Genomic DNA, 207166 nt, shown 5'->3' on the forward strand with positions numbered 1-207166 from the left:
GGTAGTTAGAGGATATTTACTGTATTCTATATTAGTAGTTATTTTCTTTTGTCCTTTAACTGTCATTCTGTTATGTCCTGGTTTCTTTTGTTTCTGTTGAGAAATTTGCTGTCAGTCTTACTGTTTCTTTGAAGGTCAACTAAATTTTTTCTTGAATTTCTATGAATTTTTCTTTTCCTTCACTCCTTCCTTTCATAGTTTAATTATGATATTGTAGCATGGTTTTCCTTGAATATATTCTGCTTGAAGTTGGCAGAGTATATTGAATCTCTGAATTGATTTCTTTCATCAGTTTTGTAAAATTCTGTTATTACCTTTTTGAATATTGGTTATATCTCCTCTCTTGTCTGGGACCTCGGTTGTATGTATATTAGACATTTTGATCATGTCTTCCATTTCTCTTAAACCTCTCCTCTAACTTTTCCCCTAACTTCTACTCTTCTTTCTGTCTTCTTTCCTACTTTCTTTCTCTTACTATAGTTCATATTTCTTACCGACTTAGTCTAATAATTGTATGGTCTGCTGTGTCCAGTTTGCTATAAATCTAGTATATTGAGTTCTTAATTACATATATTCTGTTTTTCAGTTCTACAGTATACATTTAATTATTTCCATATATCCTAATTCATTGGTGAAATTTTTCATTTCATCAGTTTTGTCCATTTTCTCCTCTATTTTCTTTAGTATGTTATTCAGAATTATTTACAGTTGTTGTCCTTGTGTGTTAAATCTTACTCGATCATCTGTGGATCTGACTCTATGTAGTTTTCTCTTAATTATTGGTCATATATTTATCACTTAGCATATTTAGTAATTTTTTATTGTATGCCAGACCTTATGTATGAAAGAACATTGAATATGAAAGAACATATTTAGTAATTTTTTGAAAGTAATTCACAAGAATATGAAAGAACATATTTAGTAATTTTTTATTGTATCCCAGACCTTATGTATGAAAGAACAGAAGAGGCTTCAGATAATGTTACCTTCCTGATATGTTTTTTTCTGTTGTTCAAATGACTGAGGGACTTATTTTTTTCCAGTTTATCAGGAGTTGAGCTGTGTTAAAGTATAATAAAACTCCATTTCCTATACTTTTTTTTTCTTAAATTGAGAACCTAGTGAATAGCTGTTTCATTAACCCTGAAAGATTGTTGGAGACCCATCTCTACAGAGATTCACAGTATAGCTTTCAAGACTGCCAGCTTACACTGCTTCAAAATCTGACAATTGTCTTGGTGGCTCAGAATTCCCAAGGTACAAAAAGAGTTTCCTTGGGGTTCCTGGCTGGCTCAGTTGGTAAAGTATGCGACTCTTGATCCTCAGAGTTGTGTTCAAGCCCCATGTTGGGTGTAGAGATTACTTAAAAATAAAATATTAAGAAAAGGGAAACAGTGAGTTTCCTTGAAATCAAATATACCTTCTCAAAGTATGACCAGCTCCTGGTGTGTCTTTCCAGAGATATTATATTAGTCCTTTTCAAGTTTTTTAACCCACAGAAATCAGGAAATGAAAATCATATATGACAGTCAGTAGGTAAGAGCTAACAAATCAGCTGCTATCATTCTATTAGGAGGCCCTAATGCATCTTTAGTTTGAAAAACATCAGAGACTTTGCAGATGATAATGTAACTTAACTCCAAGAGAATTTTATTGCATTATTTGTATTTTTTAAAATCACATTTTGTTAATGAACATTTTCGGGTATTTTAGAATGTAAAGTTCTGAATCAAAATGGTAGAGCATAATGTCAGCAACTACTTGAAAATAGTTTTTACTTTATGAGGAAACTATACTTTTAGCAATTTGAAAAGGATTCCTCTGATCAAAAAGCTTTTATATGTTTTGTACTCAAATTTCAAGTAATAGCATTTTCTGTGTTCTTTTAAAAAAATGATAAAATTTCAGTTCTGTTAATCTTACCCAAAATGATTTTGTAGCCATTGATACTTCTTTAAGTTTGATGTTATACTGCATATTGAAATTTTAATGAGTGTTTGTACATGTATGTATGAGAGTGATATCACTGTAACATGTTTCAAAAGTTGGATTCATAGAATTTTTGACTGAAAAGGACTTAATTTTATAGATAATTCAAGTGAAGCTCCAGAATATTTAGGTTACCTACTAAAGATCTTATGGTTAATTAATGGGAAATTTGAAACTAAAAGTGAGACTCCTTTTCCCCAAATCTAGTATTTTTAAAATTAGGTTTGATGATGGTACATAAGTATATGCTGGTTATTATAGAAAGTTTTTTAATCCTTCATTATTTCTAAAAATAGATAATTGTGTTATAAATGTTTTTTATTAAAGTTGTTTTTGTTACATTTCTAAGAATACCATCTCAGTATTTCATAGTTTTCAATTTTTTTTTTATAGCGCTGGAAAATATTTAAGTCTCAACAAATGAATTCCACACTTGAATTCTGCCGCATTCCTGTGCCACCTCCTCCTTTAGAAAACTGATCTTAGAAAAGAGGTAAAATTATGGAATTTAACTTTTTAAAGGGTAAAAAATGAGTTTTCCACACAATTAGACGTGTTAGAATTTTTGGTTATCTTTCGTGCGTAGCTTCTACTTATTTAGCAGTTTTACCTAAGAGACTTGAAATAATCGCATCTTAATTATTGCCCTGAGTTTTACTTTTGAAAGTGTTTCCTTTTTAATAGTTGTGCCTTTTAACCTTGTTGCCAGGTATTTATAGTTATTGAATAATTGAATATATTCTGCAAAATCATATTATGTAGCTACACTAAGTGCTGTCCAATAGAATTTCTGTGATGATGTCCATGTTCTATGTCTGTGCTCTCCAGTATGGGAGACAGTCGCCACATATAGCTCCTGAGCACTTGAAATGTAGCTAGTGCAACGAAGGAATTGAATCTTTAAATATTATTTTATTTAAATTCATTTAAATTTAAATAGCCACATGTAGCTATTGATATATATATCAATATATCATATCATCAATATGAATATCAATATATTCATATTGAATGGTGCACTGTAGGTTTTTTCTTAAAGAAGTTGTTATTTATAATAATCGTGTGTCTTTGAATGCTTAAATTTCAGAATTATACCTTGAAATATTTTCATAGTTGTTGGCCTAGTTTGTAAAACCACTTTTTACTATTTCATATGTTTTGCTGATAATTGTATAGCTTTGTTTATCCAATAACGTTGGTCTACTAGAAATGCTTGAGAGCAGTTTTCATAATTAGTTTTTCTCACTGATGTATTATTTAATCTTTAAAAAAAAAACCTTTGAGAAAAATAAAATATGATGAAAACAGGGAGGAAGGCAAACCATAAGAGACACTGAAGTCTAGGAAATGCACTGAGGTTTGTTGGAGGGGAGGTAGGTGGGGGAGAAGACGTAATTGGATGATGCACATTAAGGAGGGCACTTTATAATGAACACTGGGCGTTATATGCACTGATGAATCACTAAATTCTACCCTGGTAACTAGTAATAGACTATATGTTAACTAAATTGCATTTAAGGAAAGAAAAAAAAAAAACCTTTGATGTAGGTACTTCTGTTATTCCCTCTTTATTATTTATTTATTTTTGTTGTTGTTAAAATTTTATTTATTTTTTTGACAGAGAGAGACATGGCGAGAGAGGGAACACAAGCAGGGGGAGTGGGAGAGGGAGAAGCAGTCTCCCCACTGAGCAGGGAGCCCAGTCCAGGGCTTGATCCCAGGGCCCTGGGTCATCACCTGAGCCAAAGGCAGATGCTTAATGACTAAGCCACCCAGATGCCCTATTATCCCCTTTTTATAAATGAGGAATCTGAGGCCATAAATCAGTAAAATTAATAAGTTACTTTTCCTCTGATACATAGTTTGTAGGTCATAGAATTGAAATTCAAACTCAGGCAATCTAGTGCCCATACTGTAACCATTAGGCTCTACTGCCTCTTATAATCTCATTTTCTGTAAATTGATAGTTTGTTGGGGAGAAAAAAAAAATACATGCTTACTGTCAGCTAAGACATAGTCTCTACACATGTAGGCAATGGAAAGCTTATTATTCTTGGATGAGTTCTGTGATTTTGCTTTCTGGCAAATAGTTATTGACTTCTTTCAGATCATGTTCCAGCAGTTTATTATTTTGGTCATTATGTTGTCTTCAGGGCTTGCTAATAAAAGTTGTCATTAGTGTGGTCACCAAAAGGATAACTATTTTCTGTGATATCTTTTTGCTTTTAAGATTTTATTATTTTTTTAAGTAGTCTCTAGGCCCAACATGGAACTCAAATTTGTGACCCTGAGATTGAGTTGCATGCTTTACTGACTGCACCAGTCAGGCAGCCCTTAATGTTTGCTTTTAAATGTAATTTTTATATCCCAGGTAAGGGGATGGATATAATATGTAACAGAAAAAAACTTCAGAATTATGTATTGTATGGATAAGTAAAGAGAAAACCTGAAGTACATCTGTAACTGTATTCACAGCTACCTCTAGATACTGAGATACTGGGAATAGTTCAGAAATCCATATTTACAAATTTCTCTGTAACTATACAATTCTGTTTTCAAATAAAGGTACTATTTTTAGGATTTTAAATGTAGTAAGTAACTTACCCTTGTAGAAAACTGAAGCCCAGAGGATTTAAGTGATTTGTCCAAAGTCATATAAGCCATGTGGTTCATTGATTGAATGAACACACATAATTATCTGCTGTAAGTCCAGATACCTTACTGTGCATGTTAGCTTTGAGTACATAGTGAACATTCAGATGTGAGCGAAACCAACAGATCCTGTTTTCATGTAACTTGTTATCTATCTTGTTGGGGAAGACAGATAATAACTAATAAGTAGTAAGATCTAAGAAGCAAGGTATAAAATCCAAAGCACTAGGAAATGAACATATTTGTTGGAATGGAAAATACTAGAAAAGGGAGAAAGGAATGCTGTTTAGATAAAGTTGTTAAGACTGGCTGGCTGAGACTGACAGGACTGGAAGAAACCAGCTATGCAAATAACAGTAGTAGGACAGCATTCAAGGCTGGCACAGTCTATACAGAATCCCTGTGGTAAAGGGTTGCACAAAGCTATGGAAAAAATGGAAAGGTGAGTATGGCCAGGATATAGAAGGCTGTGTGGGGAATAGTATGAGTTATAAGAAAGGACCAAGGTACATTTTTCAACTGTTGGTTTTAGAGTAGACATTAAATTAAAATCTGAGTTCTGCCAGTTAAACCGTGTTACCTTGTGTAGGTCATTTGACCTCTTTACACTTTAATTTTCTTGTCTATTATTTGGAAATAACAAAGGCCATATTAATAGTAGCATATAGTTTCAGGAAAATTAAGTATATAATACTTGTAGCAAACATTTATAGTGGTTATTTTGTGATAAGAACTGTTCTAAGTATATAATAATTGTATGAAATTAGTACTGTGCTGCTGTTTTCCTTTTCAAACTGAGAGAAAGGAGGCCAGAGGAATTAAGTATAGCTAGGAAGGGGGTAAGAGGGCTTACACATAGCTGTACTAAGTGACCTTAAACTTAGACAGTCGGTTTCCAGAGTCCATGCTCAAAGTGTGTTCTAGAGATCCCTTAAGTAGGTTGGTAGGGTCAAACAGTATTTGTTGCTTTCATTGTCATTCTCTGATAAATATAGAGTGAAGGTTTTCATCAGCCAGTTAAATGCAGAAGTAATTATGAGATTTGCAAAATATGTAAAACAATAAACACTACTTTCCTTACCAAATTTGTTTTTTTTGGTTTTTTTTAAGATTTTATTTATTTGTCAGAGAGAGAGCACAAGCAGGCAGAGTGGCAGGCAGAGGCAGAGAGAGAAGCAGGCTCCCCTCCGAGGAAAGAACCCGATACAGGATTTGATTATAGGACCCTGGGATCATGACCTGAACTGAAGGCAGCAGCTTAACCCACTGAGCCACCCAGACATCCCACCAAATTTATTTTTGCTATGGAAAAATAAAATTTTGATTTAAAACATTTTGTAAAAAAAAAATATGGGGCACCTGGATGGCTCAGCGGGTTAAGCCTCTGCCATTGGCTCAGGTCATGATCTCAGGGATTGAGCCCTGAGCCCTGCATCGGACTCTGCTCGGTGGGAAGCCTGCTTCCCCTCCTCTCTCTCTTCCTGCCTTTCTGCCTACTTGTGATCTCTGTCTGTCAAATAAAATCTTTAAAAAAATAAAAAAGAGAAATCCAGTAATAGAGATACAAGAGTTTATTTTTCAGTTCCATTTTGTCTATTGGAAATAAGTCCTTTTTGTCACCACTAAAATGAAATTATGCTTTTCTTCCTTACATGTTAATAAATTTATCATTAAGTATTTACCTCCTTTTCTGGAGCACTCTTCAGAGAATGTGTAAAGTTCTGTTTTTCCCCTTAATCTTGTGGTCCACTGAGTTTGTTGGAAATAATGTAGTGATAAAGAGACGTTACAAGTTATGTTAGCAAAACAACCCCTTTTGTTTATACCTTCATAAGAGACTTGAGAGGAATGGAGATGTTAGCAGGAGAAACTAACATAGGTTTTGCTTTACTATACTTCATTTGAAGCTTAATAAAAATGTAACCCAGATTACTTATCTTCCAGGTGCTTTGTAAGTAAAAAACATTTTTATTGTCAGTTGCTGTTGAGGTGTTTAATTTCCAGAGACTTGGTAGGAACTCTCAGAGCAAATACTGTAGCAAGCCTGGAATTTTTAGTTTTCATACTATTGGGAAATGTGTATCTAGCTTTGAAAAGGGATACCAGTCCTTTCTCTGCATTGTAGCCAGATGAGCTTTTCTTTTCTTACTTACTTTCTTTCTTTCTTTCTTTTTTTTTTTTTTAAAGATTTTATTTATTTATTTGACAGAGAGAGAGAGAGAAAAAACAGGCAGGCAGAGTGGCAGGCAGAGGGAAGGAAAGAAGCAGGCTCCCTGCTAAGCAAGGAGCCCGATGCAGGACTTGATCCCAGGACCCTGGGATTATGAACTGAGCCACAGACAGCTGCTTAAGCGAGTGAGCCACCCAGGCGTCCCAGATGAGTTTTTCAAGCCTTGAATCTTATTATTCATCTGCTTAATAATGCTTAATAATTATCTGCTTAGCCCTTTCCACACTTAATGCAGACTGCAAATTCCCATTTATACCAATTTCCCACCTTCAACTCTTGTCCCTTGCTTTCTGTGTTCCTGATCTTCTTTTAGATTCTATAACTTCTAGGTTTCTTCTTGTGACAGGGCCTGTATATAGGTCATTGCCTTTTTCTAGAATGTTCTTTTCCAAATTCCTTAACTCTATTGATCTTTGTTACCTCAACTTACCTTAGAGAAGTCTTTTTTGATTCCTTCATCAATATTAGGTTCCTTTTATTATGCTTTTGTGTGTCTTGTCTTCTTACTCTTCATCCCGTTCCAAAATTTGTGTTTAGTCTCCTACACTAGATAAATGATCTGTTATATAGTAAAACTATGTCTGGTTTTGTTTATAATTGTATTACCAACTATTAGCATAATGGCTGCTATAGTTGGTGTTTAAGAAATATTTATGTTTTGGATCAATAAATTTCTGAATGACTCTTGCCTTTGCTTTTTAGTGAGTTGCTTCCTTGAGTTCTGAGAAACTATCAGAGGCAGCTACCTTAGGATATTTAGACAGTTCATAAAAATTTTTTTATTGAGGTATAATTTGCATAGAGTAAGAAGCACATTAATCATAGTCATATAATGGAATACATTTTTAGGTGAAGAACTAGGTTTCAGAAAGTATTTACTACCACTTAGTTGGTATAAAAGAAAAAAAGGAGTTCTGACATTGATTTGAATAATCATTGTAATAAATGTATGAAACTTAGAAAATGACTTTTTTGAAGGGCATTATCTTTTGGATGTATGGTTGTGCTCTATTTTGCAAAGTTATTTTTTTATTATAATTTTTTATTTTTTTATTAATGCATAATGTATTATTAGCCCCAGGGGTGCAGGTCAGTGAATCGCCAGGTCTACATATTTCACAGCACTCACCATAGCGCCTACCCTTCCCAGTGTCCATAACTGCCTCCCCCCACCCCACCCCTGCAACCCTCTGTTTAGGTTTTGTGAGATTGAGAGTCTCTTTTGGTTTGTCTCCCTCCAGATCCCATCTTCTTTCATTTATTCTTTTCCTTCCCCCCCAAATCTCCCATGTTGCCTCTCAACTTCCTCATATCAGGGAGATCATATGATCATTGTTTCTCTCTGATTGACTTATTTTGCTAAGCATAATACCCTCTAGTTCCATCCACGTCGTTGCAAAGTTATTTTTAAGAGTCTCATTTCTTCAGCAAGAGTCTGTAATTTGGGTGTCCATGTCTATTAATAATGGGCTTTAGTTGATCTGAACTCCCAGAAATTGCTTGCAAAATTGAGTATGTGTAGGTATGGCATTTTAATTTTTATGTATTGTTCATTAATCCTTTTTGTCTTAAAGCTTGTTGTGGAACATTTCAAACTTATAACAAAGTGATGATAATAGTGCAGTGAAATTTGTGTACCAGTTATTCAGCTTGAGTGGGTATTAATTCATGGCCAGTCATATTTCATCTATACCTAAGACACTTTCCTTACTTGGTTCCCTCTGCCCCTGCCCTGATTATTTTAAGGCAAATCCCAGACATTATTTCACCAGTAAATAGGTTAGTATGTAACTCTAAGAGACAAGCACTATTTAAAAAAAAAAGTAACTATAATACCATTATCAAATATAAAATAGCCTATAATATTTCCTTAATATAATCAAATAACCAGTCATGTTCAGCTTTTTCCAGTCGTGTCATGTTCTTTGTAATTGTTTGAATCAGAGTCCAAAAGAGAGTCATTCTTTGGCTATTGATTTTTTTTAATCTCTTTTAATCTATAGGTTTCCCTACTGTCTCTTTTTTCTCCGGCAATTTATTTTGACTAAATTCATCAGTCTATCTTTACAACATTTGCTACTTGAAAATAAGGGACATGTTTTACTCTTTGTATTCCTCCCTTATACTTGATATAGTGCATTATATAGAGACATTGAAGAATCCTTTTGGAATTGAAGGGTAGAATAAATCTGATTCCTTTTTTTTAGGTAGAAATTCAGTGTGAAATTTGACACAGTCTTAGGAAATATTATCTTTTTAATAAAGAAACTTTTATTTCAGCTGCTTTGAAGATGTTTCCTTCCCCCTCAAAGAAGTTCTTTATTTCATCTAGTTCTTTTGAGCCTTTAAATTTAATTAAAAATGAAGACCTTTTAATTGTCTTCCTCACTTTAAAAATAATACGTGTTATTTTTTTTCTATAATTCAAGGTTACCTGATTAGAATATCCTCAATATTCCTTCTCTCAGAGGTAGACAGTTTAATTTAGTATATATGTGCCAGGCTTTTTTCACATTTTATATGTATTTTTAATGGAATTATAGTTTACATAATTGTACAACTTGCTTTTTGTACTTGGACATCTTTCCGTTATAGAAAACATATAAATCCATTTTCTTCAAAGGCCTTATTCGCATAGTACATATACATTTATAATCAGTTTGTGACCCTTAATTTCTAGCTTTTCTGTCTTTGTCATTCATAATCTGTCACATGGTTTGTTCTGTGATATGTAACTAATTCCAGTTGTATATTTGGTAGAGGCTCTCTAAAGGTAGACTTTTCATTCGTCTTAGGTAACGTGTAGTTTGATTTCACTAAACTTATTTTAGCCACTTTGAAATATGATTGTCGAGGAGAATATAAACTTATTAGGGACAGGGTGCCTGGGTGACTCAGTTGTTAGGTGTCTGCCTTCAGCTCAGGTCATGATCTCCGTGTCCTGGGATTGAGCCTCGCATAGGGCTCCCTGCTTAGTGGAGAGTCTGCTTCCCCGTCTCTGCCTGCTTGTGATCTTTCTCTCTGTGTCAAATAAATAAATAAAATCTTAAAAGTATTAGGGAAATAGGTTTCAAATGTACCACTAAAAATAGAATTTATGGGACGCCTGGGTGGCTCAGTTGGTTAAGCAGCTGCCTTCGGCTCAGGTCATGATCCCAGCGTCCTGGGATCGAGTCCCACATCTGGCTCCTTGCTCCGCAGGGAGCCTGCTTCTCCCTCTGACTCTGCCTTCCACTCTGTCTGCCTGTGCTCCCTCTCGCTCGCTCTCTCTCTGACAAATAAATAAATAAAATCTTTAAAAAAAAAATAAAAAAATAAAATAAAATAAATAAAAATAGAATTTATTTCTTAAATACAAATTTGTTTTAATTGAGCTCCAGTCTGAAGTATGTGGTAGGTTAGTTTCTTTGTTTAAGAAAGGTGCATATCGTTTACCTTTGGTAGTTTAAGTACCCAATGCTATACTCAAGTTCAGTGCTTTTTTCTTTCAGAAATAAAAGAGAAATAGAGGGTAGAAGATGCTGGGATCTGAACGTGGTGTTGTGGAAGAATGGTTATCAGAATTCAAGGTAAGTTGGATTGAGGATAAGAATGTGTCCTAGGACTCTGTATGTCCGTCATTCAAGCAATGAATACAGGTGTTCTGTGGAGAAACAGAAATAAATGCTATGATATGAAGTAGAAATGGCACAATATGAAATTATGTGTTTCTATATTTGTAATTCTTTAAAAAGGCACTAAGGTGAATAATGACTAGAAGGTAATATATAAAAATGAAAATGGGATTGCTGAGAGGTTAGATGAATTTTTAAATACATTCAATAAAAGGGGAAGCTTCCAAACTTCAATAAGGCACAGATGTAGGATTTGTGCCTTACATTTTTATTTCCTGTAATTAAAAATCACCCACTGATTTGATTTAAAACAGTAATTTCTGAATACTACAGAAATAAGTGTTTTGTAAACATAAAATCCAAGAATTAAAATATATCCTATACTTATTTTTTTTAGAGTAGATTATTTAGGGTGACTTAATTCAGCAAATCTTGATATAATGTGTGATTTCTAATCATTTTTCTTGGTTGAGTAGTTTGAAGAACTATATACTATAGCATTCTAAGTTATAGAATGTGGTTATTTCTTGTGTTTTTTTTTTACTTTTCTTAGTTGACTCTATCTAAATCTTTTCAAGAGGAACTGAGGATAAACAGATTTCCTCATTTTCCAAATACTAAGTTTGCTTTTGATTTCCTTGGATGTTTCTTTTAGGCATTACCTGACACTCAGATCACCAATTATGCAGCAACTTTACACCGGAAAAAAACACTGGTACCAGCCCTCTATAAAGTTATTCAAGATTCAAATAATGAGGTAGGAAAGTTTGTAAGAAAAACAGTTTTAACATAGTAAGATGAAATATGTGTACTAAAATGCATATGTAAGTTTTGTAGTTCTCCTTTCTCTTTTTAAAAACCCTTCTTATGGGACTGGAAAACCTTCTGCTGTGTTTCATTCTGATAGTTGCTTTGGCTTCCCTTTGCCCTCCCTCCCTCTTACTATTTTAAATGTTTTGATCAGGTTTGTTTCTGTTCAGGACTGTATGTTTTGATTCTTGATTTGAATGACCATCATCTCATTGGGTTACTTATTTAATTTGAAACTTCTCTGTTTCCTGTTTGGAATACTTCCTTTTCTGGAATTCGAATTTTAGCCATACACTGATTCAAAGTTTTTTATTTTAAGTATTGTTTGCAGTTGTTCTATTGATGATACAGAACTGTGTATATTTCTCCTATCTGTGAACTCAAGCTGGTGACATGAAATGATGCTGCTAGTAAATTAGCTTGAAATGATTGGAGAAGCACTATTTAGCGTAAGTAGTAAAGATCAGTAAACTTAGAAAAAGAGTTTCCTATTACTCAACTTTGCTATTGAAGGGGGAAGTGCAGCTATTTTATCTATATGATAATTTATGCAAAATACACACATTGTCTTTCCATTAACACAATAGTATGACACAGTTTTATCACCACTGGATTCGTGTATGCTTTAAAATGAAAATGAAAGGAACACACAGGAAAGTAGCTTCTTATCTTCCCAGATACAGCCTCCAAGAGTGCCTCTGCTGTGTACTGGAATGAGTTTGAAGAAGTTCAGGTAATCATTTCCTAACCAGCAGCTTCATTTAAAGTGCATCTTAATTTTTGTCCTACCACTAAAAGCTTGCTTATTGACCTCCTTCTCTCCTGTCTCCTAAACTTGGATTGGCTCTCAGTTAGGCTTGCATCTGTTGCTATTTGTAGCAGCAACTGCAGGATTCATTTGCTTCTTTTTCTCTTGCTGTGTATTTATGAATGTTTTATAACTTTAGGTGTGGTAATATGTATTATATATATATTCATATCCTTTTTGGTTAGGAGTTTTCAAAATTCTGTTTGAATAATGAATGTGTGTATTTCCTGCCCCTTGTTTTGCACTGTCTTAACATTTAAGCTTTGCTTGTTAAAATTTGTTTTATGCTTTCTCTTTAGATTGTAAGCTCTTCACGGGCAGTGGTCTCATATTCTATATTTATTACTTTCCTAGAATATATTTTGTCATGTACATGATAAACGCTTAAATATTAATTAGAAGAATAGTAAAACACAAAATGACTTTCTGAAATGCTATCATATTCGTTAGGACTCATAAGTATATAAAAAGGATTGGTTTCCTTTTGTCCTTTATACTTTAGAAGATATGACATTAAAGTTATCACATTTCTTTATAATGTAATACTTTGCAATACTTGTATTGGAGACCTCGTCATGGCTAGAACTGGGAAAAATTACAGCTTGAGCAGTTCAGGCTCAAAACAGCAGTCACTGTAATCATCCAGTTACCAGAGCAGATCTGTTTTTCCATGTCTTCTCTTGTCAGTTCATTAAGTTCTAACCATGTCATCCTATTTCAGAAAAGCAGAATGTTTAGCTCTATAGCATCACGAACCAATTCTGGACCTTAGTCCTAAAAGGAAGCCCTGTTAGTCCTGATTTTGTTATATTCTGAAACACAGTCAACTGTTTTATTTAGTTAACAGGAAATTATTTCACAAAATTATCACATGCCATATATAATATTAATTGAAACATGACAGTCTTATGAACAGTTTTGCTTTAAAGACCTTTAAAGTTCTTTAGAGGGGCGCCAGGGTGGCTCAGTGGGCTAAAGCCTCTGCCTTCGGCTCAGGTCATGATGCCGCACATTGGGCTCTCTGCTCAGCGGGGAGCCTGCTTCCTCCTCTCTGCCTGTCTTTCTGCCTATTTGTGATCTCTGTCTGTCAAATAAATAAATAAAATCTTTAAAAAAAAAAGTTCTTTAGAAAGTGAATTTCCTAGTTCGGTATTATATATCATATCCAACCTGTACTATAGCTGAAGTTTTGATCTCTAGACTAATGTAATACATAGTTTTTCTTCTTTCCCTTGTTCCAGATCCTTCGGACACTCTAGCAGTTACTCTAGCAGTTAGTTCTTCCATTTCAAGAAGCTCTCCATCCAGTCTGTTAATCCTATCACCTTTTCCTGATTTGATTGCCTTTCCTTCTTCCCTCACATATTTCACTTCTCTCTTCACCCAGCTAAATTTTCATGGTACATCATAGTCTGTTTCCTTGCAAACATTCTTATCTCCTTTGCTTCTCATTCCATTAATTTTTCTTCTTTGGGAAAATCTCAACACTGGATAAAACCCAGCTGTTCATCTTCATGCTTGTACCTGAGCAGCTGAACATACTTGGAGAAATCCCCTGCAACAACAACTTTGTTGACTTTCTCCACTTTTATCTTTTATTTATTTAGTTTTTGAGAGAGAGAGAGAGAGATTGAGGAACAGAAGCAGACTCTGGCTCAGCAGGGAGCCTGCCACAGAGTAGATACGGGTCTCAAAACCTGAGCTGAAATCAAGAGTCAGATGCTTAACCAACTGAGCTACCCGGGCGCTCCTGGTCCTGCATTTGAAGTGCATAAAGTTGGGGTGCCCGGGTGGCTCAGTTGGTTAAGTGTCCTAACTCTTGATTTGGGTTGAAGTTATGATCTCAGGGTGCTGGGATTGAGGCTCCCCATTGGACCCCGTGCTCAGCGGGGAGTTTGCTTGAGGATTCTCTCTTTCCATTTCCCTCTCTCTAAAATAAATCTTTTTTTTTTTTTTTTTTAAATGTAGGACTAAAAATCTCAGTCACATAATACTGTCCTGCAGTCTTGCTTTACCTTCTTGGTACACTGTCCCCACTGTGGATTTTACACATTTCCTTTTTTCATTAGTCTTACCCTCCTTTCCATCATCTTCAGCCTGCTTTCTGTAGCATTAAAAAAGAAGGAGGTAATTGGGAACTCTCTTTTCATATCTACCACTTTACCAGCTTCTCCACCTACATTCTCCTGCCTTTTCTGCTGCGATGGATGAAGTGTCCCAGTTTGCATCGAAGACTGTCTTCCACTTAGGCCTGGATCACAGCTTCTCTGGCCGCCTCAAAGATTGTTCCTGCAATTACACCTTTTCTTTCCCTCATCATTGATTTCTCACCAAAAGTTATTGGATTGCCAGCTACTCCTCCTCCCCCTTTAAAAAAAAAAAAAAAAGGCAGAGTAAAAATTTTGGTTTTGCTATGCCTAATTAAAATGTGGTTTCTTACATGCCACTGTGTTTCTTGCTACTGAGGAAGGGAACTTAAGGTCTTTATAACAGAAGCAAATTGTAATTGGGGTGACTGGCTGACTCATTCGGTCAAGTGTGTGACTCTTGATCTCAAGGTCATGAGTTTGAGCCCCACGTGTGGTGTAGAGTTTACTTAAAATAAAAAGGAAAAAAATTGTAGTTGTACCATGGCTAATAAAATTTAGAGACAGTGATTTTAGAGTCTCTACTGAAGAGAAAAATATTTTGAAACACGGATATATATTTTTAATAAATAAATTTATGAGAACAGTGATCTTTAATTCCCCAAAAGAGCTGATTGTTTTTGTCAGTACTTTAAAAAGATGTCAGCAGTTGACTATTTTCAAAAATTACTTCATCACTGACACTATGTGGAAATATGCTATCTGTAATTAAACAATCTTCCACCTTCTACCCTCCACCTTTATTCTAGTATAAGAAATGTGGTGTAGTGGGAGTCAGCTTGGGTGTTGGAAGACCTGAATTTTAAGTGTCTTCTTCTACCACTACTTCTGTGACTTTGGGCAAATTGTCTGACTGGTCGAGATTTCTGTGTAAAGGGAAAATTGGAATTTTTAAAAGAGTTTAAATATTACTGGGGTGCCTGGCTGGCTCAGTTGGAAGATTATGTGACTCTTGAAGTTGGGGCTGTAAGTTCAAGCCCATGTTGGATGTAGACATTACTTAAAAATAAAAAAATCTTTAAAAATATACTATAGTAGTGATTTCAAATAAAGAGCCTTAGTAGTTACTAGATACTAGGGTATGTGTATTTGTAAATTTTTTTTAGCTTTCCTTAAGAGCTAAGCTTATTTCCTCTAAATACATTAACTGTATGATTAACATTGGATTTGTTTACTTTTAATTTACAGTTGTGAAAATACTGACTTATTCTAGAGTGTTAGATTATTACAGACATATATAACTACCTTTAAGCAGATTTCCAAATGTGTATGCATTATTTAATCATTCAGAGTTAAGCATATAAATAGTTAAGCATATAAATACTGAATGATACATTTTTTAAATTAAAATTTAAACATAATTTTATAGTTTCCTGTCAGTGTTTTGTTTGCACTGTAAAATCCTACCCAGTTTTGTATAGACTAGTTATTTCAACAAAACCATCTAGATTGGTAGTAGGAAAAAGGGAGAGGTTTATTTAAACGACTTGTTTTCTTTAGTTTTCAAGGTGATGAAGATCCTCATAAGTCATAAAGAAACTATGAAAAATTAAACACTGGAAAAGCTGTTTCTCTATACTTGCCTTCTTTTCAAAAATCTTTTCAAATACATGTAATTAAAATTTAAGTCAGTCTTAAAACATAAAATTAATTTGTTTGTTTTACTTGTATTTAAAAATATTAGCTAGCATTTTGGATATCTAAATATTATATTTTGCAAAATCCTTTTCTTGATTTTATTTAAATCATAGTCTATGTTGAGATTTAAAGATTATTTCCAACAAGAGCATTTGAAGTTATATTCTTCCAATATGGAATATCCTCCAAATGGAGGATAGGAAGGGCTAGTAATAATAGAAAAGGAAACTTACTAAATACAAATGTAGTACATTGGTGCAATAATAATAAATTTAATGATACAGTGTATTGAAAAATATGTTGATAAGGGCACAAAATTCTTATAGCTAGTAGATTGGTCAGTTTAATATGTAGTCTGTACATAGAGATTAAGGTTTGGGTCCCATTGATTCAACAATGCAAAAATTAATACTGAGAATTTATTTTTAAAATATACATGTATATATGCATCAAAAACAAAAACACAGTGACAGCCAAAAGAATGGAAATACCTAATGCACTTTATTTTTCTTTTAGCTTCTGGAGCCTGTCTGCCACCAGCTGTTTGAGCTCTATCGTAGCTCTGAAGTTCGACTTAAGAGGTTCACACTGCAATTCTTGCCAGAATTGATGTGGGTTTATTTACGGCTCACGGTTAGCCGAGACAGACAGAGTAATGGTTGCATTGAAGCACTTCTGTTAGGAATTTATAATTTGGTAAGTTGAAAATGATAGTTTGGGAAATTTTAAGTATATTTTATTTAAAGTCTTCTGAGGTAATACTTTAATACTTATAGGCACCTGGGAGGCTCAGTGGGTTGAACATCTGACTCTTGATTTTGGCTCAGGTGATGATCTCAGGGTCATGACATCAAGCCCCACATCTACAATTCTCTCCCTCTCCTGTTGTCCCTCATCTCCTCACTTATGTACATGCACTCTCTGTCTCTCTCAAAAAAAAAACAGACACCAAAAGAATATTTAACAATAAATATGAATTGAGAGGTTTACTGAATAATTTATTTAAGTTAATATAATTGAGTCTAGAGAGACTTAATAAGTATTTGCTGATAATGGTATTTTATAAAGTAGGTGAAATTATAGAATTGATAGTGTTAACATTTTGTGACTTTAAGTTTCTTTATTTGACCAATGTTTCTGAATGTGCTGTGTTTAAAATTTTTGAAATTATTTCTAATAATCATTTGATAATATATGTTTTTGATACTTTACTCTTTGAAACTCTTTTTCCTAAGAGAGTCTTAATTACCATAAACCTTATTCTTCAAGTGTCCAGTTAGAATATTGGTATTGAAATTCCTGCTCTTTTTCTCTGTATTCAGCACTCATGGTAAATAAGCACTCCACATAATAAAATTAAGTTTACTAGTGGAGAGGTAATAAAGAACCTCACTAAACATTGAGTCTCCCAGTAAATAAATATTCTTCTATACCACTGCTTAGTCTTCAAAGTATTATCCCTTAAAAAGTCATTAGAAAACATTTCTCTCACTGTAACATATATCTGGAGGAAGCAGTATGGCCTTTGGAATCACTTGTATTCTGTTTAAAACCAGACCTAGCCATTTATTGGCTGCATTAAATTTGGGCATGCTACTTAATATCTTTACTTAAGTTGCCTCATCTGTAAAACAGAAATAAAACATTGTTAGTTGAATTAAAAGCAAATAGAATCTGCATGTTGCCTGAGGAATTTAATAAATGTCATTAGCAGCAGTAGTAGTAGTAGCATGAAAATTAAGGGTAAGTTTTTTTAACATGTAAAACTAGTCTAGGTATAAAAGTCTGTTTCTAACTTGCCTGATTATTTTTTTCTTTTAAAGCAGGAAGTTTAGGGGTACCTGGGTGGCTCAGTTGTTAAGAGTATGCCTTTGGCTTGGGTCATGATCCCAGGGTCCTGGGATTGATCTCCGCTTAGGGCTCCCTGCTTGGTGGGAGGTTACTTTATCCTCTCCCACTCCCCCTGCTTCTGTTCTGTTTGTCTCTCTTTCCCTCTGTCAAATAAATAAATAAAATATTTAAAATAAATAAATAAAGCAGGAAATTTGTTTCATATATTACGCACTCCTTTAGTGTTTAGCACAGGCACTTAATAGATGTTTATTGATTTAATAATTAAATTTAGTTTAGTGTTTTAGATTATGCTGAAAATTAAGTTATCCTTTAATTTGTTAGTGTACTAAAATCACTATTGGGACAAATGAAGCAAATATTTTTATAGCAGATTACTAACAAGTTCTTGACAGTACTTGTTGGTGCTATGGTTTAATTATCTTTTAGCATCTTAGAAATAGGTACTATACTATAAAGTAAATGCTCAGTTATATCTCAGAAGTGTAACCAGGCTTCCTTCTTCTGTTTTCCTTTCTGTCTGTGTTCTCTCTCCGCTGTGGCCCACTGGGTTTCTTTCATATATTTCTTTCTCCTCCTGCCCTCCCCAGAACTTCTCCCTTGCTTCACATAGCCCCAGGGAAGTTTTATATTGCCCTCAGCTTAAACAAATTTCAGAACATCCTTCTTCAGAGATATATGTAAATATAAATTAAAATTATTTGGTTTAATTTGAAATTTAGGAATAAAAATTAAAGTTTTATTGCCTAACTTAAATTAGGTCCATTCACCTTACTGTAGACTTCCTCTGAGTCGTAATGGCCCAAATGTGGTAGTAACTAGTTTGACTATACAGTCGTAAAATTACCTCCCTAAGGAATTTTTAAACCCATTTTCCTGCCAAAATTGGAGGTATGGCCATTGTTCACATATAATTGGTACTCTTCCTGTGACATATTAAACTCAGAAATGAGTCCTACAGGGACTCATGGGTTTGTGTTTTGTTGACTAGTTTTTATTGTTGTTTCTTCCTTTTGTGCTGTGTAACTGCTCAGGCTCTCTCTAACTTCTAGGTACACTGTGGGGGGCAGCCTTCTCTCTCTGGGTTTTATGTTAATTATGTATACTAATAAAAGTTGTCAAAAAAAACAGACTAATATGAGGCAGTGGAGAAAAGGAGTGATGCCAGAGGATTTCAGCCCTCTATTTGCTAGCATCTGTAGGCAGATCTTTATTGATACCTGTAGAAAGCTGGAAGTGCCAGAGACTGTAGAAATGAAGGACACCATTGTCCTTTTCATTGAATGATAAAATGCTTTTTTTTTTTTTTTAAGATTTTATTTATTTGTCAGAGAGAGTGAGCACAAGCAGGGGTAGCATCAGTTAGAGAGAGAAGCAGGCTCCCTGCTGAGCAGGGAACCCGATACAGGACTTGATCCCAGGACCCAGGGGTCATGACCTGAGCCAAAGGCAAACACTTAAATGACTGAGCCACCTAGTTGTCCCAGATAAAATGCTTTTAAAAGAAAGCACAAGAAATTTTTTGCAGTTCAGTAGAAATTACCTAATTATGAACTTAATCTCAGGGATTAATATTTATTAATTATTTATTAATTATGTTAATATTTAACATAATTCAGATCATTAGTCTTTTGCTAAATAATTGTGACAGTTTCTTTTAGTTGGGATTCATCCTGTGTTAAAATATTAATGTTTTTCTCATTTATAAGTGTATTTCCTGGCTAAAACATATAATCTGTTTTGACTCAGATCTAATCACTTAATCTCCCTGTCCTGTCTGTATATTTAACATGAAAATTGATTTGTGTACCTGCTTCATGTCTTTGTTGTCACATTGCATTTGATTTAGCTATAGTATTGTGCTCCATATCTCTCAAAGGGTAACTCAACTACTAAACTGTGTAAATTTGATTAGAAAAGATACACTAGGGTAGTAATAGTCTTTTTTTTTTTTTTTTTTTTTTAAGATTTTGTTTATTTGTCAGAGAGAGGGTGTAAACACAAGCAGGGGGAGTGTCAGGCAAGGGGGGAGAAGCAGACTCCCCCCTGAGCAAGGAGCTCAATGTGGGACTTGATCCCAGGATCCTGGGATCATAACCTGAGCCAAAGGCAGATGCTTAATCGACTGAGCCACCCAGACACCCCAAGCCTGAGTATTTTTATACTAGGTTTGATGAAGAGTGGAAAGTTGTGGGAAAATATGATGGGACATAAAGGGAATGATTAAGGGTAAACTTGGGAGAAACTTAGTAAGGCCTATTTGTTTGGATTCCTCTTAAAAGTTTTTTGTTCTTCAGAGAAAAGGATGCATCTTTCTTCTTGGGGGGCACCTCTCAAATGAGGGTCTTTTTTTTTTTTTAAGATTTTATTTATTTATATGAGAGAAGATGGGAGTGGGAGGTAGGGCAATGGGAGAGGAAGAAGTGGGCTCCTTGCTGACCAAGGAGCACCTCCCCCTCCCATGCAGGCTCGATGCAGGCTCCATCCTGGGGCTCCATCCTAGCACCCTGGGATCCGGACCTGAGCCGAAGGCAGATGCTTAACCAACTGAGCCACCCAGGTGTCCCTATTCTTTATATACTGCTGTTTCTAAAAATTTTCCTTAGTTGCCAATGACATATTAGGTAAATTAAGAAAGAAGTTATTATTTTTTACAATATAGTCCTGTGATTATTTATCTTTATATATTATTTTTTAACTATAGGAAATTGCTGATAAAGATGGAAACAATAAAGTTCTATCTTTTACTATCCCTTCTTTATCCAAGCCTTCAATATACCATGAGGTAAGTAATATTAGAAAGGTAGAATTATTTAAAATTATATTGAGTAAGAGAGGAAAGTCAATTTTTTACCAGAGATAAATGCTCCTAACACATCTTTATGAATTTGCTTTTTTTAAAGTAGTTGTTTATAACTAGTGATCTAAAGCCAAGTTCTTATCAAGAGAGGTAGAAAGTAATTGTTGGAAAAATTTTCCTCTAGTTCTTGTTTCTTTCTTATTCTTCCACTGCTGTCATTTTCACTTTTTTATTAGTCTTTTATGAATTCTTAAAAGTATTCTCTCAGTTTTTAAAGCCTCCCATAATTGGAAGTTTGTTTTAGATTAATTTTTTTATTATTTTTTAGGAAAATGTCTACTTAGAAGGATATTAACACTATAACTATTTATATATATATAATTGTAGCTATTCATTAACATTATACATTATACTTCTGAGTTTTGCTTATATTTATTTGGTTGAAGAAAGAGAGAATACTAATAATCACATAGGTAGGAGACTCCTGTTGAACTGAAATCCCAGATCTAAGGGTGTATGTTTATATTTAAGGATATATGTTATGAATCAAGTTTCTGGTCTATAGTGACCTTTAGTGTATAAAGTATAAGGAAAGCATTTAAAGAAACTTTACCAGTAATTCAAAAATTATATTCCATTTTCTTACTAACAGTACCAGACAGTGTCCAGTTGTCTTACAGCTCCATGCAGCTATTTATTTTCTTAATTAATTCTCCTGGAACTTCATTTTGTATTAGAAATAGAATGCCTCCAATAGAATGGGCTTGTTTTAGCATAGAATATTTCTGAGTCATAGATTTTAATTAAGTTCTGTGTATCATGTTATGTAATAAAATGGAGGATAGTGAAATAGTTATGAATGGATGCTTCTGACCTCAGAAACATGAAATCAGTTATGTCACTATTAAACATTTGATTATAGTCTTCATTATTGTTTGTGTTAAATAACTCTGTGCTTTTCTTTTTTCTTTCAAGTTTTGATTTTAACTCCAGTTAGTTAACATACAGTGTTACTAGTTTGAGGTGTAACAATATAATGACTCAGCAGTTCCGTACTGCCCCCAGTGCTCGTCATGAGTGTATTCCTTAATCCCCTTCACCCATTTAACCCATGCGCTTTTCTTTTTCATTATTGAATGGGATTAATAAGAATATCCACCTACCTGAAGTTAGACAAACTACAGAATTTAAATGCACAGTCTCAGAACTGCTGTGTGCTCTGGTGTACAGACAAAATTGATCTATTTGAAAAAAATAAAAAATAACGAAAGTGGTATATTTGTAACCTTCAGTCTTTCCAGCAACTTTTCTTATTCTTTGTCCTAAATATAGATTGATCCTGTAATCTTTCAAAAAATAAAGCAGTATATTTTTAGATTATATATATTAAATATAATTTCCAAAAAGAACCATAGAATGTATGCAATTGAAAAATGGAAAGGTTTTGAACAAGAAATGGGCTCCATGTTAAAGCAAAATTAAATATCCTTACATGATAGAGATTTTTACTTCATTTTAGAGATACTGTGTCTCTTAAAGATACTTTATCTTTTTTTTGTAGCCCTCAACAATTGGATCCATGGCTTTGACAGAAGGGGCTTTGTGTCAGCATGATCTCATCAGGGTTGTTTATAGTGATCTTCATCCTCAAAGGGAAACATTCACTGCACAAAACCGGTAATGGTCAAAACTATAGACCGTAATAATTAATTAATCTGCGCTTAATAGTTAACTCTAATTATTTTGGTTCAGGTTTGATGAGATAAGAGGCAAGGGGTTTAAGATGTCATACTAGATAAAATCTTTAAAAAAATAAGATGTCCTAATAGTGAAATACTTTATAGTGGTTAAGTACCTGTCCATCTAATGCATGGTACTGTGTATGATCATCTTGCATAAGGTAATGTAAAAACTGAAACTGGGCATAAAGTCAGCTAAGCCAAGGTTTGTTTTCTAGCACTACAGCTTAGAAGCTTGTCCTCTCAGGCAGTGTACCTACTTTCTACACTTTGCTTTCTTCATTGCAGAATGGGTGAATGAGAGTACCTACCTTCCTGAAGTTAGATAAACTGCAAAGTTTGAATGCATGGGCCCCAACTGCAGGTTTGGGGAGTTCCCATAACCACTCCTAGGTTTGATAACTTGCTAGGACTCGAAACTCACTGAATGAAAGCTGTTATATTCAGAGTTAAGGTTTATTACAAGGAAAGGATATGGATTAAAATAAGCCAAAGGGAGAGATGCATAGGACAGAATCTGGAGGGTTCCAAATGCAGAGCTTCTGTTGTCCTCACCCATGGAGTCAGGATGCACTGCCCTCCCAGCATCAGCATGTGACAGTATGGCTAGAGTTAGGTTCAGTGTCCAGAGTTCTCACTGTGCTCCATTATTGTAGGTACGACTGATTAGACTGATTGCTTGCAAGGTTGATCTCAGCCTCCCTGTTGGTGGTTGATCTCAGCCTCCCCTTGGTTGAAGCTGTATGACCCATGACCCACCCTAAATCACATGGTGGTTTGTTGGTTGTTAGTTTGTTTCAAAGATTTGTTTACTTGAGAGAAAGAGAGAGCACACCCACGGGGTTGGGGGCGGTGTAGAAGGAGAGAGAGAGAGAAAATCCTAAGCAGACACGCTTCCCTGAGCACTGGGCTCAATCCCAGGACCCTGAGATCATGACCTGAGCGGAAATCAGGAGCTGTCCACTTAACCAGTCAACTGACTGAGCCACCCAGGCACTCCATGGTGGTGGTTTTTAGCATGGCTAGTCCTTACCCTAAACAAAGACACTTCTGTCAGGTATGACATAGGTTTCTTCCTAGCAAGGGGGCAAAGGCCAGACTTCTTTGGGCAAAGCCAAATTCTTTACTATACAAATAATGCCTTGGCTTTTGACCTGGGCTCTTTTAAACAAAAACAATTATGTTTACCTGGGCATCTACTTTTAGTATAGCATTTCTGTGACAGATAACAGACATCAGAATGATCCTTATGAATGTGCCCAACATTTGAAGAGCCAGTGTATGTTAGGAATAGATCTGAAGAAGCAATTAATTTGTTTTATAAAGACACTATGTACATTTTCATATTTTTGTATCATTTTGATTCTTTACCACCCCATCCTATCCCTCATCTACTACTATTTGTACCTTACGATCAACTTGAGCAGAAATACTGATCATAGAAATTAGCTGATGATAAAACTAGGTCCAGTCCCTCAAGCCGGTCATTTTCTTAGCATTCATCCTAAGGAGGCTTTAACTCAATTTTCTAGTACATTAATATGAGCATTAAAGCTTACCAACTATGCTAGTGTTACAGTGTATCACAGAATGGCAGTAGGTGTGACCTGAAGAATGAGTCAGAGACACTGGCACATAACTGAAGTCACAGTCATTAACTCTTGTTGCAGTTTGTTCTTATCTCAGGTTACCACAATGTCTCGTAGAACAGTGCCACTCAGATTTGCAGGCTTCTGTTCAACTTCATCAGGTTTAAAAGCAGGAGTGGTCTCGCCAACAAATGGTTTCATCCTTTTAAGAATCTGACATGGTGGGGCGCCTGGGTGGCTCAGTGGGTTAAAGCCTCTGCCTTCAGCTCAGGTCATGATCCCAGGTTCCTGGGATCAAGCCCCACATCGGGCTCTCTGCTCAGCGGGGAGCCTGCTTCCCCCTCTCTCTCTGCCTGCCCTTGCCTACTTGTCATCTCTGTCTGTCAAATAAATAAATAAAAAATCTTTGGGGTGCCTGGGTTAAGCTGCTGCCTTCGGCTCAGGTCATGATCTCAGGGTCCTGGGATCGAGTCCCACATCTCTGCTTAACAGGGAGCCTGCTTCTCTCTCTCTCTCTCTCTGCTTGCCTCTCTGTCTACTGTGATCTCTCTCTGTCAAATAAATAAATAAAATCTTAAAAAAAAAAATCTTAAAAAAAAAAAAAAAGAATCTGACATAGGGGCGCCTGGGTAGCTCAGTGGGTTAAGCCTTTGGCTCAGATCATGATCCTAGAGTCCTGGGATCACCCCTGTATCAGGCTCCCTACTCAGCAGAGAGCCTTCTCCCTTCCCTTGTTCTGTGCTCTTGCTTGCTCTCTCTCTCCCCTCTCTCAAATAAATAAAAATAAAATCTTTTAAAAAATTTTTTTATTTATTTAAGAGATAGCATGAATGGGGGGAAGGGGAAATGGGACGAGCAGATTCCCCACTGAGCAGGGAGCCTGACTCGGGCTTGATCCCAGGACTCTGAGATCATGACCTGAGCCAAAGGCAGAGGCTTAACCTGCTGAGCCACCCAGGCGCCCCTCTAGGTAGACCCATTTTTTTTCTTTCTTTTCAGCAGAACAGTATTCATTGTTTTTGCACCACACCCAGTGCTCCATACAATTCATGCCCTCCTTAATACCCACCACCTCCCACCCCCTGAGGTAGACCCATTTTTGATTTAGAAACTCATGTCTTTTAGATGGGAAAATTTTCTTGAATTGTTTTGTTAATTAGTTCAGCCTCTCCGTTTTATCTGATCTATTATTTGTCTCTTTTTATTTCTTTGGTCTTACACTATCTGTCTTCTGGTGGTTTTATTATTTGGATGTTAGAACTCTTGGAGTGGTCCTCTTTTCTCTCCGGTCTGCTGTATTTTTTTCCACTTGCTTTATTTTCTGTATTTCCTCAACTTCATCCACCAATCTTCTTGAGTTCTTAATTTTTGACATTATATTTTGTATATCTAGCTTTTTTGGTTTTCTAAGTGTTCTTTTAAAATAGATCCTGGTTGTTGTTTTCCCCCAAAACAACGTCTCTTATATTTTTGAGACTATTAATGATAATTTACTTTGTTTAAAGTTTTTTTGTTTTTTTGTTTTTTTTTAATTTACATACCTGACAGAGAGCAAGAGAACACAGCAGGGGGAGCAGGAAGCAGTAGGAGAGAGAGAAGCAGGCTCACTCTAAGCAGGAAGCCCAACACAGGGCAATCCCAGGATCCTGGGATCATGACTTGAGCTGAAGGCAGATGCTTAACTGACTGAGCCACCCAAGCACCCTGTTGAAAGTTTTTCCCCCTTTTTGTATTTCTTTATTTTGATCTCATTTTCATGTTAGTGGGGTTCCTCAGATGTCTGATAATCTTCCCCAGACATCCCCGGAAGATGAAGGAAAGGAAATAAAATATGCACAGCTCTGACCTTGTGAGTAGGGACAGTCGACCGTAAACTTCACTGAGCCATTCTGTTGGAGAACTTCCCAAATCACTGCCTCTTAAGGTGGTCAAATTCCCGAGAGAAAACTCTTTCTGGTCTCTCAGAGGGCTTGCCTAGCATTCTGGTGGTCAAGAAGGGAAGAAGAGCTTCAGGTTTTTGGGCTTTTTGTTGTTGTTGTTCTTGTTTAAAGATTTTATTTATTTATTTGACAGACCACAAGCAGGCAGAGAGGCAGGCAGAGAGACGAGAAAGCAGGCTCCCCTCGGAGCAGAGAGCCCGATGTGGGGCTCATTCCTGAGCTGAAGGTAGAGGCTTTAACCTACTGAGCCACCTAGGCACCCGAGGTTTCAATATCCAGTAAGAAATATTTAACTTTACTATTTTCAGTATGGTATATCTTCCCCCAACCTTCACTCCAAACCATAATTGTGCTTGATGGTTCTCAAGTAGAAACTTCTTTTATCCTTTAAAAAAATAAATCTTCAGTAAATTTTACAGCATAGAGGAGAAGAGATCTGAAGATATGACTACTTCCAAGTCGGGCTTTCAACTCAGTTTTTAACTTTTGATTTTGAAATAATTTCAGACTTACAAAAAATGTTTCAAAAATAGTACAAAGAGTTTCCTTTTACTCTTTACCACCTATGGGAGGCTTTTTAGAAGAACAACTTTCCTGGTTCATGCCCTCAAGATTCTAATTGGGTCAATCTGGGTTGAGGCACAGGAATATATCATTCCAGAATACCCTTAAGTAAGTAACAGTAGTGTGCATCCAGGTTAAGGAATCACTTCCTTAGAGACTGTATAGATTAAGAAATCTTTACTGGGGACACCTGGGTGGCTCAGTCAGTTAAGCATCTAACTTCAGCTCAGTTCATGGTCTGGGGTTCCCTGCTCAGGCCTAGGCTCCCTGCTAAGCAGGGAATCGGCTTCTTCCTCTCCCCTCTGCTCCTTCCCCCTGCTAATGTGTGCACGTGCGCTCTCTCTTTCTGTGTCTCAAATAAGAAAAAATATCCCTGGTTAAAAAAAAAAAGGAGAGGGTGCCTGGGTGGCTCAGTGGGTTCAGCCTCTGCCTTTAGCTCAGGTCATGATCCCAGGGTCCTGGGATCGAGCCCCACATCGGGCTCTCCACTCAGCAGGGAGCCTGCTTCCTCCTCCCTCTCTGCCTGCCTCTCTGCCTACTTACGATCTCTGTCACATAAATAAATAAAATCTTTCCCAAAAAAGTAATAAAAATAAATAAAAAAGAAATCTTTACTCATTAAATAAAATCATTTATTCATTTAATAAAAGTTTATAGAGCAGTTATAATGTATTAGACACTGTGCGCGACACTAGAGATAGAGGCGATAAATTAGTAAAGTTGCTTGTTATTAAATAGGTAAAACAGCAGTTAAGACAAAGATAATGATTCCCTGCCATAAATGCTGTATCTAATACACATTAGATACACAACAAAGGGATCTCTTCCCTTTAGTCAGGAAAATTAAGAATGATATTGTGTCTAAGTTAAGAATTTGAGCCAACACTTGAAACCTAAGCCAGAATGTCCTAAGTGAAAAATTAAGTTCTAGTAAGAAAGGGCAGCCTCCATAAAAGCAAGGAGTTATGAAAAGTTATGATGTATTCAAGGAGTGGTAAGAAGATTGAGGTAGTATGGTGTATGTGGTAGGCAGTGGAGGGAAGTAAGGTTGGAGAGGTAGGTTGAGGGTGGATTTTATATATATATATTTTTTTAAAGATTTTATTTATTTATTTGACAGACAGAGATCACAAGTAGGCAGAGAGGCAGGCAGAGAGAGAGGAAGGGAAGCAGGCTCCCTGCTGAGCAGAGAGCCCGATGCGGGACTCGATCCCAGGACCCTGAGATCATGACCTGAGCCGAAGGCAGAGGCCTTAACCCTCTGAGCCACCCAGGCGCCCCTGGATTTTATATTTTTAAAAGATTTATTTACCTATTTTTTGAGAGTACAAGGAAGAGGGCAGGGGAGAGAGAACCTCAAGCAGACTGCGTGCTGAACACGGAACCTGATATAGGGCAAGCAGACTGCGTGCTGAACACGGAACCTGATATAGGGCTTAAGCTTACTACCCCAAGGCCGTGACCCAAGCCAAAATCAAAGAGTTGGACGCCCAACCAGCTGAGTTGGCACAACTCAGTCCAGGCACTCACAACCAGTCCAGGCACCCCAAGGGTGGATTTTAAAGGCCTTCTATGCCATGATGAATTTGGATTTTATCATGTAGTCAATGGGAACAGTGAATTAATGTAATAAGGAGTCATCTGTTCAAGCACAATGGTTTATTTTTGGTTGAAGAAAATCTAGATGGTAGCAAGGAATGTGATCTTTAATACGGAAAATGAAAACAGAGAAATCATTGAGGAGGATATCACAGCAATCTGATTGAGAACTCAGGAAGGTCACTATTATGTACATTCTTGTTATAACTACCCAACAAAAAAATCAGTTTCCAGTAGAAATAAAATTTTCCTTTGTTTTATTTTTTTCTAGGTTTGAAGTCTTGAGTTTCCTCATGTTGTGTTACAATTCTGCTATTGTGTATATGCCTGCTTCATCTTACCAGTCTCTTTGTCGGATGGGCTCCAGGTGAGAAGAATAATTATCATCAGCTTTCATATTAATTTATTTGACAAATAGTTATTGAGCACATATTCTGTGGTTAAGTGTTGTTCTAATTTGTTGTGATATAACAGTAAACAAAACTCTGGAAGCTTACATTCCTGTAGGAAGCCTTATCATCCCTCATGTATCATGACTTTTGAAAATATTTCAGCATTAAAAAAGTATTTTCTCTAGCTGAACATCAATCCAAGATGTTGTAAGTTTAGGGTGGTTGAGTGATACACCTAATCACTGCCTGTATGCCAAGTTTTATAAATCACTTTGAGTGTTTTGAATAAATAGTCCTATATATGGAGAAAGTCTAAAGGAATGTGAATTTTTTCATTTATGTATTTCACAAATAACAATGCTTTGGATAAGATTAGCAATAGCATCAATTATCTTTATGTCTCATTTGTATTTGTGTGTTCTAGTCATTCCTAAATCAGAATTTCTAATAATTTGGACAGAGCTAAGCTGAGCTGAAAAGTAAACATCCACTATAGAAAAAAAAAGTTAAGTAATATAAATTAGTTTGGAGTCAGTAGCATTTGAGTTAGAGAATTTCAATTATTGAAGGAACCTTTAGTTCATTCCGTCCAGTTGTTTTTTTTAATTAACATATAATGTATTATTTGTCGCAGGGGTACGGGTCTGTGAATCATCAGGCGTACACATTTCACAGCACTCACTGCAGCATATGCCCTCCCCAGTGTCTATAACCCAGCCACCCTATCCCTACCCCACCACCCGCCAGCAACCCTCAGTTTGTTTTGTGAGTTTAAGTGTTTATTATGGTTTGTCTCCCTCTGGATCCTGTTTCATTTTATCCTTCCCTACCCCCCAGAACCTCCTGCCCTGCCTCTCAAATTCCTCATATCAGAGAGGTCATGTGATAATTGTCTCTCTCTGATTGACTGATTTCGCTTAGGATAATACCCTCTAGTCACTTCCATGTCGTTGCAAATGGCAAGATTTCATTTCTTTGGATGGCTGCATAGTATTCCATTGTGTATATATGTACCACATCTTCTTTATCCATTCATCTGTTGATCATCCCTTTGATTTTTACTTGAGGAAACTGAGCCCCTCAAAAAAGGTCAAATGCTGTATTAGTTTCCTATTGCCTCCTAACAGGTTGCCACATACCATGAACTTAGCAGCTCACATAGTTTGTATTTATTATTTGCACAATTTCTGTGGGTGAGGAGTATAGGCATGCATTAGCTGGGTCCTCTGCTTGGGGTGTTAGAAAGCTGTGGTTAAGGTGTCAGTGAGAAGTGCAGTTTTGTCCGAGGCTCAGTTGAGGTGTTTATATGCTTTTGTTAACAGAACTCAGTTCTTTTAGCTGTAGGTTGGCTGTCTGCTGAAGGCCAGCCTCAGTTCTTTGTCTTCCCAGCATAGGCAACCTACAATGACTCCAGCTTTTAAGACCTGGCAGTACAATCTTGTTATATATAACATAATCATATAATCATGTACATGTAGTCATGGAAATCCCATTATGTTTGCCATATTCTGGCTGGAAGCAAGTCACAGTTCCCACGCATACTCAATACTAGGGGATATACAGAGTATGAATACCAGGACAGAGGGGTCATAGGGATTCATGGCCACCCTAGGAGATTGTCCACCCATAAATGCTTTGTTCAAGTTCATGCTGTTGTGTTAACTGGGAAGAGAATATGGTCCTATTTATAATAAAACTGTTTTTGCTAATTGGGGAAAAGCCAATTTAATTAGCTAAAAGTTTGGTTTTATTGATTCTCTTAAAATAGCTGTATTATTTTCACTTGCCTATGATAACATGATGAATGACTAACAGAATTTTTGTCTCTAACCTGGTTACTGTTATCAAGAGAGTACACTATTTAAGCACTATCTACAGTTAGGTCTATAAGGGACTCTTGTTGATTCAGTAAAACAAAACCTGCCAAATCTATAATTTTTGTGGCACTTAATAGACTTTTAAAAAATAGATTTTCTTAATAGGAAAAATGATGATAGAGTTTAGTGATCCTCCCACTTTTGTTCATATATCCCATAAAGAATTTTAAAAATCTGTATAGCTCTCACACATTTTAAGTTAACATTTAAATTTTTCATTTTATCTTAACTAGTTGCAAATGGTATGATTGCTAGTATGTAAATATTGACATAATAAAATAATTGCTAGGTTAGTATTTTAAATGTGTATAATGTAAATACCAACCATCATCCATATGAAGAATAGGTGAACAGGCTTTGAATAGTCTGACATTATATTATTTCTTTTTCTCCTTGAAATTGAATTCCCTACCACTTTACTCATATTTTATCTTAATGCTACATTATGCTTTACAAGTCTTTTTTTTTCTTCTTCAATTTAACCATTGTTGTAGGTTTTATTTGTACCTTTGGGGTTTTTTGTGGGTTTTTTGGTTGGTTTGGTTTGGTTCGGTTCGGTTCGTGTTTTTTTAAGTAGATTCCACATCCAACATGGAGTTTGAACTCACAACCCTAGGATCAAGAGTCACATGGTCTACTGACTGTGCCAGCCAGATGCCCCTATGCTTCCAAGTCTTTTATTGATCTTTTCATTGTATATTTCTGCTACAAAAATATATATGTAAATTGAGATTTTAATCTTATTTATTTATTTATTTATTTGACAGATAGAGATCACAAGTAGGCAGAGAGGCAGGCAGAGAGAGAGGGGGAAAGCAGGCTCCCCGCTGAGCAGAGAGCCTGATGTGGGGCTCAGTCTCAGGACACCAGGATCATGACCTGAACTGAGGGCAGAGGGAGCCATCCAGGTGCCCTATAAATTGTGATTTTAAAAAAATTTCCAGAGGGGCACATGGGTGGCTCAGTGGGTTAAAGCCTCTGCCTTCGGCTCAGGTCATGATCCCAGGGTCCTGGGATTGAGCCCCACATCAGGCTCTCTGATCATCGGGGAGCCTGCTTCCCCCATCCCCGCCTGCCGCTGTGCCTACTTGGGATCTCTCTCTCTCTCTCTCTCTCTCTCTCTGTCAAATAAATAAATAATTAATTTAAAAAATTTGAGATCATAGTGCACTAAACATTGAAAAATTTCTTTGGACTCACCATTATAATTTTTCAAACAAATAAATTGATTAAAATAATATAGATACATTAAACTTTTGATAATTACTCAACATAACTTTTTTAGAAGCATCTCTTAATGAGATGAAGACAAAGAATTGTTGTGGCACTTTAATTTAAAAATGGCCTCACTGGGCTCCTGGCTGGCTCAGTTGGTATAGCGTGCAACTCTTGATCTTCGGGTTTTGAATTCAAGCCCTATGTTAGGTATAGAATTACTTAAAAATAAAATCTTTTAAAAAATGGCCTCATAGACATCAGGTATTTTGAAATGTCCCTTTATTTGTTTTGAGATTTCTGTATCTCCCACTCATTCATCCTGATGAAATTTGGGATGTATAAAAGTTATACATTTTTAAGAGGGAGAAAGATGACAGACACAGCTATTTGAGAAAAATTATTGCTTTTATTGATGCAGTTGTTTAGAGTGGCACAGATTTTACTTTTATCTTTTTGCCTTTGATAACTATCTGCCTAGGCCCAGGACAGTGACTGGTACATAAGTGGGTAGTCAATAAATATGAGGAATGAATAACTGAATGAATGAATTTATGAAAGGAAAAATGTTTAATGAATCAGGAAGTCACACATGGCAAATGCCGTATTTTCCTAGGGTTTGTGTGAGTGGGTTTCCACGGCAACACGAAAAGCACTGGAAAGAACTCTGTGGTCGAATAGTATTGGATCCTGAATTCATGGTGCAACTTCTCACAGGGGTTTATTATGCCATGTAAGTAGATAGACTATGAAACTGAGTGAATTCTTGTAATGTTTGGAAACTTACTGTTTCTCTTTTTCCTTATCAGCTGCACAACACTGAATCTTGTTCCATGGTGGACCAGTTATCTTCTATTTCCAATATGTATTCCTTTTAGTATTTTTTTAACGAATATATACTTGTTAGTTGAAAGCAGTATGATGATGATTAAAAACAGTTTTTGAATTGAGATATAATTGACATATAAGACTGTTAATTTTGGGTGTGCAATATAATGATTAGATAATTTTATGTTGTGAAATGATCACCACAATAAGTTTAATTAGGATCCATCACTACGTATAGTTAAAAATTTTTTTCTTGTGATGAGAGCTTTTTAAGATTTTTTTAAAAAATTCATTTGTCAGAGAGAGAGCACAAGCAGGGGAGAAGCAGGCTCCCCGTTGAGCAAGGAGCTTGATGCAGGACTTGATCCCAGGACTTTGGGACCATCACCTGAGCTGAAGGCAGATGCTTAACCTACTGAGCCACCCAGACATCCTGAGAACTTTTTAAAATCTACTCTTAGCAACTTCAAATACACAGTACAGTATGGTTAACTCTAGTTACCTACATACCGTATATTACATCCCCAGACTGATTTATTTTACAACTAGAAGTTTGTACCTTTTCACCACTTTCACTCTTTATACCACCCCCACCCCCACCTCTGGCAGCCACCAGTCTGTTTTCTGTATCTGTGATTTTGGGGTTTTTTTCTTTCTGATTTCACACATAAGTGAGCTCTGATAGTATTTGTCTTTCTGTTTGACCTACTATACTTAGCATAATGCCCTCGAAATCTGTCTGTGTTGTTGCAAATGGCAGGATTTCTTTCTTTTTTATGGCTGAATAATACTCATGTGTGTTTGTACACAATTTATTTTCTTTATCCATTCATCTGTCAGTGAACACTTGTTGTTTCCATGTCTTGGTTACTGTAAATAATGCTGCAGTGAATGGACTGCAGATCTTTTAGAGTTAGTGATTTTGTTTCCTTTGGATGTATACCAGAAGTGGAATTGCTAGATCATATGGTAATTTAATTTTTAATTTTTTGAGGGACCTGTATACTGTTCGCCATACTGTCTATACCAATTTACATTTTCACCAGTAGTGCACAGGATTTCCTCTTTCCACATCTTCGGCATCACTTGTTTCTTGTCTTTTTGATAAAAGCCATTCTTACAGGTATGAGATAATATCTCGTTGTGGTTTTGCTTTGCATTTTCCTGATGATTAGTAATGTCAATTACACTTTCATGTACTTGTTAGTCATCTGTATGTGCTCTTTGGAAAATGTCTATTTTGGTCCTCTGCCCATTTTTTAATCAGACTATTTTTTTAAGTGTTAAGTACTATAAGTTCTTTATATATTTTGGATATTGACCCATTATTGGATATATCATTACAAATACTTCTCCATTAGTAGATTGCCTTTTTTGTTTTGTTGGTGTTTTCCTTTTCTGTACAAAAGCTTTTTTATTTTGGTGTAGTCCCAGTAGTTTATTTTTGCTTTTGTTTCTCTTGCCTGAGGAGAGTCACAGGAGAGTGTTGCTAAGGCTGGTATCTGAGAAATGACTACCTTTGTTTCTTCTTAGAGTTTTATGGTTTCAGGTCTCACATTTAGGTTTTTAATCCATGTTAGGTTGATTTTTGTGTGTGATACAAAATAGGGGTCCAGTTTCATTCTTTTGTATGTAGCTGTTCAGTTTCCCAATACCATTTATTGAAGAGACTCTCCTTTCCTGCTTGTATAATCTTGGCTCGTTTGTTGTAAATTCACTGACCATGTATGTGTGGGTTTATTTCTTGGCTTCTGTTCCATCTGATCTACCTGTGTTTTATATGTCAGCCCTATACTATTTTGATACTATAGCTTTGTAATATAGTTTGAGATCAGGAAACGTGATGCCTCCAACTGTGTTCTTTTTTCTCAAGTTTATTTTCGTTATTCAGGGTCTTATGTGGTTCCATACAAATTTTAAGATTATTTCTATTTCTGGGAAAAATACCATTGGAATTTTGATGGGGATTATTGTGAATCTGTATATTGCTTTGGGTAGTATGGACATTTTAACATTATTATTTCTTCCCGTCCATGAGTACACAGTCTCTTTCCATTTATTTGTGTGTTTTTCTATTTCTTTCATCAGTGTCTTTATGAAAACTTCAGTTGTACAGTACATGATCTTTCATCTTCATGTTGAAATTTATTCCTAGGTGTTATTTTAATGCAATTGTGAATGGAATTTTTTTCTTAATTTCTCTTTCTAATAGTTTACTGTTAGTGTATAGAAATGCCACAGATTTTTTGTGTATTGATTTTTCTGTTCTGCAACTTTACTGTATGTATTAGTTCTAATCGTTTTTTCGTGACATTGTTAAGGTCCTGTAAATATCATATTATCTGCAAATAGAGACAGTTTTACTCTTTTCTATTCTGATTTTGGTGCCTTTCCCCTCGCCCCTTTGGCCTAATTTGCTCTGGCTAGAATTTCTAGTACTATGTTGAATTTTTAGAAGTGGGAGAGTAGGCATCCTTGTCTTGTTCCTGATCTTAGAGAACCTTTCAGGTTTTCACCACTGAGTATGATATTAGCTGTGGGCTTGTCATATATGACTTTTGTTATGTCAGGATATGTCCCCTCTACACCCACTTTACTGAGTTTTTATCATGAATAGATGTTGAATTTTGTCAAAAATGGTTTTTTCATCTGTTGAGATATATGCCTTTTATCCTTCATTTTAAAATTTTATTTTATTTTATTTTATTTTTAAAGATTGTATTTATTTATTTGACAGACAGAGATCACAAGTAGGCAGAGAGGCAGGCAGAGAGAGAGAGGGAAGCAGGCTTCCTGCAGAGCAGAGAGCCCGATGCGGGGCTCGATTCCAGGACCCTGAGATCATGACCCGAGCCGAAGGCAGCAGCCCAAACCACTGAGCAACCCAGGCGCCCCTGAATTTTAAAATGGTATATCATATTGATTGAATTGCAGATTTTGAACCATACTTGCCACCCAAGGGTAAATCCCACTTGATCATCGTGTATAATCTTTTTAAAGTATTGTGGAATTTGATTTGCTTATATTTTGTTGAGGATTTTGCATCTGTGTTCACCAGGGATATTGGCCTATATTTATTTTCTTGAAGTGTTCTTGTCTGGTTTGGTATCAGGATAATGCTGACCTTGAAAAATGAATGTGGAAGTGTTCCCTCCTCTTCTATTGTTTGGAAAAGTTTGAGAAGAATTGGTACCGATTCTTCTTTAAATGTTGATAGAATTCACCTGTAAAGCCTTCTAGTCTTCTGGACTTGTGTTTGTTGGTAGGTTTTTGGTCAGTGCTTCAGTTTCCTTACCAGTAATTGGTCCATTCAGATATTCTGTTTCTTCATGATTCAATCCTGCTAGGTGGTATGTTTCTAGGAATTTATCCTTCTTCTACGTTGTCCCGTCTGTTGGTGTATAATTGTTCATATTCCTTTTAGTACTTTTAAAAGTAGCCAAAATACAACTAGTCAATAAATTGGAGTCTGGAAATTGGTCGGGCTTTCTTTTTGGAAAACTGTCTTTCTACATAGTTCATAACATTTCTACATAGTTCATCTACATAGTTTATAACAAGTTTCCATGAATGCATTTAAGTAGATTACCCTAAATATCAACACATGATAAAAACTAGTTTGTGAAGAGACATTTGTAAACAATTTTAAACATTTGAAATCTTCCCTCTGTTGTTTTTGTGTGTGCCTTTTTTTGTTTGTTTGTTTGTTGTTTTTAAGTATGCTCCACACTCAATGTGGAGCCCAGCTGGGGCTTGAACTCATGACCCTGAGATCAAGAGTTGAGCTCTTACCCGACAGAGCCACCCAGGGTGCCCTTCTTCATTTGTTCTTGTAACCAAAAGTGGGATAGTTTAGAAATGAAATGATGCAAAACTTAATGTGAAAATCTCATTTTAGAACCAAAATAGTAGGACTTGAAACAATGAAAACGTTATTGTTAAATATTAGAATTTGCTAAAGATAATAAACAGTTGGCTTCTCCACAGGTATAATGGGCAGTGGGACCTTGGCCAAGAAGTCCTTGATGACATCATTTATAGAGCTCAGCTAGAACTCTTTTCTCAACCACTGTTGGTAAGTTATTGTATTTATTCTTTATTAAACATACCTGTGCCTGAAAGCGGCACTAGTGAGTGAAAATATTCAGTATATAACATATGAGGCAATCTAAATCATTGAGGGAGAAAGGTTTATTCCATAACAATTGGTTAACTGTTGGAGATAAAACAAAATTGACTTAGATCCTCTACTACCACATATAAAAATAAAAATAAAATTCAGATAAATTAAAGTATTAAATGTTTTAAAATCCTTTAAGAAAAGAAGGAGGAAAAGGTTAGAAGCATTTACTCAAATTTCTAAAGATGGAAGGATTTTCTAAGCTTAAGTGATAGGACAAGTCACCAAAAAAGGGTTGGACTCTTTTTTTTTTTATCAAATCAGCATCTAAATTCAAAACCTCCAGTTTGGTTTTTTTTTTTTTAGACCTCCAGGTTTTAATTTATTTTGTTCTTTTTTTTAAAAAGATTATTTATTTATTTATTTATTTATTTATTTATTTGACAGAGAGATCACAAGTAGGCAGAGGCAGGGAGAGAGGGAAGGAGGCTCCCTGCTGAGCAGAGAGCTCCATGCGGGGCTGGATCCCAGGACCCTGAAATGACCTGAACAAAAGGCAGAAGCCTAATCCACTGAGCCACCCAGGTGCCCTAAACCTCCAGATTTTTTAAAAACAAAATTAATATGAATTGCAAAAACTGAGAAAAAGATTCTCAATAGGCATGACAAGAAAGCCAATTAATATTTTGTTCTAAATAAAAAGATTTTGTACTCTTTCACAAAATAAATATATTTCTAAAAAAATCTGTCTATTACCAGTAGCAGTATAACACAACTCTGAACATTCCTTTGCAGAAGCATTTCAGTAATGTGTTTTTTTTTTTCTTTAATCTGCCACCTCATGTCTAGCAACACATCCCAGAAAACTACTTTGAATTTTTAAAAATGTATTATAAGCACAACATTAGTGCTATTTCTAATTGCAGAGGAATCGAAACAAAAGGTGTTTCACAGCAGAGAATGATTATGTTTACTTGATGAAATTCTATATTCAAAAATTTTGTGCTAAAGAGAAATGCTAGCTTATGTTAAGTGGTCAAGCAGTTTACAACTATTTTTTAATCTGGACAAGACAGAAGCAACATATAAAGGCTTACGGTTATCTTGGTGGTTCAACTCTGGATGGTTTTTCTTTGTAAGTTTTTTATTTTCTAAGCTTTTTATAGTAGTACAATGGTATTTTAAGAATATTTATGTTTTTTCATTTGTAAACTTTTAAGAGTACAATTTTTTAATCAAGTTTATTTCTAGATTTTAATTGCAATTATATTAGTTTACACTTTTTTAAAAGATTTATTCACTTATTTCAGAGGGAGCACAAGCAGGAGGGTCAGAGGGAGAGGGTGATGGATTTTCAGGCACACTCTGTGCTGAGCGCAGAGCCATGAGATTGTGACCTGAGCTGAAACCAAGAGTTGGGCACCCAACCAAGTATGTCACCGAGGTGCCCCAAGAGTACAAGGGTTTTTTTTGTTTTGTTTTAAAGATTTTATTTATTTATTTGTCAGAAAGAGAGAGAGCACAAGCAGGCAGAGTGGCAGGCAGAGGCAGAGAGAGAAGCAGGCTCCCCAGTGAGCAAGGAGCCTGATGGCAAGACTCAATTCCAGGACCCTGGGATCATGACCTGAGCCAAAGGCAGTGGCTTAACTGACTGTGCCACCCAGGTGTCCCCAGGAGTACAAGTTTTAAAGCCATTTTCTTTTTATTGTTTTTTATACTTTAACTATTAATTTATTGAGGTAGCATTTATAATAATTTGTTAACAAACAACACTCCTTTCTTAAAATCTAGTGCAGGTGATAACAGCTAAAATAGTTGGCAGGTAGAGAAACAGGCTTCATCTTTATTCCTGATGAAAGCTAAATTGAAAGACTTACCTCCCCACCTCTTGGTCTGTATGTTGGAGCAGCCCTCTGGAGAAGTTTGAGTTGGCAGAGCTGGCACACTTGTCCAGGTTGCTGCATTTTACTTGTCCTTTCCAAGTGGAGAGGAAAGGAGAAAGTTCTAAAGCTCAAGATCTTTACTAGATTAATACTACCCAATTAAGAAACATGCATCAGTCAATGATAGTTACTCTCCAGCCAGATATTTTCCCTTTTTTGTGGAGGGAGCAGAAAGCAAAATCCCAGACATGTTCAGGGAAAATTTCTCCTTTTGGAAACAAAGGAGTGGAAAGAAGGCTAATTTTGTTTTAAGATTAATAAAATTTTGCATGTTATTTTTCATTTGAAGAATCAGAAATGGCTAAATTTTCTTTAGCAGGGTTCAGATGTTAGATAATTTTTCTTTCTTTGGAATGCCTTTTCTCTTTGAAGATTTTGTTTATTTACTTGACAGACAGAAATCACAAGTAGGCAGAGAGGCAGGCAGGAGAGAGGAGGAAGCAGGCTCCCTGCTGAGCAGAAAGCCCAGTGTGGGGCTCGATCCCAGGACCCTGGGATCATGACCTGAGCCAGAGGCAGAGGCTTTAACCCATAAGCCACCCAGGCACCCCAGAATGCCTTCTGTCTTTGAAAGTGAACAAGTTTAAGGAATCTGTGGGGTATGTGACTCCAAATTTTAAAAGTAAATTCTCATCTTAAAAGCCTGCCTGAAGGAATACAGAACAGGGTGTGTGGGTGGCTCACTTGATTAAGCTGTCTCTCTTTTTTTACTTTTTTTTAAAGATTTTATCTATTTATTTGGCATACAGAGATCACAAGTAGGCAGAGAGGCAGGCAGAGAGAGGAGGAAGCAGGCTCCCTGCAGAGCAGAGAGCCCGATGCGGGGGCTCGATCCCAGGACCCTGGGATCATGACCTGAGCCGAAGGCAGAGGCTTTAACCCACTGAGCCACCCAGGTGCCCCTTGATTAAGCTCTCTTGATTAAATGTCCAATTCCTGATTTTGGCTCAGGACATCAGGGTTGAGATTGAGCCCTGTGTCTGGCTCACGTGCTGGGCATGGAACCTGCTTAAGATTCTCTCTCTCCCTGCCCATCTCCCCCCAGTAAAAAACAAAAACAAAGGAACAATGGAGGTACCTACTTTTCTAACATATTGTGTACTTTTATATTTTACAGTACCATTTTATATACATACTCAAAAAAATAAGCATAAATTATGTATTTGGTGTAAATATGTATAGACTTTATATTATATTTTAGGTTGCCAATGCCATGAAGAACTCATTACCATTTGATGCTCCTGATTCTTCACAAGAAGGCCAGAAGGTACTTAAAGTGGAAGTCACTCCAACAGTGCCGAGGATTTCTCGGACTGCGATTACGACAGCTTCAATCCGTCGTCATAGATGGAGGAGAGAAGGTGAGTAGACAATTCCTATGGCCCGTTCATGGATTCTAGCAAATTTATCACTGTTTTTATAAACCAAGTTAACACATGATTTTTAGTACTCTGTATAATTAAAGTAAAATTTAATTTTTAAATATAGTGCTAGAAATGTGTTTAAATGCCTGCATTTATTTTGATACAGATATTTTTTTTTTATAACGTAGAAAGATGTTATTTATTCTGCTCTGAGAATGTTAAAACAAAAAATAAGATCAATTTAATTTTTGTCTTTTTTTGAACTAGGAATAAGAATAGGGAAGAAATTTCTTTAAGCCTTTATCGTAATGGGAAAAAAAGGTGCATGTATGAGCACTGTGGGAAAAAATCATATAACTGACCAAACCAATAGTGAAATACAAGCTATCTATAAAAGAGTTGATTATTGTATTTTCGATCTTTATCTTTGCTTTTCCTTTTTTTGGAGGTGCTGAATCCAGCAGTATTTCATAGGCATATGGTACTTGAATAGTCAAGCTGTCTTGCCTAAGATCTATTAATTGCCACTTTAATGATCCCTATTTTCCTGTGCTATTCATTTGCGAACCTCACATTGTTCATCTGCCGCCTTATGTGTGTGCATGCTGGGCACACACATGTAACTATATAAATAGTGTTTGTGTTTTTATCATATCCATATATACATTCTCTTATCTGCCTGGGTCAAAATGCTCAGAAAAGAATAGAGCAGCACAAAAGCACTAAAATTTTATATGTTGAATCCCAGATGGCTTTGACTTCTCAAACGAGGCTGACTCGAGTATTCCTGGCTCCCCGATCCAACACGGCTCCACTGACCTAGGGATCAAACGTGTTCAAGAGGGGGAGGTGCTGGTGCGCAGGACCCCTGAGCACGGCTCACCGGAGCCCAACTCAGCAGCAGCCACAACAGAGGGTAGGACAGAGATGAGGAGGCAGAAGTCAGTGAGGCAGTTGCTGGAGAAGGATCCTGGCTCTCTATCCCCAAGCAGAACATCTTTTCATTCTAGTGTGTGTTTCCACTATCCTAGGGTGTATTAGCTCCTCCTTGCAAAGCACACCTCCCCATATGCCTAGCGCCAGGTCAAGTACGATCTTTAGTTACCATTTGTGCTGGCCTAGAGTCTGCATTCTGTGTAATCAAAGAGCAGCTTGGCATGGCTACTAACAAGGCAGAGGCCTGTCTCCAAAAGGTCTGCAAATGCTTGGGATTTTTTCATTACTGAGCATGTTTATTCTAACATTAGGAAAGGAAAAATGCACCCAATGGACATGAGCCTTTAGTCAATATAAATTGATTTCAATTATATAATAATTTATTCCTTAAAAATACACGAAGAAAGTTTTAAAACATAAATACATTATCTTTGAGAAATTGGATTAAAGTGGAGCTGGCCGATTTATCTCTAATTCCAAGTTGGTCAGTTAACAAGAAGTTACTTCTTTGACAGAGTAAACCAATATTTATCACTTTTTATAATCTGTAGGTCAAGTTACTTGGGTCTGACTAACGAACTACTAGCTTCTTCCCTCTATAAATATACTATACTGGTCCACACTACATTTTGTCATTTATTGTAAATAATGATTGTTTTCTATAGCTCTCAAACAGAGTTGAAATATATTAGAGTTCAGGTATCCTACTAGATCCTTGTTTCTACAATGTAGGTATCTCAAAATGAGAATTTTTTTTTTATCCCCAAATCACTACCACTACCACCACCACCATCACCACCACTATCTGTAAAAGAATACTTCTCTCCAATAGAAAACTATTTATTTGCTGTTTTACATGTGATGCCCATAGGAGTTGACTTTGTGAAAGAGCGAACTGTGGCCTAATGGTTTTTCATTATTTAATGTATTGCTACTATAGAAACTTCATACTAATTAATAAAATATAGCCAATAGTTTAAAAATAGGTTATATATTTTTACATAAGACCAAACATACATGAAGCAGTTACCTTCCACCTTAAGGAAGTATCTTACTCTTTGGTGCATTGGAAATTTGAGCATGCTCAGTAAGAATCTAAATCTACCTTCTGTTCCCTTGCCCATTTGCCCACATTGACCTTAACTTCATTTAACAGTGTTGCATGTGCATGATCTAGGGACGCAAAGGAGTTGATGCTGTTTTACAAGATCCTGTGAAAGATGTAACCTTCCCTTTTCATTTTCTGTCTTTCTCTGAGGTAGTCAGAAGGCATAAAAATAAGTATATGAATAAATGCCAAACCCAGAGTTGGCCTAAATTGAACAAAAGCCTGTTTCTCAACATTCCTGGTGATTAAATGAGCCTCTTGCTATATCCACTACCATTATTAGAATGTTGGATTATTTGTGCTAAATGTAGTACTATGTTATGATAATTAAGACTTGATAAAATTCTAGAGTGTGGGATTAGGTTGAAACATTTCTTCCAATTCATCAAAAGTTAAATAGTTTGAAAAAGGAACCAAAATAATAGATCTTTTAAAATATCCTATTAAGGGGCACCTGGGTGGCTCAGTGGGTTAAAGCCTCTGCCTTCAGCTCAGGTCATGATCCCAGGGTCCTGGGATCAAGCCCCTTATCGGGCTCTTTGCTCAGCAGGGAGCCTGCTTCCTCCTCTCTCTCTGCCTGTCTCTCTGCCTACTTGTGATCTCTCTCTGTTAAATAAATAAAATCTTTTAAAAATAAATAAATAAATAAATAAATAAAATATCCTATTAAGGGGTGCCCGACTGACTCATTGGTAGAGCCATGCAACTCTTGATCTTGGGGTTGTGAGTTCAAGCCCCACATTGGGTGTAGAGATCACTTAATAAAATCCTTAAAAAAATAAAAAGTAAAATATCAAATTTAATATTAAAATACCATATTTTAATATCTCCTATCACTCATAAAAATTTCAGTTTGTGAGGGTGGGGTATCACCACAAGGAAGAAGGAGTAGTTTCTTTCAGTGTGTTTAAAATTTCTCAAAAATACTTTTACTTTTTTTTTTTTTTAAGATTTTATTTATTTATTTGACAGAGAGAGATCACAAACAGGCAGAGAGGCAGGCAGAGAGAGAGGAGGAAGCAGGCTCCCTGCTGAGCAGAGAGCCCGATGCGGGGCTCGATCCCAGGACCCTGGGATCATGACCTGAGCCGAAGGCAGTGGCCCAACCCACTGAGCCACCCAGGTGCTCCAAAAATACTTTTACTTTTAATCTGGATTAATTGTATCATTAAATCAATATTAATAGGAGTTAAATTTATAAGGAAAGGCTAACTGAAAGAAAAGTTCACTACAGGGGTGCACGGTGGCTCAATTGGTTGAGCACCTGGCTCTTAATTTTGGCTCAGGTCATGATCTCAAGGTCTTGAGAACGAGCTCTATATCAGGCTTCCCATTTCGTGGGGAGTCTGCTTATCTCTCTCTCTCTCCTTTTGCCTCTCCCTCCACTCACACACTTTCTCTTTCAAATAAATAAATCTTTAAAAAGAAAGAATGAAACTAAGTTCATTAAAGATCCTTTTTTGTTATCTTCCCTATAGATCATGAGTAGTAGTATCACCCAGGGAGAAAATTAGAAAGGAAAAAAAAGTTGTAAGACATAATTGCCTTTTTATTCCTTGAGGTTTTTTAAATGGAAGGAAATTACTAAAATCTATGAAAAGTTTTAGTGATTCTGAAGTCAGCTGGAGCTTTTGTATTGACATTAATATTTGGCCTTTTAAAAGAATTTTCTAGTATGATAGTTTTAAATCAGTTTACAATTAAAATTTATTTGTAAATGTTGAAATTGAAGGGGAAGCTATAAGCCTATCACCTACCCTTATCCTGATGGTCGAGTAACGTTTTATTTGTGACTTTTAGGATTTTAAAATTATTGCTAAACTGAGGACAATGCCTGTGATTAAAGTATAGTCAGTATTCCGCTGTATTGAAACAACATTACTGAGTGTATAAATATCAGTAGGTTCTTTTGCATGTTGGCTTTTATGTTACTATCATCTCTTCTATGGCCATACTGCTTGGGCATCAGACCTGCATGAGGCAAGATTTAGACGCTAGCACTAAGTCTCTCAGTCGCCTTTCCTCAGTATGTGGAGATAATATATCTGATGATACATTTCTGTTCACTCCAGTTTTCTATTACTCATGCCAGTTGTGAACCAGTAAATATCTTTTCTTGGGCATTTCGGAGTTCTTTATAGTAACTGTAAGTAAATTGCTAAGATGATAACATGTAAATATAATTTAGAGTTTCATTTTGAGTTACATTATATACTGTTTCGAAGAAGGGGTTGAGAGAAGTGGTGTCCGCTGCATTTTCATATGGCTTTGCATGATGGTTGAAGATTTTAAACTGCTGGATATAATAACATGCCTTTTGCTTTAAAGATAGCCTATTTTGTTCTTTTGAAGGAAGGAAATAACTAATCCATATAAGAAAATATTTTTATTTTTCCAGGTACTGTGTTAAATAAAGATTGTGTTTAAATATTTTATGTATATATTACTTAGATAACTTGTATCTCAAAGTAGTATTTGTTTAGAATTCTTTCCTAATATTTTACCTTAACTGTAATATTGATATTTGTATGTGGATTCAGATTAAACTTTCTTGCTGTCTGGCAAACATACATGATAATATAGTGAACTGCTATCCATTTTGAAAGAAGCAAGTGTATTACTTTCCAAGAGAGTGTTGATCATACTTTCGATAAGAGAATTAGGCTTTCTGAAAAACCCAAATTGAATGTATTAGATATGCTTCTCCCCTTCTAACAAAAATCCCAAGATAAGGATTATTTCATTGACTGTAGTTTCTGCATAAAATGTAATGGGGCACCATTGTATTTTGTGATCGTGACAATAATGCATCTCAAGGTGAAAAACCCAAATTATTACAGCTGCATAATATAGAAAGTAAAAACTCTTCTTAACTATCCCTGCTAGTTACTCTCTGATAATCAGATATTTTCTTCACATTAATTGGTCGAGAAAAAATAGAAACAAGTTGAATAGATACCTCCAAAAGAGAAAATATAAGTATGAAATTACTAGAAGTGATGTACAGTTTTTTGAGTTAGAAAATCTAGTAATTCCATGTTAAAGGTTTTTAAGCCATGTAGAAGCACTTGGTGGTTGAGTAAATGTAAAATTGTACTATCCTTAAAAAGGGTTTGGCATTATTCTGACTGCAGTCAGAAGGGGGTCTCTTTTGTATGGTCTTTTTTATGGTAGGCAAAGGAAAATATGAGGAAAATTTTTGATTTTTTTTTTTTAAATAGATATGGTCACCTCAGACAAGGGTATATTATAAAGATTTTGTAACGAATTGTACTTCACCTAAAGTTGTCTTATATGCCTAAATATTGCGATACTAAGTTCGTTTGTGGATAGTCTTACAAATGCTGGACTAATTAAAGCTGAACGAACCCAGTGAATAACATACTAGGATTCTGCGTAGATGAAGCTTTCTTCCCCTAAGTTATTTAGGAGAAGCGTTGACAACAGGGCCCTTGCCAAACTATAGCGAAGATTACCCAAGAGATAAGGTCAGTTGAGTTTTTATTCACAGTTCCTTCTCTTTTAATTTAGCTATTGCTGAGTCTGTCTGATTTGTTTTTTAGGTGCTGAGGGTGTAAATGGAGAAGAGTCGGTAAACCTAAATGATGCAGATGAAGGATTTTCATCAGGGGCTTCCCTCAGCAGTCAGCCATTTGGGACCAAACCATCCTCCTCTTCTCAGAGGGGAAGCTTAAGGAAAGTAGCAACGGGGCGTTCAGCTAAGGATAAAGAAACAGCTTCTGTCATCAAATCCAGTGAGAGCCCTCGAGATGCAGTCATTCGCAGGCAGTATGTACAGCAACCAACTGATCTTAGTGTAGATTCAATCGAGCTGACACCGATGAAGAAACACCTGAGCTTGCCTGCTGGCCAGGTGGTGCCAAAAACCAATAGTATAAGTCTAATCCGGACAGCCAGTGCTTCCTCAAGCAAATCATTTGACTATGTAAATGGCAGTCAAGCAAGTACCAGCATTGGGGTTGGCACTGAGGGAGTTACTAATTTAGCAGCTAACAAGGTTAATCGATACTCAACTATCAGTCTACAGGAAGACCGGCTAGGTCAAGCTGGAGAAGGTAAAGAGCTCCTCAGCCCAGGAGCCCCCTTAACCAAGCAGTCTCGATCCCCAAGTTTCAATATGCAGCTAATATCCCAGGTGTAGTTCTGACCTCCTCTCTCATCTTTCTGCTTACCCTTTAAACTGAACATTTCATTGTATAAGAAGACACTTCATCCCACATTGTGAAAATATTGGTCATCGTGATCAGATCTGATTTAGTTTAGGTATCTTCATACTGTATTTTGTATGGAAACAGCAATAAGGTTTTCTTTTTCCTCCTTCCTATATCTCCTCTTCACCTTATTCCTTGTAAATGCGTTTGTGAAGCAGTATAAAATGTATGCATTTTCCATGCCTTCCTTTCTTCTTGGGTGATGTGCAATCCATCGTAGGCTGATCGGTCCCATTTCAACACTGTGAGACTGAGGATATGTTAGAGGAAATGGTGTATATGATCCCTATGAAATGATTCTTTGACTTTCGTTTTAAAAAAAAAAAAAACGGGTTTGTTCTCATAATCTATAGAATTATGGAGATTACTGGATCATATTTTTTTCTCTTTTAACCAGGAGTGCCTCAGAGATTCTGCTATGACTTTGGACTTCTCTGAGTCTGTGCAATCATTTTCTTGAGAAGCATGGGGAAAGGTGGTAGACTGCTGCACTTTTTCATTAAAATGTGGGTGGTTCTTTTTCCCCCCCATCTCCTTTATTTCGAGGACACAAATGTTCAGTTACTGAGGCATTTAAATCAAGTTGTAGCCCCCTCCTTTGGAGGACAGGGCTCAAAGTTGTTTGTGTAATTGATAATGCACTTTCTCAATGGCTCTACAGTCATTATTAACATGTCTTCCCTCCTCCCCTCAAGGACATAGGTCATTTCTGTCCTTAAAGTTTGAACAACTAACAAATCAGAGAATCCAAGGGGCATGTTCTATTTCCCAGGAATGATTGACACTTTGGTGCTGGGGTTTTGTGGCAGGGGGGAGGGGGTGGTTTTTGTTTAGCTTGTGTGGGACTGTGTGTGTGAGGGGAAGTTTTGATAGGTTTTTTTTCTTTTCCTTTGTGAGCTGATGATGACTGAAGTAGTACAAGTACGTCTTCAGGTAAAGAGAGGGATTTCTCAACCCACTTTCTGTGATGTCAGACTATTGGAGAAACCCTTTCAGCTGCTTTCTAGATGTACCTAAATTCAGTCAGATATTTTGGATTAAGAAACCTGAAGTCCTGATAGATCATATACTCCAAGGAAACACATCAGGGACAGATAATTGGCTGAAAACACTGATGCTTCAACGTGACACAATTTTTTAGAACATTTCTACCAGGGGGTACTGACTTGATTTCTCCTACAAGGACCACACTGCCTTTGTGTTTAATGTAATGCAATTTGTGTACCTTCTAATCATATATCTGCAGAAGTTTCTCATTTTTATAAAACTTTGAAATCATGCCAGTAAGCTAGATGTTGAATGTATGTAAGTAGCATTTGGTAACTGTGCTAAGAGGCTACAAAAATGCATTACTAGTAAAAAAAAAAATTTTTTTTTAGTTCTGATTTGGTTAGGTAAGATTTCATTATAAGTTCTTTTGGGTCTCAGGCTCTAATGCTTGATTGAAAAAAAGAAAATATATCGGTTTTTGAAAATCATTTTATGACTTGAACTGCTATACGTTATCCTTCCACAAAATAGATCAGAGGTGTTAGCGCTTTGTACATTTAGACATTTTTATTTTATTATTGTGAAAGAAAAATATACTGAATTTATAGAAAGCAAGTATTCTCCTAATGAACAAAGTTTAAAATATTATCTCTATCAATTAAAATTACAATAGATTTTGATAAATAAAATAACCAGAAAAATGCCTCTTGTTTTTTTCCACATTGAGAACCTTCCCTCTCCTCCTCTTATTTTATTGTAAGAGGGTTTGTTTTGTTGTTTTGTTTTGTTTTGTTTTGTTTTGGAGGGGATTTTCAGTAGAATCTTTTTAGGAACAATGAGATGCTTATTTGAATTTGGTGGTCTATAACACTTTTCAGCTCTTAGAAAATGGAAAACTAGAACCTGAGCTAGTACAACTAGTACTACTGCTACAACATTGCCAAAGTCTTGGATAAAGTAAAAAGTTTATAAACAGAAATGTATTGGAGTGTGTGTGTGTGTGCGCGCGCGCGTGCGTGTGTGTGTGTGCATGGCCATGCGCACACACACGTGTGCAGGGTGTGTATATGTATATATCACAAAAACATATATTAGATGTCCCTTTTAATTTAAGGGATGTCAGATAAATGAGTTTGAAAGCAGCCAAAATAAATGAGGTCTGGAGATCTCTAACATAGTGAGAAAAGGAAAGTTTCAGGTAGGAAAAGAAAAGAGCATTGTTCTTACCAAGGGGTAAGAGCTTGGCCATGGCTGGAGGTCATTCATTTTATGGCAGAAATGCCTGGTTCATTTAGGAGGCTGGCAGGTTGTTTTGAATTCAAGTTGTGTGTTTATTGGCATCTAAATCTAACATGATTTAGTTAAAGCACACCCAAAAACCACCTAAAATAGTACCAAATTCAGCAAAAGCTGTAATAAATAAAATCTCTCTTGTTTTGTTAAAAATCTTAAACTTGAAAAGTTGGTTTTGGAGAACTTTCAACTTAGAGGATATCATTTATCTGTGTATGTATGTACATACATATTTTGTATGTATGCATACCTATTAATGTTTCATAACCCTGTAACATTTTGTTCTTTTAAGTTATGTGATTTGGCCTTAATGAAGTAACATTTCATTTAGCTCAAACTGTGCATTCAGGGTCTTAGAACAGGTTTCCTATATAAGATATGTTAAAATTTAGTTCAGAATCATAAGTCAAATTTTTAAAGAATTTTTTAATATTCATTTGCGTTATTTATTGTTATTCAAAATAGTTTTCAGATCTATAACAGCTATTACAAAGATATATCAGTAATATTCATACTTTATTCTGTAACAACCTGTTCTATACCTATAAGAAAAGGTCTTTTCCTCTATGGAAAAGCTTATTACAGAGAAAATACTTGTTTTCTATAATAAATCAATTTGATTGATGCCATCTATGCCAGGTTGAATTAAGAAATACAAAGAAATACCTGAAGCTTTTGGTAACTCTTCTCTATTACATTAATTTTAAATTATGTTACTAGAAATCAACCTAAAGGGTAAAGTGTACAAAGCTAACCTAAAAGTAAGATTTTTAAATATAAAAATATTTTAAGAAGCTGAAGGGGGAAGTGGCTATAATTTAAAACCCTTACCCTTGCCCCCACTCTTACTCTCCCAATTACTCTTCTGTGCCTGTTTATTATAGAGTCAGAGTTTTTGTGCTAGATGAGACCCTATAAATAATCTAGCTAGTTGCCCAGTGCTCCCTCCCCAAATAGCTGTCCTCAGGAAACTGAGGCTCAAAATGTTGTGACATGATCAAAATCACATAACTAAGAAGCAGAGCCAGAATAGAACTCCTGTCTCCCGTCAAATGCATATTAACACCCCACTGCCTCCCTGTACTCGTACTATGGTACATGTGGTATGTAACACTCTCCATTTCTGCAGTTTCTTTACAATTCTGGTCTAGTAGTTGGTGAATACAGCACATTAAGAAAAGTACTTAATCCAGAAAAAATGTAGAGTAATGAACAGATGGGGAAGTGTTAGAAATGTAGGTATCTATACCACAGATGTAAGGATAGATACATTTTTCTTATTCTAATTTATGCCTTACTATTTTCTGCCACATAACAGTTGTATGCTGCCATTTTGTAGTTGATTATATTTCTGGGGATTTACTTAAATGCGAAAATAAACCCAAAGAAATGGCTTTGTTCAGTGTTTCTAGCTATTTTAAAAGTAATTGAGTCAGCCAGCTTTCACAGTCACCTGGGTAGCAAGTTAATTGTGTTGCACAGTGGAGTATTGCAAAGTAAAGATTAAATAAATTTTACTCCATTAATTTCTAATGTTGAAAAAATTGAACATTACTTGTTCTTTAGAATAGATAGATACAAGCAATATTTCCTTATGTGGTTGATAAAGGTTTATAGTGTGAAGCTTATGATTCCAAAATGGAATGCTGACCATTATGTCATTTAAAGTGTATATACCATATAAAATGTCTTAAATGGGGTAGTCTCAGCTATATAAGCTCAATATTTTCGATGTATATTCTCAAATTCCACTTAATAGCTTTAAATTAATTGTAACTATTTATTAGACACTGGAATACTGAAAATAACTTTCAGATTTTTTTTTTTTGCACTATTTTTGTGACTATTTTAATGAAGTGAGGTGTTTTCTGCTACCTCACTTTGTGAGGTTCATATGGGTCCATTTTTGAGTACTTCAGTTGACAATCAGTTGTCTCATTTAATTCTCTGCATGTTCATTTGTAAATTTAAAAAATTAGTATCTGTCATTAGGTGTAGTTATACTATTTATATAAACACTGGCAAGGAGGAGCTCTCCATTTCTGATCTTGGATTACAAAGTAAGTTTTTATTTTAATCAGTATTCTAGTTATATATTTGTTTTTCAGGTTAAAAATGTTTAATAGGTCATACCAGTGGTCAGAACATCTGTAAGAATTTTAGAGCAACTTTTCTATAATATGGCTGTGTTAAAGTCTGAATATGAAACTTTCTATCTTTCAAGTTGAATGATTATTGTCATGTTTCAAACCACTAAGTTGGTTGAGACACTTATTTCTAATGCTTTAATTTTTTTTAAAGTGCTTTCTAGAAACAAGTTATTTGAAAACCTACTAGAAGTTACCGATAACTTAAACTCTCAAAAATTAGAATATTTGCCAGATTATAAGATGGGATGCAGTGTAAAATTGTTGACAGTGCTCATAAAATCATGATTCACCATATTGGTACAATTTTCCATTTCTAGTTGGTCATGTTGTTGATACTACAAGGTATAAATTTTAGTATTACCTGCATTGTGTACCTAACGGGTAGGTTGTATTGGCACTGAATATACATAGGAAATAAATTCATCAAATCAACCAATGTGCACTTAAACTATATTAGATTTTTGGTGGTGCCAGAAATCTGTATGATGATCCTGCCATTAGAATTAGAGTTGCCCTAATTATCCAAGCCTTCCCTACCCGTATAGGCACATTCTTTCCCAACCTGTCCACACAACCACAGACTTTTGGAAACTTCAGTCACTTCAGTATTTCTTAACCACTAGTCACATGAGAAATACACACAAGAGCAAACAATTCAGAATAGAAGTTAGCAGATAGCTGGGAATGATGTGAAATAACTGGCAGCATAGTACAGAAATGTAGGTTCTATGTTTTGTTTTGGATTTGAGAAAATGTTTACAAATTAAGGCACATACAGATGTCTGCTATTATGCTATTAGGCTTATAAGTTTTTACAAAAAAACAAAGTTAAGTGTCACAGTATATAGGAGTCTTTTTTTTTTTTTAAATAATTGTGTATCTGGAGGTAGGTTCAATAAGGAAATTCTTTTATTTTCAAAGAGAAATGAACTTTGGACAATCCATCCCCAACTACAGAATTGATATCAAACTGGTTTGCTGTATTTGAGTGTCAACAGCTCAGTGTTAATTGTATCAGAGAAAATTCTTTACAACTTTGTTGATTATAAAGTTTACCAAAGAAAATGTCTCAACCAAATATAATTTTTAAAGTATCTAACTGCGAAAGAGTGAGGTCCCTTTAACATAAGATTGCTTTCTAGTCCTAGGGGAAATAAATACTGTAAGATTCTTTGCTCTGCAACATAGGTATACAGTTCCTACAAGATTCCATTTGAGGTTTTCTTATGTCAACATTTTGCACCTCCAGCTAAAGTACCAGTTTAGAAGGCCAAATATTCCTTATGGCACATTTTCCAGGTCTCCTTAACTCAAATTAAGGGTTCTACTCGTCAGTATTGAATTAAAAAGAGGGGGAAACTCCTAAAATTGGTATAATGTATGTATGAGATCATGGATTTTTAAAAATAAAATTGAGGGGGAAGTTATGGAACTGTACCTTTTTAAGTAATGGCAGTTATTTCCAGTAAGTATGATATTGGCTAAAATGGTATGTTTTTACATAACTTATGTACATGATCACTCTGGGTGTTTTTTTTTCTTTGCAGAAAACAGCTAAAATACTCATTTTTTAGATGTATAGACCAATAAGAACAGTGGATTTGCTTAAACTATTAAGTAATGATTTTGGGGGGGGAACAAAATGCAACCAATGTTGCAAACATTTTTGTGTGTGTGTGATTTTTGTGTTTTATGATTTTTTTCTTTCATATCAGGTGGTAGTTAAAAAGTAATGAATGTATTGATCAGCTATCTTGGAAAGAGAAGATTGGCAGATTGGCTAACAATTACTAATGTAGGTTTTGGATTTTTTTTTTTTTAAAGTTTTATCATCCAGATTGAATTGAGAAATAAGCTCAGTGCTCCATATGTTGTTTAAAAATATTTGTGGGGTGCCTGGCTGGCTCAGTTCTTAGAGCATGTGATTCTTGTATGTTGTAAGTCCAAGCCCCACTTTGGGTGTAGAGATTACTTTAAAACTATTTTAAAATGAATAAATACTTCTAATAAATTCAACTACTTTCAATGAATCTTTTTGATTCTCATTCTAAAAATTATGCTGACTCTGCATTCATTGTAACTGGGTAAGAGAAATCATTTTTATGATGCAAGGATTATTTTCCCACTATTTTTTCATAATTTGGCTCTTCTTAGCTACAATTTCTGAAGGGTTTTTATTATAGCATTATATAGTCTGATCTCTGTCACAGTGGACAAGTAAACAGGAGATATCCCACTTTCACATATTTGCCTATGAAAGGATATGGAATGTATAGATCAGCTCTTGTTTTGTTTTGTTGTTTTTAAAGACCAGCATCAGCCTGCAGCTTGGTATAAATGTCCCAAGCACTCAGAGAATTGTGCTGGTGAATATTTAAACAGGATAGGCATGAGAAAAATATGATTCCTATTGACTGACGTCCTTTCAACCTAGGACTAGTGAAAACTTTCATTTTTTCAGAGCTGAAGAAAAAAAACGCACATTTAAGATCATATTTATTGGTGCATGTAAGCCATTATCTTAACTGTCTTACTGAATTGGTTAATGCTGTTGATTGTTGAAATGTGAAATGTAGTCCTTGTTGACCTTGTAAATATCTGCCAGAGATAAAAACTATTTTAATTTATTGTAAATAAAGATGTACAAAATTCATTATCAGTCTGCAATGCAGAAACATATCTAAGATGTTAAATACTGTGTTTCTTGAGAGATGTGTAATTTTCCCCTAGATGTATCTAGTTACATTGAGAATGTAAATTTTCTTTTGTACAGTATAAAAATACAGCTTTATTTGGCTTTTGACCGGATTCCCCTGAGTTAATTTTATATCTTACCTGAATTTTATACCTTAAAATGGTCCTTTGTTGTATTTTTTTCAAAGCATGCCGTTTTATTTATGTATGTCTGAACTTTTTGTTTATAGGACACCCTATTAAGGCAATTTATAGAACTAATTAAAGCAATATATAAAATTACATATACTCCCGTAAAATAATAAATAACATGAAGGCAGAAGTGAAATTAATACATAAAATATGTGCCATATGTTTCTGTATGTTATTGTTGAGATACGAATTTATCTCTGAACTTTAAAGCAGCCAAATGTATAGAGAGATTAATTACATGCCCTTCAGAATCCTTACTATAAAACAAATCAGTTTCTCAGGTGAAGCACAACTGTTTCTAAAACTGAAATGCTAGAAAATTTTCTCTCCTAAGGTCCTTCTAAAGAGGAGCCAGCATTACTGCTGTCATTTATACTCTTCAGCAATGTGTGAAAGTGCCTGTTTCCCCTGTCATCCTACCAGTAGTTAGTTCTCTAGTCAGTGAACTTTTTGGTCCTTCCCACAGTGTGTTTTCTAAAGACAGACTTTAGCCTTGTCCTAGAATAGGGGTTGAATGAAGAGCTCAGCCCCAGGCCTTCTCTTCCTTTCTTTACATGTACTTTCTAGAAAAGTCTCAGGCCTCCCCCGTCCCCATAGCTATTATTCTTTGTTTATGGACCAAAGGCTTTATTCTCCCTTCTATTTCCGATCTAAGCAATAGAAAATGCATTTTGAAAATTCTTATTATGCCTTAATCCAAAATTGCTGATAAAAAATAGCAGTTCCAGAAGAGAATGGGTTAAGGCAACGTATGAAGCCTCGATTAATTTGGTTTTGCCTTTACTCTGGATCTGCATTAGTTAGGGAGGATCAAATTCACCAGTTTGACAGTTTCCATTTTTTCCTTTTACTAAAAACGTAGTATTTGCTCATTTTGAAAACCTTAGAAAATACAGGGCAAATACAAAAGGAAAAACCACTTTAAGGTACTATAATAAAATAGTGAATATTAAGATAGTAGAGACACTGTCCTGCTAACACATACACAACTGTGGTCCAGGTCACAGTTTATGGTCCAGAGATTCTTCTCATGGGAGTTAAACAATAACATTTACCAGGTTCTAGGACATCCCAAGCACCATTCTAGCCACTTTAAAGGAAATGCAATAATTCAATAATATAATGGTGTCTGATAAGTACTATTATTCTCCTTTTATAAGAAAAGGAAGGTTCATCTGTCTAAGGTTACAGAGGTAGTAAGTGATACAGCTAGGATTGAACCAGACACTCAGGCTTATGGACTTGTGCACTTAACTACCACGGGATGCTGCTTCATACAGTATTGCTTATTCTCAACTACTGGTATACTTGTCCTATCCCCACAAGGCCAAGGTCCCTATAGGGGATAGGAAGGAAGGGGAGATGGGATCTCAGCAGAGCTAGATTACTAATAGACAAAGTAAACCCACGAAAGATTCAAGCCCTAATAACGTAGGAATGCAAGATTATAAATTATCTCCTATGTATAGTTCCAGTTGTGTACTATCCTTGAGTACCATTCTTAAGAGGAAAATAAAAAAAATAGTCTTTCTCTGGTTTATATGAGGAACCTAAGTTGAGAAAACCTGGTTTATAGTATAATAACGCAGAGAAAGCTCTCAAAGAACTTAAAAATATTTTACAGGTTCTTACCTGCATCCCTCTTCCGCAAAAAATGTTGCCAGGTGGCTTGGGAGGAAATCAGAATTTTGTTGGACTTCCTTATAATTATTTTATGATTTAATACTGTTTTGTACAACACAGGAGAGGGTACAAATACGGTCATTTATGTTGAGGGTTTCTAAAGGTCTAAGTCTGGCCCTGGGTCCTAATCCAAGTAAAATGGATAATGGTCCGTAGTTACACCCCTACTTTTCCTCACATGTTACATCAGAAAGGGGTGGGGCTCTCTTCTAAAACTCACTTGAGGGGCACCTGGGTGGCTCAGTGGGTTAAGCCTCTGTCTTCAGCTCACGTCACGATCTCAGGGTTCTGGGATCAAGCCCTGCATCGGGCTCTCTGCTCAGCAGGGAGCCTGCTCCCCCCCGCCACCTGCCTCTCTGCCCACTTGTGATCTCTCTCTCTGTCAAATAAATAAATAAAAATATTAAAAAAAAACTCACTTGAAGGACCAATCACTTTTAGCACTTTAACAATATTTTACACATTAGGAATGAAAACTTTTATGGCCAGATCATGCTACCCAGTAAAAACTTAAATTCTGAATCATTGTGTAATTTAACTAAAAACAATTCAAAAATATTTTTATTGTCTCCAGTATTCAGTAGGAAATATCATTTCCTCAAAGAAAATCAGAATTTCAAGAAATCTAAGTACTATAAATAATGGCTTTATGAACATGGTAAAAACTTTCTGTATTGAAGATTAGATTCTAAGACTCATTTCCCAGAGTTTGAATTATTATGTGTATTTTTTAAAGGAGTAATCTGCCAAATCTTATATTACTAATTTGTGCCTTAGAAGGGCCTCCTCATCATCCCTGGCATGAGAAAATCCTGGAGATGAAATAGGATTTTACTACTATTCTCGTTTATTCCTAAATGTTTGGAGAGAAGTAATCGCTTTCTCCTGAGCAGGATTGAAATCAAATTTGTATCTTAAAAACTCTGGGTAGATATTATTTGCTGAGGCATTTGCCACTGCCCTTTTAGACCTATCACATCCTTAGCAAGTATGTGTTTAATGCATGGCATCTAGGTGATTTCACATTTGACAAAAATTTTCATTCTTCCTGGCTGAGTGGTTCTCAACCCTAGCTTGCATGTTAAAATCATCTGGGAAATTTCTGATGACCACATTTAAGGCCAAATTCACACTCCGTGGGATTGGGATCTAGCAGTAGCAATTTTATCACCTCCCCAGGTAATTTTCATGTGAAATCAGCACTGAAAACTCTCTTTAGTCCTGTAACAATCTTTTGCCTTCATAGGTAAGCTTTCCTCTTCCACATGGAACCACTGACTCAAGAATTTTTTTTTTCCCAGAGAAATATATAAAATAGTAAATGCCAGTATAGGAGATTAATGCAGTGTGTGTTTGTGTGTATGTGTATAACTCGTCCATCTCAGTGCTACACACCACCTTTTCTATTCCCTTAACTCAGTTCACTGAATGCTATAGGCATCAGTCAACTTCACTAGCCCCAACCTTAAGCTCCCAACACTTTGAGGCCTTCTACTTCTTGGCCTGCTTACTTTTCTCATTCCCTTCAGTTCCTGTTCCAAGGCTCCATCACTTGAAGTACCACTTTCCCAGGAGCCTCAGTTTTTTTTCATTAAATGGAGGCCATAATGCTAGAAGGTTTTAATTTCCTGTTTTCTCCCACCACCTCAAAAAACAACTATATCCACAACTATGCGCATCTACTTGCTGCGTGTCTCAGAAGATGAGGTACCTCACTTCATTTCTTCTTTTATTCATCATCCTAAGGCAATTCTTTTTTTCTTCCTTTGGCTTTAATCTATACACTGGTGACCCCTAGATCTCTATAGATCTCTTGGATGAATTTCAAACTCTTAAAACCACTGTTTGCAGGATAATTTGGTCTCTCAAAGGGATTTCAAAGTCAAGATGCCTCAAGCTAAACTCTTTCCATCTATCTGTAATCTTTCGCAGAACACTGGGGAGCTGATATCCAGATAACCATGCCAGAAACCTGAGACTTATATTTTCCTTCTTCCTTACTTCTATATCCAGTTTCCAATCCTTTGCCTATTTTTCCCCCCCAAAGTCATCCTTTCCTTTCCGGTTCTATCACTACATCTCAAGCTCCTATCTTCATCTTCATATCCAGAATTCTTTGATAGCTTCCTAACTAGACCCCTACCCCTCTCAAACTTACTTTCATTAGTGATTAATATAAAACACCCATTAGTCCCTGGCTACAATTATTCAATAGTTCCATTCTAGAGGATAAATTCTATTCTTTAGCCCCAGACTTCTCCCATTCCATCTCCTACCATTCTTAACTTTTACTTAAGGTTAAATTAACACCGAACTTCTTTGTACTATCACACCCAGTTTGTAATACGATAATCTTCCTGAAATCCCTTTTCCACCCCCTATTCTCTGTCATCTGTAGTTGGATAGGCTTTTCCTCTGCTGCCTTTTCTCTGCTTAGCTAAGCTGAACTAAGTGATCATTGTCCAAGTAAATCTCTGCACATTTTATCCTTGCACTTAAACCTTATTGTAATGAAATTACCTGATTCTTTCTACCAAACAAGAATTTAAGTTCCCTAATGGTAAGGAACATATCTGGGCACTATGTTCACAATACAGGTAGGTGCTCAAAGTTAACCAAGTAAATTGAACTATCCAAAGAAAAAGACTGAGGGGCACCTGGGTGGCTCCATCGCTTAAGCGTCTGCCTTCAGCTCAGGTCATGATCCTAGAGTCCTGGGATGGAGCCCTGCATCAGGCTCCCTGCTCAGTGGGGAGCCTGCTTCTCCCTCTCCCTCTACCTGACACTTCCCCTGCTTGTTCTCTCTTGCTCTCTTTCTCTGTCAAATAGATAATCTTAAAAAAAGAAGAAGAAAAAGAGACATGGACACCTATCCCCTTCCCTCTATTTCCCACAAATATACCATAAAAACATACTCAAAACCCACCACTCAAACAAGGCCACTGAGTCTATAGACTTTGGTGTAGATCTGAAGAGGAGACGAAACAGTTTACATCGTAGAAACAAAGAATATATTAGTTAAAGAATATATTAAATACTCAGTATTCCTAGATCTTCACATTTTTAAAAAACTTATCAAGTACCTTATTGTTAACTGTTGACTATGTTCTTTACTCTTTTTTTCTGCTCACGCTTCCCCAGATTCTTTTATTTCCAATGTAGAGAATATTACCTTTATCCTTTGTTTTCTTAAATTCTGGCAACCAAAATGGTATATTGAGGTATCCAGGTTGTCATTTCTCTTTCTTAAGTGGATTTCCTAAACATCTTCCAAAATGGTGATTCCAGGGGCACCGGGGTGGCTCAGTGGGTTAAAGCCTCTGCCTTTGGCTCCGGTCATGATCCCAAGGTTCTGGGATCGAGCCCCACATCGGGCTGTCTGCTCAGCAGGGAGCCTGCTTCCTCCTCTCTCTCTCTGCCTGCCTCTCAGCCTACTTGTGATCTCTGTCTGTCAAATAAATAAATAAAATCTTTAAAGAAAAAAATGGTGATTCCATCTCTTCCTTCCTTATGCTTCCACTCTTACCTGATTTATCCAGAGTGATCTTTCAGTAGCCCTGACTAGTGTACCAGGCCAAACTAGCCCTCAAAACAACAGACCCAACTTTCGCACTTGCCTCTTGGCCCTTTATGCACATGCTATTTGATTTGGGCTTTCTACCTGGAAAATTTTACGCTTCCTCTTTGCCAGGCTTAAATCTACTCAACTCTCAGTTTAAACATCTCTTCCTCCAAGAAAATTGTTCCTGGCTTCTTCTGTCCTTTGGTTAGATACTTCTGCCATGTGGTCCAATAAACACTGAACTTCTGATATGGTAGCATTTTTCTCAGTCTTGTCCCTTCAGTATCTTCCTCTAATAGAGGAAGCTGTCTGGTGACAGAAGAGATGGTGTTTGTCTCACTCAATGGTGTATCATTATGTGGTACACAGGGGATTCTGTAGTGTTGTTGAATCCAAATGAAATAGTATTCTGTGAGTGGGTAAGACTGCATCCTGATAGGTTCTATCTTTTCTTCTTCATTAGCTCTTTGTACATCTACTCCTTCTTAGTCTTCCCATCCCCTTAGCGGTCTGATCCCATTTCCATATTCTCTTGTTTCCAGAGAATAGTATCTCCCTTCTTCCCTACTCCAAACCCTTTAGATGTATGGAATCCTACCTTTCACCCCAAAGAAATAAATTAACAAAACCAAACCAAACACGGGATGCTTGGGTGTCTCAGTCAGTGGTTCCGTGGGTTAAGCGACTGCCTCCGGCTCAGGTCATGATCTGGGGTCCTGGGATCAAATCCCGCATAGGGCTCCCTGCTCAGCCGGGGGCCTGCTTCTCCCTCTTCCATTCCCTCTGCCTGTGCTCTATGTCAAATTAAAAAAAAAAAAAAAAGACCAAAACGAAAACAAGCCACAAAGGCAGATTCATTCGCATTATCTTCTTCCTCAAAAGAAGATGTGTAGAGAAACTAAGGAAGACTTCTAAGATTGCCTAAAGACACACCACCTACACCTCTGCAAACTTCCCCAGGTGTAACCAACCCTTCCTTCCCCGTTCCCCGGAAACGAAAACAGGACAGGAAAGGCCCAGAACTCGGGGTTTAGGGATTCGTTTTCCTCAGGTTTCTTGGTGGGCGGGGCGGACAGGCGGAGACCGACTGGCGGGCAGCGACGTCGCTCTCGGCTGACTCCGCTTTTCATTGGTTTCCCTGGACTCCGCCCCCTGGGCAGGGCGGGAGATTCGGTGTGCGGCCGGCAGGCCTCCCATCCCCCGGCTTCCGGGCTTCCCTACTGGCTCTTGAGGCTCCACGACCCTCTCCGGCTGTGCTTAAGCCGGAATTTGGCCTTTCTTGCCGGGGCCCAAGCCACCCTGCCTGCGGCGCCCAGTCACCCGAGTACCGTCCGGCAGGCGCGGGGAGGCCGCAGCGGCTCCTGGCGGAGACCTAGAGGTGCATGGTGGGACAACGCGGCAGCCGGCTTCCCTCTCCCGCTTAGCTCGGGGTTTGTGAGGTGAGTCCGGGGGCGCCCAGCCCCGCAGCCGAGCTGGGGCCCGCGTCTCGGAGAGGGCTGCCTCCCGGCGCTCCGGGCTGGGTCGCTGCGCCTGCCTCTTTGCCCTCCCCGGGCTGCCCGCGCGGCCCCCGCGGGCCCGAGGACCCTCGGCTGGCCGAGCGCGGCCAACTGGTCAGCGGCGCGAGGCACCCGCCAAAGTCCGTAAGTCCTCGTCGGGGTTAGAGGCTCTTCTGGTCGCACCGTGGGGGGCTTCGCCAGCCCTGCGAGGCCTTCCGTGCGACGGACGTGCTACCGGCCTGTCCGTTTCTCGGCTCGAAGAGCGCCGTGCTTGAAGGAGAAAACGGAACCTGTGCGGCCGAAGTGCCGGACTGACCCGAGGGGAGCGGGCACAGGGAGGCTGCGGAGGACGACTCCGTCCCCAAACTACCGCAGGAGAGAGAACCTTCCGTGTCATCCCCGCCCGAAGGCCCCAAACGGAGCAGCCTCCCCGAGCAGTCCCCCTGCGCCCAGGCCCTTCAGGGAGAGCCTTTTCAATTAAAAGGATGTGGACGCGTTACTTCCCGTCTTACAGCTGAAATCCTGACAAAACCGCTGCGCCTCCCCACCGGAGCTGCAAAATCCGAAGAAGAGGAGCGTGGCTCCACACCTTCGTGGGGGGCGCTGCACACGTTCATCATTTCCTGGGCACCTTTCGTGTTAGACGTAGAGAAAATGCAAGAGCTCTAGGTGGTTAAAGTGGAAGGTTGAAGAAGTTGATGATAGGAAACATTTAATTAGCATTTCCTTTTGCCATGCATATGATCTCGTGCAGTCGCCACAGTTTTGTCCAAAATCACACAGGTATGAGGGTGGCGTTAAGATCAGAACCCAGCTCTATCTGATATTAAAATTGGGATTTAGCTTTTTTTAAAAATAAGGATTATGTTTTTAAAAATTGTAGTCATCTGTTTGCACTCACAGGTTGCTTTAATACTTTCATAGGTGTGTTGCTGTTAATACTCCTTTGGTGCTGCTGTTTTATTACCTGTCTTGTTAACTCCTTGGAAGGAGCCCCACTTAAAAGGAAGCACCCAAAGACAGTGCCTTGAAAAGTAGATGATCACTAAAAATTTGCATTTTATTGTGTGGTTGTCAAGTTGGGTTTTTTGTGTGTGTTTTGTTTTCCAGAAATTGTTGAAGAAGGAGGGAAAGGTTTCTTTCAAAGTCTTCATAGAAGTTTCTTCAGTTTGCTGGTTCTGTACTGTAATACGATGCCTTAAAATCTACAAAAAGAAATTATGTATAAATGTATTCAATTACAAACAAGATTAAGTTATGGTGCCTCTGTCCAGGCAGTTCTTATGTAAAATACCATAGGGAAATTGGACGATATTCAGTTGTCTGGAATTTCTGTTTTTAAATTTTTCTTGAAAATCTTTCCCCAAAGGAACCACTGAACTTTTGCTCATGAGAATCACGTAACTGAGCTTTGCTCCTTTCTCACTTTGTCAGTTAGCTCAGAGCCCACATTCTTTGTATGGTGTATTTTCTGCTTTCTTTATATAATTTCCTGGATCCAGACTGCCTATTAGTATTATAGTTTGTTATTTGTTTTATTGCATTTGCTGATTGTCACTACTTCATATCCTTGTAGAACATAGCTATTTATATTTTAAAACAAAGTAGATTAGATGGAATCTGGCCGTGCTTTTAAAAGTATGCTTGATAGAACTAGGCATGTTTAACTTAAATCAACTGGAAACACAGAAGAACTATAGAAATCTTTGGATGTGTAAACTGCCAGGTGGGAAAATGATTAGGTATATTATGAATGATATCCAGAGGTCAGAACAAGCATTTAGGATAATGGATTTGGGGGTGCCTGGGTGGCTCATAGGTTAAGTGTCCCAACTCTTGGTTTTGGCTCAGGTTCTGGTCTCAAGATCTTGGGATCTAGCCCTGAGTCCAGTTGTGTGCTCATCTAGGAGTCTGCTGGAGATTCTTTCTTTCTCCCTCTCCTTTCCCCCACTCTTTCTTTCTCTCGCACTCTCTAAAATAAATAAGTAAATCTTTAAAGAAAAAAAAAGGGAGGGCGCCTGGGTGGCTCAGTGGGTTAAAGCCTCTGCCTTTGGCTCACGTCATGATCCCAGGGTCCTGGGATCGAGCCCCACATCAGACTCTCTGCTCGGCAGGGAGCCTGCTTCCGTCTCTCTCTCTGCCTGCCTCTCTGCCTACCTGTGACTTCTGTCAAATAAACAAAATCTTAAAAAAAAAAAAAAAGGTAACAAATTTGTATTTAATGGCAGGAGAAGTGTGTAGTAGAATGATTAGGGACTTTGAAATCAGTCAGACTTGGGTTTTAGCCCTAACACACTTTCTAGTTGTATAAATTTGGATGAGTAATTTCATAGTTAACCTAAGTTTACTCATCTGTATACTGGAGAATCTCAAAGAATCTGAGGATTTAATGATCTACTATACATAAAAGTACGTAATAGGGTGCCTGACAAATAGCCCCTCAGAAAACAAATGTAAAGAAATCATAAGTTCCTTTATTATATACAAATATCATGTATATGCATCAAACGTTTTCTCCAATACATCCAAATTCCCTGTAATAGAAAGTAGTATCATGACTAGAAAGATGGCCCAAAAGGTTATGTTCTGCTGGCAGTGGTCATATAAATTATAGATGAAGTATTATCTGTATACACAAAACATAAGCCTTAATAGAGTTGTTATGAGGGTTAAATGAAAATAACATATAGAATATTCAAAATTGTGTCCAGCATATAGTAAGTGCTCAAATGTTGGCTTCCTCTTTCCAGCCACTTGCCCCCAATGTCCAGATCCTCTCAGTCTCTAGTACTTCCTGGCCAAAATACTGAGGGTTGTTTTGTCCTTTACTATGCCTTCGTGATAACTTTGTAAGAACTGCATTTATCTATTCATCTTGTTTATTAAATTAGTGAACTTCTTTGGTTGCTTTCATTTCCTATTAACCGACCTTGACCAAGTTCTTTTTACAATTGCAGGTGACTCTACCTGAATTTTCCAGCTGCAGAATGTGTAGTGCTTTTAAAGGTAAGTGAAAATAATGACCAGCCATTTAAGTGTGCTAGTTCTAGGGGCATCTGGCTGGCTCAGTTGGAAGAATATATGACTCTTAATCTTAAGGTTGTGTTTGAGCCCTATTTCGATGTAGAGATAACTTAAATAAAACTTTAAAAATGTAAAGATGTCATTTTTTTTTAAAAAGTGTGGCGGAGGGAAGGTGTGTGGCTCAGTTGGTAGAGCATACAACTCCTGGTTGTGAGTTTGACCCCACGTTGGGTATAGAGATTATAAATAAATAAACTTTAAAAAAGAAAAAAGTGTGCTAGTTACAAAAGTAAACTTGACAACATTTAGTAAGTTACATGCATGCAAAATAACTGACTCACAAGTAACATAGTCCATAGTTCCTATTAGTAGATAAAAGGAAAATAGGATTTATAGGAGAGAGAGGAGAGAAAAAACTCATTTTTTGGGTAACAGATCAGCTGGGAGCCAGTTGGGATCATCCTTATTTCGTTTCAAGCCATTAGTGGTATATAATTCTGAAACAAAATTTTTTCAGAGTAGGAAGAGTTGATCAAGTTTTTGTTTGCCAAATTCTGAAGTCTGTTCAGTGAAGAACTGACTGTAAAAGTATTGGGAAGATGCATGTTTACTGTTTCGTTCCCAGGACACCCAGAAAGCCTTATTCTAATTAAAGTTGTTTGGTAAGCATGCGATAATAGTAAAGGGGGTTGCTTGAGGATTATTTGATCTAGGTTTGGTATACCAGTGAAATGCATGGATTTCCCCCAATTGACTATTTATTTCTAGTGAATAAATACTAAAATCTGCCAAATTATTATTCTTTGCTTGTCTGCCCCTTCTCTAAACACTCATGTATTAAACACCTCCTTTCTGGTAATGTTATCATACTGTAGAATGGTTAGGGCTTTCTTTCTTTTTTTTTTTTAAGATTTTTAAAATTTATTTGACAGAGATCACAAGTCGGCAGAGAGGCAGGCGGTGGGGGGGGGGGAGCAGGCTCCCTGCTGAGCAGACAGCCCAATGCGGGGCTCGATCCCAGGACCCTGGGATCATGACCTGAGCCCAAGGCAGATGCTTAACCCACTCAGCCACCCAGCCGTCCCAGATAGGGCTTTCTTTACAGGAAGAATTGCTTTTGTAATTTTATATTTTAGTTGCCTTGATTGAATTTGGCTTTTTCCAGCTCTCAGACACCACTTCCTATCTTCCATTTTTCAGATAAAGAGTTGGTCTACTTGTTATCAAAAGCATAATATTAATTAATGCAATAATGCATAATATATTTTTCATACTTGAGAGACTTTTTAAAATGTCATATAAATACATGTATGTATTATGTGAATGTTTATTTCAATCTTGTTGAAATGAATTTTTCATCATGTTTGTGTTCTTTATTGCTTTTGTTTAGGTTGGCAATGATGAGTAAACTGGAATTAAAGGAAGACAAGATCATGGAGGTTCAGTTTGTGGGAGATGATGATGTCCTTAATCACATTCTTGATAGAGAAGGAGGTACCGATTATGCAATTATCAAATTGAAGAGATGTTTATGTGATGGTTATGGATTATCTCACTTTTTAAAATATTTTAACCTACTTAAAAAATATAGCACAAAGTATCTGATCTAGTAAGACTAAATAAAAACTACTTTTTTAGTTCACTCCATTCAAACTTTTGAAAATTAAAAATAATAAAACCTTATCTGAAATAAAATAGTATTAGGAGTAAGTGATAACTATCCATTGTAATTAAAATGTGACCCCGCCCCCCAGTAACAAACTTTCAAGGTTTTTCTTTATATAAACTGTGAAGAGTAGTACATACATTCATTAAAGAGAAAACACTGAATTTTTTTCCTGATTTTAAATAATGACAATATAAGTATTACAGTTTATTTATTTATTTAAATGTAATATTTGGAAAGAATTTATACTTGTCGTGTTCTCATTCTTTGGATGTTCTTATAGGAGCTAAATTAAAAAAGGAGCGAGCTCAGCTTTTGGTCAACCCAAAAAAAATAATAAAAAAGCCAGAATATGATTTGGAAGAAGATGACCAGGAAGTCTTAAAAGATCAGAACTATGTGGAAGTTTTAGGACGAGATATTCAAGGTATTTTGGTGTCGGGGTGGGGAGAGTATACTCAGATTTCTGCTAGTAGCCGAAATTGCTTTGCTGGATACGTAGCAGTAGTCTGGTAGGTTAGGCAGTGGCAAACTATATTATTTTTTTTACTGTAAACGACATATAAACTTTACCATATTTAACATTATTAAGTGTATACTTTAGTTGTGTTGAATATATTCGTGATGCTGTGCTGTCGTCATCCATCTCCAGAACTCTTCATCAGGCGTGCTATGTTACTATATTTCTTATCAGAAAAGCATGCGCTTACGGTTTTTGTGTATAGTTGGAAAGGTTGAAAGCACTGGTTTCAACTACAGTTTTTTTTTTTTAATTTTAAAGCTTTTATTTATTATTATTATTTTTTAAGATTTTATTTATTTATTTGACAGACAGAAATCACAAGTAGGCAGAGAGGCAGGCAGAGAGAGAGAAGGAAGCAGACTCCCTGTGGAGCAGAGAGCCTGATTCGGGGCTCCATCCCAGGACCCTGGGATCATGACCCGAGCCGAAGGCAGAGGCTTTAACCAGCTGAGCCACCCTGGCGCCTCTTTTATTTATTACTTTGACAGAGAGAGATCACAAGTAGGCAGAGAGGCAGGCAGAGGGAGAAGGGGAAGCGGGCTCCCCACTGAGCAGAGATCCTGATGTGGGGCTCGATCCCAGGACCCTGAGACCATGACCTGAGCCGAAGGCAGAGGCTTAACCTACTGAGCCACCCAGGCGCCCCTCAACTACAGTTTTTTTCTTTCTTTCTTTCTTTTTTTTTTTTTTTTAATAAGCAACCAATCCTGCACTTAATTATTTTTAGAGTCTACAGCCCAATCTAAAGTTATTTGTTAAGATATTTACACTTTGAACTAATTTGAAATAATTTCATAAAGCAAATCACTTCATTATTACTTTGGTTTTTACAGAAATATTTAGAAAGGGAGCACCTGGGTGGCTCTGTCAGTGGGGCATCTGACTCTTTATTTCAGCTTGGGTCATGATTTCAGGGCTGTGGGATTGGCCCCATGTTGGGCCCCATGCTGGGTGTGGAGCCTGCTTGAGATTCTCTCACTCCCTCTCTGTCTGCCCCTCTCCCCTCCTTGCCTCAAGCTCACACTCTCTCTGTCTCTTCCGGAAGGAAGGAAGCAAGGAGTGAGGGAGGGAAGAAGAGAGGGAGATAGAAAGAACATTCCAAGAAGTAATACTGCTTCAACCTAGGCATGCTGGTGTTGTTTTTCTTCTTTTTACACCTAAGCCAGATTCTTGCCAGGTTATATTTAACATTTTTTAGATTTATTATGTTTTAGCTAGGGCTCAAGGAACACAGATTTACTTAAGTTGGCTTAAAAAAATAAAGACCAAGGAACAAAATCAGTATTGTTGGGCACTAGGGACATTGGAACAGAGATCACATTAAAAACATAGGGACTTTGCTTGTACGGATCTCCTAGTCTTCCTTAGGTTACCTCTGGGCACCCATTCTCTTTCTCTGTTACCTATTTCTGTCATGGACCTGCTTTTTTACTCATATTTGACCTATAAATGGCCATCATCGCTACTCCTGACCTTTTTGTCACTTGAATCATAATGCTTCTGGTTTAGTTCGTGGTGTTAAGTGGCATGATATTTAAAAAAAAAAAAATTATCCCTTAATAGACTAAGTGGGCAGAATGGATTTTTTAAAAGTGTCCCCAGTTAGATAGTTGACATTTTTTAGGGCATGTTCTGAGTAGAATTTTGGATTCTTCTTCTTTTTTTTTTTTCTAAGATTTTTATTTATTTGAGAGAGAGCAAGAGCAAGCATGAGCCAGGGGGAAGGGTAGAGGGACAAGCAGACTTGTCAGATGCTTAACCGGCTGAGCCATCCAGGCGCCCCAGAACTTTGAATTCTTCATTCCTGTTATGGGAGACCAAAGAAGAGATTGAAAACAATATATTTGTCTTTAAACTGTTTTTTGGCGTCCCTGGGTGGCTTCGTCAGTTAAATATCTGCCTTTGTCTCAGGTCTTGATTGCAAGGACCTGGGATCCAGTCCCATATCGGGCTCCCTGCTCCGTTGGGAGCCTGCTTCTCCCTCTCCCTCTGCTGCTTCCCTTGCTTGTGGGCTTATGCTCTCTTTCTCTTCATTGAAGAAATAAATAAAATCTTTAAAAAAATTTTTTTTAAGGTTTATTTTTTATTTGAGAGAGAGCATGAACAGAAGGGGCAGAGGGAGAGAGAATCTCAAGCAGACCCCCCCACTGAGCTCAGAAACTGACATGGGTGTCAAGTCCATGATCTTGAGTTCATATTCTGAACCAAAACCAAGAGTAACACGTTCAACTGATTGTGCTACCTGGGCACCCCTAGAGTGTTTTTATTTTTATTTTTTTTAATTGTTTCTTTTTGTAAAAGAGACTCCTGGCTGGCTTGGTTGATAGAGCATGTGACTCTTGATCTTGGGGGTTGTAAGTTCAAGTCCCATGTTGGATGTAGAGATTACTTTTAAAAAAATAATAAACCTTAAGAAAAATGTAATATATATTTGGGGGCACCTGGGTGGCTCAGTGAGTTAAGCCTCTGCTTTCGGCTCAGGTCATGATCTCAGGGTCCTGGGATCGAGCCCTGCATGAGGCTGTCTGCTCAGCAGGGAGTCTGCTTCCTCCTCTCTCTCTGCCTTCCTCTTTACCTACTTGTGATCTCTGTCTGTCAAATAAATAAAATCTTTAATTAAAAAAAAAGGTAATACATATTTGTAGTAGAAGTTCATTGCTTCTTACATAATAGCATTCACAGCAAATGATATTTGGGAGCATACTGGAATAAACGGAAGAGAATGCTTCAGACCGATAATGCCCTCGGGCTTCTGACCCCTATTCCTACCCCTTCTGCAAGCCCTGACTGGCATGCTCAAAGGCCTAAGAGGATCGTTAGTCAGCACATCTGTAACCTATGCCTTTAGTTTTGCACACCTTTTGGGAAACTGCGTCAGACCAGTGTTCCTCAACCTGTTTTTTTACGGTCATCCCCTCAAGAGCCTTCTTTTATACATTTTCTCCTAATTGCCCCCACCCACAAAATTTTAATACTACATATATGATACATATCTGTTTATATATCAGTGTACATGTCTGTGGCCATTGGGAAGACCACAGATCGTTTGTAATATCTAAGATGTTTTTCATATTCTCCCTCCTCCCACCAGAAGCTGTTTTTTAATCCATTAAGAGCAATATAGTCCTGTTGAGAATGCATGCTTTTAGAGAACATGGAACTATTAACAGTTGGGTGTGTATTTTCTGTCTGAGTGTGCATGTACATACATAACCTTGTGTTGACAGTCTCTCAGTCCAGGAAATGGAGCTGTTCATTTGGCTATGGGCAAGTACGACAGATGAGCTCATAACTTACAGTTGTCTCAAAGACATGACTCTTACTATTTTGATTTGTTTTTTCTTGTTTGCCAATATGTGGAGAGGATGAAAAACAGTGTTTCAGTTAAGGTGTAGGAAGAAGAGTTTTCTTTTAAGGTTCTTTTTTTAGAGAAGAAATGGTGACATCTATTGCAATCTTTTTTAGCGTCATTTGAAATAATGAACAAAAGCTTCTTCCTGATCTTTTATTATAATAGAAAACAAATGTGCATTATTTTTAAGACACAGAAGGACATTTGGCAAAGAATCTTTGGAATACTTAGAAAACAACCTTTTAACAAGGACCTCTAAATACTTTATTGATTAACCCCTTTACTTGTGAAATTATTATACGATATTTTTTATTATAAGCTACTGCTTATAAGCAGCACACATCTTGACATACCTGGTTTAATTCTTATGGTCTGTTAATCCATCTAGTCTGGAGAACAGTCATTGCATGGAAGTGCTAGTTGATCTCGGCCTTGAAAAGAAGATTTTTCCCGAGGCAATTAGATAGGTATTCTCAAGAATGATTTGTCTTATTGATGTTTCTCTTGAACAGTTGGTTTGTTTTTTAGTCTTTTATGAACAGTGTAATTCTATACTTGATTCTTTGTAAGTTAGTTGCTAGAAAATTCTGTGACAAATATGTGGTTTGTTTGTTCTTTCTTTCTAAGATTTTATTTGTTTATTTGAGAGAGAGAGCGTGTGCATGCACGAGTGGGAGAAGGGAGAAGGAGGAGTAGATTCTCTGCCGAGTACAGTCTGAGGCGATGCTCCAACCCAGGACCTGAGATCATGACCTGAGCTGAAGTCAGCCGCTTAACTGACAGCCGCCCAGGCACCCTGTTCATATTATATTTAATTTTGCCTTATTCACAGTTCCATTTTTGAACTTAAGGATTATAACAGATTTTTAATTATGTTTAGATAAAATCTCTTTAAAAATTATGAGAGGGGCACCTGGGTAGCTCAGTCATCTAAGCATCCAACTCTTGATTTTGGCTTAGTCATGGTCTCAGGATTGTGGGATCGAGAACATGCATTGGGCTCAGTGTGGAGTTTGCTTGAGGTTCTCTCTCTCCCTCTCCTTTTGTCCCTACCCCCACTCTCACTGGCTCTCTCTCTAAAATAAATAAACCTTTTTAAAAAAAATTATGAGAAGGGTGCCTGGGTGGCTCAGTGGGTTAAGCCACTGCCTTTGGCTCAGCTCATGATCGCAGGGTCCTGGGATCGAGCCCCGCATCGGGCTCTCTGCTCAGCAGGGAGCCTGCTTCCCTTCCTTTCTCTCTGCCTACTTGTGATCTCTCTCTGTCAAATAAATAAAATCTTAAAAAAAAAAAAAATTATGAGAAAATAAATAAATAAATAAAACTTGGGGTAAAATATATGTGATATAAAATTTCCCATCTTAAAGTGTATAATTCAGTATTAAATACATTCACATTGTTTAGCAGTCTCCAGAACTCTTTTCATTTTACAAAACTGAAATTCTACCCATTAAAAACTCCCCAGTCCCTTTTCCCCACAGCCCAACAAGCACATTTTACTTTCTCTCTGAATTGGACTATTTTAGGTACTTCATGTAAGTGGAATCATAAAGTATTTTTGTGTGTGACTGGCTTATTTCACTTAGCATAGGTTCTCAAGTTTCATCCATGTTGTGGCATGTGTCAGAATTTCCCTTTTGAGGCTGAATACTACTGCATTGTATGTATATACACTTGTTTATCCATTCATCTGTCAATGGACATTTGGGTGGCTTCAGCCTTTTGGCTACTGTGAATAATGCTGCTATTAGCATGGGTATACAAGTATCTTTTTGACACCCTGATTTGAATTCTTTTGGGTATATTCCCAGAAGTGGAATTGCTGGATCATATGGTAATTCTATTTTTAATTTTTTGAAGAGCTGCCATAATGTTTTCCACAGCAGCCACACCAAATTAGATTTCCACCAACAGTGCATAAGCATTTCAGTTTCTCTGTATGCTTACCAACACTTTTTTTTTTTAGTAGCCTTCCTAAGGGGTGTGAAATATTAGTGTTATTTCTGTAATACTGATTCAAATTTATAAATAATATAGTTGGCCTCTATTAGGCTTTTGGATTATTTCTAAATTTTCATTGTAACTAATGCAGTAGTGATTATCCTTGGGCATAAATATTTGTTTAGATCTTTTATTTCTTCAGAAGAGACTCCTAGTTATAGAATTATTGGTGAAGGTGTACGTACATATTCCCAAATTTCTAGAAAGATTATATCAACCAGTATTAAGCTCCCTCATTGGCATTAAACATTTTTTCTTATATTTATTACCCACTTCAATTTCTTCCATGGTTTTTTTTTTTTAAGCATTTTGTTTTTAAAGATTTTACTTATTTATTTGAGAGAGAGATCACAAGTAGGCAGAGAGGCAGGTAGAGAGAGAGGAAGGGAAGCAGGCTTCCCGCTGAGCAAAGACCTGATGTGGGGCTTGTTCCCAGGACCCTGGGATCATGACCTGAGCCAAAGGCAAAGGCTTTAACCCACTGAGCCACCCAGGCACCCCTCTTGCATGGTTTTTATATACATAACATTTTGGTTTTGTGCATTTTGAGTAATTTAAAACCTATTAAAAAGTTTTATATGTATTATAGTAAACTCCTGCCCATTGTGATAAGAACCATTGTTAATTAGTAAATCAAAATGTCAGAACCAGAAAATCATAACTACTGTACTTTAAACATCTTTATATATAAGCATATGTATATATGTGTGTATATATAAGCAAACACACACACATCCTCTTAATTAGAAGTTCGCTAGAGGTTAGCTGGTTGAAGAACCGCACTACCTTTTGATTTTGGTGTTGGATTTTTTTTTAGACAGTATATCCATAATGCATGCAGCATTTGGGATTCCATTAGATTGTACATTTAAAGACACTTGATGCAGTCTTGGTGTAGTATGCTTTTATATTTTTTCTTAAATCTTTTTTTTCTTTTTTTTTTTTTTTAGGATTTTATTTGTTTGACAGAGATCACAAGTAGGCAGAGCGCCGGCAGAGAGAAAGGCTCCCTGCCGAGCAGAGAGCCCGATGCAGGGCTTGATCCCAGGACCCTGGGATCATGACCTGAGCCGAAGGCAGAGGCTTTAACCCACTGAGCCACCCAGGTGCCCCTTTTCTTAAATCTTTTATGGTATCTCATTCATACCTAATTTGAAACCATTTGTTTTAGTTAATAACTTTTATCAAATATTTCTCAAGCATTTAATTTAGTTTACATAGAAACCACACAGTACCTTTAAATATTTCGTTTCTGTGCCATTTAAGTTACATAAGTATAGGTTTGCCATAAACAGACTCATGCATACATGAAAATCAGATATATGACAGAGGTAGTGCTGGAGACCACTCAGCTAAGGATCACCTGGTCAGTAAACAGCATTGGGCCAATTGGGTATCCTTATGAAAAGAACTGGATCTCTTCCTTCCTTCATAAACAAGTTAATTACCCTAATTTAAGATATTCATAAAGCAAATATAAATGCATTTATAAGAAAATATAAGAGAATATGGTTTTGACTTGATTATAGAGGAATTTCTTTTTAGTTTAATGTAATCAAAAGAAAAGACTGACATATTCAACTAATTAAAATTCAATGCTTCTCAAGAAGATTAAACAACAGATTAGGAGAAAATATTTGCAAAACACATCTGTTAAAGAAATGTTACTCAGTGGGGCACCTGGGTGACTCAGTGGGTTAAAGCCTCTGTCTTTGGCTCAGGTCATGATCCCAGGGTCCTGGGATCGAGCCCTGCATCGGGCTCTCTGCTTGGCAGGGAGCCGGCTCCCCACCCCCACCCCACCTGCCTCTTTGCCTGCTTGTGATCTCTGTCTGTCAAATAAATAAATAAAATCTTTTAAAAAACTAAAAGAAATTTTACCCAAAGTATACAAAGACCTCTTAAAACTCAACATTCAGAAAATGAATAACCTGACTTAAAAATGAGCAGAGGACTCAACGAGGAGCCTGCTCTTCCCTCTGCCTGCCGCTGCCCTGCTTGTATGCTCTCTGGCAAATGAATAAGTTAAATCTTTTATTCATTTATTTAATAAATTTTATTTATTAATTAAATAATTTATAATTAATATTTATATTATATCAATTGTTTAGAGTATACTGTACATTATAATTATGTATTTATAATATGGTATTAATATGTAATATTAATAATAATTATAAATGAATGAATAATCCATTGACTACATAAATAATAAAAGTGAGCAGAGGAACCGGACATCTCACCAGGAAGATATGCAGATGGCAAATAAACATATGAAAATATACTAAAAGCATTGTATATCATTAGGAAATTGAAAATGAAAACAACAAGATACCACTTACACACCTATTAGAATGGCCCAAGTGCAAAATCTTGACATCACCAAATGCTGGCAAATCTGTGGAACAGCAGGAGCTCTCATTGCTGGCGGGAGTGCAAAACGGAACAGCTCTTTGAATGACAGTTTGCCAGTTTCTTGCAAACTAAACATATTCGTACCATATGATCTAGCAATTGTGCTTCTTCGTATTTACTTATATGAGTTGAAAACTCGTGTTCACTCAAAAAATACCTGCACGCGGATGTTTATAGAAGCTTTGTTCATAATTGCTGTGGTTTGGAAGCAACCAAAAAGTTAACAATGAATAAGTAAACTGAGAGGGGCCTGCATGGCTCAGTGGGTTAAGCCTCTGCCTGTGGCTCCAGTCACAATCTCGGGGTCCCGGGATCGAGCCCTATGCCAGCCTCTCTGCTCAGTGAGGAGCCTATTTCCCTCTCTCTCTCTGCCTACTTGTGATCTCTGTCTCTGTCAAATCTTAAAAAAAAAGAATAGACTGATACATCCATACTGTGGGATATTATTCAGCACTTAAAAAAGGTATCAAGACATGAAAAGATATGGAAGAACCTTAAATACTATTATTAATTGAAAGAAACCAATCTGAAAAGCGGCTACTGGCTATGATTCCAACTATATGACATTCTAGGGAAGGCAAAACCTCAGAGACAGTGAGGAGATCAGTAGTTGTCAGGTGTCAGGGAATGGAAGCTATAACTAGGTAGAGTACAGAGAATTTTTAGGGCACTGAAATTATTCCATATTATACTACAGAGGTGGATACAGGTCATTATACTTTTGTCAAAGCCTATAGGAAGCCATCAAAAAGAATGAAATCTTGCCGCCGGTAACCCCATGGATGGAGCTAGAATCTATTATGCTAAGTGAAGTAAGTCAGAAAGACAAATACCATATGATTTCAGTCATGAGTTCACAAAACATGAACATGGGCGGGGGATAAAAAAAAAGGGGGGGGCAAACCATAAGAGACTCTCAACTATTGAGAACAAACCGAGGGTTGCTGGAGGGAAGTGGGTGCAGAGTGAGCTAAAGGGTTAGTGGGTGTCAAGGAAGCCACTTGTTGTGATGAGCGCTGGGTGTTATGTGTAAGCCTGTATCACAAAGTTCTACCTCTGAAACCAGTATTAACTATATTGGGTAACTGTATGTTAACGAACTAGAATTTAAATAAAAACTTAAAAAAAAAAAAAACCTCTAGAATGTACCACACCAAGAGTAAACCTTAATATAAACTGTGGACTTGGGCTGTTAAAGAGGTGTCAGTGTAGGTTCATGATTGTAACAAATTACCACGCGGGTGTGGGTTGTTGATAGCTGGAGAAGGCTGTGCATTTGTGAGGGCAGAAAGTCTATAGGAAACCTCTGTACCTTCTATTCAGGTTGGCTCTAACCTAAAACTGCTTTTAAAACATAAAGTCTTTTAAAAAAAATTTGGGACTTCTTTTCATCAAATGTCATCATAAAGAAGTAAGATGACAAGTCACAGGATAAAGAAGGTATTTCTTCCTTGGAAATAAAGTTGTGGGAAGATGTTCAACCTTATTAGTGATTAGGAAAAGGGAAATTGAAACAGCTCTCCCCATAAGACTCATTTTTACATGCACTCGATTGGCAAAGAGTAAGGAGTCTGGATAATGCCAACTATTAGTGCTTCTATTACAGGGACTCAAAACGGTAAGGCTAGGGAGCACTGACTTTGGACAAGTTGGCACTATTTTGTAGTAACAGTAATAAACCCATTACATATTGACAGTATATTTAGATGAAAAACAACAATTTTCAAAAAAAAATAAGTGAAGAAGTCACTGTTCTACATTTTTGCAAATCTCTTTAATGTCAGCTTAATAGAAGACAGCTGGGTTTTCGTATCTGCTTCACACACTCCATTAACCCACGGGATGGTGCTGTCATACACCATCACACGTCACACATCTGGAATACCTCACTCTCTGCTCTTTTTTTTTTTTTTTTTTAAGATTTATGTATCTGACAGAAATCACAAGTAGGCAGAGAGGCAGGCAGAGAAAGGGGGAAGCAGGATCCCTGCTGAGCAGAGAGCCAAATGTGAGGCTCAATCCCAGGACCCTGAGATCATGATCTGAGCCGAAGGCAGAGGCTGAACCCACTGAGCCACCCAGGCGCCCCTCACTCTCGACTCTTGATTGAGAAAATGTCAAATAATATCTTAGTGTTATGAAACAGTTTTGGCCTCGGGGACCTGAGATACCTGACGCCAGCACACTTTGAGAATTGCTGTGCTACTAGCCGTGCACATCTGGTATGTTGCAGGTAGCAGTTTCATTTAAGGGGATGATTGCATGAATTTAAATCACTATCTTGATAGAGAGTAAGAGAGCTGCAACCGTGTAACTATTTAAATCTCAGCCTCAGCTCCATCGCACTTTGTGTATTTGCTTCAGAAAGAAAACATACTAGAGTCTCTTTGGTTTTCCCGCCTTAGGGGCAACAGTATGATGAATGTATCTCCCTCAGTCTGGAGGGGCTTTCGGGAGGGAAGCTGTGCAGTGTATGTATGTGTGTGTGTGTGTGTGTGTTTATTGTGAAGAGTAATAGGTTTTCTGTGTTTCAAATTTATAGAAATAGTTCTTTTGTATTTCTAAAAATATTTTATGTATAAATATGTATTGTTGAACCTTTATGCAAGACAATAGAGGGTACAAATCTTAGGTTTTTAGTAAAGATTTTTTTCTTATTATTGCTTATTTTTCCAAAACATATTGCATTTTCTCTTTCAGAATCCTTGAAAAATGGCTCTGCTGCAGATGGTGGGAATAAAGTTTATTCTTTTCAGAACAGAAAACACTCTGAAAAGATGGCTAAATTAGGTAAGTTGCTTTTCTAAGAAGGTGTACTTCACCACATTCCCCACAGTTATCATCTTATTGCATTCCCTAGAAGAATGAGGGATGTCATTTTATAATCACATTTTCAAGCATACATAAAGTCAGATTTTCATGCTCATATATGTCTTCTGTTCCCAGCTAGGTTTTGAGCTTCTCATCTTAGGACTCCTGGCTTCATCTTCTTCCCACATGTAGCACAGGCTCTGAATAAATTTTTAAGTATATGAGTCACCTAAATCACAAATATTTTGAGTTTATTAAATAAGAATTTTATACTATGTATATAAAAATGTTTATATTGTAGAAGACTATAAAAATTGCTACAAATGGGCTATTGTGACATTTTCTTACTTAATTTACCACTTACATTAATTATACATGAATTACTGATTTTTAAAAACTAGACTAAAATAAATTGCATACAACATTAAAATTAAACTTTATGTGGGTTCTGTGGTATGGGGGTTAGATTTGAAAACTTGGAGAAAGGGAAATAACATGTGAAAGCAGTTTGAAAATTAAGGAGGCCCATAAGTATATGAAGGTTTGGGACACCAAGAAGTCAAGAGTAGGGAATAATAATTAACCACCCGGTAAAATGTAATAGGGCTTTTAATCTGTAATTATAGAACACCGACATGTATTTCTGAAGTAGTGTATTTTTATGCAGTCATTCTGGCCAGTAACCAAGTAAACATTCAAGATCAAGTGAGAAACTTAAGACGTATGTAATAGAACATAATAATTAATTATTTGCAAAATGCAGTTTTTCTAAAAGGTTTAATATGAAATTCATTATTAATTTTGAAACTAACATGGCAAGTTCGATAATTTATAGTAACTGATCTATTTCTTAGAGTTTATAATCTACATCAAGTAATTGAAAGTTTTTTGACTTATGAAAAAGACTGGATTCTGTGTAGGATTGCTGAGAAACCAGAGAATAAATGCTAAAACAATTATTACAGAAAGGATCAGATAGACACCAAGACTAACCTGAAACCCCCAAACCGTGAAACAGGACAAAGAACATTGGAGAAACAGAACTAATAGTGGAGAGGAGCCCCAGAAGAGTTGCCAAGTAGAAGTTCTCCTAGTAGATCTTCAACGTGCATATAATAACCATGATGTAGGTCTTCCATTATATGGGATGCAAGAAACTTAAGTATTGTTATGTTGTACATTTTTGTCAACACAAATGAAAGAGAGTCATGGGGGTGCCTGGGCAGCTCAGTTCGTTGGCTGTCTTCCTTCAGCTCAGGTCATGATCCCAGGTTCCTAGGATTGAGCCCCACATCGGGCTCCCTGCTCAGTGGGGAACCTGCTTCTCTCTCTCCTGCTCCCCCTGCTCATGCTCTCTTTCCCTCTGTCAAATAAATAAAATCTTTAAAAAAGGAAAAAATATATATATTCAGTCATGAAAAGATGATTTTCTAGATAATTTGAAATTGATCACATTTTATAAAATCTGTGTTTTAGTTAGGACTAATGTTTAGTTATAATGGTCTTTATTTTTTTATTTTTACTTAATATATTTTTTAAGGATTTTATTTATTTATTTGACAGAGAAAGAGAGAGAGAGAGGTCACAAATAGGCAGAGAGAGAGGAGGAAGCAGGCTCCCTGCTGAGCAGAGAGCCTGATGCCAGGCTCGATCCCAGGACCCTAAGATCATGACCTGAGCTGATGGCAGAGGCTTAACCCACTGAGCCACCCAGGCTTCTCTGTAATGGTCTTTAAATAGTTTCTTTCACTTATTAAGTATTGTCGCTAATTGTGTTTACATCTAATTATATCAGTGAAGTAGAAGGTTTTAGTATTTTTTTCTTTTTTAAAGATTTTATTTATTTGAGAGAGTAAGAGAGCTGGGTGGGGCTGAGGGAAAAGGAGGAAGCAGACTCTCCGCTGAGCACAGAGCCCCATGCAGGGCCTGATCCCAGGACGGTGAGATCATGACCTGACACAAGTCAGACACTTAACCAACGGAGCCACCCAGGCACTCCAGCCTTAGTATTTTTTAGATAAATTTTTGCTTATTATTCATAATAAGCCATAAAATCATATATTACTGTGTATAAATGGTTAAATATAATTGGCCATAAAATCATATATTACTGTATATAAATGGTTAAATATAATTGGGCTAATGAAGATACAGGACTAGAAATACACTAGGAGTTAGACCGGGCGGCTTTTTAAAATACATGTCTTGGATAATTAAATGAATGCAATAGAAGAGCAAATAAAGAGCAAACTTGGTAGAAATACCAGTAGAGAACAGGAAGGAGTTCAGCAAGCTTGTAGAAAGGGAAGACTTTAGGGAAATTAAAAAATAGATAGGTTGATAGGATAAATAATAGCCTAATGAGAAAGCAAAGAAGATTTTACAATTTTATTTTAAAATTTCCAATTGGTTGCAGACCAGCTATATAAAATACAGTACAAATGAATTATTAAAAAAATGAAAAAGACAATATATGCCTCAATTTTTTATTAGTAGAGTCAAGAGCTGTATGTGGTTAACTTTTACTCTTTTTCCTCTTCAACTCTTCCTTTTCCTTCCCTTTTGTAGTTTAAGAGTTAGTTAAAAACAGAAGTTTTCCATGCTGCAACAAATAACCAAAATGATCCCAGCTAAATCACTTTGTGCTTAATGTAGACTTTTGTTGATGTAAAGCTTTTTTCCCTATCCTTTAGATCAACAGCCTTTAATCTAAACATAGCACATTGTTCTGGTGTGAAGAGAAAGCAAAGGGCTGGTTTTAGGAATACTTAGAGATAGAATATGTAAAGGAGAAAGCAGAGAAAAGATGGAATAACTACCAGCAGTAGCTGTGGGCCAGAATAATGTCCTAGAATGCAAATGGAGGAATAATTTCAAAGTAAGATAAAAAAAAGTTTCTAGTAAATGATACAGAAGACCAAGGAGGTTAGTTAAGAAAAAAGAAGGCAGTTCATTTGTGGAGACTGTCCTGGGTATTCCGGATCCATTTCAAGTTTGGAGGCTAAAACTGTGAAACAGGTTAGGAAGAATTTGAGTCAGTAAAGTGGCTTTAACTTACACAAATTCAAGTATACTTTCTCCTTTAAAAGCAAAAGGGGGCAAGGATATAATTTAAATAGTATATCCCTTTTTTTCTCAGTGAACAATGGGCCAGTGTATGGTTTTTTTTTTTTTTTTTAATATTTTATTTATTTATTTGAGAGAGAGACATGAGAGAGAGTATGAGCAAGGAGAAGGTCAGAGGGAGAAGCAGACTCCCCGTGGAGCTGGGAGCCTGATGGGGGACTCCATCCCGCAACTCCAGGATCATGACCTGAGCCGAAAGCAGTCGCTCAACCAACTGAGCCACCCAGGCGCCCCAGGGCCAGTGTATGTTAAATTGGGAAATACAAATTCATTCCTTAGTTAGGCTCCATTCCGCATGGCTCTCATGCAATTGAAAACGTAAGTATCTTTAAAGGTAAAGATTATAGTTTTCATTTAAAATGGCCCTCTATTTTAGAAGCCAACTATTTAATCTGATTTCAGTTGAAGAAACAGCCATCTGTTCAGTGCTCTCTTATAGTTTATATATTATTCACATGTATTACAGAACTTTGGACACAAAATAAAATAAACCACATGTGGTGGGAGAGTTAAGAATTTTTAAAGCATAGTTTTAAACATACACAGTGTCCATTTGATTCTAGATCCTATTTTCTGGCCATTCTTTCTTACCCCTAGTAAAGGTATGCCTCAACGGTGTATGATAAAGAAATGGAAAGAGTGTAAAATTGTCAGTGGAGAAGAGAGGGAGAGAGAATGACAATTATAGAAAGCAGTAAGGCCAAAACTGTTTATTTGTATTTTCTTGAGACACCTGTAGATAATTGAAAGAAGACTTAAGATGCTTGGAACATAGCAAACAAAGGTAAGAGGCAGTGCTCTTAAGATGGGTAGGTTTGTGTATCTTCCTGGTAATAGTAGCAGGTGGGTTCTTTTTTTTTTGTTTTTCCCTAAGAATTTATGTAAGTGAGGGGGCACCTGGGTTGCTCAATTGGTTAAGCAACCACTTTTTTTCTTTTCTTTTTTTTTTTTTAAGCAGCCAACTCTTGATCTTGGCTCAGGTCTCATGGGTCATGGGGTTGAGCCCCACGTCAGGCTCCACGCTTGGTGGGAGTCTGCTTGAAGATTCTCTCCCTCTGCCCTTCCTCCTACTCTCTAGCACATGGGCGCTCTGTCTCTCTCTCTAAAATAAATAAATGAATCTTTAAAAAAAAAAAAAAAACTTACGTAAGTGAAATGAAGCTATTTCCACCTTCATCTGCTGTCATCCATTAAAGATTGTTTTATATACTATTGTCTGTTTACAGCTTCAGAACTAGCAAACACACCAAGAAAAAATGTTTCATTCGGTTTGAAGAATGATCCTGAAATTATGATAAACATTCCTCAGTGTAGCAAGGGTAAGATTCTATCTCAGCTCTTTGAGTAGAGTTTTCTTAGTTGCTTCAAGTTATGCTTCTTGTTTTTGTGTAACTGCATTGCTATATACTCTTTTCTGTTCTGAAAATTCATTCAACAAAATATGGTTAATACCCAATTTGTGCCTTAGTATACCCATATTTAGCCCTCAATAAAAGGGGGAAATAATTGTGCTGATTGAAGTTGTGCAAACTGACAGGGTCAACTAGAAATACTCTTCAAACCCTGTGATCAGAGGATGTGTGTTGTGGTGAGCGCTGTGTGTTGTGTAAGACTGACGGAATCACAGACCTGTACCCCTGAAACAGGTAACACATTATATGGAAATTAAAAAAAACAAAAGCCTCTTATCATTGGCTTGAGTTAGTTGAATGCTCATGAAGGAACTGCTTTGCCACATTCTATTTGAAATAAGGCTTTGGGGGTTTGGAAGTCCACAGTTTATGGAGAGTGTGGAGCAGTTGAATGAAACTAGGCTATGATGAAAATTGAAGTACTGTGGTAAGTAATGCCTTTTTCTTTTATTCTTCAGAGCATTCTGCTTCAGACAAAGTTCAGTTGAAGGTAAGCGGTTGATCGAAAACAACCAAAAACGTTAGTGTTACAAAGACATGATGACAGCTGGGCACTCATCTCAGTGTACGGGATACCTTACGTGAGATGAAGAATCCGAGGTTCCGAGAAGGGAAGTGATCGTCTGAGTTCATCTAACTCGGAAAGAGAAAAGATGAAAAATGAAGCCAGGTGTTCTACACCCAACCGCTGTGCCGTTTCTGTCAGAACTATCTCTGGGAATTTTCACCTTAGTAGAACCGGCCTGGAAATTTTATGGGTTTTGTTTGGTTTTGCTTTGCTTTGCTTTTATACATAATGTTATGTAGTTTCTTGAGGGACTGATGCCAAGATCCATTAAATCCATTAGTATATCCTTTCATAATTTACATTGGAATACCAGGTTGGTTTTGGTAAATTTGTTCCAGGGTAGCTGAAAAGAATTGACAGTTTTTATTCTTCCCTTTGTGTTTTTGGTTTTTCATTCTGCCTTGTCAAGTGGCCCTCTCTGGATATGAACAAGCCCAGATGGGCATGAATGAACCCATCACAATGAGTATGTGTGAGTATGTGTATCCAGGCTTGAAGGCTATACATTTTGACGTGCCTGGAATTGTGCATATGCTAAATTTGGGGAACTCCTTATAAGAATGTGAGTATAGACATTCAGGGTCATGGTTATGGCCTGTGTACAAATGTCCTATTTAGGCAAGTCTAGATGTGAGAGTAGACATGTTAGAGTCTCCTTTTGTCTTTGATAATGCTTTCTTCCTGTATTATATCGTGTGTACTATATGACCATCAAAGAACAAAACTAATTTCCATAATCCAGTCAAGAATATAGATATATTAGCACATTCCTTTTCAAGGTGTGGATCACAATACATAAGTGGATCTTGTCAGTTCCCCTAAGAAACCATCAGAAGACTGACCACGATGAGAGACAACGTCACAGTGGCAGTCTTAGTGCACTATCTTAGAAGGGGGGATTCAGGAGAGAATATTTATAGGGCTTGGGGATCTGGACTCAAAAGGCTTATGCACAGGGACGCCTGGGTGGCTCAGTTGGTTAAGCGGCTGCCTTCGGCTCAGGTCATGATCCCAGCGTCCTGGGATCGAGTCCCACATCAGGCTCCTTGCTCCTCAGGGAGCCTGCTTCTCCCTCTGACTCTGCCTTCCACTCTGTCTGCCTGTGCTCGCTCTCGCTCGCTCTCTCTCTGACAAATAAATAAAATAAAATCTTTAAAAAAAAAAAAAAAAAAAAAAAGGCTTATGCACAGCTATCAGGATGGGAAACTGATATGTATAGACAAAACTCATGATATGATATTTAAAGATTGGTGGACACAGAAAAGAGAGGATCTTGAACGGAGTCCTGAAGAATGAACTCTTGTTGGATTAGCTGCTTGCCTTGCTGAATTATCTGTTGTCCTGATGGGAGACCAGGATGCCAAAATGAGCAAACTGTCTAGATAAGGTAGTTTGCAAAAATTTCTGTAGCAAACACTGTCGTTATTTATTAATTTATAGCCTTACCTTTTTGAGCAAGAATTTTCCACAACGGTTATTTTGACACAGATGTTTCCATCCCTGATAATTAATCCACATGGAGGCACAGCTGTATCCACTTTCAGTCTTGAGATGAGTTTAGTTTAAAAAATGAGAGAATAAAATTGAGAAAGTCTATTTTGTAAGTATTATTTCATTATAATTTGTTTCAATTGTATGCTGTATGCACATGTAGATCAAGATGTGCAAAATGTAAAAACATTTTTTAAGGATCGGGATCAGAAAAGTTCATATACTTTATAAATCCATTGGGCTCAGTTCATTAATTACAGTACTTTTTTTTAAAGATTTTATTTATTTATTTGACAGAGAGAAATCACAAGTAGTCAGAGAGGCAGGCAGAGAGAGAGAGAGGGAAGCAGGCTCCCCGCTGAGCAGAGAGCCCGATCCCAGGACCCCGAGATCATGACCCGAGCCGAAGGCAGCGGCCCAACCCACTGAGCCACCCAGGTGCCCTACAGTACTATTTTTAATATCCCAAATCAGATTGTGTTAACATTGAAAATTAACACTAACAACCTGTTACAAGACAACAGACGTGAATTTTTTGTCATAATTTCATATTGCCAAAATAACACAGGGACTTTATCTTTTTGTTTTGTTTTTTTTAAGATTTTATTTATTCATTTGACATCACAAGTAGGCAGAGATGCAGGTAGAGAGAGAGGAAGGGAAGCAGGCTCCCTGCTGAACAGCCCGATGCGGGGCTCGGTCCCAGGACCCTGGGATCATGACCTTTGCCGAAGGCAGAGGCTTTAACCCACTGAGCCACCCAGGCACCCCGGGACTTTATCTTTTATCAATACTAACATTATACAACAGTGGGTATTTTAATGTGCTATAGAGATTTATTGGTGTTAGAGTGTTATGTTGTGTGGAGGAAAAGAAAAACAGATTTTATACTTCTGTGAAGCGCTTAAAAATCTTAACATAATGGAGTAAAATGTAGAGATCTCTTTGTCCTCCTCACAGAAGGTGTTACTTCAACACCAGTAAATTTCAAACACATCTAAAGGCCTCCTGCCGTATGTATACGAGTGCCCATTTCCTCACCTACTCATTATCATTGGATATTATCAATTTTTTAAAAAGAAATATTGTGCTAATCTGATGGGTGAAAGTGGTTCAAAAGGCTAATTCATATACTTTTTGTTTTTTCTTACGTCATAGAAAATACTTTATAGATGTCTGGAATACAACTTCTAGAATCACTGTAGGAATCCTTTGGAATTTGTTGCATTGTTTTTGTTGCTTTCTGCTATTTTTTCCTAACACAGTCATTTGTCATTGTCTTCTAATTCAAAGGGAGTCTAATGAAAACAAAACGTTTTTCTTTTCTAGCCCCTTCCACATATCCATCATTAATTTACATGTCATCATTATTATTTGATTATTGAAACCGTATTGCTTTATTTTTAAACAGAACAGCGATAAAAGTGAACTTCTGTCAGCAGCACCTAGTGGTCTGAGGAAAAGATTAATAGGTATGTATTTCTTTTGAAACTGAGTTTTTACAAGGGGCAGTCATGGTTTATGTTGGTTCTCCTCTTAGGCTGCTTGTTTTTTATCTTCGGCCTGCCACTTACAGAGACCTCTCTGGGGCTCAGGCTTTTCATTTACAAAATAGGGGTGAAAATTGTACCAGCCCCGGAGTCCTTCTGAGAAGAATGGAAATAAAAGATGTCAAAAGTGCTTAGTATAGCGCTTGACCCTGATGTGCGTTTTTTCGGTGTTAGCTGCTGTTATCTTTTAAATTTATTTTTTTGAAGATTTATTCATTTAAGAGAGTGCATGAGCAGGCAGTGGGGGGGATGTTGAGGGGTCGGAGAGACAGACTCTCTGCGGAGTGTGGAGTTCCAGAGCTCTGTGCGGGGCTTCATCTCACCACCCTGAGACCTTTACCTGAGCCAAAATCAAGAGTGAGTCAGATGCCCAACTGACTGAGCCACCAAGGCGCCCCATCCTTTTTTTTTTTTTTCCTCAAGTAAGCTCTAGGCCCACCATGGGGTTGAACTCATGACCCTGAGATCAAGAATCATCCCTTTTAGAGAGAAGGTAAACTTCCTCTTCCTTCTCAGTCCCTTCCAGACATGTAGAAGTGTACATGTCAATGAGGTAGAAGCGTTTTCTGGCTCCTTCTGCTACTTCTAACCCACGCATCTGCTGTGGGCAGCAGTCAGTATAAAAATGACTCTGCTAAGGTATATGTGCTCCCAAAATCAAATCCTTTTTTCTGTTCCTTTAGATCTGTGTGTTATTATATGTGGACTCTAGATATTCTGAAATGTATATGTTGTTCAAAACTGATATACTGATTTGGCTTAAGAACTTTCTTATTTTGGAAGTTAACTTTTTATAAAAGTTTTAAACTTTGTTGAGTGTAAAGTAGTTTTATTCTTCATGAATGTAAAACTAGCTTTATTATTTCTGGGGAGTAGTAGAAGTTGCTATGGTTTGTTTAAAAATAAAATGCTTGTATTGGCTCTGGGATGGAATGTGCCTTTCTGTTAGTAATACTTAGAATAGTAGCTACCATTTTTTGAGTCAATTCAGGATGGTGTTTTTTGTATAGGTAGCAACAGAAAATTCTACAATAATGGCTTAAGCTGTAGACATATACTTATCTCACTTCATGAAAAGTATAGGAATAGACCATTCCATGGTTGAGGTAACTCCAGTGTCATAAAGGACCCAGGTTCTTCCTATCTTCTTGTTCTGTCACCAGCATTTTCCCTCTTTCGGTTTGAGGGAAAAAAACGAAAAAACCCGAAATTTCTGCTTCATATTGCAAATGGATTTTTTACCTTTAAGCTATTGGTATAAATAAGGGACTTTCCCTCCATAAGTGAGGGAAATATTTCCCAGAAGCTTCTATTTTACCTCAAGTAATTTTACCTCAAGTGTCATTGATCAGAGGGTTACATAGCCAATCCTAGTTGCAAAAGAGGCTGGGAAAACAAGTAGCTGACAGAAGAAAAGATAATTACTATGATGATTTATTCCTTAGGGTGAGACACATTGCCACATTTTACAAAATGAGAGTTCATTAGCAAGGAAGAAGAAAAAACGATACTAGGTACAATTAACAGTTCCTGGATGTCAGGCATTGTTAGTTGCTGTGTGTACCTTTCCGTGTGATCTTCACAATGGTTCATTAAATTAGGCACTGTGAGCTTCATTTGAGAAATGAGGAAACTGGTGCTCAGGAAACTTTATATAATAACTAGCTCTGGGGAAATCAGAAAGTAATGACAAAACCAGGAGTGAAATTCTCTTATTTCAAAGTCCACGCTCTTTCCATTACCCTCTACTGCCTCTCGTCAGACTCTCAAATGTTCCCACTTGCTTTCCCCCCGCCAGGTCCAAGGTCTCATTCTGACAGTGAAAGCGAATATTCTGCTTCCAACTCAGAAGATGATGATGGCGTTGCCCAAGAACGTGAAGAGGACACTGACGAAGTCACAATGAGCCAAAAGAGTCCATCTCAGAATAGAGCTATGTCAGCTCCTGTTTGCAAAGAAACACCTTCTAAGAAAATGAAAAGAGATAAAACAGTAAGTGGAGACTTTAACCTTAAAGAAAAATTGTGTACTGTCTTAAAGCTAAGCTACCCTAAAGAGATTCATTTGGGGGATCAACATAATTTTTTTTTCTTTACTTCTGTATTTTTAGTCTTTCCCATAAGTATGCCCGTCTGTATTGTGTCTGTTTCCGAACTTTCTGTTTTGCCTGTCTGCATTCATAATCATGTATCAATGCCACATGCTAAAGGTGACATCTCAGTTCAGTTGTATAAAAATGAGCTTTTAAATAAATTTTGATTGGATCATTGGAAGCAAGATTTTTCAGTGAATACCTTTTTAGATAGTTTTGTTTTTATAACATTGCTGATATATTCAAGTCAGTACAAGTGGTAAGTGAAGTGGCTGTGGGTCGTGTTGAGTTGTTGAGAAGAATACTGTAAGCGCCGTGGCCTGAGAAAAAGCTCATTACCTGGTGCTGTGTGTAAAGATTCCGGGGAGTCTAGGAAGCCTATACTGCTTGAAAGGTTTTCCATCCCTTCTCCCCCCCGTGGCGGTGAGTCCTGCCCCACGTCTGCAGAACAAGTAGCGAGCCATTTCACTGCAACAGTAAGCTGATCTTTTACTTTATGGCCGATATCTTCCTCATTTCCAGTTCTTCAGCTGTTAAAGAATTTGTTAGAACTATGTAAGGCAAATGAAGGTCCCGATAGGAGTCCGAATGGAAATTTTATGTTGGAACTTAGGAATCGTTTTTGTGAACAGACTACTTCCATCTAGTCATTTCTTTAACTTTTATGATCCTAAGAGTTACTCAGTTTTACTACTAGAATTAGATGTCCTTGGTCCTTAATCTGTGGTGTTGCTTCAAAAAGAAAATAGAGCCAAATAAAGAATTTCATGTATCCTCTTTTATGCTAATGTTATAGTCTAGTTTTGATAAAAACAAATATCTAGGGGCACCTGGGTGGCTCAGTCGTTAAGCATTTGTCTTTGCCTCAGATCATGACCCTGGGTCCTGGGATTGAGCCTCACGTTGGGATCCCTGCTCCGTGGGAAGCCTGCTTCTCCCTCTCCCACTCCCCCTGCTTGTGTTCCCTCTCTCATTGTCTCTCTGTCAAATAAATAAATAAAATCTTTAAAAACGAAACAAAACAAAATCAAATATCTAGGGATGCCTGGGTGGCTCAGTGGGTTAAGTGTCTGCCTCTAGGCTCAGGTCATGATCCCAGGGTCCTGGGATCGAGCCCCGCATCAGGCTCCCTGCCCAGCAGGGAGTCTGCTTCTCCCTGCCCTGGCTCTTGGGCTCTTGCTTGTTCTCTCTACCCGCCTCCCACCCCAATAAATAAAATCTTTTAAAAAATTAAAAATTCTTCAGAATTTTAAAAATATCTGAAACTAAGAATTGATTTTGCTATATCCGCTTTCAGAGTGATTTGGTAGAAGAATATTTTGAAGCTCATAGCAGTTCAAAAGTTTTGACCTCTGACAGAACACTGCAGAAACTAAAGCGAGCCAAACTGGATCAGGTATGTTGTAAGGAATGTTGCTTCTATATTTTTTTTAAATTGTGAACTAAAAAGTACACCGCAGGAGTGCCTGGGTGGCTCAGTGGGTTAAGCCTCTGCCTTCGGCTCAGGTCATGGTCTCAGGGTCCTGGGATCGAGCCCCGCATCGGGCTCTCTGCTCAGCGGGGAGCCTGCTTCCCTTCCTCCCTCTCTCTGCCTGCCTCTCTGCCTACTTGTGATCTCTGTCAAATAAAAAATAAAATCTTTTTAAATAAATAAATAAAAATAAAAAGTACACTGCATAAACAACAAATTTGAAGGGTAAATTTACACAAACCGAATTATTGTCCTGATAAAATGAAACACAAATTAAAGTGACCCGATAGATACTTCATTATATAAAATGGTAAATGGTTAACTTGAAATCTGTTTGATATACCATAACTGAAATTTTTTCTCTAAGTACTTTATTATTTCTTCAGGATTTATGATAATCATCAGGGCCATAGTTTCTTGGATATCCATGCAGCATTAATCTCTGTTATTCTTGAACTCACATATTCATTGAACTGCACACTGGTCATAAAGTGGACTGTGACCGGCCTCTTAGTTACAGACCTTGCAAAGAGCAGAATGAATCTGCTTCTTGAAATTACGGCAAACCTGCTCAGTACCATAAGGTAACAAGGTTACTGTATACTATGGCTCTGGTATCTTAGTTTATAAAAAATACCAGTTATACTCAGGGTTTTGATTAATCACCTCCAGAGAGAAGAGAGAACCTATTTGAGTGAGAAAATTTTTCATTAGAGAGTGGGGTGGATACTCTGGGTCAAGAAGAGATTGTTACTGGCTCCAGGAGCTTGGAGACTTAACTATTTTTAAACTAGAATTTTTGCGGTTTTCTAGGGTATACAGGGCTTCTCACAGACACAGAAAAGAGATATATAGAGGATAAGCTGCTGTGACCTAGAAGACATGATGTGATGTCATTGTTTCTGTTTTTGTCAGCTGGCTTATTGATATTGAGACTCAGATCGAAGACTAACTGAAAACATGTCAAGAAACCGAACTATTTCAGGGAGGAGATGGAACTAACATCTGCATAGTGCATCTATTTCGATATAAGCAACATGGGAGAAGGGGGAATGAGTCTAGAGTCAAAGCAGGGTTTCAAAGGACTGAGATGCCGAAAGAGCTCAAATGAAAGGAATACCTGTTGCCAGCAGTGAGGGAAGGGAAGGCCTTGCACTGGCTGCAGACATAGCTAACCACCTCTACCCTGTACTATTAAAATAGTATTTTACTTAAGGGATAGAATCATGGGAAAATGGAAGCCCCAAGGTAAAATGCATATATAGCTTTTTTTTTTTTAAGATTTTATTTTTATTTATTTGACAGAGATCACAAGTAGAGAGGCAGGCAGAGAGGGGGGACCTGAGCCGAAGGCAGAGGCTTTAACCCACTAAGCCACCCAGGCGCCCCGCATATATAGCTTTTTGCTAGAGTTTTCTCTTCAGACAGTGAGCTATATTTGATTCACCAGCATGAATTTCTAAGTTTTGGGTACCGGGCAATGTACGTTCTGTAGTTTATTTACGTTATTGTTTAAAAAACTTTGCCATACTGGGGCATCTGGCTGGCTCAGTCAGTAGAGCATGTGACTCTTATCTTGGAATTGTGAGTTTGAGTCCCACATTGGGTGTGGAGATTACTTAAAAATAAAATCTTATTCATTCATTCATTTATTATTTTAAGTCCTATCCATGCTCTTACAACCCTGAGATCAAGAACCGACCTGAGATCAAGAGTTGGATGCTTATCTCACTGTGCCACCCAGGCACTTCCTTAAAATCTAGGGGCACCTACATGGCACAGTCGTTAAGCGTCTGCCTTTGGCTCATGTCATGGTCCCCGGGTCCTGGGATCGAGCCCCGCATGGGGCTCCCTGCTCGGCAGGAAGCCTGCTTCTCCCTCTTCCACTCCCCCTGCTTGTGTTCCCTCTCTCCCTGTGTCTGTCAAGTAAATAAATAAAACCTTAAAAAAAAAAAAAAAATGAAAGAAAAACACAAAACTTTGCTGTACTTATCAAAGATGGATTTGTTAGAAGAAGCTTTGGGGCTTACCTGGCTGGCACTTGTGACTCTTGATCTTGGGATCATTGTTTTGAGCCCCTCGTTGAGGGTAGAGATATTTAATAAATAAAAATTTTTAAAAATTAAATGTTAATGAAGCATCTGGGTGGCTCAGTCAGTAGAGCAGGATTTACTGACTCAACCTCAGGTCTTGATCTCAGGGTCAAGAGTTCAAGCCCCATCCTGTGTGTGGAGCCTACTTTAAAAAAAAAAAAGCAGCAGCAGCAGCTCTTGGTAGAGAAAGAAAGATACAAGTTTATTTTACTAGTGATAATGGTAAATTATAAAGAACCTTTAATGTTTACTGAGAATTCATATTTCACTGTTACCATAAGCTTTCACATTTCTTCAAATTCGTAGGTTTTTAAAAATCTGTTTGGTTGGGTGCCTAGGTGGCTCAGTGGGTTAAGCCTCTGCCTTCAGCTCAGGTCATGCTCCCAGGGTCCTGGGATCGAGGCCCGAATTGGGCTCTTCCCCCTCTCTCTGCCTTCCTCTCTGCCTACTTGTGATCTCTCTCTCTCTGTCAAATAAATGAATAAAATCTTTAAAAATAAATTTTAAAAAAATCTCTTTGGATTTGTTGTAAAAGCTGGGAGGCAGGTTTAATCATCTACTTATGGTAATAATCTTTTTAGAAATTAAAGCCTTATATTTGGAATTTATAATCATGGAAATGGTTCTAAACAAAACTTGAGAAATTCTTTACTGTTATATATTTGTACTGAAAACGATGCTTACAAATTTTTAAGAAAAGAGGAGTGCTGGGGTAGCTCATTTGGGAGTCCAGCTCTTGGTTTTATCTGCGGTCATGATTTCAGGGTCATGGGATCGAGCCCCATGTTGGACTGTGCTCTGCACTAGGTGGGGGGCCTGCTTGGGATTCTCTTATTCCCTCTCCTCCTCCCCTCCCCCTGCACTCACGTGCACGCTCTCTCTTGCTCTCAGTCTCATGCTCTCTAAAAAAAAAATTTTTTAAAGAAAACACTTAAATCATACTTGAAATGTTATGTGTATTCCGTTAATGCACTCATTACGAAACCTGATTACAGTAATATTTCTACCACTGGCCTCTTCTAACCTCTACCTCAAGTGAAATATTTTTAGTTTGGACTGCTTTTGATGTTTATGGTTTGAGAATGATTTTCTTTTTTTTTTTTAAAGCAAACTTTGCGTAACTTATTGGGCAAAGTTTCTCCTTCCTTTTCTGCTGAACTTAAACAACTAAATCAACAATATGAACAATTATTTCATAAGTGGATGTTGCAGTTACGGTATGTACTATCAACATTTCATACCCTTGTAAAATAACATATTTATATGTCTGTGTTAAAGCAGTTTAACACTGAATTTTCTTTTTGCAATCAACTTGATATACTTCTTATATACAAAAATTTGAAAAAATGGGTATTTTTCCTAATTTTATGACTCATGTAGAAATTTCATATTATATGACTCATCTCAAATTCTAGTTTTTAAGAAATGTGTCTAAATTTATCAGATGCGAAAGCCAATGGTTAAATAACTTAGAATTCCTAAGGAGTTAATTACTAATTATTAATTACTAATTACTACTTACCTAAGTATTTGAAAATCTAATTTGTCAAGATTGATATCAGTTACATTTAAGTCCAGTTTTCTACAGCAAAGTTCCTAAAAAGGATATAATATTTATTTTGATCTCATTCTATTTTCATGTACTATAGATCTTCAGAATTTTATGATATCTGTCCTATAAACATTACTTTACCATTTGAAAATTGTTTCTTAGAATAGTTTTTCAATTTTACCATTTTTCACATACTTCATGTTAAAATTTAAATTCCCATTAAAATAACTAGAGGAATTATTAAAACTTTTTTTTTTGCTATAATTACTTTTATACTTTTATTAAAAAGGATCTTAGTATAAGGAAGTGCTTAAAAAGTGTGCGATTGTACATTGGGGAGGGTATGTGCTTTGGTGAGTGCTGTGAAGTGTGTAAACCTGGTGATTCACAGACCTGTACCCCTGGGGATAAAAATATATGTTTATAAAAAATAAAAAATTATATTTAAAAAAAAAAAAGTGTGCGATTGTAAGCGTATACTCACGGTTACATGGTCACTGGAATAAGTAAGAAGGCAGGTCCACCGAGCAGTCAAAACAGAAATCGACACAATTTTCCCAATTGATCCTGATTTTCTTTTGCCAATAATACATCAAAGGGTCATGCTTGTCTTCCTGCTAGGTCCTCAGCTTCTCCCAGTAAGTGTTTATAGATCTGTTCGTTATAGATTTGTAAAGTAACTCTTCGCTCTGATCCCATCTCCCACAGACCACTTCCTCCTTCTAATAAGTCAGCTCCAATAACTTGTTCAGCTTCGCTTCCCAGCCTAGACCTCAGTCAGCTACTTCAGCAGAACTGCCAACTCTCTGAATTCCGCTTTTTAAAGCTGCTGCTACCTTGCTGATCTGTGCGTGGGGGTCATTGCTTTTCTTCTATTTGTAGACTCCCCTGCGTTGCTACAGGGTATCACGCAAATACTGTTCCCGACTGACCTCTATGAACAGTCATGGAGTCGATCTTTAGCTTGACCCGTAGTGCTTGGTGTTCTGGATCTTCTCACTCTCTTGGCTTTGGTTGCTTTTCGCAGTGAAAAACTCCCATAGTTGTGTCTCTGGCCCAGCCCAGGTATCACTCCGCAGCAGCAGATAAAGGTATCTCAGTGTATGTTGGAGGTTTCCAAGTGGATGTCCTGTAAATAATTCAGTATACATAAAATTTAATTCCTCTTAAACCCATCATTCCCACCTGCCCCAGCAGCCTGGCACAATGAATGTCACGCCATTCATGTAGTTGCCGATGCCAAAAAAAAGTTATTTTGAAATACTCCCTTTCCATCACTTTCCACATCTAACCACTCCAAATCCTGTTGACTGGACATGTGAAGCTCCTGACAACTATGATTTTTCTCCATAATACCTAATTCAAGTCCATAGTCTTTGGCAGTCTGTCTCTCCTGTCCATTCCCCCGTTCAGCCAGCACTGTCTTCCGGAAAATATCATGTTACTTTCCTACTTAGAACATTTCCGTTAACACCTGAGTAGTTGCTTTTAAATGGTCATTGTCCTTGAAATCAAGTCTACTTAATGTCTTAGTTGACTTAACAAGACCTTTGTGGCCTGGCCTCCGCTAACCTTTCCTGTTTAATCTATCAATTAAAACTCTGCTTCAGCCTGTGGAACGGTTAGTGCCTTGTCCCTGCTGTTCTCCCTTGCCTCCAGCCAGTGATCACCTGAAAGGTAATAAAGAGCTGGAAAGAAAGCTCCCAAAGCTGGAACTGAAGTGTGGCGTGTACACAGTAAAGCTGTGCTTCTCCCGTGTATAAACTGGGAATCGGTGTAGTTACTCAGTCACCCTAGTCCTTTCCATGTTCTTCATCGACTTAAAGAAACTAGTTGATTATAAAAAATTAAGAGCTACCGAACTTTAATGTCATGAATGCTATCTTTCCTAACAGCCTGGGGTTCAACATTGTGCTTTATGGTTTGGGTTCTAAGAGAGATTTACTAGAAAGGTTTCGAACCAGTGTGCTGCAAGATTCCATTCATGTTGTCATCAATGGCTTCTTTCCTGGAATAAGTGTGAAATCAGTAAGTTTCAAAAATGTTAAAAGGAGCAACATTATATCCCTGCCTGTCTGTACCCCCACATGAATGAGGTGCTTCTCTTCCCGCATGTTCAAATTTTTTTAGCCTTTACAGTAGTAGGATTGCATAGTGCTTGAGATCATGTGTTTGGACTCAGGGTTCTAGCTTTGAATCCTCATCTCTGAATTTTGTACTTTGTAACTGATAAATGTATTAAATCTTAGAGGAATGTTACGTTGTTTCCTATACTAAGTATCAACTGTACTTCTCTGAAAGACAGTATTATGGAAGACTTTAGTTTTACTATACTTTTTTGTCACTTTGCTACTCTGAAAGCAATAATATAAGTAATAGTTTGTAGTTTTATAATGCATTTAATATAGATCATTTGTGTCTCTTCATCATTTGAAAACTAAACCTTTTGGTGCTGGATATTAACCAGTGCAGTATTCCTTTTTAAAAGTGCCTTTTTAATGTTTGTATCCTGTTTTCTTTGATAGCTCTGTGGTATTCTAACGTTTGCCATATTGATGGGGGGTGATATTTTTTCTGCCCTCTTACCTGTACATCTTTATTGTTCTCCCATGTTCTGTTTTAGCTATAACTTGGGCCAAAAAATGAATTAGATATACTTAAGCACTAGTAGGATTTTTAAGTGGTTTTTCAGACTTGATGGGAAATCTAAATGCATTTTTAATTTATAAAAAAGGATTGATTTCTTAGTTGTATTTATCCTATATGACAGAATAAGTAGTAATTGATGTACCTCTTGCACTTTTATGACATAGATCCTGAATTCTGTAACAGAAGAAGTCCTGGATCACACGGGTACTTTCCGCAGTGCCTTGGATCAGCTAGACTGGATAGTAAACAAATTTAAAGAAGGTAACATGAAGTAGATGCTCTAGTTTTAGGGTGAAGCTAAGCGTACACGTCTGCTTATTCGTGTACAGATAGATGGTCCCCAACTTAAAAAGGATTGACATACCATTTTTTGACTTTGTGATGGTGGAAAAGCAGTATACATTCACTAGAAACCATACTTCCAATTTTGAATTTTGATCTTTTCCTGGGCTAGCGATATGTGGTACTATACTCTTCTTGTGATGCTGGGGAGTGACAGAGAGCCAAGGCTCCCAGTCAGCCACACGACCATGGAAGTAAATAACCAATAAGCTTGTAACTATTCTGTACCCATACAACCATCCTCTTTTTTAATTTCAGTACAGTATTCAATAAATAAATGACATGGGACTTTCAACACTATTGTAAAATAGGCTTCGTGTTTTTGCCTAGCTGTAGGCCAACGTAAGAGTTCTGAGTACAGTTAAGATAGGCCAGGCTAAGCTATGATGTTTGGTAGGTTGAGTGTATTAAATATATTTTTGACTTTTATTTTCAAGTTAGGATGGGTTTTTTGGAACATATCCCCATCTGAAACCAAGGAATATCTGTATTATTGTATCCAAAAATGTGGGTTATTTCAATAATAATACTTCTCTCAGTGCTGATTAGGTTTCTCTGAAATAATTTGTCCTTTCTGTGAAGTTTTTCTTTGAACTTCACTAATGCCTGACAGGAAAGAATTGCTTGTACTACCCTAAGTTTGTATAACCCAAAGCCTGTTATTTCAAAGTAGTTCTCAGGTTTTACTTGGTCCATGTGAAATGCCCCCAGGTGATAGATGCATCTTTAGTATTTTTATATTGTTTACTATTTTTGTTTTGTTTTGTTTTTTAATGTTTACTATTTTTTTAAAGATTTTATTTATTTATTTGACAGAGAGAGATCACAAGTAGGCAGAGAGGCAGGCAGAGAGAGAGAGGGAAGCAGACTCCCTGCTGAGCAGAGAGCCGGATGTGGGACTCGATCCCAGGACCCTGAGCCGAAAGCAGCGGCTTAACCCACTGAGCCACCCAGGCGCCCTTGTTTACTGTTTTTTGTTTTTTTTTTTTTAAGATTTTATTTATTTATTTGACAGAGAGAGATCACAAATTGGCAGAGAGACAGACAGAGAGAGAGATGAGGAGAAGCAGGCTCCCTGCTGAGCAGAGAGCCCCATGCGGGACTCGATCCCAGGCCCCTGGGATCATGACCTGAGCCGAAGATAGAGGCTTAACCCACTGAGCCACCCAGGCGCCCCTTGTTTACTGTTTTTATGAAACATTTTTATCTCTTTATTTGGAGTAAATATCATTGCATTTGAACAGTTTCATACACTAAAATCTGTGGAATGAAAAGAAACATTATTGTTTTTCCTTTGGTGTGAACGTTTTGGCTATGTGAGCATATCAAAACATTTAAAATAAAATTATTTAGGATCCAACAGTTGCCTCTTAGCCACAAAAGAATGAAAAGGAGTGGGGTGCCTGGTGACTCAGCTAATTGGCTCAGTTAAGTGTCTAACTCTTGGTATCAGCTCAGGTCTCAATCTCAGAGATGATGAGTTTAAGCCCTACATTAGGCTTCACGCCGGGCATGGAATCTACTTAAAAAAGGAAAGAAAAAGTAATAATTGATATGACGGAGAATTTTGATATTGTTTATGTGCTTATGAAAATAGGTGCCTAAAAAAAAAAAAAAAGAAAATAGGTGCCTGTTCATATGTAATGCCTGTTTTATATATTGTTTCTATAAAACATACTTGTAATTACATAAATTGTAATTATATAAGGTATATAAAAGTTTTTTACATATGGGTTTATAATTTGAATATATAATTACATAATTCAGAATTATGTAGTATACATATGATATAAATGTAAATATATCAACATTTAAGTATAATTCAATTTTAAAATAGAAATATGTTTATATATAATTTAGATACTATTGATTATGGTGGCATCTTGACTTTCAAAATGTTGTCAGAGTCTTTGTTGCTATATTGTCTCTCTTGTCCCTCTAGCCCCAGTGAGAGAAAAATTTACTCTCTCGAAAAGGCTCATCCTCCATTATGTCCTGTTTCTTAACAACTTTGGAGAGACTTGTCAGTGGCTTTTGAACATGTTTAGGACTTCTTCCAGCATAAGAAGAAGTTTACCTGATTCTACTACCCTTCCACACTATTTGATTTTTCCTAGTTCAATGATTTCAGATTTTTTGAAGACATATCCCGCTTCTACTTTTTTCTTAACTTCTTACTTCTGTGCTACCTGAACTGTATGCTTGAAGATCACCTGTAGTTTTCTTACTAAACACAGGTGGCCTTGGCTCACCCTCCTTCTGTCTTGGTCTCTGCAAGTGTTTAACGGTTTCGACAGTTCCATCCTCCGAGTGCTGCCTTCACTGACCTTTAAGACATATTTTTACCTCTCTGACTTTCCTGATGCCTTGAGCAGTATCCTAAATTCCACCCCCACCCCTTTTTTGTCTTCTTTGGCTTTTGTGATAATCAGGGTTTTCTGTCTCTTAATGCACAGAGAGAACTTTTGGTGTGTGTGTGCCCCCTCTCCCCTCCCGCCCTGCAATGCAACGTGTACAGGTTGACCTCCAGCCCCAAATGCCTGGGGCCTTATTTCCTGAGCCTTACTGGAACTGCTTGATGGGCTGATTCGGGTGCTAACCATTCCACTTAACATTCAGTCCCGACTGATTTTCAGTGAATTTCCTTAAGACTTCAATAACTAGTTGCCTCTTTTGAGAAACTGTGATCTTCTCAAATAAAGTACATATCTCTATGCAATAGTTACTTTGTCCCGTACACTGTGACACATCTTTTAATACACAGGCATTGTGTGTGGTTAAGGACTTTACAAATACTCCTTATAAATAATAATTGAATAGTCTTTCCTTTTAGATTCTTCTTTGGAACTCTTCCTTCTCATCCACAATTTGGATAGCCAAATGTTGAGAGGAGACAAAAGCCAGCAGATTATTGGACAGTTGTCCTCTTTACGTAACATATACCTTATAGCATCTATCGATCACCTCAATGCCCCTCTCAGTAAGTATTACCATTTTTCTTTCTCAGGATATCAATCTTTGTTTTTTTTTTAGATTTTATTTGTTTATTTGTCAGAGAGAGAGAGAGAAAGAGAGAGCACAAGCAGGCAAAGTGGCAGCAGAGGTAGAGAGAGAAGCAGACTCCCCGCTGAGCAAGGAACCCAATGTGGGTCTTGATCCCAGGACGCTGAGATCATGACCTGAGCCGAAGGCAGCAGCTTAACCAACTGAGCCACCCAGGCGTCCCTCAGGATATCAGTCTTAAGAAATTTCTTAATGTTGTAAATCATAACATTTTTATTGTTTTTCACTTTTTCTTTTGTTGCATGCATAAGGTCACAGATTGCTAAAAGTAAAAAAGTGTCCTCAGTCTGATTCAGAACATAATTCTTGGGGAAAAAAATTCAGATTCTAAAGGGGATGTTTTACACCTGAAGTTTCATGAAGAGAAGAAGCAGCCCAACTATTATTTTGGTCTCTTTCTACTCTTTGTGGTATTGCAACATTTATTTTATGCATTTAATTCTGAGACTTTGTGAAAATCCCTATGCCCTGGTAACACTAATATATTTTAAACTGTAGTTAATAGACAAATAAAAATCCATATGTTGGTTGACAATGAAATTAGGTTGTGAGGTACTGATATGGATGGGGAAATGGAAAAAAATGAAAAATTTTCAGGATTTTTAAAAGATTTTATTTTTTAAAGATTTTATTTGACAGAGAGAGATCACAAGTAGGCAGAGAGGCAGGCAGAGAGAGCGGGGGAAGCAGACTTCCTGCTGAGCAGAGAGCCCAATGTGGGGCTCCATCCCAGGACCCTGGGATCATGACCTGAGCTAAAGGCAGAGGCTTAACCCACTGAGCCGCGCCCACGCCCCCAGGGTTCATTTTTTATTTAACATTTTCTTTCCTAGAGTGGACTCCAGTAACATGATAATATGATACTAATTAGTAACTTCTGTTTCCTTTAATCACATGCTATAGTGTGGGATCATGCAAAGCAGAGTCTTTATAACTGGCTCTGGTATGAAACTACTACATATAGTCCTTATACTGAAGAAACCTCCTATGAGAATTCTCTTTTGGTTAAACAATCTGGATCGTTACCACTTAGTTCCCTAATTCATGTCTTACGAAGCCTTACCCCTAATGCAAGGTAAGAATGAAAACTCTATTTTTCTAAAAAAAATCTACATATGATTTTCATGAGTAGGTTTTAATGGCAATTCTAAAATTCTAAAGTCTCTACTAGGGACGCCTGGGTGGCTCAGTTGGTTGGACGACTGCCTTCAGCTCAGGTCGTGATCCCGGAGTCCCGGGATCGAGTCCCGCATCGGGCTCCCAGCTCCATGGGGAGTCTGCTTCTCCCTCTGACCTTCTCCTCGCTCATGCTCTCTCTCACTGTCTCTCTCTCTCTCTCTCTCAAATAAATAAATAAAAAAAAAAAAAAAAAAAAAAAAAATCTTAAAGTCTCTACTTAGTTTGTAGGATTAAGAGAGTAAAAAATAGTTGCCAGTACTGGGTTATGCAACAGGCAGACTCCTTAACAGTAATGTCAGCATTTTTTTTCTTGGTTTTTATATTTCTAAATAAGAGCATCTCAAGATAATGGTCATTGTGGAGGAAAAAGAATTTTGATGGGTTTTACTTCAATCTGATGGTTATTTTTAATTATATATTGAACACTGTGATACAGACATAGGGCCGTTGACATAAAATAACTCCTTTGATCCTCACCACCACTATACGGTAGATAGCAAAGGGTACAGAGATTTTGATCCGAATCTGCCTGACTTCCCAAACTCTTGGTTTTAAACATCTCTGTAATGTTTCCAGTGAAGCCCTTTCAGCAGCCTCACCTAGAGGAGTATCTGAATTAATAAAAGTTAAGAAAAGCTGGATATAGCATAAACTGGCAAAACATAAAGGGCATGATAATTAACCTGTTGAAAAAGGCTTTGAGTAGTAGATTCTCCCCTCCCAAGCACAGAATTCTAGAACAGTTAACAAGATGAATTGTTTAAAAACAAGCCCTGTTGAGAATTACTAAAATTTGAAAAGATGAAGAAAAATACTGTGTTCTTAGATGAGTGGACTGAATATTATAAAGGTAGTGTAACTAACTCCTCACAAGTTAGAATGTATTAGACCTATAAATTAATCCAAACATCGATGATTTTTATTGTGTTTTAAGTTTCTTAAAGAAGCAGGTGAGACTAGTGAAGTCTTTTTTTTTCCTCCCAAGAGCAATGACACTTCTAGTCAAATGGTACAAGATTTTTCACATTTTTTTAAAAAATTTTATTTATTTATTTGACACAGAGAGAGATTATAAGTAGGCAGAGAGAGGGGGGGAAGCAGGCTCCCTGCTGAGCAGAGAGCCCAATGTGGGGCTCGATCCCAGGACCCTGAGATCATGACCTGAGCCGAAGGCAGAGGCTTTAACCCACCGAGCCACCCAGGCATCCCCTTTTCACACTTTAATGATCAGTTTTTTTACTCTATTATATAGCTGCTTTTTATACCTGAAGATTAGCCTTGCATTAATATTGAAATGTGCATTAAATTAGTAATCAAAATTTCTATAGAATTGCACAGAAAAAGTCTCATTCAGTCTTAACTGTGCTTACTGTTAACGGACTATGCAAGCTGCTATGTGGGAAGTTGGGAATCCGTGCAGCCTGAGTACTCTCGACATTAGAGAGGACTCTGACTGCTCTAATGCGAGTAGTTGTAGTTTGGCATACCCTAAATGTCTGCGTACTAGCCTCCACTGCTTTTTTTTTAAACTATGAAATTTTGTTTCATTCTGCAAACTCCAATATCACGTAGTCTTTTCTTGGTATGAATGTGATCAAAAACTTTAACCAACATTTAGCTGCGGAGTCACTGGCAGTATCTAGTTGTAATGTGGCCATTCAGCTGATCCAAATATGCTGATAGTAATTATTGTCTAGATTATCTTAAAAATGTAAATATAAAGGCTTAAAGTTTCTGCCACACCAAAGGACTCCTGGAAATCTTAGTGTAGCATGCTTTCAGCCCTGTAATTCCACTTTGTAGAAATTGATATGAAAATTTTAGGAAGACTTTTTAATAATGGAAAATTAGTAAGTAGAAGGTAAGATATAAAATGGTGTATACTATACATAAATGCATGAATTAATGTGTTTCCACCCTACTTCATTCCACAAAGATTTGAAAAGATAGAACACAAATATGATTTCTACATCAAATGTTAGTGGATGTTATTTTAGGGTTATGGCATTAGTATTTTTCTCTGTACATTTTATTATATATTCCACATTTTCTCACTTGAACAACTTATAGCCTTAAAAAAATTCTGAGATTTTCCTTAAAAGGAAATTTTTTAAAGTTTCTCCTTTTTAAGTAGGCCAGGATAGGCTGTTCCCTGGAGAGGGGAAGAGAAGAAAATACAAAAAGTTTAAACCAAATAGTTCACATTATCTTTGTCTGTTTTACTGTTCTCTTTTGATGTTAACATTCTGGATTTTAATTTTTTGTTTTGTTTTGTTTTGTTTTTCCCCTTAGGGGGATTTTCAGGCTACTGATAAAGTATCAGCTGGATAACCAGGATAACCCTTCTTACATTGGTATCTAATATTTATGATATTAAATTGTGTGTGACTTTTGTTTCACCCCATAAATTCCTTTTTTCTGGAATCTAATAATAGCACTGCAGTGTTTCACAGGAGCCAATAAATGGTTTGCTCTGGGATCAATTTGTCTGCCACATGGCACATTTTGAAGAACGCCACAGAGACGCTGCTGAGTAGGCTGCTGGCCAGGGCACTTTGAAAGACATGTCTGGCCCATTTTTACTGTTCCTGTGTAAAATTTCCTAAGTTCCTATGGCAGCTGTGGACATGTGTCTACCAATTATATATATTTCATATGCTGGGCATCTTAGCAGATTTTCTTCCCCTTGGATAAAAATAATGTGTTCATTTAGACAAATATTTTAATATTTGTACAGCTCTCTTGACTTACTAGTAGTTCCTTCTTTAAAAGTCCACTTTATTCATGCTGTTTAAAGCTCCCACAAGATTTATGTTTTACTTGGTCACAGATGAGTATTTTCAGCCAATCAGTTCTCTTTAAAATGTAAGCCACAGTGTTTAATACTTAAGTGTTCTCTAGTTTTGCTTCTTCCAGAGGTTTTTGTTTTGTTTTGTTTTTAAAGCAATGCTTAACAGACTGCTTTGACATATTATAGCAATAGCACTCTTTTTGTGTGTTCCTTGATATGTGGGGCTATGTCTTCGGTGCTAACTTGTGTTCTCACCTTCTTTTGAACTCTCTAGGATTTTCTTTTCAAGATTTTTACCAGCAGTGTCGGGAGGCATTCCTGGTCAATAGTGATCTGACACTTCGGGCCCAGTTAACTGAATTTAGGGACCACAAGCTTTTAAGGACAAAGAAGGTGAGCGTTTTCGATGACAGCATTATAGATGTTAGGAACACCTTCTCTCTTGTTTACTTAAGGACAAGTATGCCTTTGACTCAGCCTTGATAATAAAATGCAGCTTCCGGATGGGTCACAAGGATCCACCTGGGCAGTGTGCCATCTGAGTCTGCAGAAGAGGATGAAGTTGAAAGTACTCAGCCCTTTCAAAGGTTCTAGTCCAGAGTAATAGGCCCTTAGAAATTATTCCCTTTTCCCTCTTCCTTCTACCACATTCATTAACTGGGTCTGTATGGAGCACTAAGTATTAACATACAGTGGTAAGCAAAAACCCGACTCCTTGCTGATAGAGCTTAGAGTCTAATGGAGGAGACAGATATTTGTCAAATAATCCGACACATCTAAAGCTTTAACTATGGTGTCCTATGATCAGAAAAGTACATGGTTCTGAAAGAAGTTGGGTTCACATGTTATGTTAATTCTGGTTGTCCGACCCCTGAGCTGAGATCTAGAAGGACACTAGGAGATAACTAACTGGTCAGAGAAAACCATAAAGGCCAGTGGGCCCCAGGACAAGGCTGAAAAGACAAGAGATGTAAGGGCTAGCCCATGCACTACTTTTAGGACAAGGAAAGGATTTTAATCTTTATTTGAAAATTAAGGGAAGTCCTTAAAAAAAAAAATTGTTCTGGCTCTGGTATGGAGAATAGAATGGGGCAGAGTGGGGTAGGGATTGCTAAATGTCCGTGCACAGAGACCGGCTAGGAAGGTGTGTTAATAGTAGTAGTTAGATGGGGCGCCTGGGTGGCTCAGTGGGTTAAGCCGCTGCCTTCGGCTCAGGTCATGATCTCGGGGTCCTGGGATCAAGTCCCGCATCGGGCTCTCTGCTCAGCAGGGAACCTGCTTCCTCCTCTCTCTCTCTCTCTGCCTGCCTCTCTGCCTACTTGTGATCTCTGTCTGTCAAATAAATAAATAAAATCTTTAAAAAAAAAAAAAAATAGTAGTAGTTAGAGCTGATGATGAAGAGTAAAAGTGGTTGGAGTTCAGATACACCCAGGAGGCAGAACTGACAAGAACTGATGGATGGTTAGGAGCACCAAGGAAAAGTGTCAAGAATAATTTCTGGTGTCTGGTTTGCAGAACTAGAGAGTTGGTGAGAATTAGGTGAGAAACATTTTTGGGGAGACAGATCGAGTTCCTGATTGTATTATATTTAGACTTACTCTTTTGAGATTTCCAAATGGAGATGTTAGCTAGGCAATTGGGTTTTCCTAGGACAAGAAACCAGGGGAAAGAGCTAGGCTAGAGATAGAAGATCAGTCCCTGTGTATTTAGGTTGTAACGAAAACCAGGCATTGGTGGGAGTGAGATTTGAAGGCCAAGGAACTAAGCCTAGAAGTGTGACATGTAGAAGATAAACGTGTAGAGGCAGGGGAAATAGCCAGACAGCCAAGAAGAAAACCAGAATATGATGTCATAGAAGCTAAGAGAAGCATGTTTTAAGAAAGAACAGTCAGCAGTACAGGTTCTGCTAAGAGGCCAAAAAGATGAAAATATGTATTGGATGTAGGAGTAAGGAATTTCTGGTGGTCCAAACCAAAGCTCTTCTAATGACATGATAATGGTGGTAGTAGCTAGGTTGGACTGGGTTGGTGAAAGGGGAAGAAATGGAGACCAGCAATTAGGGACAATTCTTCTGGAAAGGTGCAGAGGTTGGGTGATAGAAACGAGAGGCTAGTGAGGGTTATTTAAGAAGGGCAGGACCTGGCTGCCTCAGTCAGTACAGCATGTGACTCTTGAGCGCAGGGTCATGAGTTCCAGCCCACATTTGGTGTGGAGATTACTTAAAAAAAAATTTTTTTTTAAATAGTTTTTAGTTGAGAGAGAGTATGAGCAGGGGAAGGACAGAGGCAGAGGGAAGCAGACTTCCCAGAGTGGGGCGTCCAGGACCCTGGGATTACAACCTGAGCAGAAGGCGGATGCTTAGCTGACTCAGCCACCCACTGCCCCTGGGGTTTTTTTAAAGGGGGGGGGGGGTATGTGTGTTGGAGTGGTGGAGATCCCTGAATAAAAGGACAGAGAAATCAAGAGCGGAGCAGGAGCAGGAGCGTAAAGAGATCTACTGACCCTCTAATCTTTTCCACTAGGAAGTGGTTTAACTATAAACTCAGTGTATTTAGATAGATAAGCCTATATACCCTTTGCCTTAATCTTTACATTTCTGTATTTATATAAGATATTAAGTTCATCTTTTTTGTTTAACTTACAACAGGGTTCACCTTCTACCTCTTTACAAATGACTAACATTCAGGGTCTTCTCACTTTCAGGGAACCGACGGGGTGGAGTACCTGCTAATCCCTGTGGACAGTGGAACGCTGAGTGAGTTCCTGGAAAAGGAAGAAGAGGAGTCTTGAAGTTGTCCTTTCCTCTTGAATCTTCTGTGGAAGGAAGGGTTGTACCCCAGCTGCCACTCCTCTAGTCTGAAGTGTTGTGTTTACATCTAACATTAGATCCTTCCAGTGTACGAGACTTCAAGTTGGGAGGGGAGGGATGTCGTCGCTGAGAACCTTGGTTTAGCCTGGCTGGTGCACCATCTCTCGTGCTATGCAGCGATCCTCAAGTCGGAGAAAACGTGCCTTTCATTCATTACCTCTCTGGAGACTTCGTGCTGGAATGAACTGTGTGCTCAGGGACTATTTGGAGCTGGATGTTTTTGGATTCTTTTATACTAGAGATGATATTATTCCCAATTTTTGAGGGCCTTTTAAACGCTCCCAGAGCGGACTGTTTGCAGATGTGTTTGTTCCAGAGCATGGAGGTACAAAAACAGTGATATCACATAAAGCTACTTGCTCCTCTGTCAGAGCTGATGAGTGTAAAGAAGGCAGATCAGCTTACTGTTTTCGAAAGGCTTAACAAAAGGTGTGTAACACTGGGGAAGAGTAGGTGATCTAGCTTTCTCTTTTTGGATTTAGACTCCATGCTGGTGGGGTGGAGCAGGAGGACATGACCCTCTTCAGTTGGGTTAGTGGGAAAAGCATAATGAGCCTACAGGGTGTATACCCACCTTAGAAAGCACATGAGCAACAATCATGATCCTTGGAACGGCCAACATCTGTGTCATCACCTTCGTGACACAAGAAAGAAGCCAGGCTACAGAAGAAACACAGTCCTGAACTACAGTTTAGTCATTGTTCTTAAGACAACAGAAAATAAAAATTCAATTATTCTTGTATTGACATTTTTCTTCAATAACTTACAAGTGAGTAGCATATTAATGGCAGATTTTAATCTTGATTTCTCTATCAAGTAGACCCAGAACTCACTGTAAGACATTTCAGTTTTTTTCTTTAACAATTTCAAGCCCTCTAAATATTTACACAAGCCTTCTTCATTAGGAAAAAGGCTAACTTTGGCCACTGGTCAGCTTACAGTCTTCACATATTGTCTAAAACATTTCATACTTGGAAAAGAAATCCTTCATTAAAATATCACTGTCATGAACAAGTGAGAACTGATGAGGCGGTACCTACTTTATCCTGTAAACCCCTTTCATGAAACTGTTTCCAAAATGCTCAGAATTTAAATCCTTTCTCTTTGTGGCATAGAATTTAAATCCATGTGTGAGGGTTCAGTCACGTAGAATCAAAATATTTAAACTAGTACATGAATTTGATTCTAAAAATTGTTGTTACCAAAGGATATTCACTAAAAAGTGAGTTTCCTTCCCCTTCACCGATCCAGTCCCTATGCAACCGGCGACAGGAGCTCCCTCCTGCAGAGGTATTCTATGCACACGGAAGGTATGTGTCTGTATCTCCCTTTAAAAACACAAATGGTAGCATATGATATGTGCTCATTTGCACCTTGCTTTTTTTGCTTAATATATCTAGTTTATAACTTATAGTATAAAAAAGTATATAAAATCTTTAATTACCTAATACGCAAATTTTGCATTTGCCCTTAAATATCTACTGGTTTATTTTTATAATTTTTGTGTCCATACACTCTGCAAACAGGATGTATCAACAATCTATCAATAAATAAAAAGCCAATTTGGATAGAATCATTTTTTCATAGTACTGGTTTTTTACTACAAATATATATTTTTAAAGATTTTCTTTATTTATTTGACAGACAGAGATCACAAGCAGGCAGAGAGGCAGGCAGAGAGAGAGGGGGAAGCAGGCTCCCCGCTGAGCAGAGAGCCTGATGTGGGCGGGGCTCGATCCCAGGACCCTGGGACCATGACCTGAGCAGAAGGCAGAGGCTTTAACCCACTGAGACACCCAGGTGCCTCGTACTAAAAATTTTAGAAGTGCATCTTACAGATCTGAAGATCTGAGCAGAATTACTCTACACTCTCCATTTGTTTCCGTATTCGTGCTCCTCGTACTCTTACCAGTTAGAGCCTGACTGCTAAGACTCCCAACTTCTATTCCTTGCTTCTGACAAGAGTGAACACAAACCTGGAAATCCTAAAGGATTTTTCTGGCTGCTCTTGATAAAATGGCCAAGTAAACAGGCCCAAAAAAGGCACAGGGGAGGCAGAACAAGCATTCTTACACTCTACCGAAGTTGACATAACACTGTATTCCCGATGCAGAGAGTTCTAAATCAGCTCTTATGATACTTTAAGAAACAGATTTTCGTAGCATATTCGTCAGTTTAATACATGAACATTTCATTCATATAAAAGATCAGTGAGTTTAGGGGATGGTTAATAGAGAATGCTTATCTTAAAAAAAAAAAAAACACTTCAGTGGGTATTGGAGAGGGCAGGGATTACATGGAGCACTGGGTGTGGTGCAAAAACAATACTATTACACTGAAAATAAATTTTTAAGAAAACCACTTTAGAAGATTTTTCCCCTTTAATTCATTGTGGAGCCAGTAGTATTGTTCAAAATGTTTTTTTCCTACATTCTAGGAGGTGAGAAGACTTTCAGCTCAGTACCGAGTAACCATCAGAGATGACAAATCAGGAGGGTCTGTCTTACCACAGACTGTGTGGCTCCTAAAACAGGAATAAAAAGAAGTATATGCAAATGACTTTGTTCTTGGGCTTTCTGTAATTACCTGACTACCCCTGTAGGAGTCCTACCTTTTGAGATTTCGAATTGCTGTTAAAACATTCTTATTCATGTTTGTTGAACCCTTCCTATGTAGAAGGTTCTGTGCCAGATAGAGGAGTTTTAAGGAATGTGAAGGAAGAAATATGGGCTGTTAATAGCATTAAAAGTCACAGTAGTCTCAATACGCTGGAAATAAGTTTGAAATAACCGATGCTAAGGAAAATGTGACTTTAAATATGTTTAAATAGAAAGCTAATTATCACACTCTCCTAACAATCTTGGCATATAGCAGCACACTCTGGCCTTGATTGAGCCTGCCCACATGTTTAGGTCACGATCTTCTGCTACCTAACGTGTGGTCCTTGATGGCAGCAGCATTCTCTTGGGAACACAGAAGTGCTTGGGCCCCACTCGAGCTTCTGAATCAGTCTGCATTTGTAAACCACGTCTCTGGGCACCTGGGTGGCTCAGTGGGTTAAGCATCTGCCTTCAGCTCAGGTCATGATCTCAGTAGTCCTGGGATTGAGTCCTGCATCGGCCTCCTTGCTCAGTGGGGAGCCTGCTTCTCCCTCTCCTTCTCCTGCTCTCTCCCCGTCAAATAAGTAAAATCTTAAAAAAAAAAAACAAAAACTCCATACATTCTTCTGCACATTAAAGTTTGAAAAGCAATGAGATATATAACTAAACCATCAACACCTTCAAGTTAACAGTTCAGAAAATTTGACAAGTGAAAATAATTCATCTTTGGTGATACTTTAATTTTAAAAAACTCCAGAGGACATATTGGGGGTATTTTTAGTTATTTGGAAATGTTAGCAAGCTCGTAAATAAACTTTAACAATTGTGGTAACAATGGCATTCACTGCCCCCAAGCTATTAAGCAGCATCTCTGACCATATCATTTCGGCCTCTGCTTTCTGTCCTAACAATGGATGACTTACTTAGGCTCTTTCAATGCACTGTGCTGTTTCTTTACACTAGTGTTTGTACAAGCTCTACCTCCTGACTGAATTCTACCCTCCCCACGGCCCCAGGAAACCTTCCCTATAAGCCCTCTGCGTATCTTTAACAGAGGTAATTACAATAAACTCGTCGGTATCACCCAAACTTTTGTCCTACTCCTGCATCTCCATGGGCCCAGCACAAAGAACACAAGCAATGACTGAGGAAAATGACATCACGAGTCTCGAAGCTGTCTGCTCTCCGATGGCTCGACTTTTGAGGTCCGCCACCCCTCATCAAAGCTTTCTACTTGGCTTCTGATGCTTTGCTGATCCTCCTCCCACCTCCTCTCCTGGCTCCTCCTCCGACCCTTGAATTGGGGGGCGTTTCTAAAGGCTCAGTCCTATTTTCTAAAGACTCAGTCCTATTGGTTTTTTTCTGTGGTGAATCAATATTACAGGTGAACCACCAAGAATAATTTGCAAGTTAGGATCCCAAATCCTCTAGGAGATGACTGGTAGGAAAAGGGTCCTACAGAATAAATGTAAAATTCTTTCCTTTCTCATCTTAGACAGTTATTTTATTTTATTTTTTAAATTTATTTATTTGACAGATCACAAGTAGTCTGAGAGGCAGGCAGAGAGAGAGAGGAGGAAGCAGGCTTCCCGCTAAGCAGAGAGCCTGATGCGGGGCTCGATCCCAGGACCCTGGGATCAGGATCTGAGCCAAAGGCAGAGGCTTTAACCCCCTGAGCCACCCAGGCGCCCCTTAGACAGTATTTTAAAAGACTGGCTTTTGTCATTACCAAAAGAAAAAACTCCCCAGAGCAACTGGAAATCTGAGAATTCAAAAGAAAAACCTCCCATACCTCCCAGAGAAAATCCCAGTTACAATGGATTTCTTCTGGATTGCCTACATATCTCCTCTATCAGGTTTATCATCATTGTTCATTAAGAAGCAGTTAAGAACACAGACTGGAGCCAGACTGCCAGAGTCTGTGTTCAAACTCCCATCATTTCCTAGCCACGTGGTCTCGGGCAAACTCCATAACCTGTTTCAGTTTAATCATCTGTAAAATGGAAATCATAAAACCCACATTCTTGTTTCTACAGATTGGAAGTGTTTATAACATACCTGAGAATGCCTAGCATGAAATTAATATTGCATGATAACTCGGATTATTCTAAAAGCTATCTTTCTGTATTACTAGTAAAATTTCAGGTAAGTTATCTAAAAAGCAATAAAAGTCATGAATAATGATCATGTATATTAAAGAACAAAAAAACAAAACCTCATCCTGATCCTGAAATCAGAAGGTCAAAGCGTAGTGATCTACAAATGGGAACAGAGACAAACCTTATCACCCCCTAGAGGCCACTACCTAGAAATAAGTGCTCCAATCTCAAGTTTTTTAAAGTATATTTCTAAACTAACCAAGGTCAGAAATATCTAGAACACATCCCATCTATAAGTAAGCTAAGGAGAAGACTGCTTGAGCAACTTCCCCAGAATATTAAGTAAACAGATTTTAGTGGATCTTTATAACGAAATACGATTTACATTGTATAATCATCTTAATTCCTTTTATAATGAATACTGGTTCTGAATGGTCACTGTTACGATTTTTACCATATGAGCTACAGAACATTTGATGAAGCAGATTTACAAACCAGAAATAATGTACATTCTAAGACGTTCTTCCAGGAGGATTCGCGCTGCGCCGACTCACGTTAGGCATTCAGGCGGGGCTGTCCTCCCGCTCCTCCAGGAGGCTCTACGCCACACAAAGAGGGTCTCGGTCTGCCTCGGACAGGATAATATCAATCTTGTTTTCCAAGTGAGCACGCAGCATATCTCGAAGATCAGAAAGAAAGCCTCGTTCGGTGTTGCTGTGTTCACAGAGGACGACAGTTACCCCCTGGGACGCGGCATCCAGAACATCGTGGTGGGACATCTCACCTGCCGCCAGAGGAAAGGGCAAATCCGTAAGCACCAGACGACAGGCCGAGCGCCGACCCACCACTGCAGAAACACCACGCTCGCGCTGTGTAAAAAGCAGAACTGTACACACAAACCTAGAAAGTTAGGTACAGGTTTTCTTCCATGTCCTCCAATTGAGAGAGAGACAGGCCATCCCACCGAGAATTCCAAATTCTTTCTCTGTGGCCCGTTGAAAACAAGAATCTAAAAGCCGCATGTGCTACAGTATCTCCCACTGCCAGACCCGTAAGGACGGCCATTCAAAATGCGTCCATTTGGGGCCCCTGGGCGGGAGGAGCTCACTGCTTAAGCTTCTCTGACTCCATCTCTGCTCAACTCAGGGTTAGGAATTTGAGCCCTGCATTGGGCTCCATGCTGGACCTGAAGCCTACTTCAAAAAAAACCCAAAAAATACAAACGTTTCCATTATAAAATAAAAGAGCACTGTTAAGTGAAATGGGGCTTTCAGAAAACTCTCTCATATAAATATTAAATTACAAATACCTCCAGAAAACCCTAGGTATACTTCCCAAAGACTCCTTTATGCTTGGTGAACACCAAATTTTTCAGTATCAACTCCATTCTAATTCATAAAGATGAAATGAGTTTTAAGGCTATTTCTAAATTAAAGACAAGGTAATAAATAAATAAATAAATAAAAACAGAGCATTTATTTTCCTTTGACCTATGCAAAATTTCTAGAAATTCTGAAGTTACTGGTAGAACAGGACCTCATCTTTTGTAAACAGATTTTGGGAAAACTCAAGTGTTCTGAATTTTTAAAAATCCCATTTGCGAATCTGATGACTTCAAATTTTTTTTTAAAGATTTTATATATTTAAATGAGAGGCGAGAGACAGAAATAGTGACAGAATGGGGAGGAGAGGGAGAAGCAGACTCTCCACTGAGCGGGGAGCCCAATGCAGGGCTCAATTCCAGGACCCTGTGATCATGACCCAAGCCAAAGGCAGACATCTGACCCACTGAGCCACCCAGGCACCCTGATGACTTCAAATTTAACAGCAAAAAGACACTGCACAATTTGGCTTACTCATAATAAGCATACTTCTGAAATATGTTTAGAGCCCTAAAAGCATAAAAAATTGGGGCGCCTGGGTGGCTCAGTGGGTTAAAACCTCTGCTTTCGGCTCAGGTCATGATCCCAGGGTGCTGGGATCGAGTCCTACATACGGCTCTCTGCTCAGCAGGGAGCCTGCTTCCCCCTCTCTCTCTCTGCCTGCCTCTCTGCCTACTTGTGATTTCTGTCTGTCAAATAAATAAATAAAATCTTAAAAAAAAAAAAAGCATAAAAAATTGAGAGAAGCTTCTTAAGGGGAAAAATAACATTTTTTTTCCCCTGAGAAATTTCCAATCCCCCACACTTCACCCTGCTCCTCAATACATGAAATTTCATATATAGAATAATTTTTATTCATTTTTTAAAGATTTTATTATTTATTTTAGAGAGAGGATGTATGAGCAGAGGGGCAGAGGGAAAGAGAAAACCTCAGGCAGACTGCCTGCTGAGTGCGGTGCCTGCTGAGTGCGGTGCCCGCTGAGTGCGGTGCCAGCTGAGTGTGGTGCCCGCCTCGAGACGCTGAGATCCCGACCTGAGCTGAAATAAGTGTCAGACGCTTAACCTACTGAGCCACCCGGGGGCGCCTAAAACATCTTCATCTGTAATAGTAAAGTATTTAAATCTGAAATAGAAAGAAGACCCTAATGGGCCCACCTAGAAGCTGCGCTTCAGGAGAGACGAGTCTGGTGGCCTGGACTATTACAAAGGCTCTAAGAAGGCATGAAAGCGGAGACTCTGCAAAGACTCCACAGTAACAGCCGAAGGCAAGTGGGGGGAGAAGCCTAGCTCAGAGGGTCGCTGGGGAAAGAAAGAGCAAATGAGAGGATTTATACCTGCAAGGAGCAAGCTCCCAATCTGCTGGTCTTCCCACAATATTACCCTAATGACCTGATACTACCGTGCTCTGCTCAAAGGCGGAGTGACGAACATCAGCGGACGCCTGTGTGCGTGGTCTCTGAGCTGGTACTTTTTATCCCTAAAGTTATACTCAAAGTGGTACCTCACAGATCACAGACATCCAAGGTCAGCCAGATAAGAAGACACTTTGTATTTCCCCAAATAACCAGATAGGAAGACTATTTTAACAATTCTGAATTGCATTAATTTACCTTATGCACATACTGCTTAATAATTTAAAAAAAAAAAAAAAACACCTAGTTTTAAGAAGGTCATTATTTGGGCGCCTGGGTTGCTCAGTTGGTTAAGCAACTGCCTTCGGCTCAGGTCTTGATCCTAGAGTCCTGGGATTGAGTGTCACGACGGGCTCCCTGCTTGGCAGAGAGTCTGCTTCTCCTGACCCTCCCTCCTCTCAGGCTCTCAAATAAATAGAATCTTTTATTTTTTTTTAGATTTATTTATTTATTATCAGACGGAGATCACAAGTAGGCAGAGAGGCAGGCACAGATAGAAGAGGAAGCAGGCTCCCTGCGGAGCAGACAGCCCAATGTGGGCTCGATCCCAGGACCCTGGGATCAAGACCTGAGCTGAAGGTAGAGGCTTTAACCCACTGAGCCACCCAGGAGCCCCTCAAATAAATAAAATCTTTAAAAAAAAAAAAAAAAGTCATTATTTATAAGAAAATAATCAGAGGTGCCAAATAGAGATATGCCACAAAACAAATGGTCTATACCCTTAAAAATGACAGTGCTCTGGACAAAGAAGCATTCCAGATAGATGACATATTAAATAAATGTTTTAACAATATTAAATTCCTATATTTGATCACTGTCTATGGTCATATAATATCTTCATTCTTAGGACACATATGCTGAGGTATTTAGGGATAAGACAAAAGGTCATGTATACAATTTATTTTAAAATGGTTTTGGGGGAAATATGTAAGTAGAAATATATTTATACACACACATATATATACATGCAGACATATATAACGTGTATATGACACAGAATGTGCAGATGTGGCAAAATATAACCCTTACTGATCTTTATTATTCATTTATTTAAGTAGCTCCTTGCCCAGTGTGGAGCCCAGCATGGGGCTTGAACGACTGTTAAATTGAGACCTGAGCTGAGATCAAGAATTGGATGTTTAACTGACTAAGCCACCCAGATGCCCATATAACCATTAGTAATCTAAGTGAAGGGCATACGAAAGTTTATTGTACTATCCTTGCAACTTTCTACAGGTCTGAAATTCTTTCAAAGTAAAATGTTATAATTAATATCATTTTTAAAGATTTACTCCTGAGCAGGGAGCCTGATACGGGGTCCGATCCCATGACCCCGAGATCATGACCTGAGCCAAAACAAAGAGTCAAACACTTAACCAAATGAGCCACCCAGGCATCCCCATGACTGTTTTAAAGTCAGTTAAACACTAGGTTGGTCAAGCATCCAACTCTTGGTTTCAGCTCAGGTCATGATCTCAGGGCTGTGGGATGGGGCCCCAGGTTGGTCTCTATGCTCAGCAGACTGTCTGCTTGAAGATTCTCTCCTCTACCCCTCCCCCGCTTGCTTTCATGCTAATAAATATTTTAAAAATTAAAATATTAAAATTAAATAGTCATATAATGCTATAAGCTATTTTGTCAAATTATTTATACACTGGAAGTTTATTTCAATCTGGTACAAGTTTGAGGACTTATAAAAATTTTACGTCTTTAGAAGAATAGAAAATGGGTAATGGTTGTGTACGTCTTTAATAAACTCAGATACTGCTCCGCTATACTTCCAGATGTGACAGTATTAAGTCTAGCAGCCTCTGAAGGAGGGTGTGCTAGACAGATAATAAGGGGCATGGACATGGGGGGCAGGAAAGGAGTAATAATGCAAAGGTCTAGGAAGTAGCCATGGGGGTTAAGACCCTCGATTCCGGTCCTAGAAGTCAAAAAAGTAATTTTTTTAAAAGATTTTAAGTAATCTCTATACCCAACGTGGGGCTTGAACTTACAACCCTGAGACCAAATATTACATACTCTTTCTGACTGAGCTAGCCAGGTGCCCTGGAAAAAGTTAATTCTTAACTCCCGCTCTCTTAACCCTAAGGAGGAACAGAGGTGGAAATGCAGCTGGTATCAGGAAATGTACTAAGTGCCTCCAAATCCTCTGAATGAGAGGCCAGGTCACCTGTCAGATGCTTTCCCCTATGACAGAAAGTAACGCCTGGGTGCCAAACAATGACTGTCCCACAGAAATGCATCCTGGAGCTGAAGGACAAAGCGACGGGGACTGGAGAGGAAGGCGTGACCATCAGGGCAGGAGTCAGGGACAGGAAACGTTTCTCTGAGGAGGTATCTGAGCTTATCCCTGGAAGTGTAAAGGAAGGAGCCAGAAAGACATTCTAGCCAGAGAAAACCGCATAAGCAGAGGCCGCATGGAAGAGAACGAGCATTTAGGCTCGCCCGAGACACATAAAGGAAATCGCTGAAGGTTTCGTAGCTAGGATAGTGTCATACCCAATAAATCTATACTTGTGAAGAACAGTTCATTTGGGAGGCCTATGTGGAAGAAAGACTAAGATTAGGGATTTGATGAAGTATTTCAAGTAGGCGATGATGCCTGAGTAGAGAGAAAAGGAAAGGCTCTATGAAGATTCTGGAGCTAGAGCTGATAGGAGCTAATGACTGGCTGTAGGGCCGAGTAAGAACCATTTTCTGGCTAAGGTGGGAGGGTAGAAAGTGTCCTATTACCTGACATGAATCATGTGTAGGAAAGAAGATAGGTTAAATAAATGCTCAACATCAATCAGTCTTTTATATAATCTAATAATAAATTGCTAAATGATTTTTTCCCCTCTACAAAAAATATGGCCTGTCTCCAATTTCAGTATAGTTCCTGTTTAGTTCAGGTTCAAACAATAGTTATTAAATCCATTTATCTATCAAGTGCTGTTCTAAAATCTATGTTTTATCTCATAAAACAAACCAAGTTTGGGGAAGGATACACACATGAAAAGAAAAAGAGAGCCAAAGTCCGTCCTACCTGTGAGGTAAAGGTCGGCCTCCGTCCCCTGCAGCACCTTGCTTCCAGAACCAGCGCACAGGGCCACGACTTTGACTGGAGACTCTTCAAAATAAAAGAAACAAGAAAACCAATACTTTAGAATTCCCCTTCATTTTAACATTGTAATTTGTACCAAGAATCCATCACATAATGCAAACTTCAGTCCTGGTCTCATCACCAGAACAAGAACTTCGCTTACTGAGTTTTAAAAAGTAATAAAACATGTCTTCACAGGGGCGCCTGGGTGTCTCAGTGGGTTAAAGCATCTGCCTTCAGCTCAGGTCATGATCCCAGGGTCCTGGGATCAAGCCCCGCATCGGGCTCTCTGCTCAGCAGGGAGCCTGCTTCTCCCTCTCTCTCTGCCTGCTTCTCTGCCTACTTGTGATCTCTGTCTGTCAAATTAATAAATAAAAAATCTTTAAAAAAAAAAATCTCTATATTAAAAAAAAAAACATGTCTTCACAGAAACAAGAAGATTATTTTTTGATATTGCATAAATAACCCAACACAGGGCTATTATTTCTTCAGACATATGCGGCTGCACAAGCCTATAAGACGTACGCGGCTACACCGCTGAACAGTGCTAACTGCGCGGCTCTAGGCTTTGTCGCCGCTGCAAGGTAAAGTGACCTCTCCTGGGTTTCCGGGCAACAGTGAGAGGTAGACAGGTACTGTCACTGTTCTCAAGTGAGGAACCAAAACAGCTACTTAAAGGAATGCTACCAAATTGATCTGACATATATTTTAAAATAGATTTACTCTAAAAGAACAACCTTTGAAGAGTTGAAGAGTAAAACGACAGAAGCTTTGAAGCCCAGATCCACAAGTATTTCACCCTTAAGGATTCTAGAATGGATACTTTATTAGTGGTCACTCCATTAGAGGTATTTTAGATTTACTGATTTGAAAGAGAGAGGGTACATGCACGTATGCGCAGGGTTGGGGCGGAGGGGGAGAGAATCCTCAAGCACACCCCCCACTGAACAGGGAGCCTGACACAGGACTCCATCCCAGGACCCTGAGATCATGACCTGAGCCGAAATCTAGACTCAGATGCTTAACTGACTGAGCCACACAGGTACTCCTAGGGGTGCTTTAAAAGAGTGGCTGATGGCACCCTCTGCATGGAGAGTCCCAGGATCCCCAGGCCTGTACCCACTTCAGCTACAGCTGTCCCGTCAGGGTGCCCCCTGCATAAAGCCCCTTGGGACCTCCCCAGCCCATGCACCACCACTGCTCCAGCTGCCCCTCCGAGGCACCCCCTGCACAGAGTACCCTGGGACACTAGCTTTACACCCACTTCAGCTTCAGTTACCCTGTTGGAATGTCCTCTACACCGAGAGCCGAGGGACACCCCAGTATGCACCCACTTCACCTACAGCTGTCCTGTCAGGGCATTCTCTGAGAGCCTCAGGACCATCCCAGTCCATGCCCACTTTAGCTCCTGCCATCCCATTAGGACAGCCCCAACAGAGAGTGCTGGGACTCCAAGCCCATGCCCGACACCGCTCCACCCAGCCAAAGCCACTGAGCACACACAGCCTACACAGGGATGGTCATAACCCTTCAAGGTTAGAAGCAGCTGTTCCACCTAATTCATAGAAATGAACACAGAAAGTCAAGCAAAACGAGAAGACTGAGGAATAAATTCCCAACGAAAGAACAAGACGAAACCTCAGAGAAAGAACTAGATGAAACACAGTTAAGTAAAATGCCAAGCAAAGTTTAAAGTATGGTCATAACGAGAGGAAAGTGGAAGAACTTCAACATAGAGCCAGAAAACAAAAACCTATCGGGGTTGAAAAATAGAACTGAAATGAAAAATACACTCGAGGGAATCAACAGATTAGTGGGTGCGGAAGCATGGATCAGCAATCTGCAAAACAGGCTGATGGAGCACATCCAACTGGAACAGCAAAAAGAAAACCATTTTTTAAAATGAGGATATGGTAATGGATCTTTTCAACAACATCAAGCTAACAAACATTAGCATTATGTGTGTCCCAAAAGGAGAAGAGAGAAAGAATCATAAAACTTATTTGAAGAAACAATAGCTGAAAACTTCCCTGACCAAAAGGAAACAGACATCCAATTCAGGAAGCACAGAGTTCCAAACAAGATGAAGCCAAGGAGGCCCATACCATGACACATAATAACTGAAATGTCAGACTAAAAGAGAATTTTATCAGCTGCTTTCCAGCAGAAATTTTGCAGGCCAAAAGGGAATGTTGATGACATAAAGTGCTAAATGGAAAAAAACCTACCATCAAGAATAATTTACCCAGCAAGATTATCATTCAGATTTGAAGGAGATAAAATGAGCTTCTCAAAGGAGCTCATCAACACTAAACCAGACTTACAAAAAATGTCAAAGAACTTCTTGAGGCAGATAAGAAAAAGACACAATTAGAAGAAAGTTATGAAGAAAAATGTGTAAAATAAAATAATGTACACAAAAAAACATGAAGGAGGGAGTAAAGAGAAGTTCTTTTAAAATGAGTTCCAAGTGGGGCACCTGGGTGTCTCAGTCAATTGGGCAGCCAATTCTTGATTTCAGCATGACATACATTGAGAGAGTACAAGCAGGGGGAGCAGTAGAAGGAGAGAGAGAAGTAGGCTCCCCTCTGAGCAGGGAGCCTGATGTGGGGCTTGATCCCAGGACCCTGGGCTCATGACCTGAGCTTAAGGCAGATGCTTAACCATCTGAGCCACCCAGGCACCCCAAAGTCTCAATATATTTGAGAAGAATGAAGTTGTACCATCCATCTTTTCCGACCACAAGGCAAGAAACTAGAAATCAACCACACACAAAAAAAAAAACTGGAAGAAAACACAAACAACTTAAGAAAACTTAAACAACCAATGGGTCAACAAAGAAATCAAAGAAGAAAATAAAAAAACACAGAGAGACAAACAGAAATGAAAGTACAATGGTCCAAAATCTGAGACACAGTAAAAGCAATTCTAAGGAAAATTTACAATGATACAGGCCTACCTCAAGAAACAAGAAATATCTGACGTAAACAATCTAACCTTAAAGGAGCTAGAAAAAGAACAAAACCCAAGGTCAGTAGAAAAATGAAACAAAAGATCAGAGCAGAAATAAATGAAAAAGACTAAAAAAAAAAAAAAAGGGCTCAAACAATAGGAAAGATCAATGACACCAAGAGGCGTCTCTTTGAAAAGGTAAACAAAATTGATAAAACTTTGGCCAGACTCAAGAAAAACAGAAAGGACCCAAATTTTAAAAATCACAAATGAAAGAGAAGTAAAAACCGACACAACAGAAACACAAAAGATGAGACACTACTTTGAAAAACTACATGCCAACAAACTGAACAACCCAGAAGAAATGGAGGACTCCTGGAAATACACAATCTTCCAATATTGAATCAGGAATAAATGGAAAATCTGAACAGACTGATTTACTAATAATGGAACTGAATTGGTAATCAAAAAACTCCCAACAAATACAAGTCTAGATGAATTTACAGGTGAATTCTACCGAACACTTAAAGAAGAGTCAATACTTATTCTCCCCCAAACTATTCCAAAAAATAGAAGAGGAAGTAAGTCTTCCAAATACATTCTACAAGGCCAGCATTACTTCGATTCCAAAACCAAAGACACTCCCAAACTAGAGGCCAAAATCCTCACTGAACATAGATGCAAAAATCCTCAATAAAACATTAGCCAACCACATTCAAAAATGCATTCACCACAATCAAGCAGCATTTATTCCGAGGACGCAAGGATGCTTCAATAGTCATAAAATCAATGTAATACACCACATTAACAAAGCGAAGGATAAAAATCGGATGATCATCTCAAGAGGTGCAGAAAAGTCAATGGACAAAATTCAACATCTGCTCAATAAAGCGGGTTTAGAGGAAACATTCCTCAACATAATAAAGGCCATATATGAAAAACCCACAGCTAACATCAAACTCAATGGTGAAAAACTAAAAACTTTTCCTCTAAGATCAGGAATAAGACATGAATGCTCACTCTAGTCACCATAAGCTGTAGTCATAGCAATCAAACAAGAAATAAAAGATATCCAAATTGATAAGGAAGAAATAAAACTCTGTCGGTGATGTAATAGTATACATAAAAAAAAACCCCAAGGGGCACCTGGGTGGCTCAGTGGGTTGAGCCTCTACCTTCAGCTCGGGTCATGATCTCAGGTTCCTGGGATCAAGCCCCACATCGGGCTCTCTGCTCAGTGGGGAGACTGCTTCCCCCTCTCTCTCTGCCTGCCTCTCTGTCTACTTCTGATCTCTCTCTCTGTAAAAATAAATAAATAAAATCTTTAAAAATAAAAACAACAAAAAAACACCCAAGACTCCACCAAAAAACCATTAAAATTATAAATGAATTCAATAATGTTGTAAAATACAAAATTAAGGGGCGCCTCGGTGGCTCAGTGGGTTAAAGCCTCTGCCTTCAGCTCGGGTCATGATCTCAGGGTCCTGGGATCGAGCCCCGCATCGGGCTCTCTGCTCGGCAGGGAGACTGCTTCCTCCTCTCTCTCTGACTGCCTCTCTGCCTACTTGTGATCTCTGTCAAATAAATAAATAAAATCTTTTTAAAAAATAAATAAATAAAAAATAAAATACAAAATTAATATGCAGGAATCTGTTGCATTCCTATACACTAATAATGAAGTAGCAGAAAGAGAAATTAAGGAAACAATTCCATTTACAATTGCACCAAAAATAAAATAGGAATAAACTTAACCAATGAGGTCAAAGTCCTATACTCTGAAAACTATAAAACACTGATTTAAGATACTGAAGATGACACAAATGGGAAGATATTCCATTATCATAGATTTGAAGAATACTGTTAAAATGTCCATACTGCCAGATGCAATCTACAGATTCAATGCAATCCCTATCAAGATACCAACAGGATCGTTCATGAAATTAGAACAAATAATACTCAAATTTGTACGGAATCATCAAAGACTCGAAAAGCCAAAGCACTCTTGAGAAAGAACAAAGCTGGAGGCATCAAACTTCCCAATTTCAAGACATACCACAAAGGCTTAATAATCAAAACAGTATGGTACTGGCACAAAAACAGACACCTAGATCAATGGAACTGAATAGAGCCCAGAAATAAACGTACATTTATATATGCTCAATTAATCTTCAACAAAGGAGGCAAGAATATGCAATGGGAAGAAGTCTGTTCAAGAAATGATGCTGGGAAAACTGGACAGTTACCTGCAAAAGAATGAAACTGGACCTGTGTCTTACAGCAACACAAAAATAAACTCAAGATGGATTAAAAACCTAAATGTAAGACCTGAAACCATAAAACTCCTGAAAGAAAACACAGGCAGTTAATTTCTCTCACATTGGCCTTAACAATACTTTTCTAGATCAATCTCCTGAAGCAAGATAAACAAAAGCAAAAATTAACTATTGGGATTACACCAAAATAAAAAGTTTTTGCACAGGCATGTCTGAGTGGCTCAGTTGGTTAAACATCTGCTTTCAGCTCAGGTCAAGATCCTGGAGTCCGGGGCGCCTGGGTGGCTCAGTGGGTTAAGCCGCTGCCTTTGGCTCAGGTCATGATCTCAGCGTCCTGGGATCGAGCCCCACGTCGGGCTCTCTGCTCCACAGGGAGCCTGCTTCCCTTTCTCTCTCTCTCTGCCTGCCTCTCTGCCTACTTGTGATCTCTGTCTGTCAAATAAATAAATAAAATCTTAAAAAAAAAAAAAAAAAAAAAAGATCCTGGAGTCCAGCATCACGGGGAAAAAAAAAATCCCTGCTCAGCAGTGAGTCTGCCTCTCCTGCCCCCCCCACCCTGCTTGTGCTCACTCTCCTGCTCATTGTCTCTCTCAAAAAAATAAAATCTTAATTAAAAAACAAACAAACAAACTTTTGCACACAAAGGAAACCATCAACAAAATGAAGAGTCAATTTACTAAAAGGGAATAGATATTTACAGTGATAAATCCAATAACAAATTAACATCCAAAATACATAAAGAACTTACAACTCAACACTAAAAAAAAAGACAACCCCACAAAGTCCAATTTAAATGGCCAGAAAACCTGAACAGTTTTTGCAAAGACATACAGATGGCCAATAAACACATGATGAGATAGTAAACATAACTCATCATCAGAGAAATGCACATCAAAACCACAAGGAGGTATCATTACATCTGTCAGAAAGGATGAACTCAAGAAGACAAGAAATATCAAGTGCTGGTGAGGATGGGAGAAAAAGGAACCTTCACCCACTGTTGGTGGGAATGCAAACTGGTGCAGCCACTGTGGAAAACAGTATGGAGGTGCCTCAAAAAAATAAAAACAGGAATACCATATGACCCGGCAATTCCACTACTGAGTATTTATGCAAAGAAAATAAAAACACTAACTTGAAAAGACATATACACCCCTGTGTTTACTGCAGCATTATTTACCACAGCCAACTAAGGAAGAAACCCAAACGCTCATTAATAGATAAACGGACAAGGGTGATGAGCTAAGTATACATAATGAAACATTACTCTGCCACAAAAAAGGAGATCCTGCCACTTGCAACGATACTGATGGACCTAGAAGGTATTACACTAAGTAAAATAAAAGTCAGACAGAGAAAGACAAATACCATGAGGAATCACACATGGAATCTTAAAAAAAAAAAAAAAAGGAGGGGCCTCTGGGTGGCTCAGTCATTAAGCGTCTGTCTGCCTTCGGCTCAGGTCATGATCCCAGAGTCCTGGGATTGAGCCCCACATTGGGTTCCCTGCTCTGTAGGAAGCCTGCTTCTCCCTCTCCCACTCCCCCTGCTTGGGTTCCCTCTCTCACTGTCTTTCTCTGTCAAAAAAACAAATAAATAAAATATTTAAAGTGAACAAAAGAAATAAACAAAAAGCAGGAGACCGATAAATACAGAGAACAGATGGCTGCCAGAGGGGGGGGATGGGCAAAGTGTGAGGCGGGTAGGAGACACGTCGTTATAGAATGAATAAGTCACAGGGACAAAAGGTACAGCACAGGGAATAAGTTAATGGTATCGTAATACTATTGTGTGGTGACAGATGGGTAGTCACACCTCGTGAGCAGAGCATAATCTACAGACTTGTTGAATAATTATGTTGTACACCTGAAACTAACCTAACATTGTATGTTAAGTATACTTCAATTAAAAAATAAATAAAGCAGGGGCACCAGGGTGGCACAGTTGGTTAAGCATCTAACTCTTGGTTTTAACTTGCTTCATGATCTTAGGGGTCATGAGATCAAGACCCACACTGGGCTCCACTTTGCTCAGTGCAAAGTCGGCTTGGGATTGTCTCTGCCTCTCCCTCTGCCCCTCGCCACATTCCACGCACACCCATACGCATGCATGCTCTTTCTCCCCCAAATAAAGAGATAAATCTTTCAAAAATTAAGTCAATCAAGAAATAAATAAAATAAAACTTGGAAGTCCTAAAGAAAAACATTTTAAAAGCAGCTCTGGAGTTGGATCAGAAAGGAAATCCCATCTCTGCCATTCATGTTCTTTGGACACTAACTCCCATGAGTGGTCTGCGGACTAAGTTACCTATTTGTCTGAACCTCGATTTTATCACCTGTAACATAATAGGAATAATAATAGCTTCCACATAACTAACAGCTAGCATGTACTATACTTAATGTTCGCCGGTCAGTGTGCCCTGTCACATGGATTATACTAACACGATGAGTAAGGTTTTATTATTTTAACCGCAGTTTTTATAGATGAGACTACCATGACACAGAGGTGTTCACTGACTTGTCAAAGTTATGCAGCAAAGAGGACACAGAAATCTGAACCCATGGCATTCAGGATCCACTCAACAGTTACGCTCTACCCCCGCCTCTGCAGGGGGAATTCACATACTTAGGACATTCCGTACACTGCTAAGCTCCCTGTAGGAGTCCAACAAATATTCTTTGTTCCCCAAAATACTGGGAAAAGCCAAAAGACAAGACAGTGGCTACAAGACACAAACTGCAGTGGGTCACTCTGCACCTCACTGTAAAATATCACCATATGGTAAAATATAACATGTGCACTGTTAATTGGAGCAATAACAATTTCCAGCTCTCCTCTTGGCCCATGGTAGAACTGTTTTCATGTCCTGACTTGTCCAGGCAATGTGATTAATTCTGGACAATGAGTTGAACAGAAAATGGATCATTTCCATGTCAGAATATGGTTTAAGACCCTCTAAAACTACCTCCCTACAAGAGAAATCAGTCTGCGGTGAGGAGACTTCTGCTGACTTGAAATGAACAGCAAATATGAGAGAGACATAAATCTCGTTTGACAACAAGATGTTTGCCACAGCATCATCTAGTCTACCCTGACTGATAAAAGAAACCAGTCCTCTCCCATGAACTAACATGTTTCCTGTCACTTATATTAATATAACCAAGAACTTCAACTTTTGCCCAAATACTACATAATACTACATTAGTAAATGCACCGGACAAATAAATGGTACATATTTACCTAAGGTCCTTCCTACCCCAAGAGCAAGGCGAACATGAGGTAGTTTAAGGTGCCTCTTGATTCGCTCGATCATGGTAGCCAAGGAAACAGATTCATCCAGTGTGCATAAGCGTCCCATTCCAGCATGCAGGAGCAGAGGCTGAGGAGAAACTGAAGTTAGAAAAACTGTTCATCTTCGTCCTAGTAAACAAACAGCACGTGATGAGAAGAAAACATGCACACTTAGTATGTCAGCTTAGTATGTCAGCACCAGGCTAAAGCCTGGGGATGGAAACCTGACGAAGACATACTCTGACTTCTACAAGCTCAGACTTCTGGAAAGGCAAATTCTCTTCCTCTCCCTCTCTCTGCCCCTCCCTCCAACCCCTGCTCTCACAGGTGTTCACACTGTCTCTAAAAAAATAAAATAAATAAAGGGGTGATACAGGGAATAAGGTCAGTAATTGTATATACTGAAGTACCTGTGGGATCCATTAAAAGGAAAATGTCAGAGAGTCCCTGGAAATATGGGTTTTTTAACTTTTTACATTAAGAAAGCATTCTGAGCTAAAAAATCAAGATATAGGAATCATTATACAAACAGCAATCAGGTTAAAGGAGCAAATAAAATGGTCCAGGCAGAGGGTATAAAAGAGATAGAACCTGGAACCTGGAACTGAGTCTCTAACCCTAGAAAGTAGTGCTCTGTAATACTGGGTGTCAACCGTACTTAATGATAAAAAACAGAAACTTCAGGGGCATCTGGATGGCTCAGTCAGGTAAGCATCTGCCTTTAGCCCAGGTCATGATCCTGGAGTCCTGGGATCGAACCTTGCATCCAGCTCCCTGTTCAGTGGGGAGTCTGCTTCTCCCTCTGCCTCTCACCCTGCTTGTGAGCTCTCTCTTGCTCTCTCAACCAAATAAAATTTTTTAATCTTAAAAAAAAAAAAAAAAACAAAAAACAGAATTTAAAAAATTATTTTATATTATTTAATTTCTTTTTTTTTCTGAGAGAGCGTGGATATATGAGTTTGGGGGAGGGGGAGTCTTGAGCAGGATCCACACCCAGTGTGGAGCCGCACCTCATGACCCTGAGATCATGACCCGAACCAAAAGCAAGAGTTGGACACTTAATGGACTGAGCCACCCAGGTGCCCCCACATCAGAACTTCTTTTTTTTTTTAAAGTCCTGCACTGCTGTGACCCAAATGCTTCTGCCCCCACACAAATTCAAATGTTGAAATCCTAACGCCCAAAGGTGATGGTATTAGGAGGTGGAGCCCTATGAGGAGGTATTTGGGGGGTACTTAAGTCATAAGTGGGGAGCCTACATGATGCGATTCGCTTATACAATAGTGCTCCAAGAGGTACCCCGAGTCCTTCCTTTTATGTGAGAACACAGAGAGAAGGCGCCGCTGATGAACCAGGGAGTAGGCCCTCACCAGCCACCACTCCAATCTGTTGGTACTGTTATCTTGGACTTCCTAGCCTCCAGAACTGTGAGAAGTAAAATTTCTGTTGTTCATAAGCTATCCAGTCTGGGGTATTTTGTCAGAGCAGCCCAAATGGACTGAAACATCTACCAACAGTTTTCTACTCCTGGCATGTCTTCCTTTCTCAATTTTTTTTTTTTCCAGGATGCTTTACGCATTCTATACCACCTTGTGCTTCTTTAAGTAACAGTTATCACAGCCTGTCAATCTAACAAACTACAAATGAAACTGTCAAACAAAAATGCACAGTAATATATTTTTGTTACCTTCTCCAGTGACAGAATTTCGGTCTTCTGATAGAACTGTCTGCTCTGCGAAAGAAAAGCCACCACTTGCATCAAGGCCTCCTGACTACAATTCAGACTAACCCGTGTTTGCTCCTCCTCATCAGTCCTATAAAAGAAAAAAAATCACTTGCTCCTTTAGGATAAAGTAAGTGAAATGTATTTTATTTTTTGTAAAGATTTTATTTATTTATTTGAGAGAGGGCACGCACAAGCACATGCTCACAAAAGGGACAGAGAGAGAGGGAGGGAGAATCCCAAACAGACTTTGGGCTGAGCTTGGACTTAGCTGCCAAGAGGCTCAGTCTCGTAACTCTAAGATCATGACCTGAGCGGAAACCAAGAGTCAGATGCTTAACCAGGCACTTAACCGACCGAGCCACCCAGGGGCCCCATGACATGTATTTTTAAACAATCCATTTTACAACTCCTGTAAAAGAGGTTAGATTCCATGAAATTTAAGATTCGATCCCAAACCAAACTATTTTCTAGAACAGTATTTCTCAAACTTCCATATGCATCAGGGGTGCTTGGGTGGCTCAGAGGATTAAGCCTCTGCCCTCGTCTCAGGTCATGATCTCAGGGTCCTGGGATCGAGCCCCACATCGGGCTCTCTGCTCAGCAGGGAGCCTGCTCCCCCACCACTCTCTGCCTGCCTCTCTGCCTACTTGTGATCTCTCTGTGAAATAAATAAAATCTTTAAAAAAAACAAAAACAAAAAAAACCTTCTGTATGCATCAAAATCTTCTTGTAAACTTCTTTTTTAAAGATTCATTTATGTGAGAGAGAGAGAAGAGGGAGAGAGAATCTCAAGCAGCCTCTGTGTTCAGTGCAGATCCCAACACGGGGCTTACTCTCATGACCCTGAGATCACCACCTGAGTGGAAACCAAGAGTCAGATGCTTAACCCAGGAGAACCCAGGCACCACAAAATCTCCCTGTAGACTTAATAAAACACAGATTGCTGAGCTCTACCTCCCAGATTCAGTAGTTGTAGGTTGTGATCTGAGAATGTACCTTTCTAACAAGTTCCAGGTGATGCTGATGTTGCTGACCCAGGGACCTCATTTTGAAACCATTGTTACAGAACTATTGTTTTTTTTTAAATTTTATTTATTTGGCAGAGAGAGAGAGAGAGAGGCAGCACAGAGCAGGAGAAGCCGGAGAGGAAGAAGCAGACTCTCCACTGAGCAGGGAGCCTGATCCAGGGCTTGATCCTAAGACCCCGGAATCATGACCTGAGCCAAAGGTAGATGCTTAACCTACTGAGCCTTCCAGGGGCCCTGTTACAGAACTACTCTTAATTCCAGGTGTGCATCAGCAATCTGCTACCTTCTTAAAATGATAGCTGCTGGACTCTTCTACAGATCCAGTGAAAAAGAACTTCTATGAATGGGACTACAGCAAACTGCATTTTTTTTAAGGCCCTACGGAAGTTAACTTTCAAATATCACTGAATACAAGATTCTCCGGGACAGATTTTCAAGCAAACTCTATTCTAGTTACATAGATCTAGAATGAAAAGCCAAAAACAAGCATTTTTCATAAGCATCCCATTAACATTGATGTAGGGGCTCCCTGAGTCACCCTCTGATAAGCAATGCCAAATAGAGCCTCTCCAAAAAGACTGGCATCAGGAAAGTTCGCTATTTAACCGTAAACTCTAAATATAATCATAGAAGTCTAGAACTAAAAGACACCTTAAAAGAATCTGGAAGAGGGCGGTGCCTGGATGGCTCAGTGGGTTAAAGCCTCTGCTTCCGGCTCAGGTCATGATCTCAGGGTCCTGGGATCGAGCCCCGAGTCGGGCTCTCTGCTCAGCAGGGAGTCTGCTCCCCCACCCCTCGCCTGACTCTCTGCCTGCTCGTGATCTCTGTCAAATAAATAAATAAAATTAAAAAAAAAAAAAAAGAATCTGGAAGAGTAGTTGTCAACACTAGAATCATCTGTGGAGTTTGGAAGAAAAAGGAAAAACTGCCAGGACCCCAATCTAGTGGTAAAACCCAGATATTACCTGTAACAGGGAAAAACTAACACCAAATGTGCATCAGTTGGGGGGGGGGAAGCTTATCAGTTAGGAAGAATGCTTAAAGAAACCTGGTACATCTAAAATAAGAAACATTACATATCAGGCAAAGAGATCTTCTTTTTTTTTTTTTTTTTTTTTTTAAAGATTTTATTTATTTATTTGTCAGAGAGAGAGTGAGGGAGAGCGAGCATAGGCAGACAGAGTGGAAGGCAGAGTCAGAAGCAGGCTCCCTGCGGAGCAAGGAGCCTGATGTAGGACTCGATCCCAGGACGCTGGGATCATGACCTGAGCCGAAGGCAGCTGCTTAACCAACTGAGCCACCCAGGCGTCCCCAAAGAGATCTTCTATAACTATATGGAATGATCTCTAAGACACCCTGCTAATAAGAAAGACAAATACAGCATATCATTTAATTAAGTGGGGGAAAACAACCAAAAAACTATACATTTCTTCAGATCCCGGTATATGCATGGAAAGATACCCACTTCTCGGAAAACAGGGACAAGATCATTTGCAAGGAGGACTTCTGTATTGTTTGAAATTTTATTTATTTGTATCACTGTCTTTTAATATCAGTACTTACACAGTATTTCCATAAGGTACAAGACTGCCATTATTGGAATCTATAAAGTCCTATAATTTCTCTTGAGAGTCTTTAAATTCCTCAACACCATTAAAAAACATTTTCAATTATAAAAGGTCTACACTTAAAAACCTCTCTTAAGAGGCACCTGGTTGGCTCAGTTGATTAAGCATCTGACTTTGGCCCAGGTCATAATTTCACGATCCTGGGATTGAGCCCCACATTGGGCTCCCCGCTCGGCAAGGAGTCCACTTATCTCCCACTCCCTCTGCCCCACCCCGCTTGTGTGTGCACGAACATGCTTGCTCATTCTCCCTCAAATAAATAAAATCTTTAAAAACAAAACAAAACCAAACCACTTATGGTTGTAGCCTGATAGAGATTTCCATTTTATTAAAATCTTTATTTTTTTTTAAAGATTTTAGTTATTTATTTATTTGACAGATAGAGATCACAAGTAGGCAGAAAGGCAGGCAGAGAGAGAGAGAGGAGGAAGCAGGCTCCCTGTTGAGCAGAGAGCCCTATGTGGGGCTCGATCCCAGGACCTGAGCTGAAGGAGGAGGTTTAACCCACTGAGCCACCCAAGCGCCCCTTTACTTTTGTTTGTTAAACAATTACTAAGTTCCAGCTTTGTATAACTTGTCTTTTAACATGTTTCAAAAGGCATGAGGATAAATTAGCTTCAAAGGAAACCTTCTATGAGGCACCATTTTGGTATCTCTGCCCTAAATAAATGATTGGCCTTATAAGAGACACCTGAATGGTCTGTTTGTTTTTCCCTTTAAAGTATTCAGGACGACTTGGGAGAAAGGGGAATCCTCTTGCACTGTTGTTGTGAATGCAAACTGGGTGCAGCCACTCTGGAAAATAGTACCGAGTTCCTCAGAAACTTAAAAATAGAATTCCCCTACAACCCAGCAATTGCACTACTAGGTATTTATCTAAAGGACAGAAACATAGTGATTGGAAGTGGTACATGTACCCCAGTGTTTATAGCAGCAGTGTCCACAATAGCCAAAATACAGAAAGAGCCAAGATGTCCATCAACAAATAAATGGATAAAGAAAACATGGTACATATATATAATGGACTATTACTCGGCCATCAAAAATAATGAAATCTTGCCATTTGTACCTATGTAGATGAACTAGAGTACTATGCTAAGCAAAAAAAGAGAAGACAAATACTGTATGATTTCACTCGTATGTAGAATTTTAGAAACAAAACAGATGAACACAGAGGAAGGGAAGGAAAAATAAAATAAGATGAAAACATAGAAGGAGGCAAACCATAAGAGACTTTTCTTTTTTTTTTAAAGATTTTATTTATTGTTTGACAGAGACACAGCAAGAGAGGGAACACAAGCAGGGGGAGTAGGAGAGGGAGAAGCAGGCTCCCCACTGAGCAGGGAGCCCAATGCAGGGCTCGATCCTAAGACCCTGAGATCATGACCTGAGCCAAAGGCAGATGCTTAATGGACTGAGCCACCCAGATGCCCCAAAATAAATAAAATTTTAAAAAGTGCTTGGGGGGGCGCCTGGGTAGCTCAGTGTGTTAAGCCTCTGCCTTCGGCTCAGGTCATGATCTCACAGTCCTGGGATCGAGCCCCGAATCAGGCTCTCTGCTCGGCGGGGAGCCTGCTTCCTCCTCTCTCTGCCTGCTTCTCTGCCTACTTGTGATCTTTGTCTGTCAAATAAAATCTTTAAAAAAAAAAAAGTGCTTGGGAATCACTTTTACTAGAAACTGAAAGTAAATCCATGTAATCAGTGTTATCAATAGGGTTTATCTATATACTCTCAGGTAAAAAACCACCTTTCAACGTTATCAGGAGGATTAGAAATATTATAAGCAAAAGGGTGTAGCACAGTCCCTCCCACATAGAAAACAGTGTTACTTGTCATTTTACTGTTTTGAAAAGACCCCGTGGAACACCCACATGCAGATGAGAAGTGTGCTGCCCTAAAAACCCACTCTGGGGCAAAATAGATCTAAATAGCAGGGTTATAGAATTTATAAGGAAGATCCATACAGATAAATATACATAAAAAAGGAGAATAATATATCGTACCTTGTAGAAAAAGAAGTGACAGAAACATCTGTAATATCTTTCACTACAGAAATGACTTTGTCCAGGTCTTCGGTGCCGTTAACACTGAATTCGACCCTGTGCGTCCCCGCTGTGGGGTAGGTGGGAGCTTTGGAAGGATGTATGGGCCTGGAGGTGCAAACTCCTAGGGAAAAAATGGTGTCTTTTTTTTTTTTTTTAATTAAAAAGATAAACTGTTATGAGCAAAATTTTTAAGGAAATGAGTTCTTAAAGATCAATTCTCAGACTCTTATGTAACACACATGCACACATCTCTTACATATACACCTAAATCCTATATACTAAATCGCCGTAATGTAGGATTTTGTACATACAAAACCAATTTGTTTTCAGAATTATTTCCAGAAGACTCTTAAATAACACAAAAACTTGACTCATGAATACTTAGAGGATATACGGAATTTGTGACTGCTTCCTAAATTTATTCATGTAAACCATCATTCTGGTTGCAAATGCTCACAGCCTACTTGGCCACATTAATCCAGGTTATACAATCATAAAAGCTTCAGCCCCAAACGAGTAAACTAAAGTAACTTACTAAAAGTAAAACTAAAACACATAGGCTAAAGTCCTTCATTGTACTGGGCAGGAGTAAGCATTCAATAAAACTCTGAGGTCTGTTTAACTAACGCACGCAGTATATTCTGGAGAGGCCTGAGCTCTGGACTCAATTTAACAAGCGCTTCTCAAACTTCCGGGTGCCAGGCACAGTGACACTTGAGTGAGGACTCCCAAAGCTCAATCCAGCAATGAAGATTGCCTATGCTTTCCGTATTCATTAAGGACAAAATTTTCGTTTATTAAATACGGTTGCCAGATTCCACAACATTATTTTTAAATATATAAAAATAAAATCATGGTACCCACAGCTAAAGCAATTAAAATTCTTTTGGAAAGACATTCTAAAATTTCAAAGCATTTGTAGGGAAAATAGTTAACAGGAAGGAATAAGAGGCTTCTCACCAAGCCCTTTAGCCAACCAGCTGTTGACTCCCTGGGGTGAAGCATCGTAGGCTGTGTGAGGAGAGTAAATCCCGACTCTGTTTTCCAGAGCCCGGATCACCAGGCGCTCCTTCCAGGTTTTCCAGGTTATACGCTTCAGGGGTCGGAAGATGGGTGGGTGGTAGGAGAGAATGAGATCCACCTTCTTCTGCAGTGCCTCCTCCATGACTTGCTCGGTCAAGTCAATGGTAAGAAAGAGAGTGTGTACGGTGTGTGGTGGGCTTGGTTCCACCAGTAGCCCAACATTGTCCCAACTCTCAGCAAGGGAGAGGGACGCAAAGTCATTCAAGGAAGAAACGAGCACCTTCAAATCCATGAAGGAGCGGGAAGGATTGCAGACTGGGTTATGAACAAGCCGGACTGTTCTGCGAATGAGGCGTACAGATGACAACATACAGAAATCAGGCAAAACTGAGTATCTGAAGTCAAAACACAGAAAATGGTACACAGACACACTTTAGGCCTGGACCTTCAAGGGAGCAAAGCAAAGGAGCAAAAGAGCTGTAGTCACATATTCCTGGGTTCAAATACTAATTCTGCCACTTATCATCACACGGTATCTTAGGTAACTCATTTAACCTGAGGTTATTTTCTCATTTACAAAATGGGAGACACTATAACCTACATCAGAGGCCATTCAAGGAGCAAATGAATTAATATGTGTAAGTCACCTAGCATGAGCTTGGTACTTAATACACCAAATGTTCATCCCTACTTCCTGGACCTCACAGAAGCCCTGATTCTTGTTCTCCCCACTCTTGCTTCAACCACTCGCCTCCCTTCTCCAGTTCTTTAAATACCACCCTTTCTTCCAAGACTCCTTCAACTTCCAAAATAAAGCTTCTCAAAAAACCTTTTCAGTGTCTGGGCCCTATACAAAACTAACACTCAACTTCAATTAGAATCCAGGAACAGGGGGCCTGGGTGGCTCAGTGGGTTAAAGCCTCTGGATCCTGGGATCCAGCCTTGCATCAGGCTCTCTGCTCCGAGGGGGTGCCTGCTTCCTCCTGTCTGTCTGTCTGCCTCTCTGCCTACTTGTGATCTCTGTCAATTAAATAAATAAAATCTTAAAAAAAAAAAAAAAGAATCCAAGAACATTTCTATTTTTGAAGAAGAGCATTCATAGTCTGCGTAACTGACAAGATAAGCATAGCCAACTGTAAATTTAACCAGATAATCGTAATTTCAAAACCAAGTATTTCCACAAAAATATTTAACACATTTGTTGAAAAATGTACTCTTTCAGGGGGGCCTGGGGGGCCCAGTCGTTAAGCATCTCCCACTGTCTCTGTGTGTCAAATAAATATTTTTTTAAAAAATGTACTTTTTCAGCAAAAAACATTTACTACGACATGTGTGTACTTATTCAGAATCTGATTTGAAATGATGCGGAGCCTCCAAACCCCACTGGAGCCTGGGGTCTTGGAAGATCTTCTGAAGGTCCTTACACACTTCCCTTCCCCGGATTCCAAGCGCTGATACCGCCCCGCTCTCCAGACTCTTCTAAATCTGGCAGGCGTGAAAGTAAAGCCCTGGTGGCCCACCAGAGTTTTGCGTGATGTACTGCTAAATCTGAAAGAGCCCTTCAAGGTAACAGAGAAGACCCTCCACTTCACAGACCAGGAAACTGCGAGGCTGCGCGTCCTGACGCCGCAGGTAACCACGGGAGGCGGCACAGCGGGTGGGCAGCAGCGCCCACTCTGAAACCCGACCGACCCCCAGAGCCGCGGCCGTGTAAGCCACCTCCTAACGTCTGTTGTTCCGCCCACCTGAGGATAAAAATACCCGCGCCCCGCTGACAGCGTGGTCGAGATGCAACCGTACAGCTGGGAACAAAGCCCAGTGTCCGCCCTGATTTTAAGCACATTAGTATGGACCACTTGACAGGCTGCAAACTGCACCCTGCTCCGTGACTTCAGATACCTCCCCATTTTAGTCCCACTTCAGACCTTTTCCGGGATAATGAAGAGCCGAGACCCAGCCTGAAGCTCCTGAGTAGGCACTCCTACCCCACTAGCGCCCTATGCCCTCAAGCTACACACAAATTTCCTGCCCGTCTCCTCCTCCGCCTTCCCTCCCAGAAGCACCGTCTTAACCTCCACAGCGTGCACTAACCCCACGCCCGCCACGAACTGCGCTCACTACTTCCGGTCCTGCGCAGGGCCTCCTGGCACTGCAGGATGGGATGGGAAGGAGCCGGGCGGAACTGGTCCTCCCCGTTTTATGTCGGAGCCCAAGGCACTGCTAGAGGTTGCGCGGAATGGTTCCGGCTTACGTTTCGTGTCCTGGTACATTTATTAAAAGAGCTCTCTTTCGCTGTCAAAAGGTACCGGGTGAGGATAAATTACATTGTCTTCCTAGCTGTAGTCATTCTGGTTTGAAATAGGAAGGAAGGAAGGAAGGAGGAGGTAAAACGAGGCGAGGAGGTGAGGGGCGTACTCTCTAATGGGTCCCCCGTTTGACTTCCGGTAGCCGAAGTCTCTTAACTCCGAAACGTGGGTATATGCAAGGGGATTTTTTTGTTGTTGTTTCAGCAACAGCTGTGCTAGCTGAAGTGGTAAGTAACATCACTCAGTCTTTCATCCACCGAGATTCTTGCTAAGCTCTTTGTTTTGATTCTTGGGCTGCTTCAAGTGAGCATACCCGGCGGGGAGGGTGGTGTTGGAACAGACCCGTTTAGAAAAATATATAGCGCATTATTGGTGAGTGCTGTTGTTGTGCCCAAATTCCGAGACCCCCCAAAGACGACCACCAGAGTCCAGAGTCAAAGCCAAACAGCAAGGGTCGTTTATTACAGGTTCCAACCCGGACCTCCACGCACTCGTCGCCAGTGATGCTTAGAGGTCCCGAGCTCGGGATCACAACACCTTTTATACACTATTTTTGGGGAGGCAGGGACTTAGCATACATCATAGTATCTTGTAACAAATCACCACATACTGTGGGAAAATAAAAAAGGAACTCTATAATATGACTGGCGCGCTACAGAGCGGGAAAAGGCTGGGAACAGATTATTGGTTAGGTCAAAGGGCTGTCATTCTTCAAACTGCTGAGTTGGCGCCGCCAGGGTATGTGTCACCTCAGGATTGACCAGGGTCTTCCCGTCAAGCCGCAGGGCGCCAGATGGTTATCTCTCGGCCCAGAGCCAGGTGGGGGGTCCGGGAGCAGCCATTCTGTCAGGTTCAATTCTGGGCGGGGAATGTGTGGTTCCAGAGTGTCCATAGAAAGTCTGCTGGTATTTTTCCATCTCCTCATGGGTTAGCAAGCGAAGGTACAGAAGCAGAAATAGCGGTAATGGTTATAATTTAGGCATCTCACTATAGGAGAAGATAATTGGGCAGGTCCTAGAGTGAAGGCAGTTTTAAATAGAGTTATCAGGCCAGTGAGACCTGACTTTTGAGCAGAGACTTGGACGTGAGGGATGTAACTGTCCAGACGTCTGAGTTTAAGTGCTCCAAAGGGAGAACACTCGGTGTCTAGACCCCAAGGTGGAAATGTACCTGACTTGCAGGAGTTGCAGGGAGGCTTTTGAATAAGAGTAAGTGAGAGATTGAGGGGCTTGAGTCAGGAAGGTTCTCATCGTTTCCATAGTCAGATTTTTATTACTTGGAGATGCTATTCGAGACATTTTCTTTTAAATATGCAGTAAAAATGAGCATGTGTGAGTTGAGAGGAAAATAAACATAGTTTTGTCTTTCAGGAATAGAGACACGTTTTCCAACTTCTCTTGGTAAGCCTGAGAAATTCAGCAGTAGTACTTCCTGAAACCATCAAGAAGAAAAATGGTAAGCTTTGTACAAAAAAAAATTTTTTTTTAAGATTTTATTTGTCAGAGAGAGAGCGAGCACAATAGGGGGAGAGGCAGGCAGAGCAGGCAGAGGGAGAAGCAGGTTCTCCCCGCTGAGCAAGGAGCTCAATGTGGGACTCTGTCCCAGGACGACAGGATCATGACCCCACACCAAGGCTGACGTTTAATCTACTGAGCCACCCAGGCGTTCCTAGTTTTGTGCAATTCATAATGTCTTTCATTATAAATAATTTTTAGAAATTCAGTCAAGGGAAATAAAACTGTGTGGACTTTAATGGCAAGACATGAATGGTAAGACAGAAGCACACAGCAGATGACCGCTCTAAACAAAACCAGAAGCAAAATTACTTTTAAATTCTTCAGCATTTTCACTTAAAATGCACAGAACTTACTTTTTACAGAAAAAGACTGATTACAGCATATACATGGAAAGAGGGAGCTGCAGAGTATACCCAGGTGTGATAATTTTAACTGAATCCTTTTGTTCTAGATCTAAGGTAGCACCCAGAGCTTGCCATAGAAGACAGGCAATGAGAATAATGCTCTGTCTCCCTCCCACCCTACCCCCGGCTCACACACTCCTGCCCTCTATCAACCTGACCATACTTTCTCACTGCGAGAAACTATTGGGAGAAGAGAAATGAAAAAGGAAGCCTCAGAGTAACCCCCCACCCCACAATGTAGCAACCAAAGGGATGTGCAAGTTACTGGGACAGCAGATAAACAAAAAGCAAGCAAGGATAATATGGTTACCTCTGTACACTTAGGATATAGAAACACAGAAGACTGTTGTCTTTGGTGAAGAAAGGAATTGTTTTTTAACACTGTCACTCAGAATTAAAGTACATAAGGAAAATGGTGGAACCTGTTTTGAAAAGTCATTTTCTTACTATTTTTCAATATAAATGATGTTGGTGTGTTTCCATTTAAATCAGTATTACTAACATGACCATTGTTTTCATTTTTATTGATGAAAAATTCACACTTAAGTATTTCCATTACAGTATTTACTATCAAATTTTAGGACAGATACCATTTTACATTAACATATTCATCTTCTGGAGTTTTTTTTTTTCTACTGTTGAAATAAGTTTTGAAGAAGTACAGCTTACTCTCAGCTATGAGGACAGTTCATCTCTGAAATGTTGTTTTTTGTGTTTTCATTCAGATTGTCATCTTTATCCTAGTTTGGGAAATAAATACAATGCATAAAGTCATGAAGAAATCTCATTTTTTATTTTTCTTGTTTTTAGTCAGTGACACTGCATACAGATGTAGGTGATATTAAAATAGAAGTTTTCTGTGAGAGGACACCCAAAACTTGTGAGGTGAGTACCATTATGTACCTGTAAGTTAATGAGTTAATGCAGTAGGATAACCATTTTGAAATTAACCTAAAAAACAATGAACACTTGTATATAAAACCAGTGTCAGGAAAAACTAGGCGGCATAATTTCTCACTTAATTTCTACTTACTTTTTTTTCTTTTTTTTAAAAGATTTTATTTAACAGAGAGAGAGATCACAAGTAGGCAGAGAGGCAGGCAGAAAGAGAGAGGGAAGCGGGCTCCCCGCTGAGCAGACACACCCCCACACCTACCCCCGCAATGCAGGGCTTGATCCCAGGACCCTGAGATAATGACCCGAGCTGAAGGCCACCCAGGTGCCCCAGTTTCTACTTACTTTTTTTTTTTTTTTTTAAAGATTTTATTTATTTACTTGACAGAGAGAAATCACAAGTAGATGGAGAGTAGCAGAGAGAGAGAGAGAGGGAAGCAGGCTCCCTGCCAAGCAGAGAGCCCGATGCGGGACTCGATCCCAGGACCCTGAGATCATGACCTGAGCCGAAGGCAGCGGCTTAACCCACTGAGCCACCCAGGCGCCCCTCTACTTACTTTTGATGTTAAAGGTGGAGCAAAGAAAGGATTGATAATTTTTCTTTAACTGTAGAGTGGTGGGTATCTTTTTCTGCTCATTTTATTAGGATATTAGGTAAGAGAACTGTTTCTTACATTATTTTAATTATTTAAATGACAAGGAAGGAAAAAGTTAGCTCTCTCTCTATATTCATTTAGCAATTATTTATGAAAGACTATCTTGCCAGGGTCAAGGAATACAGTAATGAACAAGAGATATCCCTTGCCCTTACAGAGGTAATACTCTGAGAAAATAAGTTGGGGGGCGGGAGAGTCATTCTAGAAAAAAAATGATTCCAGATCATGATAATGCATTGTAGGAAACAAAGCACTGAAATGGAGACTAATGGAAAGGAATTATTTAAAAGAAGTTGAGGGCAGGCCTAGCCAGGAAAGTGATACTTAAACTTAGTGCAGAAGGTAATGAAGGCATTTTCATGGAAAGACATAAAAAGAATATTCCAGGTATAGAGATAGAAGTACAAAGGGCTTAGGTGGGTAAGCCGACCCCTTTCAGATGAATTTTCAGAATGATAGTGGGGTTAACATAGTAATAGAAAGAAATTATTAACACATGAGATGTAGAGGTAAGATTGTGTATTCTATTCCAAGAACAAAAGGAAGCCTTTAAAGTGTTTTAGGCAGAAAAGTGAGATCCAAAGTAATTCCTAAAAACATAAATGCATTGTTAATGGTATTTTTAGTAAATAAAATAGTTTGCTCATTGCTTTAAATGTGTTTCTGTTACATCATTTCCCAATCATTATTTTTACTCTTTTCAGAATTTTTTGGCTCTTTGTGCCAGTAATTACTACAATGGCTGTATATTTCATAGAAATATCAAGGGTTTCATGGTTCAAACAGGAGATCCGACAGGTAAGTTTCTCCATCAATATCTAGAGAATTGGGTATATAGTATGAAGAAGAGAGTAGACAAAGAATAAAAAAATTTATAATGTAACATTGTATATAAACTATGCTCCAATTAAAAATATTTGGAGGGGGTTGTCTGGATGGCTCAAAGAGGTTAAGTATCTGACTCTTGATTTTGATCCAGGTTTTGATCTCAGGGTTGTAAGTTCAAGCCCCGCTGGACTTGGAGCCTACTTAGAGAATTATATAAAAACAAGTTTTTTTAATAAATAAAATTTATTTAATTTTTATAAAATAAAACCAAAGATATAAGCACATAGAGTTTTTATAACCCGGCTACCTTACCATAGCAAGAAATTATTTTAAGTAGAAGCTGCTGGCATCTAGCTTTACATTAAAGTAGGACAGGGGTGCTTGCATGGCTCAGTGGGGTGAGCACTGGACTCTTGGTCTCGGCTTGGGTCGTGATCTTGGGGGAGTGAGATCAAGACTTACATCAGACTCTGTGCTAGGTGCAGAGTCTGCTTCAGTTCTGTCTTCCTTTCCCGCTGCCCCTCCTGCTTGTTACACTGTCTCTCTTCAAAATAAATAAATAACATCTTAAAATATGAACACTATTGACAGTGAAAGGATTTCTTTCTTTGTAGAGATACTTTATTTTTCTGGTCTGTGAAGTGAAATTTTGAGAAGAGGAGACATATATAATTTTATCTTTTTTTTTATTTATTTATTTTTGAGAGAGAGACTGCCTGCGCAAGCATGGGGGGGGTGACAACGGGGGTGGGAGGGGAAGGCAGACTCCCCGCTGAGCAGGGAGCCCCATGTGGGACTCGATCCCAGGACTCTGGGATCATGACTAAAGCCGAAGGCAGATGCTTAACCAACTGAACAACCCAGCCACCCCAAATGTGATTTATAATTAAAGAATTATTGGGGTGCCTGGGTAGCTCAGTTGGTTAAGCATCTGCCTTTGGTTGGGATCATGATTTCAGAGTCCTGGGATCAAACCCCATGTTGGGCTCAGCAGGGAGCCTGCTTCACCCTCTCCCTCTGCCTCTTCCCCAGCTGTGCACTCTTTTTCTCTTTCACACAAATAAATAAAATCTTTAAAAATAATAAACAGGGGCACCTGGGTGGCTCATTCGTTAAGTGTCTGCCTTTGGCTCAGGTCATGATCCTAGAGTCCTGGGATGGAGCCCCCCATAGGGCTCCCTGCTAAGTGGGAAGCCTGCTTCTCCCTCTCCCACTCCCTCTGCTTGTGTTCCCTCTCTCACTGTGTCGCTGTCAAATGAATAAATTAAAATCTTCTTAAAAATAAATAAATAGTTATAAAATAGCCCATATGTTTTAGAAACTGAACCTTTTCAGGCACTTGGGTGGCTCAGTTGGTTAAGTGACTGCCTTCAACTCAGTTTATGATCCTGGAGTCCTGGAATTGAGTTCTGGCATAAGGCTCCCTGCTCAGTGGCCAGCCTGCTTCTGCCTTTCCTCCCTGCTCCCGCCCTCTCTATCTCTGCCTCTCTCTCTCTCCAATAAATAAAATCTTTAAAAAAAAAAAAAAAAACAAAGGAAGAAAAGAAAATCAACTTTTTCAACTTTTAACTAGATACTTTGGTTTCTGTTTTTTCTTTCTAAGTATTTTATTTATTTGACAGAGATCACAAGTAGGCAGAGAGGCAGGCAGAGAGAGGAGGAAGCAAGCCTCCCTACTGAGCAGAGAGCCGATTCGGGGCTCAATCCTGGGCTCCATCCCAGGACCAGGATATTATGACCTGAGCTGAAGGCAGAGGCTTTAACCCACTTGGCCACCCAGGCGCACCGATACTTTGTTTTTTTTAATTAGATACTTATTTTGATTTGTCTTGTAATATAGGTACTGGAAGAGGAGGTAACAGTATCTGGGGCAAGAAATTTGAGGATGAATATAGTGAATATCTTAAGGTATATCTCTAGTGCTTCAAAATCTATTTTCTCATGCCTTGTTTACACTTGAAAACTTCTAGTACGTATGTTGTTAATGTCATTAGTATACAAACAAACTTTTTTTGTAGTTTTAGTATACTTGATGTCAGGGAGAAAATGGCAAGAAAAATTTCTTGCCTTAAATATATTTTAGAATATATAAATGTATTTTGGAATCTCACAATCCCATGTATCTTAATATTAAGGGAGCTTATCTTCGGATCCAACCTGAAATGTTTAATCAGTAACGTATCAACAGGGCTAAATGTCTCACTAGGTTAAAGGGAAGGGCATAGCATGGTGAAATTAGAGATTTTATTTTCCTTCCTGTTTTTGTTTTTCTTTTTCTTTCTTTTTTAAATTTATTTATTTATCCGAGAGAGCAAGTGAGCACACAGGCAGGCAGAATGGCGGCAGAGGGAGAAGCAGGCTCCCTGCCGAGCAAGGAGCCCGATGTGGGACTCGATCCCAGGACGCTGGGATCATGACCTGAGCCGAAGGCAGCTGCTTAACCAACTGAGCCACCCACGTGTCCTGTTTTTGTTTTTTTTTTTCACATTTTTCTTTCACATTTTCTTGATTTTTCAAACTTTCTAAAGAACATTTTCTTTTTAATTTCGTATAAAAAAGAAAAAAAATTATTTTTAAGTAATCTCTACATCCAGCGTGGGGCTCAAACTTACAACCCCAAAATCAAGAGTTGCATGCTCCATCAGCTGAGCTTGTCAGGTGCCCCATGGAACGTTTGTTGGTTTTGTTTTGTTTTTTTTAATAAACTAATGCATGCCTGTTTTTAAAAAAGTTTTTTTAATTTAAATTTAAAAAATTAAAATAGCATGATACTATCTTAGCTCAAAAACAAGCAAAAGAAAAAAATATATTGTTTAGGCATATTTAAAGATAGTAGAATAATGGTTCTCCGAGAGGTTGAGGTGACAGATAAGGAGTATACAGGCATATGCAACAGTTGGGTAAGCTGGATTCTTAAATCTTAGAAATAGATTAATGAGTATTAAGTTCTAAGGGGTACATTACACTCTTGTGTATGTATCAAATGTAACATTTGGGAGTCACCTTTTAGGAAGACAATGAAGGATTAATATCTTTTTTTCACATTTTTAAAATTCAGTTGATTAACATACAACGTAGTACTGGTTTCAGAGGTACAGGCCTGTGATTCATCAGTCTTACATATAATACCCAGCGCTCATTACATCACATGCCCTCCCTGATGTCCATCAAAGCATTAGTATCTTGATGTAGCTATATTTCTGTTGCTTGTCTCAATAGTGTTTCCTGATAAATAGCTAAGGAGAGAGTAATCATTATTTATTGGCAGCACCTCCTTATAACACAGTTCTGTCATGTGTTCCATCTTATCAGTAGAGTCCTTTTAATTCGTTAATAGTTACTTGTTTAACAAATACTATCATGAAATTAGAGCTGTAGGAAACCTTCCCTTGATCATTCAGTCCTGGGTCATGAACTGACTGCCCTTGGGTAGAAGACCCAAGATATATTCTCAATGGCCAATGGCTTAAAAAAAATGTTTAGCACTATCAGGCAAGAGATAACACCATTCCTTTTGCCAGACTCCATCACTCCCCAATGTGTACATTCTGTCCAATTAATTTATTACCTGCTGACTCATGCAGGCACTTGAGTTATGAATAAACCCCTGAACTAGTCCAACCACCCTCCCTTGTTTTACAGATACAGAAACTAGCCAGAGTCCAGTGTATATGTGAAGAGTTTATGGGGATTTTGGTTTTGTTGTCTGCCTGATCGTTCCATGCCAGCATGTTCCTTAATATAAATGTAAGGATTTCTATTATACCTTGGTATTGTGAAAAATGTTTGTGGCTGTACTCCTTCAAAGTGAAAATGAAATTAACTGGGGCATGTGATTTGATACATGACCAATTTACATACAAGTTTTAGAAATACAGATAATATACAAAAAGTGAACATTGGCATTAGCCTAATAGAAGCTGATTAAATGTTTTCTTGGTCCCTTAAAAAGTACAGGTCTTGTTTCAGTCCTATATTTGGAATATTTATATTAAAACACAGGTAAATATTTTGACCTATCTTTTACAGCACAATGTTAGAGGTGTTGTATCTATGGCTAATAATGGCCCAAACACCAATGGATCTCAGTTCTTCATCACCTATGGCAAGCAGCCACATTTGGACATGAAATACACAGTATTTGGAAAGTGAGTATTTTGGTGTCATTCTTCCGTACTTTCTCTGGGCTTTCCGATACCAAAGAAAATCTTATGACTGGTTTGTGTTAGATCCATTTGTAGTGGTGCTGTGCGAGTACTTTGATGGTAGTATTCCTACCCATTGCTGTTGTCTTAAGGCATAAAAATGAATTTTTGTTTCTGAATTTTGACTCCTATCCATGACAGAAAATCAGTATTTTTTATTGTCCACTGAACTAGGGAATTCAAAGAACTATGAGCATGGTCCTTTCAGGAAACTGTAATAGGTAGTTGGATATTGTGTTTCAGTCTAAGGAAATTTTCATCCATTTATATTGTTTCTCTTTCAGGGTGATAGATGGTCTGGAGACTCTGGATGAACTGGAGAAGTTACCAGTAAATGAGAAGACCTATCGACCTCTTAACGATGTACACATTAAGGACATAACAATACATGCCAATCCATTTGCACAATAGCTATAATAGATCTGGAAAAATACTTGGCCGACTATTCAAGGAACACACCTATTGTGTTTACCCAGTTTTAATTATGTAGAAAGATTACATCAACTTCCTGCCTGTTTATAGCTAAGATCTTCTAGGAGTTGGTGGTACCATGAGGGCCCAAACAGCTTTCATTTCCATTATTACAGCATATTTTTTACTCTAACTACTATCTAATGTATTTAAGTTCAATTTTTTAAAAAACTCTTCTACTTGTAATTTTTTGTTACACATAAACATTCATATATAAACAGTATTTTTGAGCACTCTGATTACATATTCTTGCCATATCTTGTCCACATCCTGGAAGTAGTCTTTTCCATTAATTATTCACTTTGTGCAGTTAGAGTAAGGGCAAGATAGAGATGACCTAGAAAAGCCAACCAGTCCATTTTGCTATTTTCTCTAGTCTTTTTTTTTTTTTTAAAGATTTTATTTATTTATTTGACAGAGAGAAATCACAAGTAGATGGAGAGGCAGGCAGAGAGAGAGAGAGGGAAGCAGGCTCCCTGCTGAGCAGAGAGCCCAATGCAGGACTCGATCCCAGGACCCCGAGATCATGACCTGAGCCAAAGGCAGCGGCTTAACCCACTGAGCCACCCAGGCGCCCCTATTTTCTCTAGTCTTTAGATTTACAATAAAGGCTCAGAGAAGTCCTCAAGTACAGTTTGAGCACTCAATTTCCCAACTCATTTGCCCATGGAACATTTTTGAAACCTTATCATTTACAGTATTGCAGGATAGAATTCTACAGGTGATCCATTTGAAAAATGCATTTAGATGGTTAAGAGCACCAGTTGTAGAGTCCTGGACTGTGTTTGAATCACAGCTCTACCTCCTACTAGACAGGTTATCATCTCCCAAGTTTTCTCATCCCTGAAGACTCCTCCCCTCATAAGACTCATGAGGACTGAATCAAACAATGTGTATAAAGCTTCTGGCATGTGATAAGTGTTCTGTAGTGAGTAAATGGAAGCTGCTCTCCTGACCTTTCCACCATAGGGCTCTCACCTAATCAGTCCTCATTTATCAATCTGTACTATTGATCTCATCAAGAACTATATTCTTCAGGGTACTTGGGTGGCTCAGTGGTTAAGCATCTACCTTCAGCTCAGGTCATGATCCCAAAGTCCTGGGATCGAGCCCCCACATTGGGCTCCCTGCTCAGCAGGAAGCCTGCTTCTCCCTCTCCCACTCCTCCTGCTTGTATTCCCTCTGTGAAATAAAATCTTTAAAAAAAAAAAAAGTATTCAGTCTGCTTCAATCATCTCGATAGTATTCCTAAAACTGATGCCCAATGTTTCTTGGTTTATATCATTTCTGCAGATGGCTGATCTAAATATTTTCTTTCTTTCTTTCTTTCTTTTTTTTTTGTTTGATTATTTATTTATTTATTTGACAGACAGAGATCACAAGTAGGCAGAGAGGCAGGGAGAGAGAGAGAGAGAGGAGGAAGCAGCTCTCTGCAGAGCAGAGAGCCCGATGTAGGGCTCGATCGCAGGACCCTGGGATCATGACCTGAGCTGAAGGCAGAGTCTTTAACCCACTGAGCCACTCAGGCACCCTAAATATTTTCTTTCTTAACTACAGTTTGGATGTTAGCTTGCAATATCCTCTTAATTACCATCTATACCTTTTACTAAACTAATGTGCCAGTTATACTAACATCCTCACTTTGGTTTTTCTTTTAAATGAGCTCTATGCCTAATATGGGGCTTGAACTCATAACTCTAAGATCAAGAATTGCAGACTCCACCTACTGAGCCAGCCAGGTACCCCTAAAGCCTTCACATTTTGATTCAGCCTTTTAATTTAATCATTTGAATCATTTAATCATTCTAGACTTTTTTTTTAAGATTTTATTTATTTATTTGACAGAAATCACAAGTAGGCAGAGAGGCAGGCAGAGGTAGAAGAGGAGGCAGGCTCCCCACTGAGCAGAGAGCCCGATGTTGGGCTCGATCCCAGGACCCTGAGATCATGACCTGAGCCGAAGGCAGAGGCTTTAACCCACTGAGCCACCCTCACGCCTCTAGATTTCTAGACTTTAATATTAAAGCCTCTTTTGGGCCAGAATTTGTTTTGACATATAACTGATACATTCCTTTCCAACTGAATGGCACTAGATTTTTTTTGTCATTTCTCTTAAGAGGCGTTTTTTAAATTTTTTTTAAAGATTTTATTTATTTGAGACTGAGATCACAAGTAGGCAGAGAGGGAGGAGGCAGGCTCCCCGCTGAGCAGAGAGCCTGACGTGGGGATCAATCCCAGGACCCTGGGATCATGACCTGAGTTGAAGCCAGAGGCTTAACCCACTGAGCCACCCAGGCACCCCTCTCTTGATTGTCAAGATGTTTTGGTACTGACTGGCACTCCTTCAATTTTTATTCTAAACTCTACTTCTGTTTTTTTAAGTGCTAGTAAATGGTGGGTTTTGGGTTTTTTAGAGCTCATTCTTACAATGTCTGTTTAGTTATAGCTAGAAAGATAGGCAGAGGGATAGTCTGGCTGCCCACCTTGGGCCTATTAGGAGACATCTTGAGATCAAAATCCATAACACTATCTTCTGTCCAGAAGTTGACTTAGTTGACTGGTTCACACAAATCACATGGGCAGTTGAGTGACTGACATTTCGTTCCATGTATTAACTGACAGTATGTATTACTAAGACTAAGACTAGAATATTGTTGATCAACCCAATTCTCTTTAAAAAGAAGAGTAATAAGGCTTCCCTTTTGGACTAGAGGTTAGCAAACTACTGCCTTCAGGCTGGCCACCTGTTTCTGCAAATAGTCTTCATGGATCTCAACCATTCCCATCTCAGGTGTTTTCTGACTGCTTTGTGCTACCGCAGCAGTACAGATTGGTTGTGACAGAGAATAAAAGGCCTATAAGCCTAAAATACTTATTATCTTGCCATTTAAGAAAATTTGCTAGGGGCACCTGGGTGGCTCAGTGGGTTAAAGCCTCTGCCTTCGGCTCAGGTCATGATCCCAGGATCCTGGGATCAGGCCCTGCGCCAACCAGGCTCTCTGCTCAGCGGGGAGCCTGCTCCCTCCTCTCTCTCTGTCTGCCTCTCTGCCTACTTGATATCTCTTTCTCTCTCTCTCTCTCTCTGTCAAATAAATAAATAAAATCATAAAAAAAAATAAAGAAAATTTGCTAATCTTTGATTTAGAATATCAGAAGTTGCCAGATAATCATTGTTTCATTGCAAAGGGAGCTTGATGAGCTTAAGGGATAATGCAATCAATAGAATCTTGATAGTTCCTTCACTACTCTAAAAATGTTCTGGTACCTATCCATTAGGATACCTAAATCCTGTTAGTTCTTGCTTTGGAGCTCTTTGAAAAGAGCTTTCTTTTTTTTTTTTTTTAAGGTTTTATTTATTTATTTGACAGAGCGAAAAAGTACAAGCAGGGAGAGAAGCAGAGGGAGAAAGCGAGGCAGGCTCTCTGCCAAACAGGGAGCGCCTATGTGGAGCTCGACCCTAGGTCCCTGGGATCATGACCAGCGCTTAAGGCAGATGCTTAACCGACCAAGTCACCCACGCACCCCAGGAGAGCTCTTTCTGTAGGCCTTTGGTGAATTGAATAGTTACCATTTATACCTTGGTTAAACTTGGCAGTTTCCAAATCCATTTAGCAATATCTAAGCTATGTTGGGTATTTCTAAAGATATGTATTCTCATCTTTTTGTTCAAAAAATGAAAACTAGAGGTGCCTGGGTGACTCAGTCTGTTATGAGTCTGCCTTCAGCTCATCATGATCCCCAGAGTCCTGGGATCGGCTCCGCAATAGGCTTCCTTCTCAGTGGATAGTCTGCTTGTGTTCTCTTGCTCTCTCTCCCCTGTGTCAAATAAATAAATAAAATCTTTCTTAAAAAAGGAAAGAAAAGAAAAGATTAAAACAAGTAAGTAATTTATTGAGTTTCTTCCAGACTTGTATGTGAAGGTGCATAGGACACTGCTTATTCCAAGGGAGCGTACTCTAGGAAGCTAACAGATACACAAATAGATAAATTTTAATATATAGGACTCAACTTTTAATCAGTTTAACAAACTGGATAGATTAGTTACTGTTTCACTAGTGAATTTAAATGAAAACAAATGGTTCTTTTCAATTCAGTTCATACCAACTATAAAGGTAGGGATGGGAACTCAAACTCTATTATATATTCTGTAATAATATATAAACATTTTTTTAAATTTTTTTTAAAGATTTTATTTATTTATTTTTCAGAGGGAGAGCGAGCACAGGCAGACAGAGTGGAAGGCAGAGTCAGAGGGAGAAGCAGACTCCCCGTGGAGCAAGGAGCCCGATGTGGGACTCGATCCCAGGACGCTGGGATCATGACCTGAGCCGAAGGCAGCTGCTTAACCAACTGAGCCACCCAGGTGTCCCTATGTAATAATATATAATAGACTAATAAACTTAATAAATATGGTTAATAATAAACTATATTAACTCTAAAGCAAATCTAGAATAAATGATAATATAAATTTTTAAAAGCAAATTACAATCAGGTGCACCTAACTGGCTCAGCTGGTGGAGGTTTGTGGTTTCCTGACTTCAGGTTTGTGGTTTCAAGCCCCAAACTGGGTGTAAAGACTATTTAAAATAAAATCATGGGTGTCTGGGTGGCTCAGTTGGTTAAGCGTCTGCCTTCACCTCAAATCAGGATCTTAGGATCCTGGGGTAGAGCTCTGCAGAGCCCCACATTGGGCTAGCTCAGCAGAGCCTACTTCTCCCTCACTCTCAAGTTAATAAAAAAATAAAATTAAATTAAAAAATTTTTAAAAAGCAATATCTGAAATCCTTAAAAAGAAAAGTTATTTCATAAATTGTGTTAGGATAATCAGTAAATTATATGAAGAAAAGTAGCAAAAGAATTTTACCCCACATGCAATTTCTACCCAAAATTGCAGATGCCTTAAAAAAAAAGGAAAAAACACCTCTGAAAAGGAAAGAATTTCAGTTTACAAACATGACAAAGATAAAGACAGAACAAGTTTAACTACATAAAAATCGAAAATTTGATTGCAATTAAAAAACTTCAAGAACTGGAGTGTCTGGGTGGCTGAATTGTTAGGTGTTTGTCTTTGCCTTTGGCTCAGGTCATGACCCCAGGATCCTGGGATTGAGCCCCTCGTTGGGAACCCTGCTCAGCAAGAAGCCTGCTTCTTATCTCACTCCCCCTTGCTTGTGTTCCCTCTCTCTCTGTGTCAAATACATACATAAAATCTTTAAAAAACAAAAACTTCAAGGACGAATGAGAGCTGTATATTCCCAAAAAACAATGAGATATGAATGCGCAAGTAATAAAAAAAGGGAAAACGTTCAACTTCACTAATTAGGGAATAAAGTTGCAAGTTTCCTCCAAATTACCATTTTTAAATCTCTGCACTATGTTTGTTAGGATTGTGATAATGAAGTACCAGAAACTGGATAACTTAAAATTCTCTGTTAAACGAACTGGAAATTAAAAAAATCAAGGTGTGAGCAGGTTAACTCTAAGGTCTGGCTTTGGCTGACAGAAGACCATTTTCTATCTTCACACAATCAGTGAGTGTCTGTGTCCTAATCTCTTTAAAAAGAAAGATCAGTCAGACAGGATTAGGATCCACCCTACTGACCTCATTTTAACCTTAGGTAGGTCTGTAAAGGCCGCTTCCACAAATAACTCACCATCTTGGGGTGGGGGAGGGGCAGTTAAGACTTAAACATGAACTGGAGGGACATAGTGCCACCCCAAACAACCAATAACATGCACTAAAGAACACAGAAAATAATCTCATAAATGAAAATACCAAGTTAATAATTGTTTAGGTGTAAGGGTTTGCTAAATTTAAAACCATTTCAGAAACTAATTTTGGAAGTATATACCAGACTTTTTCCAAGTTCACTGTCTTTCACCCCTGTAATCTTACTGTGGGGATTTCCAAATTGCTCTGTAGTCCTTCACTGCAAATATTACCTGTAACAGAATACAGTTGATGCCCATCTCCTAGATTGTTAGACTTGAGAACGTATGTACAGTGCTTAGCACAGTAACTAGCTCTGTAACTATGAATGCCTATTATCTTTTCAAAGATGGGGATTCCCAAGTGCTAAATACAACCTGAATTTCACAAGTTATTGTGATGAATTTCTCCCTCTGTGAAATATTTATCTCCTATTTGGGGACCCTGACCCCAATATAAAGATTTAAGTATTAGTGGTTTTATAAGTATTAATGGTTTTAAAACCATAAAGAGAAGGGTCTTATGAAATGCAGACTACCATAGAAATTTGGAAATTCGTATTCCTCATCAGTTTTTACCCAATAATTGTGCATCTGTGTAGGGCTGGCTACATTTGCTGCTCTCCCGTGCAAGTGTGAACAATAAACTTATGCTTAGTTGTAATGTTCAATTTTATACGTTTTCCACTAAGTTTGGGATGAGTAAACAAGAAACAAAATGGAGGAAGGGCGCGGGGTCAGGACTGGCAATTACTTTGGTCTATTAATATGCAGTTTGATGATTTTGTTGTTCAGAGGCTGTTTCCTGATACTCCTTCTTCACGACCTGCAATTTACCGATTTAGAGTTCATCTGGCCTTGACAGTGGAGAGGACTGGCTCAATGCCAAAATGTTTAACTATGAAGTGTCCTCACTTCCCTCACTTTCCCATTTTTCCCGAGAAAAATCCTTGCAATCCCATTTCAGTGTGTGTGAGTCCCAACCACTAAAGACTCAAGTAGTTTAAATAGGTCTCAGAGGCTTAGCAAAGTCGAAATACAATTACTAATTTAGAGCGACAGGACGGAGATCGTGTTTTTTTAAAGGATTGTTCGGTGGCTGCAATCAGTGCACAGACTATTTAGTATCACGGTCCCTCACTTTCTCTTGCACCCATCGTTCCCAGACACCACTTTTAACGAGCGCGTTCGAGACTCGACTCTCCAGCACTCACATTGTTCCCTCGGACCTAGACGGCCCCCAACATGGCCGACACGACTCCCCGCCTCCGCCTTCAGTCTTCGGGCTCCCCACGCGGCGCCTGCGCACACGGCGGCCACCGCTGTCTCCTTCCATCCCTGGGTGCAGGCGCCGCCCCACCCCCCGCCCCGCCCCGCCCTGCGGCGGGACGCGTTCGCCGCGTCACCCTTGTTTTCGAGTCGAGTCCCGACGCAGCGGCTGTCAGCTCCATTTTGTTGTTGGAGCCCGTCGCCGTCAGTTGGGCTTTTCCCGTTTTCGCGTTGCAAGCTTTGTCTCCTTCGGCTTGGACTCTTTGGCCTGGACGGTAAGACGCAGAAGGAAGCGGGCTGGGCAGTCAGGGCCCTTTTTCTGTGCCTCGGAAGCGCCTGGTGGTGCCCACTCTCCTCGCTTGTTCCCTGCCTGTAATCCCCGGCACGACGACCCCTTTTTGTCCTCTCACCCCCGAGCAGGAAGGCGGCTCGCTCGTCTTCCGCGCGCTGCAGAGCCTGTTGCCGCGAGTTTCTCCTTGAAGCGCGACGCCCTGGACACTGGCGAGGGGGGAGGGAGGGAGTGCTGGGCTGGGAGGGCCGGGCCGAGCGCCCCTAGGCGCCATTTTGTTGGCGACGGTCTCAGCCACCTCAGCGGAGCTGTAAGATGGCGGCGGGGCGGAGGGGGCGGAGGAGGCGAAGCTTCCTGCGGTGGGTGGTGTTGACTTGGGTCCTGGAAGGTGCGTGTCACGCTCCGGTTAAGGAGCGGTGTTTGTAGCGAATGGAGAGGACACACTGACCTGGTAGAGGAGGTACCCCTTAACGTCGTTCCAGTCTTGAAAGATTGAGTGAAAATCGCTAGTGCCTTTGCCCGCGGTGGCGCTGGCGAACACCAGATCCAGAAACCGGGAGAAGCCGAGATGGTAGGGTGTGTTGGAAGGAGCGTCGGCATTTTTGCGCCCCTTTACCCCCAGACCCCTAGCGAACGATTGGAGCGCTTTGATGCAGAGTTAGTGCGAGACGTGGCGGAGACTCGGCAGTTGGGACTAGTAAGAACGGTATTGATGAAAAGTCAGTTCCATGAAATGTTTTTTTAACAGTAATCAGGGATTTTTGTTCGAAACATTACTGGAAGGAAGGTGCTTCCCTCCCCTTAATTATGTAAGATTGCTTTTAGAAAAGCTAGGTTTTGTTGCGTAGTGTGCTGGTACCTCAAAAGATGGTATTTCGTGGTTTCCTGATGCCACGGTTGACTTACGTGGTAGCTCGATCGCTTACGGAATCCATCGGGAGGAGTTCTGTCGCAGAGGGCGTTTGCGGTGCGTTTGAGTTGGAGGCTGGTTTCCGGTGAACATTTAAACGGGGACCTGTAGTCCACACGTGTGGACCTACAGTATGTTTATGTTGCTGACGGGAAAGGGGAGGTTTTAAGATTGATTTATTTACTTGACAGATCACGCGTAGGCAGAGAGGGGGCGGGGGAAGCAGGCTCCCTGCTGAGCTGAGAGCCCGCTGCCGGGCCGGATTCCAGGACCCTGAGATCATGACCTGAGCCGAAGGCGGAGGCTTTATCGACTGATCCTGACCTGAGCCCGAGGCAGACGCTTAACCGACTTAGCCACTCGCCCCCCCTTCACCCCCCGCCAATGACTTACGAACTTCGATTTAAAAGAACAGATTTTTTAAATGATTTTGTTTGATAGAGATCTCAAGTAGACAGAGAGAGAGAGGAGGAAGCAGGCTCTCTGCTGAGCAGAGAGCCCGATGTGGGACACGGGGCTTGGTCCCAGGACCCTGGGATGATGACCAGACCAAAAACGGAGACTTAACCCACTGAGCCGCCCAGGAGCCCCTAAAAGAACAGTTTAGAGGCAGCTGTCTGACTGAGTTAGTAGAGGTTCTTGAACTCCAGGTTATGAGTTCTGGCCCCACACTGGGTGTGGAGATTATTGAAAAATAAAATCTTTAGGGGCTCCTGGGTGGCTCAGTGGGTTAAGCCTCTGCCTTCAGCTCGGGTCATGGTCTCAGGGTCCTGGGATGGAGCCCCATGGGGGGGCTCTCTGCCCACTTGTGATCTCTGTCAAATAAAATAAAATCTAAAAATAAAATCTTTAAAAAAAAACAATTTAAAAAGTCAAAGCTAGAGTGAATTTGCAAAGAAGAGTTTTCTTAAACTGCTCAGTGTTGGCAGGTGGGATACAACTTAACTGGAAAAATGTGTCTTTTATGTAGATGAGACACTCAAAGAGAGCTTACTGCCCTGATTGGGATGAAAAGGATTGGGACTGTGGAAAATGGAGAAGCAGCAGCAGTCACAAAAGAAAGAAGAGATCGCATAGCAGTGCCCGAGAGAACAAGCGCTGCAAATATAATCATTCTAAAACATCTGATAGGTAAGAATGGTATTTAAAGTGTCTCAGTATAAAAATACATTTCACTGCAATACTGTACATCAACTGTATCTCAGCAAAAGTTGGGGTATATTTTCCTGATTACGTAAGTAATGATGAATCACATTCCTTTCTGTTTCCAATGAGGGCTTGTAATGTTTGTAAAATTGTGTGGATTTTTTTGGTGGGGAAAGCATAAAGTCTTAAAATCTTTTTATTTCTTTAGCCATTATTTGGAAAGCAGATCCATAAATGAGAAAGATTATCATAGTCGACGCTACATTGATGAATACAGAAATGACTACAGTCAAGGATGTGAACCTGGACATCGTCATAGAGACCATGAAAGCAGATACCAGAACCATAGTAGCAAGTCTTCTGGGAGAAGTGGAAGAAGTAGTTATAAAAGCAAACACAGGATTCACCACAGTACTTCACGCCATCGTTCACATGGGGTATGAGCTCTTTTAAAACATTCTGTTAATTTTATTTCTCACGTGGAACAGGAATACTTGAATTTGTGTTTGATCATTTGAGAAAGTTCTGTTTAAAAAAAAGTCATCTCAGTTTAACTTGGATTTTTTATGTTTGTGCATTGAATAGGAAATTCCTGAAATACAGTACATATTAAGTTATATAGCAATAGATTTTATTATTATTGGCAACTAATTGTCATTCCAGTAAATCAGTGGAGGTAATTAGATTAGTTTATTTTTATGGTATTTCAGGAAATGATTTGTTTTGATAAATTGAAGTCTTGTCACAAAAGTTAGAATAAGCATTTTATTTTTCTATGGTTGAGGGTTTAGGCATGTCTTTTTCTAATAAAGCATGCTCTAATTTTTTCACTAAGCAAATCACTTAACAGATTGAACATTATGGGTTATGGGTTAATTTGAATATTAGTTCAGATGACATTTTAAGTGACAGAGTGTTATTCTTATATGCCAGATCTTTTTTTTTTTTTCTCCCCAAAATTAGGACTTTAATTTTATTTACTGTTTCAATATTTGTTTTCTTAGATTAGTTAGGAAATCTTAATTTGGCCACAGTCTACTTTGACCAAGTAAATATTTCATCCTGCAGTTTAACAACATTAAATTAGAACACTAGAAACTTAAAATTATGTTTCAGTGAATGCTACAATTAAGCATTTTTTTTTTTTTTTTTAAAGAAAAACAATTGTATTATGTTTTGTTGCCTTGCCACTTTGAGTATCTTATCTGAAAATCTGTTCCTTGCCATGTTTTTCTCCTGTTAACATAAACTATGTGCCCTGTGAATTTCTGGGGACTGAATTTGAAATTGCTCCTGCCAACCGTTTGTGGCCTGGCGTGTATCTGAATGCCTGAATATCTCCCCGCTGAATGAATTTCGTATTCTGCCCTGAATTCACTCGGGTATATTGATTGGCTGGATGATCTTGGTGCCGCCCACTTGACGTTTCCAGAAGAGTCACCGAAGGAAAAGAACCAGGAGTGTAGAGGATGATGAGGAGGGTCACCTGATCTGTCAGAGTGGAGACGTACTAAGTGCAAGATGTATAGAATATTTTTCAACACTTATTAACTTTTCAGATAACATAATCTATATATAAAGATTTCAGGGATTTGGAAATCTTTTCTTTCTCTGTTTTTTTGTTTGTTTGTTCTTCATTTCTTTTGGTGGGGGGGGATTGTGTTTCTTTCTTTCTTTAGAAATTTAATATTTGTTAAGCAGAACTTCCAAAATAGTAAATCAAGTTAATAAAATGAGCTTAAGAATGAATTTAGAACTAAAAATAGTTATAAATGTTTTTTGACAGTGTTGACCAATAAAATGTCTAGTGATAAGGAAATTTGTAGCATCAACTAGAATAATCTGCATTGATAGCATTTATTATGATAAGTAAACTGTTCCACTTCTTGATATAACTGAGATTTATTTCTCTCTTTTAGATGAAATTGTTGATACTTTAGGAGAAGGAGCTTTTGGAAAAGTCGTGGAGTGCATTGATCATAAAGCGTAAGTTTCCTACCCTGAGATTGCATTTGGGGCTGTCACCAATGTGAGAGAATTTTTTTAGCTTTAGTATATTGTCTGACCATAACCTTTCACTTGGTTTTTTTGCTTTGATCTAGGAAACTCCCAATAAAAGGTTCCAGCCTGATAGGGGTACTTGCGTGTTTCAGTTTGTTAAGCATCTCCTTTGGCTCAACTCAGGAGCTGAGGGTCCTATAATCAGACCCTGTGTTGGGCTCCCTATTCACAGGGAATATGCTCCTTCCTCCCTTTTCCTCTGCCCACCTCCCCCTCTTCTGTGTGCTCTCAGATAAATAATTTTTTTTGTTTTTAAAGAATTTATTTGTCCTAGCACAAGCAGGGGGAGTGGCAGGCTAAGGGATTGACCAGCTCCCTGCTGAGCAAGGGGCCCGATGGGACTGGAACCCAGGTGTCTGCCTTTGGCTCATGATCTGAGCCAAAGGCAGACGCCTAACCAACTCAGCCACCCAGGTATCCCTTAGATAAATAAAATATTTTAAAAAGCTGGGGGAGGGAGGATGACCAGCCCTTTAGATTATTTTTTCATTTTTTATTTTATTTATTTATTTATTTTTAGATTTTATTTATTTATTTGACAGAGATCACATGTAGGCCGGGGTGGGGAGAACAGGCTCCCCGCTGAGCAGGGAGCCCAATGTGGGGCGTGATCCCAGGGTCCGAGATGATGTCCTGGGAGGAAGGCAAAGGCTTAACCCACTGAGCCACCCAGGCGCTCGAGTCCTTTGGATTTTTAAACACTAGCTATTAATAATGTGTGTAGCCTTTGATTTTAAGTTGAGAATGGATTTTTTTCTTTCTTTCTTTCTTTTTTTTTATTTTTATCAGATAAGCCCACTGGCTTTAATTTTTAAAAAGATTTTATTTACTTGACAGAGAGGGAACACAAGCAAGGGGAGTGAGAGAGGGAGAAACAGGCTTCCCACCCAGCAAGGAGCTTGATGTGGGGCTCAATCCCAGGACCCTCGGGATCATGACCCAAGCCAAAGCAGACACCCAACAACTGAGTCACCCATGTACCCCAGATTTTATTATTTTAGAAAATAGTTTGTTGTCCCACTGGGCACAGTTGTGACAGTTCTTGTGGCCTCCCTCCTTCCCCTAGTCATTGATCTAAATCAGAACTTCCCACAGCCTTGGTTTCTTGGGTGTTTGGAACTGGGCTCACCCAAGGCATATTGACACATTCTTCAGGGTAGTAGGACACTGTATTCTTAGAAAATGCTATGATTGATGGCACAGCCATGGTTGAGAACTCTTAAATTGGTATCACATGGCCCCTTCCATAACTTTTCTGGTAACCTAGACAAAATGAAGAATTTGATAAAATGAGGCCCCTGGGTGGCTCAGTGGTTGGGCCTCTGCCTTCGGCTCGGGTCATGATAACCAGTGTCCTGGGATCAAGCCCTGCATTGGGTTCTCTCCTCCACAGGAAACCTGCTTTTCCCTCTCCCGCTTCCCCGGCTTGTGTTCCCTCTCTTGCTGTCTGTCTCTCAAATTTAAAAAAATCTTCGAAAAAAAAAGAATTTGATAAAATATTTGTCAGTGACAACTAAAGAAGAAACTATTTTACATATACGTATTGAGTTTTAATTGGATTACGAGTTGAGTGGTGATACCCCAATAATCTTGTTACTTTATAGCTATTAATACATAGTTTAGTTGAAGGACCAAAAAAAGAATTCACATGAGTGGTGGTTTGATGAAAAAAATTGTGTCATTCAACATGTATTTGTACCAACTGATTCCACCATATACTTAAAGATCATTCTTGGGATGCCTGGATGGCTCAGCTGGTTAAGTGTCTACCCTCAGCTCTGGTTGTGATGCCAAGGTCCTGGGATGGAGTCCCACATCGGGCTCGTTGCTGGGTGGGGAGCTTGCTCCTCCCTGTACCTGCTGTTACCCCTGCTTATGCTTGCTCGCTCACTCTCTCCAACAAGAAAAGTCTTAGAAAAAAATAAAGATCATTATTGTTGCTTACAGTGAGTTGCTATAGTCCTATAAAACTGGGTTAATTTTGTTAGAATACTTTGGTATAATCAGGTAAAACTGAATGCTAGACCATAAATTCAAGAAAACAAATACAGTGGGTCAAAGTAGTAGTAGTTAAAGTTTGAAAAGAGTAATAGGAAAGTGGAAGAGGATATAATTTTTAACATTTTTTTTTTCAACTTTCTCTAACAGAGGAGGTAGACATGTGGCAGTAAAAATAGTTAAAAATGTGGATAGATACTGTGAAGCTGCTCGCTCAGAAATACAAGTTCTGGAACACTTGAATACAACAGACCCCAGTAGTACATTGTAAGTATCTACTAAAGTAGAACTCAGAAGATCCTCTCAGATAGATTTGAATTATGAGAAGGTGTACTCAGTTATTTTTCATGTATTTATAGCCGCTGTGTCCAGATGTTGGAGTGGTTTGAGCATCATGGTCACATTTGCATTGTATTTGAACTACTAGGACTTAGTACGTATGACTTCATTAAGGAAAATGGTTTTCTGCCATTTCGTCTGGATCATATCAGGAAGATGGCATATCAGATATGCAAGTCAGTAAATTGTAAGTACTTGGCATGTCTTCAAGAAACTTGAAGTTACTGAGACTAACTTAATGCCAGACTGATTTGGATCTTTTAAGAAAAAAAAAATAGGATCTAACATAAGCCTGACTTAAGAGTAGGTATGAGAAAGATGTTGATGACTAGCTGTTGGTCAGTTTTGCTTTCATTCAGTAAGTAGTATATTGTCCATCATGTAGTAAAATATTGTCATGTAGAAGAGTAGTTTAGTTTGGTTTATAATTGCTGCTTCTACTTCTTGCTCCTGTGGTTCTGATACCTGCTCTGATGGTCTCTGTGGTGAAGTCTAGATTCAAATTTTTGACTGTAGTCATTTTCTGTATGTAGCATCGGCTGTGATGATCTTTCTTATTTATGGATCTGCTTTCCAAATAATGGCTAAAAAAATAAAAAGATTTTAAGACTTGAAGTAATCTTTTTTATTTTTGGAAAGATTTTGTTTTCCCCACCAAAAAATAATTCACACAGTTTTAAAAAGTTAAAAGCCATCATTAGAAACAGGCAATCTTGGCTTCATGAATAAAAATAACTTCTTCACATTTGAGTGGTTAGCTGCTGGTAGACTAACTTTGAGGGTAGTAGGTAGTTTTCTAGTAGCCTCTTGCATGTTGAAAACTTTGGACATGTAGGAAAAGCATCAAAGAGGTTTTTGTTGTAGGACTTTTGAGTTTCATTAGGTTTTTGATTTTCAGATGACAACTTTCTGTTTCATTCTCAGTTCTACACAGTAACAAGTTGACTCACACAGACTTAAAGCCTGAAAACATCTTATTTGTGCAGTCTGACTACACAGAGGCATATAATCCCAAAATAGTAAGTCTTTAGTATGTCACTTTCATTGTTTGAAATTAATTAATATCATATGCCTTCTTAATATTATGCCTCCTCAACCCATTATTTGTGATTTCAGAAACGTGATGAACGTACCTTAATAAATCCAGATATTAAAGTTGTAGACTTTGGAAGCGCAACTTACGATGATGAACATCATAGTACATTGGTATCTACAAGGCATTATAGGGCACCTGAAGTTATTTTGGGTAAGTTGCTTAATTGTGCTTTAGGAATGTGTATATATCCTTTTGTAGTTCTGCTCTTATTCTTTGTGGGGATTTTCTAAAATCTTTTTCCCTTTAAGAGATTAATAACTTAAAACACAATATGGGTAGGTGGTGCCTGGGTGGCTCAGTCAGCACCATCTGACTGCAGTGCAGGTCATGATCTCGGGTTCCTGGGACTTTGGGGGGGGGGGGGCTCCACCCTTGGCAGGGAGTCTGCTTGTCCCTCTGCCTTCACCCCGACCCAGCTCGTGGGTGCAGAAGGACGCGCACGTGTGCTCTCTCTCAAATAAAATAAAAACACACATACACACATAGGGGCACCTGGGTGGCTCAGTGGGTTAAGCCTCTTCCTTCGGCTCGGGTCATGATCTTGGGGTCCTGGGATAGAGCCCCACATGGGGTTCCCTGCTCGGCAGGGAGCCTGCTTCCTCCTCTCTCTCTGCCTACTTGTGATCTCTGTCAAATAAAATCTTAAAAAAAAAAATACATACACATTAAAGATATTAAGCTCATGTTTGTTTTTCAGTATCTTCAAGAAATAAAGCTTTTTTTCCTAACAGTTTGCTTTTGCTTTGCAGCTTTAGGATGGTCCCAGCCATGTGATGTCTGGAGTATAGGTTGTATTCTTATTGAATACTACCTTGGGTTTACAGTATTTCCAGTAAGTGATCAGTTTCAGTGGCTTTGCTCAAAAAAAGTGCTTTTAAAAAAAAAGGTGTTTATGTGAGTGAACATTATAAAGCAAATTATACACATTTAGGCAGTTTTTTCCCCTAATTATAGACTAATTGTTAAGTATAAAGGAATAAAGTTTCTGTAACATGTTATTGGGTATTTGTATTTCCTTCATAATTTATCATCTTACTTAAAAATTTTTTCAAGTATACTGTAACAGTTATCCTGTTCATTTGGAGATAATCACTGGTGAGCTTGTTCTTTGGCTCTTAGTATTTATCATCAGCTGTAACTTGCTAAAAATTTGCCTTTTTTAGTAATTACCTCCCTTTTGATTTCTATGGACTAGAAATTTAGCAGCTCTGTTAAATGAGAACAAAGTACACAATGTGCTTAACAAGTTTTGTTTATTGTTTTAGACACATGACAGTAAGGAGCATTTGGCAATGATGGAAAGGATTCTTGGACCTTTACCAAAACATATGATACAGAAAACCAGGTATGTTTTTATTTAAGAGTAGGTGCCATCCTTTGTACCGCTTGGTCTTCTGTAGAACTTTTATAAAAAATCAGACTAATGCTTTTTCACTTAAACAGATTCCTTTGTTGGGAAGCCAGTAGCTAGGCTGTTTTCAAGTCTCTAGTGAAGTGTTAGTCTTTGATCTATAAAAGCATAATAATTGATGAAACCAGTCATTTTCACGATATGTTTTAAGTTTTCATTGTCAGCATTATAAACATCAATGGATATTGACTTTTAGGAAACGTAAATATTTCCATCATGATCGATTAGACTGGGACGAACACAGTTCTGCCGGCAGATATGTCTCAAGGCGCTGTAAACCGCTGAAGGTGAGTCTGGGCCATTAAACGATTAAAAGCTTGAGTTTCCCTTCTTTTTATGGTAGAGAAGTAAGTTATGATAAATGGTAGTTGAAAATTTTCGACTATTGACTATTTCTTTTCCTTTCAGGAATTTATGCTCTCTCAGGATGCTGAACATGAGCTGCTCTTTGACCTCATTGAGAAAATGTTGGAATATGATCCAGCTAAAAGGATTACTCTCAAAGAAGCCTTAAAGCATCCTTTCTTTTATCCCCTAAAAAAAGCTACATAGATCTATAGTCTCTTGAAGAGATTTTATAGACTGTATCAGTCCAATTTTTAAATAATAAGTTATTTTGTATAGCTTTTGTAAAATTCTTACATTTTTGTATTGCTATGTTTATTTTGCTTGGATAATTTGATTTAAGTAAATTGCTGAAGTAATGAACATTTTTCCAGTAATTGCTGTATAAAATGATTTATTCAGAATAAAATTTTTGTGCTTAAACGAAATTTATCAGAATCTGCAATTTGTTTTTAGCACATTTTCCTCTCTGTATTTCTATCTTTGGAGGCTTCCTTTAAGTCTTTGGAAATACTTAGGTTTGTTTCTATTTAAGGGATTGCCAGCCTCTGCCTGCCTTCTTGAAACGAAATGTAATGTCCAAATTTTACAGAATACAAAGAACTAGAGATTAGTGCCCAGTTTTTTTCTCCCTTTATTCTCATTCAAGACTGTTAACAAATAACAGAAAAACTTCCAGAAGGGCACCTAGCTGGCTCAGTCAGTGGAGCATGCAACCCTTAATCTCAGGGTTGTGAGTTCAACCCACACTGGGTGTAGAGATTTCTTACTTTTTTGGTTTTTTGGGGGGTAGTTTTCTGATAGAGATTACATAATATTAAAGAAAAAAAAAGCTTCCGGAATACTTTGTAGTGAAGTGTCAAATATTAAGTGGCTGTAGTGAGACAGGCATTTTTTTTTTTCTTTTATGTATTTGACAGATCACAAGTAGGCAGAGAGAGAGGGGGAAGCAGGCTTCCCGCCGAACAGAGAGCCCAATGTGGGGCTCGATCCCAGGACCCTGAGATCATGACCCGAGCCGAAGGAAGAGGCTTAACCCACTGAGCCATTCAGGCACCCTGAATCAGGCATTTGTCTATGGTTTTTATTTATGCTTGATCCATTTAAGACTCTACAGTCCGGTTTTTTTTTCCCCCGTTCTATTTTGTTTTTTAGTTTCTCTAAGACTTTTAGAGTTGTGGGTTCTCAGCAAAACTGAGAGGAAGGAACAGAGATTCCGTGTGTACCTCCCACTCCCGCACATGCGTAGTCTGTTACCAACATCCCTCACCAAGGGGTACGTTTGTTGAAACTATGATCACCTGAAGTCTGGTGATCACACATGATCAGCTAGAAAGACTACTTTCTAGCTGGGATTGGGATTGGGAAAGTAGTCTTTCTAGCTGACATTTGGTGCATCGCATTCTGTGGGTTTGTACAAATGGAAGATGATGTGAATCCATCATTAGAGAATACCGAGCATTTTCACTGCTCTAAAAATCCCGTGTTCTGCCTTTTATCCTGCTCTCCCCTCCCATAGTCTGGCAGCCACTGGTATCTTTACTGTCTGTAGTTTTGTCTCTTACATAATATCCTATAATTGGACTCCTGTAATATTTAGCCATTCAGGTTTCTTTCACTTAAATGATGTGTATTTAAGTTTCCTCCATCTTTTCACAGCTTTATCATTTGTTTCTTTTTATTTATGAGTTAGTATTTCATAGTCTGGATGTACCATAGCTTATCCATTCACTTAATAAAGGATATTTATATGCTTCAAAGACAATTATGAATAAAGCTGCTAAAAATATCTATGGTTAGGTTTGCGTGTGGACATAAGTTTCCAGTTCTTTTTGGTAGATAAGAAGTAATTGCTAGGTCAAATAGTAAGGCTATAGTAAGAGTTCTTTTTATATTTGGGATAATAGTTCTTTAGTAGATGTGTTTTACAAATATTTTCTTCCAGTCTGGCTTATCTTTCACAGAGCAGAAGTTTTCTTAGAATCTAGATTGTAAATTTTTTTTAAAAAAGATTTTATTTATTTATTTGACAGAAATCACAAGTAGGCGGAGAGGCAGGCAGAGAGAGAGAGCAGGAAGCAGGCTCCCTGCTGAGCAGAGAGCCTGATGTGGGGTTCGATCCCAGAACTCTGGGATCATGACCTGAGCCAAAGGCAGAGGCTTTAACCCACTGAGCCACCCATGTGCCCCTGGATTGTAAATTCTAATGGGTTATGCCTAATTTAGTGTCTCAGAAGTTAGCATACCCAAGATCATCTAGGTTTTCTTTGTAGTTCTGCAGTTTTGTGTTTCATATTTAAGTCTAATTCATTTTGAGTTCATTTTTGTTGAAGGATTAATCTTATGTGTGGCTGTCCAGTTCCTGCACTACTGAAGAGAGTGGGGTTTTTTAGAAATTTAAAAATTAAATTGTTGTTGCTAGAATGAGGATTTAAACTCCAGAGCCAGGGATGCCTGGGTGGCTCAATTGGTTAAGCAGCTGCCTTCGGCTCAGGTCATGATCCCAGCGTCCTGGGATCGAGTCCCACATCGGGCTCCTTGCTCAGCAGGGAGCCTGCTTCTCCCTCTGCCTCTGCCTGTCATTCTGTGTCTGCCTGTGCTCGCTCTCTCCCCCTCTCTCTCTCTGATAAATAAATAAAATCTTTAAAAAATAATAATAATAAACTCCAGAGCCAGACTGTCCAGTTTGAATATTAGCCGGGACTAGCTGCAGGACTTTGGAATGTCTCCTGGGCTGAGCTGGGAGTTCTTAGTTCCCGCTGGGCCTCTGCTATCACTCTAGCTGGAGCGGCAGGAGTGCTGCTTCACTTGTTGCCTCTTAGGGCTCCGCTGACACAGGGTGGAGTGGCCTCAACCCATGTTATCTCTGGACAGCACGAAAATTCTGAGACGTTCCACCTGGCCTCCTGAAATGCCACATCAGCAGGAAGAGGGAGGGGTAACTCACCACCGTGAATGAAAGTCCAGGCTCTCCCAGTGGATACAACAGGAGACTGGAAGGAGCTTTCTCACGCAGCAGGGATGAGAGTCCCAGTTCCCAAGCCTCTGACAACACCTTGTCAGGGGTTGAGAAATCTTGTTAGAGCCTGGCAGGGGTGAAAATCTGGGATCCCCACTTGATTTTTTGCTGGCAGGAGTAGAAGTAATACCATGTTTTTTTCTGTGGTATTTGGCTGGAGTAGAGCACTCATTGTCTTTAAAAGTTTCCTGTCCTGGGTGTCTGGGTGGTTGAGTCAGTTAAGTATCTGCCTTCAGCTCGGGACATGATCTCAGGCTCCGCTTGGATTGAGCCCCACTTTGGGCTCCCTGCTCAGCTAGGAGTCTGCCTCTCCCTTTACCCCTCCAACCACTCCCCCGTCCTGGACTCATTCTCTTGCTTTCTCTCAAAAAAAATTTTAAAAAGATCTCTGTTTTGCTAGCCTGCCCTTTTCTTGGTCCTTTGGCTAGAAAGAACAAACGTTATTGAAGATTTTTGTCTGTACCTGTTGGTGTTTCCAGGTTACCAACTTATCCAGCATCAGGTCTAGGATAGATAAAAGCCAAGGGGGTGCCTGTGTGGCTAAGTGGGTTAAGTATCTGCCTTTGGCTCAGGTCATGATCCCAGGGTCCTGAGTAGATCCCCCAGTAGGGCTCTCTGCTCAGTGAGGAGCCCCCTTCTCCCTCTCCTGCTTCTACTGCTTGCATGCTCTCTGTCAAATAAATCTTTAAAAAAAAAAAAAAAAGCCAGGAAAAGTAACCATGTCAGTCCTCAGATACAGCTAAGGTCCCCAGCTGCTCTGCCTTCTCTGAACCTTTCAGAGTCTCTTCTGTTTTATATATAATGCTTGGGGATTTTAGTTGTACTTAGTGGAAGGAGCAGGGACAAATACTTAAATCTGTCTTTCTGGAAGTGTCTTGTGTTCTTTTTATATTTCCCATCTCCATTTTTTTCAGAGAGACGGAGAGAGAAGCAAGCAGAGGGGGAGTGGCAAGCAGAGGGAGAAGCAGACTCCTTGCTGAGCAGGGAACCCGATGTGGGACTCAATCCCAGGACCCTGAGATCATGACCTGAGCCGAAGGCAGGCGCTTAGCCAACTGAGCCACACAGGCATCGCCATATTCTCCCATCTTTCAATTTGGGGATTTTCTTCTGGTCTGTTTCCTAGTTCACTGATCTTTAGTTTGTCCGGTCTTCTGTTAATTTCATCTATCGAAGTCTTAATTTCAGATATATTTTGGCTCTAGGGTTTTTATAATGATTCTAGTTCATCATTCCTAGTTTTTTTGCTAAAGTCCTCCATAGTTGCTATCTTCAATATATGGTCATAATCCTTTGAAAATAAAATAATCAGGTCTGATAGTATTAAAATCAGGAACCTCCTGGGGCACCTGGGTGGCTCGGTGGCTTAGGCCTCTGCCTTCAGCTCAGGTCATGATCTCAGGGTCCTGGGATCAAGCCCTGCATCACTCCCCGCCTCCCACCCCCCGCCTGCTTCTCTGTCTACTCGTGATCTGTGTCAAATAAATAAAATCTTTTTTAAAATAAGTAAATAAAATCTTTTAAAATATATATATATATATATATGTACATATATATATTTTTTTTTAATAGAGGGGGAAAAATAAACTCACAACAGGAAGTTCATTAGAATAAGCTGTAAAGACTGCATTGCTGTAACTGGCCAGGGGGCCATACTGATATTTATCACCTCTCTCTTCTACCATACATTCTAGATCTGTATTCTGCTGGTCTAGAAGGCTGCTCCTGATGGGATAACCATACCTTCATCCCTTCTGACAACTGTCTCTGCTTACCTTGCCCTTGTAAAGCCATGGTTGGTATAATTGCCCACTTGTAATTATCAAGTCTTAGACGCACCAAGAGAGTGTATGCCCAGCTCCTATAGCAACAACCCTGTCTTTCAGAGAAATCAGGCCAATTTTCCTGCCGATATGCTGCCATCTTTATTTCACTGAAGGTCAACCAGCATAAAGAGCCCCAAATACTCGGGCAGCAGTCACAGCAGCAGGTTTGATGGAACTCTTACTGGGAATCCCCTGTGGAAGCTTCCTCTTGTCCTTGGAACAGAACCTCTAGTTCAGGACTGTTCCCAAGTGAGTTGCTGGAGCAATGGTGAATGAAGCAATTACTTCCACTTACTGTTTCCTGGACACACGTTCTATCCAGTGGGGACATAGCAGCACACAATGGCCACTGGTTCAAAGTAGATAGCACATCACCACATCATGAAGGATAGTGCTGTCTCAGATTATCACCCCTGAGTTGATGTCTTGACAACACTTTTAAGAGGCTGTTACAGTATTCTACCTGATCAGCAGCTTGTGAGGTGAGGTGGTATTACTATACCAATGGGACTGGAAAATCCCATGGTCATGTGCCCATTGTAACACCTCTTGCTGGGTGGCTCAGTTGGTTAAGTGTCTGCCTTCAGCTTGGATCATGTTCCCAGAGCCCTGGGATCGAGCCCTGTGTCAGGTTCCCTGCTCTGCAGGGAGTCTGCTTCTCCCTCTCCCTCTGCCCCTTCTCACCCTCATGCTCTATCTCTCACTCTTTCTCAAATAAAATCTTTTTTTTTTTTAAAAGAAAAACCTCTTTTGTTATAAACTTTTTTTTAAAGATTACTTATTTATTTGATGGATAGAGATCACAAGTAGGCAGAGAGGCAGGCAGAGCGAGAGGAGAAAGCAGGCTCCCTGCTGAGCAGACAGCCCAATGTGGGGCTTGATCCCTGGACCCTGGAACATGACCTGGGCTGAAGGCAGAGGCTTAACCCACTGCGCCACCCAGGCGACCCTGTCATAAACTGTTTTTGATACGACTTTTAAGCGAGCTCCCACTATGATAAAGTAGACATTCCATAAAACCCTAGATATTGGCTGGCCAAAGCCCTAGGGCAAGGAAGGCTAACCTGTATTTGGAGTATGTGTCAAATTCCACTTCTGGAAATTGCTGTCGCCTCCAGAGTGGAAGCAGTTTGATACAATAAGTTTGCCCCCAAATGGCTCACCTGTCTTCTCAAGGTCAAGTACCATAGTGGGAGGCACCACCTGCTGCTGCCAGCAGGGCAGACCTACACCAGTGGGGCAGTTTATATCAGACTTAATGTCCCCACTGAATAGAATACAGTTTTACAGTTGGGTCCATTGATAGTCTCCATTCCTGTCATCCTGGTTTCAAGGCCCCCAGGGCAGGAAAGGGGGGGTGGCCAGCCTTTCACAGGTGGATCATCCCAACCACTTGATTTTCAGTGCCTGCCGTACTCTGAGTAAGCAGGTATCTTCTGCCCACACCTGTGGGTCTGTCTCCATGCTCTTTCTCCAGACCTTTTGTTTCCAATCTCTCAGTTGTTAGTCCTTTCAGGCTCCTGGCCTGGGGATCAGGAGTCCATATGTATTTTCCCATCAGGCCACCTTTGTCCCTAAAACCTATCAATGGCCAGGTATACTGCTCCACGCTCTGCCTGCTCTTTCCCTCACCACAACCTTCGAGAGTCACTGTTGGGCGGGACTATGCTGGGAAAGCAGCCTATTTTCAGATATTCCAACCTCCTGAGCTGTCCCATCCACGACAGGCCACCCACTGGCTTCCTCCTTCCACTGCCCCAAGGCCTACAGTGTCAGATGAGGGAGAAAAGCTGGTGCAACATAAGTATAAGAGGTGACCGACTTGTGCCCTCTGGACCTGCCTAAAATATATCCCATCAACAGGTTGTGTTGGAAGACAGTGCTCCATGAACACGTGGTGTTTCTTCACAGTTAGGGCTTCCTGCGCAAAAAGGACTGTCCTTCTGGGTTAAAGAATGACGGATTGACAAACGTATCTTGGAAATCAGAGAAAGTGAACTACTCCAGAAATTTTAAAGGTTCATTGGCCCTGAGGCCATTTGCTTATATTCTAAGAGTAATAAAACCTAGAGACCCTCAGGGTGCCTGGCCAGCTCAGTTAGTAGAACATGAGACTCTTGATCTTGAGGTCGTGAGTTCAAGCCCCACATTAGGTGTAAAGCCTACTTAAAAACAATAACAAGAAAAGCCAACCTAGAGAATCTCCCCCTTCTTCCTCCCAGAGAAAAGAGAAAGATGGAGAAGGCACAGATGTGCCAGCCACCCTACATTAGACATCTCACAGGAGGCTGTGTGTGTGTGTGTGTGTCTGGTGGGCAGGGATGTTTGAGAATACTCGGATGAGAGTGGGCAGCTCAAGTCACAAACTCACTTGATGTCTCACGCTCAGGGTTAGCTGCACACCAGAAGCTATTTTCAAATGGTGAACAGATCTCCACTACAGACAGCACAGCCTTCCAGCAGAATCTGAAAAATCTGCTCAGTCGTGCTTCTTTGGAGGCTTTCCCACAACATCCGTCTCTGCATGGAAACTTCCAGTACCACGCAGTATTCCCGGACCCAAGAGGCAGGGCTGTTCGTGCCACAGTGTGACTTGCTGCATTGCTTGGTCTTGCACTGGGCCTCGCTCAAAGTTGAGAGCCATCCCAGTTACCTGATAAGTGAGTAAGAATAGTATTTCTAAGTGGGATGTGCTATTTCCGAAAGCATAAAGAGGACTACCAAGCACTGCTCCTCTCTTTCACTGGTAGAAGGTACAGTGGGTTCACTACTTGGCAGAGAATGTACTGGCTGGGCCTCTTCCTGAAAATTTTGCTGATATGGCAGACTCGATCTCTGAGGATTTACTTCTCATCCTCTGACTTACAGGTGTGTTTCCAGAACAGTCAGCATACCCGCCACTTCCCCAGGTTGGATTTAAAAGAGGTCATTGATCAAATGGACTGTCATGATGTTCTGTGGAGTGTGCAGATCCTGTGGCAGAGAGTAGGAGAGCTAATACGGCTTTGGGACAAGACCGCGAGGAGGAATTGCTGGCCATTCCATGTAAATGTGACGTGCTTCTGTCCTCATCCTCTGTCTTACGTGATTAGAAACACTGCACCGGCCAAATCACTAGCTGCATTCCGTTTCTTTTCTGTTTTGCATAATGTTTCATAGACTGTGTTGATCCGATCTAGTAGATACTAAACCTGACACAGCAGCTAAAATTGGGGCTACCATTGGGTTAAATCGAGGGTAACCCATTGTTATCTACCATCTTATTTTTGTAGATGCCAAATGGGAAGTAAAACCATCCCCACATTTTTAAAAACCTTGAAGTAACCATTCATGAGTCTTTAATACTCTACTGGAGATGCAGAATTGCTTCTGACTTATGATCTTGGCTGGGGAGGGGAAGCAGTTTTAGGGGCTTCCACTCAGCCTTTACTACTTCAATATCTCGTATACTGCAGCTGGGGAATCAATGTTAGGAATTCGTCAACTGCTAAACTGTCCATCCTTATTTCAAAGAATGGGGACATGACTGTAGAGTATGACCTTGGGACCCATCGGACTCCCTGTGAGACAGACTTGGGCCAGGACTCCATTTACCATCCGGACTTGACTCTAATAGGAAGGCCATGATGGTTGTTTCGGTTTCCCCTAGGATAAATACCAGTTCACACCCTGTCTGATTTTGGGGCTGTTATAACAAAAATACCATTGACTGGGTAGCTTAAGTAGTATTTTTTTCTTGCAATTTTGAAGACTGGGAAGTCCAGACTTAGGGTGCTGATTAATTCAGTTCCTGGTGAAGGCCTTTTTCCTGGTTTTCAGACCTTGCTGCATCCTCACATGTCAGAGAGAGAGAGAGAGAGAGAGAGACTGAGAAGGAGCAAGCTCTCTGGTATCTTCTTCGAAGGGCACCGATCCCATCACGAAGGCTTCTAATTTCCTCCTACAAGGCCCTATCTCTTAAATAACACCACACTGGGATCAGGGTTTCAACATATAAATTTTGAGGGACACATGCCCCCAGTCTTATAGCAGACCCCAGACTTATAGCAGACTTAAAAGGCCCTCAAAAGAGCTTGGTATCCCCTAATTTCCCCAGCTTACATTTACTATAGTAATGGCCTTTGGGGAAAGCAAAGAAAGACTGGCACTGTATACAGTTGCTGAAGTGTTGAAGGAGTCTTCCTTAAGGGAGACCAGCCTTCCCTTTAATCTATGGTTTGTCAGTCTGAGAACAAACTCAAATCTGGCAACTAGAAATACACTGTGATTTTTTCACCATAGTAGCTGACATCAACCTTTTGCTCTTTTGTTCTTGAACTTTTTTGGTTTTTATATACATCAAGTAACACTCTTAAATGCTATCTCATATCTCAACACTAGGAGGGGTGACATAGCTGTCACAGATCCCCTGATGGAATCTGTTGGCAACTAGGCTGCCCTAGTTGCCAACTTGAATTTGCTGACAAATTACATCCACCTCGCCTCTGATGATGAAATACTGGACCTTGACCCCTTGACCTCTGCTATTCTGGAATCCATTTATTCCAACTGATGCTAAAAACTCAGTTCTTTAGTAACACCCCCCAGTCATAATCCTAGCCGATAGGAGAGACCTACCTCTAAGCTTCTCAGTGATGCTGGGTGTCCTGTTCCGTATTGATTTAGTGAAGAGAGTGTCCTGTGGCTCCTGTGAAGCATGGTTAGCTGATGGATTCTCTCATCTAACGTCATAAATTCATTTTAGCCTGTCTATTATTATCACTCCGAGAACTCTGGCCTTTTCCTCAATATTCTGTCAAGACAATTCTAGCATCTCCTGCTTATTTTATTGTAGGCCATCAGTTTTTCTGAGTTTCAAGTTATGATCTCAGCAGCATACTGTTCAAGCTTCAGGTGCCCTTGGAATTAAGTCCTTAGCCTAGGGAAAATTCCCCCATATCAACAAACTTTCCCTTACCTAGCCTTGTGTTACGTCATTCTCTCCATCCCTGGCCCAGCACCTCCAAGTTCAATTCCAGTCATGTTCTTCCAGTTCCTGCTCTCTATATTAGCCAGATCTTGTGACACTTTTGGTAAATACCTTTCTTCCCAAAGCAGTCATAGGATTTAATGAAAATCCTGATTATAATCTAGAAGTGATGTGGACAGGCAAGGATGGATCTTCAGGAGGAAATAAATCATTTTGTGAGGCATCTGCTTTATGTGAAGGCTTTTCATGGCCATCTGGAGAACTGGAGACATTATCTTCTTGCAAGGGGTGGGGGGAGAGGGCAACTTCAGCCATGACAGAGGGTTCAGGGAATCTGGGGGTTCAAGATCTCAAGTATACCCCATCCCAGGTCAGAGAGCCCCACTCTCTTACCAGGGTCCAGATTTTTAGCACTGAAGGGATATAAATGTAGCTTTCTTTAGACTCTACTACTCTCATGGTCTGGTATAGCGTAGGATTTTTTAGCAAACTCGCTGCAAGAGAAGAGTTTCTCTTTAAATGGTGCTGTAACCAGGGCCCAATTTTAGGAATTTAATAAATTTTCTAGAACATTTATAGCATTTACCCATGCAATATAACCTAAGAAATTTTATCATCAGATGTTTGATAATGCTTCCCACATAACTTAATACACCAAATAAACAAGCCTAGTTAGTCAAAAAGACTTCATTTAGAATTCAAATCTTGGGAAGTCTGTTAAAAACCTCAGAAGGTTTCAGGGCACCTTGGTGGCTCAGTGGGTTAAGTCTCTGCCTTCGGCTCAGGTTATGATCTCAGAGGGTCCTGGGATCCAGCCCCACATCGGGCTCTCTGCTCAGTGGAGAGCCTGCTTCCCCCTCTCTCTCTGCCTGCCTCTCTGCCTACTTGTGACCTCTGTCAAATAAATAAATAAAATCTTTAAAAAAGAAAAGAAAAGAAAAGAAAACCTCAGGGGCGCCTGGGTGGCTCAGTGGGTTAAAGCCTCTGCCTTTGGCTCAGGTCATGATCCCAGGGTCCTGGGATCGAGTCCCGCATCAGGCTCTCTGCTCCCCGGGGAGCCAGCTTCCTCCTCTCTCTGCCTGCCTCTCTGCTTACTTGTGATTCCTCTCTGTCAAATAAATAAATAAAATCTTTAAAAAAATAAAAAGTGCTCATAAAAAAAAAAAGAAAACCTCAGAAGGTTTTAAAGCACGTGCTTAAATAGGATTACACATGATTATAACACTCAATATTTAATTATCTATTTTACCAAAGTGGCAGTAAGAGATTCTAAAGGCAACTACAGAAGGGTATGTACTTCATTCCAGTCTTAGCCCTGACCATGCATTAAATTATTTTCCAAAGGTTTCCTTCAAAACCTACAACTTTCTTTTTCATTCAGATTTTGTCTTAAACCTTCTCTCTCTAAACAACCAATCTCATTTTAGGCAAAAATTACTTTCCTTTTCTTCAACAAAAATGTATTCCTATTCCTCATACCTTTCTTTTGCCTTTAAAGATTTTATTTATTTATTTATTTATTTATTTATTTATTTATTTGATGGAGAGAGAAATCACAAGTAGGCAGAGAAGGACAAACACCATGTGATTTCACTCATATGTGAAATTTAAGAAACAAAACAAAAAAGGAAAAAAACAACAACCAAAATCCCAGATTCATTTTTTTAAAAAGATTTATTTATTTATTTGACAGAGAGAGAGACAGCAAGAGAGGGAACACACATTGGGAGAGGGAGAAGCAGGGTCCCCGCCCAGCAGGGAGCCTGATGCAGAGCTGGATCCCAGGACACTGGGATCATGACCTGAGCCAAAGGCAGACTCGTAACAACTAAGTCACCCAGGCGCCCCACCCCCCACCCCGATTTTTTTTTTTTTTTAAAGATTTTGTTTATTTGACAGAGATCACAAGTAGACAGAGAGGCAGGCAGAGAGAGAGGGGGGGGGAAGCAGGCTCCCCGCTGAGCAGAGAGCCCGATGCGGGGCTCGATCCCAGGACCCTGAGATCATGACCCCAGCTGAAGGAAGAGGCTTAACCCACTGAGCCACCCAGGCGCCCCGCTGAGGTCCATTTTAAGTTTGGACTCACATTTCTTTATGTCCAGCTCCTGCCTTTCCCTCCTGCTTTTTCTCTGCCCCATTTATTCAAAATCGTCCTAACGGCCTTTATCTGGGAACGGGCGTATCCCGCATCTTCCCAGTCAAAAGTTCAGAGAGAGAGAACACAGAGGAAGCGAGTCTGGAGCCGAGCCCGGACTTGTGAGTGTTCGTTCGTCCCCAGCAGGCGGGCGGCGGGGCTCACGCACCGAAGCCGACGAGCCGCCTCCCGGACCAAGAGATCCAAAGCCAGACCCGTCTGTCGTTTGCAGGCGACGCGATGGAAGGAAGCAACCGAGAGAGCCATCCCGAGCCGAACGCAGACTGGGGCCCGGCCGTGGCACAATGAAAATCACTTCTTAGTCACCGTCAGCCAGTGTCCCCCGCGGAGCCCTGCGAGGGGCGGCAGTCCCCGCCCCGCACGCGCGCGCGCACCGCAGGGATCCCGGCGGGTGGCTCCCCGGGCCTCCCGTCCCCCCCCCCCCGTCCCTCCCTTCCCGCGGGGCCTTCCCAGGGACCACCGGCCCCGCCGCGACTCCGCTCTGGGTCCTGCGCACGCGGCGAGGGCACACGCACAAGCTGTGGCTTTGCACGGCGCTGGCTTCACTCAGCCGTACAGCGACCTCGAGGGCGCCCGCGCGGCTCCGTCGGTGGAGCGACTGCCTGGGGCTCGGGTCGTGATCTCGGGGATCTCGGGATCGAGTCCCGCGTCGGGCTCCCTGCTCAGCAGGGCGTCTGCGTCTCTCTCTCCCTCTGCTGCTCCCCCTGCTTGTGTTCTCTCTCTCTCTCTCTGATAAACAAATAAAATCTTTAAGGGGGTTCGTCGGTCTTGGCTCCCGCAGACCCCCCCCCCCCGGTGCTGCTCCGGATCAGGGGGCGCTGCAGGACGTCAACTGTGTCACGGCTCCACACAGGCTCCTGTGGACCGGAGGCGTGTCGTCCTCTACACGGCGCCAGCCTGATCGAACGACCTACGCAGACCCGGCGCGGGTGCAGCCGCGGCTCCGTCGGCGAGGGGTCGGCTCCCGGTCCCGGCTCAGGCCGTGCTCTCGGGCTGGGCGGGCGCCGAGCTCAGCACCGGCCGCTCGTCCCTCTCCCTCCGCTCCCGCCTCCCCGCTCGTGCCCGCGCACACGCGCTCGCAAGTTTAAACAACAACAACAACAACAACAAAACAAAACAAAAAACCCAACTTAAATAAAACCAAAGAACAAATGCTTCAAAAGGACTCAACAGCCAGGAACCGAGGGGGGCCGGGCGCGACGTGCAGCCGTGGGGGGACTTGCCCGGAGCGAGCGTCCGAGGCCGCGACTCCCTCTCCGCTGAGCGTCACCAGGCGCGCTCCAGGCGCGCGGCGCCGGCTCCGGGCCCGGGAGGAGGAAATCCTCGCCGCGGAACAGGCGGCGGCGGCGGCCGGGCCTTCGCGCGTCTCCCCGCCCTGCCCGTGCTCGCGTCCGGGCTCCTGCCGCCGGGAGGAGCCGACTCGGATCTCCCGCAGCCGCGCGGCCCCGGCCCGGTCCCGGGACTCCCGAGGAGGCTCCCGCGCGGCTCCCCGAAGTCACAGCCGGGCGCACGCGCCGCGCGTGGCGAGACCGAGCCCCGGTGTCTCCGGGGACCGCCGCCCTCTCGCCAGCGGCCGCGGCGCCGTGGAAGCCCGCGCGTCTCCCGCCACCGGCCTCCTCGCTCCGTCCGCGACCCGGCGTCTCCGCGGCGATGCCACCGCGTTCCCGGGCGATCTGCTCCCCCACGCGTGGCCCTTGCGAACCGGCCGGTCAGGGAGCGACCCCACCCAGAGCCCCATCTTGGGAACCCCGGTCTGTAGGACCAGTTCGCGGCCCCAATGCTTTAGTTGGCAGTTTTCCCACAAGCAGAAGCTCTGAAACGTGATCGATCTTGATCTTTCTTTCTTTCTTTCTTTCTTTCTTTCTTTCTTTCTTTCTCTTTCTTTCTTTCTTTCTTTCTTTCTTTCTTTCTTTCTTTCTTTCTTTCTTTCTTTCTCTTTCTTTCTTTCTTTCTTTCTTTCTTTCTTTCTTTCTTTCTTTCTTTCTTCTTCCTTTCTTTCTTCCTTCCTTTCCTTTCTTTCTTTTTTTCCTTCCTTCCTTCCTTCCTTCCTCTCTCTCTCTCTCTCTCTTTTCTTAAGATTTTATTTATTTGACAGAAAGAGATCACAAGTAGGCAGAGAGGCAGGGTCCCCGCGGAGCAGAGTGCCCGATGCAGGACTCGATCCCAGGACCCTGAGATCATGACCTGAGCCGAAGGCAGAGGCTTTAACTCACTGAGCCTCCCAGGTGCCCCTGAAACGTGATTTCAAACGCAAGTAGATTATTTGGGAGGTGATTCCAGAAAAACACCCGTAAGAGAGTAAAGAAGGGAGAGGGGAAAGGGTTGACCTCCAAGACAGACGCGGTATCAAGGAAGCTCCTGTTGGGGGTACCTGGAGATTAATGCCTCTGCGGGACTCTGGGAGCCGGGGCAGAAGAGTCGAGGAATGCTCTCCCCAAGGGGTAATGTTGAAGACTGCTGGGCTGGAGAGAATGAATTCTTGGCACTTCAGCCTGCCAAACGTAGCGTGGCCTGTGCCGCCAAAAGACTTCGGAAAAAGAAACGCAGATGAGATACTGGGCCCTGGAAGTTAACCTCCAGTTACTGTAATGGGAAGACCTGAGGGAAATGGGCAGGGCTCCAGTGGGGTCTGCCACAGGACCCCACGTGAAAAACCTGGGGTCCTCCTTGGCAGGCTTCCGGCACTATTTTCCCCTTCACCCCATGCAGCTGCCTAAAATTCTGCTCAACCTTTCAGCCACTCTTGGTCAATCCCCCAGTACTTTGAAGGGCTGCTTCCTTGCAGCCCCCTTTCCTTTTCTCAAGGATATAGGCCCCACAAGTCATCACTGCCTTGGTAACTCCTCAGTGTTTGCAAGCTCATGTATTTTACATTTTGTTCAGATTTTCTAGTTATTCTTAGTAAGAGAGTTCGTTTGGGAGAAGTTATCCTGCCATTGCCGGAAGCCAAAATCACAGCCACAGAACACTGAAGGAGAGAAAAGCGAGCATGGGAAGGATCCCTCAGATTCTGTTTAAATCGACCAACCAACCAACAAAAAACGCTTGGTACTTTCTCCTAAACAGCAAAACTTGGGATTTTCATTTGCAGATTAGCAACTAATATTTGTAAGTGTATATCGCCCACTGTAAATTCTTAGTTTCCCTGCATCATGTGACACTGCTAGATTTGTAAATTGGGTAAGCGTCAAGCATGGGATAACTGCCGTCGCTCTGCCTTTACAAAGAGCTTTGGATCGTAGGTTCTAGAAAGTCTCCTTTTATATGTTTCATATCTCTCTGGAAACCCTTGTGGTTTTTTTGTTTTGTTTTGTGTGTGTGTGTGTGTGTGTTTTAATTATTTGTGAGTGAGAGAGAGAGAGAGCACTGAGTTGGGAGAAGAAGGAGAAGCAGGTTTCCCACAAGCAGGGAGCCTGATGCTGCACTGGGTCCCAGGACTCCAGGATTGTGACCTGAGCTGAAGGCAGAGGCTTAACCAGCCGAGCCCCCCAGACACTCTGAGCCGTAGTCAATGTGTTTCTAATCTCTGAGCCTTAGTCAATGGCATTTTATTATATTGTACATGGAGTGTTACTCCTGATCAGATGGGGGCCCCCAGATGCTGGGTGATGATGTGGGGGCGGGGGCAGTGGCCTGGGCAGTGAGAGAATTCACCCAAGGCAGAACAAAGGAGAGAGAAGTTTATAGTGTATCCACTGCCAGGAGCAGTGAACAGGACGGCAAAGCAGAGACTGTCTGCCGCGAGGCAGCAGGTGGGGGTTGTTGATGAAGAGGGACGGTGAGGAGGTCTGGGAGCGGACGGGATTCCCGGTTTCTGGTACGCCTGCCTGATTCTAAGTAACCTATTGGTTGGTTAAGGCCTGTAGATACTTTGTGTGTGGGTCCTTTTGCCTTGATCAAGTTAAAAGCAGCCTCTACAATATACATCCTGCCTTACATTATTCTTTTGTCTTATAAATCGAAGGCATCCATACATTATGTAACTGGTATTTTCTTTTCTTAACTATTTTCAACATTACTATTTTGTTGTGCAAAAAAATAGATTAATAATTCTCACTGTAAAAGAGTCAAACAATTTAAATGCTGTAGATCGCAATATATGAGAGCCCAGGTTGACCCCATCTCCTCCATCCCATCACCGCGACCACGGGCACAGAGATCCCACTCCCTTCCAGCTCCTTCTCTCTGCGTTTGCATGTCTACCTACGGACACATTTTGAAACTTTACAAATAAGATTGTGCCCTGGGACACCTGGGTGGCTCAGTTGGTTGGACAACTGCCTTCGGCTCAGGTCATGATCTCGGAGTCCGGGGATCGAGTCCCGCATCGGGCTCCCAGCTCCACGGGGAGTCTGCTTCTCTCTCTGCCCTTCTCCTCACTCATGCTCTCTCTCCCTGTCTCTCTCTCAAATAAATAAATACAATCTTTAAAAAAAAAAACAAAACAAATAAGATTGTGCCCCTTGCTTTTTTTAATGAACAGATACAAGTTTTCTCTAAGATAGGTGTGGCAGCTTTTTCTAAAAATATCTGCCACAATATCTCCAACTTCACATGTTCTTTGGAGCTGCTAACCGCTTCACATAATAGCAGTAGCAGAAGTCACACTAGAATCATAAAAGGTTCTGCAGGTTCCATCCTGTTTTTATGCTGATGTTCTCAGCAGCTCCCTCTTGAGGGGCTGCATTTTGGAATCCAGCTCCTGAGCTATGAGAAGCCCAAGTCACTGAGAAGGGCCACGTGTAATTCCTCCAGTCAGGCTCCAAGTCATCCTAGATCAGCTTCCAGGTGTTTCCAGACTTCTGTCATTCGTGTTACTTCCCTCTCTCCACTCTTTAGATTTTCCTGAATTAGCACCTAGACATTCTGGCACAGAGGCGATCAGTCTCCACTGCGCCTTACCCAAATTCCTGAACCGCAGACTCTGTGAATGTAATAAAACAGTTGTTATTTTACGTAACTAAATTTGGGGGTGATTTTTTATATAGGAATATATAATGGAAATGAATTATTGGATTGGAAGAGCTAAGTTGAAAGATACACTTATTTAAAATTTTGATTCAGGGGCGCCTGGGTGGCTCAGTCAGTTACCGTCTGCCTTCAGCTCAGGTCTTGATCCCGGGCTCCGGGGATCAAGCCCTGAGTCGGGCTCCCTGCTCAGAGGGGAGCCTGCTTCTCTCTCTCCCTCTGCCTGTCAGTCCCCCTGCTTGTGCTCTTACACGCTCTCTCTAACAAATAAATGAATAAAATCTTTAAAAAATAAAATTTTGATTCATAATGCCAGATTTCCTTTCACCGATAACTGATTTAAGATGAAATAGAAGAAATAGAAGTGCCTGGCTGGCACAGTTGGCAGAGCATGAAACTCTTTGATCTCAGGGTTGTGGGTTCGAGTCCCAAGTTAGGTGTAGAGATTACTTAAAAATAAAATTTTTAAAAATTTTTAAATAAAATCTTAGGGACGCCTGGGTGGCTCAGTCAGTTAAGATCAAGCCCCACATCGGGCTCCCTGCTTCTCAGGGAGCGCGCTTCTTTCTGCCTGCCTGCTGCTCTCTCTCTCTCTCTTTCTGTCAAATAACCAAAAAAAATCTTAGAAAAATAGAACAGAAGACTTATAACAAGAGATTGAATTAGTAGTTAAAAACTTTTGCATGAAGAGGGGGTCCTGGCTGGCTCAGTCAAAAAGGTATGTGACTTTTCATCTTGGCGTTGTGAGTTCAAGCACCATGTGTAGAGATTACTTAAAATAATACTTAAAAAAAAATCTTCGCACAAAGAAAAGCCCTGACACAGATGGCTTTTTTGGTGAATTTTACCAATGTTTAAAAAATTACCATCAATTCTTTGTAAACTCTTAGCAAACTCAGAAGAGGAACACTTCCCAAATTATTCTATGAAGCTGATGTTAACCAGGTACCAAAACCAGACAATGACCTTACAAGTAAAGAAAACTGCAGGCCAGAGGACCTTGCTGGCTCAGTCAGTAGAGCATGTGACTCTTGAAATCAGGGTTGTTCAAATCAGAGTTCAAATTCCTTGTTCGGTGTAAAGATTACCCAGGGGCACCTGGGTGGCTCAGTGGTTAAGCTTCTGCCTTCAGCTCAGGTCATGATCTCAGGGTCCTGGGATCCAGTCCCACATGGGGCTCTCTGCTCAGCAAGGAGACTGCTTCCCCCTCTTTCTCTGCCTGCCTCTCTGCCTACTTGTGATCTCTCTTTCTCTCTGTGAAATAAACAAAATCTTAAAAAACAAAACAAAATAAGAACAAAAAGGAAACAAAAGAACTATAGACCAATGTCCTTTATGAATACAAATGCAAAAACTTTCAACAAAATACTAAAAACCAAATACAGCAAGCATATGAAAAGATTGCACTGTGAACAAATGGGATTTATCCCAGGAACGAAAAGAATATGGCTCAATATATGAAAATCAATCAATGTAATGCACCAAATTAATCCAATAAATAGACAAAAAACACTTAATAATCTCAACAGTTGTGGGAAAGTCTTTGATGAATCCAACACTCTTTCATGACAGAAACACTCAATAAACTTGGAATAGAAGGGAGATTCCTAGAATATTATTCAGTCACATAAAAGAAGAAAACCTACCATTTGTGGCAACATGAATGAACTTGGAGGATGTTAAGTGAAGTGAGCCAGACACAGAAAGACCCAGACTGTATATTCTGATTTATATATGAAATCTGAGAACCATGGAAGTAGAGAGTAGAATGGTAGTTTCCAGGGAATGAGGGAAAGGGGACGGGAGAGATGTTGATCAAAGGATACAAACTTTCAGTCATGAGATGAATAAATTTGGAGTTTGCAGTATGTTAACTATAGTTAATATTATTGTATCGTATACTTGAAATTTGTCAAGGGAGTAGATATTAAGTATCTACACACACACACACAGTAACAATGTGAGGTGATTGATGTATTAATTAATTTTATTGTAATCATTTCTCAATGTATACATATATTAAATAATCACTGTACACCCTTCACACATACAATTTTTATTTGTCAGTTATATCTCGATAAAGCTGAAAGAGGAAAATTCCTCAATCTGATAAAGGACATCTATGAAAAACCCACAGTTAACATTGTACTTAATGGTAAAAAAACTGAATAATTTGAACACTTTTCCCTGAAGATCAGGAACAAAAAAAGAATGTCCGATCTTGGCACTTCTGTTCAATAACGAACTGGAGATTCTAGCCAAGGAAAATAGGCAAGAATTCCTCAGGAAGGAAGATGTAAAATTCTCTACTTGCAAATGACATGAACTTGATATGTGTCAAGAAAAATCCTAAGGAGTCTACTGAAAAAAGGTATTAGATCTAATAAATGTGTTCTGGGAGACTGTAAGATACAAAACCAATATATAAAAATCAATTTTTTTGTATCTCTATGCACTAGCAGTTAATAATTTGAAAATGAAATTCAGAAAATTCCATTTACAATAGCACCAAGAAGAATGAAATATTTAGAAATAAAGTTAGCCATGGGGCGCCTGGGTGGCTCAGTGGGTTAAGCCGCTGCCTTCGGCTCAGGTCATGATCTCAGGGTCCTGGGATCGAGTCCCGCATCGGGCTCTCTGCTCAGCAGGGAGCCTGCTTCCCTCTCTCTCTCTGCCTGCCTCTCTGTCTACTGTGATCTCTCTCTGTCAAATAAATAAATAAAAATCTATAAAAAAAAAAAAAAAAAGAAATAAAGTTAGCCAGGGGCGCCTGGGTGGCTCAGTGGGTTAAGCCACTGCCTTCGGCTCGGGTCATGATCTCAGGGTCCTGGGATCGAGTCCCGCATCGGGCTCTCTACTCAGCAGGGAGCCTGCTTCCCTCTCTCTCTCTCTCTGCCTGCCTCTCCATCTACTTGTGATTTCTCTCTGTCAAATAAATAAATAAATAAATAAGAAATAAAGTTAGCCAAAAAAGTTCTAGGCTTATACTCTGAAAACTACTAAAACATCATTGAAAGAAATTAATGAAAACCTAAATAAGTGGAAATACATTTCATATTCATGGGTTGTAAGACAATGTTGTTAAGATGGCAATACTCATAAATTAATCTAAGATATAACAATTCCTTTTTTTTGTTTTTTAAAGATTTTACTACTTTATTTGAGAGAGAGAACCAGTGCAAGAGGGGTAAATGGAGAGGGAGAAGCAGACTTCCTGCTGAGCAGAGAGCCTGATGCGGGGCTCCATCCCAAGCTTCTGGGATCATGACCTGAGCTGAAGGCAGATGCTTAACTAACTGAGCCACCCAGGCACCCTAAGATATAACAATTCTTTTTTTTTTTTTTTTTTAAGATTTTATTTATTTATTTGACAGAGAGAGATCACAAGTAGGCAGAGAGGCAGGCAGAGAGAGAGGGGGAAGCAGGTTCCCTGCTGAGCAGAGAGCCCAATGTGGAGCTGGATACCAGGACCCTAAGATCATAACCTGAGCCAAAGGCAGAGGCTTAACTCACTGAGCCACCCAGGCCCCCCAAGATATAACAATTTTTATCAAAATGTTAACTTCCTTTTTTTTTTTGCAGAAATGGCTATGCTGATTCTAAAATGTATGTGGAAATATAAGGAACCCAAAATAGCCAAGGTAATTTAATTTAATTTATTTATTTATTGGGGATTTTTCTTATTTAAGAGAGAGAGAGAGAGAGAGAGAGAATGAGAGCACAAGTGGGGTGAAGCACAGAGGGACAGGGACAAGCAGACTCCAAGGTGAGTGTGAAGTCACACATGGGGCTCCATCTCGTGACCCTGAGATCATGACCTGAGCTGAAATCAAGAGTTGGAAACTCAACCCACTGAGCCACCAAGGCAGTCCCAAGACAATTTTAAAAGAGAACAAAGTTGGAGGATTCACACTTTTCAGTTTCAAAACTTACCACAAAGCTACAGTGAGAATCAAGATTGGATAGTACTATCATTAGGATAGACCTAAAGATCAATGGAGTTGAAATGAGAATGGAGAAATCGGGCAACTGATTTTTGAAAAAGGTGTCAAAACAATTCAAAGGGGGAAAGAATGATATTTTCAGGAGATGTCATTAAGACAATTGGATTTCTACATGCATAGAGTGGGGTTGGATCCCTACCTCACACCACATATAAAAAATTAACTCAAAATGGATCATATACCTAAATGTCAGAACTAAAACTATAATACTTTTGCAAAAAAGCAAAGGAATAAGTCTCTATGAACTTAGATAATGTAGTGGTTACTTTGATATGACAACAAATGCACAGGGGTTAAAAGACAAAAATAAATAAATGGGACTTCATACAAATTCAAAGTTTTTTTGCTTCAAAGACAGGATCAAAAAATGAAAAGACAGGGTGTCTGGGTGGCACAGTGGGTTAAGCCTCTGCCTTTAGCTCAGGTCATGGTCTCAGGTTCCTCAGATCAAGGCCTGCATCGGGCACTCTGCTCAGCAGGGAGGCTGCTTCCCTATCTTTCTCTGCCTGCCTCTCTCCCTACTTGAGATTTCTCTGTCAAATAAATAAATCTTAAAAAAAAAAAAATGAAAAGACAATCTACTGACAAATAAAATTTTTGCAAAACATTTAAAGAATTATGCCCTCATATGTAGAATATGTTAAGAAATTTTACAGTAAATGAAAGGTATACCCACTTAAAAATAGGCCAAAGATTTTGAATAGACATAGCTCCAAGGAATATATACAAAGAGCCAAGAAGGTATGCAACATTATTATTTATCAGGTTTCTTTGCAAATAACCAAAATGAGATAATACTTCATACTCATTAGGTTGGCTATAACCAGAGGCCAACAATAATGTGCTGAGCATGTAGAGAAATTTGCTAGAGGGAATGTAAAAATTGTGCATCCATTCTGGAAAACATTTGGGTCCTTCTTCAAAAAGATAGATGTGGAGTTGTCATGTGGCCCAGCAATTCCATCCTAGGTGTATACTCAAGAGAAATGAAAACATATATTCAGGGGCGCTGAGGTGGCTCAGTCATTCAAGCCCCTGCCGTAGGCTCAAGTCATGATCCCAGGGTTCTGGGATCAAGCCCTGAATTGGGCTCCCTGCTCATCAGGAGCCTGTTTCTCCTCTCCCTCTGCCTGCCCCTCCGCCTGCTTGTGCTGTCAAATAAATAAATAAAATCTTGGAGGAAAAAAAAAAAAAAAGAACTCAGGATCTGTCTGTTGCTTTGTAATGCTCAGCAAGTCTGTTGTTCATCTTCATGGTCCAAGAGCCCAGTTTGAACGCCAGTCCTGATGCCCGTTTCCCAGCTACAGGAAGAAAAAAGGGAAGACATGGTCTCTTCGAGGCCACTGGAAATAGCCCATCCCATCTTCTGGAACTTAATCATGTGGCCAGCTTACAAGGGAGGCTAGGAGATACTCTTTGAGCACTGTGTGTCCAGCTAAAAGTTGGGGATTCTAAGAAAAAAAAAAAAAAAACAGGGAATAATTATCAGGGAACACTGTTAGTCTCTGCCACACAGGTGTACAGTGCTGGGATCTACTTGTTTTACTAATTTGTTTTTTGATTCTTAATACAGGGCCCTTACTCTTACCGTACCCACCATCCATAGCCCCCACCTTTTTTCCTTCTTTCTGCAGGGTAAACCTTGTTTTTTGCTGAATTTAAGGGCAGTCACCTGGCGGTGTAAGTTAAGGGAAGCAGACAGAGAAGGTGGCTACTTCTTTTAAAGACGCTCATCTGTTTTCAGCCCTGCTCCTTACCTTAAAGGAACCAGTGCCCCTCAACCTCTGAGACTTCCCTTGGTCCTACGGTATTCATCTAAGTTATGGCTAGCTCTCTGCCGCACTATAAGGGCCTAGCAGAACAGAGAAAGCAAAAACCACACCAGTTGCTCACCTGTTTGCTTGCTTTCAACATATTTATCAACTATCATTGACTTTTTGTGGGTTTTTAACTTTTATATTGTTATTAGAATGGACATTGACTGCGTACTTGACCACACTCACAAAGTACGACTTTAGTTCTTGCTGCTGGGCCATGAGGACTTCAATTCATCTCGTCTTTCTACAGTTGCTAAAGCATGCATGATTATTTTGGGGAAGTTCATTACCTTCTACTAGTTCAAATCCAACAGGAAACCTGTATTCGGGGCTTTAGTAGCGTTAGTGGCTTTTTATCCTTCCAAACACATCCTTGACCAATAGTTCCCGGAATGATTATTAGGACCGGTAACTGTGTTAAGGTACTTCCTTTTAAGTGTTTAATTATAAACTTCTTGACCACTCCATGAGAAAGGCATCATTCACTCATGGTCATTCTTATTTTATACAGGCAGAAAACAAGGCTCAGAGGTTGACTAATTTGCCCATCACACAGCTAGGAGGCTGTTCCAGGTGGGCACGTGCAGTCTGTTTTGTTCAGTGTTAGGGACTTACAAACTACTTTTTTTGAAGTGTAATGTCTCTTGCATGGTTTTAATCATTTACAGATTATGTAACCCTTGAAACCAGACAGTCCCACTTGCTAGTACCTACCATGCCCTTGATTTTGCACTCACCTCACTCTTGATTACCTAGCTCCTCTGGAATACCTGAATTTTGGTATCCACTCCTGTTCCTCACATCATGCTAAATTAAAGCTCAGCGGGGCATTGGACGACACGTATTTATAGATGGTTGACTGACAGGTTCTTCTCTTAGTCTGGTCACTTGCAGCGATCCTAACCACAACAGACATCTTGGATTTAACCTTGTCTAAGTTGCCCCTGAACAATTATGTATCCCTAACTCACAGAGCTTTGTGCGGGCAACACCGCATTGTTTCCTATCAACATCAGTATTCTGACCAAACCCAGTATTATGCCTGTTCTCATTTCTTCACTTACCTAATGTCTAACGCTTGCTACCCGACGATGCTATTGGATGCTGCACATATAGGGGTGAGTAAGAGAAAAAGGCAGATTAAGCGAATCAATCAATCGTGCAGATCCCTCCCGGCAACGGCTTCACTTGCCTTCAGACTACTCTGGCTGTTGACAGACGCTGGTGGCCTGACCTGGACCTGGAGTTGGGAGTTGAAATGGACCGAACTTGATCCATTGGATGGGAGGGCTTCCCGGGAGGGGAGCTCTCACTTTCCTGGGAGAGCAGATGCACTAGCATTTCATGAAGTAAAACACTCATATTTTTTGACTGTTTGGAGGAGTCTGAAGTATATTTGAGCCCAACAAAAGCAAAAGGAAAAGGTCTCCGGAGGTACAGTGTTTCTGACGGTCTTTACAACACAGTGCAAACCGAAAGGACCAGGACGAGGACCGGAGCCATAACCAACCCCGGCGCTTCCAGGTGATCAGCAAACAACCGCCAATGCAACAAGAGTCATCGCTTCGCTCTTTATGTTAACAAGGAGTCTCATGAAATTTTATTCAACTTTAAGGGTACAGACAAGAAGCAGATTTCACAGTTAACACAGAAATAATGCAGCGGTGGGGTTACGGGTTGGGATGGCTGCGCTGGAGGTGGTTCTGAGCGCCAGCAACTAGCCGGAGCAGCAGCGACCCCGATTTCTCCGTTCTTCAACTGTGCGCCATGCCGGGGTCCAGGACTCCTAACTAGAATGGAAATGAGGTGTATTTACAGAGAAAATATTCTTAAGATGCCAGAGAACATAGAACATCTTTTTGAAATAATAGAGGCTTCAGTCTATAATGGGTCCCTTATTTCCCTAACAGAGTAACCTCTAGGTCAACCGCTTAAGCACAGCCCTTGGGATTTCAGCTTTAAAAAATGGTTTCAGCTATTTTTGTCCTTATTGTAAAACAGTTCTATGGAATGGAAACTCCTGAAGTGGAATAGCTCAACTATATTTGAAAACTTTGCCACACCCCAAATTCAACGTATACACTTGATGCAATTCCCAAGCCTGCGCTTAACAGTCATCGACATTCTAATTATGTCATAGTTTGAACAAGGTATTGTTCCCTTCAGATAGTCGACAAAACAAGACTCAGATTTCTCACCAGTGTTTCCTCCTCTATGGCACTACAGTGGGCACCACAAGCAGCTGAACTTTTCATTTAAGTAAGGTTCTTATTAAAAATTTCTAAGTCAAAACAAATGACTAAGTTGACAGCGACTAAGCGCATCTGTCAAGTGTCCTCATCCTTTTTTCAGTGTGTTAGAACGAGAAAAAACTGTAAGGGCATGAAAAACAAAAAAGACTGGATTTGAGAAGTCAGCCAGAGAAAGACAATTATCCTATGATCTCTCTCACATGTGGAATTGAAGAAACAGAACAGAGGGTCATAGGGGAAGGGAGGAAAAAAACAAAGACAAAACCAGAGAGGGAGACAATCCAGAAGAGACTCTTAATCAGAGGAAACAAACTGAGGGTTGCTGGGGGGGCAGGGGTGGCGGGTGGGGTAGCTGGGTGATGGGCATGAAGGAGCGCGTGTGCTGAAACCAGCACTGGGGGTTCTGCAGGACGGACGAATCACTGACCTCGACCTCTGAAACTAATACATCACGCTAACTGAATTAATTTAAATAAAAAAGAGATTTTAAAAAATGGCTTGGATTTGATATGGCTGCTCATTGCCCAGTTAAACAGGGAGGAAAAGCTGGCAGAGGGAGTCGGGAAGGCTTTCTAATCCACAGTCATACAATTAGGTATGACTGGGTTGAGGCACAAATCCACTGCAATTCATTTTTAAACAAAAGCCAATTATAAATTATTTTGAAGTCAAAAGTACATACATCTTCTAGAGTCCACTTAAATAAAACCTACTGAAAAACTTACTTAATTATATTTTAAAAATTTAGGCCTCAGTAGGCTGGTGAAAAGAAACACAATCTATCAATGCTAAAGGATTAATACTTTACATAAAAATCTTGGCAAGGCAATTTACCAGAATTCTCACAGAAATGCTTAACCTATTTTATATGACACCTGTAAATAGCGTCTGAAGAAAACTTTCACAAAGGTAATCCAGTGGTCCAAGTGATTATGCACACTAAAATTTTGGCATCTGTTACACCTAAAGCCAACCAATATTTCTGTCAGTTCCTAATCTCCTGTAGTTTCATCAGTAAATTTCAATACCATTATCCACGTGTTAGCCTAACGACTTTAAACCATTCACCTAGGATTTTGACTTTTATAGATTAGAAGGATCCCAAATGATTTTACTTAATGTAACATTTACAATCAAGTAAGAATCCGTGAAGACCTTCCACGCCAGTGGGGAATGATATGTCTGTTGCCTATGGCGGGCCGCGGTGTAAAGTGCAATTGTAAAGATGGGCGGGAAAAATCCTGTGTCTGGGGACACATGTGCATGAAGAGATGTCTGCCGATGCAGATGGCCATCATTAGGTCCCTCCCCTTTAAAAGAAGATACACTAGCTCATGCATTTGCAGTAGGAGTGATGTCACTGCCACACGGGACCAAAAGCCAACAAAAATATCACTCTTCCTCTTTTTCATGTGTAAAGCAGTTATACAACTCTTAGTCACATGCATTTCCTCTCACCACCATCACTATGCTTTGTCAAAATGTAGAATTTTTGGTATTTGGAATTTTCATGAAACGGAATAATAAATATCCCTAGGACAATACTTAAGAAACCTATGATCAGCTCTAAACATGTTTAATTATGGCACCTAAGAAGACTTATCCTTAGAAACCAACACCAAGCTTGGAAAATCAACTAACATTTATCCAATCATAATTACAAGTACAATTTTAACATCTAGATTAAGCATTACATATTTGATGCCATAAGTGGGCACTGGAGGCGGAGTTCCAAAATTACCAATTAAAATTCAAAATGAAAATCTGCAGTCTTGAGGAAGCATTCCCTTTCTTTACACTTATCCATTTACTATAATACTGTAGTAAGTAAAATACTACTTTGTCATTATGAAGGGAAAAAACTACGATCAGACAAAGATCATAATGTAGTTCTAGAAGACTACACACTCTTTCACTATACACAGTATATAATAAAATAGGGTACACTCTGTACGACAGTAACATGCAATGGTTTGGCTGTAGATATATTAAATGTAGTTTTCGCCACATCAGAATTCTGTGTGGGTGTTTGGTTTGGGAATCGTAAGGATGAGAAGGACAATTACTCAATGCTTAACACAGCAGAGACATCTGAACACATAACATATACCCACTCTTAGGTATTGACATGGAATATATAGAAATAAACAAATGAAAGAAGACTGACCTCTAACCTAAGTGTAAGGATGGACTTTATTTTTTAAAAAAAGTCTTTTGAGGACTACAAATTACAAAGTAAAAGCAGATCACTATGTAGAAACCTAGTGAATACATTTTGCCTGTGCATGAAAACTTTATCAAAATTATTCATTTAACAATTTCACCCCATTCACAATGGTCTGTTATAACGCTCTTCTTCATAAGGTTATATATTACACGTTATTCCCTCAAATTCTTGGCTCATGAGAATGGCACCTTTGAAAGGGGCAATTTCCATTCAGTCTCTGGTGGCATTATTCCAAGTTTGTTTCTTTCATCAAGAGAAAAAAAAAACCTCTCAAAATGTTCACTTTTAACATGAAGTTTCTCCACCAAAGTGGTCGTATTTTGTTTTCTAATGACTATATATATATACACACACACACACACACACACACTCACATATATGTGTATATATATATACATATATATATAATATATATATATGGGTAGCAGCAAGAAAAGAAAAATGGAAGTTAAAAGGCAGCCATTAAAATAAATGGATCAATTGTACAAAAGAGATATTTGGCTCATGGCAATTTAAAAAGATGGCAGCGTGGGTATGTTAACAGCCTGCCACTCGAGCTGGAAGCGTGTTACGTGAATGAAGCTGACCCAGTGTGGTCAGGTGGGAATGTATGGCCATTACACTTCATTCTTTACAACAAATACTTCAAGCCAAGAGGAAATGAGTTACACTTAGAGTCTCAATTAGAACATGCTGACCACTTAACATTTAACTCACTGGGTTTAGTATAATCATTTCCTTTACTCACACTATTTTTTTTTCCCCAAGAAGTAATCTCTATACCCAGTGTGGGGCTCAAACTCATGACCCTGAAATCAAGAGTCAAATGCTCTACCGACTTGAGCCAGCTAGGCGCCCCTAACTCACGTTCTTTTGGGTCCTTTCCAAAACTTCAAACGAAGTGCACGATAAGTGTAAAATACTTTAAATGACAAGATTTTACTAAGGTACATTTGAAAATGGGTGTAAAGAGAAGAATATCCCTCTGTTTTTCAGGGAAAGATACAAACTGAATGCAGAAGTTTCTCAATGGGAAAAAGCTCAACTTTTCTTCTTCCCACCACCTCTGCCATATAAAACTTCCCAAAGAACTCACTTTTAAGCTTGTTCTCTATGGCTCTACTAAAGGATGAAAACCAGAGAGCAAACAACTGAGTTCAAGAACACCCAGGGTTAAAAATTTAAGAAAATATCAACATGCAAGCAATGGTCCAAATACTCAAGATTCATGTTAATGAATTCAATTACTGTATATGAGATTTTCATTGATGAGCAGGGCTTTGGGCATACCAAATTATCACACAAATCATTGCCTTTTGAGACTTTGGATACTTTTACAGTTTAATTTGCAAACAGAATATTTATAACAAATTATTTTTAACCAAATCATATCTTGAAAACTGTTTATATAGAAAACCCAGGGAATAAAGTGAACTGTTCATTGTGGAAGGCCTTAAATTACATTATTACAGTAGAAAATACAGGAGGTAGAAGATAACTGAAAAGACTAATGCAACATTAGATTCAAATCTATAGCTCCTGTAGCTACTTAAAACATGGTTTTAGAAACTAAACCCAACATTTCCAGTAACCATAGAAACAGTTAAAATAAAATTTGCCATGAAAGCCCTTATATCATGCTTGATATAGGGAGGTAGGAAGATGTAAGAACCAGGACACATGAGACATGACATTTTATCTACAACTCCTGTTTGCTTTACTGAGGGTGTAGTTTCACAATTCAGTCACCTTCTTCAGCTTCAGACTCAGATTCTAGAAAAGGGGAAAAATGCAGTCAAGCATTATATAAATATCAGAAAGCAAAAAGTTCCCATTTATTAACTTTGAAGCTCTTTATTACAATTAAGTAATTTTATTAATAACCACCTACTTAAAAGGGGGATATTCAAAAACCTTCATTTGTAAATCTAGTAAGTAGTCTCAAATTTTTTCAATTTCCCTTCGAATACGTATGTTAGTGTACTGGCCAAGCCATCAGGATACTTTAGTATTTCAAGTCAAGTTCTTCCCACCTGCCTTAAAGCAAGTGAGTATTGGCAGGTCGGTCACGAATGAACAACAATCTGTCCTCGAGGTACAGAATGGTAATCTCAATGAGAAAAGGTAGTTACATTCTATGACTGCTTTACAATGAGTTCTTGGGCTTTACCACACACACTGCGCCAAAGACAAGACTCACCTTCTTCAGCATTTTTGAGCCACTCTACAAACTTTTTCATTTGCTCAAGGAAGACGCTCTTCCCCTTTGCAACATGCGCATCCTTGTACCACTTCAGAATGGGCTCCTCGCTCAGGACCTCAGCTACAAAGAGAGCGATCGTTACATCCGGGGCTTCTCAGGCTAAGTCAGAGGCCACCTAAAGCGGAACTGCCTGCCTGGCAAAACTGAGCCTACTCAAAGGTATGGATAATTACCGTATTCGAAACGCTCAACTGGTTTCTTCAATTCTGTAAGGACAGTCCTCCATTACGAAAAGCTTTATCAACTTGTTGCCAACGTATGACCCGCAACTAGGAAACACTGAACCAGTGATTCTCCCAACTGAAGGCAACTTACAGCCCCCTTCGCTGGGACATCTGACAATGTTGAGAGACATTCTTGGTTATTACAGCAGGGAGAGATGCTACTCACCCCTCTACAATGCACAGGACTGTTACCAACTAGAGTTAAATGGCCCAAAATACCAGCAGTACCAAGGCTGAGAAACCTTGTGATAAATGATTAGGGCTATCTGATGGGTGACATTAAATTTTTTATGTGTGACAATGGTACTGTGGTCTTACTAAAAACAAAAACAAGTCCATGTACTTTACAAAGCCATACTGAGAAATTAATTAAATGAAGGTTTCTAGGATTCGTTTATAAATGATTAAGAGTGGGGGGCAGATGTAAATGGAGGCATACTTCCAAGAAACCTTACTGCGCACTACATACAGAAGCCCGACTAGAGCCAGAGCCCGAATACTGGGGAACTCATCACCCTACTCTTTCTTAAGAGCAAAAAATTCTGGGGGTGGGGATACAGATCTCTAAGTTTAGAATATACGAACCAACAAAATCATTTATGAAAACCAGAGCATGGAGATACTACATGTGCACACAAACCACACTTACTGGGGTCAAAGTGGTCTGATTTATGCAGAACTGAAGAAAACATTATTAACAACCATGTAAATATTGCAATGGACTCTCTCCCAACAAAGTGCTTATTTTTATTACCACTTTAGACCAGTTTTCTGAAATAGGATCACAGAAATGGAATAGTAACTAAACAGAAGGTTTTATAATCTTTACAGTCTTGAAGGGCAAGTAAAAGTCTACAACGGGTAATGGGGTAGAGTGTGATGCGAACTCAACTTGTCATAGGCCCAAGACTACGGAAATGTAACAAGTGTGTCTGGGGAAGAGAACTGATAGAGAATGGGAGGTGAAGTTTGAGGACACATCAAGATGATTTTAGGTTTTAACTTAGTAAGGTTTAGAGATGTTTTGATATATAAGTGGACTAAAAAGCACCCAATTCAATTAGAGACAATTTTGTCCCATGATTAAAGTAAAATATTTTATGGAGCTGATGTTCAGACAACTCCTCACTGGAATTATTAGCAGTATTCTAGATTTTTTTTTTTTTTTAAAGATTTTTATGGGGGGGGGGGGTGGTTTAGAGGGAGACAGAGAAGCAGATTCCCTGCTGAGTATGGAGCCCCATGGGGGCTCAATCCCAGGACCCTGAGATCACAACCAGAGCTGAAGTTAGAAACTTAACTGTGTGAGCGAGCCACCCAGGCACCCCTAGGATTTCTATCACCAAATTCAAATTTCAAATTACCTTTATAAAAAAGCACCACTATTTTCTGGAAGGCTTTCATGAAATGAATGTTGTCATAGCAATACTCCTGAATCTTCAGTAACAGAGTCAGCTCAGACTGACCTTGAGTAGTAAAGGCAGCAAGTAGAGGGCTGTATTGCTTTTAAAGGGAAAGGAGAAAAAGGTTTGCCATTTATTACAATGACCCTCCATTTCAGAATTCCTAAGATACAGAACTTTTAAAATTACTGTGAATTATATTCTATGTTGTGCAAACTAAAACAAGCAAGCAAATAAAACAAAGCAGCAGCTACAAAGTGTCTAAGTCAAATATGCAATATCTCACCAGGGCTTCTAGACAATTGTCAATACGAAGTTAGTAATTTAGAGGATAAAACAGGAGGGCTCTTATTTTCCAATACTCCCATAAAAGCAAACACCAAATTGCAGGTGTATGCTATTTTTAAACGTGTATTTGTTTTTAACTTGTGAACCGAAGAAAGTTGAAGTTAGACTTTTTTTTTTTTAAAAAGATCATCAATAGTTTGTAACTACATGAACAGTTATTTGTCTACTCGCTGGTGTTCATCCCCAGGAGCCACAGGATGGGATCTATTCTCTAAGTACAGTACCAGCTCACGTGTCCCCACTTTAAAAAGAGCAGAGAAATGTTCTGAAAAGGCCTAGTTCTGACACCTTCAAGTGCTTGATGGCTTGCTCTGCTACAAGCTCTTCCTTTTTGTTCCACTCCACGGTGCTCATGACGCTGGACCAGACTATCCCAATGACAACGGGTTCTGGGATGTTGTTTTTTTTCATCTCCTCCTTGACATACAAAATTATCTGCAAAAAAGAATTTAAATCTAGTAAAAGAAATCAATTTTGGTATGTACACTCCCTACATCAAACGCAGACCTTTTACAAAAACATAAAAACACCTTTCCGTGCAACTGGCAGTGTCTCCATGTGTACCACACGAAAGCAGAGACCGTTCAGAACTGGGAGGGATGACCTCTAGTCCAAACCTTCACTTACACACAAGCAAGCTGGCTAGGAAAGGACAGAGATGGAAATACAGGATTTATCCACTGGCCTGCACCCCACAAAATCCCCAAGCATTGTCATTTCTGGGCACCAGTAAAGCACTAAATATGAAAAAGACTGACGAGAAGCCCCAGCAGAACATTCTAGAGCTATTAATGAAAACCCACTGTGGTGAAATACTTGAAAACTTCTCAACTGAATAATCGTTTTCTCTGCCAGAAAGAAATCATTAAGATGGTTTAAATAAAAATATCTTACATCCTTAAATGGGTCACCACGGGACATCTGTTCTTGAAGCTCTTTCTGGAGTTCCTTTCGAGCTCCTATGGTTTGCTGATTCCGAACATATTCCGAAAGTTCTTTCAAGCCTGCCTCTGTAAAGTACTTCGTGAAGTGTTCAACGCTCTGTTTATTGGCAGGAAAAAGTTCCTGAAAGAAGAATTTAATCGGGTTAAATGATCTTTAATCCTATCAAGAAAAACAACTCCTCTTTTCACAGATTAGAAACTGAAGTTCCCTCATCACACTTTTAAGTGTCACGAAGAACAGAAGCACGAAGCAAACTACAAACCATCAGTCTGTTATCCATGCTCACTTTCCGAAGACTTGCAGCCACGGCATTGATATCTTTTTCATTTATCCATGATTTAAAGAGCTTTACAGCAAAAGCTGCTGAAACCCCTGTAGAACAAAAGAGCTTACTTAATAGATAAGTGGATTTCAACTGTTCTATCCCCTTATTTTCAAGGGGCATAGAATTACTCACTTTCTCCCTAAACTTCTTTCTACCACTAAACTGCTTAGCATTTCACTCCAATTTCTCTTCTATAATTTACTAGTTATATATTTTTAGTTATTAACACTGCTTTTGAAATGTATAAAATGACAGTAATGGTACTGACACTTGACAAAGGTGTCTTATTAAGTACGTAGTTGTCTAGTTTTAAAGTTAGTTTTTGGGGCGCCTGGGTGGCTCAGTTGTTAAGCATCAGCCTTCAGCTCAGGTCATGATCCCCGGGTCCTGGGATCCAGCCCCGCACTGGAATCCCTGCTTGGCAGGAAGCCTGCTTCTCCCTCTCCTACTCTCCATGTCTGTCATATAAATAAATAAAACCTTAAAACAAAAAACAAAACAAAACAAAAACCTAAAAAAATGTAAAAAGTTAGATTTTTAACCATAAAGAATTATTTAACTATGAAAATGACAAAGGGACCTTATTTCCTTTTTGGTTCAACATATCCCCCAACTGGAATTAATCTTTCTGGGTTTCCCCGGCATTTCTCTTTTTAGGTTATAACCACATTTTGTCTGAGCTTTGGATATTTGCTGTATGCCTAAAGAGAGCCAAAGGTATACATGAAATATCATCTAATGAATTTTGTTAAATTAAAGGATAGTGAAGAAAACTAACACAATTACAAACAAGCCATATCTACATAAACTCTATTCTAGCTTTTGTTAGTTCACATCTTTCATGATCTTCTCCCCACCCACAGCCAACCAAAGACAACTCTTTACTAAGAGGTCATTACCTTCTTTAACCAAATTCTCGTTATAAAGGCTATTAAGAATGGATGCATTAAGTGTTCCATTAGCCAGAAGAACACCAGTCAACATAGCCAGCTTGTTCCTCTCCGACTCTGAAAAACCCTTTAAGAACAGCAGCAGCTATAAAAGTAAATAATTAAAGGTTAAAAAGAGCAACTGCATTACATAAAGAGAAGCAGTTAGGCAAACTATTTTGGTTAAAAAAGTGTGGGCTCTGAGGTCTGACCGTCCACATTTTTATTTCAGTTGCTTGCTGAGTGATCCTGGGCAAATTACTTAACCTCCATGCCTCAGTTTCCTCACAAGTAAATGTGGATAATAAAACTTGCTTCACAAGATTTTTGTATTAAATGAATTAATAATTACACCAGTGCCTGAAACGTGATAAATATTACTATTAATGTTACTGGATTCTTTGGTCCGCCTATACACAGAATACCCAAGACTCCAACAGCAAGTATGTTAAAATTTCTTTCTCAATATGCTTAGCTCTAATCCTCTATCCCCTATCTTGAACAGACCTCATTTTGACTTTTAGCCTTTTGTCACTTGTGTGGACACCAAGCTAAGAAACTGTGTATAACAAATTGAACTAAATCATATACCCCAAACTACCTTTCAGGCCACATAAATAGCTAATCATTTCAAATCTGTGGCAGAATTAAGATACAATGTTCTCCTCTTTGACCCCGACCTTTTGTTCCCATAAAGCATACCGTTCTTCATACCTTTTTTACTTCATCTTCAAAACCTTTCTCCAGGTATTTGTAGCGCCTGATTAACTTGTTAAAAACCTACGAAGAAAGGAATTTAATAATTTCATAACTATAGTTGCCAGATTCCTAAAAAAATCTGAGTATCTCTCAGTATCTTTAGAACATCAAAGAAAACCTTCTGCTGGATAGGAGTTTACAAACTGTAAAACCTAACCCTACAGTATATGATCTAACACTTAAGCCATCCCACAACAGATTTTTATTGCCAAATGTTAAAAGCAAGGACTAATTATTGCTCAAATACAAGTCATTTACCGATTTGTAGGATATTAATAGAGTAAGAGCACAGATATAGTTTTACTTTCCTAATGACACAGACAACCAATTTCTAGGCTAGATACACATGAATTCTTTGCTTACAATAACACAAACCTAACTATGTACGAAACCTTCAAATGAAATTTTGATTGGTAAGCTAATCTGCCTATAACCTATTTATCTTTAAGAAGTTATACACAGGGGCGCCTGGGTGGCTTAGTCAGTTAAGTGTCTGACTTCGGCTCAGATCATGATCCAGGGTCCTCGGACTGAGCCCTGCTTGTCCCCTTACCCCTCCGTCTGCAGGCGCTCTCTCAAATCAATACATCTTAAAAAAAATTATATGTAGAATAATTCTATGATGGAAATCATGACAGGGAAATGATTTTCCTTTTCAGCTTGAGGTTTTTCTTAAAAATGGATTAATTCCAAAGGGACAAGTAGGAAAATAACCAATTCAATCTTTTTTGTTTTGTTTTCCTTAACACATTTCATTATATTGCACCAAAAAGTATCTCTAAATCTTCAGCTCAAATTCCTTCAAGCTTTTACTTGCAACCTCTTCAAAGTAGACTCTTCCTATTCAGATGGATGGTAGCTAACCAAGATAAATAAAGTCTCATTTACCTGAGCAAATGCTTGCATGGTCTCTAGGTCTTCTTGTGCCGCGAACACACAGACATCTGTCCGCATCATGTCATCTGCCAGCGTACCACCTGGGGCTGAGGTATATTTACAAACAATTTGCAGTGACCTTCACTGAAAATTAGTAATTGTTTCCATCTTACTTTCTGGAAGGATTCCCATTATAAAATAAAATGATAAAAATTCTAAAAGATGATCTGGAAGCTAAGTCAGGATCTCAGTAGGAGTATGACTAGTTGGTTCAGGATGTGTGAATAAAGTGAAACAATTTAAGGGAATAACCCCCTTCAGCAACCCAAATAAACTCGGTGCATTAGTAACTCAAATAAAGCTGTATTAATAACCACTCAGCAGTATCAAATCTGTCACACAAGTGGAGATGCTGAATTGGTTTTGATAACGTAACTTTTCATAAATAAAACCACCCTGTAAGTTGCCGAAGAGGTTGGGCGGTTAAAAACTTACAAGTCAGAGACTTTATCTTTTACATACATTTATATGTATTTACAGATACAGTGGTATCTGATACATACTTAGAAATATGGGGAGAGGGATGAAGTCAGGGGGACACAGCCAGATCAGACTGTTAACCGTTACGGACGTTGGGTAATAGACATTTGTTTTACTATTCTCTCTAAGATATCTTCAAAAACTTCTTTAGTGAAGGTTTTACAAAGAATTTTAAAAGCAGGCTTATTGGTAGTATTGTAAATAGAAAATGGGTATTTCTTACCATAAACTGGTAATGCAGAGGAAGAAATTCTCACTGGACTAGGCATTAGAACATACGACAACATGTTCCTCGGCTCTACGATGGGTAATTATTCCACTGCATGTAAGTCACTGAGAAGGGGGTATAGCTCAGGGGTAGAGCATTTGACTGCATGTAAGTCACTGAAACCTCTCTAAGCCTCCACCCTGAGTTCTGATTCTATCAGCCAGGCTGTGAGGGGCAACACAGTTACCACTGAAAACATTCTGAAATATTTTAAAGAGCCATGGAAAGGAAAGTGCCACCATCATTTGATGATATAGAGCTAAATGACACATTCTCTTAAGATTTCCTGAGCGCGTAGAGCGGAGGGAGGAGTCAGAAGTTGCTGAGCAACAGGAATACACTGTGAGCCACACGAGGTCATTTCGTATTGCGAAGGAACTTTATTAAAACTTACTTAAAAATAGTGTCATTTTAGTATACTCTAACCCAACATATCAAAAATACGGATTTTAACAATTCAGTATTCAAAATATTATTATGAGGTCTTACATTCTTTTTTCTATTAAGTCTTTAAAATCCAATGTGTATTTGACAACACCTCTCAATTTAGATCAGCCACATCCCACGTGACAGATAGCCACACCCAGGTAGCGGCTAATGTACTGAGGAGTGCAGTAGTCCTCCGGCACACAGAAGTTGTATTTCACAAGACAGAAGAGGTAATAAGGGTTTCTCTACTAACTGAGAATGTTCAAACAAGCAGGAAGAATTTATTGACTGGGAATGTAGTAAGGACATAGGTATCAGAAAAGGCATCCCCAAATATTATGGTTTTGTAACAGATTTTAACTATAGAGCTAGACAGAGCAAGAAAATTTGCTAAGTTACTATGATAAGGGAGGAAAAAAATGGAAAGATCTTGTGGTAAAAGCCAAAAAAGCCACCCCAATTTGAGAGGACCGTCAAACAGCTCGGATTCTGAATCCCACGTGATCTCTACACATTCCGCCTCCCACAAAACCCAGACACTTACTTACCCAGCATTCCGCCGGCCACCAGAATGTCAAAGAGTGTTTCTGCATAACGGCGGTAATCAAGCTTTGCTCCAGAAGCATCAAGAAACTTTGCTACTGCTTCCAAATCAGTACCAGTTTCAGTTAAGCCTTGAATAATACAGTCTTGAAACTGAGTAGGGTCAAACCTCTCTTTTTCATCTGGGGGGAAAACCCCACAAAATTTAGTGTTAACAGGCTTACAAAATGCCACAAAACCACCACCTTACGAAAGTCTAAGTCCTGAATAAATGAACCACATTTAGCACAATCTCATTGATTTCAACAGCTGTAAAACACCAAGCAAAGACCTAAACACACACTCTCTGCAATGCAAGGCAGGACTACCTAGTCACGAGAACTGCGTGGCTTTTTCCCCCACTATTTTTTCACTTAAGTCTCATAAATGAGGATTTATAAAACGAGCTAGTGTGCTCCTATAGCCAGGAGACAATTTCTACCCTAAATGCTCTCCTACTGCCTGTGGGCTTTTCTGAAATTTAGGGCATCCTCTAAATTTCAGGTCAATTTTATTCTTGAGTTAAATTTTGTCCAAACACTGGAACTCTCCATTCTTTTCTCTAAGTGCCTGTAACACTTTCTATGTTGTTTTTTAAATCGTTCATTTGGTACTTAACAGTGCCTTACGCACAAACCCAGCCTTTACTGAGCTGCTACTACACTCGTCATGACAGGGTTTGACCTCTCCATCTAGGTTAGATGCTATCTTAATTTTCACACAGCACTAGAGTAATCAACTCCTCCCTGTCTGCCCAGGACTTTTCTGTTTTAGCACTGAAAGCCTATGTCCTGGGAACTGTGTTCAGTCTCAGACAAATCTGGATGATGGTTCATGCTACCCAGAACCCCATCATCAAGAATTAGGGGGGCATGAGTGATCTCTATCTGGAACTGGGGAAGTGACAGCTCTTCCGAATGCCAGGAACAATAAAATTACTTGATACTAAACACATTCAAAAGAACACAGACTTTCCCCCATCACTGCTGAATTGCTCTGGTTTCCAATTTCTGTTCCTCCTCTTGAGAAAATTTACCAGGTTAAATCTAAAAAATCTAAAAACTAAAAAAATCTGCAAAGACTAGCATCAAATCGTCTTCAGTCTCCCCACTACAAGAGGAGAGTCTATGATCAGGGATTACAAGACTCTGTAATATACATCTCAAAGTGTCTGCTACCTAGGATAAAGTAATACAATTTATAACCAGTAGCTGACCCAATTCTATTTCCTGTAAAATAAGGTCAATAGGTGTTTTTGAGCAGTAACACTGGAAGATATGGGGGGAAAGTATTAAGCAGGATACAAAATATACCTGTGACCACACCTATTTAACTTTGTATCACTAGTATAGTGACTTGCTACAGAATTAAATATTCGCCTAACCACCCACAAAGACAGAAGCAGTTAATGTAATTCTACAGTGTGAACTCTGTTCCATAATTAACTTCCATGCATAAAGGTTTTTCTCTCAGTTTCACAAAGTTTGGGAGGAATTAGCAATCACAATAGCTCTCCTTTCATTAGCTAACTTTTTCCCTCAAGCATAAATCTGCTTGAATAAAATTTAGCTAGTGAAAATGCACTCCATACTTAAAAAAAAAAAGAAGAAAGAAATATACTTTAGCCTTGCAATAAAAAGACCATTCACTAACCTGCTTAAAGACACATATGTTGATACTAAAAAATAAAGGCTTAGAAAAACACTGGAAATATTAAGGATGTATTTGAAATGGCAGTCAACTACAGATTCAAGCTGCTTTCTGGTATTTTCTTTTAAAGTTCACTATTAAACCACTGCCTGCCAGAGAAACCAAGATAAAAAAGTTATTCTGGAGATGTGAAGAGAGATGTTAAAACACAAATATTTACCTCTTTTTCTGGTTTTAAAACGCTGGCCTGATAGCGTTGGCTTTTGCTGCTTTTGATTATTCATAAAAGACACCCTAGAAAAGAAAAATAAGGCCTTAAAAATATCACTGCCATTAACATTCATTTTAAAACCAAAGCATCAAACCTTGGTCTAGTCACACAGAAGTCAAATATTAACACAAACTTTCAGCCTGGCAACAGACCTGGGGGAAACAAAGAATCACCTTTGCCTGAATTAAATGTAACTTCAAAACCTGCATTTCTCCCTACAAGAAACCTTTTAAAGGCGGGATGTACACTTTTAAATGCCTTTACAGCAACCACAGTGAGCGGTGGCAGATCACCCATCATAAACACAATCGCTTTCCTCCTCGTTCCTCTTTAAATTCCCCTTGATTCCACTACTTCTCAGCACCACAGACGGCTAAGAGATCACCACCCAAGTCAGGGGGGATACAGAAACGTTACGTCCATTTTCAGACACCGGTCAAGAGGTGAATCCTTTCTAGAGGGGTTTCTGAGCAGCACCCCCCTACCCAGTGGTGGCTGTGACTGCGGCGGCCGCCGGCACCAGCCCAGCGGCCAAACGCCCCGAGAGCCGGCCTAGCCTCCCTGCCCCGTTCCCTGCCGCCGGCCCAGCTCCCTGCCCCGTTCCCGGCGACCCAAGTCTCCTCCCCGGCACGTGTCGCCCCTCCACACCCTTCCGGCGCCCGCCGCTGGAACGCGACAACCCGCCCGCACGCAGGGCCCCCCTGGCCGCCGCGGGGTGCCGTAGGGGCTGGTCCCGGCCCGCAGCCCCTTCCCCACTGACCCCGTCGCCGGCGGTGGCGGCCGCCGCAACGAGCGGACCGCAGGCGCCGAGGCGCTTCGCGCCGGGGGCCCCGCCGCCCCGTACATCCGCCCGCCCTCCAGCCACAGCAGCGGCGGTGGAGGCGGCCGCAGAGGTGGTGGCGGCTCCCCCGCCCCGCCCGCCAGAACCCCCCACGCGTACATCACCCAACAGAGGCCGCAGCGGCTTTGTTACCCAGGCCGGGCAGCGCGGCCGGCGCGGGGGTGGGGGGGCCGCCTCGGCCACCGCCGCGGTCTCCGGCGCCGCAGCGCACGCCCGGGCCCCACGTTCCGGCCCCGGCCGCACGCCCTCGACCTCCCCGGCGAGGCGGCGGCGGTGACCCTCGAATCCAGGCCCCGGATCCCGCCCGGCCTCATGCGGCGGCCTCCGCTCGGGCCCATTCAAGCGGGGCCGCATCGGACCCGCCACCCCCCCCCCGTCCTTCCCCCGCGCCCCCGCCCTGTCCGACGACGAGGGGCCACAACCTCGGCCGGGGACAAGCGGGCGTCGCGCCTCACCGAATTTAAGGCGAAGAGGAAAGAGCCAGAAATCCCCGAGGTGGCGGCAACTGCGGCGGTGTCTCCTCTGCGACCGGAACTAACGCGAGGAGGAGGGAAGAGTGTCACCCCCGCCCCGGCCGGCCTCCTATCGCGAGATTTCCGCCCCGGCGTCCTCCCCCGCGGCCCTCCGCGGCGCCGCCCGGGGCCTCCGCCGGCTCCTTTCCGCGGGGCGCGCGGTGGGAAGGCGGAGGGCGCGGGAGGGCGCGGGAGGGCGCGGGAGGCGCGTGCCCCCGGCTTCTCTGTTTCTCTGTGGGGAGCCGGGTTTTCCGGAAACGTATCCCGGACTAGTGTGTTTTCTCCCAACTCTGCGTCGTCCGGCCTCTCAGCACGTGCAGGGGGTAGAGGAGCAGCCACCCCGCGCCCACCCCCTCGCCCGCGCCCACCCCCTCCAGCCCGGAGGAAGTGGCGCGTCCGCCCAGAGTCGCGCCGCGTAGACGCGGCCCCCCCACCCCCGCCGCCGCCACCCACCGAGCAGGAAGTCCCAGCCCGAGGGCTGGGTGCGCCGGGGCCCTCCTGGGGCGGTGGTTGAGCTGGGCCTGGGGCCTCCTGGGGCGGTGGTTGAGCTGGGCCTGGGGCCTCCTGGGGCGGTGGTTGAGCTGGGCCTGGGGCCTCCTGGGGCGGTGGTTGAGCTGGGCCTGGGGCCTCCTGGGGCGGTGGTTGAGCTGGGCCTGGGGCGGCGCCGGAGCGGGAGGACTTCGCTGTGCGGTGCTGGCGCGGTGGGAGATCCGGGTGGAGGCGTTCGGACGAAAATCCGCCCTCCCTGCTGTGGCCGCCCCTCCTTGCGTGGTCCTCGTCGTTTGCGCCTGAGTGTGGTGCTGGCGGGGACCTGGAAGGCATCAGACTCCCCTGAAGGGTTTTTTACAAGCACAGATGACTGGGTCCCACCAGCACAGATGATGTAGGCCTGTCGTGGGACTCAAAGACGTGCATTTCTGACAAGTCCCGTGGGATGCTGATGATGCTGGTCTAGGGACTGCCCTTCGAGAAGCACCGGTTCGAGGGTGTCTCATCGGAGAGCTGGGGGACAGGTTTCGTGTGTGGAAAGCACCGTGGACATTATCAACCTGAACAAATAGCGATGCACCATGTCTCCCAGGATCCAGCCTCTGCATAGTGGTTTGCATTGCTACTTATCCTGCCAAACACAAAACAAAACAGAAGTCACCGTCGGGGACTCTGGACTCTGCTTCTCTTCCTTAGCAAATATTTTGGGCAAATTAGTTTGCATTAGTTGATATATGTTCTTGAACTCTGACTTCTGATCCCTTCCCTCACAACTTTTTGGAAAATTAGTTTCTCAGAGTTCTTTCCCGAAATTATTGCCAAATCCAGTGATCCTTCGATCCTTCAGTCCTCACTCTCCTTCCCTCCCCTGAGCATTTAGGGCATTACCCGTCCCCTTAACCCTTGTTCCAACTGTCCCGGTTACCTCCTGGAGACTCCTTTGTAATTGCCACCACCTCCTTTTTGTGCTCATACCTTTTATCTTCCATCATGCTTTCCTACATGATTCGCTCGTATATTCCTAGAGATTTAACTTTTCAAAGAATGCCACATTCTCTTATTGAATCCTTAAATATTTGTTGAGTCTAGGCTCTATGCCCTTCCAGGCTGAGGGAATAGCAGTGGGCAAGTGTTGAGGTAGGAAAAACTTGGCCGGGGCACCTCGGTGGCTTGGTGGGTTAAAGCCTCTGCCTTCAGCTCAGGTCATGATCCCAGGGTCCTGGGATCGAGCCCCACGTCGGGCTCTCTGCTCCCCAGGGAACCCTTCTCCCCTCTCTCTGCCTGCCTCTCTGCCTACTTGTGATTTCTCTCTCTCTGTCAAATAGATAAAATCTTTAAAAAAAAAAAAACACAAAAAAAACTTGGCCTGTTGGAGGAATGGGAAGGGGCTAGTGTGACTGGACCTTGGTGGCAGATGGGAGGACCTTGGGAGATGGGAGCACAGGTGATTGGTAAAAGCCGGAGTTTTTTAAGTCTAACCCTTTATGGTGAACTCCATAGTCCCACTAACTGTTATCTCCACTAAATGCCAAACCAAACACTCTTAAGTGCTATTGATTATTCTTCTTCCCACCCAAAGCTGTTTTTCTCACTTCTGAAGTTCTCTTAAAAATACAATGTTCTACTAATAAAAATAATAGCCACTTTATGTAGCAGGTATATGTGTAATGTATTCCTCTAAGCACTTCACCTTATTTAATCCTCAAAACTACCTTAATATCAAAACAAACAAACTACCTTATGATCTGGAAACTGTTATTAGCCCCATTTAATAGACTGGAAGACTGAGGCATAGAGAGAGCGAGTAACTTACTCAAATTCATAGAACTAGTGAATGGAAGAGCTTGATTTGAACCCAGGCAGTCTGGCTATATATACCGCTGTAGCATTACTGTCTTGCCACCAAGATCTTATTTATCCATTCAACAAATAGTTATGGAGCTAAGGGCCACTAGAGATACACAGTTGACAAGTTAGACCTCTGACCTCACAAAGCTTATCTTCTATATTTTCACATTTCTCAATGTCGTCATCTTTTTCTAGTATCATCTTCATTTAGGTCTCTGTTTCCCCTAACTGGGACTTTTGCAATAACCTCCTAACTGTTATCTCTTCCCCTACACTTCTAGAGTAATCTTCCCACATGCAGCCTGAATCATTTCTCCTCAGTGTTTAAACGCCTTGGTCTGTACTCCAGATCACCCAGGGATATTTCTGACCAATTTTTCTCACCTTTACTTCCCATATCATTGCTGGTTCTTAACCCGTTATTGCCCTCTGTTGTGAGGCATAGAGCAAACAATTTTTGACTAAAAACTATATTAAATTCAACAAGTGATTTTTATTTTTTAAAAAGATTTATTTATTTTTAGAGTGTGAGAGGGGAGGGGCAGGGGGAAAGATGAAAGAGAGAAAATCCTTAAGGTGAGCGTGGGACCTGAGCATGGGGCTCGATCGCAGGACCCTGAGATCATGACGTGAGTAGAAATCAAGGGTCGAATGTTCAACCTATAGAGCCACCCAGATGTCCCAGCAAGTGATTTTCTTTAAAAATTAAGCCAGATCGAAGATTATCCATATAAGATCATTCTCACTTATTTCCATTCTGATACATGTTCCTGGAAGTCAGCACAGAGGGGCCCCCTGGGAACTATGTACGGAAGGCGAGCCCATTTTATCTAAGCTTCCAGGTGTGCCCACAGGAGGAGGTGCGGTGGGCTCGAAAGGGAAGTGTTTGTGAACTGTACCATGGCAGAACAGTTTCCAAACACCTGACGTTTGCTTTAGTCAGACTGAGATGTCCCTCTTCTTGAGATGTCCTTCCCTCATTTTTTATTGTCAAAATCCTATTTATCATTTCAAGCCTCATTTCAAATACTACACTGCAACTGTCTTATCTTTTATCCTGTACTGAAATTAAAAAAAAAATTTTTTTTTAAAAGATTTAATTTATTTGTTTGACAAAGAAAGAGAGCACAGGTAGGCAGAGCAGCGTGTAGAGGGAGAGGGAGGAGGAGGCTCCCTGCTGAGTAGAGACCAAAGATGGGCTTCATCCCAGGACTCCAGGACCATGAACAGAGCCAAAGGCAGCCACTTACCCCACTGAGCCATCCAGATGCCCCCATACTGAAATTCTTGATGGCGATCTTGATTTCTTGCTCATTTCAGTAGTGCCTCAGTGTATGGCAAGCAATGTGCTTTAGAGAGTATGGGATGAGTTTGATAAAACTAGTATTTTGCGTGAAGAAGACTTGACCATGGAGGGAAAGAAGGGTCACAAGGAAGGTCAAGCTGATTTCTTATAGCAATGCTGGAAGATAGACATTGAAAGGAGAACCTCATCCCTGGCTGTTTTTGATATTTTACCATTTAAGCTCTCTGTAAAATGTGAGTGTGGATGCTTTATGTGATAGCTAAAACCCTTCTAACACTCGTAACTGGGGTTCTGTATCTTTCTGTAGACTCATTATTGGTATCCGTAAACTGACTAGAGTTCCCAACAGTATACCTCTTGCGTACCTGATAAATGCTGTACTGCTGTCACAGTTTAAGGAGCTTAAAGTGTTAAATTTATGTTTAAGGAGCTTAACATTATTGAGCTCTGAGCTTGACAAGAAGGATGAATTAGATCTTTGAGGAAATGCCTTATAAGACAAGACCCCAAGCTTGCCTGAAATTGCCTTTTGTTTTGTTAGTGCTATGCAGGACTTTGTTATTTAGACTTTCTGTGCTCAGTTAAGAATGCTGTAGGGGCTCTTGGGTGGCTCAGTCGTTAAGTGTCTGCCTTCAGCTCAGGTGACTATCCCAGGGTCCTGGGATGGAGCCCCACATTGGGCTCTCTGCTCAGCAGAAGGCCTGCTTCTCCTTCTCCCACTCCCCCAGCTTGTGTTCCCTCCCTGGCTGTGTCTCTCTGTCAAATAAATAAATAAAATCTTAAAAAAAAAAAAAACCAAACCCAAAACAAAGGCCCTACTTCCAAATATCACTTTGGGGTTAGGGTTTAAAAAAAAAAAAAAGAAGAATTCTGTAATGGCTAACCTTGCAAACTCCAGTGTATAAATAATAAAGTTTTTGGTAAAATATTAGAAACATTCAAGACAATGTCTTATGATTAAAGTATTTTGGAACTTTTTTCATCATTGCTAGGCCAGATTGCATTCCCTGTTTTTTTATCTATCTATCTATCTATCTATCTATCTATCTATCTATCTATCCGTCCATCCATCCATCCATCTATCTATTTGTAAGTAGGCTCCACACCAACATGGGGCTCAAACTCAGGACTCTGAGATCCAGTTGTATGCTCTATTGACTGAGCCAACCAAGGGTCCCTGGGTTCCCTACTTTAAACGAAGATTTATTTCATGAATGAAAATATTTCAGTAATCACTCCCAGTAGTCTTCATAACATTTATGTAGGATTGGGATTATTTCTCTTAAAAGTATTTGGTAGAATTTATCAGTGAAGCCATATGGGCTTGGGCTTTCCTTTGTGGGAAAATTTTTAATTAACAATTTAGTTCCTTTACTTGTGATCTGTTCTGATTTCCTGTTTCTTCATGAGTCTACTTTTGTAATTTGTTTCCAGAAATTTGTTATTTTGTCTAAGTTGTCTACTTTGCAGGCATACAGTTGTTCATAAAATTCTCTTATCATCCTCTTAGTATCTATAAAGTTAGTTGTGATGTCTTTTGTTTCATTCCTCATTTGATAATTTGTGTCTTCTCTTTTCTGAGTCAGTAGAGCTAATGGATTATCAGTTTGGTTAACATTTTCAAAGAAACCAAATCTTTTGGTTTTCTTGATTTTTCTCTATCTTTTGGTTTTGTTTTTTATTTCAGTGATTTCTACAGAATGCCACTGATGACCTATTCTTACTCCAAGTTTAACAGTTTTTTATGAATAGCACGTGTCGATTTGTTGTTGGCCTCTGTTTCATTATTCTACAGTCTTGAAATGGTGGTTTTGGACAATCTTGCCCTGTTTTATCACTAGTTTTGGAGAGAGGATTTGCTGACACCTTCCATCTGCCACTGCTGCAAGTTCCCCATAGTACTTTTGGATTTAAAATTTTTGACCTACTTAGATGAAAGATGCTAGATGCAACATGTGAACTTGATAATAGTTTTAACTTTGGTGGTAGAAGTAGATAAGTGTTTCTTTTCCAAGGGTAAGTAACAATAGGTTTTTCTTCCAAAAATTAGGAAGATGACAAGGCCCTGTTCCAAAGAGCACATTGCTTCTGATATGGTCTGGGAAAAGTATTTATACTCCTGTGCTTTGGATAGAAGACTGTAAAACACCTTATGTACCTGTCTTAAACACTATATATATATATATATATATATATATATATATATATATATATAAATAATATATATATATATGTATATATACATACATATATATGTTTATATGTACATATACATACGCACATATGAATGCATGTATACTCATACATATATATGAATGTACATATTGTATGTGGCTAGAAGTATTTTCATAGGCTCTACAAGATTTTTACAGTGCAAAAGTGTGTTTTCAAATAATTTCATTTTAGATGAAAATGTGTTAAATTGTTGCTCTATATCTCATATATACCATTTATTAATTATTTTTTAATATTTTAATTTATTTATTTGTCAAAAAGAGAGAGAGTGCACAAGTAGGGGGAGCAGCAGGCAGAGGGAGAAGCAGGCTCCCTGCTGAGCAAGGAGCCCAATGTGGGACTTGATCCCTGACCTGAGCCAAAGGTAGATGCTTAACTGACTGAGCCACCCAGGTGTCCTTCATATATACTATTTAAAAATTTTTTTTTTAATTTAAGTAATCTCTAAACCCAAGGTATGACTTGAACTCATGACCCTTAGATCGAGTTGCATGTTCTACTGATTGAGTAAACCACATACTCATATATACCATTGCTTTCACTTGCTGTATAGAAGAGTTTTAGTAGCTATTTGACTTTTAATAATATTTACTATTAATAATATTTGTTAAAATCAAGATAATGAAAAATAAGAAATAAGCATTGTTGGTTACCTGAACATTTTAGTAAAATTTGGTAAATAAGTTATTCTTTAAAGACACTGATTTCTCAGGGCACTTGGGTGGCTTGGTCCGTTAAGTGTCTGCTTCTGGCTCATGTCATGATCCCAGGGTCCTGGGATCGAGCCCTGCATCAGGCTCCCTGCTTGGCTGGGAGGCCTGCTTCTCCCTCTCCCACTCCCCCTTCTGTGTTCCCTCTCTCGCTGTGTCTCTCTTTCTCAAATAAATAAAATCTTAAAAACAAACAAACAGGGGCGCCTGGGTGGCTCAGTGGGTTAAGCCGCTGCCTTTGGCTCAGGTCATGATCCCAGGGTCCTGGGATCTAGTCTCGAATCGAATCGGGCTTTCTGCTCAGCAGGGAGCCTGCTTCCCTCTCTCTCTCTCTGCCTGCCTCTACATCTACTTGTGATTTCTCTCTGTCAAATAAATAAATAAATAAAATCTTTAAAACAAACAAACAAACAAACAAACAACAACAACAACAAGACACTAATCTCTCCCCTTGAAACAGACTCTATTATTTAGATTTTTGAGGTTTAGGTATTCAAGAAAACTGGCATTCAATCTCTCTCTCCACAAAGGAATGAAGGAATGATAGTAGGTTAAGGTGAAAACTCTTTGTTCCTGTAAAGTGTTTATTCAGAAATAGTTTGAGGAAACTTGCCAAGTAAGTAATATTTTGGATGACCACAAGAGCTACATTCTAAGTTATGTAACATGCAAGGCATTTATTTAAAGGAAAACAACAAGGTTAACTGAAGGTGTATGGTATAATTGTAAGTTATAGGATGAAGGACTGCTTATTGCTTACTAATTCTTATTTCTTAATATATTAAAATTCATTTAAAGGACAAGAAATCTTCTTGATAGCCCTGATCTGAAAGTCTTTGTGTTAGAAAATGATCTCAAGTGTATGTTGAGCTCTTGCCTGGCCTGTTAGACAGCCATCTTTCTTCACTCTCTTTTTATAAACCCAAATTTCACTTTTTAGGGCCCTCTCTGTGATATAAAGTTATTAGCCTAAAAAGAGAAAGCAGCTGAGCGGAAGGGACATTCGTTGGTGCTGTATTGCAGCTGTCGGTGGTGGCCGCAGCCACACCACTCTGTTGCTATAAGCGCGACACTGCTGCGACCAGCGCGTGCTACCGTTAGCAGTAAGAGTGGTCCTGGTAGATCTTTCCTCTAGAGAAGATGTTATTGTTGACGCAATATGTTCACGTGCATTTTAGAGTTCTCCACAGAAACTCTGTGAGGAAGCGGGGCTGTTTAACTTTCAAGGGAAGCTACATATAATATCACTGATGATGATTCTTCCAGAAGAAGGTCGTGGACTATCTGTGATGGAAATCTAGTGCCGATTTATCTGATGAGAAAAGTACCCTTTTACTCATCGTGCATTTTTGACTCTACTCTTAAAATGCAGTATTAAAACTGTCCTGGAGGATTCCCTAGGTCTTTCTGGAACAAAGTGTCTTTGGAAACATAGCTTTATTTTTCAGAACCTGTCTAGTGCAGGTGACCACAGTCTCAGAGGGCTTGATGTAACGAGGCTTGTCCACAGCAGAGGTGCTTAGCCTTAGGCCAATGGTCATAGGAGGCGTTCGTGTGAAATTCTGCAGCAATTCTCTATACCTATTCCTCTGAGTGTAAGTCATGTTTCAAAATGCACAAATTCCATGAACTTTTAGAACCCAGGTAAAAAGTGTTATGAAATAACATTAAGAACTTTTGTTGTTGTTGT

General features: G+C 39.6%; 6 protein-coding genes and 2 long non-coding RNA genes across 21 annotated transcripts; 4 read left to right on the forward strand and 4 right to left on the reverse strand.

The window, feature by feature from the left end:
• The first annotated feature begins 2333 nt into the window (after nt 1-2333).
• Nucleotides 2334-53226, forward strand: HYCC2 (hyccin PI4KA lipid kinase complex subunit 2). 4 transcript variants are annotated; one of them, XM_082688927.1, is made up of 13 exons: nt 2334-2482; nt 10363-10440; nt 11141-11242; nt 11973-12028; nt 16405-16584; nt 20444-20524; nt 22101-22216; nt 28242-28337; nt 32071-32187; nt 36270-36357; nt 39547-39706; nt 40458-40625; nt 45317-53226. In XM_082688927.1, exons 5-13 carry the CDS (start codon nt 16498-16500, stop codon nt 45913-45915), a joined length of 1512 nt encoding a protein of 503 aa, XP_082545053.1. In that variant the 5' UTR covers nt 2334-2482; nt 10363-10440; nt 11141-11242; nt 11973-12028; nt 16405-16497; the 3' UTR covers nt 45916-53226. The 4 variants fall into 4 exon arrangements, with proteins under 4 accessions (XP_082545053.1, XP_082545051.1, XP_082545054.1 ...); XM_082688925.1 differs by lacking the exon at nt 11973-12028 and having other exon boundaries at nt 2335-2482; XM_082688928.1 differs by lacking the exon at nt 40458-40625 and having other exon boundaries at nt 2339-2482.
• Nucleotides 53227-59668: 6442 nt separating this feature from the next.
• Nucleotides 59669-105658, forward strand: ORC2 (origin recognition complex subunit 2). 3 transcript variants are annotated; one of them, XM_082688931.1, is made up of 18 exons: nt 59669-60828; nt 63003-63051; nt 64460-64563; nt 65019-65162; nt 75727-75816; nt 80190-80282; nt 80834-80865; nt 83846-83906; nt 85783-85976; nt 87374-87472; nt 90748-90857; nt 93088-93220; nt 94006-94102; nt 97017-97163; nt 98150-98321; nt 100718-100779; nt 101491-101609; nt 103920-105658. In XM_082688931.1, exons 3-18 carry the CDS (start codon nt 64467-64469, stop codon nt 104004-104006), a joined length of 1737 nt encoding a protein of 578 aa, XP_082545057.1. In that variant the 5' UTR covers nt 59669-60828; nt 63003-63051; nt 64460-64466; the 3' UTR covers nt 104007-105658. The 3 variants fall into 3 exon arrangements, with proteins under 3 accessions (XP_082545057.1, XP_082545056.1, XP_082545055.1); XM_082688930.1 differs by having other exon boundaries at nt 59669-59927; XM_082688929.1 differs by having other exon boundaries at nt 59670-59988.
• LOC309843426 lies at nt 75755-82697 on the reverse strand. Its single transcript, XR_014300138.1, has 2 exons — nt 82390-82697; nt 75755-76066 (listed from the first exon to the last, which is right to left on the reverse strand). It is a non-coding gene; the product is annotated as an uncharacterized lncRNA (long non-coding RNA).
• Nucleotides 85870-93078, reverse strand: LOC309843427. Its single transcript, XR_014300139.1, has 3 exons — nt 91677-93078; nt 86416-86606; nt 85870-85950 (listed from the first exon to the last, which is right to left on the reverse strand). It is a non-coding gene; the product is annotated as an uncharacterized lncRNA (long non-coding RNA).
• Nucleotides 105659-107404: 1746 nt separating the features above from the next.
• Nucleotides 107405-132812, reverse strand: NIF3L1 (NGG1 interacting factor 3 like 1). 5 transcript variants are annotated; one of them, XM_082688941.1, is made up of 7 exons: nt 132724-132812; nt 130570-130973; nt 129568-129730; nt 124870-124996; nt 123132-123270; nt 114610-114693; nt 107405-109568 (listed from the first exon to the last, which is right to left on the reverse strand). In XM_082688941.1, the coding sequence occupies exons 2-7, from the start codon at nt 130922-130924 to the stop codon at nt 109384-109386; spliced, it is 1053 nt and encodes a 350-aa protein (XP_082545067.1). In that variant the 5' UTR covers nt 130925-130973; nt 132724-132812; the 3' UTR covers nt 107405-109383. The 5 variants fall into 5 exon arrangements, with proteins under 5 accessions (XP_082545067.1, XP_082545064.1, XP_082545063.1 ...); XM_082688938.1 differs by having other exon boundaries at nt 130570-131027; nt 132724-132799; XM_082688937.1 differs by having other exon boundaries at nt 130570-131027; nt 132558-132758.
• Nucleotides 132813-132824: 12 nt separating this feature from the next.
• On the forward strand, nt 132825-142181 carry PPIL3 (peptidylprolyl isomerase like 3). Of its 4 annotated transcripts, none has more exons than XM_082688944.1 (7): nt 132825-132934; nt 134309-134393; nt 135670-135744; nt 137114-137207; nt 139078-139145; nt 141267-141385; nt 141727-142181. In XM_082688944.1, the coding sequence occupies exons 2-7, from the start codon at nt 134391-134393 to the stop codon at nt 141851-141853; spliced, it is 486 nt and encodes a 161-aa protein (XP_082545070.1). In that variant the 5' UTR covers nt 132825-132934; nt 134309-134390; the 3' UTR covers nt 141854-142181. The 4 variants fall into 4 exon arrangements, with proteins under 4 accessions (XP_082545070.1, XP_082545069.1, XP_082545068.1 ...); XM_082688943.1 differs by having other exon boundaries at nt 132872-132941; XM_082688942.1 differs by lacking the exon at nt 132825-132934 and adding an exon at nt 133033-133165.
• A 6818-nt stretch (nt 142182-148999) lies between these two features.
• On the forward strand, nt 149000-158914 carry CLK1 (CDC like kinase 1). The gene is made up of 13 exons (XM_082688934.1): nt 149000-149166; nt 151061-151221; nt 151445-151673; nt 152669-152759; nt 153156-153222; nt 155446-155562; nt 155655-155821; nt 156559-156653; nt 156751-156880; nt 157480-157562; nt 157996-158075; nt 158338-158428; nt 158550-158914. The coding sequence occupies exons 2-13, from the start codon at nt 151061-151063 to the stop codon at nt 158691-158693; spliced, it is 1455 nt and encodes a 484-aa protein (XP_082545060.1). The 5' UTR covers nt 149000-149166; the 3' UTR covers nt 158694-158914.
• A 23901-nt stretch (nt 158915-182815) lies between these two features.
• Nucleotides 182816-198960, reverse strand: BZW1 (basic leucine zipper and W2 domains 1). 2 transcript variants are annotated; one of them, XM_082688933.1, is made up of 12 exons: nt 198832-198960; nt 197485-197558; nt 195581-195757; nt 193808-193902; nt 192875-192940; nt 192131-192266; nt 191169-191278; nt 190856-191026; nt 190250-190396; nt 189575-189713; nt 187901-188046; nt 182816-183034 (listed from the first exon to the last, which is right to left on the reverse strand). In XM_082688933.1, exons 2-12 carry the CDS (start codon nt 197546-197548, stop codon nt 182999-183001), a joined length of 1287 nt encoding a protein of 428 aa, XP_082545059.1. In that variant the 5' UTR covers nt 197549-197558; nt 198832-198960; the 3' UTR covers nt 182816-182998. The 2 variants fall into 2 exon arrangements, with proteins under 2 accessions (XP_082545059.1, XP_082545058.1); XM_082688932.1 differs by lacking the exons at nt 182816-183034; nt 198832-198960 and adding exons at nt 187038-187496; nt 198296-198428 and having other exon boundaries at nt 187924-188046.
• Between the last annotated feature and the right edge of the window lie 8206 nt (nt 198961-207166).

Source organism: Mustela nivalis (assembly GCF_964662115.1).
Source record: "Mustela nivalis genome assembly, chromosome: 11".
NCBI classification, from domain to species: domain Eukaryota; kingdom Metazoa; phylum Chordata; class Mammalia; order Carnivora; family Mustelidae; genus Mustela; species Mustela nivalis.

What these genes read in the sequence shown, in the direction of transcription:
- HYCC2 (XM_082688925.1), top strand. Translation starts at nt 10,390, where the DNA reads ATGCTGGGATCTGAACGTGGTGTTGTGGAAGAATGGTTATCAGAATTC. An exon ending in TGTTAGGAATTTATAATTTG is followed by an intron (nt 16,585 to 20,443) that starts GTAAGTTGAAAA and finishes TTTTAACTATAG; the next exon opens with GAAATTGCTGATAAAGATGG. An exon ending in TCTTTTCTCAACCACTGTTG is followed by an intron (nt 36,358 to 39,546) that starts GTAAGTTATTGT and finishes ATTATATTTTAG; the next exon opens with GTTGCCAATGCCATGAAGAA.
- ORC2 (XM_082688931.1), top strand. Translation starts at nt 64,467, where the DNA reads ATGATGAGTAAACTGGAATTAAAGGAAGACAAGATCATGGAGGTTCAG. An exon ending in CATTCCTCAGTGTAGCAAGG is followed by an intron (nt 80,283 to 80,833) that starts GTAAGATTCTAT and finishes TTTATTCTTCAG; the next exon opens with AGCATTCTGCTTCAGACAAA. An exon ending in AGCGAGCCAAACTGGATCAG is followed by an intron (nt 87,473 to 90,747) that starts GTATGTTGTAAG and finishes TTTTTTTTAAAG; the next exon opens with CAAACTTTGCGTAACTTATT.
- NIF3L1 (XM_082688938.1), bottom strand. Translation starts at nt 131,002, where the DNA reads ATGTTGTCATCTGTACGCCTCATTCGCAGAACAGTCCGGCTTGTTCAT. An exon ending in AAATTCTGTCACTGGAGAAG is followed by an intron (nt 123,271 to 124,869) that starts GTAACAAAAATA and finishes GTTTCTCCTCAG; the next exon opens with CCTCTGCTCCTGCATGCTGG. An exon ending in TGGGGTAGGAAGGACCTTAG is followed by an intron (nt 114,694 to 123,131) that starts GTAAATATGTAC and finishes TTTATTTTGAAG; the next exon opens with AGTCTCCAGTCAAAGTCGTG.
- PPIL3 (XM_082688944.1), top strand. An exon ending in GGACACCCAAAACTTGTGAG is followed by an intron (nt 135,745 to 137,113) that starts GTGAGTACCATT and finishes TACTCTTTTCAG; the next exon opens with AATTTTTTGGCTCTTTGTGC. An exon ending in TCAAACAGGAGATCCGACAG is followed by an intron (nt 137,208 to 139,077) that starts GTAAGTTTCTCC and finishes CTTGTAATATAG; the next exon opens with GTACTGGAAGAGGAGGTAAC.
- CLK1 (XM_082688934.1), top strand. Translation starts at nt 151,061, where the DNA reads ATGAGACACTCAAAGAGAGCTTACTGCCCTGATTGGGATGAAAAGGAT. An exon ending in GGCACCTGAAGTTATTTTGG is followed by an intron (nt 156,881 to 157,479) that starts GTAAGTTGCTTA and finishes TTTGCTTTGCAG; the next exon opens with CTTTAGGATGGTCCCAGCCA. An exon ending in TTGGGTTTACAGTATTTCCA is followed by an intron (nt 157,563 to 157,995) that starts GTAAGTGATCAG and finishes TTATTGTTTTAG; the next exon opens with ACACATGACAGTAAGGAGCA.
- BZW1 (XM_082688932.1), bottom strand. Translation starts at nt 198,381, where the DNA reads ATGTACGGGGCGGCGGGGCCCCCGGCGCGAAGCGCCTCGGCGCCTGCG. An exon ending in GGTGGCCGGCGGAATGCTGG is followed by an intron (nt 193,903 to 195,580) that starts GTAAGTAAGTGT and finishes AATATACCTCAG; the next exon opens with CCCCAGGTGGTACGCTGGCA. An exon ending in CGAGAATTTGGTTAAAGAAG is followed by an intron (nt 191,279 to 192,130) that starts GTAATGACCTCT and finishes TTTGTTCTACAG; the next exon opens with GGGTTTCAGCAGCTTTTGCT.